The sequence below is a fragment of the Uloborus diversus genome, chromosome 4 (assembly GCF_026930045.1).
Source record: "Uloborus diversus isolate 005 chromosome 4, Udiv.v.3.1, whole genome shotgun sequence".
NCBI lineage: Eukaryota > Metazoa > Arthropoda > Arachnida > Araneae > Uloboridae > Uloborus > Uloborus diversus.
Genome location: NC_072734.1, coordinates 20799126 through 21052376, shown reverse-complemented (window position 1 = coordinate 21052376; position 253251 = coordinate 20799126). Strand labels below are relative to the sequence as shown.

The 253251-nt window shown below is 33.4% G+C and overlaps 2 protein-coding genes across 3 annotated transcripts in view; one reads left to right on the top strand and one right to left on the bottom strand.

Annotated features, from left to right (window-relative positions):
• Positions 1 to 9738: 9738 nt before the first annotated feature.
• LOC129221132 (kinesin-like protein KIF13A) lies at positions 9739 to 218960 on the bottom strand. Of its 2 annotated transcripts, XM_054855576.1 has the most exons (41): positions 218706 to 218960; positions 142731 to 142809; positions 87831 to 87846; positions 84341 to 84491; positions 83156 to 83333; positions 81833 to 81920; positions 80677 to 80811; positions 79649 to 79761; positions 76474 to 76585; positions 74891 to 75103; positions 73745 to 73846; positions 73491 to 73625; positions 70601 to 70737; positions 69599 to 69708; positions 68772 to 68912; positions 66569 to 66752; positions 58232 to 58394; positions 57124 to 57270; positions 54716 to 54862; positions 53424 to 53579; positions 52402 to 52575; positions 51039 to 51196; positions 49401 to 49533; positions 48102 to 48345; positions 47682 to 47808; positions 46763 to 46818; positions 46192 to 46319; positions 44976 to 45191; positions 43683 to 43730; positions 42469 to 42522; positions 41836 to 41988; positions 40818 to 40895; positions 40069 to 40264; positions 25621 to 25751; positions 24178 to 24354; positions 21719 to 21870; positions 19216 to 19312; positions 19068 to 19143; positions 17051 to 17218; positions 15093 to 15260; positions 9739 to 11962 (listed from the first exon to the last, which is right to left on the bottom strand). In XM_054855576.1, the coding sequence occupies exons 1-41, from the start codon at positions 218758 to 218760 to the stop codon at positions 11829 to 11831; spliced, it is 5430 nt and encodes a 1809-aa protein (XP_054711551.1). In that variant the 5' UTR covers positions 218761 to 218960; the 3' UTR covers positions 9739 to 11828. The 2 variants fall into 2 exon arrangements, with proteins under 2 accessions (XP_054711551.1, XP_054711552.1); XM_054855577.1 differs by lacking the exon at positions 43683 to 43730.
• Positions 218961 to 237960: 19000 nt separating this feature from the next.
• LOC129219781 (phosphatidate phosphatase LPIN3-like) overlaps positions 237961 to 253251 on the top strand; it is a 103862-nt gene continuing 88571 nt past the window's right edge. Inside the window, exon 1 of the mRNA XM_054854081.1 lies at positions 237961 to 238161. The gene's annotated coding sequence lies outside the window, so the exon portion shown is untranslated. The remainder of the gene's footprint in view (positions 238162 to 253251) is intronic.

Genomic DNA, 253251 nt, shown 5'->3' with positions numbered 1-253251 from the left:
GGATATGCCTACGTAAGAGCTCAGTCTGGATGCTTCCAGAACATTCGATTTGCCGCGGAGCTATCGGGAGATTACATCATCTCCGCTCATGCTCTGACGTCACATCCTTCTTCCTGACGAAACACGTCGTTCGAAGTCGCTCTGATGTTTACAGGTTGATTCTCCCGTACGCGAATTGAAACAAGCGTCCTTTAAGGGACAAGATTAACTGCCTTTTCATTATTTAAAGAAATACAAGTGAGTAAAAACATTTACACTTAGTTTTCACTTAGCTTTCAAATCGAATTGTTGAGAATATTTCTCAAATAGACATTTTTGGCTATCATGAATTTATTCGAAAATATTTCAGTGTACGATGACTTTTGTGGCGTATTTTTTCTCTGTCTCATCGTTTTTTGACAAATTTCAAAAATGAAATTTGGCAATATTTTGAGAAAAACTACTGGGTTTTATTCAGAATGGCATAGGAATAGTGTAAAAAAAAATGGTCTTCATATTCGAATTCAGTTTTGCGTTATTTTGGTTTTACTACAAAATTTCAAAGTGTACGAACACTTTTGGGAGCCACTGTAGATGTACTTCGGTAATGTGAACTATTCACGATATTTTTATACAACTTGTCCTCGAACTTTTAGATCATACTACTTACGTATGAGTTTTCAACTTTCTATTTCATAACGTTTTTGTGTAACGTAAGTTTACGCGCATGAAGACATCACAAGAGAATTTGCGATAATTAATTAAGGAGGCGTTCAAAATGGATATTTCGGTCATCTATATGTTCTTAGGTACATATGCGCTGAAAAAACTTGTAAAGTTTAAATTGGATGATAGTAAATAAAAATTTAGGTCGAAATCTGATTTTTTTTGGGGGGTGGGGATTACAATTCCTTATTCCTAGAAAGGAAGTAAAGTGAAATGAATCAATGATCCTTTAAATCCTTGACAATCTTATCAATTTATTTCTGTTAGATTTTTTTTTCTTTTTTTTTGCCATCGGCCAAAAGCATCGGCCATCGGCAATCGGCCATTTGAAGGAAAACAATCGGCCATCGGCCATCTTTGAACAATCGGCCAACAATCGGCATCGGCCCATCGGCCAAAAAATGCCATCGGTCGAGCCCTATGAGCTACGCCCCTGAATGTAACTCTTTTTTAAAAAACTGGACACTTGAATTTCAATGTCATTATTAATTAAATGACCTTCTCTACAAAATTTGGGGTATGGTCACCAGAATCGAAAAAGATTGCCACAGTAGACACCTTCTTCTAATTCAAAGCTTCAGTTTAATTTTTATCAAATAATAACACTGAGAAACGTATGAAACACACACTTAAGATTAATTCGATTCTTTCTTTAAACAAGTGAATCAATCAATACTATCATTTTTCGATCAACCATTAGTTTTGAATTTATACAAGTGGAGGGACCAAAGCCTGTTTACTCTCAAAAGTAAGAGGGCGGCTGCCCTCCTTGCCCCCTGCACGAGCTGCCTTGTTCCCCCCACCCCCCCGCTCCAAGTACGATCTTGATTTTTGTTGAACTTGGAAAGTAGATAATCAGTTAATTTAGATTGCCAATCGTTGTACAAATTTCTACTCTCTCAGACTATACCGTGAACCCTCATGGGCACTTCCTGGGCCCTTCCTCCTTGCCCCCTGCACGAGCCCCCTTGTTCCCCCCACTCCAAGTGTGATCTTGATTTTCGTTGAGCTTGAAAAGTAGATAATCAGTTATTTAGGTTGCCGATCGTTGTACAAATTTCTACTCTCTCAGTCTATGCCGTGAACCCTATTGGGCACTTCCTAGGCCCAACTATGACTTTTGAGGACATTAGGCAATTGTTTTTAATCAAATCCAACATAAAAATTGCAATAAATCTTTATGTGTTCTGTATGTCGTGCACTGTGGACAAGAGCGTCCATATATTGAGGCAAGGGGGGCTCAAGCCCCCCCCCTTAGAAACAAGAACTTCCTTGCTTTTAGTGCTTTTTTCTTTGCAAAAATGTATAAAAAATTTCTTTTCCAGCCATTAATGAATAAGTTATTAAAAATGTCAAATTTTAATATCTCTAATCTGTACTGAAATCGGTTTCCATGGGGAAAATATTCTGCTAAAACCATGGGAGAAATTTTGAGCCCCCCCCCTCCCCCTTAAAATTTTGCATATGGGCGCCCTTGACTATATAGCAACTATGTTGCCTTTGTTTCAGCTCTTTGTTTATTTCTGTAAATGAAAACAAAACTAGTAGGCTCTACTGTTTTCTTTATACACCAGATTGAAAGTATCTTCGACAGCTGTAGTAAAAATAATTCATTTTGATGAAATTGAAAAAATTTCTATCAAATACTTTATTAATACTTTTGTATTATAACTATTAACATTCAGTTACTAATTAATTTTAGAACATGCTACTTGCTGGACATCCTGAAGTAGCCTCCAGAACAAGTGAAGAGGATATACCCGTTAAAATCGACAATACTGTACCTATTGTGATACAAGGGACATTGTCATAATGGTGAAGTCAATCAGGTAGGAATCTTGGTAGTGATTGCAATTGAAAGTAGTATCTATTCTATTCAGAAATAAATAAAGTAGATATTTGTTAAAAGTAATCTATAAAGAAAATTCAAAAACAAAAAGGTTGAAAACTCACTATTGATTAAAAGAACTGTATTTTAGTTTTAAACTATAGTAAACCCCTTAATATGGATTTGGAAACATAAAAAAGACTGTACATTATGCACTTTTAATTAAGTTTTGTTTACATTTATTGTGATAATTTTCTTTTCAGAAATGAAGCAAAATGGTAGATCAACCAATAAAGAACCTCATGCTGTGTTGTTTTTGAGTTTGAAGTTGGCAGATGTGGCATTTATTCTTGAAAACGTACAGTAAATTCCGAACAAATGTTATTTTTATATGCATTTTTGTAAAACTTGTGATTTTTACACTTAACCAGTGACTTTTTGTTTTCTGAAAGAAGAAAAACTACTCGTCTTAAACACGGTAATTTGTGATACTTATTTTAAAACTCGTAAGGTAAGGTGTAATCAAGACTGCAATAGTAATTGACTTATAAAGAAAAAAATAATAATTAACAAGAGAAACATAAGGGAGCCAAAAAATCAAAATTTGTCTGTTTGTGTAGCACATGCTTGCCAAATCTACTCTTTTTTTTAGGAGCTTCCTGCTTTTTAGAATCCCCATATTGCTCTCTTAAATACAATTTTCTTCTGTTTTTAAAATATTTTAACTCTTGTTTAACAAACTGCTACAAACCCTCAAAAGATTGTTTGCAACAAAAAATAATAGCATTTGCTCAAGTTATCCCAAATCAAAGATTTTTCTTTCTAATGCTTCTAATTTACCCAAAAGTTCAAATAATCAGGTCCTTAATTATTAAAGTTGTTCATTGTATCCAGATGAAATACTTTTATTCAATTAAAAATTTAAACAAAATTCATTTTCATACTTTTAATGAATAACGCAGTATTTTTGCACCTGTGTAGGGAACCTTTTTTTTTTCTTTTCAAAGACTAAGCTTTATTGAAAAGCAAGTAAATATGCATGAAATACACCGCCAGCTCAGTCAATTCCAGCCGAGGACTGCAGTTTCGTGCTTATTAGCACTCATCAGCCCGGCATAGGACTAACTGAGCTGGAGGTGGAAAACCTCTTAAGGAAGCCAAGAGTGCCAAACAAACTGGTAGCTAATACAGAATTAGCACCCGACCAGACGAGTGACAGAAACAATGGTTCGGGTTCAACTCGAATATTGCAGGCAAGGCAGGTATATTCAGTAAGTTTACCGCCCTATAATAGCTACCAGTTTGTTTGGCACTCTTGGCTTCCTTAAGAGGTTTTCCACCTCCAACTCAGTTAGTCCTATGCCTGGCTGATGAGTGCTAATAAGCACGAAACTGCAGTCCTCGGCTGGAATTGACTGAGCTGGCGGTGTATTTCATGTATTTCTGCCTTAGCCCTGGCTATAGGGCGGTACCTTACTGAATAAGTAAATATGGTTTGCTTGTAAATAAAATTTATTTATTTTCATCAAAACCTTGATTCAAATAGATTTAGATAATATCCTATGATTTTGAGTGCAAAATGTCATGAAGTTAAATGCTGAGCCAAATAAAATTTAATTGTAAAAGCTGTCTTAAAATATATTTGATGTAAAATCTGTTTTATCCAGTTTTTTTAAGTAAAAATCATTTTATTTTTGAAGTCTCGTTCACACTGTTTATGCTTCTTTTAAAAGCAGCATGTATGATAGCACAGTTCTCTATTAATGGCAGTGGGAACTCGTTCTGCCAGTATCCAGTGGCGGGTCTAACGGTAAGTGGCCGCTTGGGACCCCATGATGGCACAGAACCCCAAAGTTTGGCTAGAATAAATCAGGTGTACATTAGTTGTAGATATTACCAACTGTTACTTAACGAACTAGTTTTTTTACTGTCTATATACCGATATATCTATATATGCTCATGAGGTCAGGTTAAAGAGCCCCCAAATTTGTTTCACCATATTTTGAAACATGGACACTAAAGCAGTAACTGATGATTTTCCTATCAATAAAACACGACAAAAATTTACATTAATTATTATGTAATAATATTGCTTTTAATTTTTGTTTATATTTTATTTTATTGGAACTTCTATTTTTACCTAAATTCTAAATTTAGGGGGCCTCAAATATTTTACTGCTTAGCCCCCCCCCCCCCCCACTTGATTCGCCTCTGCCGGTATCACTGGATCATCTGATGACACCATTGCATGTTTCCCAATTGGGTAGTGTAATTTGTTAAGAATAAGCTCAAAAATAAGCATTACAAATTTAAACGCCATTTTCTAATTTTGCAATATTTGTAGAATTTAAAAAATCTCTTGTTAATTTATTTTTTCTTCATAAGTATCAACTACTTTGTTGTTTTACCTTATATGTTGCTTTGTCTGAATATTTATTTAAGAACTTGTTACTCATTGCATACCTTAGTGTAGGGTTTTCTTATTATCAGAAAAAGTGCAGGATGCCTCCTACATTCTTTAAAACTAATGTTTATGTTTAAATAATTTTCAGTTTTGATTTATTTGTAAAATTTCATGGAAAAAGGAAAGTAACTGAGCTCCCATGCAAATTAAGCTTTGACCTTATTGGAATCAGAAAACTGAGATCTTCATCCATTAGCTTACAAAACTAATGATTAATTGCCAATTTCATTTCCAATTTTTTTTTTTTTTTTTTTTTTTTTGGAATGAACTTTAGTATTTATTTTCTCAAATGAGCTTTGATTCTGTGTGTATCTCTGTATTTTTCGTATTTATACCTTTACAACATTTGGTTCTATTACCTTAGGGCAAGATCGGGCTTTACCTGTCTCTGTGTGCGTATTTTGTTATATTTTGTTAGAGTAATGTCAATTGGTCATTAAAATAATTGAAGCAACACACAACACAAAGGAGAGGAGTGGAGTTTTTCAAATCAAACTATTTTTGTTGCTTAATGGGGATATATCTTTCATGTAGATAATAGAAAAGGGTTAGGAGAAAGCTTGACTTTTTGAATTTGGTGCGCATTAAGCTGGCTTAATTTCTAAATTATCTCTAAAAGGCCAGAATTTTTGTGTAAATATGAATTTATTTTTCATAGTGATAAATTTACAGTCAGAAATTAAAAAACAAAAACCCTTATAGTTGTGACACAGATGTAATTGTATGCTTGCCTGTACCTCAGCTTTTAAAAATGGGATAATTTGCTGCTAGTTAGAGCTCTGTTATTATGCCTAGTTGAGTTAAATTTTGAAAATATAAAAGTTAACCATATCATTTTTTTCATCTAATGTTATTTCAATGATTTGAACAAATCCAATATTGAAAATTAATGCTTCATAAATTTTTTACTTATCAGTATCTTTTATTTAAATCTACTGTTATATTCAAAATCCGACAAAGCCAGGTTGCCTCAGCGACTGAAAAGAAAAAGAAAAAAGCTTCATCTTGTCACACATTTAATGTAAGATAAATGCCTTTTTTAATTTAATTTAAAGCTGCTGTTCAGGGAATATTTTTCTTTGAAGTTTACTAAAACTTTGACTGTTTGTTACAGTCACTGCTCAAACAGTACCTGTATATATGTATAATATTTATTCATTAAATCTGTTTTTCTTTGAGCTTTTTTTGTTTTTTAAGAACTCAATTTCATTCATGAAGAACTTTTTAAAATTGTGGTTTTAAAAGATTACTAGAGCATCTTGTACAAGACTGCAAAGACTTTTTGATATACTTTTTTTATATTAAGAAAAAAAAAAAGTTTTCTTTAAAAAAATCAAAATGCTGCTATGGAGTTCTTGACAATTGTGGAACTTCTTTTAAAAAACTTTATTACTGTATGTTTTATGTCATGTTCCCTATCAGAAAACATGTCAGGTTTTATCATGAAAATAACTTATTTTTATCACCATTATATCTAAGTAATCATATGCTTTTAAAAGTACATTATAAACCAGAAACAAAAAAATCTGATGCAGCCACTGCATGACTTCCTTGTAAGCCTATTCAATAAACTTTTTTTTTTTTTTAAATAACTGAAAAGAAATGGGTGATACTCATCATGTGAATGAATTAGAAAATATACTGCTGAATTAATAGATTTGGTTTTATGAATATTTTTATCTTATTAATTCTTACTTTCCTGTACCCATTACGGAAGGTAAACATAAAGAATAGATCTTTCAAGTTTTATGTTTTTCTTGGCATTTGAAACCTGGAATTGCAAAAAAAAAAAAAAAAAAACTAAATGGGACTTGTAAAACGAACAAAAGTAGGATATAAAAGTGCCTTTGAAGGAGCATAAAAACATTTCAATTGTGTACATCGCATAGGTTTGGTAATGCAGGAGCGATTTTCATTGAATAGAATTTTGAATTGTATCTGTTTCACATTGGTTATGTAGAAATCACAATAGATTTTGCCAAACTAATGCTGGATTCGGCACCTCACTTTTAATGCCTAATTTTAGTTGTTGCGGAAAAAGAGGTGTACAATTGGATCCTTGATACAAAATTTTACCCATTAACAGTTAACCATTTTACCTACTTTTCATGCTCTTCAAAGTGAAATTGTACTCAAGCGTATGCCTACAATAGAGACTTGAATGCTTATTACCAAGTTTTATTATTTAAACTTTTTAATTTGCAATGAAAAATTCGGCATAAACTAGTGTTACAAGTTTTGCAAATAGATTTTATTTTATTGTTTTTCTGTGATTAGTTGTCATTATCTTGCTAAATTTGACATTTAGTCCATTATTCAAAATTATCTTAGCTTTCAAAGCTTTACCTGTAAGTTTTATTTTGTACTTAGCAACAATTTTAGCATTATATCTATGGGTCTATCAAAACAGAGAGGTTTTCTTTCTGTTCAGTAGCACTGGTTCGTAAGGCAACAAAAATGATTCTTCACTGCCAGATACAGGTAATGTAGATGTACATATGCAAACGCTGTTCAAAGAAAATTTTCAGAAACTGCAGATACCTTTGATATTTTTTCTACAAAGTTCTTTATTCACCCCAGTTTTCTTTCTGTGGCATGTTATGAATCTGATGATTAAGTGATAATAGCATCAGTTACATATAAAACTGATAAATATTAATTATTCATTTGGATGTTTTGGCAACATTTGACAAGCAGATAAGCGCATTATTTTAATCAGTTTGGCAGAAAAAAAAATTTAACCGTGCCAGACGTTCCCATTCCACGTTATTATAATCCCCCCAACTTCATCCACAGGGTGACAAGAAATAACTTGAACACACATAATACATTATGATTTTAATGCTAATGAAAATATTAAAACCAAACTTGAAAATTAATATGAATACATTATTTTGTCTGTTAAATTTACAAATTTTCAAAGTGGTTACTTTTAGCCTTAATACAGAGCTTAAAATGTGTCGCAAAATTTTCAGCTATTGGGCGCAACTCTGTTTACTGATATTTTATTCCATAAGGATTTTTATAAGGATGCCGAAATTTTCGAGGAAGAAGGGAGTCTTACCGGGTGACTCTCAAAAAGGATTTCATAGTTTATAAAAAATATAAATACTTTTTCTGAATCAATGTTCACCAATATTTCTTAAATTTGTTAAATTAAATATAATTTAACAACAATAGAATGCCCAATATTGCAGGGGGAGGGGGACATATGAGCCAGTGAGAAGCAAAGGGATGTAAGTGGACATTTTCAAGTTTTGAGTAAAATGCGTAAACATCATAGGTAGGCTTTCATTGAAATTTTTTTCTAAATCATGCTGTGTAACAGCAACTACCAGGTCTACTAGAAGCATCTCTTTCCCCAAGACAAAGAAGAGGTTCACCTACCATGCGTACTGGTTATCTCCAAATTTTTAATTTTGCCACTTACATCCCTTTGCTTTTCACTGCCTCATATGGTGTCTAGTGCAAATTTTGCTTAAAATGGATTCACAGTTTATAATTGTCTTCCAAACTTTTGCTATGCCACAAAATTGGAATGAGTTGTTTCTTAAAATTGTACAAATTTCATTATGTACATAAAAAAACATTTGACATTAATACAATTAGTAATTTATACAGTTAATAATTTGATATAGTTTTATTTATTTACTTACTTTTTTTTGGGGGGGGGGGGTCGTGTTAGTGACACTATGAGGTACTGACTCATGTGACACCTGTGCTAGGAACTCCACTGATAGTAACACCAAAATACATGTCTGCATTTTTTGCTGCTATTTTGCTCCTTAAATTTTCATTTTTTTCTGGCAAGGGACTATATGATAAACTTTTTAGTACATCAATATATCTTTCATCAATAACAGAAAACCTACGTGCATTTCTAACATGTTTTGGGAGAAATGAAGGTCTAAGTCTTCGCACATTCATTGTTAAGCCAGATTGGATTGAAACACCACTAATTCAACATTAGTGTGAACAAATTAGCGATTAAAACGGCAGCAACCCTGAACCGGTGTGTGTACATCGGAGCAGTATCAATGGATCTCGTTTAAAGAAAAATACTAAACCGGTTTAATGATGTGGGATGCACACCGGTTTTTGGCGATGCATCACCCAGCCTTCGTATGTCAGACAAAATAATGTATTCATATTAATTTTGAAGTATGGTCATAATATTTTCATTAGCATTCAAGTTACAAAATCTGTCTGACCGTCGATTACATGGAAAGGCTAATATCCGGTTTATAGGTGGAAATGGACGTATCTATTAGTTTATAGGGATGTTAGTTGGTTTGCTACAGGTGTGCACTTTTTCCTATTATTTTGCCTTAGTTTTGTAAAAATGAAAATTTGCTCACAGCAACATTTTTTAAATCTAAAGTTTATTCGATCTATATTCTCACGGCAAAAATTGATTTATTTAATCACAACAAAGTTTTGAGATTACCATTTTGCTTTTACGTTCCTGAACGAAATGAAAATATTTTCTTTTCTTTTTGTTGTTTCCATGGTAACTATTTTTGTTTTCCCTTACTTTATTTTATAGAATGCAATAAATGAATAAGGAAAACGCATGCATCAAAATCCCATCGCTATTTCCCCTTCTCTACTGCTAGATTCATTCAGATGGAATCCTCTTTACTTGGCAGATTGCCAAATTACATACAATGCGTGGTCAAACAGTATTAGATATGTTCAAGTTATTTTTTTTTTGAGCAATTTTCCTTGAATAAAACCACAATTATCGTCTTAAAAATTTTATTCTTTGGAAGAACACAATATACAAATTTCTGATCCAATGTTATTTGGTAAAATAACATGGCCAGATACATGGACAGCTTAACAACATAAATCTAAAATTTGTTTTTGGTACCTAAAAACAGTGACACCCTATAATATTTTAACTGCTCAGATATACAAACTAAAACATTTCATAACTACAATTGTCAAGCTTCCAATAACAGGGAACTTATACTTACAATATTTAAACAATAACACCAGTTCATATAACTTATAAAATCAAAAAATCTGTTATAATAAATGATAAATTTATTCAACCTAAATTATAAAAATATCACAGAAAATGTCTAGAATTTTTTTAATACTTTTTTATACAAATTTTTGAAACAACATGACTTTCAGTTCATTTTGTTTAATAAAATGCAAAAACACAACCATATTCAGCCTCCTGTACCAATGGTATAAGAAATATAAATTTCAAAGTCATTTTATGTTCACTACGCATGAAATTTTTGATTAATGACCAATGTTTTGTAAACATGTGCTTTTAAGCTTTTTTTTTTTTTTTTGCAAGCTGATTAGTCAATGCATTCAAACATATATATGATAAAAGAAAACCTTTGTAAATTTTCTTTAGGATAGCATAGAATAAACTTTTAGATGTATCTTTTCGGATGAGTTAAAGAAAGTATTTCAACTTTGTTACTTTCTTTTAGGTGGAATGCTTAAATACTGGCAGTAAAGTAAAAAATGGCATAAAAATATTCACAGAATAATTTCTTTGGGTTATTGTGTTTTTAATAATTCAAGTGCTGACATTTGGTATTTACAGAACCCAGAATCTTGTGTACACAGATGAAAATAATATGTACAAATGTCGGCAAAAAGTACTCTTAACAGTAAGCTGCTAAGATAAATATTTTTAAAATTTTATAGCTTGTATAGATATATACTGTATTAAAAGGCTCTTTTCTCAGAATACCCTCTAGTACATGTCTAAAACTATTTGGAGAAGTTTAGGCAGGATTATTATATATTAAGTTTAGCCATTAAAAGCTTGGATTAATAATACACATATGCGCATTTACAACATAGGTGTCAAATATAAGTATGGCTCAAGATAGTGCACATACATATGTATATGTGTATAGATAAATACGTATGTATATTAAATCTGGAAAGATTATCAGCAGGTGTTGTGGGGGAAATGTGATTTTAATATTATAAGACTGCATGATTTGACTTAGCTAATCAAAAGTAAACTCCTCATCTTAAAGTTTGGTTAAAATTCTTTCGATAATTTCGTTAGTACATGATGAATTCAAAATGCAAAAAATATTTTAAAATATACCTATTTTTAGGAACACCGAACAAATTCATCACTTTTCCTTTATTAAAAATTCAAATTGCTTTCTGGAAACTTAGGCCCTTTATCAATCTGTTAATATTGATAAAAAGTTTCCCCAATGTATAATAGATTAAAATATTTTTATAAGTTTTCTTCCTTCAACATTTTGAGTTAAAATATTTTTAAACGTTAAAACTAAGACAAATAGACTTAAAAATTTGGGTTGAATTACCAACCGAATGAATTCTTTTCACTGGAGAATTATGTCACTTAATACTGGCCAATAAATATAACAAAAAAATTAAAAACAAAATAGTAATGCACTTTTCTGCAGTCATTTTATAAATAAAATCATTTAAGGACTTAAAATATGCTAGAAAGACAAAAGGACGGCATTTAAGAAAAAAAAGTAATGAAGGATATTAGATGCAAATCTCTGACTGCAGTGAAAATTCATTAAACATCGTATATTTTCAAAAACCATGGTAGGAAGCCTTTTAACTATACACTACTTGGAAACTTGAGTTACAGAAACCAACAATTTTCTCTAGCTGTAAATTTTTCCCTCTCAGGAGAGAACCAGGTGTTGAAAAGTCTGTTCTCACACAGTCTTTCTCGAGAAAATTCCTCTGCAAATGCATACTATGACTCCATATGCATAGTATGAGGACAAACTCTTGTGATCTTCCTCGTTGACGATCACTGCCAATTGGTGCATTTCACGTAAGTTAAAAGGTACGGTTTCATTTCTTCCCTCTGGCGGAACTGCCGCGCATTTTCCCGTCCCTGCTGCGGCTGCGGGCCTTGGAAGAATTCCACTGTCCTCCACCGAGAGAGTGATTGTCCGATCTGCTGTGACTCTTGTGGACAGAAATGTCTAGAAATTAGAAAAATTATTGATGCAGTTTGTGATAGATAAAATCAATGTTAATGATTGAGGGAATTGTAAAAGCATATCACCCTCGTGTTCTGAAGTTACAAAGATGCTTCTTTCAAGGAAAAAGAAAAAGGCGCTTTTGACGTTAAGTACAAGGATGGATCCAGAAAGTATTCAAGGAGGGGATGATTGATTTTCTCATATACTTACGATTTTAGAAATTCCTGAACCTCAGCCCCTTAACATCATGGAAGATCGTTTCAATTCAAAGTTTTTTTTTTTTTTTTGGAGCTTCCATTTCTAAAAAAAATTCTAGAGGGGTGTACTTTACCGCATCCTTTACCTTAACGTTTTCAAAGGTGTCCTATAATTGCTTTTTTCGACTAATTCAAAAAACTTTCCTGGGGAGAGTCGCGAACCCTGTCTAATATCGTCCAAAAATGGAATTTTCGGGTCTCTGAAAAATGTCACATACTAAGTTCCGATCCGCGATCTCTGTGACTCTGGAAGGGCTGAGTGACCTTGATCCACTTTCGAGTTTTAGTAAGACTATTTCAGTCCTTTTGTCAGGGTTCATACTCTATTTGGATGAAAAAATTCCATGACTTTTCCAAGACTTTTTCATGACTTCAATGAAAATTTTCATGACCTCGTTATACGAAGAGAATAGCACTATTTAATCTCAAACTTGGTAATATTTGGAAATGAGCATTAGCAAAACGTCTATATGAATGCCACAGCCTCATTGAAGCACTTACTCGTAATGGAAAAAATATAAGTGCACACTTAAAAAACTAAACTATTCTTATTTGTCTTCATCATATAAATTTAAGTAAAGTAAAAATGCAGCGAGGCGAATATGAAGATGCTTAAATGTCTGATATTTTTTTTAAAAAACAGGCAGAATAATATTGAATGGGACAAAGGTTGAATGAGTCATCACTAAGTTTCAATAAATTTGCTTCAAAAGTTACCTTTTAGTGTCAACAGTGCCTTTAATCATCCACGTAACTTGACAGTATTTTGGTTCTTTGAATAAAGCCACATAGTTTGGTCCTTTATGTTTCTAAACTAGAACTTTTTTGAAAAAACCATTCATTAATGAATCAATCTTCTGATTCAAAAGTATATTTGTTTTAATTACAAATTTGTATATTTTCAAATGTATATAAATTAATTGGTTCAGAAATTCCAGAACACGTTTAATTCCCGACATTGAACGTAGCAGTGGGTCGTATGGATTAGTTTTGTGTGTCGTATGCTGGGCACTACTGTTTTAGAGCATTAGAATTCCTCTTTTTCTGTATTCTATCGCCTGACTTAAGATCTTTATTTTCTAAAACATTCAACAAATTAAGATAAACTCTGATAAATTTAATAATCAAGTCCTTACGAGTGATGGAATCGAACTCGCATGCAATTGAATTGCTTTTTTTTTTTGAGTGGGCGTGGCAAAACTAAGAACGTGAAATTTTGCTACTACAGAATATCTTAATATATAAAAATCAATGTCCTGAGATAACATGTGTATATATATATATATATATATATATATATATATATATACAACGCACAGCCAATATCGCTGGAGCCTCAGACTTGAAATTTGGCAGGCATGTCCACATAATTACGAAAGTATCCACTAAGAAAGGATTTTTCGAAATATCAATTAGTTCAGGAGAAATTATCCAAAAGCCCTTAATTTCTGTGAAATTAAAACCTGTCATTGAAATTTAAATCCCTTATTTTCGGAGGCTTTCCTCCATTCATCATTATTCAGTACTTCATCTCAACTTTTGGTCGATAGCGAATTTTAAATTTGATATTGTTTTTGTTTCTCATGTGATTCTTCGAGACTTTTCGGAAGTCAAATAATAATCTTTCTGTCTTTTGCTTTCATTTTTTCAAAACTAAAAACGAAATGTTTAAGAACATCATCACAGGCGGACTATCCTTTTGAATTTAAAAGAGTGCAGTTTCCTGTAAAAGTTTGCTTTGCAATAACCGTTAATAAATCACAAGGACAGACATTAAAAGTAGCAGGGATCAATTTAAGGGAAGACTTTTTCAACACGGCAAATTTTATGTAGCTTGCTCCTAAGTCATCAAGCAGCTTAATAATTTTAGCACCAGAAAAAAAAAAAACTAAAAATGTTGTATACAAAGAAGTTCTTGCTTAAACATAGGTATAACAATAAAATGTGGATGGCCTGTGTTTGCAAAGATAATACTTTAAAAGGATCGTTAATAACAGTTAAAGATCGGTTAAGGACAAGGGCATATATATAAGGAGTCCAAGGGCCCCGGGATCCTCCCAAAATTAGAAAAAAATATAGCTAATAAGTAATTATTATATGGCATTTTCAAAACTAGGTGCACCAAGCACTGTTAACCCCTGCTAATTCCATTACCCGAGCAATGCTGGGTACGGGAATGCTAGTGAAACATAAGAAGTGTTCAAAATAACAGTAAATTCAAAATATATATATATAAGTGATGTCCAGGCAGTAAAATCACATCGCAAAAAATGGCAAGCAGCTGCGACAGGAGTGGATGCAATGAGATTTCTAAATTCAGATTTGATTTTTGGATCTTTCAATTTTCGACTTTTAATAGCTTTTATGTGCTATACTGTTAAATCACTCAAGATTTCTAATGCTCCTTTAGCTGCTGTTCTTTTCTCTTTGTCCAGGAAATTTTTCCATGACTTGAAATAAATTTCCATGACTTTCAATGAAAATTTCAATTTTCCATGACTTTTCCAGATCTGAAATTCTGTTATTTTTTTTTCCCATGACTTTCCAGGATTTCCATGACCCGTACGAAACCTGTCTTGTTACACCAGTTGGGGTGCTCATTAAAATGTATCACTTGAATGTCTAATTGGAAAGCAATTTGCTTCCTTGGAAAAGATTAAATCTTGTTTTCCCCCCTTTTGTGGCAAAGGGATGAATCTATTGGAGTTCTGGGAGGAGTTTTTATCCTCAAAACACCTCCTGTGGCTGTGCCACAAAGGAAAGAAGAGTACTTATCTCTTCCCACATAGTGCCTTATTATACAGCCTAAAATTCCTTTTTCTGGGGGGCAGAAACCTACACAATGCCGTGGCTCTGAAAACTTTTATATTTACCTTCTTTGCTCCTCTTAGATAGGTTGTTAGATGAAGCTGAAGTACTCCGAGCTGCTCTCATATCTCTGCCCCTTCTGTCGACAACAAGTTTATCTGGTCGCACAAAAATACCAAAACGAGGTTTGCATTCAAAGTAACGAGTGCCATTAACAGTTCCATCATTTTTACCTATGAATAAAAAAAAATATTATCAGAATTTTTAATGAAAGGAGACAGACCATTTCTTTAAATAGGATAGTTTTGTTAGAGATGCACAGAATATTAGGTTGGTACTCATATTAAGCAAATAAAAGTGAACATTTAATTCCGCCGACCACATATTTTTCTGTACAATAAATGAAAGTAATAGAAGAAGTACCATTGTACAGCTGATATTATCACAATCAAAGTAATTTTAATGTAAGAGAAAGAACTTGGACATTACATTTCAATTTCATTGCTTTTCAAATTTTCTTAAATCTTATGACGCATTATGTCGGTGTTATTATTACAAACTCATTTCCATTATTAATTTAATTTTTATGGTAAATAAATTTAGAACTGAACTGCTTTTAAATTGGTATAAAATAAAAATATTACCGTTAAAAGAATTTAACTAGACATTCAGTATTCAGCAAAATGTGGTATTATCTATAATTTTTGTACAGTAGATAGATCTTTGAGATTATGAACTACTACAAAAAGAAAAAAAAATACAGTAGAATACCTTTATAACGCCAACCTATATAACGCAATTCTCTATAAACCGCCCAACTTTTCGGAAGTAAACAATAGGGGTTGAAGTTTAAAAAATCCCTCTGTTTTGCATTGCAAACATAAAAATTATTAGGCAAATTAAATTTTGAAACAGTTTTTTACCTTCCCATCATAATTCAAAGTTTTTAAATGAAAATTATTATTCATAGTAAAAACAATATCAGATTGCTCTTAAAAATGCAGCTGTTACGCAAACCACGAAGCTACCAGAAGTACAAGATAATTCACTTTCATTTGATTGTGAAACATATTTATTTGTGAATAACTAATTCTGTAATCAGTGCTTTACTATTCATTGCTGATAAAACCCACTCTGAAGTGCTAATATAGATATATTCTGAATATTAGTTTCAAAATTTGTGAAATGACCTATATAACGCCAAAACCTGTATAACGCAAAAGCTCTGGTCCCAAGGTGTGCATTATAATGGTCTTCTACTGTATTTATTCCTATAAAATACTTGTCTTTAGACATTTTTATTTGGCCTGGTACAGCATTTTTCAAGAAAATAAAAAATATGAAACACGAAAAAAAAATTCATAACAAATAAAAACTAATGACGAAATATAATTCAAATTACTATGTGAAAAATTAATATATTATTGAACATATACAAATTAAAACATCTTTCAAATGTTGGTTAGTGAAATGCCTGGATTTTGCAGACTTATGGCTTACGTTCGACGAGCACGAACGGTTGGTTAATCACGTGACAGCAATGACGTCAGTGGTTACTAACCGGTTGTTCATGAACCAATGCTTCATCGAACGCTTTCGGTTGATCACCAGTTACTTGCGCAGACATAACGCTGACAAATATATGCAGGTGAAAAATACATATAATTGGTCAAAAATGTCACGTGGTTCTATCAAACAATCAACCAGCTAGAGTTGAGATCGGCTGGTAGATCAACCGGTGAGGCTCATAAAACGACATCGGAAGCAACCAGTTAATTGGTAGCTCACAAGAATGTTGCGGTTAGCAACCGGTTACTCATTGGTCGACCAGTGAGGTTCGTTGAACGCAAGCATGCAGTGTGGACAGCAAGATTTGAGCACTTGCCATGTACTTGTAAGTGAAGATTTCAATTAAATTTCATTAAAAACTAATTTTAACATAATTACACATACATTCTTAAATATTTCAAAAAAAAAAAAAGATGTTTCAAGAACTCTTGAGCTCTAAAAGTAATTAATTTACCAGTGGGAGTATCCAGTTCCACTCCGGCCCATGGCCCAGATGCAAAATGTGTTGGACCCAGATAAGCAACAACTCCGGTCTTATTGTAGGGAGAAATCATAACGCTTTCACCAACAGTCAGCCAAGATGGGAATTTCATCTCCACAGCTGACTCACGGCAAAGTTCCCCTAATTTAACAAGACAAAATGTTTAAATAAAGAGGTAGAGACGTCAAAAACAATGACACATTGACCCAAAATTTGATGTCAGTTAAAAAATGATTTCATTAAAAAACAGGTTATGGTACATATAATGCTAAAATGAGTGTTAAAATACAAGCGGAAAAATTAGTTACAAGGTTAAAATACTGACTAAAGCTGTACAATATTGACTAAACCCTCACTGATTTTTGAAAATACTGCCCATCTTTAGCATAATAATTGACATTGTTGTGCTTTGTAAAATAGATGCTCCTTTTATTCTGCAGTGTGAGGCAGTTTGAAGTAAACTTAAATCATAAACTGTTGATTTACAGTAGGAAATGACATATGCATGATATTTTGTTATAATATAATGATAGACTTTTACTGTTTGTAACAAGGAAAATATATTTAAAGATCTCCTAAGCATTTAAGACATTATGAAATTATTAAGGAAAGTTTTTCAATGCTATACACAAAACATTATATCTTGGACCACTGAAACCAAAAAGCACAAAATTCAAAATATTGATAAATCGTACAACTACCTATGTTTTTTTTAAAAAGCTCTTGAGAAATTTATTAGCATGTACAGAAATCAACATGTTTTTAAAAAAAAGAAAAAAAGAAAGATTGTTGTTAAAAAATAATGAAAACTGCGTGAATTCTTCTGCGAACAATTTGGAATTACGACAAACCTTTTACATTTCAAAAAAATGCCTTCTCTTCCGTGATTTCTGTATTTTTAAAAGAGATGTTAGACAATGGTGTTCCTATAGAGTTATACTCCATATACGCCGTATACTCTCAAACTTTTTTTTAGACATATAGCTATTTCGACACAATTTTTTTTTAGACCTCAAGCGTCAAAAATTTTCATATTATGACATGTTATGTATATGATCGCATACACATATTGTGCATAACTAATTACTGGAAGTATACCCTCAAAAAAATTGATGGGAACAACACTGATGTTAGCACCTCTGTATTACAATGGCGTTTGAGTTTGCCATGTGAACTTAGAATTATGCCAAGGATATTTGTTGTATGATGTGTAAATGATTGAGGTAAAACACCAGTAGTGGCCACTTCAAGGTTTAAAATGCACTAGTAATGGTCACAGTGAAGTATATTTTTAAACTGTGGGTCTACAATATTAATTGCCCATCTTGAAACTCAATGAGCATATTATAGCCCAACTCTTTCTAAATCATCAAAATTTCTAAAAATGCCAAAATTTCAATTTTAATCAATTTTTTCTCAAACCTCAAATTTGATCCAGTAGCGGCTACTCCAAAATCTGAAAATTTCAGCAGTGGCCATCTGACATTCCCACGTCTAAAGAATTTACATTGCTTACTTTAAATTCAAATAATTAATGAATAAAATTGATTCAATATGATAGTTACATTAAGTACCAACAAAAAATCACATTATTGTTGTTAAGCAGCTATTTGAGGAAGTAGAGCTGCTAGAGAAAAACTAATTTCTATTCAGAGCCCCAAACATATCTAAAATCAGTTCTCAAATTCTGGGCACCAAACAAAAAACATTATTTTGTCCCCCTCAGTAATCTGAAATAAATAGGAGTTCCTATTTTTATCACATAGTTATGCTTTTTTTGAACTGAAAAACTGCTTCTATCAACTTCAAAAAAGGAATAAAAAATTTTTCATTATCTCTGAATTTTGTCCATTAAGCAAATGACGAAAACACTCATTTGAAATCCTTAATTGACTTTTACCTATTCTCATTTAATTCTATATGCAGTTTTACCACCCAAACTTATATTTCATTAAATAACCATTAAAAGAATAGTTCAATCATAACTCACCATCTGAAGATCCTTGGGAGTGTGTTTCTGCGTTTGTATCTACATGTGGATCTAAAAGTTCAGGTTCCAGACACAGCTAAAACAAAAATCAGTGAAATCAGAACATAAACATTGCCCATTATAAAAACAAGACAATCTAAATACTTACTGTGTCTCCCTCACTGGTAATGTTATTGCTGTTATTGTTGTGATAATCTTCTATAAATTCTGGATTTGTTTGCTCATACTGAGTCTGGTGGTCATCACTAAAGATAAAAAGTGTTTCAAATAATTAAGATGATATCTTAAATTAATATTAATCAATCATGAAATTCTAAGAAATGAAATGTTAGATATTCTTTTAATCAATACAAACATAACTAAATTTCAAAATACAGCTTGGACAAAGAGTTTTATTTCATAATCGACATAAGTACAGTCAAACCTCGCAATAGCGGACACCGTTCGGACCAAAGTTGATGTCTGTTAACGGGGAGTGTCCGCTATTGAAGAGTCTAAATTTACAATGAACTTTTAATTTTTTATTGTAAACCTGCACATACAGTGTATAATTAAATTAAATTAATGTAGTGCTTATATAAGTATACTCAATACTTAGTGCTTACATAAGCATACTTAATAGTCTACATAAGTTACCCAATAAGTAAATAATCCACTGAATATTTCGGGAAAATAAAATAGGAAGGCATTTTTTATGTGCTACATCATTTATTTAAAAAAATTGTTAAAACTGTTTGCTTTGCATGGTTACAGGTATAATAAACTCTTTTTTCCAAATAAATTTTTAGCTTGTTGGCTAGTTCAAATCCTCATAATCATCCGTCTTCATGAAAAATTGCTCTAAACTTTGAGTGAGCATCTTTATTATTGGCTACTGTATAGCGAAATGTCCTCTCTATTTTGTCATAATCTTCCTCTTTGTTTTCTTCTCCTAATGTTCAATCGTTCAGTTCCGGAAGACTGGTGATGTCGAAGTTTACCTTTTCAGTAACCAAATTAGTGTCAGTGCACAAGTACTCCTCAATTTCTATAGAGGAATCAATCGGCTACTTTTCACTTATTAATCTGGCAATACTGTGCTGATTCCTCATCAGTGTCTGGAGGGAAAGGACACGGCGCTGACGCTCGTCTCCCAAAATTTAGTGGGAGAAGGGCGGGGGGGGGGGGGGGCGTATACTGTTAAGATGTACCAGCGTTTTTTTCTTTTTGAATGAATCCCTCTCCCATGCGAACTGATAAAAGAAAGTACTGTGTGAAAGGAGAAAGTTTTTTTTTCTTCTGATTTTTGCTGGAATTTCATGCATGGAATGAAAACAAAACTTTTATAAGCTTTGATTCAAAAGTTCGACTTGTATGACTCCTGTTTTCAGAGAAATAGGGTTGTTAATCCCCTAGTCCCAGAACATCGTAAAGGAGTAGAAAAATGCTTACAACAAAAAAGCAGTGCTGAGCAAAATCTTGTCAGACACAGAAAAAATAAAATGAAACTCGGCTGATTTACTGTACGTTAACTGGAATGCCCGATAACGAGGAGTGAAATACATTAGACACCCATCTCGAGGGTCTGGGGATTCAGAACAGTTCGCTAACGGGGAGTGTCCGTTAAGGGAGGTTTTACTGTATTACAAAACTTTTTTTTTTTGCATTTTTTTTAGAATTTCAAAGAATCTTTTTATCAATGCTAATGATGTGAACTTCAGGGATGCAAGAGAACCTCAATCAAAACTTATATCCCTTGAAGCTCACATCTTTTGCTTGATAAAATAGTTCCTTGTTACCCAAAACCATGGAATAGCAAAAAAGGGGAGAAATTTTCTACAAATGACAACACCCAAAAATGGTGAAAAAACTTCACTTTTCCACCATGATCATTACTTCAGTATGTTGGGTAATGTTGCTTTGATGATGAGAAGGTGGGGTTTGTATGGTACCAGCACCTCTACTTCCACAGTAATTAAAGACCAAAGCTGATAATGTCCTTTTTCTCCCACAGTATTTCAGTATCACTGGAGTGATTGGTTACTCCATACAAAAAATATTTTTATTTCAAAATACAATGAAACTTCTCTGGAGCAACCACCCCTCATTCCGTAAAAATCATTCATTAAGAGAGTTGGTCGCTCATTAGATTGCTGAAAAACAGAAATTTTATATGTAATTAATAAAAACAATTGTTTATGCTTTTATTTACTGAATGTTGCTTTTAGGAACAATCGCATTTTTTAGAAAAAAAAAAAAAAAGGAAACTTTAACTCTAGATTCACCAAAGGTAGAACCTTTCATTCTTTTCTATGCAAGATTTTTCTAGTGGTACCTCTTTTCAAATTTTATTTTTAATTCAGAAGGTGAACTTTTATCTTGCATGCTCCCTGAACTTGATACTATGAAGTTTAGTGGAAGTTATATGGAAAATTTGCCGGACTAGCAGGGGGAGGGATGGGCTGTCATATACTAAACTTAGTCATTAACTTAATATGAAAAAAACCCAAATAACTCAATTTCATCTATGACGGTACAAGCACCTAATAAAAAGTATGTGATAACTTTAGGCACATTGTATGTGCATTAAGGAAAGGCAAAGGGAAAAAAAGCTGAACTTGATTTTAGATCAGACTACAAAATGCATTTTCCTTTTTTTAATAAACACATACTTGGCAACTGTAATCTCATGAATAAAATCAGAATCTCTGAAATCTTCTGTCACACTGTGTATAGAAATAGAATCTTCACTGGATGCTGGAGTTGTAGAGAGGGCTTGAGATCCATACCCACTGGAAATCATACTTGGTGTACCCACTTTAGGCTACAAAAATGAGGGAAAAAATTAATACTTATAATTAAAAAACGCACTTCTTTTCTACAAAATTAATTATTGACAACATTAAGGAGCTTCTGAAATTTGTAAGAGAATATATTTGGTTTGGACAGGACATTTAAAGAAAAAAAAAATATTGTAAAGCAACAATGGGGGAGGAGGAGAATTTTTATTAATGGGTCAGTTAAATAAATAGTAGTTCCAGCAGTTGAGAAAAAAAAAAAACAAATGTAATATACTGCACTGGGCAGATAAACAGCAGTATCTGCAAAAATGAGTCTTCGAGATATTTAAAGAAACGCATTTCGGATTCAATACTAACCATAGCGAAATGTTGGAATTGAAACCTTTTCATGCTTTTTATTTCCAGTGGAAACCCTAGAATAAATCTAATGTACAATAGATGACAAAAATGCAAAAAAAAGTTAAAAATTTGCAAGTACTGCTTATCTGCCCATAGCAGTATAAGTTTCTGTTAGTTTTCAATTATAAAAACATTCTTTGCGATTAAAAAACAAAAATCGCTTCAGTTTTTTTTCTTCCAAGTTTAGTACTTCAGTTGAAATAACTATTCATGCCTTATATCTCCCGAGTTCATTCAGAAAATCGGTAGCAAAAAATAATCTCAATAGATAAATTAAAGATTGTTTCATATTTCACTCTTGAGGGAATGAAATATAGTATAACTATTGTTTTTCCTCCTCATAATATATAGCCCTTTCTTTAATTGTGAATACAGTAGACCCTTGTTTTACATGGATTTATTCTATGCGGTTTTGATTAAATGTGGTTTAAGATTTGACTCCTTTATTTTATTTTTCACGGATGAGTTTCGTTTTACGTTGATGCGGTAATGCAAACGGATAAATTTTCCCCTCTTTCAAAATCCAAACGCCTAAAGATTGCAGATTACACGTAATCAACTGCATTTTGGTGTGCTAATAATCGAGCTTGGGCCACTGAAGACATTTTATGCGATTGGTTAAAGTAAGGTTATTAAACTCACACAATTCAGAACTCACTGAAAGAAGAGCTTTTAGGAGTAATAAAGGGAGGCAAAAACCGACGAGGATACTGACGTCAGTGACGCACAACCAAAAACGTTCACATTAAAAATTTTGAGATATTCCTACACTGTAGAAATGGTCTTTCTGATTTGTTAGTGAAGGAAGATTTCTATCATGGAAATGACGCTAGTGATCATGGATGCGTTAATGCTCTGCAAAGAATTACACAAAAAAAATTCTTAATGTGAATGCCAAAAAGATTATCATAGCCAGCTCCTCATTATAAACAGAATACAAAATTAATTTATGTTTTCTTTATGCAAGTTTTGCATAAAAGTCGATATAAGTACACATTAAACTTATTATACAATTAGTCATCACTAGAATGAAGTATTTCGTTATTTACGGAACCAAACCCCATTTTAACAATAGTATTAGGTCTCAATTTATGAGGTTTTGATTTACACAGCATTTCCGTCGAACATAACTCCAGCGTAAAAGGAGGGTCTACTGTACTTTCAAAAAATACAATAACCCATGAAAAAAAAAACTAAAATGAAAAATAAAAATATGTACCAAAAGAGTGAAATTAAATCTCAAAGATCTATTTCAAACAAATCTAAGAAAGTTCTTCTGCCTTTATATAGGAGTTTAGTAAGACCTCATTTGGAGTATGCTGTTCAGTTTTGGTCGCCTTATCTGAAGAAAGATATTTTTGTATTGGAAAGGGTTCAAAGAAGGGTAACTAAATTAGTAAGGGGACTCTCAGATTTAGATTATGATACCAGACTTAATAGGCTTAACATGTATAGCCTGGAGCAAAGGAGAGTCAGAGGGGACATGATTCAGTTATTTAAATTTATCAAAATGAAAGATGTAAATGGATTAAATTTTTGCGGGGAAAGCAGGACAAGGGGTCATTGTTTTAAGCTATTTAAATCTCAGGCTAACCTGGAAATCAGGAAAAACTACTACTTTAGCAGGGTCGTGGGCACTTGGAATAGCTTACCGGAAGAGGCGGTAATGAGCAAGGGAGTGGATAGCTTTAAGAGGGCCATTGATCTTCATTGGGGACTAATTAATTGACTAGGACCAGCCTAGCTGGGCCCAGTGCCTGTTGCTGGTCGTCACATTTGTATTTGTATTTGTATAATACAAAATAAATAATAATTTTGAATTTTTGTGTGAAATAATTGTTATTTTTGTTTTTCTCAAGACTACCACCGCCTCTTGGTTGGATGCAGCAGCAATGATAGGTTGGAAGTTAATGCATTAATAATTCAATTACTTGTATGTCTCCAATGCTGTCAGGAGTCTCTAAGGTCCTTCTTTTTTCTATTATGTCTGCAGTTTCGGTGTTTGTCCTAGAAATTTCTTCTGTTTGATGTGATTGAAAGTCGTGAAATTCTTCTTCACAATTATCAAATTTTGCAGCCAAATTTTGCACACAAGTTTCATCCCTTAACTAATAAGAATAAAACAACATGTGAATTTTCAAGTAATATGTTTCTAAACATCATAGCATGATCAAAATCAATTTTGATATTGTCAGACAAATAAGTATATTGGAGATGACCATATTTTAAAGAACTAACATAATTATGTTCAAAGTTGAACAATGTATGCAACAACATCAAAAGATGCACAAATTGGCAACACATTTCGTAAATATGCTTAAGAGTTAGAAAGGACTCTTTTTATGAATGAAAAGTCGTCTGGTACGAAAGCTTTTGTCGAATGTCTTAGCATCCATCAGCTTTTTTTATATCTTTTTGTACTGAAATGGGGTTCTTTTTTATCTGGAATTTCTTGAAAATTTGTAGTTTTTTAACATCGTTGTTAAATTGTTGTTTAACATTGTTGCATGTGAACAGAATTTTTTTTATTATGCATAAGATTCATATTCATGTAATATAGAATTGTTATGTATTGAAATATCTTGATACATTCATAAATCAAGACATTATAAAATAATTTATACCTTTTAGAAAGATACTCAATTTTTTTCAATAAAAGGTTTCATTACTAAATAAACTATAGAGAAGAAATTTCATTTCAAAATATTAAAATTGGCAAAAGTGATCATAAATAGATATTTATAGCAATTAAGACATTTATCTATATTGAATGATAGCATTGTTATAATAAATATGGATAGCTTAGAACCGTAGCACCCAACTTTTTTTACCCGAGGGCGACACCACCTACTACGATGAATCTTGCAGGCCAGAACACATATAAAAGTAATAGATTTTAAATTCTTTTCTATAGATAATGTAGGAAAATGTAGAAAAGGAATAAAAAGTTAAAAACAAGAACTTTTTACCATTACAACATGCCAATTTTACGGATATGAGTTTTAGAAACCAATTTCCAACATTTTGGCTTCAAATTTACAACAAAAATACCGAATAAAGACTATCTGTTGTCTCAGGAGATTCCAGAATATATTTTGCGGTTCCTAACATTGAACATAATAACGAGCCATATCGATTGGCTTGCTGATTTTACCACATTTCCCCACAGACCTGGCTTAGAATGATAGTGGCTACAAATTGAGTTCAGCAAGGGTTGGGGTTCCTCTATTAAGTATACCAATAATGCAAAGAAATACTAAAATATATTACTTATTTTTCCAACTAAATATTTGTTCTTGGCCAGTTGATAGTAACAATTGTAGAAATATTGAGAATTTTCTTGAACACAACAGAAACACCTTTTCTTCACTTACATGATCACAAAATTCTGAAGAATCATCCAGCCCACATTCTGGCACACTCTGAAGGCTGTGTTCTTCCACAACAGTTGACATGGGCTTCACTAATTTAGTAGACTGGGGTGTGAGACCATTTAAAGGAGAGTCTGAAATCAGAAAAACACAAATCTTTGTAGCACACGCAATACCAATCCTTTAGAGCAATTGAAGAGTGGTAAATGACATGCAGAAAAATCCATGCAATATGATAGTTTCTAAAACCATAATAATGGATGTTGTTAATGGATTTGAAAACCATAAACATTCCAGAGACTAAAACTTTTAGATAATGAATCAGAAATGGGGGATGAAGGACAAAAGGGAAGCTAGATAATTGCAAAATAAAGAAGAAAATGCAATATGATCTTGCATAACCAAAAACATACAAATAAGTAGAAAATGTAAAGAAAATGAGCAAAACCAGAGGTGCAGTGGACTATGATATAATTTGACAATCAGGTTATCAAAAAGCATAAACTGGGCTTAGAAGGAGAGCATTCATCATAATGTTTTAGGCCTAACATACTTAAAATGGAGGAATTCTGACGAAGGCTCATATTCAAATTGAAACTCAGATTCAAGAAAGTGGGCCGAGCTGAAATTACAAACATCATTATTACAAACGACAGAATTATAGTACTGGTTTCAAATTCTTAAGACATCAGAAGTTATCATAAAATGTATTGATAAAAATAAAGAAACAAACACATAAACCATAACAATGGAAAACAGTATTTTTCTCAAAAATATCAGTAGGGTAAAGTCAACCAATATGAGAAAACCTTCTAATATGGGGTAACTGTTTTTTTATGATGTATCCGACATCTAAGGAGAATGTCTGAGCTAGTTGCCTAAGAGTTGATGCTTTATCTCTTTAACCGTTGTGGAGGGCATTGGTGTTTGGTTGATTCACAGTTCCGATTTTATTTTATTTTTTACAGTGCTACAGTAATCAAATTCCCTGGCTCTTATATACTTAAATTATAACTTTGAAATTTATTGTTTTTTCCAAATTAATGTTAAATCCATACTTTTCCAATATTTATTTGATTTCAAGCTTAATTAATGAAGGTGATTAAAAATAAAAATCAGGTTGGAAAAGTGTGCAATAAATGGTAGGGCGCAAAAGAAGCAAAATTGGGTTGAGCAACTTCGTTTTTCTTCAGAAAAAGGACGGTGATAGTAAAGTGATGATAAAAATGGTGCTGTTTGCTAATTATACTGGGTCATTTTCAAATTATCAATTAGACAGTAGTAGTGACAGTAGATTTGATGGCAAAAATGCCTCAAATAGGCTCATGCTATTTTTGCGGTACCTCAACAGGAGTCATCCCATGAAAAAAAGCCTTTTTATGATTTTTGATAAAAAATAAATAAATAAATAAATAAATAAATTTGTATATCAAATTGTTGTTTTGAGCTTTTGAACAGAAATTGCCCTATCTCAGAATACTGAAATTCATTTTCTGCTCAACATTTTTTTCTTTTTTTTTCCCGCTTAATCAAGTTAGTTGTAACTTGTAACAACAACAAAACAAAAAGTACCCCACATTCAGTACTTTTACCTTATATTTTAGGAGCACAATTCAAGAGTTGATAAGCTTTGTAAGCTTGTATTAGAGACTTTTCATCTCAAATACAATCCCTTATTGTAACAGTAAATAGAACTAACTTCTTTTTTGCATTAAAAATGAGCTACTCAAGCCCTGAAATATGGATTAATACAAGTAACTTTACTCTATATAATTCTCAGAACATAAAAACAAAAATATACAGAATAATATTTTTCTTTGTGTTTCAAAAAAAAAAAAAAAATTAAGACGAATAAAAAAAAGGTACACCAACAAAAAAAAATTGTAACAACACCATGAATACTAATACACATACTGTCTGGCTTTCACGAGAAAAGCTCCCGCCGTCAAGTCTGAGCCCGTCTACTGCCATAGAAACAGACTTCGTCCATTTTCTGCAAGGGTTAGCAGGAAGGCTTTTTAATGCCATTTCCCCACTCGTCTGTTCGCCTTTGTGCAGTCGTACGGGTTTGTCCAACATTAAGCTTTCCTTGGAAAAATGAGACCCGCCTCATTGCTATAGCAATAGACAGGCGCAGACATTTCCGCGGTGGCTTTTTCTCGTGATGGTCGGACAGTACGCCGAGGTAAAACATATAATAGCGCATTATGTACATTAGTAACTTTGTGGTCTAATATAATCATCCTCTTTGCCAATTTACTTAAATGATGATATCAGGTTCTCTATTAAATTCACAAACCAGACATCACTGCATCTATTAGCTGGTTTTAGAACTTAATAGAGCGTCAAATATCATATTTTTCAAAAACCGGTGCAGACGTCTCACTTGGCAAAGTTGTTTCAGTTGAAGGTATTATCAGCATTTCAAACAAAAGCAGCCATTTTCTATGCCTGATACAAGAAAGAACATTTAATTTTTTTTTCATTGGTATCAGTCTGTGCCTTAGATGAAAATTTTAGTAACCCAATAATTATTTACATTTTTATAACCACAGCCCATGAGATACAGGCAGATTTCGAAGAAAAACAGTGCAAGGGCGCCCATATGCAAAATTTTAAGAGAGGGCTCAGATATTTTCCCCCATGGTTTAGCAGAATATTTTCCCCATAAAAACCAATTTCAGTTCAGATTCGAGTTATTAAAATTTGACATTTTTAATAAATTAGTCATTAATGGCTGGAGAAGAAATGTTTTTACATTTTTGCAAATAAAAAAGTACTGAAAGCAAGGAAGTTCTAATTCCTAAGGAGGGGGGGGGGGCTTGAGCCCCCTTGCCCCATATGGGAGCCCTTGAAACAGTGTCTTACGAGTAGAGAAATACACTAGTGAGTTTGAAAGAACAATTAAGACATCGAAACCTTTTGATCACACAATGTAGTAAATATCAATAGTAAAACATTTTTCAATAATAAAATATCGAAAGCTGCCCATTTATGTAATTTTTACACCTTTTAAAACACCAGAAAAAGCAAAACGAAATCAAAATTGTTTCAGCCAAATACTACAGGGCAATGGGTAAGTTAAAATAATCACTTGAACGCCTCAAAGAACATAATTATAATTCAAAAAGCTGAGAATGAAAACTAAAAAAGGAAAGAAAACATTTCAATCAGCCATGCTTCTTCTGTGAAGTCATATTCCTGGATACATATTATCAATGAATTCTTCAGATAAGACATAATTAAGTATAAAAGCATTTCCTAAACTTTCTCTGGATACATAAACATGCTACAGGTATAGGCAGATACATTGAGTCACATTATGTTTTCAATTTAGAAAAATACTTTTAAGTTGCATTATTATTATATTTTTCAGTTGCACATTTTTTATAATTTGCAATAAATCCTCATAGACCAAGGAGTTTTCTGTAAATGTAAATGAGCTTTAAAAAAATATAAAAAGTTCTTCTAAATTACCCATTTCTTTTTGTAAGAAAAAATGCGAGACAAATGTTTGGTTTACAGTTCTATGTCCTAGATTTTTCAATTTTCTAATAAATGCAATAAATGACTAAAAGGTGAAATATAATGGATGACAAGGTCCAGTCTTAGACACTGTTACTATTCATCAATTTGCGGTTATAATTCGTTGTCCAAAAGATTGGTAATGGTATAAAATATAGCCGGAAACTGCATTTTGTGATAAAATCAGGAAACTTGGCATGCATGTAGACAATGCCCTTACAAACATTTTTAAAAGGGGAGACATTTCAAAATCCTCCCCCCCCCCCCTGGCAGACATTTTTTGTCAAAAATCCAAAACTAATTTTACTTTTTATTTTTAGAAAAATACCCACTGTATCTTCTTTTGTGAGTTCTATTATGCTTACTAAAGCGTAAAAAAACATCAAAATATCTCTTAACCTCCTAATTTTCATAATAATTTCAAAAACATTTGAGTTTTTAAACAAAACTTGAACTAACTAAAGTCTTTAACATTTCCGGAGGGGTAGTTTGAGAAATGTTTTTTTTAATGTATTTTAAAGCACTATGTTAAAGAAAATAAATTAATTTATAGTATAACCCAATAATTTGAGCCCCAGTAATCCGAAACATTAGAAAATCCGAACATATATTTTAAAATTTACTGATAAAAACTGGTAACAAAACTAAGAATAAAACTAGAAATAAAAAATCATAAACAAAGCATTAGTTTTTTAAAACTTGAAATCATTTTTTCATTCATAACATCAAACATTTGAATTGCCAAACACGAAATCAATTTTCATTATCGGGAAAAAATTAAAAAAACCTTCAACCACTTTTTTTGCTATTGTTTGGAAGATTCACTCACATTCCGCAGTTTTATAAGTCATATTTGCACTAGCAAAATGGGGGGGGGGCACGGATATTTTGTTCATAGAATTCCAAAATTTATTATAAAAAGTTTTAAAACAAATTTTAAGTTTTTTTCTCATTAGAAGATTTGAAGCATTTGTTCTATGTTTTAAACGATGTAAGAAGAATAAATTATTAATTACTGTAATAAGAAGTTTAGTATTATGTTAATAAAACTGACAATATTGTTATTATTAATTGTTTCTTTTTTTTTTTGAAACTCACTATTACAAAAACTACAACTAAAACTACAAGAAATCTGAGTAAGTAATAAGTACAATGATTATACAGAAGGTAATTTAAAACGTTTGAATTGCCAAGTAATTTACACAGATACAAAGCATTTTCCATTGCAAAATTTACACATTGATGTGCAGATAAGCTCATTTTTGAAGCACCCACTATTTGAGATAGTTGTTTTTTACACTTTGCATGATGTAAATTCGCTTAAAGCACTTGAAACTGTGGGCATACTTAAACAAATAAGAAAGTGCTTCTCGTCAATTACTGTAAACCCCAGTCATGAATTTAAGTTCAGGTTAAATTTTTAGGCATACTGCCACATTGATATCTACCCTTTTAAGCACTAAATAAGTTGACTAAGTGCTTCAGCTGTGGGTGATAAGTTGATCATTGATCTTTGTTTGCAGGAGGAAAAATATTTTATAGCTTTATTTATGGACGGATGTTACATGAAGAGGAGTAGCAAAGATTCGCTAAGATATTTGAAATTGTTAATCAGGTTGCTTTTTTTCTAAGGTTGGGATAAGTATAAAAATGCACCAATCAAGATCGTCTTTCCCTTTTTTCCACATCGTCACTTTTTCCTGCTACACCTGCTAAAAGAGAAGTTATGTCACACCCTGAGAATGAGTGGAACCCTCTTGGAGCAACTGCTTTTTGCTGACCGAATTCGTGAGCAAAATCTTGGACTAGTATAAGTCAAAAGTGTTTTCTAGCTACAAATTTAAGCTCCATCTTCTTTCTCCCCTTTTTTTACAGCTCATGAAAGTATGGTATGCCTAAAATTACAGCTGGGGCCAACAGTTCTTACGCATATGCTTCTGTATCCCCTTTCTGTGGCATCCAAAACATGTACGCAGATCCTACAATCAGCTTCCTCGTGATTTGATGGAGCTAGAGCTGTTGTATTCAATGAAAATCACTGTTGAATCATTAAGAGCAAAACAAGACGGTATAGGCAGTGCAATCATGAAGAACAATTCTATCTTCTTATCTGCATTCCGGATGAAACTGATCCAGTTCTCAGGAAGCAAACCATTTTCTCCAAAATGATATTGGAGAGTCTCCGCCCCGAAATGCAAATTAGGAGATTCAACGTCATACGCATTGAATTGGATAAAAGCGCGAGTTGCGCTGTGTGTGGTCGTCTTCAGTTCGTTCATAGCCCAGGCAGTATTCGAGTGGACTGTTTCGAGGTATTTCCTACAAGCCGCTGTTTGCGCATAATCCATAGGTCGCTGGAGCATAACCGGCCCTTCTACTTTAGTTCGGGAAAGGTCAACCTCAACAGTATTCTTCATACCACGGACTGGAACCACCGGAAAGTAACCCTTTCATTTACTCTTTATAACGTCCAAGGACTATGAATTTGTATGAACAACCTTAATTTAAAGCATTATATTCACTCAATGATTCCATTATATTATCTTCAGTTGTTTGCTAGCCAAGAAGCGGCATTTGTACATAATGTAAATAAAATAAGAATTATTTTAAATAAGATGTTCTCTGTATCAGTTTAAACGTTACCTAAATTGAACGGACAAGCATCGTCCATCAGATGGTCCGTCGAGCCGGAGTACCCTTCTTGGTTAGTAGCAAACTGATTTTTTGAAAATTCAAGTATTAAAACTGCTTTAATCTGTTAATATGGCCAAAAAACTGCAAGTAGCTCAAGCTAAGTTTAAGTTACATTTAAAAGAAGTGTATAGATTCGAATCAATGCTAAATGACTTTATTGCTAAACCAAATACAGATATCTTGCTATAGGAAAATTTATTGTCGGAATTAGAAGACACAGAAGATATTTTAAACAACGTAATATTAGAAGTAATGGTAAATGAAAGCGATGAAGAGACCGGTGATTACGAGAATTTTAGTAAAGCTAAGAAATCAATTCATAGCATTAAAAGTCAAATTCAAAGAATACTTTCAGATCTTAAACCAACGGAAGAAAGTGCTAGTCGAACCGTTAGTCAAACGGTAGAGCCCAAACCTAATCTAAAACTGCCGAAATTCAATTTGCCCACATTTGACGGGGATATTCAAAACTGGATAAGTTTTAAGCAAGTTTTTACCTCAGCTATAGGTTCAAACAAAGCATTAACCAATTGTCAAAAATTGCAATATTTAAATGCTGCTGTATCGGGAAACGCACACAGATTAATTAAAGGTTTTCCTGTTGTTGAAGCAAATTACGCTCAAGCATGGGAAACACTTTCAAACCGCTATGATAATAAGCGGGAACTCGCATATTCCTTATGCACAAAGATATTCAATATTAAGTCGGGTAAAATGTCTTCAAAATTTCTGCATGAAATGATTGACTGTTGCAATGAATCGGTGCGCAATTTGAACACGTTAGGTTTGAAACTGAACAAACTATCGGAAATTATACTGATACATTTCCTTCAGAAACGCCTAGACGAAAACATAAGAAGACAGTGGGAGTTAACTTTAGAAAGTGACGAGTTTCCTTCTTATCAGAAATTCATGCAATTCTTAGAATTAAATGCTAGAAGTTTACACTCATCAAAAGATTACGCGAAGGAAGAAAAATCTAAAGCTCAAACGCTTACTTATACTAACACAACATCTAATAAAGCTGCATTTGCAAAAGCCATTAATTGCACATACTGCAATTCTAATCATACGATATTTAGATGTCCAAAGTTTTCGGGATTGAACTTCCGGGATAGACTAGAATTCGTTAAAAAACGCAAACTGTGTTTTAATTGTTTAAGAGAAAATCATGATGTTTACAATTGTAAAGTAACAATGCATTGCAGGGTATGTTCAAGAAAGCATCATACTTTACTGCATTGTCAGTCGAATAAATCTAGTACTCATGAAACGGAATTAAACTCGAAGAAGGAAAATTCAAATTCTGATTTATCACAAACTGTGCAACATGATTCTAATGCGGTATCTCTTTCGGGTACCAATAACTCTGAGAAAACACTATTAACCACAGCCATGATTAAAGTAAAAGATGTTATGGGTGGTTATCAGGACTGTAGAGCTCTTATCGACTGTGGGTCTCAAAATTCTCTAATATCGGAAGATTGTTTTCAGCAGTTGGGTCTTAATTCAGCTACTTGTAATTGCACCATAAAGGGAATAGGAAATTCAATCACAAGTCAATCAAGTAAAATGGTAAAATTAGAATTCACACCCTATTTCAATTCAAATAAATTCTTTATGGATGCATTGGTTGTTAAAAACCTTACTATTGATTTACCCAACTGCAATATGACCAATGTAAATTAGCCTCATCTTAAAAGTTTAAAACTAGCAGATCCGCAGTTCCACATTTCCAGACCAGTGGACATAATAATCGGTGCTGATGTTTTTCTAGACCTGATAGAAGGTGAACAAATAAAAAATAAACATAATGCTCCGGGTGCATTAGATTCTAAATTGGGTTGGTTGCTGATGGGAAAGATTTCATCATATTCTCCAAAATCTAATAGTTACACATTTCATCATGATGTAAATCAAGAATTGGATTTAACCCTCCAAAAGTTCTGGGAGTTGGATTCAATTCCAAACGAAGACAAGGACAATTTAAACAGCGAGGAAATTACATGCGAACAATTCTACGAAAACACAACTAAACGGGATATTAGTGGAAAATATACAGTAAAGTTACCTTTTAAAAGGGAAATTGACTTGGGCGAGTCCAGGACTAAAGCCGTTTCGAGGTTTCTATCTCAAGAAAAGAAATTTGAAAAAGACAAAATTCTTGCTGTACGTTACAAGGGTTTTATGCAAGAATACATAGCTTTAAATCACATGGAGTTAGTACCCGAAAATGAAAAGCTAAATTCTAAATCTTTTTACATGCCTCATCATGGTGTGATTCGAGAGCAAAGCACAACTACTAAACTTAGAGTAGTATTCGATGCTTCTGCAAAATCGTCAGAAAACATATCCCTAAACGATATTCTACACAAGGGTCCTAAACTTCAGTTAGATTTAAGTTTTATTCTAATGAATTTCAGAACTCATTCAATCGCACTAACCGCGGATATTGAGAAAATGTTTAGAATGATAACAGTGTCTAAGGAAGATTGTGACTTCCAAAGAATTATTTGGCGAACCGATTCAACTAGTGAAATCAAAGATTACAGGCTTTTAACAGTCACATACGGCACTGCATGTGCACCTTATTTAGCAGTAAAGACTATTCAGCAACTTGCTGCAGATGAGCAATCTTTATTCCCTAAAGCTGCAGAAATCGTAAAAACAGATTTCTATATGGATGATCTACTTACAGGCGCAGATTCAACATCAGAGGCTCGAAATATCGTCCTTGAAATGAATGAATTAATGAAAAAAGGTGGGTTTACTTTGCGTAAGTGGTTATCAAATGACCCGAAGGTAATAGAATTCTTGCCCGAAGACTTAAAAGCGACTATTTATCCTAAAGAACTGGGGGAAGAACACTCTATTAAGGTACTGGGTATTGAGTGGGATCCTATCACAGATTACTTTAGAATGCAAATCAAGTCACCAAGCGAAGTAAAGAATAAACGTCAATTACTTTCCAATATCGCTAAAATTTATGATCCACTAGGATTTCTAGCACCAACAACCCTACTAGCAAAACTTTTAATTCAAGAACTGTGGTCCGAGAAAATAGGCTGGGATGAAAATTTACCAGAACAGATTATGAGCAAATGGCAAAAATTCGCATCGGAACTTATGCATTTGAAAGAAATTAAAATGCCGCGAAGTTTGAAAGATAAATGTTCAATTTCAAAATCCGTTGAAATTCATGCATTTTGTGATGCGTCTCAAAAAGCTTACTCGGCAGTAATTTATTTACGCTTCCGTTTGGAAAACGGTGAAATTAAAGTCAGTTTTCTAGTAGCGAAAACTAGAGTTGCTCCTTTAAGGAAAATTACTTTACCAAGATTAGAACTTTGTTCTGCAGTATTATTGAGTCGTTTGTATAAAAGTATTAAGAATAGACTTTTGATTGTAACAGATTTCGATTACTTTTATACAGAATCGCAAATCGTTTTAGACTGGATAAAATCGGAATCGCGTAGATGGAAAGTATTTGTCGCAAATCGAGTATCAGAAATTCAAAAACTAACCCCGGTTGAAAATTGGTTTCACGTAAGAAGTGAAGATAACCCAGGGGATTGCGCCAGCAGAGGGATTCTGCCATCTAAGTTAAAAGAACATAAACTTTGGTGGAAAGGTCCAGTTTGGCTTTCTGACCCAAATTTTAGCATTAATTCAAGCGCGTTTTTTCACCCCGTTAAAGAATCGGATCAAGAACAAGAAGAATCGGAGAGCGTACTCGGTTGTTTGAAAGTAGAGTCAAGTCCATTCATTCAAAATTATTCAAGTTATGTTAAGCTAATTAGAATTACGGCTTGGTGTTTGAGGTTCATAAAGAACTGTAAAACTATTGCAGAAAAGCGCAAGTTTGGGTTTTTAACATCTGAAGAAAAATCGGAAGCTATTTCTCGGGTGATTAAAATTGTACAAGATGAAGAATTCAAATTAGAAATACGTAAATTGAAAAACAACCAGTCGCTACCTTCAACACACAAACTTTTACCACTCAGTCCTTTTCTTGATGAAAATTTAATTCTAAGAGTGGGGGGCAGACTGAAACATTCAAATTTGCGTGAAGATCAAAAACATCAAATTTTGCTTCCAAGAAATCATCATTTTTCAAAACTTTTAATCGAGTACTTTCATCAAAAAGCTATGCATGCTGGTGTTCAAACAACTCTATTCTTGATTCGAGAAAATTTTTGGATTATATCAGGTCGGAATGCTGTTCGAAATATTATTCGAAAGTGTATCGTATGCTTAAAAGCTAATTCTTTAAATTCAAAGCAGCTAATGGGAAACTTACCCAAAGAAAGGGTAATTCCTGCTCGAGCCTTCTCAAAATGTGGATTAGATTTCGCTGGTCCAGTAATTACAAAACCGAATCTTAAGCGGTCAAAAGTAACTTTGAAAAGCTATATCGCATTATTCGTGTGCTTTACTACTAAAGCAATACATCTAGAAGTTGTATCGGATTTAAGCACGGGAGCCTTTTTGGCTTGCCTTCGCAGATTCATTGGAAGAAGAGGAAAGCCTTCTGATATTTTTAGTGACAACGCGACAAATTTCAAGGGCGCAAGAAATTACTTAAATGCTCAAGCTATTATTTGTTCTTCAGAAGATGTTCAAAACTATGCCACAGAAGAAAACATAAACTGGCATTTCATCCCTCCCATTACTCCTCACTTTGGGGGATTATGGGAATCTAACATTAAGACTGTGAAAAAGTATTTAATCAAGGCGTCTAATTCTACTATTCTTAATTTCGAAGAACTTTCAACCTTATTGATTCAAATAGAAGCATGTTTAAATAGCAGGCCTTTAACCCCTTTGTCTGCTGACCCGATGGACTTACAGCCTCTTACACCAGGGCACTTTTTAATAGGTGCACCCCTTCTGTCTTTTCCTGAACAATATTCTGCTGAAACTAATTCTGCTTTTTCTTGTAGATGGAAAGTAGTGCAATGTATTCGTAACAGGTTCTGGAACAGATGGTCTCAAGAGTTCCTAACAGAGATGCAAGAGAGATGCAAGTGGCGTAAGGCGACTTCAAACGTCAAAGTGGGTCAACTGGTGCTGCTGAGGGAGGAGAACCGGCCGCCTCTGCATTGGTGTCTCGCCCGAATAACTAAAGTCTACCCTGGAGATGATGGTTTAGTGCGAGTCGTCGACGTGAAAACCTCATCGGCTGTCTACAAACGATCAATTACGAAAATAGTGGCCTTGCCGTATGAAGAATTTAATTTTGGATTTTCATCCAACGCGGGGGAGCATGGAGAGTCTCCGCCCCGAAATGCAAATTAGGAGATTCAACGTCATACGCATTGAATTGGATAAAAGCGCGAGTTGCGCTGTGTGTGGTCGTCTTCAGTTCGTTCATAGCCCAGGCAGTATTCGAGTGGACTGTTTCGAGGTATTTCCTACAAGCCGCTGTTTGCGCATAATCCATAGGTCGCTGGAGCATAACCGGCCCTTCTACTTTAGTTCGGGAAAGGTCAACCTCAACAGTATTCTTCATACCACGGACTGGAACCACCGGAAAGTAACCCTTTCATTTACTCTTTATAACGTCCAAGGACTATGAATTTGTATGAACAACCTTAATTTAAAGCATTATATTCACTCAATGATTCCATTATATTATCTTCAGTTGTTTGCTAGCCAAGAAGCGGCATTTGTACATAATGTAAATAAAATAAGAATTATTTTAAATAAGATGTTCTCTGTATCAGTTTAAACGTTACCTAAATTGAACGGACAAGCATCGTCCAGATATCTTTCTCGCATTCCTATCTGTATCCTAAATAGACAGCAGATACTCCAACAAAAAAAAAAAAAAAAAATCGGTCCTAGGTCGTTTTATGTGAATGATGAAAAGAATCATCATATACAATAGCATCACAATGTATCTCTGCACTTATTCTAAAATTGGCATTCATCATTTTCATCTTCAGCAACCCATCTCAATTCGTTTTCGTGTTCTCTTGAGTAGTCTTCATCAGTAGGAATACTATTACTTACAGGGCCGGATTTAGGGGAGGGCAGGCGGGGCTACTGCCCCAGGGCCTTCACAACAAAGGGGCCCCCACAATAAAATTTTTACAAAATATCCTAACTTTCACGGGTCAAAAATATCGGATATACACATATTTATCAAAATATTTGGCTATATATCAAAGTATCGGATACTTTCGACAATATGATGATCTTTTCGAACCCTGATTAGGGGCCTCCACTCCTTCGTTGCCCCGGGGCCTCCACACTTCCAAATCCGGCCCTGATTACTTAATTCATTGAGCAGGAATGTTAATGACTATACTTATTTCCCGTTCAAAGAGCTCCATGTATTGAAATCGATGAGGGTGAGGTTGACTTTTATAGAGGAAAAATTCATCCAGGTTTAAATGTATGATATTGCAAATAATGAAAAGCTTTGAAAAGAATTTGCATCGAATTTTAATCTTTTCATTAAACAGACTTACTGTTTTTTCTGTAAAAATGAAAGACTGAAAAGTTTTTTTTTTCTACTCATGAATATGAAGTGACTTTTGAGTCACATTTCTTCTCTCTATGAATTTGTTGTAACTGTTTTTTTCCTAACTCACCCAATCTTCATGAGTTGCTCCACGTATTTTTCATCTACTGCTATATTCGTCTCTAATGAGAACAATTCTTTCGTTGCTTCTAAAAATGGATTTCCATGTTCAGATATTCCTCTTAAGGCCCGACTCTTCTTGAAAACAGGCTTTGGAAACTTAACATTTCTTCAATGCGCATATACAGCATTTCTTTAAATGAGTTGAGCTAACTTTTTCAAAATGTGTAACTAAATCGATAACTTCAAGACCAACCAACATTCAACTTCTTAACGCAGTTGGATCTGTGATAGACCAATTAGAATCAACTCGTTCAAAGTTTCAGTAAAGATATTAAAGCTGGTTGAAAGCTGTGATCTAATTAACATTAATATTAAAAGCCCCAGCTTTAATACGGTGCTCCAAAATTTGAACATTGGGATAATGCTTTCTTTCTCAGATTTTTAAGTTACAAAAACTTCTCTGTCAAAAGTGGTGTGCCTTCTCATTGGATCAATGTGAATCTTTTTGTAAGAAGTAGTTAGAGACATTTTATTATACACTTCAGGTATGTTTTTTTTTCTCATAAAATGAGTAAAAGCTTACTAGCAATCAATCGGGTAATGGAGAATTAACAACAGCAACAATTGTAATAATAGTAGTAAGAAGAAAAAAATTTAAATTCAAACTTTAAATTTCTTTCTATTAGAATTATGTAGTCTTGACATTAATTTTACTAATTTTCCTTCAAGTCCTTATTCTCTTATACCCTTTGGAAATAGTTTTGATTATGCGTGCTCAGTCATAAGAAACGAGGTGCATCATGACCGGATAATTGGACAGTTTGGGCAATTATAGTTTGGATAACCGGAACCCTACTTTGGTATAACCCTAATATAATGTATCTTTAAATTCAGGAACCAGTGATTCAGTTACGAGGGTGGAAAATTCACGTCAGATAATTTACAATTTAAAATATCATTTTTTTTAAACCACTTTTTGTGAAGTTATTTCTGAAATGAGACGTTTAATGGAGCTTTAAACGGTAAAAAATATAATTAACATCTATGGAGTGATACAACCAATGATTTAAAAAATTATAATAATTTTTTTTAAAAAAAATGCCATTTTCGGTTTTGGACCAAAAATGGCCGCCAGGAGGGTTTGGGGGGGGGGGGGATTAGGAATGTCTCCAGTTCTTAAAATATTTGTATATACAATGTCTACCAACATGCCAAGTTTCAAAATTTTATCACAAAATGCAGTTTCTTCCCCTGTAGCCCTTGACTAATTTATATCAATAAAAATGATCACAGTGTATTGTATGGATTTTTAACCAAACTCATTCATTTACTATTTAAATATTGTTTAAAATAAGGACTCACTAATTTTTGTTCAGGTATTCACACATAAATTAGCATGTATTCCCAAACACCAGCAGAAATGTTTGAGTTTACTTTCTTTATATTGAACTTCAATAAAATTTGAACACAGAATAGCATATGGAAGCAGAAATGTCTTGGTGTAATGTTTCACGAACACCAAAAATCGTATAATTAAGATTCCAGCGTAACTAAAAGAAATACATACATTGCAACAAAATTCTAAGCAAAACAAATTAACGGACAATACAGCAAATAAACTATAAAATTGTGTTTCTTACTTAGACCATATGCTGAAGCAACAGGGGATTCCCCATTGCTTATCGAAGGCTTTTCCTTTCCAAACGGGGTACTTGTCAGTGGGCTGGATGCATCATTAGGAGATTGCATACTTAATTCACAGGCAGAGTCGGCTCTAGAGCTGGGATCCATTCTTTGAGGGAAAGTGGTGTCCAGCCGCTGTTCAATCCTCAGAACCTTCAAGAAATATTTAATAAGTCAACAGAACAAAAATAACAACTAATAAACCTTGTAGCACAACAAAGCAGATGGTTGCAAAACTTTAAAAATTTAAATAAAGTAAACATTACTTAAATTCGGCTGCTCGATTAAAACAATGCTAAAATCTCACCTAAGTAACAGCATTACATGTTTAAATAAAATAATAAACAAGCATTCAACAAAAAGAGTGATTTTTATTTTTAATATCTCACATCTATGACATTACTTTTACAAAAAAATCAATGTACTGCAATTAAAGTTGAACTGAAGCAAATTTTATTGATTACGCATCATAAAAGTTAGAATTAAAAATCTGATTCTAGAACAATAATGTGTGTGAGCATATGACAAAATATTTATTTTATTTTTTTTTTTTTAAAGAATTATCTTCAGTCATAGAGTCACAAGCATGAAAGTAAATTAAGTAAAGTACATAATTAGTTTTCATATAACTCCAGCAAGCATAAAAAAATAATCAAATTCAAGACTGATATTTAATAAACAAAAAAAGATTGTGCATACAACTTACATGAGCAATATTTGGCACACTAGCAGTTTTCCTAAGGGGTTTCCCTTGAGCAGCCAGGAGTTCTTTTACAGCTACCTCCTAAAAATATCACATAATTTTATTAGTGTAAAAAGAGGAGGGGGTGCACTGTGTTTTTGTATAAAATTGTGGTTTTAAATACCATTTACAAATTTTAAAACATTTATTTAGCATGGAACTAGAAACTATGAAAAATTACTAATTAAACGGGGTTCTAAGCAGAGATATTTTTAATATCTCCACAAGTGTATTTCACTCGCTGAAAACGGAAAATACGCATCAAAAATGTAATCAAGAGTATTTTTACGTTTTGTATTTTGAATTATGACTCTGCATTGTGGGATAAAAAACAATTGGAATCTTTTAAATATTTGTTGTGTTGAATGATTTATTTTTTTAAATACAAAATGTCAATCATTCTAAATGTTTACAATTAAAACAGCATATGTCTCTATCCATCTTCTTCATCCTTTGACTATTAGTTTTCAATGGAATTGATAACAATTATAGTCTTTGCTGGGTTTTTTTTTGTACATTGCTTCTTTAAACTGAATTTAACTTCTTTAAAAAGTGAAGGACAATTTTTATGCATTGAAAAAATATCTAGCCAAATCTCTGGTTACAAGCCTTTGACATAACTTAGCGAAAGCACTTGTTACTTGCAATGCAAAGAGGTGAACAGTTTTAAGAAGGCTCTTGATCTTCATTGGTGATTGATAAATTGACTAAGAACAGCCGAGGTGGGGATAGAGCCTGTTGCTGATTATCAGGTTTGTATTTGTATCTTTGCACAATTTGGTCAGAACTCGACTTTGGTTATTCTGACTCTAAAGTACAGAAATAATAGCAACTTATATAATATTGGATTTTAAAAATAAATTTAAAGAAACACCTCACTGCATTTTGTTTTATAAATGTATTTAAAGAGCATTTCAGATTGAAATCCTCCAAAATGTCAATCAATAACGTGAAAACAAAAAATAAAACAAACAAAAATTACCTGTCGTAGCCTATCTAACATTAAAATGCTTTCCACGGCCGACACACCTCGAGTATACTTTTCAATATAACTCTCTCCATCATTTGTGTGAGCATCTTCGCCAGAAGCAGCCATGAGAGCAAGCATCTCACGGTTTTCTGGATCTTCAGAAGCCTAAAGAGCAAAATCGGGTTTTCTTAAGTAATACTACAGAGCTCAGAATGCAAAAAACAAAAAAAATATTTAATGCATGATAAATTTCAAAAAACTATTGTTCCATTATTATTCAAATAATTCATTAGGAAGAAATTTAACTCAGATATAAATCACCAGGGAGTACAATTCTAATACTCATAAAATAGTTTTTTTTTTTTAAACAATATTGTAATTGTTATTTTATTATAATATACAAAATTTTAGAAAGAACTCCTAACTTTGAAATGATATTATAGTGAAACAATGAGAGACAGAAAAGTAAAACAAGAGTGAACTGGACTGGACAAGTAGATCTGGAATTTGTTAAACACTGGTTTTGAAAAATAGTTCCAAGATTGACACAAAATTGCACCCAAGCTAGCTCATCTCATTTTTATGAAAAATAATTTTTAAATGTCATGACAAAAGCAAGAACTAATATAAAACAAGTTCAAATACCTTTGGTATATTTGAGACAACTTCATATGTTACACCAGTAAGCAAAAGAGAATCCTGAAAGAAAATTGAGAGTTAAAAATAAGAGCAATTTAGTCAAAAAAAAATTATTCATGGTTCCTCTAAAATATATAAAATGATAGTTTTCTAAAAGGAAGTACATTAATTTTTTAATACAAAATTTTGAGCAGCATAAATAATAAAAACACTGATGACAAGATAGAAACAAATGAGTACAAAAATATTGTAAAGCAAAATAAGATATAAAAAGCAGCTACTATAATCAAATTCTGAGATTAGGTCATCAAACGAAAAAAGAAAAAAAACATAAAAAGAATAATAAGCAACGTGCCAATCATAGTATTCTACTAAAATGATATTTGACAAGATTAAGGTTGTACAAGCTGTTTGACTTAAGTCTTAAGGAACAAAACTAGGAAAAAGTAACCTTGATTGACTGTTTAAATTCTGAGGAAAAAAAATTGGAAAGCATTGCTGATTAAGGCAACACATAACGTTAAAAATACATTTTGCTGTTCCGGTTAAACATTGACTGCAAAATAAATTGAAAATGAGTTACTGTTGTCACTGGGTCCAAATGTGGTTATTTGGAAGAACACTGACAGATTTGTTTTTCAATTTTTTGCAACCAGGGCAGTAGCTCAACTATGTTTATTGTATAGGGCAATGAATAAAATAATTTCATATATTTGGTTCTCCTGCAAAATTACACTTTTTGAAGTTTCATCAATGTTCCACCGGAACAGCGATTTGTTTTTAACTGGGGGTTAAAAGACAGAAAGAGGCCAGTTTATAGATGGGACAAAAATAACCTGACAGCAAATAGCTTCGTAACCTTATCAATGCTACCAAGTTAGCTCTGCCCCAACTATAGTTAGGCAATATACAATATTACTATTAGCAATGTTTGATCAAAACATACATAGCATGATTTTTTTTTTAAAAATAAACAGTGGCTAAAGATTACAAAAATCACAACAAATCATTTCACTGATATCTATTTCAAATATATTGAATGCGGCATTTCACAGAACACTACTTCAAGTACATTTTTAAGAAAATAAAAGGTGTTAGTTGGACTGAGTTAGGTGTTAATTAGGAACCATATTATTTTCCCAACCAAAGTCAAAGGAGAAGGAGAGAAAGTTCACCAGCTTCCCAGAAAGAAGTGCTATTGGTTATGAAGGAGCACTTACTAGGTAGTTTTCAGTTTGACCCTGAATATACAGGTGCCCCCACAGACACTAAAAAAATAATGACAAAACAAAATAATAAGGAAGCTGAAAAAAATAAGTGAGCGCCTTCACTTCACATTGTGCAAGTCAAGAGTCCCAAACCATTTCATACATGGGGGTAAAAGCAGGCAATTGAGCAGAATTTACATGAATAACACATGAAACTTAGTACCATATTTTTCACTGTTAAATATCAGTATGCAAGTAATGACTAATTATAAGTCTGTAAATACTGTTAATTATAAGTAAGTAAATAAAATCTAGAGGAATTTATGAAGTATTCTGAGCAAACTATACTTTATTAATAAAGGATGGAAAATGTTATTTTGTTTTAAATAATTTTATTAATAAAGGATGGAAAATGTTATTTTGTTTTAAATAATTTTAGCCTTAGGTCTTTAATTGTTTAAAAAAATAAAATAACAGAAAGACAAACCTTTGAGTAATTTTTTATAAACTAATGAAATATTTTGCAACAAACTAAAACAAAATAATGTTCAAAAAAAAAAAAGAGTAGAGGTCATTTTCAAGGCTAAAAAGCTCCTTATCTGCTATTAAAAAATTGAATTCATTAAAAAAAACAATGGTTAAATATATATTGTGGTAATTCAGAACATTGAATCATGTTTAACGCATTTAAAACCACACATTTAGTCTTTAAATTTTAATGAAGTAACATTACACAAAGAAAAATTTGCTGGCTAAATAAATGACTGATATATGTATTTATTTATTAACTTTGACCTTTTGTTTTACTAATGTTCAGAAGGAAATAAAACAATCCATAATATCAAGAAAATTAGAACTAATTTTAAACTCAAAAACATATCAGTCAAAAAGGGAATACAAGAAGTAGCAAAGGGATTTGGAAAAAAAAATCTTCCATCAAAGTTATAAGTAATTAATAGGTACATTTGCTATATTTTTCCTAAAATATTAACATTTAAATGCACATTTTTTTCTATCTGCAATGCAATAAAATTTACACGAAGTAAATATATTAACAAATATTTTATGCAAAATTTAATCAAATTTACGTTGGAAAGCAAAAATCTTCAGTAAAATTCAATTTAAGATTTCAGAATTAAAAACAAAGTTCAAAAAAAAAAATTTTTTTTTTTGAAGACTTAGGCCTATTAATGTTTGTTAATTTTAAAATCGAAAGGAAAATATGTTTTTAACCAGCAACAATAAAAATAATAAGAACACAGAAAACACGTTTCTTTCTCTTTGAAATCTGAAAACCCAGCTCACTTGGCGAACAATCTTTTTCTTTATCTTGTCGGCTATGGACTGTTTCTTATAAACATTGATGGCAAGGCGCTTTCGCAGCATTACATCCATTGTGGCAGGATGACTTAGACGGACAGATGCTTTTAATATCAGGTAGATGCGGTCGTTGGGGGAAGTGGCTCGGTTTAGATGAATTGAATCGTGGATGGAGGAATCCCAAGCTGCCGTTGCACATACCTGTGCGAAAGAAAGAAATTGAGGTCAAATTATTTTACATACAAAATAGAGAATTCTTTGCAATACAGGAAATAATTGTTAAAGTGTTCAAAATGAAACTGCAAGATTGCCACTCTTCACTACAGGGTCCCCCGCACCTACCACTATTTGTGGTTTAACCAGTTGAATGGGACACTGAAGACAGCTCTGATTTTTTTATCCAGACCGGAAGCGGAGAAATCCCTGGCCCAGCACCCCCAAGGGTATTGTTTCACTTGGAGAGCTTTATGACCATGAGCATATTTAACGTCCCCCATTGAAGAGGGTGGATATTCAACATGCTAGTATCGAACCTGGGTCCCTCCGGTCACAAGTCCGATGCCTTACAGATCAGGCCACCATGGCCACTCTGCAAGTTGCCCTGAGAACATGCTCCGCACTCTCTGACTGACACTAATGTCTGTTGAAAAAGCAAAAACCCAAACCGATCCACGTAGAGGCTGTCCACAAATGTCACATGTTTCTTCACTATTTTTGACCCCTCCCCCCTCTTTTTTTGTCACGAAGTGCCACTCTTGATCTTTCCCCTCCCCTTTGTCACATCTTTTAATTAACATATTCTAATAAAAAAGACTGTTATAATTCTGGTTACACCCTCCCTCCCTCTTGTTGAAAATTGTCACAATTTCATGAACCCCGCTCCCTCCTTCAAAGCCATAGATCATTCATGGACAGCCTATAATGTAAGATATGACCTGTTGAATGAGACATCTGCCTTGTCTGTGCAAAACTAAAATGCCTAACTTGATTGGCTAATTTTCAAATTCATGACAATGTGACATATTCAAGCACTAGAACTGCAATAGAACACTGCTAAACATCATTTTATGAGATATTACTATTATGACACAATTTAGCATGTCTTGCATTTTCGGTAGTTAATTTCAAAACACTTTATGCGGAGTAACTTGCAATCAAAACAAACACAAAATTTGAATTTAAAAGTAACTGGCATTCTTACTTCTTTCTCACAATATTTAACAATTGGAAGGTTGAATGATTGGCTGCCATGTTCTTTTGGAAGGATGGAATTGGCTCCGGCAATACGGATTTCCGCATCACCTTTGACTGGCACACTCATGTCATCAGCTAAAATAAAAGGAGGGGGAAAATAACAATTTATTTCTCTTATAGCTCTTTTGTAGTATTTCATTATAATTCATATTAGATTCAATGTCCATTAAAGACAAATTCTTGGTTTCACAATAACTTTAGTATTTTACATAACTTCCAACAGTCTATTACGATGGGATATATAGTTATAAAGATTTGAGATTAAAATGACGTTTGAGAGCTTCACAACATATAGGTTGCTTAATGGGGTGGTGTGGGGGAAGCCTTAGCATTGTTACCTTGCTTTTGCATTCTAATGATGCTATACGCTAAAAAAATGTCATTAAATTACTTAAAAACTTAACATCATTAAAATTATTTTGATCTGCTGAGGAAGATCTCAAATTTAAAATAAAAACACTAACTACATTCTACCATGAAATACAAAAGAAACAATTACAAGGAAATAACTAACTTACCATTTAGATCAAGAAAAATAACAGGAATATGCTTCTCCATCCCCATTGGTGGATCCCTAGAGTAAAAACATTTTCTATAATCAGTTAATACACATTCTGCTAACACTAACTAGTATGTTGTGGCCATCTCAAAACTTTCTTCACCATATTTCTAATGAATTCTGACCCCCCTCCCCATGCTTGAGGAGAAAGCAATATTCCCAGAAAAAATAAAATTACACACACAAAAAACTTGAGGACCATCCCAATTTCTGAATTATTACAAATGCAAAGCAAAGAGCAAAAATTGAAAGGTATTTTAAAAGTCTTGCTTGAATTAATTACAAATATTTTATTTGTTAACAAACATAAGATGGAAACAGTTAAAATTTTTAAATCATTGAGATAATATTTCCAATACAATTCAAATCACGAAAAATACGCAGACGACAGTCTATTACGATTTATCAGCATCTGTTTCTGTTAAGGGCAACATATGGACCAAATTTTGTTCAATTCCACCAGTTATTTCTTGAGGAATAGCAGACACACATAACTCAAGAAATGTCGCATTGCTCCACCCCCTTGGTGGAATTCGTGTCAAAAACCAATGTGCACAAGTTCACATAGGGGCACATATGTGTACCAAATTTCGTTTGATTTCATGCGGTAGTTTTTGCTGTCGAGTGGCCACAAAAAACTGGTCACACACATACGTGACATGGACACACACACACACATAGACATTTTCCAGAAATGGTCGAAATGGACTCAGCACACCTCAAAACGTTCAAATCCGTCAAAATTCGAAAATTTGCACGAATCCAATACTTTCTTCTATATATTAGATATAGAAGAAAGTAAAAAATGGAAAATGGCTTAATGTTTACCAAAATCTAACTGAAAATAGCATGCTCTAATATGTCATTACAATACTCACCAGTCAGCAGGTGCTCCTGGAATACCAGATTGAGGAGCTGGAACCAACACAGTATTCCTCTCCTCAGTTAAACACACCCACTGATCTATTAAGCTCTGTTCCCTTTCAACATCTTGATCACTTTTATCTATTAAAGGAAAGTTTAAGTTAACTCTTGCTTAAAATAAACTAATTGCTTAAAATAACCATGAAACTTGTGTATAATATCATGTAACTGAGCAATCACAATGAAGTTGACAAAAATGTAGGCTGTTGCAGATATAACACTTACACTCTTAAACTTTAAACATTATACAAAAGTTTATGTGTTTTCAGATTAAAATTACAAAAATCTTACTTAAAGAAAGCAACAGTAAATGAAGTACATATTTTTAGTTTGAAATTTAAAATTCTTCATCATTTTCAACAAAAGTCACAAACCTTTTTTGTTGATAATCTTCTGTATTTGGCTATCTAAGTATTCCCTTCTTTTCATCAAAGCTTCAGACCATTTTTCTCTTAGAAGTGTTAAATCTTCTTCTTGATATGAGTCTAAAGGTTTTTGTAGTTTCGAACGAGAACAAATTCCTCCAATAGAAACACTCGTGATAGCTTCACAGATTATTGGCAGTGTACCAGAATTGTGTACAGGTTTCACTCTCACAACAACTCTACGTTGCTGCCCCTATAACCAGAATAAAAAAACTATTAGAATTCCAAACTAGCAAATTTCAAAATATAAATCAAATATTAAAGTCACAATCTTTTTCGTTTTTCCTATATTAGAGGAAGAATTTAGAAGAAATTTATAATCTAAAAACACATGATAAAATATTAATGCGTGTGCTGAATAGGACATCCCCTGCAGCGACAGTGAATAAGATACAAATTATGGAGAACAAAACAAAAAAATTCCCTTTTCTGAGGGAAAGAAAATTTAGTTAAAATATCGATTACGACTTGAACAAAATGAAAATACCCCTCTAAAAAGAAAAATTAATTTTAGTAAACTATGCATTAAGTAAAGAACAAAATGAAAATCCCTTGCTTTCCAAAGAGAAAAAAAAATCATTAAAAAATGCGTTTCTAGGAAAGCAAAATGAAAAGTCTCCTCCCTAAAGAAAAAGAAGTTGAATTAAAACATACATTATGCATGAAACAAAATTTAAATTCCTCTCTGAAGATTACCAAAAAAAAAAAAAAAAGATTTATCTAAAATATGTATTACATATACAGTTATACAACCCCTCTAAGGAAAAAGAAATTGATTGAACTACATGTTGCAATTAAAACAAAATTTATCAACTCCAGATCAAAATGACTTAAACCATACTTAATACCACTGACATGATATATAAGAATGAGCATTACATCAAACGAGGATCAAAATACTAATCAGTTGAACATTATACAAGAACCTCAACGATTATTTAATGTCACAGTCTAGTCTTTATAATCCAAAACATACTATTATTAGCTATTCTTAAATCATTATAATGCTTCTACCAAATTTATACACTCTAGAAAACGTCATGAGCTGTACAGGCAAATTTGCTCTGCTTCGTGCTACATCACCTTGATTTTTGATGTAATGACGCAAGGTTTTTACAGAACTTACACAACTTTCAATAATATAATGTACATATCATGCTGATGGAAATTCGAAGCAGACTTGAATAAGACTTTGAATGTTTGAAAAAAAATTTATGATAAGTAAAAATAAAGAATGTAAGAAGTTACCTGCCGCAGTTGATAAACACCACCAGTTGCAATATCTGGCCTAGGTATCACCTCAACAGCAGCATACTCGCCCATATCATTCAGCTCTTGAATTTCAACCCACAATTCAATTTTTCTTATCAATTCTGACCATCTGAAATAAAAGAAAAATCTAGCAAAAATTTGTAACACACAAAAACCGAGTGAAATGAAAGTTAATTTTACAATGAAACAAATAATTAAAATTACAGCTTTGTGTTTGTTAAGTATAATTTAATTCTTATTTGTCCTTTTTTCATTTAAACTTCCAATATCATTTTAGGTTTATTACTGTTTGAACTTTTATTTCTTTCATATGTTTCTTTAATGAATCTGACAACTATATACTATTCGGAAGTTTTCAACGGTACTGTGCGTACAGGTTTCTTTGTTGTTGTTCATGATGTTTTATTCTTTAAAGCAGCGTTTCTTAATTTGTTTGTTAATGGAATCCTTTCGAATGTCCCCTTTCTTCATGGAACCTTTGTTATCCTTAGTATTACAGTTTGTATGCAACATTCTAGTAATGGTTTACTTTCAATAAAAACGCTTTTTTTTTCAACTTTAAGCACTAGTTTAAAAATTAACTTGAATTTCTCTGAATACTATTTACAACTCGTTTGAACGAAAATTTTAAAGTTTTTATTCAAATGATATGGGTAGTTCCTATTTTTACTATGACAGATACTTCCTGAACATCAGGCTTTCTGGAAAAAAGTTGCATTCTCAGATCGGATTCAACACTATGTATGTGGTGATGTTTATTTTTTTGTTGACAGATAAATTGAAAACATAATTTAGTTGCAAGTAGTAAAAATGCCAACAAGAAATTTCGTGACAATTGAGGACATTCATCTGTAAAATTGCACCAGAATTTCCCTGGATGGTATTATTTTATATTTTAAATTTCTGGTGCAGGGAAGAATCTTTTGCCATTTAAAAAAAAAAGAGTCGTTTTATAGAGCTGACATAATTGAATGTCATACTATGACAATAAAATGACTTTTTAATCTAAGATTTATATTTTCTCAGCGGAAAATACTCCATTAGACACTTTACTCAAACCTAATTTTTAAGTGACTAATTTAACCGTTTTGTTTAAAAAAAAATGCAAGTTTCGTGCAATCCTTTAGTGATTTCCATGGAACCCTGGGGTTCCACAGAACACAATTTAAGAAACACTGCTTTAAAGAAATGCAACTCAATTCTGAATGCTTTTTAAATTGGCATAACAAAATGCTAAGGAATATTCTGCTGCTGAACTTGTAAATTAGAAGAAATCTATACAGAATTCAATGAAAACTTTTGGATATGAAAAAACTGTTCTAAAAAATCTAAAATACACTATTATTATTTATTTTTAAATCAATAACTTTAAAAAAATCCCCAAGGAACAAAACAGATGATAAGTCTCACTTTAATACCTGCATTCCTTACCTCCCAATTTGCATCTTTATTACTAACTTCACTTCATTAAACCAAAGTTTCTTAACCTTCAATTTGGGTAATTTAATACAGTCTTACTTGCTGAAACCAGTGTCATTTACTTAAGCAGGTCCAGCAATAACAAGCCTGCTTAGGATTTTAATTGAACCAGGGAATAAATATCCGTATTATTACCGATCGGCAAGGGATCGAGATCGCATCAATTGGACGTCAACATCCCATCCAGGTTTTGAACTGCTGAATCCAGCACTCCGATGGCCCCACACTTCTATTGACAAAGCTCCTTCTGAACAGTGCTCAACAAATTCTTCAGTCACATTGATGATAAATTCCTAGAAGTAATACAATTTCACATTTAATATCAAATATACCTGCAAAAAGTTATAATATAGTTCAATTCATTAATTACCAAGGGATATGCCACATTTTGTGTAGAAGCTATTCTTGAACTTCAAAAAATATTTATCACAAAAAAATCTCGAAATAATCAAGTTGAAGGGATTGCAAGTTTAGTTCGTTGCAATAAAAAGTTTGTGGCAATAAAATTAAAAAAAAACTAAACCGATGAAAATTAATTTAAAATATATTCACTGAAGAAGAGGGTGCTCTCCTTCAGCTCTCTCTTTCTCTGTCTTCATAAGAAAAGAAAGGAAATTGATTTCAACATTAGTTTAATTCTTTCAAAAATAAAGTGCCAAACAAAAAATTCAAGTGAAAAAAATAGTGCAATTAAAAGCTTTTGCTGAATAATAATATTTCGCTGTAGAAACCATAGTTTAAGAGAAACCATTATTTCTCTAGAATGATAGTTTCAATATTACCCAAAGGGCAATTAAAACAAAACTTAATATTTAATTCATTATTATAGAGATTTCAATGTAGTGGTCCTAGTTGTAATGAGATTTTACTGTATAAAGTACTTTTAATACTTTTACTTAGATTACAAGGGTTTTATAAACAAAAAAAAAAAAAAAAATGCATTCATAACATTACTTTATAGATTATTTTTTTCCAAAGTACATTTTTTAATAATCCTTTTTTTTCTGTTTTTCAAAAATTGTTTTTAATCCTTTTTTCTTCTTTAAAAACTTTTGAACTAGCAGTCTTTGTAAAGATATTATTGATTATTAAAATTAACTGCTATTACTAATAATTATCTCCCCAAATTAAATTGAACGCTCTGTATTACTTTGAGGGTTTGTTTGTTTTTTTCTCAACTTAAAATAAAATAAAGTTTGCAGTTCCTTTATGGAAAAATAAATAAATGCAAAAATCTGCCTAATTACTCAATCCACATAATCTTGTAGATGGTCTTGAGTTGGAAAACTGAGATTGTATAGTTGTGATTGTTTATTTGCTTCTTAAATTAATTTGTTACAACACTAATTGCAGCACATTCCTTAGAGAAACACAATTTTTTTTTCATTGGCTGAAGAAACAAAGCATTATTTCCTCAACAAGTAAATGTAAGAAATGGCTAATTCTGGTCTAATATTTTAGTTCAACAATCTGTTTAGAAAATGCAAAAAATACCAACCTGAACATGTTCAAATTTAAAAGTCATGCAATCCTTTCCTTTCCTTGATGCAGGATATTCAGGATTCACAATGGGCGGAACTACAACGGCATCTGGATGACCCCAAAAAACGTATTGGCAAAATACAAAATTTGACAAAGAGGGAGGCAAACCAGTTGCAGATTTAATAGAAAGCTGGAAAAAAACATTAAATCGTTAAATAAAAAATTGAACAACTATGAAAGCAAAAGTTGCAATAAAGTATTTAACTTGTAAGCAAAAACACAACCAAATAGTGAGGGAGGAAAATAAATAAATAAAATGGCAATTTTATTGCAGAAACATAATCTAATATCAATATAGATTTGAAAGTAAAAACTTTGTTTGAGTAGAACATGCATGATGATTATCAACACACTACAAAACTATTGATGTACCAGAAAGCATAACTATGCTTTGCATTTGCATAAAAATGTTAAAAATAAAAATCCTCTGATGAATTCTTAAAAAATCAATCTAAACGAAATAAATATTTTCTGTTACGCTAATCATGGTATAAAAGTTAGCGAAAAGTATAACTAATCCTACATATTCAGCAGCTTAACTCATACACTTTTTTGAAAATTTTTAACAGAAACTTCAGAAATGCTTAAAACTCAAAAACAAGCATAGCTTTACTTTGTTGAAAACAGCAAATGCAATTCATATTGGAAAATATCCAGAGCACTTCACTAACACTTAAACATTAGAATAAATTTTATTTTTTCCTGAATGCAGATTTCCTCAATACAGTAAAACCTGTAGAATTGATCACCTGTCCAAGTTGACTGCTTTTTTCAGGTATAGAATTAGAGTTATATCATATAAAGCAACCTTTATAAGTTGACCAATTAAGTAGTACACTGCAAGTGGTCAACTTACACAGGTTTCACTATACTAGAAATTATATTAGAAGTCAGAACAGGATTCAATATCATGCCTTTTGCTTGTTTATACTAAAATCTTATCCGTGAGTCAGCAGATGATTTTAATAGTAACAATACCTGAACTGCAATTTGCCTTCCTAAATTAGTTTCACTTGTTTCATGAGAACTGTCTTTGCTTTCTGAATTTCTCTCAACTTCTGACTCAGAATTGTCCAAAGTATCCAAAAAGCTTCCTTCCAGCTTACAGATCTCAACATGAAGTCTACCAGCAACCTGAAAAATATAACATATATTTTGATCAAATACTTCAATAGATAATTATAGCATTAAGAAATTATAGGGTTTTTTTTTTTTTTTTTTAATGGTTTAACAGTCTCATTTGTTTGAAAAAATTGAATTACTTCTCAATTTCGTCCAAACATTTCAGTAAAGAAATCACGAAAATTTTTAATTATTTAGTTTGATTGAGATAAAAAAAAAAAGTTAACTACATGTATGAGAGAGAGGAAAATGATATAAACTAAAGTAAACTTTATGTAAAGTAAACTTTGTTTTGAATTAATTAATTTATTTTTTACTAATTAATTAATTTTTTGTCCTTTTGCAAAGAAATGAAGCAAGTAACATGTTAAACGCATTTGTTGTCTTCAATTGACCTTTCAATTGCTAAGATATTTGCTGTTGAACATTGTCATTATTGTTTCTTTTTACACTTTAAACTATCAAATTTAATAAACTTAAAACATTACTAAGAGACAAGATAAAGGACCTGAATCCCACAATCTTTGCCTGATTCAACAAAAGTTTTGCACTTAGCTTTCACTATTCAACAGCCCCCAAAGTTAGGATGGAAACCACTTGAAGGTCTATGAGTGCTTGTTGCAGTGAATAGGTTAATCATTAAATTCAGTGACTTTTATTCAAAAAATCTAAAAAATTTTTAATGAGAAGCTTCGTAAAATATCATCATTTGAAAATATGGCAAGAAATATTAATTAAAATACATAACTTGATCATGAAATCAAATAGCAATAAATCTGGGTATCATAGCTCTAGTTTTGCCTAGTACAAATAATGAATAAAAATGAGACTTTTTAAATCTGTAAATATAATTTTTTCCTCTGAAAAAAAAACAAGGATAAATTTGAAGAATCTTTAAATAATGCTTTTTTGTTAAAACTTTAGATCAATCCCAATTGTCAACAATCCCAATAAAACTCTAGGAAACAAAGTTGAAGAGTAAAGCAAGACAAAGCTGAGAGTAAAGCTATTTTGTTTTGTAAGCTAACAATTAGCCTACACAAAGTTTAAAAATAATGAGTAATATACAGCTATAAATGCAAAAAAAAAAAAAAATAATAATAATAATAATAATAGTAATAAAAATAAAATGTTTTTTGGTTACTAACCTCTCCCTGTTGACTAATGATAGGAACTTGATAATCTAGTTTCACATCATGAAACAGAAAATCCAAGAACACGTTTGCAACACCAATTAAGTTATGATTTTCTTGGGATTCATAAAATGGATCCATTGCTTTTGGTGGAAGTCCCTCCTAAAAGACATTGAAGGAAAAAAAATCAATCCGAAAAAGATGAATTTCAAAGTATTTGGATATGGTTAAAAAAGAAATTGATTTTTTACATGGAAATGAAAGACTACATATTAAAGCAAGTTCAGTTAAATTAAAAAACTACTTATTTTAAACACTATATATATGGTATTTCACAAGCACTTTTTCCTATGTACTTCACTCCTGTTGATAATTAATCATATATAATCAAGTTGTAATCATTTGTAAATATACAGGCAAAACAAATGACCTTTTGATTTTCTACTATGGGCAAAGCCGTGCGGGTGCCACTGTTATTAAATAAAGAGTTTTCAACTTGAAGATAAGAATATTTTCTAGAAGTTTGTTTCTTTGAATGCATCTTTCAATATTTAACTTAGCATTGTAAAAAAAAAATTAAAAAATACTTACTACAAGTCACTTTCTATTTTAGATTTTTAGCCGTAAAACATTGCTTTTTACATGGTAATTCTAAACTTTTAAAAATATTTGATTGTATTTTAGTTAATAACTTTTTTAAAAATTTGAGATCCTGACAGGTTTTTGTGCAAAGTTTCTATTAACCGAGATTTCCGATATCCGAGGCACTAGCAGTCCCAATTAGCTCGGATAATCAAGGTCTAACAGTATTTAAAGCTCTCTTTATCATCTTTTCTACAAGGAGAGAAAATTAGAAAACCTGAATCATTCATGGAATTTAACTTTCATGGCAGTCAGAAGTTAGTCATAAAACATTAAGAGACAGTTCCAAAAACATAAAACAAAAATTATACTGCATTACAAATACAGTAGAGAACCAATTATCCGGGAAGTTCGGGACCATCGCTATCCCGGATATCTGAATTTCGCGGTTTTCTGAATCGCTAAAAACCTTTGTTGGCCGATTGTTTATAAAACTTAAATTACTATAATAAATAGTAATACATATTAAAATAAGAAGAAAACAGTTCAGAATTGCTTATAAATAGTGTCGAAATATTAAAAACTACTAGTGAAAGAATAATTTAAACACCAAAAAACTTCAAGTTGTTCATAAGACCTGAGACCCTCACATTCAATCTGAAAAAGAAAAAAAACCACCACTTTTCGATATTTAAAACAAAAAAAAAATGAAAGGAAGGGCTAAAAACAAGTTTTTGAACGGAAATGTGCGATTTTCCTGATATTCTGTATGAAAAAATTTGTTTTCATTAACGCGTTTTGTTTTTAAATTTTTTATAAAGATTTTGTGTTTGTGATTACGGTGGTTATTGATAACTATTGCTTTTTTCAATATCAATAGCAGTTTGATTTATGAGTTCTTGCAGTATTATTACAGTCATGCGTTTAACAATTTCTAGATTCCACAATTAACTATCCAGAAAATTCGCGAATCTGGTTTTCGGCGTTTCCCGCAATTTCGCTAACAACACTGGCGCTCTAAACGGCTTTAATTTTAAAGGCCATACAATAAAATATTGCATTAGAATTCGACAATATTCATTTCTTCATTTCTTTACTTTTCAGTTAGAATAAAACACGAAAATTTCCGACTTAAGAGTGTACTTCTTAATTCAAGAAATATTTCGGAAATTTTGCCCCGCGTAAAGGTCAACCCTTTAAAGTTCGTTTTTGTAAACATTTTCCCCAGTTTTACGTAAGTAATATGATATTTATTAAGAAACAGTTCATATTCTTTTAGGTATGTTAAAAAAAAAAGAAAAAAAAACTTAATTTTTCAAAAATTGTCGAAAATGCATATTTTTAAATAATGGCGGGAAAATCTGCAAACACTTGCCGGTTTTCTGGTTTCCCGGTTTTTTGGTTCCCGGATAAAAGGTTCTGCACTGTAAAAATGTTATGAGTTGCTTTAACGTAATTAGTGAAATACTAAAATATTTCTTCTAAGATTTTACTGCTATAATTCGAAACAAGGCAGTTAGAAAACTAGCATAAGAAAGTTTATAGAATAGTAACTAGAAATAATAAATTAAAAATCAAATAGGGAAGCCAATGTAAAAAAAAAATCACTTTTACAGAAATTATCATAGCTTTTTATGATAATATATAATAGCTGCTATATTGAAAAATGAAACAACAAGCATAAAATACTGACTACAAAAAACAGATATTTGAATGAAAACATGGGAGGTTTTCAAAAAAGTGGCATTGATGCTGCATTTCTAAAAATAACTAAAGAAGAAAATTTTTGAGATAGAAAATAATAGGAAAACAAAAGAAATATTTTGTTTCTGTTCTCCTACCTTCATATTTAGACCTTTCTCTTTCCTCTCCTGGTACATTTCACGCATATCTATTAATTTATTTTCTAACTTTTCCATAGACCAAACTTGGCCATTTTTGTTGCGACGTTTGACAAGGACCGCAGGTTCACTCACGAAAGCACCTTTCTATAAGAGGAAATAAATAAAAATATTAGTACAGAGTCTAGTAGTACAGTTAGTACGCCTAATGAAATAGCCATTTTGCCACAAAAAAATATTCTAATAAGTGAGATATTCCATTAAACAGGATCAAAATAACACACTACATTGGTTTGGGACATTGAAAATTTATTATATTAAGCAGGATATTCTTTTAACCAATATTCTAAAAAATGAACTCAACAGTATTTTAATCAACAAAATGATAATTCTCACAAAGAAAAATGGTGATTGCAAAGACAAAGTTAGATAATATGGGTTAAACGCATTTAATTATGAGAAACAAACTTATGCAAAAAAATCCACATAAAATAAAACTTTTAGCAATTTAAGTACTTATGATTCGTAACACAGGTATAGGTTCAAATTCAATGAATATTTACTAAATTAGTTACTTCATTTAGCTTTCTTAAAATAGCTCCTTGCATTCTGTACTAACCTAAATTATTGCAGTGATTGTATACATAAACTTACATTTAAAAGGCTGTTTTCAAACAATAATATAACTAAATAATAAGATGTATCTTAAAATGTCTTATGGGAAAGGAATTTTATTTAGGTACTTCCAGGACCATTCTAAAGTATTTGGCATCTTATTGTAAAATTAATAAACATTTAAATCAAATTAGCTTCAAACCATCTTTTTAGAAAAATAAATGTCTACATTTTGAATTAAAGTTAGCATAAGTAATCTAAACAAAGATATTTTAACCAAACAAAAAATCTGCTAACCTTGACATCTACTCAATAAAAAAATTGCTTTCCCCCGTATATTTTTTTTAAACTGCAGCACTGGGTAGAATATAACATTAAGCAATCTACAAAACATTTCTGTTTGAAGTAGGCGCCTCATATGAAGTTTAAGGTGACAGAGAGGTAAAGAAGAAAAAGAAGTATTTCAACTTTTGAAATGAAATGCATGCCTTACTTTTCGATTGGGGCTGAGATTTGCAGCAGGGATCTGAAGTGTGACTTTGAACTCCGTTTCCTTGCCCATTTCTTCAGCCAAAAAATTAGCTTCTCGTACAAGACCATTGGCCCTTACAATATCTTCTCGCAGTTTAGCTAAACTTTTCTTAAACAACTCATCTCTGAAAAATAAAAATAGAATATAGTCAAATGATGCATTGAGCTCTTTTATACTTAAATTGTTTTATGCTTTATATAACTGTTTTATATGTTGATAACTGGAATCAGCAAACAAAATTGTTTTTAAGCCAAGCAAATAGCATACTGATGAATAACACTAGATAAATTCAGACATTCTTGGCTAGTTTAAGGTATAGATAAATATCTCTCAGAAAACTCTGACAATAGTAACATACAGATAAGGAAGTTAAAGTTTAGTTTTGTCATATTTTCTTACACTTTTTTTTCTTTTTTTGTGTCAGGTGAAAAAAGGGTAGTTCCCTTTTCCCTTCTTCCATTATAATAGAAGCTTCTTGTCTCAAATATAGAGATAAACACAAGCGACCTTATTAGCCAATATGACAGAATTACAGGAAATTATTTTTACTGTTGCTATTTTTTGATACAGGCGTTAAAAAACGAATTGTGTGCGGAGAAATGAATAGCTACTTCATAGTTGTATCTTATGTTATAGTATATTTACTTCTTACAATTAATAGCCTCATACATAGTGCCTGGAAGGCCCATGATGTAAAATCCAGGGCTGTGGAGTCCGAGTTGGACTGATTTTGGGGTAAAGGATCAGAGTCATAGTCGTTAGCAAACATGCGGACTCCGACTCCGGGCTTCTTTTGTTCTTTCATTTTCACTTACTCTCCTTGCATTTTTTAAAAACTGACTACCAATTCGTTCGATTACATGTATAAAAAGCTACTAATGAGAAAATAACTGCCATTATGTCAATTAGCTAGCTTGAGTGCTTACCGAACTTTCTGTAGCCGTCCCCTAGTTTGTTTGCTTTTTAACTTAACTAATAGCAACTGTCAGCAAACGGTTTTGTTGCCTAACATTTTCAAGTAATTTTCAAATAAAAATAGAAATATAGTGTTTTGTTCGATTTCAGTTATAAAATAGTAAAAGGAACGTAACAATTTAGTAAATCGAGGCCCGTAGCTCAGGTGGAAACTTTTGAGGTTGATCGGCAAATTCAAATAAGTTCTGGTGCAAAAGCACGAATTCAAAAGATCTGATGAAATAATCCAATGTTTTTTTTCCTTTATTCAGATTACTTCTATAAGCTTGGTTCTCGCCAAAAAGTCGCCATAATAAGTCTAAGTGATTTCTTGGTTACAACACTCAATAATTGTAGTTAATCTTAAAATCTTCATATTAAGGTTAATTCAAAAGCAGCCAATAAAATTTAAATTAAAAATTTAGCGAAGAAGAAATATAGGTATAGTAAAAGCTATTCGTACAGATTTGTATGCCACCGCATTTTGTGCAAAGTTTGCTCCTGATGTATATGTGCCCTATTTTTGTTCAAATTATATTAATGAAAGATAATTTAAAATATATTTGGGAAAATTTTTTGAATTAAAGTATTTATTAATTTTATAAATTCTTAAATTAACTTTGGGTGTCACCTACGCGATGGGTGTCACCCGGGGTAAACCACCCCCTCTCATCACTTAAGACTTAGAAAAAAAGATTTTTTTCTCTCGAGTTACAGCTTTCAAAAATTGAAAGCAAACAATTTGATGAGTATCTATTTGTTGAACATTAAAGGGGGCAAATTAAAAGTTATCCTTTTCAATTTTTTTTAAAGAGGATTTTTAAGTCATCTCACATTTAAACTCGTAACTATTGGAAAATTTGATTTTGAAATTGAATTTCTAACGTTATATGCTTCTTGGGTTTACAATAAAATATGAAATGCAAAATTTTCATAAAAAGGAATTAATATTTCAATCTCTGTTTAGAGGTTTTCCCCCTTCCCAGAGAGGGAATTGAAAAAACACAATTAAAAAAAAAATCTGGAGTCGGAATCGGAGTTGGAGTAGGCGTTTCACAATCCAAAAGTCGGAGTCGGCCATTTTCCTTCCGACTACACAGCCCTGGTAAAATCAAGCGCTTTTGCAATTTAAAAAAAAACATAGGTGCTTGGAGAGGGGGCAGGGATTAGTGCACCTCCCTAGCTTATAAAACATAAACTATTGGAAAGAGGAAGATTTATATTTGAAACTATAAAATGCATCATAAAAACACTAAATCACATAGTTCTCTCAAGGTTTACAAATTTCCAATTCAATCGCATTTAAATTTAAGCTAAAGGAAACAATTTAGGCTACAATTTGAGCAACTAAATGATTCTTGATTGTTGAAAAAGACACCAGTCGTGCATTGTAATTGCAAACTGCTGAACATGTCAAAACTTGTTTTGACACAAAATTACAAAAAATGTTGTAATCACAAAAATAAAACTTATAACCCCTCACACGTACCCCCTTCACACAGCAAATCATTTTCAATGACAAAAGATTAGTAAATACAAGAAAAATAAATAAATGAATTCAATTAACTTAATGGAATAAAAATATCTTCATTATTTTCTATTAAAACTGAAAAATTTAAACGATGGATTACAGATATCAGCATCTTCCATCTTTTTAAAGATCAAACTAAAACATTAGAATTGAAGAAGAAGCATTGTTACAGCCTCGAAAAATGAATACAAATAGGATATTTTTAAAAAAAAAAATGAACAGCTACTTCAAAAGTACTCCATTCATGGCACTAAATGAAAGTTTAGTGTCATTGAATAATATAATGCATAATAACTGGAGCAAAGAAAATTTATTTAAGCAAAACTAAAGAGAGCATTAAAAAAAGACAGACAGAGCAAAAAAGACAACTTCCACAGCATAGACCTAAAAGCTTCAAATACAACAAACTAAGCAAGACTAGAAAAAAAAATGCACAAATTTTTTTTTTCATTGGGGGGATTCTAATATTTTAAAAGAATTTTTTAAAGTAGTTTTCAGAAAATCATACAAATATATCAATATATTCAATATGACACATACATACAGTGTCTCCCAAAAGTGTTCGTACACCTACGACTTTCAGCGAAATTGGGCCCTATCCATTGGTTAGAATTAATATTTCGGAAGAGGTATTTAACTATAAGATCTATGATCAATTTTTAACAAAAAGACGTGAAAAGTTTTTAAAAAATGTTAAAATTTAATTTTTTTTAAATAAAAAACTAAAAAGTGCCGAAAAATTTATCTCACAAAAGTCTTCGTACACTCTTAAAAATGTCTATATATTATTGAATAATCTAATTTTTATTAAGTTATTATTTAGCAGAATATCATGCAGTATCAACAACACCTTTTAAACGCCTGGGAATAAATTTCATTCTTTTTTCTTTCTTTTTTTTTGCGTAATTTTTGAGTAAGTGTTCAACCACACTTTGAGTCCTACTGTTTCTAGCTCTATTTTCGTTTCAAAGCTGTATTTTCGTAATCTAGCCACCAGATATCTTTAAATATGCTACATTAAATTCAAAGCTGAAGATTGAGGGGGTATTTTCTAAACTTGAGGACAATTTTCGGGGCACTAGACGCAAACGTTGAAAGCCATGTACTTCTTATCGTTATCTTAATAAAAAAACAAAGTTGTTTCCGATAACAAAATTTTTGGCTAAGAGTTCAAAATTGGTTTTTAAAATACTTAAAGGAACGGCATGATTCATTATTTCATCAAAAAATTCCAAACTACCAAGTCCTGATGCTGACATGCACCCTCACACTAGAACACCTTCACCGTCCTAATTAACTGATCCAACTAAGTTCTTAAGATTCAGTTCCAAATTTTTTCTTCTACTTACAATTATACAACAACTTAACCAAAAATGTTGAATTTATTTTCATCTATAAGTAAGTCGTTGTTTCAAAACGTTTTGAGCGTATTTATCATTGATTTTGCGACGAAAAGCGTAAGCTTTCTGTTTTTCGCACAACCAAGAAAATTTCTGCGGGAAGAGGTCCCATTTAATCCAGCTAATCAGAGAACTTGGTGAACAATTTTAGGTAAAAATTAAATGTAAAACTTTTCATTTAACTCTGCAGAAACATTTATATCACTCAAATGTGTATTTTTCATAATTTTTTTTAACTTTAAATCTCCGATCACGCTTTGTTAACTTTGCCATTTGACATTTTCTTACATTGTTTTCGGTCCAATTTTTTTCTTTAAAGCATATCATCTAGCACTTTACTATGGAATGCTGTAAATTATCTAATTTTGAGACATTTCAAACCAATTTAAAGCTACCGCGAGAAAGAAAAAATCAAATTTCGAATGGTGTTTGTTGTTTTTTACGAATACCAGCAATTTTATAGTAATAAGCACAATATTAAGGAATAAATGAACAAAAATTTAAAGTCAAATGACTTTCAAGGGTCAACACAATGCAAAAATATTAAATAAACGTATATGATAATTTTAATCATGAATTTATTCGAAAAAATTTGAGTGTGCGATGACTTTTGTGGCGCGGTATTTCTCTGTCTCTTCGTTTTTTGACCCATTTCAAAAAAAAAAGATCCGTCAATAATTTTACAAAACTACAGGTTTTTATTTAGAATGATATAGGAATGATGTGAAAAAATACTGGACTTAATATTCGAATTCAGTTTCGCGTTATTTCGGTTTTACTAAAATATTTCAAAGTGTACGAACACTTTTGGGAGCCACTGTACATTAACAAATATTTATGAGTTCAAAAACATTCTGCTGCAATAAAAATATAGGCAAAGTTGGAATATGCATATGTGCCTGATAAAACATGAAAGTTGAGGTTTTTTTTTTCTAAAATAATGAATTATTATTAAAAAATTAAAAAATACATCCAAAACCATTTTTGCTATTGCTTTATAAAAGCAAAAAAAAAAAAAAAAATTGAATTTTTGGCATCTTGAATTCAAATTATGTTTTTCGCAATCACGAGCGTGTGTTTGTGTAGGCGCATGTGTGTAGGTGCGTAAGTGTATGTATGCATGTGTGTGAGTGAGTGTTGTGCACGTGGGTGTGTGTGTGTGTAGGCGTTTGTGTGTGTGTGTAGGCGTTCGTGTGTGTGTGTGTAGGCGTTCGTGTGTGTGTGTAGGCGTTCGTGTGTGTGTGTAGGCGTTCGTGTGTGTGTGTAGGCGTTCGTGTGTGTGTGTGTAGGCGTTCGTGTGTGTGTGTGTAGGCGTTCGTGTGTGTGTGTAGGCGTTCGTGTGTGTGTGTAGGCGTTCGTGTGTTTGTGTGTAGGCGTTCGTGTGTTTGGGACATGGACGCCACCACGCCCAGCAAAAGTGGATTCCGGGGGACAGTGCTCAGGACCAGCCGCGCTGCCGCCGGTGGACGGTGGTGCTGCAGGCCTGGTCCAAGCTGAAAAAGGAACCACAACGCCAAACCCAGTCAAATGAAAGCAATAAGGGTCATTCCATGTCAAGTGATCCAAAATTTGGGAAATTTTTTCCCTCAACCTTTTGTATTTCTTTGAAATTTGGCTCAGCGATTGTACCCTTTGAGGTTATCAAAAGTCCAAATTTTTAGATTTTTAGCTCTATTATTTTTTTATTTATGACACTTTGATTTTTCGAAAAACCCGCTTTTTTTCAGGGATGCTTGAGCATAAAATGGACGATAACTCAGCACCAAATATAGATAGAAAGATTTGGTAAAAAGCATTTTAAAGTACATTAGTTGCTGTTTAATGGGATATGCAACATGACTATTTTCAAAAACATTTTAATTTTTAAAAAATGAAATTTAAATTTTAAATTTAAATTTCTCAAAATAGGTATAATGAATTTTTTTAAAAAAATTCTCAAAAATTTTTGTGTATTTTATCTTCATTTGTACAAAGTTTCAAGTTGGGATCTTGATGGGATCATATTTTTATGAATTTTTAAATAAAATTTGACTTATGAAATAATGACATTTTTCCGATTCTAACTAGTTAAAAATGGGGTTCTCTCACTGGGGATGGTCTAGTAAGTAGTAATTGATCATAACTATGCTTGAAATGAGCTGACGTGAATTTGTAGATTGGCAAGCACCCCCCCCCCCCCCTCCCCGCACCACCACTTTTATTTTTTATTTTTTTTTCAAAACTATTTTCAAAATGTAAAAAATAAATAAATGAATAAAAAACCAAAATGAATAGTAAACTTATTAAAAATTGGTAAATATTCTTCTTTAAAGTAAGAAAAAGACACCCCCCCCCCCCATGCCACCACTTTTATTATTTTTTTCCAAAACCATTTTCGAAATGTAAAAAATAAATAAATAAATAAAATAAAACAAAGTGAATAGAAAACATATTAAAAACTGGTAAATGTTCTTCCTTAAAGCAAGACAAAGTATATTACCCCCCCCCCCCCCCCACTCACACATACGATTAACACTATACTAGTATCACGCTTCACCTGATGCTTTTTTTTTTCAGACCAGTATTTCTTTTTCAATCCGAACTTCACAAAGTGTACTTGATTATTTCACTATCTGATAAGGAAAGTTATGATTCATTTCGTCCCTTACCCTTGCACCAACTTTCAATTTTGGATGGAGGAAAGACATAGTTTGCTCCAAGATCACTGCAAAATAGGAGTGTTTCCCCGTGTTGTTTCATTCTTTTTACACTAAACTAAAAATAAATCTAAGTATCAGGTCATATGTCTGTCCGCATAAAACTAACTGTCTTTCTACAACATTTGGAGTGCAGCTGTTTTTTCTTTTTTTTAATGCTAGATTTCTTTTAATTTCACTTGTAAACGAGAGCAATGAAGCGAGATCTATTTTTACATATATTAAAAGCAGTTATAGATCAAACAAATTTTGCTAATTTGAGCATAACCTTCCATGTTGTTATGTTTCATTCCAGATTGCCCCCCCTCCCCCTACCGTCCCACTTTCCGAAAGATAAAAAAGCTGCAAATGAGTGGTTCGATTCAGTTTTTTTCTGACTTTTAGTTTTTATGACCCCCCCCCCCTCCCATTTATAAGCTTTAGTCACTACTGATGTTTAGCAGCGTGCGTCCCAGTTTATTATGGTTATAACTCTTACGTGCCGGCTTTTTTTTTTTTTTTAATACATTTTTGGAAAAAAAAAAGATAAAAAGTGGTTGTGAGACGGGGGGGGGGGGGGGGGGGGGGGGTACTAATCTACAAAGTCATGTCAGTTCATTTCAAGCATAGTTATGATCAATTACTACTTATTAGATCATCCCCAGTAAAAGACCCCATATTTAACTAGTTAGAATCTGAAAAATGTCATTATTTCATAAGTCAAATTTATTTAAAAATTCATAAAAATTTGATCTCATTGAGATCCCAACTTGAAACTTTGCACAAATAAAGATAAAATACACACAAATTTTTGAGAATTTTTTAAAAAAAATTCATTATACCTTTTCTGAAAAATATAAATTTAAAATTTAAATTTTATTTTTTAAAAATTTAAATTTTTTTGAAATTAGTCATGTTGCATATCCCATTAAACAGCAACTAATGTACTTTAAAATGCTTTTTACAAAATCTTTCTATCTATATTTGGTGCTGAGTTATCGTCCATTTTATGTTCAAGCATCCATGAAAAAAAGCTGGTTTTTCGAAAAATCAAAGTGTCATAAATAAAATAATAATAGAGATAAAAATCTAAAAATTTGGACTTTTGATTACCTCAAAGGGTACAATCGATGAGCCAAATTTCAAAGAAATACAAAAAGGTGAGGGAAAAAACTTTGGATCACTTGACATGGAATGACCCATAAGCAATCGTGATTGCTCAAAAAAAATCCTTATTTCCATACTAGCAAGTAACAGGGAATTACTTAATCATTTGATGCCTCATCATTCCCATCATTTCAATGAGGGATGAAACAAAAGTTTTCAAGGAGCCAGATGAAATAAAATAGAAGCTAGAAGGAGGGTGAGGGGAGGGGAGGTTTGAACTATTATCTTTCCTCTCTTTTTTTCAGAAACGAAAATAATTATTAACTACGGTTGGGGCAAACCTAACCTGAATGTGTCGTAATGCTATGGGTAGAATCTGCGTAACCTTCAATGTTACCAGAGTTGGTTTGCCTCAACTATAATACATTTTCTTCAAAGGGATTTCACCGATTTAAATATGCTAATAATATGAAATGTATCACAAAAGACACTTTTAAGTAAACAATATTTCTGTAGAAATAAACCAGCTAAGAGTTGAATGCAGCTTGACTAACAAATTAAAACAATAAAAGGAAATTAACAATCTACACAAAAAGGCAAAATGCAACGAAATATAACTTTAGATACCTACCTGTCTTGAGCCCATCTTTCCATGCGTGACTGAACATTACTAGTAGGAGTACCAGCAGGAGTGAATTTTCCTAAGCCTAATAGATCAAATGGAGGATACGGACTGTATGGAGTACCTGGAGACATTTGATTCCTAAGTATCTGTAGCTGCCTTTCATACATCTGCCGTTGCTTGTCCAATGCAACTAAAATACATAAAAAATATTTAATGTCTTAAGAATCTTACATGCATGTGAAAAAAAATTATTCTGTCAAGTCAAAACCCCAATTTATTTTCTTTAGTACACACATAAATACTGTCAGTCGCGCTTAATCGGGTAACGGCTAAACGAATACCCTGCTTATACGAATAAAATTTACCGGAGCCGAATATTTCCCCATAAATGTAATGTTGGAGATCCCCGCTCAATCGAATAATTTCCTCGGATAATCGAATAATAGCGATCAGCTTTCTCATATGTTTTTGCTGAGAAAAATTTTGAATATGTTAAAAATAAATTAAATAAGAGCAATTATTGATATAAAAATTTAAAATAGTATTTTTCGGCAAACAAAGGAAGGGAAAAACAACATTCATATTCCATCAAAGCATTTTCACCATTCTATCCAATTTCTTTTATAGTTGCCATTACCGACAGACAGTTGATAATTAAATTAAAAAATGCAATGAAATATGAACATCGCAGACTGTAAAAAAATTGATAAATACTAATTATGTAAAACGCGGGAATTGAAGTTAGAAAAGTGTTCTCAAAATATCTTGAGCAAAGAGGGAATCCACTATTATGAACTTTCTCCAAAAAATATGAATTTGAAAAAAGGAGTGAAAACAAAGATTTAACACCTCAAGTCATAAGTTACATATTTATTAATTTTTATATGTACTTGTATTATATATACTTAATTATTATTCTGTTTTGTTGATTACTTAGCTTATTTAAAAAGCTTTTTAATCAAAAACATTTTTTCTTCTATTACTTAGATATTAATTTATTATTACGTTTTTAAAACAAAAGTTGTCAACCAGCAAAGGTAAATAAAATTTCCCTGCTTAATCAAATACAACGCTTAATCGAATTATATTTCTTGGAGCCGAAGGTATTCGTCTAAGCTGGGCTGACACTATCAATATTTTTTAAGCATATGAAGCCCATCAACAGAGGCATTTTTATCTTCCCAACAAGCATATTTCACGCAACAAAAATCAAAAACACACCTCAAAAATTTAGTCATTGATATTTTTGTGCGTTGTATTTTCATTATATTTTCGTATGTTAAATAAAGTTCAGTAGCATAAAAATGGAGGGAAAAGCAGTTGGATTTTTTTTAACCCCTTACCGATCCGATAATTTTCAAGAAAATGGTCATAAAAGTGTCTATTTTTTTTACTTAAGAAAATGACATAAAAATAAGTGTATGAACAACATGTGCACTCAATTTTTCATTTTCAATGTTCTTTAGATTGAAATTTTAAAAAAATTTAAAATTTTATGAAAAGTCAACAAGCAAGCCCTAGCAAGCAGCGAAAATTTAAGAAATAAGTCTTTTAAACATTAAAAAAGAATTTTATTAATCTTTTGTGTAATATAAGTAAAGATAAATTTTTCTCGTGTGGTAAATTTCAGAGCTTGAGATACAGAGGCCAAGTCACAATCTGGTAAGTAAGTACCAAATTTCCTTTCTTCATCTCTGCAATTACATTTAAAATCTGCAATTATATTTAAAATGGACTCATGCTGCCATCTAGTGTATAAAGAGAGAAATAAAATGTATTCTGGGCAAAATAAATGTTTCGGTTTTAATAGTTTCGTAGCGTTAACATTGCACACCCCAGCACGGCAATATCATGGGAATGAGAAATGGAGGTCGAAACCCCAGCACGGCATTTTCACAGGAGCGAGCGGGAAGGGGTTAATATTACTGTTTATGCCAATATATAAATTATGCACCAATATGTAATAATTATAACTAGACAATAATAAAATCAATAAACACCATCAGATTATTTTTTAAAATAGTAATTAGAATTAGAAACTAATACAAATTTATACAATGTTAACATCACCATTATATGCAAGCAGCTAAATCCAGTACCTATGTCAACTGCAAAGCTATCAGAATTGCAAAATATAGTGTGCTATGTACACCAGGATTAAAATGAAAATATAAGGAAATGAATCTAATATAATGCGATCAAGACATACTTTGCTTGTCTTCTTCATGCTGCTTTTCAAGGGCAGCCATGGCATTTTGAATTGGATCATTGCAAAGTTCATTCATCATAAGTTCTTCTCTTGCAAAATCATAATCAAGAGGACGTTCTGGTATATCAGGACTATTGCAATCTAAAATAATTATTTGAAATCAATATTTGATGAAAAAAGAATACAGTAATTAAAATGTGTCTGAATGCTTATGCAGAAATTTTACATATTAAAACATGAATTATGTTTTTATTTTTAAAAATCAGTTTGCTCAATTGCAATTGCTTAATTTCTTATGGAAGTACTTGCTTCCTAATAACTATTTTTTAAGACTAAAAAAAAGCATCTTAAAAATTAGCAAAACATACAGTCAATTATTTTTGATATAGCTGAAACAACAAAACATCCTTATGGATTAATATGGAGGTATTCTTAACAAGTTTAAAATAGAAGATTAATTTTAAAAAATAATGCTATAATGACACACAATAGAAGAAAAAATTAAATTGTAGAAAATAAATGTTGAAACTGTAAAATTTAAAAAATAATTCTTAAAGATGTGCATAAAAAATATTTGAAATATATAAGGTTTTTTTACTACCATGCTAATGTCTAACATTTTAAGTGAGATTGAATTATATTATAATTCAAATTTTGAAAAAGCTAATGTGCAAATAAAATAAAAAAGTATTTTTGAAGTATTCTTAACAAGAACAAAATACATTTCAGCATGAAAAATTATGTATAAAAATTGAAAAAAAAAATGTTTTTAATAAAGAGAGGGAACCAAATTTAGAATTAGAAAATTAAAAAAAGATTCTGCTTACTACTTGTTTTAGGACAGTTGACTCTAAAGAAATGATTGTTTCCCCACAAAATTCTATCACCATGGTGTAGTTGTATTTTTGAAGTCACAACAGAACCATTAACACAGGTCCTAAAAATGTTATCAACAATTTCATCAGCATATAATGATGCAAGGAAATATTGCATGAAGAAAGAACAGGCATGTAGTGGTGGCACTTATCATGAGGAAATTTCAAGGGGTCCCCAAGAGTATATAGTACAAAATCCGACTTAGGTTTGACCTACCTTCAACGAGTTTCCTAATAATAACCTCAATGGTGCTGTCTAAGCAAAAGGGGTCTGATCAAAGAGTTTTCATGATTAAAAGTTTCAATGATTGATTAATTCTGAAGAAATTAAAGAAGAAATTTTGCAGAAATCTGCAAAATCTCAGCAGATCTCCTGAAGAATTTTGTGAAGGCATCACATAACCTTTTTCCAGCTAAAAAGTTTGAGTTTTGAGCTGAATAAGCATCATTTGCATGAAATAAAAATCTACTTCTAATTTTATAAACCTGCAGATTCCTGCAAAATTTGAAGATGCCTGCAGAATATCTGCAGAATTGTTCAATTATTTAAACTTCAAATTGCGACAACCCTGTATCATCTTGTTCATAACATTTTGATCTACATTTTTATCGATAATTAATGAGGAAACTTGATAAAGATAGGTCAACTTAAGTCGGTCTTAGGTGCTTGGGGCACCTAAGACCGACTTTCTCTTATGGATTCTAAAATGCATATTGTCGCCTCAAAGCAACAGTAAGACATCTAATCCCAGGAATAATAGTAATATATCCTACTGGTGCTCTGAGGGTACAATATGATAAAGCCTTGACATTGCTCTGTGACATACAAATGGGTCCCAAAAACGGCAATGTAGTCCCTAAGCTTACAAATCCACCACTGCTGACAAATGCAACAATTTTATGTTAAATACAACCTAAATTAGAAGATGTTTTGAAAGATGAGGAAATAACTACCTGGCTCCTTCCACAGGTATCAAAATCAATTCTGAATTTTCAATAAGAATTGTACAATGCTTTGGCATAATTCCAAGACCACTTAGCTGGATGTCCAAATCAGAGGAACTACCGGGATAACCGACAACTGTTTTTTCCTAAAAGAAGAATAGAAAAGTTACATAAATCTAGACACAAATTATCAAAAATAAACAAATATTGTTATAAATTTCGTTAAGTGACAAGTAATTATTTAAATATCTTTTTAGTCTTAAAAGCTATGCTCAGTTTTTGGCATGGATCGTAACAAGCAGGAATTTCTTGAACCAAGAAAGACAACAATTTCATTCCGAAAATATATATATATCTATAAAATTTACATAAAACTACATAAAAGCAACAAAAAATCAGGTAAAAAATAAAATAAGTGTTGCCACTCTTTGGCTACAACATTTATTGAAATTATGAAGGAAAATTAGATCAGCATAGAGCTGTGAAGTTAACGCGGTACCATGTTAGCAAAAATACAATAACAATATCTTCCAAAGTATGAATTAGATAAACAAAACCAACAAAGGAAATTATGTGAAAAGCATTGTTTACAAAGTTATCATTAACAAACTTTAACATTCACCATTTTAAAATCTTAACTTCAATAAATTGACAAAAAATTACATAAATATGCACAGAAGTTGTTTTAAGCAATAAACATATTTAATAAATGAAAGTGAAAACAAAAGATGCAAAGACATCTCAAGAAAAACTATAATAGAATGTAATTGAAATTGGTAAAAAACTTAAACGAGTTTTTGATCAGTAACAAATATCAATCTATTTTATTTTGAGAAAACTGACACTTAAAAAATTTTAATTAAAATTAAGTAGGTATCTAAGACACATTACCAGCGAATTAAACTCAGAGCTTAATCAGGTTATATAATTCACACAGCAAAGAATCAATGTACCAATTTAAATAAAAACATCACTTTATGGTCTGCAATGGAAATAGAATTGTTACATCAATGTTAATTCACTGCAAAACCCCAGGTATTTGGATTCTTTTCACACACTGCTGGCTCAAAACTATTACTTCTGACATTTGTAATAACAGAAAGCATTTCCTTCTCTGAAGTGGAGAAAAAATAATTATAAGTATATTTCTTAAAGAATCAACTTGGGTCTTAAGCTGTGTCCAGATTTGCACAATGCAGAGTGAAAGATTCAAACTTTGCATTGTCACCCCTTATATGCATAATGGTTCTGCAACAATATTTAAGCAGCGGGAATTCAATCAGACTAGCATGCAGATGCTTTGAGCAGATGTAATTTTATGCATGTTCCTTCTCATGTGCACAGGGCTTTACAGAATGAAGTTTTAGACTTTTAACCCATAAGACATAATAGGATGAGTTTATCAAAGGCATATTTAAGGGGGAAGCAGAAGGAGCTCAGGCCCACCCAAAATGAATTTAAACTACATGTGCAGTGTTAATAAGGATTTTAATGCTTACAAACTTTTATTTAGAAAGTTCTCCTAATTATTGTCTTGAAGCCCCTCCCAAAATAAATTCCTACAAGTGCGCCTGGGGTTTAAATCACATTTGAAAGTAAAATAGTGTGCCTGACACATTAGAAAGTATGGTAAAGTAAAAATGACAAATACTCAGCAATCATTTTCAAATATTGTCATATCAAGCCAAAAATTTGAGTATATTGTTAAGGATAGTAAAATACTATGAAATCATTGTTTGATCTGGAAGCAACAAAGTTAACTAAGTATTGAGATAAATAATTTTTCAATTGACATCATTTAATACAAAGCATTTTTAAAAATCAAAATACAGTAGGCGCCACTTAATGTGATCACTGTGGGACAAACACAATTTGATAACAATAACCGACTGATAACAATAACTGAAAATAATCCAGGAGACACAAAATAATATTTTTTTTCCCAAATAAGATGCATTTATTTTGGCAACCTCAAATTAAAATCAATGACTCAACTGAACGCAGTTTTAAATTATAAATTATCAAATTAACAGAATGGAAATATCTGAATTATAAGTTGTTAAAGCTAAATTATGCAATTTTTAATCACATAATAATAGGTGAAGTAAAATATGACCGTTTTCCCTGACATTCGTAAACTAGTTTCAAAGCACATTCAGCTTTTCTATCTTTTCCAGCATGGTTTTGCTTGTTGTTTAAATTTTAATTTAACTTCGCTTTGTTTTCAATCTCGACACAATTCTTTTACAGCTTACAAAGTAATGGCAACAATGGAAGTCCTACATCAATGCCTGCAACATGTCCAGCGACTGAATTTTTTTAGATGCAAAAGAAAGTTATCTTAGGGGGAGTCTGTGGTCACTGGGGGGCGAACTTTCTGTAGCTTCATTCCTAGAAAAATTTTGAACTGCTATTGAAAACCACAAAATGCTACTCAGAAAGTTAGTCTCGTCAGGGTTTGCCTCTATATTTATGTTAATTGAGGAACAAAAACGGGGAAAAAATTGAAAGTTAATGAAAAAGCGATAACAATAAACGAAAACACCGATTACAATATTCGACTTTTTTAACGCGTGTTAACATACAAGTGTTCCAGGACTTCGTGATTCTGATAACATTAAGCGAATGATAACATTAACCGTGATCACATTAAGCGGCGCCTACTGTAGATCATTAATGAGTTTTTACGTTCTTACATTACTTTTCATATTCAGATGGATTTTTGTTTGATATTTGAACCTCATAAATGTGCTTTTTTTTATTGAAAATACTTTGTATTAAGCACTTTTTCTTTTTCGCAAAAATTATTCACATTTTAAAGAATAATTCGTTAGAATTATCTTTGTCAAAAGATAATTGAGCATTTTAATATAACTAAAGAGCACTAATGTAAACACACCTTTAAATAATAGACTAGTAATTCATTGAGAGAAGGATCAGCATTAAGATTCACTAGGTAATATTTGTCTTGCTCAACTTTGATACCAGATGCTTGCACTGATATACCCATTTGCTCCAGAGCCTGCTGACGCTCCTAGAATGAACAAAAAAATAACATTTTTAAAAAATGGCAAATGGTCGAAAAAACAAAAAAAATTTATTACAATTCATGAAAAAAATCTTGAAATTTTTTTTCTGAGAAATGATATATACCTGATGAATTTTTTCGGTTTTCCTGAGTTTTTCCTCCCATGTTTGAGAAATTTCCTGCATGAGTTTTTCAGACTCTCTAAGTCGATCTTGAAGATCCTCTTGCTGTATTAAAAATTTCAAATGAATAAATACACATATTTTTTTCCAAAATAAAGAAATGATAAAAGTATATTTTTATTTACTACTTAATGATAAATTATGAGGACAAATATTTGATAAGTTTACTGGCTTATCACAGAAGCCACAGAAATTAGAAAACAATATACAGTTGAACTCTTAATACAATCACATTTGATACGAAATCCCGGCTAAAACGAACATTTTGTTCGTTAAGTTTGGTTTGCTATCTAATTACATTAAAAATTTCACGTATAATACATATGTAAATTGAAAGTGTTGAAAATGTTCATGGTTGAATGCTGCATTTTCTTTTTTAGCAATTATTCATCATTTTGTTAGGTAGTAAAAGTCCCATTATGTATTTGAGAAGAAAATATTAACTATATTGCATTAAAAATAAAACCCATACATTTGTTCACCTATGTACAATTCAATTTACTCGGAGATAAAGCTGTTCATCTTCCATTGTGGATTACAACCTATTCTGTAATTTTCGATTTTCATCTTACTTTTTCAATATTTTCCAAAAACATTCCTTTATAAGAAATAAGCAACTTTTTTCTGGCTGAACTGATAGTTAGATTACAAAGTGTGTATCTGTGGTAATATTTTTTAAATATAGGTAAGCATTCCTTCGTTTTTTCGCAGCATCACTCATTCACAGTTGTTACCGAAAACAGCTAATACAAACATATTCGTTGATTTTTTGCACTTTGTATCAACCAAGTTCAACTGTACAGTTAAAATATAACTAACAATGGTACAGCTAGAAAAAATATATTTTTTTAAGCATATAAGATAGAAAGTAAATTAAACTTTTAAGAATGTGATTTTAAAAAGGTGTTACTTTTTCAATTCAGATATTTTTTCCAAAATTAAAAATGTTTTGCAAGTTTTTTCTAAGTTTACCAATATTAAAAACAATCAGAATTTCCAACCTTTATGTTCTTTCAACAACATAGCAAATTCATATTACCCACATTTATAACCACATAACTGAATTATGACAAGAAACTAGCTACTTACAGTCGTCCCTTTGAGTTGTTCCTTGAGCATTTCAACTTCTTCCCTGAGTTCTCTAATAATCCTAGCATTTGGATCTTCATTAACAACTGCATGATTAACAATTCTTTTCGCCCTGTCTGCATACCTTAAAGTAGACAAAGTTTCGTCATAATTGTCAGCAGCAGGACTAATTGTTGCTACCATGACTGTTCGGCTATTGCCACCAAGATTGTCCTGCAATCAAAAAATCAACACTTTCAATTTTGAAGATTTTACAATCATACACAAACAAAACACAAATCTATGCATAAATATGCACCTAGTTTCAAAAATTTAATAACACAATTTTCAAAATAGTCTACAAAAAATATTGATATTAAAACACTAGAATGAAATGAAAGAAACAATAATTTAAATTGAAAATTATTATTAGTATACAGGTAATAAAGGAAATCCTTGTTTTAAGGGAAAGAGGGAGTATTTTCATACAAATAACAAAAGTGATGAACAGATGTAGGCATTGGGTCCAGTTAAGCAGATAATAGTCAATTTTCAGTCCCCAGTGAAGGCTATCAGCAGGGTAAATCTTAAAGCTATCTACCCCCATGTTCATAACAGTTTCTTCCAATAAGCTGTTCCAAGTGCTTATAGTGCTACTGAAGCAGAAAATGATCCTCATTTTATTTCTCAAGTCTCACACACAAACACAAAAAAATAATATTAATTTGAATTTTGTCTGTGTGCAGGCATGAGTGTGTGGGCAGTTGTGTGTATGTGAGTGTGTAGGTGTGTGTGTTTGTGTGTGTATGTGTATGTATGTGTTTGTGTGTAGGTGTATATATGTATACGTGTGTGTGTGTAGGTGCATGTATGTATGCGTGTAAGTGTAGGATATTGACGAAACTTGGAGATGGTTTTCGCTATAGGAGCAGCATCGTGTAAAGCCGGTCGGCGGTGATGCTGCAGAGGGTGGCGGGGGGAAAATAAAATCATAGTACAGCAAAACAGTCAAATGAAAGCAATCAGCAATCGTGATTGCTCAAAAAATCTCTTAGAATTTCAAAATGAAGATTTTTTTCTTTTTCATTAGATACACATTGCAATAGATATAAAACTAGATACAATAGATACAACTTTTGACCTAACAATTACTCAACTTTCAAAACAATTATCTTGATGTTGTGTCAAAGTTTGGTCCGTACGGGAACAATTAGGACTGATGCTACCCTGAATCTTTGAAACATAACTATTGATACATGAAATACACCGCCAGCTCAGTCATTTCCAGCCGAGGACTACAGTTTCGAGCTTATTAGCACTCATCAGCCCTGCTAATAAGCACGAAACTGCAGTCCTCGGCTGGAAATGACTGAGCTGGCGGTGTATTTCATGTATTTCTGCGTATAACCATGCTAATTGAGCGGTAATTTACTGAATATAACTATTGATATTTACCACTTTAGAGATTAAAGTAATACTAAGTTGGGTGTGAATATTTGAAATTCTAATTAAATACCTGTAGTTCTGATATTTTTTAACGAACATATTAAATAACACATGAATTACAGTTATCATTTTTCTTTGTAATTTAAAATTTCACTTACTTTTAAGAGCCATGTTAATACTGAATCCCTGTATGCAACAAATTTGTCTTTTGTTTTGCCACATGATTGATCAGCTAATTTTGAAATTACTAAACCTAATGTTGTTAGAGACCTGCAAAAAAATAAATAAATAAACAAGAGTTTTTTTAAGTTTTAAACCTACTGTCAAACAAGACATGATAATATAGCACAGTATTCCTACATTCAAAAAAAAAAAAAAAAAAACCACAAGCAACAAGAGATATAGAGTGGTCTAAGTTAGTAGTTGAGCTATAACCTTGACAATGTTTCCCTTTTTTGGGGGGAGGGGGGGTTCAGTGAAAAGGAGCTGTGTTATTGGCACGGATTTGAGTAAAATACTTTTGTGAAACTATTACCAAAATATCTTGAATTCAACACAGCGCCAGTTACCATTCTCTATAACCGGAAAAAGAGGTAAACATTTATTGTCAATGTTGGTTGCTCAATTTGTTAGAGCTACATTATAAAAAACTTCATAAAAATAAATCAAAGCAACAATATATTTTTGCATATTAAGTACGTCAACAAAATTATAAAACAGTAATGGATCAAACAGCTACTTTTGTTAAATTGTTAACAAATGAAACATTTGCCATTAAAAGACAAATTGTCATACATATCTGAATGATCCAAATAAAAATAGCTTTATCAAAATTGGATGTACTATGTACAGAATCAGTTCGGAAAATAATGCTACATATTACTATGAAGCATTTGTACATTGCAGATAACTTAATCTATAAAGATTGATGGTGGTATAAGTCAACTAACAAGAAGGGACGCAGAGAGCCAAGGCGGGCTCCTTGTCAGTTATGTTGCCGGGCTCCCTCCCGTCCCCCCCCCCCAAAAAAAGAAAAAGAACAGGGGGAAAAGAAGAAACAAATGAGAAAAAACAAAAAAAGGGGGAAAAGAAGAAAAAAGGGGGAGGGGGAATCAAAACTGCTTACTAGAAAACAATTACCTCTATTTTTAGGTGCCACAACAGTAAATACCAAAAGAGTACATTTCACTAAATCTTTACGTTTTCTCTTATTCAGAGCCCTTCCCCCTCCCCTTTTTACTTTTGCCTCAGTGTTGCCCCCCCCCCCCCCCAAGGTCTCTTGCCCTAGTTTCCGACAAGGCTGACATGGCCTCTGGTCGGGCCTGCTGACAAGCAAATGCCTGCTCAGTTGTGTCTAAGCTCTCTGAAATGAAGGATGAATTATTTCATAAACCTTGGTTATGTCTCTCACACAAGTTGCTATGCAGCACTGATAGGAACAAAAAAAAAAGCTGGCCAAATGTAAGACAGTAGACCCTCCTTTTACGCGGGGGTTACGTTCCACGGAAATGCCGTGTAAATCGATATCGCGCAAATTGAGACCTAATAGTAGTGTTAAAATAGGGGTAAGGTTCTGTAGATAAAAAAAATACTTCATTCTGGTGACGACTAACTGTATGATAAGTTTAAAGTGTACTTATATCGATTTCTATGCTCAACATGTAAAGAGAAAACATAAACTAATTTCGTGTTCTGTTTATGAAGAAGAGCTGGCTACGATAGTCTTTTGGCAGTCATTAAGAATTTTTCTATGTAATTCTTTCAGAGCATTAAAGCATCCATGATCACTTGCGTCATTTCCATGACAGAATCTTAATTCACTAACAAATCAGAAAGATCATTTTTACTGTCTAGGAATGGCTCAAAGTGTTCAATGTGAACCTTTTTGGTTGTGTGTCACCGAAGTCGGTATCCTCGTTGATTTTGGCCTCTTTTGTCACTCCTAAAAGCTCTTCTTCCAGTGCGTTCTGAAATGTGTGAGTTTAATCACTTTACTTCTGGAAAGAGCTTTGGAACCAATCACATAAAATGTCTCCAGGGGGCCAAGTTCGGTTATTAGCATGCCAAAATGCAGTTTATCACGTGTAGTCAGCAATCTTAAAGAGTTTGGATTTTGAAAGATTGAAAAATGTTATATGTTTGCATTGCCACATCCGCGTAAAACCAAAACTCATCTGCGTAAAATAAAATAAAAGTGCAAATCTTAAACCACGTAAAATAAATCCACGTAAAACAAGGGTCTACTGTATGCCATAGTCGCCCTACAGCCTTGACTTGACTCCAGCAGTTGCTTTTAATTCTTTTGTTTGAAATCTGCTCTGAAAAGATATCTTTATGGAACATATGACAACAGGACAGTAACTTATGAGATGGCTTAAACACACTTCCAAGATGGCTTCATAGCTTGGAATTCAAGGTAGAACAGATGCTTAAGGACAACATTTTGAAGAATTTTAATATATTATTCTTCTTATCATTACATTACAAAGGTGCCCATATAGGGGGTAAGTAGGGTCCTAGAGCTCCCCCCCCCACCCATCAAATTAGAACTTGCTTGCTTTTAATGCTTTTATCTTTGCAAAAATGTAAAAACATTTCTTCTTCAGCCATTAATGAATAAATCATTAAAAATGTCAAATTTTAATGACTTTAATCTGTCCTGAAATCGGTTTCCATGAGGAAAATATCCCACTAAACCATGGAGAAAATATCTGATCCCTCCCCCTCTTTACAATTTTGCATATGGGCGCCCATGTTACATTAACAAACGCTTTTTAATACTAATTGACTTGATGACATTACATTCAAAACATCTTTTAAGTCATTAGCTTTTGGGGGAATTTTTAATGTCTGAACATATTTACTGCATAGTTATCTTTAAAAAAGTATTTTACTTTTTACACTAGAGTAAAGAAAGTTATTGCACATACACATTTTGTAAAATGCCCTTTGAAACAAACTAAATGATCTAACACATTGAAACATTTATAGCTTTACACTTAACTCTTAGCCATTGAATTATTCTTATTGTTTTCAAATTTTGCAATATGAATCACACATTTGCATAGGTTCTAAGATACTTTTATGCCATGCTTCTTCGTAAAAAGTTAATGCTTCATCATGCTATTGGTTGGCATCTGCATGTTCAATCATAGCAGGCAAATATAATTCCATACAGCAGAAAAGACCATGTGACTTAAAAGGTGGATGTGACAACAGGGACCAAAAATCGCGCACTTTTTAAAAGTTCTTTCAACATTTTGAGAGAAGGCTCTTAAGGTGATAAAAACTATCATTATGTTTAATGAATAATGAATAAACAGACTATCTTACTTATTAATATTGGAGCCTTCCTTCAGCCTTTCTCCTACAGCCCCCGTTTTAATAGCTCTTTCACTTCCAGCTAAATCAACTAAACTCATTTTGGATACTTTTTCACCAGTCACCTATAGGTAAATGATTGAAAAACATGTTACACAAAAACTTTTTCAAGGATGATCATTTAATCATAAAATAATATTAAGTATGACACAAGGACCCAGAGGAATTTTTCGATGCTTTAGCTCCCTCTCTAAGCAGAGTCTCAGCTGGAGATATGACTCTGTGCCAGCTACAGCAATTTTACTATGTATTTATGCATGCTTTTGAGTTCCAAATTTTAATTGGCAATATTTACTCTTATGAGGAACTATTGACATTATGTTATTATTAACAAAATAATAACATAATAAACTTAAACAAAAATGTTTCACTCTTTTTCATTTCATAAAACTTTCTACAAAATATGTTTTGCTTTTTAAACTACATGAACATATTTTAAATTTTCTTTTATAACTCATTACTTATTCATTTACTCATTCTTTAAAATTTCCTTTTCTCAACTTTCTAAATCAAGTGATTAAAATTAATATAAAAAGAGGCTACTAAATTAAAAAAGGGACTACTGATCACTGGACAAAAACTAAAAACTTTTATTTACAGGTTTATTTAAAAGACAGATTATTATTTTTATTTTACTTTATTTATTTATTTTTTATTTATTTATTTTTTTTCTTTATTATTTATTTATTTTTATTTTTTTGAATAAAGATGGTTAAACAAATTAGGAAGCTCAGGAGCAGGGAAAAATTTATAGCCACAACTCGAAGGAAGAAAAACAGCTCTGGGGTGATACAGGTCTGAGTTCCTGCTTCAGGTTTGAGCCCCCAGTGTGACAATATAAAAAATTTTAAGAGAAAAAATTAGAAAAGACATAAAATAGCAGAAATAAATTGAAAAAAAAAACTGTCTCTTTAAAATTAAACTTTCATCACAATGAAATTCGGTAAAATAAATTTTTTTGAGCAAAAGTAGATTCATACCCCACTGTATTCATCAGATACACTGCACGTCAGGGTGATAGTAAAAACGGCATGAGACCTGCTAGACTCACTGTTCATATTTGTAGCTGCTACTGTCCGAGATTTATTACCTTCTGTCATAAGATTATTAATTTCCTAGAGAGAACAAGAAAATGGAAAACATTTTATACATTAAGAATAATTAATACAACTAGAAATGAAACTAGAAATGACAGAGATATATAAAACTGATGCACAAAACTTTTCTACACATGGTATGAATAATTACGTGACATGTTTATGTGTGCAGTTGCAAACTCTTATATTGTTAAAAATAAAATTGTTCCTGCTTAAAACCTTTTCATTAATTAAGCTAATTAATTAAAACCAGCTTCTGAATTATTTGTTCCAACAAAATATGCTAATTATGTAATTTTTCTGAAGACAATTTCTAATAATATTCAAAAATTTAATGAGCCTACCTATTCAACTTATTACGGTTCATTGATATTGAAATTCCACATTATTTTAGCAAGAACTTATGATATTAATTGGGTTTAAATTTTTCACAATGGAAATTTCATCAAACTAATAAAATACTATCCGATCTTTTAACGCGAAACCTTACTCGAATTTGCGCATGCGTCAGGTCTCTTCTGATTTTATCAAAACAGGGGTGATAGCAAGAATGAAGTAAAGAGCAAGCAAAAACTGAATGCATCATGAAGTGCGCTTCCTTAAAACATCACCCCTTTCTCAATTGGAGCCGTTCACAGCTGTTAGTCGCAGAGTTCGAGAACAGACAGTAGCAATATTTGAATTTTAATTTCAACTGCTAATAGTATTGATTAGCAGTACTGAGTACATTTTTATTAAACAAAACTATTGTAAAAAAAAGAAAAATAATTCAACGAAACAATACAATGTTCAGGAAACACGTTTCCTCAAATTTAAGATTGAATATACTGGCTCATAAAAGTGTTTTCAACACAATGTCATAAGATTTTAAAAAATTAGAAGTATTATTATTAAGACATGAAAGTTTATTGACATAAATTAATTGTATCTTCTGCTTGCTGTGATTTTTACTCAGTTTATTCAAATAAAAGTTGTAATTGTAGATGTAAAGGTATAGTCTGTGTAATTTCAATGAAAACATATTGAAATATAAACCAACCTCATAGGAAGAAACAGCTAATGTTGACAAGCCATCTACATATGGACCTAAAATATTATGTTCTCGAACTTTCAACGTCTGTTTGCAACTAAAAAATAAATAATGAAATAAAAAGATACGGACAAATTTTTGAAAAACATAATTCAACACAGTTATCAGCAAAAACTGACACAAGAAGCCATTTTTGAAAAATAAAATATTATTGTAAAATGATTGATTAAATTATAACTAAAAATGCCTCATATAGTTTGTTGTTACATTCAAACCTTTGAATAATGAGATCAACAGATAATTACATCACAGTTTATGATGAAGAGACTGCAAACCTAAAATTCAAAAGTGAAAGTGTGTATGCCACGAAAAAAACATTCACTTAGGCTTAAATTTCAAAAATTCAGATAAAAGGATTATTGAATTTTTTGAAGTTGCAAATTATTTAAATAATTTCACAGAAGATCATAGGTACTAATATCTGTATACAGAAGTATTTCTTCCTTCTACTTTGTAATTTATAACTAACACCAATCTCTTTGAGGTTGCAAGAGAAAAAAAAAAGCAGCAAAAATAACCAAACGACTTGATCCCCCCCCCTCATAGTAAAAATAATTCAATTTTTAAAACATTACAAAATGATTACAATGGGAATTCTGCCCCCCCCCCCCCCATTGAAGAAAAAGAATTTGATAAAAATCCACATTGCAATTGGAACGAAATGAAAATTCCATTCCCCCTTCTCAGCAGAAAAAAAGAAGAATTTAAAAATGAAACATGCATTACAATCAGAACAAAAACGAAAATCCTGCTTCAACTCACTGCAGAAAATATAATTTAAGTACCCATTACAATTGAAGAGGGTAAACAGAAGAACAGGTTATGAGACATATGATTACATTTTGAGATGGTTGTTACAACTCTATAATATGACACCATCTACACTACAAGATCATCTCAAAATTCAAACAAATGTCACAATACCCTTTCTTCCACTCACTCTTTCAATTCGAAAAATAAATAAATAAATGAAATACTACTCTCCCTTGAAGAAAAAAAGAATTTAATTAAAACATGCAAATGGATTCAATAAATACAAATAAAACTTGTCTATGTATTTAAATTTAAAACAAAAAATGTAGGGACCACCAACCCATTTGTTTCACAGAGAAAGAAAATAGCTTGAACTGTTTGAGAAAAAAGCATGTTCAAGAAAGTGGTGTCTGAACATTAATAAATGTTCATGTTAATGGCTGTGAGTAAAATTGTTCATTTTGATATTTTAAAACTTTACAACACTTTTAGTGAACTAGACTGTGATGCATAACTTACCCTTTGGGGTCGAGTAAATCGTGAACTTTTTCATTGTAAATCTCCATATAGGAGACTTCAACTTTGTAGTCCGATTCCTTCCCTGATGCAAATATGCGTTCGAAAAGAGCATCACAGAGTCTTGGAATGAGGCCTTTATTGTCTTCAGAACCCATCATGGTAAAGGATTTACCGGATCCTATAACACAAAAAATCATTCTTTAATCAGCTGATGAAAACTACCTAATGCAAAAGAGAAATAGCAATTTGTCATGATGCACAATAGAAAAACACAATAAATCAAAATCAACTATGTAGGGGGAAAAGTTCATTAAGTTATTTTTACAGATTGAAGAAAAGCAATATGCATCATCAGAACAGCACATATTCTAATGACATTATCTTGAAAAACAAATTAAGAAGATGTCAGACAGCTATGCATTATTTATGCAGTAAACTCCCGATTATTTGTGGAATTGGGTGGCACAAGTGCCCAGATAACAAAAATCACTGATAAACTGCAAAAAGGCTAAAATGAGGAACAAATAAGGTAAAAATTCTCCTTCTTCAAAAATTGGGCTGAATTGATGCATAATACTTTCTTCAAGCAGTGAAAATACATACAGTGCTGTAAAAAGGTTTTGTATTTTTGCACAACACAACTTGGCATCAAAAAAGAACAAGTGTATGTGCGATGAAGAAAGCACAATAAATAAATAAAACAAAAACAACCGAGTTTAAATTTACAATTTTTCGACAAAAAAAAAGAAAAGAAAAAAAGCCGTTGGTAATTGATTTTAGCTGCGAAAATACATGTTCCTGATTGTTGATTGACTCGCGTATACTGATAAACTGAGAGAACGTAAGATAAAAAGAGCCAGAAGCTAGCCGAAACAAAAGAAACCGCTGGCGGAAAATCGGAAGTTTACTGTAGTTACAAATTTTAATTAGAATCTATGAATCTTGTCCTGTTCCAGCATCATTTCAGCTATGCAAACTGCACTGTTGTAACTAAATCCGCATTAGAAGCTGGTACAGTTGGTGCTGATGTTAATATAGTACATACATATATATTAACATCATTATCAATTATATATGACTATATTCATATATATATATATTTAGTCTACATAAGGTAGACTAAATATTTTATTCAAATTAAAAACAAACTATTTTATTTTTTAGTTGGCCTTGTACTCAACTTACCAGTCTGTCCATAAGCCAGGATGCAGGCGTTGTAGCCTTGAAAAGCGTTGTCCAAAATATCTGCTCCAAGGCTGTTGAAAACTGTTGCTTGGCTTGCATAGTGATGATGATTTTCATTGAAAGACCAAAAACACTGATCAAATGCAAAACTCTAAAATGGATAAACATGTGAACGAGTTTAATTATACAGTTTGATGCTTGAAAAAGTGGATAATTTTTCCAGGCTCTATTTTGCATAAGGTTTATCTAAATACAGTTTATGAAGATCAAATGATCGAAACTATTAGTAGATCCAACAATGAATGAAAAAAAAAAAAAAAACACAGTTGAAATTATATTAGATGCTAGAGCATGGCATTACTGTCATGTTTTCAAAACCAAAGAAAACAATTCTAGCCCCCTCTCCCCCCATTCGGTAATATAAAGTACATTCTTAAAGAAAGCTTGAGCTACGAGACCTACAATCAATTTAGTTGCGTTTGTATAGTGATACTGAAAAACAATTGACGCTAAAAGCTTATATACATGAAAGGAGGGTATTATGGAATAATCATGCAATAAGGATCACCAAAGATTTGGCTCTCTATTTATAATATATATAGCAAGGGAATATAAATTACTCAAAAAGAACTCCAATCCCAGTGCAATTGCTGTGCCACTCACTAGAGATCAAAGCGTATTTTATGACTTTCAAGAGCTTTTGCAAGCAAGTTTACAAACATTTTAATCAACTAGAACAAATGTGACTTGGACATTGATACTAATTAAAATATACACCAGAGGAATTGTAGTTTGTTATACTGTGGTCGTTTTTTAACTTACAATGTTTTGTCCACCAGTTTAAAGATTCATTTTTCAAGATGGCGAGTCCGGTGTTATGGAATAACAGGCATTCCGCAATCTGCGATGTAACCCTGTTCTTACAAAAGAATCCTGATGTTATTGTTCCTGATGCCTCTAAATCGACAAATGTTTTCCCACCCACCTTCCAGTACCTTAAAAAAAGCAGAAGTCAAATAGAGGCAGAAAAGCTGAATCTTCTTTTACACCAACCTCAAATAGAGAAAGGAAAGCTGAATCTTCTTTTACACCAACCTCAAATAGAGGCAGGAAAGCTGAATCTTCTTTTACACCAACCTCAAATAGAGGCAGGAAAGCTGAATCTTCTTTTACACCAACCTTAAATAGAGGCAGAAAAGCTGAATCTTCTTTTACACCAACCTCAAATAGAGGCAGGAAAGCTGAATCTTCTTATAAACCAATGTAACTCTCCAACACCATATAAAATAGTTAAAGGATAAACTGAGAGAACGTAAGATAAAAAGAGCCAGAAGCTAGCCGAAACAAAAGAAACCGATCATTCAAAGTTTTTCAATGGTTCAAACCACCTATTCCATATTACCCTTCATTTGCTATTTATTTATTAAATACTTGTTTTCACTGCAACAAAATTAATAAGTAGTTTTTTTTTTTTTTTTTTTTTTGCAGGTGACAGTTTATTACAGATAGCTGTCGTATGTGTTCATGGTGATTTAGGGATTTCAGCCAAAAACCAGTTATTTATAGAAATGTAAATGATAATTCCATATCATTATCCTTTTCTCACCTATATTGTATAACACTTGTGGAAAACCTTTTTTTGCTACCATTCAAATAATTTTTCGGAAGTGGGAGGTAGAGCGCTCAAATAAACTATTGAGACCCTTTCAACACCTTTAAAACAATCTGCTTCCTCAGATTTTTACCAATGATTCAAAAATTCTATTTCGGGAAGCATTTCTGGTTAGCCTGCTTTAAAAAAGCCTTTCAGAAATTTCTTCAATGCATTTGTTTCCTTATTTTTATGTCAAAGAATTTCCTTTTAAACATTGACTGCAATTAAAAAAAAAAGAATATAAGAAAATCAACTGCTGTCAATCAAAGAAAAAGGAAGCTTTCTGCAACTTCTTTCAATTTTTCAGTGAGCTACGAACCGCATTGTGACAAGATTATAAATGTTTTCATCTTTAAAAAAAATATGTATAGTATATATAGCACTCAGTTGGAAAGCCTCGATTCTTCTGCTGCTAATTCTGCATTGTTTACATTATCAATTTCCAATGAAATCGTCCGCCAAAATAATACAACACTTACATGGATAAGTCCTCTGAAGGCTACTTAAAACAAAGATGTTCTTCATTCAGTGCGTAACTCTGCCGTGTGCAGGTAAACGGTAGTATCTGCAGAAATGAGTTTTCGAGATATTTGATGAAACGCGTTTTGGATTCAATACTAACAATCGGGAAAAGTTGGAATTAGACGCCTTTTTCGCGCCTTTATTTCAGCGGAAACTAAATAAGTGAGCTTGTACAATAAACATAACGTACAATAGATGACAAAAATGCAAAAAAATGAAAAATCTGCAGTTACTGCCCTTTACCTGCACACGGCAGAACTATTCTTGAATTTAGAAAACCCATTATAATTTCAAAAAAAAAAAAAAAAAAAAAAACGACAGAGCTTCTTTAACAACAGTAGACCGCCGATTATCTGAAATCCGCTGAACCGAACTGTTTAATTAGACGGATTCTTATCTCTTTTTTAAAATTTAGAAAGTGAAACTAAAAACATTCATATGATCAATGAAAATTGAAATCACAACAAAATATAAACTTTCAATGAAATTAACAAATAGAAAAGATCAAAAAATGTTTGAAAGATTTTTGAAAATTTTAATTGTCTGAATTAACAGTTGTTCGTCTCAGCTTGGATAAGGTGTGAAGAAAAATTGCGCACGAATAATATTCTTTAAATCTTTCTACCAACTACTAAATTTTATTTAAAAAAATACATTTGCTGGGCTAAATAAAACTACGCATAAATTTCAAACATATTAGCATAAGCAGTAACAACTCCGAAGTTGTCTGTTCAATTATTCGAACTTTTGCTTATCCGAACTAGGGCCCGTCAAAGTAGATTTGGAGATCCTTAATTTTACTGTGATTCGAAATCTCTAAATATTAATTAATATCTTAAATTTTTCCTTAGAAGCTTCGCAATATGTAAATAACCTACCTCAAAAATCGCAAACGATAACTAACTAACAATTTTAAAAAATTATAGCACAAGAAATAAGCAACAAGTTATTAACATTGTCCAGCAGAAAGCTCTGTGTTACTCGAATATTTTTAAGTTACTGCATTGCCACATATTTGAAAAGTTTCGAGAATTTTTTTAAGTAGAAGTTTCGTAATTTATCATCAATCCTCACAGCCCAGATAATAATGGAAATAATTAGTCATCAAAGGGTAGACAATAGTATTCAGTAGCCAACTAACAGTAAAATTATTAGCATAAATTTGTATATTTTATTCGTTTTTTCTAAATTATTAAGTTATTATTGGAATTTCAACATTAAAGCGTTTTTTTTTCTTTTTAAGCAATTTTAGACACTTTAATACTTGAATTACAATCTGATGCCGAAAAACCACGATTACAAAATAATACTCACCTTAGGTTGCTTTCCGCTGTAGTGATGAAAAGCCACAAGTTAGGAACAACACATGGAAAAAAAGAAAAAAAAAACATGTTAGAATATTTGATTAGATTATTTGAAAATATTATGTTTCTGCTGCAACCCAAATTCAAAATAATAGAATACTCCTCACTTTTTGCAAAAAAGTTTATTCTAACCAAATGTAAGTGCCACTTTTCTTAGACCTTAAAGTGTGCATTTCATTTTAAATATACACAAATAAAAATAATCTTAGACAGAATAACCAAAAAGTTTATTGTGATGAAGGTTTACATTGAGTCAAAAAAATTAGAATATTCAGATTAAAGGGGGAAAAAACACTTTCAAAACAAACAATATCAATACCAGAATGCGTCATTTTTTTTTGCTGGATTCAATGCTTTAATCCTTTCACACATGGATTTTACCAACTGGATTTTACCATTAATCGTTTCTGACACTGTACCCATCATACCCTCTTCAATGCGGCAACGAGCTCAATTTTGTTTGCGGGCACCAGGTCTTGAACCGCTTTTTTTTTTTTTTTTTTTTATAGATTTGACGGTACCACAAATTCTTGATCGTATTGAGATTGGTAGAGTTGCTTGACCAGTTTAATACCGAAATTCCTCTTTCTGTTTAAAATCTATGAGTCGATTTAGAGACATGACACGGAGTAGAAGATAAAATGTGTCACTAAATGTGTAACTGCTGTGTCTCAGATGAAGTATCATGCAGTATTATTAATAAACAGCATAAGTCACGCATTGTTTTATTTTAAGATACATATAATTTCCCAATTCCAGCAGCCCTCATGCACCCACAAACCAAAAAGCATGCGCCAAATTGGTGAGAACGTCTTACAAAAGATTTCTCATATGCTTTTCTTTTTAAACGTCAAACCCGAACACCTGTTTTTGTTCACAGATATTTTAAAAAAAAAGGTTAATCACTGAGTAGAATACTTTTCCAACCTTGTTGCCTCTGTATGAGTTTCTCTTTGCTCGAGCAAAGTCGTGCACGTTTCGGCTTCATGTTTATCTTTGGTCTTACTTCATAGATCAGCATTTAAAACTGCAATTTATGCAATCGTCCAAGTGTAGTTGGCGTGGACAAGATAACTATACATTCTTTCCAACACTTATCGATGTAAGAAGCATTTTTCAACGACTATTTTGTAGGATTTACTATAATTTGGGTTCATCTCTGCCAGGTGTTATAATTTTTCTACCTCGTTTACTTTGGTTATTTTTTAAGTGGTCAGTCCTTCTATATTCCTTTAAAATCTTACATACCATAGATTGTAAAACGTTCATTTGAATTGAGTTGGATAGTTTTTCTTCTAACTTTAAGAAATGATACAATATGTAACTTCGTTTTCTTTCTACTTATCACCTTGATGACCCATTTTGAGCAATAAAAGTTTTTTAAAAGAGCGTAAAATTATCTGGGCGCTTAACTCCATACTTGTGACAAACTATCGGTTATGATGTATGCAAATATTTTCGCTACTTTTTAAAATTCACATTGAATGAATAGATTATTCTAATTTTTTGACCCATACAAAAAATATATTATTTCCAATCTGTTAATGATCCTTAAGTTTTTAAAATAATATTTGAAAAGTTGTTTAAATTGATTTACCCATTCATCAATAACGAGTTTCACTCTTTTTAATTTGCATGCGTTCATTTTTCCAGACTCATGGAGAAGTTTTGTTCAAACAGTTTTGATATTCTCTCTATTATTTTGAATTTGGGTTGTATAATACTCTTAATGTTTTTAAAAAAAGAGGTAGTTATTTGATTGAAGTTTCAAACTCTTTTATATTTTAAAGAGAAAAATAAATTCAAGAGACGTTTCCGTATACTAGTTTTTTACACTTGAGTTTTTCTAACTCCAGGAAGTAGTCAACGATAGCCTGCCACGAAGAATAGCAGCTTTCATTGAGCAAAAAGACGTCACATGAAGTTTTATTTATTTATTTATTTAAAAAAACTTTTTTTTTTTACTTCCAAGGTAACAAATATTCTTACGTCATGATTCAATAATTGATAATAAAAATGATGGAATACCATCTACTAAGCCATATTAGCATTTTTTGCAATGTAAATGCTGTAATCCGCATCAATATAGTGCGGTGCAGTATATAACAGTTTTAAATGCTGATCTATGAAGTAAGACCAAAGATAAACATGAAGCCGAAACGTGCACGACTCTGCTGGAGCAAAGAGAAACTCATACAGGAGCAACAAGTTGGAAAAGTATTCTACTCAGTGATTAACCTTTTTATGGCCACACCACAGTAATTTCAGCGACGATCTCAATAAAACACAAATAAAATTCATTAATTTTCTTATTGTGATTTCCACCCGTATAAAATAATTTTCAAGAGCATGCAATCAAAAAGAAAAAAGGTCGAGTGCAACTGGTATTGGTGGTGAAGATCTGAGCTTTTAAGTTCATTAAGTTAACAATTATTTAAGTTAACTATTTCAAACAAATCTAAAAAAGTTCTTCTGCCCTTATATAAAAGTTTGGTAAGACCCCATTTGGAGTATGCTGTTCAGTTTTGGTCTCCTTATCTTATGAAAGATATTAATGTATTGGAAAGGGTTCAAAGGCGGGCTACAAGGCTAATAAATGGACTTTCTAACTTAGATTATGATTCCAGGCTTAGAAGGCTAAAAATGTGAGCAAAGAAGAGACCGAGGGGACATGATTCAGTTGTTTAAATTTATTAAATTGAAAGATGTTACGGGACTGAAGTTTAGCACTGAAAACAGGACAAGGGGTCGTTGTGTTAAGCTATTTAAATCTCAGGCTAACATGGATATTAGGAAAAATTATTATTTTAGCAGGGTAGTGGAACCTTGGAACAGCTTACCGGAAGAGGTGGTAATGAGCAAGGGAGTAGATAGTTTTAAGAGGGCCATTGATCTTCACTGGGGATTGTAAATTGACTAGGACCAGTCTAGCCAGAGCCTGTTGCTGGTCGTCACATTTGTATTTGTATTTGTATTTATTTATTTATTGGCTGTTTTGCTCATTTTCGAAGAGATATCGAAAACAGTGTTTATTTAAAGCTTAGAAAATAAAGTAAAGTTTGACTAAATTAGGAGCGTAGCATTAAAGTAGTTTTTTACAATTCTGAAAGTAGTCGCATTGGCGGCAGTTCAAGTAAAACAAAGCTGCTGAAACACTAATATAGATGAATCTGGATAGCAATCATAGGTAAGGAGAAAAACATTCGATGGCGACAAAATTTAGTAAGCAAGTTTCTACTAAGTTCCACCTGCATACCATTTTTGTTATAATCCTTGCATTACTTCTAGCAGTCAGGTTAAGGAAGAAAAACCTTTGAATGAATCACACAATTTAGAGCGATTGGCGCCAAAAGCTATCAGCACAAGGTTTCATCAGGATCCATGAGAGTACCAAATTTTGTTAACTTCCTCAAAACACGCATCACGTAATGAGTTAGATCAATCACAAGATATCTGATTTCAATTAAGAGTTACACATTTTTGTCATAGCTCAAATTTGCAGCCAACCCCCCCCCCCCCCACACTTAATAGTTTGATAAATTTGGAAAAATTAAGAATTCCAATGATTCTTTTGAAAGCGCGGTTGGAAAGCATTTTTCCCCCTTCAAGAAAAAAATTAAAATCTAGTTTTTTACGAGTTGTTAATGGTTCCCATTTAAGTGATGATTAACCAGCTATTTCCCCCCACTGTTTGTAATTCTCTGAAGTAAACTTAAAAAGAAATGTAAGTCCACACATCAAACTTGCAAGGGCAGCTCTATGTTTTATTCACGAGTTGAGCAGGTTCCTGAGTAAGACATATAACCAGCACGATGCCGCCCCCTCCTTTATCTGATATCTCACTTTTTGATGATGAAGGTTTCTCTCCCTTCCAACCATTATTATCGGTTCAAGTACGCAGCTCAATGACGAAGGATATAAACAAACCACACCACAGAAAGCTCTATTATTGTCACGAAAGAAAGAATTACAACAAGGGTAATAATCGTTATCGTGTCGTTAGTGGCAACACATTTAAAAATAAAAAAGGAAAAGTCGATCAAAGAAAAAGTAAAAAATGAAAAAAACATTGGGCAGAAAGAGGGGAAGTATTTACTCTGCAGAAAAAAAAAAAAAAAAAAAAAAAAACAAGGATCTGGCTCCAAGGTTGTATCAGCTCGTACTGGAGAAAAGTGGGAAAGTAATTTCTTTGGCGATATTTTCGGTAGCCGAGGGCCAGTATTCATTTGTTTAATTTTTATTATCTTTCAAATCATAAAGCAAAAAGAAAACGAGAGATAGCTAAAATGGAAAGGAGCATTGCAAAGCACCCATTAAGAACGAGCAATTAAGAACAAATACATTTTTGCAAATGTATATGTTAAATCCGGCAGTAGATAGGATAAATCGCTAAAAACGAGGTGACCATAAATTTTAAGCAAAAAAAAGGGAGGATTATTGCTAACAAATGTTTCAGCGTTACAAGGAGTCCCCGGCACAAAACACATTAAGCAATAATTTTCAATTGTTGTACTAACATTGTATGGTATCGTAAGCAGGGCCGACGAGAGGCCATGTCAGCCTAGTCGTAAATTACGGTCCTGACCCTTGAGGGGTCTGATTCAGAATCGAGAAGAATAAGTTTTATAATGGAGGGGGGAGGCTGATTATCAAACTGATAAAGGGCTCCGATAATGAGATTGATTTAAAAAAAAAAAAACTCTCGCTTTCAAGATTTATTTTTTCAAAACTACAATTTTTAAATCGATTTTTTCATTCTTTAATCCCATGACTTGTTTTCACACGCCGAAAATTTACAAAACGGTAATTTTGTAAAACTATTAAGGAGAAAAAGAAAACTTCCTTTTTTTTTTTTCATTTTTCCCCAACTTCTTCAAAACATCTATCTTCTATGGAAGAATATCTCAAGTTAAATATTTAAGTATACGATACATTAAAATGAATATTTGATTCAGTAATAGGAGAGGACTAGAAGATGAAGACATATTGAAGTACGTGCGAAACTTAGGAATCTTTGAAGAAGCAATCGTTTTCCAAGAACTTATATCTTCTGAATTTCTTACGTCATTTGCAAGAGGAAGAAAAATTGTTGGCTGATAATTTCTCATCGTTAGAAGTCATTTTAAAATCTTTTTACTTTTTTCATAAATAAAAAAAATTAAAAAATCGTTCTTTCAATGAGCATCATAATAACTTATTTAAAAAAACAACGCAACAAAATGTATGGGTCATTTTCTATTTTTACCCACATGCAACATTTTTAGCATGATTTGCTTTATGCTGAACATGACTGACTTCTTATCGACCGACTTCATATCATACTCCACAGACTTATAAGCTCAGATTTTACAGTAATTCGTAAACCAGAAAGATCAGTTTGCTTCTAATGAATACACTATTTATTCGCTAGAAGACAGTTTCATGCGATTGCTAGTGAAAGAGACCACAGGAAAAAGGGCACAGAACCATAGAGAGTTGCCTTTTTCAATGGGGGGGGGGGGAGGGAGCAGTAAGAGCGTGAGAATCCTGGGTTTTTGAAACTCATTGGTACTGATTTAAACAGGTAAGGAGAGAAGGCTGTCAATTAATAGCATAAAAACTAAAAATCTTCAAAAATTGAAACCAAATTATAAAATCATCGATTTCAATACGTAGTACAAAATGTAGCATCTAATTTGGAATAAAATTTCCGACCTAATGTAGCGACAAATTCGGGACGGACAGAGTATTATTTTGATAATAAATTATTTCCAGAGGAAACGGTCGAAAAGTTTAGAGGAAAAAACTCAAAAACTACTAAATTAAAAGAAAAAGACACTTTCCAACTTCATTTTCAGAGAAGCACAAAGCTGTGAAAACAAAACATTAGTTTCAACACTAGAAAAGAACTAAACAACATGCCCAAATGAGCAAAAGTGGTTTAAACCACAACACGATAAGCTGGTACTTTCTAAAATATTCACTCGAGATAATGATCATAGCAAGCATAAACACAAATAAAAGAACAGAGCATCTATCAACAGAAAGTTAATTAATCTCGCGCGAATTAGTGCAGAAATATGATACGTCACATTTGACGGTATTAAGGAAGAAAGACTTATTGATTTCTTCCTTTATTTTACATTTAAATCTATTGTGTTTATAAGTATTAGGAAAGCTAATATGCGACATTTTCTCTTCCGAATTGCGTGTTTGTGACTATGCAACTGAACGATTGATTAGTTTTTTTTTTTTTTTTTTTTTCCAGTTTTCCCGTTTGAATTAAACTATTCACGGCTGATCTACAGTATGTTCCGTTGAATAAACAGGATATTTCGTAGAAGTAGAAATAGTGCGTGCAAGTCGGGTTTAACTTGCAGAATGTAGATGGGGTATTTTCGCGAAAATGAGACATATCATGTCCGAGGTTTTGAAAAAAAAAAATTATCAATTTCAATAACTCTACCGCTAACATTCCTTTTCTGTTTTTTTTTTTTTTTTCCCTTACTGATTCTCCACTTTATTCTGTACAACCAAGTATCAGTTTTGTTTGTACCATAAGTAACTTATAAAGTGTTGGAAAATATTTTTTTTTTTCGGAAGAAGAACGAGAATATTATGCGTCTCAGCTTCAAATCATTAGGAGTTAAAATATGATTTAAGATAGATTGGGCTAAAATGCAACAATAATACAAATTATCAGTTATATTGATCTTTTACGTAAAAATAAAATTACAACACAATTTAAAGGGTGACGGGGAATCCCGCAAAAAATAGTTTATTTTATTGACGTCTCGACATTTTTCACATTTCGCATTGTTTACTCTGTTACAGACAGTTCGAAAATAAAATAAACAATTGCATTGTATCTGGTACAGAAGAAGAAGACCGTTTTAACCACTCTGAGGTTTTAACACACACATTAGAACAAAGAGTTTTGTGTAATAGTATAGATTTTGGCGATATATAGGTTATTTCACAAAGTTAGAAAATAATATTCAGAATATATCAATATATTTATACATTGGTATAAATATTTACTACAATGAATATTAAAAACTCAAATTATGCAATTCAATATATATATTGTAATCCACAAAAAATATCTTTCATAGCTGCATTTTCAAAAAGAATAAGGTACTTTTCTACTGTGAATACTAATTGTCACTTAAAAGCTTTAAATTCAGATGGAAAGATAAAAATCTGTTTAGCAAAACATAATTTGCCAAATAAGTTATGTTTACACAGCAGAACAGAGGTTTTTTTTTGTAAAACTGAAAAACCGATTGTTAACTTCTGAAAAGTTGAGCGTTTTATGCGGAATTGCGTTACATAGATCGGCGTTATATAGATATTTTACCTGCAATATCAATCTTTGAGAAGACTTAGTAGTTATATATCCGTCGTGTTTATTTCGGTACATTCAATTCTACAGTCAACAAAAAGGTGAGTTATAACGATTTTATTCTGATAGTTAATTTGAGCTCTTAAATGTCCACTCGTTACATATGTATTAATATTTTTTTTATTTAAAAAAAAGCTCCTTTTTAAAAAAAAAAATTTCAGACTTAACAACAGTTTTAGGATATATATTTCATTTTATGCTGATTCTGTAGTTGTATCTTTTTTTTATGGTCAGAGTAATTTTATAACAGGCGTTTTTTTCCACTCTGTAACAAGAAGTGGGCAAAATATTTAAAACTCCTTCATAAAGTACGTATGTACAAAGCATTGATACCTGATAACGCAAAATTAAATGGAGAATCAATAGAAGAAACAGGATAAGTAGGTGGAAACTATTTAAATTGATCAACAAAAATCAACAGCATCGGACATGATTTATGCTACTTTCGAAAGACTAACTCCTATCTTAAATGACTGTTTGATCAATGTTAAAAAGTGCGTGACACACTGCCTCTAACATTCTTAAATGCATTAAGAGAAAATGGCAAAATGATAGAGGACGGTAAGTATAACAAAACGGAAAGCCAGGAGCAAATGCTTATTGCAGCAGCTAAAAGCAATCGCACGAATGAATGCACATCATCATGACTGGAAGTGGAAAGGATAAAAAAGAGATTAAAAAACTATTACAGAAAGGAAAGAACAAAATGAGCATTTGTCACACAGGTGACCCATTTCTATCGTTGAGATCGATTCCATGCCTTAAGGTCATTTACACGAAAAGACGAAAAAAGATAAAATGTGATATGAATCAAGAAAAAGTGAAAGCAAGTCAAGAAAAAATAATTCCACGAAATATTTTTTAAACCTACAATCACTATTATGCTTTTCTATTGTTAATAATATAGCGCAGGGAAGTCATCAAGTTTCCTTAAAAAAAAAAACCTGCTCATCCAGCAGGCTGTTCCGATGTTCCGAGATGGTTCCAGACCTCCAAGATGTTCCAATGCAGATGAGCAGGAAGAGCACAAAAGCAATTCCAATAAAGTTTAGCTTCTACAGAAATTTTCTTCTTTTAGTATGCTCGCTATTGTTCTCTCGTATTCTAGCCATGGTCGTCGATCATGGAAACAAATAAGGATAGATTCAGCAGCGGACATACTAAAAGACAGAAACTTTTGGTTGTTCGTGGCTGTAGTCATCCTACCAACCTTGGTCAGTAGAAGCCTTGAGCTTCAGCACTGTTTACACAACCCCAGGCTATTTTGCACTATACTAGTCAAGAGTAGAGGAAACAAACCACTTGACAACATTTTACTTTTGAAAAGACAGCTTTACTTCACTGAGAAAGCAAAATTCATTTTCATGTTTCATCGACAAACTAGAAATTTTTCCTTGGCAGAATGGTTTCCAAATTGTACACACTATTTTTTTTTTCCTTTTTAAAGTTAAATGCACTAACTCCTCAAATGCACATTGGTTGCCTGCGAAATATTGACATACATGACAAAAACATCTAAGATGAATGACACATCGATACAATCAAGGAGGCACGAAATTACCTCTCGTAAAATTATTATAAATCATGAATTGTAGAAAACAACACGAATAGCTCACCAAATAATATGCATTTTATTAAAAGCTAAATAAAAGTATCTTCAAATGCACATTGGATGCCTACCGCCTACAGTATGCAGACATACATGACAAAAATAATTGACAAAAATGATATACCGGTAACAATCAAGGAGGTACAAAATTATCTCAAGTTCGCCATCATACTGATAAAAGCTGACGTCACTGAATTAGTAAATCTTTATATCTAATTCGTCAGAAAACATACAATAACTGCAGTCTTTGAAAGTCATGCAGTTCTGCCTTAGCCCTGGCGTAATGGCGGTAACTTATTGCTTCAGAAAACTTGTTGTAAGTGACTTGAATTGCTCAAGTAAAAGGGGCAACATAATGAAAAAAAATTCATTCCAGCTTCTATTTTCAATTTGCTTTTTATTTCCGATTTAAAACCTACTTTAAGAGAGAAAAAAATCTTCTACAACTACTAAACGTTACAATAACACAGCTGCAATTCTCAAGGTTTTTAAAAAACAATCTAACCCTACAAAGAAGAAGCAAAAGAAAATTAATTAGATTCTGGCACATTTCGCCGTTAATTTGGTGTTTAATGTGCTCGCCATCTAAAATGCAAATAAGCAAGGTGAAAGGAAATTGCTATTAATTATATGGAACGTAAAGGAAGACATAGAACAGCAACTTTACAAAAATGCGTGGCATTAAATGCATTAAAAATGCATGACAATTAACTTTTCCTGAAGCTTGTAAGAAGAGTGCGTACACTATTTGCAGAAAAAATCAAGGACTTTCACGGGAAAAAACAAGGATGTGGCACGAATGACAAAATAGAAACAAATCACACAAACTAACATAACAAGTCAGAAAGATACATTTTAATTATATTTAATATTTTTAAATCAGCATATGTAATTGCAAAACATGTTAAAGTTGCAAAATACATTCCCTTAAAAAGCATACCCGTTTTTACCAATTCGGTATACGGGGGCAAAAATGCATTTCTGCTGAGAGTAAGAAAAGGTATTTTTACCCTTCTTTCCCCCTTTAGCAACCCTCCTCCCCCCTTTTGTGACTGAAACTTCCTACATTCCACACTTTACTACAACAATTGCAAGCTTGATTCCTAGGAATAAGAAAATCAAGTATTTGTTTCTTTGAAGACTTTAAAAAAAAAATAAAATAAAAAATAAACTTACACGGTTTGGCAGGTCGCGCATGCACAATGTTGTAGATGAAAGACGGCAAATATTTTTGAACACAAAGCAATAAGCAAACAGCTCTACGCAGGGCCAGATTAAGGTACGGGACCAGGACACCAACATTTCGGGGGGGGGGGGCATCAAACTTGTAGGTGAAACTTTGATTTTTGACTCATTCCATATCGCACTATAGCCAGATGTAAATATTAAATCTAGAAAAAAAAATCCCTATAAAAATTTAATCTCTTTCGCAAATCCCAAAACCACACCAAGTTCGTTCTATATTTACAACATTTTTTAAGTTATACCATAGATAATTTTGATATTAATGGCTTTTTCCAACGGGCAAAGTTTGACGACAGCTTATATTATCATATTTAGTTATCGTAATACTATGTCACTTCTATTTTTTGCAATATAAGGTACCACAAAATTCAACACAGATATGTTAATAAGCAAGTATTAAATATTTTACTCCATCTACATATAAAATAAGCTCAGGTTGGGGGCACCAAATAAATATCATGCCCAGTGTCTGTAAAAACTTTAGTCGGGCCCTTACTCTATAAATACGTATAATAAAAAAAATTAGAACCATTAGGTAAGCATCTGTTGGATCTTATTTTCATATGATTTAAACTGAAGCTAAAGTAATATTAAACTAAATCCAAAACAATTAAAAGTGGATTTGAACAACATTCAATTTACAAATAACATGCGATGCTTTTCAAATACTATATTATATAATTAATTGAAAGAAAAACAGAATAACAGAGAGCTACTTCATTAATTTCAACATAAAAGAAGCATTTGCATTAGATTTACTCTGCCTGATTGAGGTTCGAATTAAAGAAGTCTGTCTACCTGTCGGTAAAAAGTGTGAATAGTTAGCAGAGAATAATTAGAATCTGCAGATTTTAATCATGTTGACAGTGTGTCGGTAAACGTTTTTGAAACGAAATTAATAATTATTTTAAAAACAATTACGGAACAGTTATTTTCAGTTCTTTTGTTGAGGAATTTAATTTCAATTTGGAACTAACTCTTTTAATTAGAATTATTTAAATGTCAAACTATAGCTAGATATTTATATTATTATAACTTTTAACACTACTCAGAAACTCCGCTAAAATCTAGTATTAATGAAGAAATCTCAAAATTTATATGTATATATAAAGGGTGTCCCAAAATTAACGCAAGATTTGAATTTGCCACCATTTTTTCCATAAATTGTTGGCAGTCATGAAAAAAGAACAATTTGACAGTTGAGAGTTTAGGGTTAGTAAAAATGGGGTGTTATTGTACCATACAGCTAGAGAGAGAGAAACATTTCAATTACTGCATAAGGCATTTCCTAGTCGCGTACTCTCTCATTTCGGTGATCAGAATTGGCACCCTAGATCGTGTGATTTAACATTATTAAATTTCTTCTTATGGGGTTATTTGAATTCAAAGGTCTATGTCAACAAGCCCACAACCACCCGTGCATTACCGTGTTGCGATACCGAGCGCCAATAACAGTAACTGCTTGACCAGCCTCAACTTTCATTATTTTTGAAACAATTGTTCAATAATGAAAGCGCGTTATTGTATCGTATAACGCTCCATTTTTTTAAACCCTAACCTCTCAGCTATCATTTTTTTTTTTTCCCAGAGATGCCAACACTATTTTGCGCAAATGGCAACAAAATCAAATCTTGCGTTAATTTTAGGACACCCTTTATATATATATATATATATATATATATATATATATATATATATATATATATATATATATATATATATATATATATATATATATATATATATATATATATATATATATATATATAACAACGGGAAAAATAAAATTAATTTTTCAACTGAGTAAACTGAACCTTGGTACCTACAGCAGAGTTGTAAGAAATTAAATGCAATTAAGACAACAATAACATCGTGAAAAACGAGTTCTTTCTTTAAAAAAAGGGTTAGAATTTTTTTACACGCTCTGCTGATATATCTCCAATTTTGTTTCGTACATTAGATTACAAAAGTTGAAAATACACACAATAATATCAATGTTACTAATTAAACTTATTACTTCCAGAAGTTGCGACGAATAAGAAACTTTTTTTTTATTTTAAAAAGTATGTCATTAATATACATTAAATGACACTTAGTTTTCCCATCCTCTTGTAGTTACTCTGTTTAAAATTTGATCACAAATAAAAGGACCCTTTCCAGCAGCTAATAAATTAGCTAATGCAATGATGTAACTTACTAAGCCAATTAATATATGTTTGTTGATTTCACGTCACCGTCGCTTCACCATTCATTTTGTGACTGCTAGATAGCGAGCCGCATGAATCATTGCCATTGCTTGAAAAAATATTCTCTAAAGTCGTGTGTTTGGTAATAAATATTATCGTCTGCTTTTTTAAAATTTTGTCTGCTTTATATCAATTTGCAACTTCAGAGCTCGAATGCGCTACCTTGCGGTGATTTACAAAATAGCCGAAAAAGGTAAAACATTGCGTTCCATGTGTTCCATTTTGGGTAAAAGAAGCAGTTTGTTTAGTGTATTTTTTTATTTGCGTAATTCATCATTTGGAATCGTCATCCGCAACAGCGCAACATCAAAAATATCTGCTAAAAAAATGCAAAAACAATTTTTATTTCTCATGTTCTGAGTGAAATTGAATAAATATTGGTTTTTCATTTCGATGAAAAAAAAGTGGACTTAATAACATTGGCTGGACACTTGGGCCATGCTGAAAATTTACTGCTTTTAACTAACCTGATTCCACATACAGTGGCTCCCCATAAGTGTTCGTACACCTACGACTTTCAATGAAAAAGGCCCCTATGCATTGGTTAGAATTAATATTTCAGAATAGGTATTTAACTATAAGATTTATGATCTATTTTTAACAAAACTACACGAAAATTTTTAATAAAATATTAAAACTTAATTTTTTAAAAATCAAAAACCAAAAAGTGCCGGAAATTTTATTTCACAAAAGTCTTCGTACACTTTGAAAAAATGTCAAAAAATTAGTAAATAATCTAACTTTTTACAAAATTATTATTTAGTAGAATATCATGCAGTATCAACAACAGCTTTTAAACATCTGGGAATAGATTTCATTGTTTTTTCTTTCTTTTTTTATGCAATTTCTGAGTAAGTGTTCAGCCGCACTTCTAGTTTTACTGTTTCTAGTTCGCTTTTCGTTTCAATGGTGTATTTTCGTAATCTAGCCACCAGATATCTCCAAATGTGTTCCGTTAAGTTTAAATCTGGCGATTGAGGAGTTATTTCTCAGTTTAAAGACAATTTTTGCGGCACCAAATGCAAACGTGTACTTCTTATCGTTATTTTGATTGAAAAAAAACAAAGTTGTTTCCGAATGCCAAATTTTGGGCTAATAGTTTAAAATTGTTTTTTTGAAATATTTAAATGAACAGCATAATTTATTATTTCATCAAAAAATTCCAAATTTCCAAGTCCTGGTGCTGTTATGCACCCTCACACAAAAACATCTTCACCGTCCTGATTAACTGGTCCAGCTAAGCTCTTAAGATTAAATTCCTCATTTTTTCTTCTATTGACAATTATACAACAATTTAACCCAAAAAAATTGAATTAATTTTCATCTATACGTAAGACGTTGTTCCAAAACTTTTTGAGCTAATTTATCATTGATTTTACGACGGAAAGCGTAAGCTTACTGTTTTTCGCACGAACAAGACAACTTCTGCTGGAAGAGGTCCCCTTTAATCCAGCTAATCAGAGAACTTGGCGAACAATTTTAGGTTAAAATTAAACGTAAAATGTTTCATTTAATTCTGCAAAAACTTTTTCAGCGCTCAAATGTGTATTTTTTATAATTTTTTTTAACTGTAAACCTCCGATCACGCTTTGTTAACTTTGCCAGTTGACCTTTTCTTACCTTGTTTTCGATCCGATTCTTGTCTTTAAACCATTTTATCAAGCACTTCACTATTGAATGATATAAATTAACTAATTTAGAGACATTTCAAACCAATTTATGGCTACAGTGAGGGAAAAAATTCAAATTTCGAATCGTGTTTGTTGTTTTCTACGCATACCTGCCAATTAAAAATAATAAGCAGAATATTAGGGAATAAATAAACAAAAAATTAAAGCCAAATGATATCACAGTGTCAACACAAGGCAAAAATAATAAAAAAACGACATGTGATAATTTTAACCACGAATTTATACGAAAATATTTGAGTGTACGATGACTTTTGTGGGGTATTTTTTCTGTCTCATCGTTTTTTGACAAATTTCAAAAATAAAATTTGACAATATTTTGAAAAAAACTATTGGGTTTTATTCAGAATGGCATAAGATTGGTGTGAAAAAAAAATTGGATTTCATATTCGAATTCAGTTTTGAGTTATTTTAGTTTTACTACAAAATTTCAAGATGTACGAACACTTTTGGCAGTCACTGTAATTGATTTAAATAACCTTGTAACTACAGCATCTTACTGAAATGGACAGTGCAAATAAGTATTCTTGAAAACATTTATCGCAGAACGGATTGAAAAACCCAGAAAGAACGTTAAGAATTTGAACAATAAAAAATAAAAACTCGGAACTTTTATTGCTAAAATACTGCTCCAACTTTACTTTACTGCTCTAAAAAGGCTGTCAATTTCACCATATCTCGGCAAAGAGTTTCGCCAAAAATCTGTTTAGGCGGTTTAGGATTATGGTTTTAGTATTGTGTGAAAGACAAGAATTATGTATCTTGACAAGATATTTTCGTTTATCAGTTAAATCATTTCCATGACGAATGAATTAAATGCATGATGATTTAAAACAGAACTGCCACTACATATCCGTGAGCATTTTGTAGATGATTCACACAGCATAGCATGACAGAATTTTATCATTTAGTTGAAAAATAGGAACATAAGAAACAGCGAGAATTAAAATAAACCGATTTGAAGAAATAACTCTATTACATAAATAAAACAATTTGCCCCCCAGCTAAATAAAAGAATGAAATATCATCTTCCTCTTTTGATATTCAATCATATAGTCATAGAAATAAATTATCTAGTATTGAATGTTGCTCTTGACAGTCTTATGGTCAGGTATGTGCACTATGTGACAAAAATGTCAACAAATTCTGGAAATGTCACGAAACTGGATATAGTAACACAGTACAAAATGAAAATGTTGTTCGAAGCGAACCAAAAATTTATGAATATCGAATTCAACATCGTGAAAATGGCTGCTTCAGAACAACTTACTGTGTTATGCAATAAATAAATACCTTTGTGCCGAGGAATAACAGGAAAATATCCAACGTTGTTTAGCACAAATAAACAGATTTCAGAATACACGTGTTTCGAGGTTTCAAGGAACCCTTTTTTCAATTCAAAGGTGTGAGCTTCTAGATGTAAAGACACCCAGTAAAAGCTGGGAGCTTTTACTGGGTGTCTTTTACTGGGTGGCGAATACACGTGTTTCGAGGTTTCAAGGAATCTCTTTTTCAATTCAAAGTTGTGAGCTTCTAGATGTAAAGACACCCAGTAAAAGCTGGGAGCTTTTACTGGGTCGAGACACTTCGAGACACGTGTACTCTGAAATCTGTTTATTTGTGCTAAACAACGTTGGATATTTCCTGTTAACTTACTGTGTATTTTACATTAGTTTTTTATTTTCGTAATACTTTTTGATTTCTCATTCTTTTCACATGGGTCAGAATAACCAAAAGACTTTGAAAAATCTTTTCAAAATAAGGAAGAACAAAAAAAAATCATACATACGAACAAAAATTTCTGTAATTTACTTAGCTTAGAAGCAATTTATACGTTACGGGGTGCGTTTGTTTTACCTTTTTCATCCTCCATTAGACAGTGACTGCAGCGTCCCCTATAGTTTGCTGGAGTTGCGAAACAGATTTTTTTTTCAACCTTATCTTTTATGTTTTTAATAATAAATTAAAGCACATTTCTAATCGCATATACCACCAATTTATGTTTTGATGAATGCTTCATTATTTATTACCACATAGCTTTTAAAATAATACGATTAATTAGTGTCCTTTTCGGACAATATTTAGTGCAAATAAAAAATCTGAAATGGACTGCAATTCATGTTGAATTATAAATTTTAGAACGAAGCAGTAATCAACAAAAGAGCATAGATATTCGAAAATGAAAAGAAAATGTTTCAAAAACAACAAAAAAAATTTTAAAACCTAGATGTAATTCTTAATTTCAAAAACTTTATAATTTGTCGGAAACAAATTATTTTTTCCCCTTCAAGTAAAAACTATTTCCATAAGGAAGGATTCAAAAGCAATAGCTTAAAACCATAAGCTGTCAGTCAGAATACGAAAGAAGACTGTGGAGTAAAAAACAAAACAATAAACAACAATTTAATTTTCAGAGACATTTCCAATCCCTGTAATAGTGCATTTTCCAAAAATTGAGCAATCATTAATTTCCTAGCTGAGAAAATGATAAATTGAATCACGTTCCTATTTCAGATTCAGGAAAAGAACCCGACTCGGAGTCTCTGGATTTCAGAATTGAGTTTCGGATATTCCGACGCTATTTTTGGAATGAATCGCCGATCGGGCATTCTCCGTCGTAATCGATCGAGGAGGAAATGTCAAACAAGCCACTAAACTGCGCCATCCATCGGGCAAAACGAGCAGTTTAAGAAGCTTTAATTCTTTTTATCAACCTGGAGAATAAGCTTTGATTAACTTGAAAGCCGAATTGTCTAGTTCTTGGAACAAACCGAAGAAAGACATTGTTGACTTTTCTCTTTAATCTTCTTAATTGAGTCGAGCCGAGAACGAAAGGTAACTATGGTTAACGATGAAGATCCATTTGGTAATGAGCAGAACAAACAACGTTACATTTGTAGATGCTTCGGGTTGTCTGAAGTTCACAAGCAAAGCGAAGAGGGTTTTGGATGGTAAAAACACTCCCCAGAGGTCCTACTTTTAACATTATTGCCAATCCTAATGCAGCAGTTAATACACATGTAAGGGCTGTTTTGATCAAAAATACCCCTCCAGAAGATAATTCTGTTTACGCTAGAGTAAAGTTCGACACAAATTATTATAGTGTGCTATATTATAAAAAATCTAATGATGCCGTCGCAGCAGCCAATGAGATCGTTCAAACGTTATGATGTCGAAACATTGGATGAAATTTCATAATCGACGTTTAAATTTTGAACAAAGGTTGAAACATGATCTATATTTTGTAATAGATTATTCGGGAAACATCGACAATTGTGAAAAAATGCACTGTTCAGATCCATACTGCAGTTATTGTAATCATACTATTTAACGTACACCTGACAAATGCTATACTGCCGTGGGCAGGTAAACTGCAGTATCTGCGGAAATGAGTGTTCGAGATATTGGAAGAAACGCGCTTTTGATTCAATACTAAGAAGAGGGAAATGTGTGATGAGGGAATAAGACTTTTTTTTTTCAGCGGAAACCAAAACAAGCAAACTTGTACAGCAGATCTACAATACAATAGATAGCAAAAATGAAAAAAAAAAAAAAAAAAAAAATCAGTTACTGCTCTATACCTGCCTACGGCTCTAATGGCGTAGTATATTATGTGGCGAAAGAACGCAACGAGCTCCAAACAAAAAGCGATCCGAATGGGACTGCTTGTACTTTAGCCGGCGGTGGTTAGTGAGCGATGGAGAAAGAGGGACGTAGCCCTCCACTGGGACAGATTGCAATCATATTAGGGATAAAATTTGATTGATGTCAATCACAAAATATGTGAAGTTAATTGCTCCACGATTTGTCCAACTCTTAAAATGTATTTCTTCAGAGTTGTAAAATCCTTAACAAAGAACGTTAATTGGTAGAGCCTTAATTCCTGTCACTCAAGTTACTTGAATCGAATATGTTCCTTTCAAAAATTTCTGTGTTTTCTAACTCAGTAGTACTGTGATTCGCAAACTGTGCTCCGCGGCCTAAGAGGCGACGTGAAATCTTGCAGTAACACACCATGGAGACTTAGTACTAATTATTAAATTTTAGTAACATTTCGCGAAGCCCCTGCAATGTAATTTACGGCCATGCAGTGCATTTTTTAATATTTTTGTATGATAGTAAAGAATAGCCATGGTTTCACGTCGGTAAGTGCACCGCAGTAAAATCTGCAATTCTAAAACGGCACCTTCACTCAAAAATAGCTAGGGGACAACTGCAAATCAAATGAACGAATTCAGTAGATAGAACTGCTAGAACCAGCAACCTGCCAACAGAATGGCGTAGTGGGCAGGCGTTGACCTCATAAGCTCGAAGGCGTAGGTTCAAATTTGGCTCCAGTTAGTGGATTTTCAAGATGCAGAAGCTCGAAAGCGCTCTTTGCATCATGTTAAAGACCCCTTGCCTATTTGCCTGGCGTTGAATTACTCTGGGCAAAGTTAAACTTCTAGTGCAGTTTCGCATCGACGAGAGCACCGGTGCTTCCGTCTAGTAGGAAAACTGTGCGTCAAAATTCGATGACAATGGCTATCTGCCGATAGAAGTGTCATATGAACAAATGGATGCCAAATCTTTGGAAATACATTATATTCTGTCTACGAAAATGATAGACCAAAAGTAAACTAACAGGTTGCCAGAAGGTTTGCCGTGGTGCCACTTTTGGGAGTTTTCTCTGGAAACTAAAAAATGTAATCCAATACTACTTACATTTGCAGTCTCTTTGGCACCAATTTGTTCTTGTCCAAGGCAAACACGTGATGGACGTCACCTAATGTGATTGATGCGCATTTCCTTGCTTACACTTAGTCTACCTTTCCCGTGAACGCAGTATAGGTCTGCAAATAGTGATAAAACCAATATACCGTTCCATCAAAAACAAATAGAATCAGCAAACCTCAACGTGCCGTAAAAAACAATGTTTTCCATTATTATCATAAAAACGTTATGAGTATTCCTCCAAATGCATTAATTTTACAACGCCATTCACACATCTGCACACAATTTACACGCCAATAAATATAAATTCTACAGGGCAGATCGCAAAATGTGTTTTTTTTTTTTTTTTTTTGGTTAATTTGGGTCTCACACCACTGAAACAAAACCGTCACATAAATCTTTCTCGACTTCCCCTGATCAATACGCACAGTGTCAAGATGATTCTATAAACAGATAATTTGCATTTATAGCGCGAACTGTTCCGTAATTTGCCGCCGGGGAATGAGGAAGCAGGGTCGTAAACCGGTTATGCGGAAAAGATACATATCGTACGTTCTTCAATTAATTTATGCACGCAATGGTTTTTTTCCCCACCTAGTTGCCTTGGGGGGAAAAAAAGGTAATAAGTTTCAGATGGTATATAACTGTTTAATCCCAATACAGCACTTCCAATTCATTTCCGAGTAAGTAAATTTATGTTTCAAGCTCAAAGGAGGAGTCATCCTCTTGCCAATATTGAAATGAAGGGCTCAGGGCAGAAATGTGACAAGCAACAAGGAGTGACTTTTCGATCAAAATTTTTGTTTATCATAACTAAAATTGAAAAAAAAAAAAAAAAAAAAAACATGACAATGTATTGGATTATGTCATTTGGAGAAAATCATATCTGGTTTTGGTGTTGAAGAAAAAAAAAGTACAATATATTTGAAAAAAAATCTACAAATATTTTTAATAAGTTAAAATTAGGCCTACATCGTGTGGCATATCACATTCTTGCCCCGAGCCCTTCAAATTATAAAACAGAGTACAGTAGAACCTCGTCAATTCGACCCTCGTTTATCTGTATCAACAGATCAAGTTTGTAGTTTAAAAAAAAAGAATCTATTCACATAGATAATTTAAACTATGATAGCAAAGAACGTAAGAATAAGAAAGCTGAACATTCGCTTTTCATTTTGATTAAATGTACAGCTCCTGCATAGATTGCAAAATAAATTATGATTATATCAAACACCACTGCAGCTGAACTACTATGTAATAAAGTATTTGCGAGAAACTTTACAATATATAGTTTAGTTACAAATATTGTTTTTTGCTGTAATAAAAGAAAAAAGACTGCTTATTTAAGAACGTTTTGCTTATTATCTGGATTTTCGTTTATCCGGGTTGCCTTTGGTCCCAGTTAGTCCGGATAAACGAGGTTGTACTGTCCAGTTAGTCCTGATAAACGAGGTTACTGTACATTACAAAAAGTACCACTGTCAGTAGTTCTTCACAGACAAGTTAAATTTGAGCCAAATAAGGCAACGTTATTTCTCTTTACTCATCCAATCATCATTTTTGCAATTCCAAATTTAATTTTTTTCATAATTTCACAAAAACAAATAATTAAAAAAACTAAGGATTGTATTTCGAATTCGTTGATAACTAAAATAACTCTACGAGGTTACTCTACTGTATAATAAAAGCATTACAAAAAGTACCATAGTCAGCAGTTCTTCACAGACAAGTTAAAAATGAGCCAAATAAGGCAACCTTATTTTTCTTTACTCATCCAATCATCATTTTTTGCTATTCCAAACTGAATTATTTTCATAATTTCACGAAAACAAATAATTAAAAAAACTGAGAATTGTATTTCGAATTCGTCGAAAACTAAAATGAGGTATGATCAACTAACAATGCTATTTCCAAAAGTCTTCGAAAAATTCTCACGGATTTTAGTCGTTTCCGGAATTATGAGCCCCGAGGTGCAAAAACTGAGCTCGGGCCTTTCGCGGAAATACGAAATTTCCAAGAAACTCCAGACAGAATTCTCCTGACAAGCGAAGAGGGAACCGATTTTTCCGGTTCGCTAAATCCAATTCCAAACTCATTACCATCTCGAGTCTCAAAGATAAGGTACGCTTTGAGCACAGCAGGGGGCGCACGTACAAACTATTTTTTCCCTAAGGTCACGTTGCATCAGGTATGAAAAACCACCATCATTTAATGTGATCTCTTATAATATGAAAGGAGAAATTGAATGAAGATAGCCAGTGTTTTGCTAAGCATAAAATATCACAAAAGATTATATATATATATATATATATATATATATATATATATATATGCAAAAAAAGTTTAAAATATAAAATTATTATTATTTGTACACTATAAAATAATAAGTTAAAGTAACATAACCGAGAAAAATAGCACTGCAATGAAAATCTACCAAGAATCTCAACTTTAAACGAGAAAAAATTCACAGGAAAGCCCGTGAAAAATACTCCCCCCTTTCCATCTTTTTTTTGTTTTTCATGGACTCCCTGTTCCTACGGCTAGTGTAGCAATAAACTCCCTCTAAAGTGAAGTCAAGCAAACATGTCACAGTTGTTGATTGCTGAATAAAATGCATTTAATGTAATAATAAACTGTTTTAAATTGAAGTCAAAAACATAATTTGATTATTTATTACTACATTGCTGAATAAATTGCACAATGTGATAATAAACTCCATCTAAAGTGAAGCCGAATAAAATATCCTCATATATATTATGGCCCCTATCCTCGTATATACAATAGCGAATGATTGAGTAACGCTGACGTCATCAACAATGAAACTCGCGCCAAGATATGATAATTTGATAATATTTTTTGGTAGCATTTGACCGTCAGTGAAATGCTTTCTGTTCCCTGAAATTCCCCCTTCCCCCCGGATGAACTGGATCCGGTATCTTAACATTTAACTGATAAGACTCATTTTAGAAGAATGAAGAAACGTAAAAAAACGCTTTCTACTGGATTTTAGGGTTAATCCACTGGAGTTTAGGGTTAAAATTTCAATCATCAAAATATTACAAATCAGGCAATTGATTCGTTCAAATGTAGAAGAAATTTTCACTCGTCATACCTTGACGGGCGATTTTCTAGTTTAATGTAATAATAAACAGCATCTTAAGTGAAGCTAACAAAACATTATTATTAGATACATAGCAGCATAAAAGGTACACTGTAATAATGAACGCCCTGAAGACATCATGAGGCTGTTGCTTACTATTAAAATGCTAAGTTAAATGTACAATGTAATAAAAAAAACTCTCTCTTAAGTGATGCCAAGAAACATCATTTGATGAAAGTTTGAGAAATATAATTAATTAGATGGCGAAAAAATCTGCAGCAGGAACGTTTAAGAAATAGTCCGCTAGATTTTTAGAAACTATTCAAATACTCCATTATGACTTGCGGTCTTGGTAAAAATTTTAGTCGAACAGAGAATACTAAGAAAATATCAACACTACATTTTACACAAGCAGTTCTAGCTGGCAGCAAATAGCCCATTAAGAGCAAACGCAGTTCAAATGCCATAAACATTGTATTCTTGTTGGAAAGGATCAACACCTCGGAATCCATAACAATAAAAAAAAAATAATCTAATCCTCCCAAAGAATAAAACGTAGAAATAAATCTTATTAAAAACTCTTTAGTGATCCATATTGGCAGAGTTCTCGCAGAAGTGCCAGTAGCGCCCAATCGACCTGGACCGGCCCATTCGCAGATCTCCGAGGGGGTGGTGCGCAGTCCGGAGAACGCGTCTGCAACGATCATGGGAAGATGAAGGATGGAGAGAAGAGAGCAGCCTGCGTCGTAGGGATGTCCCATCGGAAGCGGAAGAGTAAAAGCGCAAGCGCGTCTATGACAGTCATTCTTAAACTAGGATTAATGCAGGTCATTGTACCTTTACTAAAAATACGGAAACGGTTTCTTTTTAATTGTGAAGAGAAACAGATGTTTGTTCGTGTTGGTGGTAGCTCTACCGCGAGTGACAACGGCAATTTTCGTTGATTCCAAACAGGGTTCGCCGATATATATCAGTCGATATATATCATGATCCTATATTTATTTTGAAAATATCATGATATTTTGATATTTTCGATATTTATTTTTTCAACTACAGTATTTTCAATACAAAAAGTATATTAATCATAGTAATATTGTTCATTTATTATTAAAAATAACTAAAAAGTTATGTACTACATTTTTAAGATGTATTAATACATCATTAATATAACAAAATAATATAACATTGCTTTTCACTTGTATTTTACATTCATAAAATTATTAGTAATGTAACCATTTTAATTTAACAAAATTAAAACGTGCCTAATTAAATATTAAAAATTGCTCAGAAAAAAAGAAAATGTCTTATGACTGTGCACCAACTCATGCATATTATTTATTTCTGAATCATATTACTGTAAAAGTAGCTAATAAAAGAAAAATGAGTAAAACAGCGAATGCTAAATTAACTCCATTAAAATGCATAGAAATGTAAAATGAAATATTAGATATAAATAATGAAAGAAAACTCAATTTTAAGTCACCATATTGTAATTATAACATAAGAAAATAAAAAGTGATTTGAGGATGCATTTACTATTTTGAAGACAATAGTTTGTGCTGATTGAAAATATCGGATATATATGAAGATATCCAATATATATCAAAATATCGAATATTTTCGAAAATATGATATTTTCGAACCCTGATTCCAAATTCCCTGATAATTGGCGTCTTATAAACATTAAAGTGTTTCAATATTTAACCTGAAATGCCATGAACGAAAACAATACATAAAAATGACTGTAGGAAAATTGAACTTTTAAATGATATTGTTTTCGCAATCAAGGATTGTAGAGAAGTTTTGAAACATTTTCTTTTTCTTTTCGAATTTTGATGATCTGTAGTTCGTTACTCCGTGTTTCTAAAAGTTATAATTTTGTCTAAATTTCAGTCTTCTTTCATATTTTTAATCAAGACTAAATATTCTACAAAAGAAGACTAATAAATTTTAATACTTTAAAAGGTCTCCCCCATAACACATGAAGCAATCATCGAAGAATATGTACCAAATAAAAACTGTACAATTTGTTTAAAAAACGCACAAAAACTATAAAAAAATCTAAATATTTTCAAGCAAATAAAATTAAAATGAAAAACATATAGTAAATGAAATCACTTAAATATCTTTAGTATGATAAATATTTAAGCGAGACATTTCAAAAATACTCACTCAAAACTACTGCACCTAAGCAATTAAAGTTAAATAGGAGGAATAAAATCCCACCGCAGATACACGATGTTATCTTACCTATTAGGATGTCATCTTATGACGTGCTGCTGCACTGCACATGATAGCTTTATGTAATCAGTGAACGTGTGGTGCACTGGCCACCAGAGGCGGAGCCAGAAATTTTTGAAAGGGGGGTCAAGTTTAAATGGCCAGAGTGTTATACTGCCAACGTAAAAAAAGTCAGCTAAGCAGGGAGGCAACCCCCCCCCCAAGGATGATGGCAACCACATATGCTGCGGACCCCCCCCCCCCATGAGATCAAGACCCTTTAAAATTACGCTCCCCCCCCCTTAAATTTTTCAATGGCGCCACCTGGTGGATTATATTGCCCCAAATTTTCATCAAAGGTCATATTTTCTTCAGGCAGATAGGCTGGTAACGTTTCCGTAAGCTTTGAATATATGAGATTACACCTATAAAATAGTTGGATGCATTTATATACATTTTATAGCTCATAACATGTGGTTTGAGGTGGATGAGTGCTCTGAAAAAACGTAAAGCTTCTTCAAGATGATTGTTCTTCTGAAAATGAAAAAAAAAATAAAAAAAACCCTCAAAATAGCAATAGCCCAGTAAACGAACCCAGTTAATCCTTTAAACAATGACGCGCTGAGAAGAAATACCTTAAATACAGAACGAAGGAAAAAACAGTTAACATTAATTCCTGGTACTAATTTTTTGGATCTAAACATTTAAAATTTGATGTTAATCATAATACAATTATTGTCACCAGGGGGGTCCACTAACCCTTTGAACCTCCCCTGAATCCGCCCTTGCTAGTCACATAAAGCAAAGGATAGTGTGACCCGGTACCTACCAATTAAAAAGCTAATAAAAGTCTCACGCCAAGTCTGGACAAAGTGAAATCAACTAACAATCTTGACTTCTCAACAAAAAAAAGTTCTAGATTCAAATCTAGTACTCAAACCATTTTGAGAATATCAATGCTATGAGAAAGTAAAGGGCAGAATTCTTACATTTCATTTTATTTTTTTATGTTTATTTATTTATTTTCATTTGTTAATTTTTATTTTATGTACTAGAAAGTCGCCCGTCAAGGTATGACGGGTGAAATTGCTTCTACTTTTGAACGAAGCCATTGCCTGTTTGGTGATATTTTGATAGTTGAAATTGTAATCCTCACTCCAGTGGGTTATTTAACCCTGAACTCCAGTAGGTACCGTTCATTGCTGACCATTTTTTCGCTTATTTATTCCCCTGAAGTGACAGTCTTACCAGTAAAGTTACCTAATCGAGTTCAGCCTTGTCACAATAAAGCCTTTCCCTGCATGTTAAACATTACCAAAACATATTATCATGCCGTGGCGCGAGTTTCATTGTTGAAACACGCGGGTTATTCGATCATCCTCTATTATATATAAGAGGATTAATTTTTGTTATCTATAGTAATTTAGCTTTATCGTAAAATCGGAAAATACAGGAATCATTATTTTCCCAACTTCAAAAATACTCAGGGATTGCTTTTTTACGGAAGAACTAAACTTAGTTTCAGATCTTCAAATTTTCAGAAGCCTCGGTTCCACCCGGTAGATTTGTGCATAGCCATTTCCAAAAACAATGGAGGATTTCCACCTACTTCGAAATTAATGATTGCTTTTTAATCAATTCATTAATTTTTTAGGGCATTTGAGATCAGGTCAAACAATCGGAGAAGAACAGTATCCGATAAGGTTGAAAAATTAGCAGACCTTATTGATTATTCGACTGAAACTCACAATCCACTTTTCAGTCCATTTTACAGCAAAACATCGACAGCGTGAAAAGAAAAAAATAATTCGTTTTTGTGGTCGATATGTTGATGAGACAAAGGAGGAAAAAATAAAAACATATTTAGTAGAAGTAAATTCACAACTAATTTCAATAATGGGCTGCATCAAAAAACTCGGAAAGTTCACTTTCTGTCCTTTATTCCTCAAGCAAACTCGTTGAGTTTTACGCGCTGTTACGTATGCGAGCAATGAATTTCTTTTAAATACTCCATTATCTGGATTACTTTTTAAAAAACGATATCGAATTTCCAAAATTTCCTTTTTATTTACTTATTATTTTTAAATTTGAAAATCTTTATTGTTAATGCTATTATTCTCATTACTAATATAATTATTTAGTGTTGATGCAAAGAAGTTGGTATAAGTTTTGATTTTTATGCGTGTGTATTTCTTCTAGGTTGTCAGCATAACTTTCTACTGCAGCTTTTTCCATTTAGACGATCATTTTTGAACCAACTGAAGTAAGTTTTATTTGAAAGATTACTTAGTGCAGTGGTTCTCAAGATTTTCACTACTGGGGACCACTTGGGTAACATACGATCAGGATTGTAAGAGTTTCAGCCAGTGGTGGTTTTAATCATGGATAAAACCGGTTTAAACCGGCCAAGATAAAATCAGTTTTATCCAGTTTTGGCCACTTAGATAATTATCAAATTTTAAATGAAAACCAAATAATTTATTAAAAAGAAATGCAAAACATACCATAATCGATAATCTTTCATTATTTATCTAAATAGTATGTTTTACAGTTTGTAGAAATTACAGCATGTTTAGTAGATAATAAGGTGTACATGAAAAATATGCAGTAACATTAAAAAAATAATACAGTGAAACATTGTAAGTTGAATAGATGGATTTTAATTCTAACACACAAATGTACTAAGTATTTCAAGTAATTTTGAAGAATAAATGAGAGAAAAAAAAAAAGCTTCTTTTAGAAACATATATAGGCATTTTTTAAAAAACAAAACTAAAGGTATAGGGGGGGAAACACTTAAATTAAAAAGCAACACTACTGAAAAGTTACTATATTTGTGTTACAGGCTGTTTTGTATTCCTAATGTCTTTTGTTTTAGTTGTGAGCAATTTCAGTTATTAATTTTGAAGAAAGTTGAAATTTGTTCACTAATATTGTTATAATAATGTAAATTACTTCACTAATATTATATTTAATTAACTAAAATTGTACTGCTCAATTAAAAAACTTCCAACTAACAGATTTATTATTTGCAAAACACACATCTCTCACATACATACAAATTAGAAGTGTATTTTCATGTAATTTAGTTTTGACCAGTTCTGATGGTTAAACCCAGTTTTGGCCGGTTTTAACCGGTTTTAGCCAGTAGCTTGGATAAAATCAGTTTTGTCCGGCCAAAACTACAACCCTGCATACGATAGAAATAATATTTTCCCAATTTATATTGGGTGAAATGTGATGAATTCAAGTTTTCTTCAATAAATTCAATTACAACTATAAAAATTATGAAAGATAAATTGTCACTAGCTGTTCGAGGACCACATCAAAATATCTCGCGGACCACTAGGGGTTGGTGGTTATTTCACTAAGTCAGTGATTCTCAACCTTATAACCAGGTTGAGAATCACTGAATTAGTGAAATAAAGAAACATCCTCCATCAAAAAGGTTATAAAAACATGCTCCAAACCAAACAAAACTTCCCACTTTTTCAATTGTGTAAAGGTTCCGTTTTGATGATCTCAAAGTTCATGCGGGTCCAATTTATAAACTAAATGGCTCTTCGCATGCTTCGTAATTCTACAGTGAGTCCCCTTTTACTAGTCTCATTGTAAAACAAAATCCTTATCTTATAAATATTCCCTTATAATTTCGCTATTATTCAGTTTATAGCAGTGAAATTCGCGAAACCATGACAATTGTTTCATGTTAACAAAATTTCACCTTATCCGATAAATTTTTAAGTGGTTGTTAACTGTTAACTCACGGGACCTATTGAGTGTACTTTATGTAAAGCGATAGTTCCCGTTAAGCGATTTCCCGTTAACGAGGTTCGATTGTATAGGGTTCGGGAACTCTGACAGTATATAACAAAAAACGCTGAAAGTTGAATGACTGAGCTGAAAGTTATGAAGAGAAGATCTTGCAATAACAAAAGAATTAGAGCGTCTTTTAACAACTTGTTCATGTTTTGATTATGAATGAGGAGACTTGGTAAGACGTATTAAATCTTGTTTCATGTTTAGAATTCAATAAACTTTTTTACAACAAATGTTAGTGAATTAAGATGTGTGCCATAAAACAAATGCTCACTAAGATAGGATAGTTGATAACACAAATTCTACCAAGCAGAGGAAAGGAAAAAAAAAGCAATTTCACAGCCTATAACCAACTGGTTCAATAAAAACGCTTGCTCGAGCAGTTGAATTGCAAATCATTGGGGACAATTCATAAAACTATTTCCCAAAAACTTACAAATTTGATTAAAATATAAATACTGCATCTCGACAGTGACCTCCTTCATCTGTTGGCAAAATAAACACAAATCATCAAATGAGAGAAAGACGAGGAAACAACAAAACCCTGCCGTGATTGATGAAAATAGGAATGCTACGAAGCATCTAATTCAACAATGCAAACAACTTCACAGCTTATAACCAACTAATTCAATAAAAACGCATTTAGATTGGGTCATTAGGGAACAGTTAAAAAACATTATTTCCCCAAAACTTTAAGTGAAATGAAAAGATTAACAATGCATCGTAATATTAGCCTCCTATAGCAATCGACAAAATAAATCCACTCAAATAAGAGAAAAATAGAGAAACAAGCTCTTATAACCAATCAATTCTAAAAATACGCAATTAAATTGGGTCATAGAGAACTTATAAAAAAAAGATATTTCGCCAAATCTTAATAATAAAAACTAAAAAAAAATAAAATTTCTCCAAACACAATGCATCTCAATATTTGTCTCCTATATTAATCGACAAAATAAACCCACTCAAATAAGAGAAAAACAGAGGAACATGCACTTTTAACCAACTAGTTCAAAAAAGAGAGAGAAAGAAAAAAAAAACGCTTGTTTGAGCATTTAAATAGCAAATTATTGGGAACAGTTTAAAAAATTATTTCCCCAAAACTCCAAGTCAAATAAAAATATAAACACAACATCGCAATATCCTTTATCAATTGACAAAATAAACCCAAGTCACCAAATAACAGAGAAAAATAGCGAAACAACATTGCCCTCCCGCTCAAAACACGGCACGCCGTTACGTAAAAACTCCCTCCAGGGACTGGGAACACTTCTTTTTTTTTCTTCATTTATTTATTTATAAATCAGTCAGTGGGGTAAATAGGGAGATACAGTTCTGTGAGTACTTAGCGGGAGTGCCGGAGCATGGCGGAGTTGTCCTCTCCATTTGTGAAGGCATATCACGGACGGAGAAGGAGAGAGGAAGTGTATGAGAAAAAAATCTAAATACAGAAGATGGGCAAGGAAGCTCATGGTCGAAAGAGAGTTCGTTAACCACCTTTTTCCGAGACTTCTTGAAGGCGGCCGACTGTGACCGGCAGAGAAGGGGGGAGGGGGATCATATGCTTCACTAAGTATGGATAGGTGGCCTAAATTTGGGGAGGAAACAAAGGGTCAGGCGATCTAATTATAAAAAAAAAAAGAGAGATGAAAGAAAATCGTGTCGAAGTGCTCATTTTTAATCTTACGACATTTTTTAATGATTACAAAAGCAAACAAATGAATAAAATAGACCAATTTCTCTAAGGTTCATTTGCTATGATCTCTCAAGTATGATGTAATCATCATCGAGCAGGAGAAAAGATTACATCAAATGCGCGTTTCTATCGTTTGAGCCAATTAAAAATAGTTGAGTACTAACTCAGCTGCCAACATTGAAAGATGAAAATTAGGGATACTTTTACTTTTAGCATGAATAAATATAGCAGCAAAAGTTTAGGGGTTTTCAAAACATAAATAGAAATCTCTGAAAGTGAGCTTGTTATAAAACTCGAAACTCAGCGTGCGGAAATCCAACAGGATCCGAAATTCGGAAATTTGAGATTATTACTTTAATTTTGTTCATTTAAAAAAATAAATTAAAAAACTCACTTCTTTTAGGTTTGAAAAAAAGTGCTTTTAAAAAGGAATAAGTTCTTTTTTTTTTCTAAGTGATAAACATTCCTGGTAAGGTCCAGATAAAAATTTAAGAAGTTGGGCGAAAAATCGGGAACGTTTCACCACATTTTTTCGGAAATAAAAGTTTTGAAAAGAAGGAATATCAAACAAACATGCTTCAAAAATAATCGGCCATAAACAATTTCCATACTCGTGTATGAAAAGGTTTCGTTTCTGTGATCGCGATCGTTTTACCGCAGGGATTTATCAAGAAATTATAACTACTGAAAAATCTCTTTCTGAGGAATTTCGTAGTTTTGATGAAAATTCGGGAGCTATTTACTTCATTAGGTTGTACGGGAGAAGGTATAAAAATTCGGCAGTCTACGTCCGGAATAACAATTTAGAAAGTCACACTGTCAGATTTAACTAAATGCATTAAAACTATACTAAATAGTATGCACCAGTTTTATACAGTTGGCTTTAAATTTCAATTCAAAATATTTTCATTAAAATTCCACTGTACAGCTTATCAAAATTTTACATGAAAGTGTATAACTAGAATAACCAACAAACTTATCAACCAATCCCAAAATCAACTCATATAATAACCCACATTCTGTTAATGACTTTATTTATGACTTTATTCTAAAGTTACAATGATAAGAATAAAACACGTACTCACAAAAAAAAAAAAGGTCAACAACGCAGAAAAGCATAAATTTGTAATATTTGGAGACACGTGTTTCTGGGTTACAAAGAGCCTCCATTTCAATACAAAAATCATGAGTTTATGGATGTAATCACATCCGACAAAAAACTTTGGTTGGATGAGCAAATTTTGCTACATTTACGTTTCCCATGGCAATCGCGGGATAAGCCACAGCATAAGCAAAGAGTTAATTATACGAATGATACGTAACTTCTAGCAAGACATAATGGTGGTGCGCAAGACAACTGCAATTTTTCATTGCTGTTTTGACACATTTGAAAAAATGTTTGCCCAAAGCAGAAACATGCACAGAATGCAAACCTCGACGGGAAATCCTGGTCGTGAGTGCAGTCATTCAAACAAATCAATGCAGGTTTCGAAAAGAATTACCTTATCTCAACAGGCAAAACGATTAGAACAGAGTCGCTCCCATTCTTGGGAAAATATCTGCAAATATCCAGGTCATACTATTAAATATTCAAAGAGTGAAACCGTGCTCGAGAACCAAAACTGAATTAAACTATGAAAAGAGGGGGTGCCCGTGTTTAAAACATCCCCATTTCCATAAAAGCGATTGGAGAAAATTTTCGAAAACATCCATTTATCTGATGCGCTGAGAGAAAAGAATCTGGAACGAAAATTAGAATCAGTCGCGCACATCTTCTGAAGAATATTTATATAAACTGCATACATTATACAGCATAGAAATGCAACACACAACAAATGGGTGCGCCGCTACTTTAAATGGACAACTGTTTACTTGCCTACACTTGGAAGAGCTATAAACAATGTTCTTTTTTTCCCATCTTTCGATTTCGTACAGATATTAACCAGCAGCGTGAAATAGATTTTTCACGGGCCGTTGCCACATTTTAAGGGAGTTTTTAGAGCGTAAAGAGGGCGAATGAGTTTCCTACCTAAGATTCAAAACAAATATGTAAGAAAAACTAAAGTTTGAAAAAAATGCATTAATTACACATGTTTTGAAACAGGTTTTACAGTACAGGTTTTTGCATAGATTAGTGTTCTACGTTGAGAACATGTAATCAGATTCTTTTACAGAGTTCATCATAGTAGATTGATAAACTAGAAGTCCTATGTATTTTAAGGAAACATTGCAACAATGTGCTCTTAATATCATTAAATAATACCCGAAATTTTGAGCTGATTAGCTTTGTAGTACCAAGGGCCGATACAAGAGAAGGGCAATGGGAGCGATCGCCACTTCCTTGAAGTATTCTTCACCGGAAAGTTTAGGAATTAAAGTTCAAAAAGCACAATTGCAGGCCATCTTTGATGATAGTAGGGGAAAAAAACAGAGTTTCTAACTTTTTTTTTTCGAAATTTTTCGAAGTCGATGTTGAAGTCTTAAAACGGCAATTTCAGACGATTTTCAGGGGATGTTAGGAAGATGAGAGGTTCGGAGACTTCCCCCGGGCATTTTTTAAAATTTTAAGTCATAAAGACGCGATTGTAGGCGATCTCAGGTGTAATGTTAAGAAAAGAAATGGGGTTCAGGGACTTTTCTCTAGCAATTTTTGAAACTATTCTAGAAAACAATGATAGAGAACTTTTGGTGGTAGACTTTCAGAGAAGCTTCCAAAAGACAACTTTTGGGGATGTAAAAAGAACGAAAGAGGTACGAGGATCTCCACCCTCTCCCTCCTTGGCCACAACTCTAAAGATTTTGTTTGTCTTTAATAAAAATGTTGTGGAAGTCCTCATACACTTGTAAATCAGAAACATAGTTAGAGGCACAAGCAATAATCAATCACCCCCTTCTTGAAAAATTCTTGGATTCCCCCTGTATAGCATTCATATTAAACTATTCTGATAACATTTGTTTGAGCTTATTACTTACAGAGTTCACAACGAATCCCACTATATATATTTTTTTATAAACAGCATATTGAGACCATGGCCTATCTTAGAATCTTTTCTAACCAAAAATCTGCTTAACTCTTGTCAGGAAACCATCCTCACATCATTCCTTAATCTAGCTTTACAATTAAGTAACGTTTTTAAAACAAGGTATATGTAACGAGCTGATTCACATGACTTCCTTTTACTCCAATTTCATGTCATTTTCCATTATTGGCAATTTTAATGTGATTCAATAGTTTACTCTCTAAATATCACCAACAGAGGCCAAATCAAAACCAGATTTAAAAAAAAAATCGCCAAATTTGTCGACCAAAAACTGGTGATATATCGCCAAGTGTCCGCCAAATTATAACACCACTTGAGTTTACATCGAAATTAACAATGATTTCCCTCCAAAAAGGGGCAAAAGACCCCCTTAGGAACATCCGAATGCAACCAAAAGGGAAGGTGCACAACTAGATCCCACTAGGAGTCCACGTACCAAATATAAACTTTCTAGGACATACCGTTTTTGAGTTATGCGAGATACATACACATACGCACATACATACGTACATACAGACGTCACGAGGAAACTCGTTGTAATTAACTCGGGGATGGTCAAATTGGATATTTCGGGTGTCTGTACGTTCCTAGGCATATATCCACGCGTGGTCGAGTCGAAAAAAAAAAAAACTCAACATTCATTCGGGGGTGAGCAAAATAGAAATTAAGGCCGATTTTTGAACGAAATTTTTTTTGCGAATACAATACTTCCTTTTTTGTAAAAGGAAGTAAAAAGAGGCTAGGTAAGAGAAAAAGACTTATTTTTCAGTCATATGTATGTCCGATATATTTCCTTACAAGCGATTGATCGCCTTTGCCTTGGCTACACAACAAAGTAAACTCAATGAGGTAAGCCACAAATTTGCAGTGAAAATTGCGTAGAAGTGCTTAGAATTTGTTAGGAATTTCTCCACTCTCCAGTGCATGCAAATGAAGTTCAAATGCACCAACAGCTAATTGTGCAGCAGAGTTCCAGTCCCTTACACTAAAGAAAGGGTTCCTGAAGTCATTCCAACATACTTGTATGCAATTTTTGTTTCTTGTACTGTCCAATTTCTAATGGGTGTTTGTAATTTCGAAGTAGACAAAACTACTAAGCAAAGAAAAAAAAAGTTCAAACACTAACGTGGTTAGCAAAGGGTAAAATATCAATAATATGGGCAAAAAAGTAGATATTTCTTACGTTGGAGAAAGATAGATGGAAAAGAGGTGGAGTTGATTCCTTTCAAAAGGTTCGAAACACTCGGACAAAAAGCAAGTGAAATCCAGCACCGCGCAAACAAAAAAAAAAAAAAAAAAAGCTACAACCACTTCATTTTTTTTCTTTTATGAAGTGGAAAATTGTTAGATCCAAAAATTGACTCATTAGAACTACCCGCCCATCTCACTGACACAAGCATTCACTTAATATTCAATCAATACTAACGTTCATTGCCAAGTCAAAAGCAGGGAGGAAAGGCCATTTTTCCATTTTATTTTTCAAAGATGATGTACCATACCCTGTCGTGTGACCGATACTTCGTGCAGCCGTCGGTCTCACTTTTATTCATGCCACCCTCCACCCAAAAGATAAGAGGGACGACCCCAATTCTTCCCCGCCTAAAACATCCCGAATTAAAAGACCTCGCACGACAAGACCAGTGTGCTTTGCGCTGCAATGACGTAATGGTTCGTGATGGGCTTCATTCAAGGTAGAGGTTACGGGTGAACAATTTTTATTTCTTGTTCAGCTAGTAACATAAAGCATTTTTTTTTTCTCTTCTTGATGTTGTTTTGGAAATTATCGATGAACCCCATTCTCACGATCTACATAAAAGAAAATGAAGACAACAAGCGAACTACATGACTTTTTAACGAACATCCTTTGAACTTACCAAGTTCTCAAAAAAATGACGATAAGCATTTTGGTGTAACGTAAGTTTAAAGAACAAAACCAATATGAAGAGACACGCTTATTACCGCACACGTGACCACAATAACCGCTAGCTACTTAAATGCGATCGCAAAAGGTCCATCACATTTCGATTCAAAAGGGTTAGCAGGTGAAATTTACTTTATGGATTCCCCCCCCCCCACGAGAATTAAATTACATTTTTATTTTTATACTAGAAAATCGCCCATCGAGATATGACGGGTAAAAATTGCTTCTACATTTGAACGAAGCAATGGCCTGTTTGGTTTTATTTTGATGCTTGAAATTTTAAGCCTAACTCCAGAGGATTAACCCTAAACTTTAGTAAATAGCGTTTATTGTTGACCACGTTTTCGTTTCTTCATTTTCCTGAAATGGCACAGTCTTACCAGTTAAACAGTTAAGTTACCGGATCCAGTTCAGCCTTGTCTCAATAAAGCCTTTCCCTGAATTTCAAACGTTACCCAAACACATTATGATATTATCATGCCGTGGCGCGAGTTTCATTGTTGATGACGAAAGGAGCGTTACTCGATCATTCGCTATTATATATGTGAGGATTTTATGTGAACAAAGAACGTTATACGATAAATTACGCCGTTTCGCAACCAAAACTTGTTTCTAATATCGAAAAAAAAGTTACTTCGAGGAGTAAACTTAATAAAGAAAATATGCAAAATAAGCTGTAAGTTCTCTCAAATCACTTTCACTAAAAATGTGAACATGATTCAAAAATTAGTGACAAAATCACCTTAACTTCAGAAGCTAGAGCATACGATTCAAATTCGGGGCAAGATTTCATGGCTTTCTAATTGTTTTGACTCCATTTTCAGGTTATTGACAAGATTACCTACCACAGATGATTGCACCAACTAACTAGTTTACAGCCGGAACTGTACACGAGACTGGTCAAATCAACTAGAAATTATGATTGAAAACGAGTATACCACTTTTTCTTAGATGCAAGACTAGTTTTTCACTAAAAGATTCATAAGAAAAATTGTTAACACAGTAAAAAATAAATAAATAAATAAATAAAAATAAAAAAAAAACTACTTTCCTTTACCTGGAATTCTTAATACCAGTCATGGCGATGTAGGGAGAAAATGAACTTAGAATTATAATTAATGAGCAGTGTTCAAAAAAAATAAATAAATAAATAAATAAATACTGCAACGCACCCGATTAACGCCGATTTAAACCGATGTCCTGGATCGATCAAAGAGGAGATCCCTGCCTCAAAATCGTTTATAGACTGTTCAGTGTGTATCAAAATGTAACAATTCCACACATTTCTGTTTTATAAAAAATTAAAACTTTTTCTTAAATAATGTTTCGATAATTTGAGTTTTTTGTCAACCAGACCGACAGGTTCAGATAATCGAAGCTCTACATCAGAGTCTTAGCGAATGGGGTCTTGTGAGGTCAACCACCAGCAGAACCCTAAGATTTATTGGTTTTAACCACTTTTTTCCAATCCTAACACGATTGTTTATGAACATATAAGAGCTGCTATGCCTCCTCTCCCGAAAGTAAATTCTACTTGAGTAATAATGTAGACAGAAATGACTATTTTGTATCCCATCGACGACTTCTCGAGGAAACCTTTAACTGGTATCTCTGGTAAGACTCCATAAAGTTGCCTCGATAGAACCCGCCATTAATAAGACACAATTTAGTACTGTTGCCTTTTATACGTGATCCCAAACAAATACAATAGATGAACTTTTTATCTCCACAAAATAACCTAATGTCTTACTACGAACACAATTACTGAGAAAATAGAGTTAGATTTGCGCTTTCCAAGCAGATCGTCTTTTACCATCATCCCACCATCTAACTCTTTGTCCTTCTAAGTTCCCCGGAACAGTCGGCGCAACCCATTCCATTAAGGTCATTATTCTCGCTCAATAAGGCCATAAAAACAATTGCTCGGCAAAGTTCCATCGTTTCCGGGCCACGGTCACACTGAATGTTGTCAGCCCACTGGGCTCACATCCAAAAGAACAATTTCCCTGGTGTCCGTTGCTGATCGTTCGAAGTGGGACTGAAGTAATTACAGACTGAAAAAGTTTTAAAACTTTTGTTTACTTTTGTGCACAGCAGAATTTAGTAAATAACCACCATCAGCAAAAGAAAAAGGATAGAAAGTCATCTAACACGGCAAAAGGGAACTCGCGTTAACATTATCAATTACAAAATTAGTCAGAAACGTTGAAAACTGGTGCTCAGTTTAAGCGATAAGTTTCACTAAGAAAATGAAGAAATGTTGAAAATATCTATCTATATAGATATTTGTAAGGGGTGTGGAGTGTTAACGAATGTTGGTCAAAACTGAATTCCACAAAATACATTGGTAAATGAAATCATAACGACAAAACAATGTCTTTTACATTGGAAGTTGCCACAGATTTCGCTCTGAAATTTAACTTTAAATCTTACGATTTCGTCGAAGAGTTTTGCTGTTTACACACACTGGCAGGAAACTCAAAAGCAGAATAATATCGCGCTGTAACGATATAAAAGGGGTATACATAATGAACCTGAACGCTGAACATAATACGAATTTCGGATCACAATCTTAAAAACAATTAAAAAACGTAAGATTTAGATTTATTGTGTAAGAGACAACACAGAGAGAGCATGAGATTTTTCGAGGGAGGAGGCAATTTTATCTGATCATGGTTTCTGTTTCAGAACTGAATTTTGACATGAAAATCCGTATGAATAACAAACTTGCTTATTTAGTTACTTTTTTTTTTCCAAAAAGAGAAAGAGCGAGAGTGAGAGAGGAAACACAGAAAAAGAAAGGAATAGATTTTATTAGATTATACCATTGCTAAATACATTACATTTAATCCATCTAGTCCAATAACAGTTCCATCACCTCCATCTTCAAATCAACTATTAATTTTACCCAGCAAAATCAAGCTTACAACAGTGAAAGCAGTTACAGCTACTACAATAAAAAAACAAAAATATCCCGCGAACACGTCAACTAAAATACTCGTTTACTCTGAAAAACTATTCTTCATAACAGTAAATAACCTGCTTTCAACTGTAAACAACGACTTTCATCTGAAGTTTGAGGAAAAGAATATGCATCAAGTAGGAACAAGGATAGATAAAGAAGAAATTTCACAGCCGACAGTCATCGCCAGGGTTCAAAATGTGTGGCGTGACGATGAGCGACTTTGAACTTTGAATGCAACATTCAACAAAAGAGGATTTTTAAAAAGCGTGATTCATAACAAAAGACAGATAAACGCACTGGTGAAGAAAAAATCGGGACCCACATTGTACTTTACTTCTTACTGACGGTAATGGGTCAGAACTTCGTGGACGAAACTTCGCCGGACAATACTTCGCGTGGACAAAACTTCGCGCAGTCAAAACTTCGCGTGGACAAAACTTCGCGCGGTTAAAACTTCGCGTGGATAAAACTTCGCGCGGTCAAAACTCGCGCAGTCAAAATTTCGTGCGTACAAATTTTTTACACAAACAAAACTATGTACGTTAGTTATAGAATGTAGTTAGCTATAGAACATTAAATTGTTATTATAAAACCAATTCCTTGTTTTCGAAAGAGTGATAAATTAATCTTTATTTAAACTTCAAATCTGTATCAATTTATTACTTCATTAACTTGCTATACTTAAATTCATTTATGATTTACACAATTAACTTGCAATCAAGTAATTCATTATAAAAAATTAAGTTCTTTATATAGAGTGTGTCTAATGCGTTCTTGGAAATCATTAAACGATAACACCCCCCCCCCCCCCCCAAAAAAAAAAGATATATTTTTACTTCTTAGCTAAGTTTATATGATATGTTTATTGAAGTTCATTGTTATGAATGCGCGATGTTCTGGATAGGCGAAGTCACGAAATTATGAATCAGCGAAGTGGACCGCGCGAAGTTTTGTCCACGAGAAGTTTTGACCGTGCGAAGTTTTGTCCACGCGAAGTTTTGGCCGCGAAGTTTTGACCCCAAACCCTTACTGACGTCGTCGGTTACCTTTAGTCTAGCTACTCCTCAGAATATTAGCTTGAAGTTTCATTTTAATATTCTAAGCCTTCATTCACTGGTATAAAATGAATCGACTTTTTTGACAAATGGGCAAATCCGAAAAAATTTTAATACAGTCGAATTCGCTCATAACGAGCCCTGATTCAACGAAAACTCGGATTTAGCGAAGAAATCAAAAAGATTTGGCAGGTACAATGTTAATTCCATGAGAATATAACTCGTTTTTAGCGAGCACACCCTGCTTAAAACGTGCAATATTTTTGTAATTCATAAAATTTCCGTTGATTTCCTCCTCAGAAAAGATTATCCTATTTTTGGGAGACTTCCATTAACATTTTGTTTTTTACCGAAAGTTAGTGATAAAATATAAATCCTGGGAACAAGTGATGATGATACTTTGTTTAAAATTATTGGAGTAGAGGATTTTTTTTAATTATATATTTGTTGAAACGAATGTTATCATTTTCGAGATATACTTCCGAAGATATTGTGGCTCAAAGTTAAGCAAATGCAGATGAAACAAATAATGAAAGCTACCACCATAACTATAAATGTTAAGAATCTGAAGTTTAACAGTCCTCGACAAGACCGACGACTTCAAGAGGGAAGAAAAACTTTAAACTATTTTGAAGCCAAGGATGCAAATGACAATGTTGTTCAGGTAACACGTTTTTTGAACACAATAACACAAGACAATTAAAAACAAATAACCAACTTCTTTGACTCTGTACAGAAATAAAAAAATAACAAAGCAAGCATGCGTATAACTACACCACTTTACACCATGCTATGACCACTTTACCCCACCGCATGGATAAAGTGTTCATAAATACATAGGCAAAAGAAAGTGGAATAAGATTACTTAAACCAACATTTTTCTTACTAAAATTCTATGTACCGTGTTCTTTGTCAATGTAATGTAAAATAAAACCAAAAAAAGTTTGAAGTGTTTAAAGATATTCTTTCATTTTGTCGCCTCAGAGCAACACTAAAACATCTAATCCCAAGAATAACACTAAGATATCCTACTGTTGCTCTGAGGCGACGATTTCTTATTCACCTAATTTGAAAAACCTATACGTTGTACATGTACATTTTATTTAAAGTTAAAAAGGGGCTTTTCAGCATAAATTTGGAAAATAACAATTATACTGTTATGATTGATGGAAATTCTGCAATTTTTTTAATATTTTTTTTTTATTTTGTTTCAAACCTGTGCAAATGATTTTTTAATTAAAGAAATTCAAAGAAGCTGCAGCTTATTTCATCAAATATTTATTAATGTTTGTCAACACAAACAAAGAAATGTGAATTTAAATAAAACTTGCAATTAAAAAAAGGAATAATTAGCACTTACACTTCATGGCTGCTAGCTCTGTTTTAATAACTATCGTAGTGTTTATTTAGTGTGATGAGAAAAGATTTCTTTTCCCTAATTAAAAAAAAATGAAATTATTTCTTTTTCCCCCCTTCTTTTTTTTAATTTGCGGGAAGAGGTCACGTTTGAATCACAAAAATTCTGATTTTTTGCAAGCTAGCTTAACTGTGTGTTTTTTTTAAATACAATTGTGTTTCTGATATTTTCCCCTCAGAAAATATTACGCTTTCACCAAAATAAAATTGCGTCTTTTTTGGATACAGAGTCTTGCCCCAGGCGTACGGTAGAAGCGATAAGTTGTTTTTCTCCATCGCTGTTTTGATATACAGCTAGCTTGTTAACTAGATTTTAAATGAGTAAAAAATAACGGGGAGGAGGGAGGATTCAAAAGAGCATGGCTGAAAGCATGCGATTTTTTCTTTTCTTTTCTTTTTTTTTTTTTTTTGAACATAATTTCGTTGCGCAGTGCTTCTTCATTTCCGCCATTACTACACATTATCTCACAACTGATGGTCGCTTTTAGTAGCAGTCGAGAGCAACTGCGCCATTTTCAGTGATTATTTTTGCCATCTTCAACAATTACCTTGATCATTAAAAGCCAAAAAAAAAAAAAAAAAAAATGCATATAAAAGAAAAAAAAAAATGGTTAAAATTAGTTTCCCAAACGGAAACTTTCAGCATTATTTTTTTACAAAAGAAAATTCTTGCTGGACAGATGGGGAACAACACGAGAGACTATTAGTATTCTGACGTGGGCAATGGGCAGGACAGAAGCACTATCTGCAGAAATGATTTTCCAAGGTATTTGAAGAAATTAACTTTTGGATTCAACACTAACAATAGGAAATGTTGAAACAAGACGTTTTTTGGCCTTTTTTTTCCCAGTGCAAGCCAAATAAGCAAGCACACTTGACAATAAAGCTAACATACAATCGATAACAAAAAAAAAAGTGAAAAGAGAAAAAAAATGAATTTGAATTTTGGCATCTTGAATTCAAATTATGTTTTTCGCAATCACGAGTGTGTGTGTAAGCGTGTGTGCTTATATGTTGGGGGTATGTGTGCTTGTGTGTAGTGGGTATGTGTATGTGTGTGTATGCATGTGTGTTATTGTGTATGTGTGCTGGCATAAGTGTGTGGGTAGTTGTGTGTAGGTGTATGTGTGTGTGTAAATGTGCGTGTGTGTGTAGGCATATGTGTTTGTGTCTGTGTGCAGGCATGAATGTGTGGGTAGTTGTGTGTATGTGTGTGTGTGTGCATGTGTCTGTATGTATGCGTGTGTGTATGTGTATGTGTGTGTAGGTGTATGTGTGTGTGTAGGTGTATGTGTGTGTGTAAATGTGCGTGTGTGTGTGTAGGCATATGTGTTTGTGTCTGTGTGCAGGCATGAATGTGTGGGTAGTTGTGTGTATGTGTGTGTATGTGCAGGTGTCTGTATGTATGCGTGTGTGTATGTGAATACGTGTGTATAAGAAATAATTTATTTTCTAGCCAAAAATAAGATAACTGTCAGCCAGATTACACAACTTTCTCACGAAAAAGAGCCAAAATAACCGACATTATCGCATCAGATAATGGCCATATGTCACCCAATGTAAAGTGAGCGGTCTCTTACGCACCTTGACTCCATTTTAGTGACGTAGGCGTTGTTTACCCATTAGCTCATCCTAGCGTAGATTCTAGTTTGGCTAAACGCTTCCCTAATGGACTGTCGTGGACGCGTGAAAGGATTAATGGAAAAGAAAAACAAACATTAGAGTGCAGAACAGAAGTGTCTTTCAAAAATGTTGCTAAAATAAACTGACAGATGAGAGGCTAGGAATATAGGTTTATCACTGTTTGAAGCCTGCCATGTGTGAAGAGCTCGGGTCAGCCGTTCACTCCATTTTTCGGATTTTTTTTTCCCCCTTCATAAGATTTACCAAGGAAAAAAAATCTAAAAATAAGTTCTTTTTTTTCTGTTGTTTAAGTAAACTGTTTTGCGTCACGTGTGCCATTGAGGATGGTAGCGACGATCACGGAGAAAATTAGGCAGATGTGTTACGGGGTTTGGGGGAGGGGGTATAAAAGAGCATTAACCCTTTTCTAACGTTCCGTTTTAAGATATTCTTTTGTGATTCTAGTTTCTTGATAGATGATCGGTTGTATTTAATTATTCTGTTGTCTGTGAAAGCTATGGAATTTTTACTAATAATAAAGCTGAAAGTCTCTCTGTCCGGATCTCTGTAAGTCGGAATCTCTGTAAACGGGAACTAAACGAGCCTACATTCCCGTATACCCGTACTACATTCTAGTACCTGATCAATATTCTCAAAAATAGCTAAAATCGCAAATTGTTTCAAACATATTTTTTAAATATTTTAAGCTGATTTCTAGGAATAAAATATTCTTCCTTACTCATCTAAAAAATTAGATGCGTGAAAAAAAAAAAAAAAAAAAAACGAACAAATGAAGTAGCAGCACCTTTTAAACAAAGCAGCTAATACACTTTTTTCCATTAAAAAAATTTTTTAACAGCTTCCAAAATGAAAGAATAATAATTAAAATTAGTAAGCTCATTAAAATAAATACATCATATCAAAAAAAAATCATTTCTTTTTCCCTGCTGCCGAAAATAATTTTTTAAATAAATTATTGCACTTACCAAAATAAATAAAAACAATAAAATGTCAACTTAAAAAATGATTTTAACTGTCAAAAAAAAAAATCGTCTGCGCATTACTTTATATAGAAACATAAATGACTTCGAGTTTATCCGCCGAAAACTGAATACCTAAATTAAAACTTTAGCGTGAAAATAAAAACAAGTCATATCAACAATAATTTTTTCACAGTTAAAACCATAGCTGTGGAGTCGGAGTCAATCTTATTTTGAGATAAAGGAGTCGGAGTCGAATATCCAAGAATCGGAGTCAGTCATTTGTCCCCCGTGTATAACTTTTTGCCAAAGCTACGAAGTCAGAGTCGAAGTCGGGGAGTCGGAGTCCGATTAATTGTCGGGCACAGGAATCGGAGTCAGGTGCCTCTAAATTCTCGGAGTCGGAGTCTTGACTTCGGCGTCAAGAGCTATTTCCAACAAAATTTGTTTGAAGTAAATCCGTCTTCAAATACGGAATCTACATTGACTTTCAGTTTCCCCGTAGGCGCTAATGTTAAGGGATTTGAACTGTTCAAATTTGAACGAAAAATTGTTCAAATCAAAAAGATATTTTATATACAAGTTTTTCATCAAAAGCTTTTTCCTACAAAGTTTGTTTGAAGCAAATTCGCCTCACAGTTCGGAATTGCCTTGAATTTCCTCGTAGGCGCTAATGTTAAGTTTTTTTGAACTGTTCAAAATTGAACAAAAAATAGTTCAAATCAAAAAGTGAAATATGGGAATGAAGTGCCCTCGCCGAGATCTTTCGAACAAAAAGAAGTTTGTTCGAATCGGGCAATTCATTCAAAAGTTATTGGGGGGGGGGCCGACAGACAGATCGACAGACATTTTTTCCCATCTCAATATCCTTCTTTCCAATTTTTGATTTTTCGATATTTATTTAATTATTTTATTTATTTTTGACTTTTTTTTTTTTTGTTTTTCGCGATATTTTTAAGATGCATTAAGCCTACTTTCATGCTTTTTTCTTCTTTTTCTGACTTTTACTGGGAAAGTAAGCTAAAAACTAGATGTAATACCCTTTTAAGGAACAATCATAATTATTTGTGGATCTCACTGCCAAAAGCTTGATGTTTGCCGCAAAAATCAAAGTTTTTGCGATTGCTCTGTCGCTACCCATTGCATCGTAGCAGAATAAATTCAATCTGGAATTTTATATTACCGTCTGCTTTTTTTTCTCATGAAAAATCCATAGTTTATTTTTATTGATACTTTTTTAATGTTTTTTTAAATAATGTTTTACAAATTATATCGTTATATCAAGCTGTCGCATTTTTATCCTCCGTAGCTTTTACATGTTCACATACAGATGCTTGCAAGTAGGAAATCCTTTTGGATCGAGTTTCACGGAAGAAAAGAGGAAATGTTAAAGGAAACCAAAAATAATAATAATAATAATAATTGTTATTATTATTATCATGAAATCCAAATAAATGGCTTTTTTTACCTTAACAAAAAAATAATTATTGTGTACTCGTTAAATGAATAATAATTATGTTGAAAAATTGACCTGTATTATTATTATTCTAGCTTTTTCCTCAAATCGTATGAAAATATATAGCGCTTTCTGAAAAATCTTTAAGTATCAAATAATCAGAAGAGTGTATTTTCCTGGATAATCTTGAAAATATAGTTGACTTATGCTTTGACAGTTTCTTACACTTTTTATTGCGGCGAAAATACAATTAGCTACGATTGAACGGATTTCTAAACTATAGTTTTTAGATGAATTTTCTGATTAACCCGGATCTAACTAATTAATGCAACTAATTCAAAATTCCGTTTTGTTACACAAAATAAAAAAAATCGATGAAAAGGAGTTGCAGTTTAGATGTAATGACTCTTTAACTTTCAAAATTATATCAGAATTGATTCCTAATAAAACACGGTGCTTGAACAGCACAAACATATTATCCGTACACGAATGAAAGCCCATCAAAAACAGCCCAATTATTCTGAAGTTCCTACATTGTGCAGTAAAACACGACACAAACGTATACAAAACTCCGGGTAGTATTACGTGTTGATCGATAATTAATCGTTATTACAGGTGATGAAAATTACCCGCAAAGAGAAATTTAGGAACACTCTTCTCGTAATCTATTAAGCAATCGATGTTGATATCCTGCTATCAACTCACTAGAATGAAGAGTTCCCATTGTTTTCTTAACTGGTTCACTGAACAATGATTAAATCTATCTCACCAGACGCCATCGTCTCATTCTGGACAGTAGAAAAATTAAAAATCGAAAGTCAATGGATGACTGCTGTGCGGGAGCAAAGTAGTGAATCCGATAAAATGAATAGGTATTAAAAGATTAGAAGGGGAAGGAGGAGAAAAGCGAAATGGCATAGTATTTTACTCAGCTTGCAGCGTCAACTATGTGGCAAACTTTTAACTACGTTATTGAACATGAAGTTGATTCCAGTTAGAAAATAAGTACATGCAAAGCTTAAGGTATTTCATAATATACAAGTCATTTTCCTTGATAACCGCCCAGATCGTTGTCATCCAAAAAAACTGAAAATATTTTTTTTTCGACGAGTATAAATGAATTTGGAAAACGAGAAAGCCCCCCCCCCCCCAGCAAACTATTTTATTATAAAATCCTTATCAACTATTAACTTTATAAAGATTACTATTTTTTACTTTTGTTTTTGGAAACAATTAAAAAGCTTGACCCACACAAACTGGCACTCGAGCACTACTATACTACATTCCAGGGTCCCCCATACGTACCATTATGAATGGTTTAACCGGTTGGATGGGGCCCTGATGCTAGCTCTGTTTTTTGATCCAGAGCAGGTCCCATGAAAACCCCTGATCCTTCCCCATCCCCCCGAGGTTTTTATTTGGAAAGGGAATTTTATATATATTAGCCATATACTTGAACCAATTTTGCACCAGAAAAAAAAATCAAGGTAGTTAATTATATCATGAATAAAGAATTATAAATTATAAATTATGAATTATTATCTAACATTAAATGTGTTTAAAAGACTACATAAAATTAGAACATTGTTCCATGTTCCTAAACATATCTTAATTATTAAGAATCATGCACATGTTGTACCTTGGAACGTGTCCTAGAGTACTAAATGCTTGGCTGTCCCAAGGTACAATCCTCACGTGGCTTAAGGAAAACCAAAATAATTGTCAATCTAGATGCACTATCATTATTTTCTCATAAGCAAAATATTTAAAGCGCTTATCTTCTTTATCTTCTTTACTAATAATAAAGCTGAAAGACTCTCTGTTCGGAGGATGTCTGGATGTCTGCAGGATGTCTGTGACGCGCATAGCGCCTAGACCGTTCGGCCGATTTTCATGAAATTTAGCACAAAGTTAGTATGTAGCATGGGGGTGTGCACCTCGAAGCGATTTTTCGAAAATTCGATGTGGTTCGTTTTCTATTCCAATTTTAAGAAAAAAAATATCATAAGATGGACGAAGAAATTACGAAATTATCATAACGTGGAACCGTAACATGGGCACAAGCCAATTGGCGGGATACGAAATTATCATAACGTGCAACCGTAAGATGGGTACAAGCCAACTGGCGAGAAAATTCACCATACATTATTTGCAAATATACAGGCGAGCCAAAAGACCTTTTGATTTTTCTATTACGGGCAAAGCCGTGCGGGTGTCACTAGTTTATAATAAAATAAAATTCAGTTGATTAAATTTACAAATACAAAGACAGAAAATGAATCAAAAATGAAGGAAACATTTACCTTGGAGTTATGAAATTTTCTCTCTCTCACAAAATCATCAATTTTACTCATTTGATGCTGATTTTTACTATGGCACTATTTAGTAGTGAAGGTTACTACTAGAGATTACAAAAACAAGGCTGCTAAAAATAGATTCTTAGAAATTAGCAGAGTTCCAAGGTGCAAACGTTCAAGGTACAATACTCTCCCCTACAGTAAGGGCTACGGAGTCGGGAGGGAAATGACCGACTCCGCTTGCTTGAATTTTAGAGCCTCCAACTCATTTATCCCAATATCAATTCTAATTCTATTCCAACTCTGAGGTAGTCCTGGCAGGACAAAATTTCGGACTCCGACTCTTAGAATTTCAAGTCTTCGACTCCCGACTCTCAATTCCTTTCTCCAAAAATCAGCCCGACACCGACTCCACAGCTCTGTTCATAGTGCGGCTCTAGTTAGTTGAACTTCGACTTTGACAATTTTTACCTCTTTTCGGAGAGTTCAGAAAAACGAACTGATGTGTGCATCACATGACTTCTTTTTACGCCGATTTAATGATAATAGCGCCTTGGAGTAAGCAAGGAAAAAATAAATATTTTCACCCCTAGTTTCTTGCGAGCCGAAGCAAAAAAACGTTTTACACAGATTTATTTCCCCATTATTGGCAATTTTAATGTGATTCAGTGGTTAACTCTTTAAATATCATCAACATTGGTTAAATTAAAACCAGATTTGAAAATTTAAAAAAAAAATCGCCAAAATTTTTGCCAAGTTGGCGACAAAACTTTGCCGCCAAAAGCTTGCCGATATATCGCCAAGTGTTTGGCAAATTATAACACCACTTGAGTTAGCATTGAAATTAACAATGATTTCCCCCCAAAAAGGTGTAAAAGACCCCCTTAGGAACATCCGAATGCAACCAAAAGGGAAGGTGCACAACTAGACTTTACTAAGAGTCAACGTACCAAATTTCAAATTTCCAGAACATACCGTTTTTGAGTTATGCCGAGATACATACACACATACGCACATACATACGGACGTCACGAGAAAACTCGTTGTTATTAACTCGGGGATCGTCAAAATGGATATTTCGGGTGTCTGTACGTTCCTAGGCATATATCCACGTGTGGCCGGGTCGAAAAAAAAAAACTCAACATTCATTCGGGGTAGAGCAAAATGGAAATTAAGGCGGATTTTAGAGTGAAAATTTTTTCACGAATACAATAATTCATTTTTTTTTTTTTTTTTTTGTAAAAGGAAGTAAAAAGGAACGTGTTATTGGAGCGGATTTTAGGTGGAATTTCAGCAAAACTACTACTACAACAGCAGCCCAACTGAACTTAACGATATAGAGGTTAACACTGCCAAGGTCATAAGCTCAACTAACCAGAGGCGCACTGTATTGTTCTAAAAAAAGTCGATTCCTCGACATCATACAGCACGTTCCAAAAATAAACATTCTATAAAAATACAAGATGCAAGAAATGATTGCCCTCTTCAAATAATGATGTCCTCCATGCTCGCCTTCTTCCAAAACACGGGTAACTTAGCAAAAACAGGTGCGCAGTTTTAGACAGCAGCGCCTTTAATTAAAATCTTTGAGAGGTATGAAGAAATAAACCTTCTATTGTTAGGTCACGTCCATCCAGCGGCAGAATGAAAGCGAAGTCTTTTCCAGGAAGAGGCGCGATCCATCGAGAGAGTTGCTCCAGATAGGGAGGAAGATGAAAACCTTGACCTTTCGGATGCGGCAGTTTCGTCAATAAGGGGAAGGATTTTTCGGGGGAAAAGCAAACGCACGATGTGAGTCATCAAACAGGGCTTAGGATGGACACTAATACTTTTTCTCCACATCCAATACAAAATTTGAATGCTACCAGCTTGAAAATATTTCAATATTACGAATCATCAATCAAATGATATTTACCTCATCTGTTAGGTAAGAGCTAAAAATAAAACTGCCGCACACATAAGTTGTTCAGCACTTATGAAATTTATTTTTACCACGAAACTAGAATTGCAGTCAATAAGGTTTGTCAAAACACATTTAAGAAATAATGCTTTTTTTTTCATATTAAATGAAAAAGCAGAATTATCCATTTCAATATTTTTAATTTGAAATACAGTGATGGGTAGGATCGAGAACTTATGATAATCAGAAACTTCGGGAATCGAGTACTTCTCATAATCGAGTGATTGACAATCGAGATCTTTCTAAATCGGGATCTCGCGCGATTGACTTCTCGATTATTTTAAATCAAGATCTCGGGATCTGATAATCTGTAACTCGAGCTGTGATAATAGAGAACTCGACATGTGACAATCAAAAACTCGATTTCTGATAGTCGAGAACTCTAGATCTGGTGATTGAGAACTCCAAGTCTGATAACCGAGAGCACGTGATAATCGAGTTCTTGAATGATCTTGAATAATCGAGTGATTCGATTATGAGAACTCGATTATGCCGAACACTAATAGTAAATCAATATTAGGAACACTAACGGTTTTTACGGTGGAAAGTTTTTGCTTTTACTTTTAAGGTTATAGAATCATTGTATTTTACTGCTGTTGAAATCGAGTATATTACTGAGAAGAAGTAAAGAAATCACAGTTAATCTTTAATTTTCATTAAATTGTAAACTTTTTGACACACAAATAACATGCAAATTTATTTGCATTATAAATGCCTTGTTTTGTTCCCCCCCCCCCTTCCATGACTTTTTTATGCCCTATACGAAAAAGAGTTACATAAAGTGTATTTTATTTGATTTAAAATACATTGTGTTTCTAAGTAAACCTAAAAATGTACTCTTTTTAAATACAAACCATGATCAAAATTCTGATTTCTTAGAGCGGTAAATTAAAGTGCCCTAAAGTTGACACCCAAAAATAATAAAATTTGTTGCTCGACATTTTTGGTTTCCCCGATTTTTTTACCAGGAAAGAAAATTTTTTAGGCTCATACTTTTTTAGGCGCCTTTTAAGTTTGCTGAGTAGCTGTTTTTGGACCAAAAACAAGTTTTAAGTAAATACATCTAACTCGGTTAATTTTGCAGCCATCAAGACAAAATAAAATGCTACAACTACATCATCGAAATGATGCCCTAGATTCAAATGTAATTTGATTTCAGATAAATTTCGACTGAGATACTGGGAACACCGCAAATCATCTTTCTCCAAAGGTGCTCTGGGAAAAGCTCTGTCACCGGCTTGTCTGGGGCTATTTTTTGATCAAAATTTTATAAAAAATTCTTACAACCATACATAATAGAGCACAAAAGGTTTTAATAAATTTAATCAAACCATTTTTTATCAAAAAAAAAATCGTAAAAAAAGTGAAATTTTTGACGCAAAAAACACTACCCCCCCCCCCTTAAGGGCCTTTTTATGATTGAAAATGATAGTTTAGTACACACAACATTACTTGGGAGTTTTCAACTGATAAGCATTGAATTAGTACTGAAGATTGCTGGTGATTGTAAAAGAAAGAGATGGGGAAAATGAAAATTAATTTTTTAAATCTGCAATTTAAAACTAATTTTGGAAAACTTCTGCATTGGACACAGAAAATTCTTGCGGAGGATGTTTTCGCTCTGACAAAACAATGCTTCCATATCCGGTAAAACATGAAAGGCACGACTGCAAGGAAACATTCAAAGACGGTCATGAATAAAATGCTTTTGATTCGGAGATAGAGGTACACAACAAGAAACGTGTCAATATTGCATAAGACTTAAAATATACTCTACGAAACATGTTTATGTATCACAATACAGCCGGCATTTGTTAATCCAGCAACTAATATATTGTTTTCGCTCCATACATTAATTGTGAAGACGTACTTTTTCATTTACCGAAGAATCAAATGTGTATAACTAGCACAATGCATTCGTGAAAAAAGTACAACAGCTATTAAAACTAAGTCATTAGGTTTAACAAGTTGTAAGACATAAAATTAAGAGACGAAGCAGTAATGAAGTGAGAAAATATTTTAACACAACGCTTAAGTTATTGGAATTTCATTTTTTAACGATTAAATCCACACACCTACGATGTCCCTTTTGTTGATTTCATGTTGACTTAAGATCTAAACCTCAATTTTTTTTGATAAAAGTTCTAAACCTTTAGTTCCTAGTCACATCTTCCTCCGCATGTGCACCAACACTGCCGCGGCAATTCAAGTTAGCACGGCGATATTGCAAATTAGTTCATGCCAACCCAAATCCAATAATTACATGACGGGCGTCGCGTAGTAGAGACAGGTTGTTTTCTTCGCATTGACACTGCACTTGCAGAGAAACTACTTTTACAGAAATTATTTACTTGAACTGAGAATTGTCGAAGGGGGCTTGGCAAGAAAATCTTGGCGATATTTGGTGAAAACACTTAAATGTCTTGAGGAAGAATTTCTTGCACTAGACAACCCATGCATTGGATAGCTAAGACAGGTTGTTTCCCTGCATTTGTACAGCGTTGGCAAATGAGAAACTTTTGCAGAATTTATTTACTTTTACAAAGAAATATACAAAGGGTATGGAAACAAAATTGGCAGCAAAATATTAATGTCTTAAGGAATAATTGTTTGAATTGCAAAAATATGTATAACGCAACGAAAACATGTTGCTTTCGCTAAACTGACACTTTTACAGATTTCATTTCTGTATTATAATTTGCATATTTTTATTAAATTATTTTATTGACAATTATCTTACAAAGGGTATGGCGACTAAACCGATCGACTTAGCGAAATTTAGCGGCAATATCTAAATAAATTGATTAAGAATCGCTTGTACTGCAAAACTCCATGATCTGAGGGTAAGCAGGTGTTTAGTGTAACAAAGAGCTTGATTTTCCTGCAAGGGCACTACGTTTGCAATGAAACAACTTTTACAGAAATCTATTGAGAATAATCATCCAAAGGGCTTGGAGACAAAACTTTAATATCTATCTGCAGACGCGATGAGAAAGCTCCATAATCACTTGAACCTGAAATACATAACATGCACTGGAATTTTACAGACTAGTTGTCGCTCGGATTCATAATTGAGTACCCCGGCACGAAGTACATAGATGCTGGCAGTTAAAATTAGATACGAGTGACATACCAATAACTTGCGCTTTGAATAGACGTATTGCAACAGTCTATGATAGTGTTCTACATAATTTTACGCAGTCTTGAGCTAGAGTAAAGCTGCATCATTGTGTCAGTTTAGCAAATTACTTAGTTTGATTACTCCATTATTGAAAACAGTTGCGTTGTTGTAAATATATATTTTTAAGCTCTTCACTGGTAGAACGAAGCAGTATAGTTTCCGGTGGAACTTTTATATGGATGTATTTCTAGGCACAATTTTCTACTACTGTTTTACCCCAACTATTCCAAACTTTTGTAATAGGATTCGCAAATTCGCATGTAACGAAGTACCAAGATCTGAACTGCGCATATTCAATCGGGGATAGTAGGATTAGAAAAAAGACAAGTTACGTAAAAGAGACACCTTTCCCCGCGATTCACAAAAAACAAATTTATCAGAAGTACTATATTTATTCTCTCAATATTTCACGTCAAAAGATAACCTGAAAACTGATACCGAAAATGATTAAGGACAAGAGATATCTCTGAATTTCTCTCTGCAAGAAAGATATAGCGAACACGACAACGTTGTGACCTTCACAATTACGTCAAGAAAGCACATACTCAATAGGAATGTCATGTCAACCAATGACATCAAAAAGCAGGAACCAATAAACATGGAAATAAAGAAAGAAGAGAAACAACTCCTTCAAGAAAACAATAATACAAGCACGGCTTTACTTTCTCAAGAAAGAATCTTTAGAACGGTTTTAATTTTCTATTGCTGTTTCACGAATTCGTTATGCGTACGTACAATGGGTACAATTCCAATCTTCAAATGAAACAACTATCTGGTATCCTGCACAAAACATCAAGAATAATAATAAAACTTTAACCCCTTCAGACCTGGTGTCCGGTATACCGGACATACAGCTGCTAATCATTTAATAATTAATTAAATTATCTAATTTTTTTGTAGTTGACTCTTTACAATCTGCTTATTATAATCTGTGAAATAATTTTTCGTTTTGGGATTGACAACACTGACATATAAGGATTAGGAGATAGGGAGTGGCTCATTTTTCCAACCATGGATTCTCGTCCAAAAAGCGAGGGTTTTTTTACTGATTTTTTAAAAAATATATAAGTTTGTTTGGTATTTTATCGTTTTCTTATATGAAATATTAATTTCAAAAATATAAGTCCGGAATATTGGACGTGCCATATCTCTTTTAATTTTGCTCCTACAAACCTGAAATTTTGTCTATAAGGTACCCTTTACCGTAGTATACTGTGTACCAAATATAAACATTTTTGGTCAAGTATTTCATAATTCCAACTGAAGGGGTTAATAATACCATCCCACTAATGTAAAACTGTTGCTAATTGAACTGTTACATTTCAAATTAACATATTGTTCATCGGAAACGTAACAATATACGGTGTTACTCTTGACGAGAACGTCATATCACGTCCTTCGATAAACTTGATGCAATTTACGAAATATTACACATTTAGATAGGGATTATCGTCAATTTATCTTTTGTACCCTCAAACAGCTTATCAACCATCATACTCATAAAAAGTTTAAATACTTTAGTTGCATATATGTGTATATGCTACTAGTATATGTATACACTCCTAATAAATATATTGTGCGATGAAAAGGTTACCTATACTTTTATTGAGTTTCTTTTTCACTTTTCCAAAAAAAAAAAAAAATCGTCGGCCACACGCGTCAGTTCTTACAAAAAAACTGTCAGCTATATGTAAACAAAAGAAAATAGTGTTTAACAAAGATATTGCAGTCGAATTACAATTGATACATGTTCAATGGGATACTTATTATAGCTGAAGGGAATCCAGAAAATTCTGCAGAACAGGATAAAAAACCGAGAAGTGGAGAAAAAAAAATCATTAAGATTAAGGACACAACGTAAGGTACTAAAGCAATGGGGCTGTGTATGTAAAGCAACAATCTGTTCATACCAACTACTCTTTTCAAAGCTTTCAAATCTGTTTTTTTTTTCTTAAATTAACGCGCAGCTGTATCTTGCTTTCGATAAGTTTTTTTTTTTTTTAATTTTAACAAAACTGATATTTTTTACACTTTTCAAATAAAAACACTGCCCACTTTCTCAGCAAATACTTTAACAAATGAAACCCACAAGTTCGAAAACAAAAAAAAACCTGAAATATGCATATCTAAATATTTTGTAATGGGAGTTACTCTCCCATGGTAAAAGCATTTCTCCAGTTATCCGACACGGTTCAATGAAAAATAATGAACCACTAAGCACACTTGGCTGAATATCAAATAGTAACGCTGGCTGGTAAGAAGGCACGTGATCAAATCAAATATTGATTTTATCAACTTGTGAGATAAAAAGTAACTTGAAAATAAAAGCATTAGAGAAAGTTATGGAAGATTGTTCGCATCTTACATAACTTTCTCTAATACTTTTATTTAGTCTCGCATGGAATCAAGAGTAAAAGCTTCGAAATAACCGCTTTTGCTTGTTATATCGTTGCACTAATTGTTTCACATTTCATTTTATTTATTAACATTTTTTAATAATACAAAACAAGAGATAAGGCAATATTAAGTTTTGTAGCATAATTTGGGATAAATATTCCTTTTCGTGACGTATTTTCCCCCGCCTTTAAGCGTAACAAGGGGGAAATTTTTTGTGAACTGCATCACTGATTATAATCTTTACTAATAATAAAGCTCAAAGTATCTCCGTCTGGATGTCTGTAACGTGCATAGCGCCTAGACTGTTCGGTCGATTTTCATGAAATTTGGCAAAGTTAGTTTGTAGCATGGGGGTGTGCACCTCGAAGCGATTTTTCGAAAATTCGATTTTGTACTTTTTCTGTTTCAATTATAAGAACTTTTCCCGGAGCAAAAATATCATAAATTACGAAATTAGCATGACGTGGAATGGGAGAGCGAATGAACATAGCCAATTGGCGAGAAATTCGTCATCCATTATTTGTAAATATAAAGGCGAACCGAATGACCTTTTAATTTTCAGCTACGAGCAAAGCCGTGCAAGTACCACTAGTTTCTTAATAAAGTATCGAAATGACACTACCGATTGCGGATAAAGAACAGATCACTGTAGAGCATTACGACGTTTTGATCGTCCGCATAGTTCAAGCTTTTGGATTACTTTCACTGGAGTATACAAAATTTAGTTCAAAAATTATCCATTTCGGCTCAACTAACAATCATGAGGTATACCTGTATATTCAATTCGGGCTTAAATGATCATAAAAATAATTATACTGAAACAATTCTACAAACTCACCTGTTTCTTGAACTGGGATTGTGCAAAATGGTTTGCTGTTGGTCCACTTCCACAACACATTTTGTCCCCAATTCAATTTCTAAAAATATAAAGAAAAAGAAGTGAAAATGGGAAGTTTTCACTAAAATGACATTAAATTTCTACTAAACTAGAGCTTTGAAAAAAAAAAAAAAACACACACACACACACACACACAATAAACTCTTAATAAAATTAAGCGTTAAAAACTTACATAGAGATTGTTTCAGATAGTCAGAAACAGATGTGTAGTGTTGTATTTAGTGCTACATTTTAAAACCATAGAACAAAAGATTTAGTTGGGAAAAGAAATATTGATTGAACCATTAAAAAGTAACAGATCAAATTAAAGGCTTTGATTTAAAAAAAACAAAAAGAAAGAAAGAAGAAAAATAGCCTCGAGAAGTGTATACGTTGAGAATTATTAGGTAACTTGATTTTATCGAACTTGAAGTAAGTTACTCTAAAAACTGAAACTACCAAGACATTGAAAATGAGTATTCCTACCCTTCCATTAATCCGGCGAATTTTGCGAAATATAGACACACATTTATAAAACGCGAAAGATTACCGCTCTGTAGATTTTGCGCAGAACAGCGTGCAAAATAGCAACGAAAACTGCAACGCCTTTAACTACAAAATTATACTTTTATTCAATACCAGTTGTGACACAGACCGACGTTCTAAATCCCCAAAAAGTATGACATGCCTTGAAGGGTTAAAACAAGCTATGTTTGTCCCAAGCACTGTATAAACAGCTATCTTATCCACTGTTAGTAACTGCATACATGATACATTATTATTAATATGTAAATTTTAAAGATGTGTTTTTAATACTTATGTATTAACAAATTCAATCTAAAAACGTTTTAACAATAGAATTGAATAGCCTGAAAATGGAGAGTTAACAGAGTGGAAGTAGAGTAAACATATTCATTTACTCTCTTTTCACGTAATTCGCTTATCAACAGTACAAGGAAGAGATTTTCATTCTTACTAAGTATCTTATCAGATAAATTCGCGAATTTATCGCAAATGGCATCACATAAAACGTGACCTACCCTTTAAATATTCTTAGCCATATCTTAGATTCTGAATGGGCATGAAAACAAATAGAAGACACCGTTTTATCGCCGGAATATACGTTATAAACTTCTACAATTGCAGCATATTTATTTGTTGTTTAAAAATACACTACAAACAAAAATACACTTGAAACACGACTCTAACTTATTCGTGAAGAAAGAAGCAGTAAATGTTTTATATAAAAGCCCGCATTAAAAACGCTCTTTTTCAATGATAAATGTAACTTTAAACTTAGTTTTTAAATAGATACAAAGAACCATTTTTCACTACTTTAAGTACAAAACAGTAGATTAGTTGTGTTTGTGCTCTCCAAATATTTACACATTTTCTAATCCGCATGCCGACGAATTTTGCTTACGGTAGTGGAAAACCCCACTATCATCAACTTAGATAGTTTTAAAAACAAAAGTTTTAGCACAACTGATTTTTTTTTCCATACAAGAGATATAGACGATAATCTCTTCCCTCGAGATTCAAAGGATTAGATTTCGCGAAAGATACAAATTTCTCCGAAGAAAAATGTTTTAAGTTTTTTTTAAGTGTTAAAAATTGAACAAAAAATTGTTCAAATGAAAAATAAAGTGGGGAAATAAGATGTCCTTAGCGACTCCTTGCATTTTAGCAAGGAGCCTTTGAACTATAATGCCATAAAGCACAAGAGAAATGATTGGTTATTTGGTAGAGAACTTCAGAACAAAAACGTTAGAAAATGATTTTCGTTGGACTAGGATTTATTAAGGTTACGGACAGACACACATTGCCCCTACTTTCAATGTTTTATATTTAAAGCATTTCTTGAATTAATTTATGTACTTTTTGATTTTAGGGGTATTTTTAGAAGCCTTTGTCCATGTGTTTTAAAAACTCATACAGAAAAGCAAACTGAAGGAAGGGAAGGGGGGGGGGTTGAAAATATTTGTTGTGCATTTGGGGCATGCCTGTACGCATGAATTAATATTATGCATTATGCATACAGTCCACTGAAACCAGAAAGGATCGTAAAGTTATTATTAATGTTTATAAGAAAATACTTATTTAGTTGTTTCAGCAGTTTAATTTCTTGAAAAAAAAAAAAAAAACACTATCACTGATAACAGGAAATATCCAACGCTGTTTAGTACAAACAAACAGCTTACAGAATACACGCGTTTCGGGGTTTCAAGGAACCCCTTTTTCAATTCAAAGGTGTGAGCTTCCAGATATAAAGACACCGAGTAAAAGAAGCAAGAAAGTGGGAGATGTAAGCTTCTTTACATCTAGAAGCTCACACCTTTGAATTGAAAAAGGGGTTCCTTGAAACCCCGAAACGCGTGTATTCTGTAAGCTGTTTGTTTGTACTAAACAGCGTTGGATATTTCCTGTTATTTCTCGGCACAAACAAAGGTATTTATTTATAGCTTAACTATCATTGATACTTGCACTTGTTAGAGCTGTTGAATAAGAAACCTGTGGCTATTATTTCTGCTTTTGATAAGTAGAAGGCATACAAAATTTCCAATAAGGTATGTTGGTGAGAACGAAAAACAAAATTAAGAAGCTTTATTTGAAAAAAATATATTCAGGGCAAATAAAGCCTAGTCTTAACATTGGGTAACTCCAACAATACAAAGACCACAAAAAAAAAAAGGAACATACAGTCCTCAGAACATGCTGTAGGCAATTCAAGAAACAAATCGATTTTATTTATTATCCTTCGCTGCGTTTTGCTCTTTGAACACATTCATGCGCTGGATCGATCAGACGATTTTGAGCAAGCTTTTTGCAGGGGCTTACTCCGCTGCCCCTGTTTTATTACCTCCAGCATTCTCGCCCATTGTGGCAGAAGTTATGGCAGAAAGGGGGGTTTCAATTCTCGTCTTGGGCGGGTTACTGACCGGAAAAGAATGTTCTAGAAAAGGCAGAAGAAGCCAGAATGCCGCTGCTGTTGTGACTCCCTCCCCCCTCCCCCCCCCCACACACATCACAGAGAAAAGATCATTTTTCACCATTATGCGGATAGTTTTCTTCGATACTTACAAGTATGGAACGCCATTATCATTATGAAAATTTTTCCCAACAAAACCGCGATTTATTGATTACATTTACACAAATATTCCATAATGATGCAAGTGGAAGAGATTGATAATGCCTCAGTCACTCGTTGATTGATATTCCTTGCTGGAAGAAACAAAATACATTCCATTTCCTTACTCCAGCCCAAGCACGGATCTAACAAGAAGATAAAAAAGAAAAGAGACAAAGAACAGAGTGGAGACGAAATTTTTCTCTTTTCGTAACCCAAACCAATTTTTCTTAAACCAAAAAAATCCGGTGCCAGTTTAATTAACTTGATCATGCTTCATTAAGATAAAAGTTCTGCACTGCGAAGCGCAAAACCAAATAAGAAGTGAAAAAACAAATCAGGTAAATAAATGCCTCGACACAAGCTGAATGCAAAGATTAGTGCAACATGGCTCTGATAACAAGACGTTTCCGCTTAGACGAATTCACTTCTGCTTGGGGAAAAAGAGAAAGAATTCTGATACATCATACAAACACAAACATACACACAATAAATGGCTAGGAATGCAAGGAGAACATTCCAACTTTTCAAAGGGTCCCAAGACTTGGTAAAATTTGGGAACCCCTCCTTTTTGAAGTTTGCGCTAAAAAGAATTCATGAATCATTTCACAAATATTCAGCGAAGAAAAATTTAAGATGAGAATCACTGATATTGCTAACTTTTTTACAAGGCGTGAAAATGCTCCTAGTCATTTTTACAGGAGTGAAATTCACATTGAAGGAGTAAAATATACGAAAACACTAAAGCCTATATAATAAGAATCACCTCCAAAAAAATATAACTTTTATGAAATAGAAAATGAGAGGGAGAGAGAAAAGATGGGTAGGGGAATGTGGGGCTCTAGCTTTTTCAAAATGAGCAGATTGGAAATTTATTTTGAATATTACAGTACATAAAGAAAGAACATTCTATTTTATAATAAAACTTGCATTGAAATAGTATTTTTATTTTTGGCAGTAAATTTGCGCCTTCAAAATTAAGAGTAGAAAATGTTCACTTTATTTTTCCATGGGGCAAAGTGAAAAATGAAATAATTTTCTAATGAAATATTTTCTATTCAATTATAGAAAATATTTTTGACCAAATGAATCAGTAAATAAAAGGTTTAATGAGTAAATGAAACGATACTGAAACAATAAACTGAAAATTAAATTAGTTAATTAATTAATATATGAAGGAAAATAAATGAGTAGTAAAAGGTAAGTAAAAAAGTGAATGAATAAGAAAATAAGTGAATGAAAGAATAAATCAGTAAATGGAGGAATGTAAATGAGAATGAATTAATAAATGAATGCGTAAGCAATTTAGTAAATGAATGAGCGAGTAAACAAAATAAACTATTTCACTTTGCCCCATCCACTTCACATGTACTTCACTGATTGTAGAAAATTTTTAAAATACAAATAATTTTAATATTAACTAAATAAATATTTCACAGAGTATTAGAAGGTCTCATTTAATACTTAATATATCAATAACAAGAACTTTATAATTTTATAATAAAATAATAATTTTTGACTTGGAACAAAGTACAGTCGGATCCCGCTACAACGCGATCCGACTTGCGCGAAATGGCTATAACGCGAGTTTTTCATGAGTAATGAATTTTTTTATTGCTGACGCAAATTGCTCGCTTGCAGCATGAAATTTTTTGAAAAGGAGCGGCGAAGCGTTAGAATGGGCTTCGTTGACACTAAATATTGGTTTCGTGAATGGACTTTCATTAATTTAGCATCACTGAAAGCGGAAGTTCACACACTGTATTAGTCTAAACAACGCTTTGCTTTTGTTTATACAAATAACCGCTTTGATTCTTAACATTTTTTTTTCTTCTACATATGAACGTAGATAAAACAGAATGGCTATCAAACGAGCACTTTAATCTTAACAGTGAAGCTCTCAGAATAGTGTCTGAGCAAAATACAAACATCATAAAAATAGAAGCGAAGCCAGAATTAGGGGTGTTCCCACACTGCATAAACCATCATCTTCATAATTTTAAAAATTATAATTAAAATTACGATATCTACTATTCAGTGCTATTATAATGCAGTAATGTACTAAATGTAAGTACCCTACTGTTTAAGTACATATATCTTATTGATCATAGATTTTGTGCTTTATAACAGTAATCATGTTAAATAGTAACAATTTTTCTAAAATACAGTAAAAAATCAGTTCTTTATAAAAGGTACGGTAATATATAGTAAAAAAATGGTTTGAAACAATTTGAGGGGTGTTAACACATGTCTGAAATAACTGGGTATGCTTATAAAAGTTTTCTAAACATACGTTGTTCCACAACGCGAAATTCCGACTTACGCGAGGGGTCTTGGAACGCATCCCTCGCGTAAATCGGGATTCGACTGTATTACAATATAGGTATCATTTTTTGAAAATTGCTTGTAATATCATATGCTTTAATCTTCGGTGATTTTTTTTACTGACTGGAATAGATTACATGTGCTACTAGATAGTTAAAATACTACCAGATAGGTGGCGCTAAAAGCAGAGTAAATATTTCACCATTTCACTTTGCCCCACATTCCCCTACTATTTTTATTTTTAGCTTTTCAAATGCTTGATAGTCATAATTTTTTTTTAAAATTTAACCATTTTAAGTTCTTTTTTTTTTTTTTTTCATTTTTAACATACCGATTGATCATTTTAACTCATTTTCACGATGCTAAATTTTACGAGATACAAAGCCTGAAAATGAGTATTGACAAAATTTTGGAGGCCTATTTTTTATTTTCAATGCGTGAAATACGCAAGTAGGAGCGTAAAAAATATCTCTGGATGAGATAATAGCAAAAAACAGGCGATGCAAGACAAAATGAGATCCTTGTCTCATTGCAAAATTTTTTTTTTTTCTTTGACTCATTCAGAATAGACAATTTCGCAAAATGCATTTAAATTCAAATGCAAGAAACGGAATGATGAGACGAATAAATAGGGACTAGGCACGTTCAAATTCATTTGAACAAAATGCTTTCGAAAAACTAGTTTAAACAAGTAATGGATTTTATTTCATTTCAACATTTCACACTCATTTTCCAAAAAGCGACAGAATATCTCTTGGAGTAAATTAATACTTAACAGGGGGAGAAAAAATGAGAATTCACAGAGCACGAAAAACTCTAACTTTCCCAGTTTTTTTTTTCTTACGAACACTTCCTCATGATATTTAAAAATTATTATTTTGTCAAATCTTTTTTGTTATATAAACATATATAAACATATTTTTTGGGTAAATTATTTCATAAAATTAGTTTGAAAATACAGTTGACCATCATGAAACAAGTAGAGGAACATACATACGGGGCAGATCAAGCTTCCGGATTTTTTTTTTTTTTTTTGGGGGGGGGGGATTTTTGGAAAGGTGCGATTTTTGGGCATAAATATGGGGTCTGGGGCAAATTTTTCGAAACAAATCCCAAACACGCAGTTTTAGGACAATTTTTGTTTATTCAAAGGGCCCCCATGACTCCCCCCTCTCTGGATCAGTGCTTGTCACTTTCAGCTTTCTACGACGCAAGACGATATCAAAAAAGAAGTTTTTTCTTCAATTTACTATTCTGGCTCGATTAGAGCAGGAGTGATTGAATTTTTCCTCGAGAGTATGAGCTGAAACATTACTTTTATGTGACTGAAGAAAAATTGACTGGAACAGAACAATTAATCATGTACTGCTCTAGAAAATCAAAAAGACATTTTTGCCAGCTTTTGGAAAGGTTTAAAGGTTTATTTTGTCGCCAGTGTAATGTTCTTGTCCGCGCGGGGGGAGTGGAGGCGGACATTGAGAGTTTCAAGATAAAAAACTCAGAAGGTAATTTTATTTTTATAAAATCTCATCCCATATAATGTTATTTCATTAACTAAGTTAGTCAATATATAGTTATGTTCATTAATTAAATTAGTCAAAACCTTTGATTATAATCAGTGTCGTAAAGGGGGAAAGGTTTGGGGGAATTACCTTCGCGTTTGGCATCAGAAGAGAAGTCAGTTTGAAAACCGTTTACATTATTTTTACATATACAGTCAATTCGCGATAACTCAAATATTACTATAACTCGAAGTTTTTATCAAGTCCCGACCCCTTTGTCTTTAGTTTCATGCTAATTATTCTCAATATCTCGAAGATAACTTTTTTTAACTCGAAGTTTTTTTAAAGATGATTCGAGATTTATTTCGAAAAAACGAAAAAAAAAATTGTTGTACTGTTTACTTTGACATGTTACTGGACTACAAATTTGCTTTTAAGCTGTCAAGTTGTCAAGTCAACAGATTGTACCTTTATTTAAAGGCGGACCTAAGTTAAGATGCGTTCCCCTTCATTCTTTAGTTCAAACATTTGCTGATAAGTTCCTGAGAGACAGAGAGAGCTTTTTTTACCATTAAAGATGTCTAAGCAAATACACTCTGTCAACGATATCAAAGAAAAAGAGAAACTTTTAAAGTGGTAGAATCTAAAATCCATGAATCCGAATTTGAAAAGAATGAAGATGTGCACTTTTCCTGAAGTAGAATCAGCTCTGTTCAAGTGGTTCCAGCAGTATCGAAATCAAAACCATGCTTTTGGTTTTTTTTTCTCTCAATATATTTTATTAAACTGCAGATTTTTTTTTCTTTCGTTTTTTTTTTTTAAATTTAGAAAACATTTGAAAAAAAAAGATTAAAAGTGGGGGGAGGGGGGAGGGCTTACCAATCTACAAGTTCATGCCAGTTCATTTCAAGCATAGTCATGTTTTTACTACTCATTTGATCATCACTAGTAAGAGAATACCATATTTAACTAAATTGAATCTGAAAAATATCATTATTTCTTAAGTCAAATTTTACTAAAAAATTCATAAAAATATGATCCCATTGAGATCCCAACTTGAAATTTCCCACAAATGAAGATAAAATACACAAAAATTTTTGGGAATTTAAAAAAAAAATTCATTATATGTTTCCTGAAAAATTACAATTTTTAATTTAAATTTTTAAAAATGAAAATTTTTGCAAAATTAGTCATATTGCATGTCGTATTAAACAGTAACTAACGTACTTTAAAATATGTTTTACCAAATCTTTCTATCTATGTTTGGTGCTGAGTAATCGTCCATTTTCTGTTCAAGCATCCATGAAAAAACGAGTGTTTTTCTAAAAATCAAAGTCTCATAAATCAAAAAATAAAAGAGATAAAAATCTAAAAATTTGGACTTTTGATCACCTTGAAGGGTACAATTGATGAGCCAAATTTCAAAAGAAATACAAAATTGTGATGAAAAAACTTTGGATCACTTGACATGGAATGACCCTTATGCAGATGGTTTTTTTTTTTTTTTTTTTTTTTCCTGTTTGTACCCATAACATACCACACACAACACACGTAAGGCATTAAAATAAATACGACGGGAATGCTATACTCTGCGTTTCGACTCCTTTATGCAGGCTACAGTTATTATTCAGATAAGTTGACTATTAATCGAAGAGTGTTCTTTCTTTTTTTTTTTTTTTTTTTTTTTTTAAAGCTTTGACTCCGTTCAGACCACTAAGCATAATGTAAGCATAAAAAAAGTATTAGGTTTAAAAATTCAGTTCTCAAGGGAATCCTTTTTGTGCAGAAAAACTTTTTCATTATATGCTGAAACGTATATTTTTTCTCATAGCAGTGCTCGACCTTTTATAGAAATGAAAAAATACTACGCTAAATTGAAATTACGAGTTTCACCCAGTAAACCTTTAACTATTTATTCGAATACTATGTAAAACATTAAAATTATTATCAACTACTCATTTTTCTACAACGTTTTCTACTCCTCTGCTTTCGGGGGGGGGGGGGGGGGTGCAATTTGTCTACGTTCGAAAAATTACACTTAAAAAACGGACTCAGTTCAACTGGTTTTGGTTTTGAATTTTAAATGTTCGATTAAAAGGAGCACATGCGCTGGCATTCAAGCTGTAACGGTTAAAGCAGTCTGCTATGCGAAATTGTATCAATTTTCAAAAAGAAAAACACTTATTTTCAATTTATGATTTCTCCTGAATGTTTGTTTTAATTGCTACGCGAGATCTTCCTCATTCCTTAATCAAATTCCTTTTTTTACGAATAATTTTAAAGTATATCATGCTGGCTAATGACAAAACATAGACGCATGGTCTTTTTTTTTTGGCAAAAAGGATTTTTGCTGTTTTTTATTACACATTGCTTCAATGAATAGCATTCGAAAACGAAGGCACAACTGCTCAGTTGGTTGGAGCGTCCTGCTGTTAATCAGAATGGCGTCAGTTCAAGTCCGTGCCAATAAATATCTCTTTAATGTTTCTTTTTTTCCGTCAGATCCTCACATAGGCAGGACTGTATTTGCCACAATCCGTTTTTTTCACGTGCACAATTATTGCTTTTGCACGAGTCAGTCAGTCACACTTTTAATGATATTTATGTTTGCATTGAAAATACGTACAACCAAAAAAAGGTGAGCGATGATCACATTATCACAACGTTAGATTTAACGAGGTTTTGTTGCTGATGTCTTCAAATTATATGCCTTCTTTTTTGAGTTTAATTTTTTTCCGTTTACTTAAATTTGTTAACTTGTTTCTATTCTTCTTCATCTTTCTTTGAAATTTTTAAAGAGCGAAATTCGAAGCATAGTGCGGAGTTCCACATGGGTCGACTAGTAAACAAAATATTCTTCTCAAATTCAAAAAACGCTTGTTATTAAAAAAAGAAAGAGATTCTAGTTTGTTCATTTATTACATTCAATATAAATAAGTAATTGCGACCACATTTTCTATTTAAAAAGGAATAAATTCTCGCTATCTGTAAGGCACCTTTAACTTTCTTTGTCATCATACAAGTCGTTAATTTTTATACACTCTTATACACCACACGTTTACTGAGACGAGATAAGTCGTAATCAGTGTCCTAGTTATTATACAGGGTGTCTCAAAAACGTAGCGACACACTTTTGGGGAATGTAGGTTGATTGCACCTACAGAAATGAGAACTGCATAGAACCATTACAAGAAAAAACCAGGAGGAACTGGTAACAGAAATCAGAGATCAGAAAGAAGACAAAACAGGGATTAACGGGAAACTTATATTGGAAATATTTAGTACAAATTGCGTACTAGATGAAAAGTGTTTGTTATGCTACAATAAATGATTGGTTTCCAATACTATATGATACGTAAAAGACACCAATGGAGCACAGGATGCCCCCCCGGCATGGTCAAGCACATCGAAATTCTTTGATTGCAGAAACTTAATGGTGACAACTTCGAGCATTTGTTGTAGCGCTATGAACTGTTTTTATCCAGTACGAATTTTATATAAATTATATACAATAAGTGTTTCTTCCTAATCACTATCCTGGTCAGCACTTTCCCTTTTCGTTTACAGATATAGGTTCCCATGAAATTGTCATTTCTTTAAGGTAATATCCAGCGGCCGTGGTGGCCGTTGGAATAGAAACTAGAGAGTCGTTGGTTCGACGCTTCCGATTACGCAGCCCTTATTTTAAAACAGCTAGTTTGCCTTATTATTTTTTTTAAAGCTTTAATGATACTTGTTCTGCCCTGATGTCAGGGCCGAGGTGGCCATGTCGGTAAGACGTCGGACTCGTAACTGGAGGGTCCCGGGTTCGACGAACACGGTCGAAGATCCTCCGCGTACGCTAATAGTGACTGGTGCATGTCAAATCTCTGCTGTCACATAGCCTTCAAAGTTCGTATTCCGAATCAATACCTCTGGGAGTGCAGGATCAGGATTGATCAACTCCTGGTCTGCATAAAAAAATATAGCTCCATCTAATCGGTTAAATCAAGAGCAGTGATTGGTACAGGGACCCTACTATATAATTATCGATACAGCTTGTCGCTACATTAAATAGACTATCTGTATAACAATATGATTTTGTGATCGTTCTTTTTAGTGATTTATCGAAAAATTACACGAAATTGTAACAATAACCAATGCATCTATAGTTGGGGCAAACCTAACCTGGCAGCATTGTGAAGGCCACGCATATCCTAATCACAGCATTACGACGCATCCAGGTTAGGTTTGCCCAATCAATAGCTTGAAAGAAGAGCGCTAGTAATTGTAAGATACAAGAGAGAAATGCGAATGCTAAATACGATCGGACACTTGAAGAGTTTCAGTTTGGTCTCTTTTGTCACAAACTGCTTTTCAGAACTTAAAATTGAAAAGATGCATTAGCAACCGCGAGTAAGGGTTTTCTGAAAAAATAAACAGTCGCATTTGTCAGGAAGAGAAAACTTCTGAAGTCACAGTAATCAATCAATTCCTTGGAGTAGCGAAGAGTCAAGGAAGCGGTTCGTTCTCGCCGTGAAGGGATACAAAGTAGGAAGAGGCACTAATTACCTTTCCATTTTACAACTTTTGCAGTCTAAAGATTCGGCAGAAATGGAGAAAATTGGAAGCGGCGGTAATTACACTGTTTTAAAAATTTGAGGCCGTGGTGACTTGATTGGTAAGGCGTCGGACCCGTAACTGAAGGGTTCCAGATACGATACCAGCCAGTCGAAAAAGCTTCGAACAGTGTTCCCTATTGGTGACTGGGGCACGTTAAATATGCTCGAGGACACAAAGTCCTTTCTCATTCTCAATAAGTTCCTCTGGGGTTTTGGATCAGGGATTGCTCGGCTCCAGGTCTGGATCAAAACACAGAGCTCTCTTCAGGGCCTTATTCAACCGGTAAAAACCACATGTATTCGTAGGCACGGGAGGGTGTAATGTACAAAAAATTTGAACATTTCTTTCTGTCCTTTTCGTGAAACTATGGGGGTTTTATAAAACAAAACGTGCTTGGTTCATTTTTCAAAACCAAAATTTTTAATAATAGTGCAAGTTCTCCAAAGTAGGCGAAATTTGGTAAAAAAATACGATTTTCAAGTGTTCAAGTCATCTCTTTGTCAGTAATGGACAAATATTTTACGAATTGATTTGCGAGGATTTCATCACTATAAGTTTTAGTGTTATTTTTGAGCAATCACGATTGCTTATTGTTCTCACTTGACTGTTTTGATGTCCTTTGATTTTATTTTCCCACCGCCACCCTCTGCACCATCACCGTCGACCGGCTCCTCACGATGCTGCTCCTATAGCGAAAGTCGCCTCCAGGTTGCGTTCATATGCTACACACGCGCGCATACATACGCAACTACACACACACGCATACACAAATACATACACCTACACACACATACACAAACACATGCACACACACAAACACATACACACACTCAAACACATACATACACACACACGCATTCATACAGACACCTACACATACATACAGACGCCTACACGTTCACCTACACACAACTACCCACACACTTTTAACACTCATGCCTACACACAACTACCCACACACTCATCACACTCATGCCTGCACACAGACACAAACACATATGCCTACACACACATACACATTCCCCACCACACACAAACACTCATACACACAACTACCCACACACTCATACCGGCACACACACATAAACACACACATGCCTACATACTAACACACTCTCGTGATTGCGAAAAACATAATTTGAATTCAAAAGGTCAAAATTCAAATTAATTTTTAGACTTCTAGTTGATGTAATTTTCTTCATGAAAACATTCAAAAATAATAAATATGTGGATTTTAATTTATTTCAATTACTTATTTATTTTTTTCCTTGTTTTGCTATAACCTGATCCGAGTTTCTGTGTGACAAAGGATTAAATAAATTGCTCTTAACGAATTCCCAGAAAATAAACGCAATACTCTCCTTTAAAACATGAAGACACAAACTAAAATCATCCTGAGGGATATTAATAGCTTGAACACAAAGCAGATTTAGCAATTCATCGAAGAGAAAAAAAAAAAAAGAGGAAGAAGGATTCAAAAGATGTGACAGACATTATGCTACAAACTTCATGAATCACAAGAAAGACTTTTCATTCGATAAATGGGTCAGAGAGAGAGGAAAAAGAAAATATTCACTACTGTTTACGGAAATGTTCTGACATGGATTCGAGTTAGCTTTTCCACATACTTTACCAGGTGGCGACCGGCGCCAACGGATTCTTTCAATGCCTTTTCGACATCACTTCCGAATTATTATTATTCACTTTCACAACGTCTTAAGACGCTTCGGTCGATTGAGTCGAATCTGTCGTGAGAATTACAGAGAGATTTTCGGATGCTGAAGTATTACCGAGTGAGTCCTCATGCAATCAAAAATAATTCTTAACCGTTTCTGTGAGAAATCGATTCACTTTCTGTTGTGACGGAAATTCGATTTCTTTTTTCTTCTTTTTTTTTTTTTTTTTTGAATTAATCTGGTAGGGAAAATAAAATGAAATCCATAACTATAGAACAGTTGTAAATAAGTCAGCTATCAGTAGCTCCTCGACGAGAGGTCACGGGAGGCCACTGTGACATCCTAAAAATTTAATGGGGTCGTTTCCAAAATTTCAAAAGTATTTTTTTCTGAAAGAGCATGCTTAAAATCATAGGATCTGACCACTTTTTAAATAATTTGTTTAAGTTTAATATTTTTAAAAAAATTACTTAAATTGGTGAGCTTTCATTGTTTACACTTCTGTCGTGTGACATCACAAATGATGAAATGCCATTCTGTGTTGCCACTCACAGAGCTAAATATTTAATTCGCATCTTTTCTCGCGTGTATTGGCAACGATACGGTTGATAGCAAGCGTAGAGTGCAATTTTAATCAGGGCTGTGGAGTCGGAGTCGGAGTCGGAGTCGAAGAGTCGGAGTCGGACTGATTTCGGGATAAAGGAGTCGGAGTCGGAGTCGTTAGAAAACATGCCGACTCCGACTCCGACTCCGGGCTTCTTTTTTTCTTTCCTTTTCACTGACTCTCCTTGCATTTTTTAAAAACTGATTACCAATTGGTTCGATTACATGTATAAAAAGATACTAATGAGAAAATAACTGCCATTATGGCAATTAGCTAGCTTGAATGCTTACCGAACTTTCTGTAGCCGTCCCCTAGTTTGCTTGCTTTTTAACTTAACTAATAGCAACTGTCAGCAAGCGGTTTTGTTGCCTAACATTTTCAAGTAATCACTTTCAAATAAAAATGAAATATAGTGTTTTGTTCGATCTCACTTATAAAATAGTAAAAGAAACGTAACAAATTAGTAAGTCGACACCCGTAGCTAAGGTTGAAACGTTTAAGTGTGATCGGCAAATTCAAAGAAGTTCTGGCGCGAAAGCACGAATCCAAAAGATTCGATGAAATAATCTAATGTTTTTTTTTTATTAAGACTATTTCTGTAAGCTTGATTCTCACTAAAAAGTATGGAACAAAATAAGTAAATGATTTCTTGATTACAAAACTCAAGAATTGCAGTTAATCTTAAAATCTTCATATTTAGGTTAATTCTAAAGCAGCCAATAAAATTTAAATTAAAAATTTAGCGAAGAAGAAATATAGGTATAGTAAAAGTTATTCGTACAAATTTGTATACCGCCGCGTTTTATGTAAAATTAGCTCCTGACGTATATGTGCCCTATTTTCGTTGAAATTTTTTTGATGAAATATAATTTAAAATATATTCGTGAAAATTTTCAGAATTAAAGTATTTATATTTTTTATAAACTCTGAAATTAAATTTGGGTGTCATCTACCAGATGGGTGTCACCCGGGGCAAACCACCCCCTCTCAAGAACTTGGATTTAGAAAAAAAAAGGTTTTTTTTTTCTCTCAAGTTACAGCTTTCAAAAATTGAAAGCACACGATTTGATCAATATCTATTTGTTAAACATTAAAGGGGGGAAAATTACAGAGAATCCTTTTTAAAATTTTTAAAAGGGATTTTTAAGTCATCTCACTTTTTAACTCGTAACTATTGGAAAGTTTGATTTTTAAATTGAATTTCTAACGTTGTATGGCGTCTTGGGTTTACAATAAAACACAAAATGCGAAATTTTCATAAAAAGGAATTAATATTTCAATCTGTGTTAAGAGGTTTTCCCCCTTCCCTTGAATGGAGAGAGGGAGTTGAAAAAATACAATTAAAAAAAATAAAAAAAAATCGGAGTCGGAGTCGGAGTCGGGCGTTTCAAAATCCAGGAGTCGGAGTCGGGGTCGGAGTCGGCAATTTTCTTTCCGACTCCGCAGCCCTGATTTTAATTCGCTGCTTGATTATCATAACGTGGAAACGTAGTAGAAAGATGCGCCAAAAAACATCATTTGTGACGTCATAAAAACCACGCCTTGTCTGAAAAATCGGACATTTTAAAAAATTAATTTAAAAAGAACTGTTGGAAAAATGAAAGTATTTTCTGGGCCCATGTTATTTTTTTTTTTTTTTTTTTGCTCATTCTATCCATTTCAATGACTAAAAGTAGTACTTTTGACGGAAGGAAACCACCCCATTATTCGGCAAATTTTGTTTGACGATGCGGCAATACTTAAATGCAATACATAATGGCAATATTGCGAGTTTTAAATGCTCATTTCATTAGATATACGTATGTGTGCATATCCGTATTGAAGGAGAACCTAAATGATCCTAGTTTTCACTTTCTATGTTTTATATCTTTCGGTTTTTATGCAAATAAGTTAAGATTAAATCTTTAGACAGAAAACCAATAAAAAGAACTTTAACCCCTAATCAATACGGAAAAATGTAAAACAATGTACAGTTGGGTCCGCTTAACGGATTGGAATAGCGAATTTGCTACTAAAAATTATTCTAAAAAGCGGGATATTCCATTATCCGGGATAAAAATAAAAAATTTGGTGCTTAGAAAATGTATTACATTAAGTACGCTATCCTTTTAATCGATATTCTAATAAGCGGGTTTGACTGCATTGAAAAGTTAAAACTTTTAAATTATTGCGTACCCTTAAATACATAAACTTATTTGACGAATTAATATTGTGCCAAAAGAAAGATTATGTCCCGAATCAAGCTTAACACTACATCGGATACAAATAGTGATTGCAATACCTAATACCGGTATTTCGAGCAATTTTGCAATTTCGTGAGGTAAAACACCGGTATTTTCGGTATTAGCTGAAAATAATAAATAGTTTCAATTAAAGAATTTTCAATTTAACTTATTAAATATCGACTTATATTTCAAATGTACATTTCTTTTTCCATGATACAGAACCAAAATCAATCTATAGATGTAAAAATTTGGCATTATTTGCACGAACTAATAGAATATTATTAAACAAAAGTAGTGGAAAGATTGAAAAAATATATTTTTATTTCTAGATGGTGTGATGAATAGCATTTTCGTCGCTTTTGTGCGCCATGTTTTATTTTTTCTATTTCCCTGATCACTCCCTTTCCCTTTTGCGAAAGTTACTTTCGCGTGTAATTTTGAATGCATTTGTCCTATAAAGAATTGATTCCAATCTTCAATTGCAGCAATGCTTTATGATTTCCTTTTTTATTATTTGTCTCACCTGTACTAAATTTTGGCAAAAACTTTTTCTTGTTAGCATAAAAAATGGTATTTGTTGTCACCAGTATTGGTTTGTTGTCCTGTCTAGCTATTTGGCTTTTTACTTGGCAAGATAATGTTTAGAAATTATATAGTGCCTCGAAAATTAGCATAGAGGCAAAGCATAATCAATTTAAACATATTTTCAGACATTTACATTATTATAATTGCTAAGAATTTTGAAAAGAAAGGGAAAACAATAAGAGAAAGTAACAAAACCAAATTTAGTTAAGTTTATCGTAACTTTCAAGCCAAAAGGAAAAATAAAATGCAAACAAAAGCCTCTCCTGCTCAAGAGAAAATGATGTTAATATTTAAAAAAAATATCGTATCTCGGAATGAAATTACAATTAGCTATAAATTTTTAAAAATAATAATACACACAATACAAAAAAAAACACACACACACATACACAAAAAGATTTATCAAAAAATAACACGCAAGAGACCGAACTATTTGAAGATGAAGGATTTCTAGACAATTAGAGGAGGTACATCGCGCATCGTTTACAGTGCCACCGACCTGCGTGAATTCAGAAAGAGGATTTTCAACTGTAGGAAAGTTGGTCACTAAAATGAGTTCCAGGATTCGAGACAATTCAATAAATGCATTATGTTTTTTATTATTATTATTATGACATTTGTTCCTTCATTTTATATTTGTTCAAAATACGCTTTCATAAATGATACAATTTTTGTTCAAAATTAAGAAATGTGGCAACTGAACAATATGTTTTCAAGCATTTTTTGAGAAATTTCAAATACCGGTATTGAATTTTTGGTCCGATATTGCAATCCCTATATATAACTAATCACCTTTTTTTAGTACCTGATATCAATATTCAACCCCAAATTCTATAGAAGTAATAAGGAATTGAGCTACATTTAATGTGCTAACAATATTTGAACAATTTGCAAAATTCTTTACATACCAGGTGTTGACAATGGCAAAACTCATATTAAGTGAAATTTTAAAGATTATGGATTATAACTAAATCTGGAAATTTAACAAGGTACTCCGTTTACAGTTTCAGGATTTGCGAAGCGCTTAATTGCAAAAAAGATCACGAAATTCCGCTACAAAACCCTTGTCTTGATAGTAAATATCTACCCTTTTTAAACTACGATACTCGATTCAAGGATACTAAAACTAAGATGCATCAAAAATAGCACTCTAGGTTAGAAATCATAGCACAAACACAACCGATGATGATCACACAATATATAATACATAACTGATAACAGATCATATTTTTAAAGGTTGAGTCAGAAAAATAAAATGAGTTGCAAGGGGAGGAGATAAAACCGCTCGAAAACAAAGTGAAGAAAAAAAGCCTAAGCTTTTGAATGGAATTCCGCTCTATTTGGAACAATTACGGTCTACATGAAACTACAATCACAAGCATCCAGAATCACGCAAACATACAACTCGTCAAGCGTGAAGTTTACAACGGTTTGACTTCCGATAAAGACCTCTTACTGCTTGCACCCTCCGCTTATTAACTACTTAATTGGCTTATCCGTTTAAATGTGCTATGTTCGTACATATGTATTTCATTACAATTGACTAGCTAAAAAATTATAAAGATTACACAGGTCTACAACCTAAAAAGTGCTTACAAACAGGGGCGTGCACAGATATTTTGGGGGCCCTCACAAATTACAGATCCCCTCCATATTGCTTACCCCTACGTTCCTACACACATTTTATCCCTCATTTTAAAAATCTCCGGTCCCCTTCAGGCTCAGGCCCGGTTCCTCCTCCCCCTCTCCCCGTGCACGCCCCTGATTACAAACCAATAGATCAGAGGTTCCCAAACTTCAGACTTCCGCGGACCCCCTCCGGAAAAATTACGAACTTTGCGGCCTTCCCCCCTCCCCTGGAGCATGCAAAAAAATGATTTGACACAGTTAAGTCTGTTTTTTTTTTTCTAATATATTTTATATATTTTTAGGCTTTTCCCCTTTAGATTTATTTATTCATTCATTGTTGTTCTGTATAGTTTTCAGAGCTCTTGTCTCTTACATTATCATTTTGAGTTAAGGAAGTAAAATTCTATTTGAAACTCAGTTAGGAATAAAATGTTATCACTAAATTTCTACAACAAGTTAACTAATTTAAATGAACTTTTGAAGTTAGTGAACAAAACACTGTTAACCTAGTCTAAGTGTTAATTTTTCATATGAGTTGTATTTTTATGGCGTCCTGCATGTACTTCAGCAAGAACTTTTTTATTCCTCATAAATGTGCTTTCTTTTTGAATTAAAATATCGTTACTCGTCTTTCAATCTCTATTATCTTAACGTTTCAGGTGGATAGCAACGTGGACCCCCGGGGGTCCGCGGACCACAGTTCGGGAAACTCTGCAATAGATAATTCTGATAGATTTTTGAACGCTGATTTCTCACGAAAAATAGATACATTTCTATTTCTGTCTCTGGGACAAAAAGTTTTTTTAAGAAGAAATTTTTTAGTCAATGTGTCCAATAAAATTCAATTATCTACTTTTCTCTCTTCCCCTCCCCCATTTCACACCTCTGCTTACGGTTTCATTAATCTATATCTTTGATTGAAACGATTCTGTGCAGAAAACAGCACAATTTTTATAAAGGTGTTATATCTATCCAAGGTTTCTTTCCCGCGGCAGGCGAGTGTGCATAATTTTATGGTTTTCATGTTTAAAGTTTTTAACCTATCTATTAAATATACTAAATGGAAATAAGGGATTGTTTGAATTCATCTGTTTCTTTTTGTTACATTTGTGGAGAATTGGTACTGAAATATCATTAAAGAGATATACTTTGTGGAAAGAGCATAAAGGTGTAAACTTTCACGACCAGGATAACTCATAGGCTCCACAAAAGAGTGTGTCACCCTCATGTAGAGGATTTGAGAAAGAGTCAAAAGGCATGAAATCGTCTTTATGTTATGGAAAAGGAAAATTGAGCATGAATCCAGGCTATCTTCATATAAATAATAGCCGATGACCGAGTAACCCGCGTGTTTCAACAATGAAACTCGCGCCACGGCAAGATAATTTTATAATATGTTTTGGTAATGTTTAACATGCAGAGAAAGGCTTTAATGTGACAAGGCTGAACTCGATCCGGTAACTTAACTGTTTTACTGGTAAGACTGTGTCATTTCAGGAGAATGAAGAAACGAAAAAAAAGGTCAGCAATGAACGCTATCTACTGGAGTTTAGGGTAAATCCACTGGAGTTAGGGTTAAAATTTCAAATATCAAAATATTACTAAACAGGCAATGGCTTCGTTCAAATGTAGAAGAGTAGAAGCAATTTTCACCCGTCATACCTTGACGGGCGACTTTCTAGTTAATATATATATATATATACAGTGGCTCCCAAAAGTGTTCGTACACTTTGAAATTTTTTAGTAAAACCAAAATAACTCGAAACTGAATTCGAATATGAAATCCAATATTTTTTCACATCATTCCTATGTCATTCTAAATACAACCCATTGGTTTTTTTCAAAATATTGACGGATCTTCTTTTTGAAATGGGTCAGAAAACGAAGAGACAGAGAAATAACACGCCGCAAAAGTCATCGCACACTCAAATATTTTCGAATAAATTCATGATTAAAATTATCATATGCCGTTTTATTTATATTTTTGTATTGTGTTGACCCTTATAAGTCATTTGGCTTTAATTTTTTGTTTATTTATTCCTTAATATTGTGCTTATTACTGTAAAATGGCTGGTATTCGTAAAAAACCGCAAACACCATTCAAAATTTGAATTTTTTCCCCACAGTAGTGGTAAATCGCTTTGAAATGTCTCTAAATTAGTTAGTTTATTTGTTTGTATAGTAAAGTGCTTGATAAAATGCTTTAAAGAAAGAAATCGGACCGAAAACAAGGTAAGAAAAGGTCAACCAGCAAAGTTTACAAAACGTGACCGGAGATTTAAAGTTAAAAAAATTATGAAAATACACATTTGAGTGTTGTAAAAGTTTCTGCAGAGTTAAATAAAACATTTTACATTTAATTTTCACCTAAAATTGTTCGTCAAGTTCTCTGATTAGCTGGATTAAATGGGACCTCTTCCCGCAGAAATTTTCTTGGTCATGCGAAAAACCGAAAGCTTACGCTTTTCGTCCCAAAAATCAATGATAAATAAGCTAAAAACGTTTTAGAATCACGTCTTACTTACAGATAAAAAGTAATTTAACATTTTTGGTTAAATTGTTGTATAACTGTAAGTAGAAGAAAAAATTGGGAATTTAATCTTAAGAACTTATTTGGATCAGTTAATCAGGACGGTGGAGGTGCATGGAGGGGGAGGAGTGTGAGGGTGCATATCAGCATTAGGACTTGGTAGTTTGTAATTTTTTGATGAAATAATGAATCATGCTGTTCCTTTAAATATTTAAAAAACCAATTTTGAACTCTTAGCCAAAAATTTGGTTATTGGAAACAACATTGTTTTTTTATCAAGATAACGCTAAGAAGCACACGGTTTTCAACATTTGCGTCTAGTGCCTCGAAAATTGTCCTAAAGTTTAGAAAATACCCTCTCAATCTCCAGATTTTAACTTAATGTAACGTATTTACAGATATCTGGAGATTAGATTACGAAAATTGGGCTTTAAAACGAAAATAAAGCTAGAAACAGTAAGACTCGAAGTGAGGTTGAACACTTACTCAGAAATTACGCAAAAAAAAGAAAGAAAAAGAATGAAATATATTCCCAGACGTTTGAAAGGTGTTATGAATACTGTATGATATTCTACTAATTAATAACTTAATCAAAAAATAGATTATTCAATAATATATAGACATTTTATAAAGTGTATGAAGACTTTTGTGAGATAAAATTTCCGGCACTTTTTGGTTTTTGATTTTTAAAAAATTAAGTTTTAATATTTTTTAAAAACTTGTCATGTAGTTTTGTTAAAAATTGATCATAGAGCTTATAGTTAAATACCTATTCCGAAATACCGATTCTAACCAATGGATTGGGGCCTATTTCGTTGAAAGTCGTAGGTGTACGAAGACTTTTGAGAGCCACTGTATATATATATATATATATATATATATATATATATATATATATATATATATATATATATATATATATATATATATATATATATATATATATATATATATATATAGTTAGCATATCATTTCCAATTGTTTGTTACATGAATTAGTAAATAAATAATAAACTTACAGATAGTTTAAAAACACCTTTTTCCCAGAATACGCAAAATAGGATTTTTTACCCATATATTTAAGCCTATTTTGCAATAAATATTTATGTGGTTGAAAAAATTTATACTATATAGAGTTAATCAGCGCACCAAATAGAAAACGTCACTCATTACTGTACAACCACTTTTTCATGACCCGAATTTCCCAGGCCTGTGCTACTTTTAAAAACTATCAAAATAAACATAATCTTGTCGCCTGTGAATTCTACACTAAAATGTCAACAGTATTTAATTTTCTACTGATATTTCTTCAGTTAAGACAAAATAAACAATGAAATAAAAAAAAAACTCAACTAAAAGCATTTTTAAATACATAATTGCACCCAGTTAATTCTAAACTCCGATTTAGAACTCCAAACTGATTGAATTTTTACTTGTTACTACATTTTACAATTTCACATTTTTACCTTTTCACACTTTACTTTTTTACATTTTACATTCTGATTTCCTTATCTTCAAGTATTTGTTTAGAGTATACTATTCGCACACTCTAGTCAATGATTTTTTCATTGTACAAGTGCTACTGCTAAAAATAAAGAATGAAAAAAAAAAATCTTACATTTGATTTATAAATATAATGTACAGGCTGGCGCGCAGGTAACACTTTATAACTAATGTTTATATAATTATTACCGCAAATTCCTAAACGGAAAAAAAAAGAAGTGAAACTATCCATTTCCAATATGAAAACCATTCACCGTCTTAATAAAAATGTATTTCTATCGAGTACGGCAGCCCACAAATTCAATTGCCATCCCATACAAGATTGAAAACAAAGGTGAAAGTTTGGGCGAAGATGATCTCTCATCTTGCACGTAGGAGAAGGAGAGGAAGCGAGCAGGATGAGAGCAAAAAGAAAACGTGACAGAATTTTATCGCCGACGAGGTTCCGATTTTGTGTATCGGATATCGTGCCAGTCAAGTTTAACGAGGCAGAGGATCTTTCAATGCAAATTTAAAACAAGGGCTTTCAATTCTCTTGATGGGCAACGAAATCAAAATGGATGTAACAGAACTTTACACGTTCGAAGGAAAAGAGTTAGAGCGGTGGTGACCGCGAGTGAACTAAAGTGGTGTGAGTGGGCTAAGCAACGACGGAATGCTTTAGCTCAGCTAATGTTATAAACCAGTAAAGCTTTTTCAACCACGGTTCCATGATTTTTTTTTTTTTTTTTAATTATGTTAGATTTGACCAGGAAAAAAAATGAGAAAACATTTTGCTTGCGATTGCATTACTGATAATCCCGTGATTTCTTGTGAGTTTAATTACCTTGAAGATAACTAAGTCTCAAGCCCTAAAACTGTGGCAAAATGTATTAATGTTTCAGAACCACTGCCCTAATTTTTCCTAACTCTATGTTTGTAAAAATCACAACCAATCATGAACGAACGCTAGTCCCATAGGCCACAGCTGGTATTTTGCGTCTATATTTTAAAATGTTGATAACTTATAAAAAGCGCAAACATTAAAAAAATCCTAACAGCTGTTTCTTTAAAATATTTTATTTTATGGACACATTCGGCATAACAGCTTTCAACTAAAAAGATTCATTTAAAAGAATATGGTACCAAATAAACAATCTATTTCAATTCATTTATCAAAACAGAAAAAAAAGAAGAAGAAAAATACGAAGCGAAAAAGCACTGTAAAAATACAGCAAAAACAAATAACTCAATAATGCATTGATATACAAGTAAAATTCAGTTTTTTTAACCATCAGTCACAGTGAAATAAAAAACTGGAAAATAAAAATGAAATGCAGCAGCGAAAATGGAGCTAACAATATTCATTTCAAAGAAAGTCCCATTGCTAATGATTGCAGATCAGGGCCGTCCTAGGGGGGGGGGGGGGGGATCGCCCCGGGCGCCACGAAATGAGAGGGTGCCGTAAGGCGCCCCTCGTTTCGAAGGAACACGACGATATTCACACGAAATGAGGCATCGTATAAAATGTCCCGATCGTATAAAATTAGGGGCGCCTTGCGGCGCCTCCTCATTTTAGGTATCATAAATGCACAGCATAGACACACGAAGGAGAGAATCATTGCAATGATTCTCTATTTTCTTCTAGGGCACGAAAATATTCCTCTCTCTCAGTCTCCAAAACATTCGTTTCCTTTGTATCATTGAAGCAGATACAATTTCTGAGAATATAACTGTTTAGAATCAAACAAAAGGCACTTATCCTTTGCCGAGTTCTCACCAAATTTGCTTGAGTTCTGCCCCTGCATGCAGTGACGTAACCAGAAAAAAGTTGTTAGGGGGTACTTTAAAAACATAAAACACAAAAAAAAAAAAAAAAAAAAAAAAATTTTTATCTGATAGGAAAATAAAATTAAAAGGTGTCCGGTCAAAATTTTGAAACTTTTAGTCTTAAAAACGCAATTTTAGCCTTAAAAACAGGATTATCGGCCATGTTTATTGAGGTTAGGGTTAAGGAGACTGTTTCCGATCAGAGGGGCTCAGAGACTGTTTCCGAACGATCATTTTTTTAAATAGACTGAAATCAATTCCTTCTCCCCCTGCAAGCTTTCGAAATTTAAGTTTCAAAAACGCAACTTTAGACAAACTTTGAAGACTTTATGGATAGGAGGATCTGGAGTATTTCCCAGGAGCATTGTTCAAAATTATGGTTCAAAAAATTTAAGCAATGTTTTACTTTCAGGGGCCATTCACTTTTTAATTTGTATTATGCATAGCCGTTTGATTATTCCGTTCGTTAATATGTAAAAAACTCAAGTATGTATTATGCACTGATGTTATAACTAACTTGATTTTTCTGTATGAATGGGGAGGGGGGCGCCAGGAAGCTTTCGCCCCGGGCGCGGCCAGCTCTTCATACGGCCCTGCTGTAGATTGCATTACATAAACTTGCAAATCCATCGACTAGTGATGGGCATAATCGAGTACTCATAATCGAATCACTCGATTATTCAAGATCATTCGAGAACTCGATTATCATGAGTTCTCCATTATCGTATCTCGAGTTCTCGATTATCACTTTTCGAGTTCTCGAGCGATGAACTTCTCGAGTTCTCGATTATCACTTTTCGAGTTCTCGAGCGATGAACTTCTCGAGTTCTCGATTATCACTTTTCGAGTTCTCGAGCGATGAACTTCTCGAGTTCTCGATTATCACTTTTCGAGTTCTCGAGCGATGAACTTCTCGAGTTCTCGATTATCACTTTCCGAGTTCTCGAGCGATCAACTGCTCGAGTTCTCGTTTGTCCTTTCCGAGTGCTCGAGCGATCAACTGCTCGAGTTCTCGCTTTGAACTTTTCGAGGTGATAAGTTCTCGAGATATTGAGTTCTCGAGATGTCAATCACTCGAGCAGTGTAATTTTCGATCGATTTGAGAATCGAATGAACCTCTCAATATAGTTGACTTCTGACAGGAGCCCCCACATAGGAAGGTGGGGGGTCATGGCGCAGACTGCGCCATTGACATTTTTAGGGGGGGGGGGGGTGATTTAAGGGGTATTTTTCTTACTTTTTGGTGGGCTCCGCGATATTGAGGGGGTGCGCCCTTTTGACCTCGGGGGCACCCCTGCTTCTGAAGTGATTCAGTTGCAGGGGTGGATCCGTCATTTAGGGGGTCAGAGGGCTGGCTTTGAAAAGTTAATGATTTTACTTATGAACGGGCATGGTTTTTGTTGCCTTCAGAAAAGATATGCATTGAGACCCTTTAACCCTTCCCCCAGAAAAATGTGGAGTGATGGGCGCGCTGAGGTGCCCACAGGGGTGGTGGGTCATAGCGCAGACTGCGCCATTGAAATTCTCAATGGACGTTAATCATTTTTAGGGAATATCCTTCTTGAGGAGGGGGGGGGGGTGTTTTGAGGGATATTTTTCGCTTTTTTTTGGGTGGGGAGGTCTATGCGATATTGAGGGGGGTGCCCTTGTCCAGGGGCGGCAATTCAGCATTTCATTTGGGGGGTCGAGTTTTTTAAATATGAATTACCACAGTATGGAACCAAAACACATATTGGCTAACAGCAAGTAATCATGATATGGTGTTAGAATTAATAAAGATAAGTGTTCAAAAAAATTTACATTTTTATGACAAAATTCGTAGTTTGATTTAGAATATGTTATCATACCAAGTGTTTTGGTACTACAGTTTTCACCTTGTAATAATGTTTTGCTGCCCGATTTTTAAAATACGGAAGAACAGGAAATCTTGTTACTAATCCAGCAATGCCCTTGCCCAGTGTCATGCTCTTTTTTCAGCTAAGTTTTTTTTCCCCACCATTGTGCTTTGAAAATAATTCTCTAAACTCCTGAAACAGGAAAATTATTATTTCTCTACAAGCTGAACTGATTGGAATATTTGAAAAATAATTAAAGTAACAAAGTTACGTATATGAAAACACACCTTTCACATCTTGCTCTTCAAAATCACCCAGGTAACTTTAAAAATTGTGATGATCTTCATTTTTCATCATTGAATAGTCTATTCTAGGCTAGTCTCTAAACAATTCTTCTCGCCTCATGCTATAAATTTTACTCATAATTGAAACTATTTTTTGTTTTCAATCCAGCTAATATAGAGGAAAATATTTATCATCAAAACTTGTGTTAATTTCATTAGAAACTGAATCTATTATTTTATACAATATGTTAAATCAAGGTTTGATTTTACATCATCATGTGCATTTTAGTCACTTCTTCTAAATTCATTTGAATATTCTTTGCACCTTTTTAAAATTTTCTGGAGTAAGATTTTTTTTTTTTTGAAATGGTCCACGCTTTGTTGAAATATACATCCACCTGAAATTTATTAATAGCCTCAATTGTAGCTTAAACTGAAACTTAAACAGTCCAAAAATTAAGGTTATGATCGGAAATTTTTCGATAGAGTAAAGCATTGTTCCAAAACTCTCCGCAATACAAACAAAACGAATAAAAATTCATATGAAGACATGTTAAAGGACATTAGCTTCTTCATTATTGAAAGATTTTTTTTTCCAAAATCACTGCTTTGAAATTATCGAGAACGGTTTTTATGGTTTAAAAGATCATCTCGTGTTGCCTCTTGAAGGCCCTATTGTGTTACCCTAAGATTGCATTGTTAAAGAACCCACAGAAAAGATATTTGTTGATGGTGAGATATTTTTTTCAAAAATAGTATGTATTTTTTAAGGCGTATTCTATGTAAGTATACTATGCATTGAGCAGTTGAAATGTGTTTCTAGAAGAAGAAAGTGATGAAAACTCATTTAATAGACACACTTAAAATGTGAGCGTAACAATGAATGTAAAATACCAAGGCATTTAGTGAAAATCATGCGGCCACACCACTGCACGGACCTCTCATCCGTCGCTACACGGAGCACACAAGAGTGAAATATTTAGCCGATATGAGGTTTACGTCTTTAGTTAAAATTAACCATGATTCTTCATCAGTTTTTTCTGTTCTGAAAAGGCCGGTAAAAGCTTGATGAATTTCCAATTATTTAAAAAACTGGAAAACACTTGCTCATGTCTGAAAATATGTCGAGTTTCTTCAACCATTACGTAGAAACAGCAAGATTCTTTTTTCCTGAATATTGGTTTGCGATTTATGTAAATTGAATTTGCTCGTTTTTTATCATTCCTCTCAAAAAATTTGGGGGTGCGACCGCCCCCTCTCGACCCCCCCTATTTGCCGCCCCTGCCCTTGTCCTCAGGGCGAGTGGGCAACACTGCTTCTGAAGTGTTTCAGTTGCAGGTGTGGATCCGTCATTTGGGGGGGGGGGTCAGAGGGCTAGCTTTGAAAATTTAATGATGTTTCATTCGAATAGTGTTATAATTGAATGTATGCTGTCGAATGCTTCATTATCAAATGATTATTTGGTATGCTTTGGTAGTCTAATGATATGTTTGGTGGAAGTGGGGGCGCTAATAAGGTTCTAACTTGAGAGGCATTAAATTTAAAATTATATTTCAGGTAAAAAGGGGGAATACTTAAGTTGAAAACCTGAAGGGAAGTCTTCCCCCCCTTACGTCCACCTTCGACTATACCATTGGGTAATGATACAGGTGTAACAGGCAATAACAAAAGTTTTAGAGCTCAACTATACAGATTACTGCAGACACGTGTTTCGGAGTTTCAAGAAACCTTTTTTTCAACGCAAAATTGTGAGATTGTGGATGTAAGGACATTACTGGATGTCTTTAGGGACCATTCATTAATTACGTAAGGGTCCCGAGAGGGAGGGGGGGTGGAAAAATGTCTACATACTTGGGGGGGGGGGGCTTCGAACCCATTTTCACGTAATATTTTCCAAGTTGATGTTTTACATTTGAAATTGCGCGGTCAAGTGGTTTGACGGGGATTATATATTTTATTTGCGTTTGGAAAATAAAAAACCTATATTAGGATAAGCTGTTTTTTATTTGTTTTACGAAGACTGAATAGGGTAAAACATAATAAAAGAATTGCACTATGCATGTTTTATTTTTAATAAGTATCGCATCATATACCAAAAAAAAAAAATGTCGAAAAAACATTCAGTCTAGATTCCAACTTTTTAGTAAATATTTCATTACACAAAAAGGATTAATTTAATTAATAGTGAATTTAATTTCGATTCCAGTGATGTTAGATTCGTTATTTTATTATTTTGAAAAACGAAATGAAATCAATCTTACCTAAGAATAGGGGGAGGAGTTTGAAAAATCTTGCGTACCCTTACGTAGGGGGAGGGGGGTCAAAAAATTGCCAAAATTATCCTTACGTATCTAATGAATGGCCCCTTACATGCAAAAGCTTACTATTTTGTTCAAAAAAGGGTACCTTAAAACTCCAAAACATGTTTCAGCAGTACTCTGTATATTTGGGATACAAAACGTTTGTTATTTCATGTTACTTCTCGGCACTAAGGTATTTACTTATTCCTTAATGAAACAAGTGGTTTGCTTCTCGTGTAATTACTTCCTATGGGTGCAAATAAGAGGGGAGTTTTGACACTAACTGCGGGATTGTAATTTTTAGGGGATTTTGTCTCTTTTAAGGGTATTGCTCTCGGGGAAGAGCTTCATAGGTGGTGCGCCTTCGCTCTTAGGATGGATAGATTTGGAATGATTTTAAAATAGAATGAATGCTTTTCGCTTGCTTTATTCGAATGAGGAAATAGTTGAATGTTTGGCGTTGAATTTTCAATAATTGAGAGATTCCTTAATAATCGAACGATATTTTTCGAACGAAAATTGTTAATTATCATATGAGCGGATTTATGGAAGGGCAAATGTTGTATGAGTGGCGGATACAACGGGAAAATCATGGGGGTCATGTCCCCCCAACCAACCTAATCCGTCGACAACAGTATCCGTACACATTGTATTCAAACACTTCATGCATAAAATGTCAACGATGACAGTATCTTTTCATCTCATTCATTATTTTTCAAAGTAAATATTTGAACTACTACTTCGTTTCATTGCTCATGAAATTAATTTGCAACGTTTATCCCCAATTAGGTGCCTTATTCCTGACCGATTATATGCTTTTTACTGACTCCCAAACAGATTCAGACATTTTTCGTACCAAAAACGGGAATTTCGTTCATGGGGGTGGGGGCTTTCTTCAACATGAGCGCCCCCCCCCCCCCACCCAAAATGGTTTTCTGTATCCGGCCCTGGTGTGGTCCGGTGGTGAATTCTTGAAACAAAGGGTAGAGAATCGCTTTCCATACTGTTTTGAACTTGACAATTATTAAGATCAAATATGTACAATTTTTATTAAAAAGCGAGGGATAATGATAATATGGGCGGTTCTTTGGGCGACACTAGCAGGTTTAAACTTGAGAGTTGTTAAACTTAAAAATATATTGAACCAGTATGGTACAAACCGTGTAATTGAAAATTTAAGGTGGTCTTTGCTCTTTTTCGGATTATTGTTTCTTAGGAGGAGGGGGAGGAGAAATTGTCATAAGAGGCACGCCATTGCTCACAGGGACGGACGGACACCCCTGTCTTTCTATAAAGTTTCAGAATCAAATAATAGTTTCTCAAGTGCTTTTTTTCGAATGGGGTTACTCAGTGAGCACACTTCAATGAGATAAAGGTTTTAAAACGATTGTTAACGCTGTGACAACCATGTTGAAACGTTTGTGAAACGTTTAAACGCAATGTGTTTATAATGCAGTGTGCCCATCCTCCCCCCCCCCCCTCCCCTGGCGATAACACTCATCCCTCAAATGCGACGGAGAACCACCAGAACGAGATCCCCTTAAAATAAGACTAAAAGTCCTTTTATAAGTTACCCTCTCCTCTTCAAAATTTCAATGGCGTGGTCTGCGCAATGACCCCCCCCCCCCCTTGCCCTCTCTCTCATGGGGGACCCTTGTTTAAAAAATTGTTTGTTGTCGAACGTTCGGTTATCGAGCGTCTCGGATGATTTGAAAACCGGATACGTAATCTGCTTTTCAGAGAAACTTTGTAATCACTTTAAACCTTTTTGAGAACCAACACACGGAAAATAAAGCACAGCTACGGAACCTTAAGTTCCGAAATGAACCGTCGCGAGTCAAAGCATTTTCAGCAGTTTTGCCTCAACTTTACAAAAAATAGATAAATCTCATAAAATCAGCACATCAATTGACTCCAAATTTTTAAGTTGAGTGAATAATATAATAATTAACATTTATGAAAATATAAGGAATATGACATTGAAAATATAAAGCCAAAGAGTGGAAGCTAATATTAATCCCACACGACAAACTACCATATTTCTTTTTAAAGCACTCAGAAATATTTCAACTTCACTCCCTACACTTTTACTGTTATTACATACTTCCCAAGTCAGCGAATGAAAAAGAAAAATAAAAAAGAGCGAATCAAGAAACAAAAAAATAATCATGAACTTCAATGCAATTCAAGCCACACTTATAACTTTCAATGCGCCGGGAATCCCAGTCTTATGGAAAACGCAGCCAGAAATATTTTACCCTCCTTCCTAATGCATCAGTCAGATAAATATAATTCCTCTAACAAGAACATAAAAAAAAGCAATAAACAAGAATAAATGAGTCCTTTTGCGAAGAGAGAGCAGCGATTCCCCTACTTGTTTACATTAAATTCCTGTTTGAGTACCTGAAACCATTCGAAATAACCACGTGATATCTGAGAATCATTAGTTTAAATACATAACCGTTTGAATAAATCACTCAAAATGAATGTAAAGAAAATAAAAATCGAGAAATCAATCCGTTACACAAATTGAAATGAAAGGGGGAGGGAGGTGATAGAGCACCATTTCCAATCGCTACGGGGCATCCCCTGAGAACCACCAAGAGTCAAAGGCCTATTGCCAGTTTTCTAGCCGCTACCAATAAACCTATAAAAGTTTATACTTCTCCGAGCCGGGTCGCCCAAATGCCGAGCTCCTAGTTTCTGACAAGCTAACAGGGAATCTCGTCGGACCAGTATCCCCCAAGGATTGCGACCCCTAAATGAAGACTAAAATCTATCAAATTGACCCCCTAAAACAGGCTTGCGTTTCGAACTTTTCCGGAGGGTAGGGGGGCAAAGGGTGTATTTGCTAATTTTATCGGAAAAAAAAAACTAGACCACTTAAACTTAAAAACTAGATTTTTTCAAGGAATTGGGTGGGGGGGGGGGGGGCAGGCCCGTTATTTCGAACTTTACAAGATAGGAGGAGGGATTAAAGAGTATCCTACGAGTTGCATATTATGCCGAATAACAGTAAGAACTTCATTTATATGAGTACAATAACTTCTAAAAGCCAGGAGGGTTCGCCCCTTATTATACCCATAAATGATAGGCTTGATGGCACATTCCTATTTCGAGCGCACCCCTGCCAAAACAACTCGGGAATTCATCTGTTCCAAAAGTCAAGTTTATCCACCCTCCCCCCTTTCTCAGGACGATGGTGCACCCTCTCAAATGTTACGGAGCATCCGTCTAGAAAGAGCTTCCCCCTCCCGAAATGCGATTTTAAAAACCCTCTCAAAAAACCACTTTTATAGAAATTTCGGTTTCGCAGGCTGCGCCATGGACCCCTCGCCCCGTCCCGAAAATGAGATTTAAAGAACCCTCTCAAAAAACCAGCCCTAAAAATTTTAACGGCACAGGCTGCGCCATGTCCCCTCCTCCCTTATAGTGGGCACCCCTGAAGCAGTCTACTCAATTCTGGAAAAGCTCAGAAAATGAACTACTTGAGTACTCGATTCAAAAGTCTCGAGATCTCGATTTGAAACATCTCGAGATCTCGATCAAAAACATCTCGAGATCTCGATTTAAAACATCTCGAGAAGTCAATTGCTCGAGTACTCGATTCAAAAGATCTCGAGAAGTCAATCGCTCGAGTACTCGATTCTAAAGATCTCGAGAAGTCAATCGCTCGAGTACTCGATTCCAAAGATCTCGAGAAGTCAATCGCTCGAGTACTCGATTCGGAAGATCTCGATTATCAATCGCTCGAGTTCTCGAATTCAAAAGATCTCGATTATCAATCACTCGAGTGATCGACTTGAAAAGATCTCGATTATCAATCACCCGATTATCAGAAGTACTCGATTCCCGATATCTCGATTATCAAAAGATCTCGATTATGCCCATCACTACCATCGACCTATGGTCACTGCGAAAGTGCGGCGGCGAAGTGTCTATGTTATCAATATTTTACGTATGCAGCAGTGATAGACTAGGGAGTAGTGAGAAAATTACTATTCCTGAAAGCATGCCGCGAGTCGAAAACGTTTGGGAACCCTTGATATAATGTATGTTTTGCATTGAATGTTACAAAATAATTACTGTTTTGCTAAAAAATGTCATTCAGGTACCTTCGGAATTGCCCACATCCATTTTTAAAAAAACAGCCATACATGAAAACATTACAAAAAGTTTGAATGCAAGAGTCCAACTATTCTGCGGTAGACACCCCACCACAACAGTAAAGGGTTAATGTTTCTTACTTTCACCACAAAAAGAAAACTAAACAAGTTCCTACGAAACCTTAGGAACGACAAACCCAAAATGGAAATGTGGTTTACAAACAACTGTGCTTTTTTCAGAACCATTAGCACACACATGGTATTAAAACTGAAGCAAAATAAAACGACCTCCTTGCTGAACGTTAAGACTTCCGGCACAATTCGGTATTTATATTCAAGTTTGATGCTATGTATAAACTAATCTTTAATTGAGTAGGAATTGAATTTAGAAAGGAGAAGGGATGATGGCCTTTAAGATGGTGAAGGACGGTCGAATGCGTGTGCTTCCAACCCACTTTGGAATGATTCCAAAGGACACACCTCGATCTGCTTGCGGGAAAATTTCTCGAGCAAAGGGAAAAAATGTTTATTTACCATAATAGGGGAAATTTGAATGAGAATTTAAAAGTTCTTTTGGCTTGATTCCGGCCATGTGGATTTACTTTGCAAAGCTTTCGAGAATATGAACAAAAAGAAAACTCATTTCTAAGTAACTTCATCTTCGAATTAAATCGTTTTTGAAGGAAACTATTTTGGAAAAACTTCAGGCTAATCAATTAAGATAATTTCAAACGACTTTTTTTTAATCAATGTTAATTTCAATCATGATGAGGACTTAACTAAATATATTTTCAGATAGAAAAAACATCAGCATTTTTTTCAACCAACACTAAAAATAAATCATCTTCGAAATGAAGATAGTTTCCATCATAAGTTACAGTTTTGTTTAACTTTAGTTTCTTTTTAGTCCGTTTTTTTTTTCTTTTTTTTTTACCGCCCTGACTAATTAAATTTTATTTTTAACCGTATAATTAATGAATGTTTCCTTCTCTCTCTCTCTATTTTTCCCTCATCGAACTAACTTCTACGTCCACTCAAAATCCCGCAATCAAGATCCTCAAGAATAAGAAAAAAAAAATCACCCTTAGAATTTACTTATTTTAATTGTTTAATAACACAATCTCCCGAAATGAAGGCGAGCAATTCTTTGACTTCCATTACTAGTTCTAGTTTTTTGGTGGACGGGGGGGGGGGGGGAATACCATCTAAAATGTCATCACGGAAATAACAGCTTAATATCATTGCACACGCACAACTCTAAATAAATATCAAGAGTTTCATAGAGAGAAGACATCCGATCTGTTTCCACAGGGCTTACTATATCCTGACCTTTAGCAAAAAGAAAAAAATTTCTTGATATCACTTGTTTTGCGCGTTATGTCACAGGACATATATTTTAGTAGTGAATTAAATGCTTAATGGATAGTTCTACGAAAATCTCCGTGTGGACAAAACTTTAAAGCATACGAGACAAGATGCTTTCAACGCGAGCATATGTTAGTAATAGTCAGCGCGTGCTGTGGGGAACAATGACGGCAAACCACGTGGTATATGACGACCTTAGTTTCAGCGTTTTATGTGCTTTTAAGTTTTTCACGAAAAGAGGATGACGCAACCCACTATTCTCATTTCATTAAATCTTCATGATGAATCATATGTCAAAGAACACGACTACATTCCAAGTAAACCCTCTCCCACATTAACTTTTTAATTAAAAACGTACGAAAAACTGCAACTTGCATCAATCATTTAGTCAGAAAATACAATGGACAACGTATCCCCTGGTTTAAACTGATATTTTGAGCGCTCCATCTATGTAAAAGTAAGCTTGCCAGACGTCCCGGTAAAAGATAAATTTGATAATATAGAGGCAGTGAGAAGCAAAGGGAAGTAAGAGGCAGAATAAATTTGGAGATAACTAGTACAGGTGAACCTCTCCTCTGTCTTGGGGCAAGAGATGGAACTAGTAACCCCAATACTGTCTGACCACGGATTGTATGGAAAGACAAGCATCCGTTTTACAGCCGGAAATGGACAAATCTATTATTTTTAGCGATGTCAGCTTTTGCAGAAGGAGAGTCTCATTCAAATGAGCAGAATACACACATCAAATTTTTACTTTTCCCCCTCATTCAGATAGATTCGTCTCATCTGGACGTTTGAAAATTCCATACAATCCGTGGTTGGACAGTAGGTATCATCATTGGGGCTATAGTAGCATCATTTAGAAACGTTTAATAGGTAGCATCATTTAGAAAAAAATTGAGTGAAAGTCTACCTGGGACGTTATTTTTAAACGTATTTTACTCAAAACTCGAAAATGTCCACTTACATCCCTTCGCTTCTCACTGCCTCATATGATCGAAAAAGTCTAAAAATAATTAAGACTTTTCCAAAAAAAAAAACCTGGTCTATGAAAAGTACAAGTAAGTATTGGTAAAATTTTTATTCCTCATTTAAAGTGTTGCTTTTAAATAAAGTAACTTGTATAGAAATCTGGCAAGCCTACTTAAAAGTGGAAACTTTTGGTTTCTGCAACAGTGGCAGTTACAAGGCACTGAATAGGGAACTAAGGTATTGATAAACCCAGACTTTGAAGCCAGAAAAACCTCCCCCACCGTCTCTGGTTTGAAGTGCATTTCCGAAAATATAGCAACACTGATATCTAATTAAACAAAGCACCACTCGAGGCATTCTCTCTCAGAATATAGATAGGTGCTCCGTACATTGTCTTCCCTAGATTTCACCATCGAAAAGAAAAAGAAATTTAAAAGTTGGAAAAGAAAGTTACATACTTGATGTTTAAAATCTAGTAATCTCTCATCATTTGGAATACTTATTATTCGTGCATTGTTTCCTGGGGAACTCAGCAGATTAAAATATTTTGTAACGAAACATCGTTATTTCATTAGTAACAATTATTAAATACACTACTCACGCAATACTGAAAAGTTACTGTATTTTTTATTTTACTTCGAAAGCTTGCTGAACTCATTTGGTACATATAATTGATTTTAATAGGGTAGCTCTGCTGCAATAAATATGAAAGCGGCATTAGAACGAGATAATGTTGCAACATTTTTATTTGATACTTGGAACGACAGGCAGGAAGAAATAAAAATAACTACATTTTCCTTCCACCATTAAATATGAAGTATTTCTTCCGGCCTTAGTTAACTCCCGGATTCTGCATAACCTTGACAGCTGTTTACAACAGAATCATTTTTTACAATCCTCATGAATATTTTTGAATAGTATTACACTTCTAGACAACAGTACTTCCTAAAGGCTTTTTTTTTTTTTTTTGGACTTTCACCATAAGCAACATCTAGTGTAGTGAATTCACCCTGTTGATATACAAGGTGACCATAAAAAAGCTACGGGGCTTTAGAGCAACTTTTTGCAATACAATCATAAAATTAGGTTGATGTTAGAAGGGAAGATGGGGTACACTGGCCCGCTTTTCTACTTTTCATTTTTTATCTCATCAACAAATTAAATGAGCTTCTTACTTGCCAGCCATTGGTCTATATGTGATGCGGACCAAATATGTTTGAAATTTATGTGTTCGGTTCCACGCGATTCATCTTTATATGAGGTGTGGCCCTGGGCTTTGTGTGTAAAAAGAAGAGGAAGGGGAGGGGCCACAGATGACCTCCTGTCCAAGGGCCCCACTATGGCTTGATCGGGCCCTGGAGGTACAGAACCATTTATGCAGTTGATCGTGTCCCGATGATGCAACTGAATGAATAAATTTCATCCCTTCTGCACGTGGGGAGCCCCGAATCCAACTCAAACCGGCTGGGCGACTCTGCTGGCCTCGTGGCGTAGAGGAGGCACGAGAGGAATGGAATCCCGACTTCATTAAAGATTCTAAACTCGGACCTTCCCTCTCCTCGGTGACCCCTTCTGCCACGATTCGGAACGGGAATTCCGTTGCCATTTTCAGGTGAGAAATACCAGAGCGGCGGAGCTCTCGATAGAATTCCAATGCCAAATAGAGCCAAGGACTACATACCTTTCGAGCAGACGCCGTCTGCTTTCCATTTTCATTTGTTATGAATAATTCGCATTAATTTTTGGAACAACGTTGTTTGGGTCGGAATTAATTCCGGAAAAGGAAATAAATGGGTATTGTTTGGAATTTCAGGCTAAAAATAGCCAGTAGAATCTATCATACATACAACAGGAATAACAAAACAATAAAGAACTATATAATGGCGAAACATATGATATCGATTTTTAGAAAAAGAGAGATAGTAAAATTAAATTTCCTAGTTGAGAAATTTACAACAACTTTTTTAATAATGAATTAATTATCTTTAAAAAACAAGAACGAAATATTTTCATCGACTTCTAAATATAAGTTAGTTCTATTTGCATCCAGAAACAGTCGTTCTGCAGTCTTTGAATGTTTTAATGAGCTGTTCCGTATTTGCTTGCAATTCTGCCTTAGCTCCAGCTATGGGGAGGTAGCTGGTTGTTTTGTACATACTAAGTGCACGTGGAGCACAAATATAACATGTGAGCAGAGTTGGCAATGTTTTTCCCACCCCCGGTAAATACCATGGTAAAAAACCCGTATTTACCATCCTGGGAAATACTACGTTTTTCCCACATGGGAAAAACTGATTTTTGAAAAACGTAAAGACAAATTGTAAACAATTTTTAATAATATAAAAATTGAGTTCTAAGAAAATAATAGCTTGAAAAATTGAAAAAAAAGAGGAAAAGTTACAAAAATGGACAGTGAAGTGGATTTATTTATAAATATTTACACAATACATAGATTATGAATCATAATCCTATTCATATTCTTCGCCTTTTACTTCCACATTGGGTTTTAGCATCATGTAAAAAAACACTAATTTAGAGGCGTTTTGCAAACTCAGTCTGTTTCAAATGTTGTTTTGGATGAATGGAAAAAATAGGAAAAATACTTTCAGGAAGTGCTGATGATGCAGGAAGGACATCCCTTAAGATGTATTCAGTAACTTACCGCCCCGTAGCCAGGACTAAGGCAGAAATATATGAAATACACTGCCAGCTCAGTCAATTCCAGCCGAGGACTGCATTTTCGTGCTTATTAACACTCATCAGCCCGGCATAGGATTGACTTAGCTGTAGGTGGAAAACCTCTAAAGGAGGCCAAGAGTGCCAATGCAGTCCTCGGCTAGAATTGACTGAGCTGGCGGTGTATTTCACTCTTTAAGATGTTCCATTAACTGCAGAAATTTTACTTAAATTTCTCCATTAGAGCTGGTGAAATGGTGTTTGTAATGCTTTCCGAGAAAAATGTCTTCGACTGATTTTTCAATCATTCCATTTGAGTGAACAAAAATCTGGCAACAACTGTTATTGATGATGCAGATTAACTTTTTGTATAAATATCGCACTTAACCAAAATTTAAAAAAAAAAATCTATTTAATAAGTCGACTTAAAAACGTAATTAAAAAATTGAACACAAATTATTTATTGCTTCTCTTGATGACCCTAGTATTTTTAAGTTTGATAATTTTATTTTATTATGTTCTAAAATATTCATTTAGGAAATTAATTATTGCTAAAATCTTTCGTGATTAAATTTTATGTTTTATGCAATAATTCTTATTTATTTATATTCCTTTAATACAGAATAATGTTAAACCCAGGGGAATTTTGTAATTAACTATTTATTTCTAACTTCCATTTCACATATCAGATTCAGAAACTCTAATATTTCTTACATATTGTTGTTTGGAAGTTTTTCCCAGAATTTTCAGTTTTTCCCGGCAGGATGGGAAACAAGTTTTGGACGGGAAAAAGCCAACCCTGCATGTGAGTGAGCAAAAAAGGCTATTTTTACGTTAATTAATTAAAAATGTCTCTTATAAATCTAAATTTTACATAATTTTAACTTAAATACGTTTTATTTTTATTTTATTTTTTATTCATTTTTTTTCCCTTCAAACAACAAAAAAAAGTAAAATTTTAGTTGCAAAATCGAATTCGTACTTTAACGTAAATGGCAAAAGGCGAAAACAAAACTGAATAATGCAACTATAATTCAGATTAGAAAAAAAATCATGAAAAATACTAAAATAAAATTCGAGGGCTACATTGACAAGTGGTGGATGGAAAAAGATCAGATAAGAAAAAAAAAGGAAGAAAGAAATTTAAGTCGAAAGACAAACAGAAAAAAAAAAGTTGAAAAGATTACCATATAAAAGCGTACATAAACAAATAAAAACATATGATGAGTAAGTCGATGCTTAATTTGCTTAAGTTGACATTCAAACAAACACAAGGATAAATACTTCCGCAAATATACGAAAAAAGGCAGGCTTGAAGCTAAATAAATACACACAAAAAAGAACAATAATTGAATGTGTAAGATAGAAAAACGCTATAAGTATCATCAAAATAAATAAATAATCAATTGAGTTTGACAAATGGATCGATTTTACTGTTTATATTATGCTCAAATCCGGACTGATACTCTGAAATATTTTTTATTTATTTTTTTATTTATTTATTTTTTTTAAGTTTATTTTATCGTTATATATATATATATATCTTTCTCTCTCTCTTTTTTTTTTTTAGTTTGCATAATTTTGTCTAATATTTTCGTTCTAAGTTCAAAAAATGAATAAAATGAAAAAATAATAATTGGAAATCTAGAATTTGCATAGAAAACGTTTCACACACACATTTTCCGGGAGGAATACTTTTTATTTTCTGGACATCTGACAGCAAAGAAAAAGTTTGATAAGAAATAGTTCTATAGGTCCTTCAAGAAATGTAAAGAACAAATTGAACTACAACATTCAAGGAAAATTTTACAAGTTGAAAAACACACTCAATGCAATTGTCCTTTGATTTCTGAATTAAGTAATTTCAAATTTTTAGTCTCAACTTGAAAACCCGCTATCCGAGTAAGACATCGCATGACAAATTATAGCAGAAGTAGAACAACTTCTTATCACATACATTTATGATTCCTCAACAAATTTTATTTTATCTTTTGACACACAAAATCCATTGATAACCACGAAAGCGTCATCATACGTAACTCGGTTGCGAAAACTTTTCCGAAGATGTATCCGGATATAAGATAGATCCAGTTTCATTACCATAAAAGTTAAAAGAAACCATGTTCTTTTTCCAATAAAATTGGAAATTAATATGCAAATATATGTTTCGCATGTATACCTTTTTTAACTGCATGCCATATTAATTTATAGTTAATTAGAAAGGAATTAAATTATAGTTAATTAGAGAAAAATTTTCAAACAAATCGAAATCTGACCGCTATAGAAGCACTAGGGAGAAGGTCTTCCTAGCAATTATGAATGTCATATTGAACTAACTGTGGTACTTACGTCCCTTTTCTTCTCACTGCCTCATATGTTTTTCAGAAACCAACTTCCTATCATTTGGCTCTAAATTTACAACAATCATTCTTGACGTTGATTGAAGATGATCGGCTTTTTTCGAAGATTCCAGAACAGTTTTCGATTTGAGACAGCGAGCATAATGGGCCGCATGGATGAGATTCGCGGGCCTCATACAGCCCACGTGCCGTAGGTTGGGCACCACTGTTCTATAAGAATAGGAACCTGAACGGAATCCTCCTCATACCAGTGAGAATCAAAAAGACACGAGCTGCGAACACCTGTTTCAGTTCCAGAAGTATAATAAAATTCATGGCAAGATTTTCCATGTTCACAAAGTAGATCACAAGATTGTAGGACAAATTGAATTCCGTCTAAGGCAAAAAAAAAAAAAAAAAGAAGTTGAACACACCGTGTTTTACTGTCTTTAAACAGAAGATTAAAAACAGAAAGAAATAACGAAACTATGTTTCGTTTCAAAGGAAACTACTTTTTTTTTCCTCTCCACAAGTTAGATTTTATTAAAGATTAGCAAAGAATGCCAATCTTAAATTAAAATAATAGAAAAGCAGCAAAATTGGGTGGTTTTTTCCTCCCTTGATAAAAAACATTGTTCTTGCTTTATTTACTTTTTCTTTGATTTATTTATTTTTACCGTTTTAGATTCGAAATTTTATAAAGCGTTTGGAATAATTCAGTTCTATAGCTCGTTTCTCTTATATTTATGCGTTTACGTGTAGAAAAAAAAACGTGCTTGAAAATAAAATATTTCAAACAAAAATCACAGTAACAGCTTAAGTTTAACTAAGCCGTAACGCCTAATAGTTTGAGAGAATGAGAATTGGATATTATTTTAACTACCTGATTTTTTTTTTTTTTTTTTTTTTTTTTTTTTTTTTTTTTTTAAGGAACGAAAGAAAGAAAGTTTACGAGAAAGTAGGTTCGTTTAGTTCTGGACAAAACTCCTTGCTTTCTATTACTATCCTAAAGGGTAAAAATTGAAATAAATGCTCCAAAATAAACAATTCTCAGAATTTTTCTACGTATAAATCTTTTTTGAACTTTCAGCATTCTTCTGGTTGAGTAAAAAAGAGACATGCTGTACGAACAGAAAGCATAAAAAAACTAAATACTCACCGTTTTTTGCGAATTGATTAAAAAACGTTTCGCGAAACGAAATCTTTCGTACAAAAATATAAATATCTCACATTTAAAATCTTGAACACATACTACATTACATTTACTACTTTTTAAAAGGCTTACTTTCAAAAAACAAAAATGGAAAAACGTTCCCGATTTATTTTATTTTATTTATTTATTTATTTTTTTAATTCAGGAAGTTCAGAAAGTTTTCAGTACTTCTTTGCAAAAAAATCGTGTTGTGGGCGAAAATTTTGCGTTAGCTCTAAAATTCGTTACTAGGGAAAAATTCGCGTAATAGCCATTTCGCGCAAGTCGAATCGCGTTCTAGAGGGAGTCGACTGTATAGCTAATTGTAACTGTTTGACGAGTGACTTTACAATGAATTTCATCTTGTTAATTTCTCTCTTTTCTTTCTAGGGGTGCCCACATGGGGGGAGGGTCATGGCACCGACTGCGCCATTGAAATTTTTAGGTGAGGGGGTTGAGGGGTATTTTTCACCTTTGGAGGAGGCTCTTGCTTTGAGGGGGGGTCTTCGTGATATATAGGAAGGAAGGTGAGCTTTTGCTCCTGGGGGGAGGGGGCACTTCTGAAAAAATGGAGATTTTAAAAAACGTGGTTCACATAAACTCACGAAAGTATGATTCATCACACCATCTAGTGATGAAAATATCATTATGCAATCTTTCTGTTGCTTTTATTCATTGATGTTCTATAATTTCATGCTTTTGAAGTCAAATTTTTACTTCAATAAATTGATTTTGGTACTGTGTCTCATCTAAAATGAAATTCATATTTTAAATAGCAGTAGATATCCAATTAGGTTAATTGAAAACTCTTTAATTTCAAAATATTTATTATCTTTAGCTAATACCGAGAATACCGGTATTCTATCCTAGCGAATACCTGTCTTGCAAAATCGCAAAATAGCTCCAGATACCGGTATTCGGTATTCCGGTATTGCAATCACTAGTTCAAATCAAATTAATGCCGGAAATTAAACCAAATTCTAGATAATTTAGGTGGAAAGATTAGTTCAATTTCAACAAGAAAACTTTTTTTCCCTGAGGAATGAGAACATGCTGAAATATAATGTGAAACGACTCTGCACCTCATCTTTTTAAATCCTGCAAATGAATTTCTCCACAATAAAAACACTAGAAATAAAACTGCATCTTGCCTTTCCAAATTATTCCACGTTAAATCTATTAAATATTGACGGTGATATAAAAACAGCCGATGACAATCCTCATTAAAAATCAAAGCGGATGTAAAATATCGTCAACCTTTACCATCATCTCAGACAACATTAATGCAACTAAATACCGAATGTTTCAGAGATTTTGCAGCCAGCCCGACAATTAATCAGATTTTACCATTACCAGCCGCTCTCATAACGCAGTTTAACACAATCCTCCTAATTACTTTACATTACAGCCGACCCAGAGCTTGAAAATTGCATATACTTCATTACAAATACATTAAGTACGAGGGCCCCGACGCGCATCTACCACAATATCTATTAAACCACCCCCTTCTGTGCACCCACTTCCGACCTCACGCGACAGATCGATGAAGGGCTTCCACAAGGAGCATGTCCACGGAAGTGACATCATCTCGACCACCCCTACGACCGTTACTGACCCACCCTCCAATAAGATTTAAACAAAAACATTTCAACTAAGAGTCTGAATGAACATTTTCATTTGCGAAATGTAGAATCCTAACATTTGAAAGAAATTGCGAGCGAGCAATTAAACCCTAAAATAAGAAACACGGCATTTTCAAACGTTGGAGATAAGACGTGGTTGCTATGGAAACGCGTCCCACGAGAACAAGGGAGTGACGTCAGAGATTAGTCGAGAGCCGAGAGAATTTCTTCCAGAGAGAGAAAAAGAAGGAAAAGATGTTCGTCGGCTTTGCTCTTAGAGGGGAGCAACTTTTCCTCTTCAGTGTTTATTTACATTTCTGTGTGTTCGGGGATTTCTTTATGCAGGCAAAGCCTTCACTGTTTTGCACAGATTTCAAAGTCTGAAAATGCTATTTCATCAGTTTTATTCTCGTAATTTTACTCCTTACATCACTTGTTTTTTGTCCCGTTGAAATATTGAATACATCAACGCTCTTTCAGGATATGGGCGTGCCCAGCATATAAACACAATTCGCAGGCATACTTTACATTCGTAATCGAATAATAAAGGAAGTTAGGGTATTATAGAACAGTGGGATAATATGGAATAACCAGTTACTCTCTCACTAAGCGGTACATGAACACAATCCTCGGGCAAACTTTACATCCGTAATCGAATAATAAAGGAAGTTAGGGTGTTATAGAACAGTGGGGTAATATGGAATAACCAGGTTGCTTACTCACTAGGCGGCACATTATTACCAGCTGACTCTCTAATTTTAGCAACAACATAATAAAATACTTCTAAAGCTAACTTATTCGGCAATAGACAATTGCGTTACATAAACCGTCAATTAGCAAAAGCCTTTCGGTCGTACTCCCTTATTGATTCGGGCGTCTTCTTTGATGGTTAGAAAGAAAAGTTTAAGTACCGTAAATGCGGGCTACTTTGGCTCTCGGGTCCTTCTTTGGCCCAAATGGAGAAAAAGATTCAATGTCCTCTGTCAACCTTCAAGGGGCAATTTTTTCATACATACATACATACTTTGACAGATTCCACTAGAGAGCATCCCCCATGCACTCCATTATATATACCAAGCAGTTCTATGGCTCTACTCAAGAAGCAAGATTAGTGGTTCTGCGTCCCTTGTGCTAACGTGTGCATTCATAACCTCTGAAACTTATCCATGTAGAAGCAGTTTTTCATCAGCTAAGAATTTTTAAGTACCTATTTATGAGCACCATTTAATGCTCTATGCCGTAGTATAGTTGTACTTCTCATTTCTGTTTAGGGTTTTTTTTTTTTTAAATTGACAATGACAACATAACGCTTAACCGAAAAATTACGACCTACTTTGGGCCATCATAAAAACTTGAAAAAATCCGCCAGAGTGATTTGGTAAAGTAAAGAATAGCTAAAATCAACTCTAAACAAGAAAAACACAAGAAAAACCTGGAATTCTCGGCAACGAATAAAGAGAGAGATTGCAGAATCAATTCATCAGGGCTCAGTTTACATGGCTTTCATTATGGAAGATGAAAAGGAATTAAAAGTTGCAGGAGGTTTAGAAAAAGGTTTACCCAGTTGCATCTACTTCCTACAAATGTTGTTAAATTTGTTCGAAAGTTTATGGAATTTTATTATTGTAGAATGGAATGAACTCAGGTTTCCAAAGATAGCTGTTCATGCGAGAGAAGAAGGAGCGAATGTTGAGAGCAAAATGGAACGCCCCAAAAAGTTTTGGAAGTAACCGAAATTTTAGGACCCTTTGTTTTACAAATGGTGTTATCTTAATAAAATTATTCAACCTCCAAAACTAATGAAAAGATAACTGTTCTCCGTCGGTAATTTCTGAGACAATAACTAGGTATAGATACACATTAAAAAAAATAATTAATTTTCCATTAAGCAAATATGTGTGGCTCAAACTTCTTGTAAAGAGTATTTTTCTTTGAAATAAATATTTTCTCTACGAGCACACGTCTTTCTTTGACTCGAGTTAGTTCTACAATGATTTTAAATAGGAAAAACCACTTTGGGAAAAAGTAACCCAAACGCAAGTGTAACATTGGCCCAAATAAAAAAACAATTATAAAGGGTTAAACATACTTGAAAATAAACTGATCACTATTCAAAAATTAAATTAAGAGATCTCTAGATGCGTAAAACAAGTTTCCACAGCTTGGAAATATGAATAGTTGTAAAATTACTGAGAAAAGAATGAGAACAGTATCAAAAGAGGGGCCAAAGTAGCCCGCGCTTACGGTACGTGTTTAACTAAGTTTGCGTTTGGCCGATAACTATATCATTGCATTCGCCAAACAGAGGGGGTAAAAACCGTTTTCATTCTTGCAGTCGAAAAATAATCCTATCATAAGCTCTAGTTCTATTCTTAACATAAGGTTTCAAATGGTCATGAAAAAAAATTTTGCTTGACAAATTACAAACTTACGCGTGATTTCTTAAGCAGAATATTTCGACATTCGCTTTTAAAATTATTTCTTTTAAATGAAATATAGGAACCGTCATGTATGAGACTAAGTGGCTGCATTTTCGTGGAAGAGCCCTGTTAAACAATCAAGTAATGCTGTTTTTAGAGATGCAAAATGAATTAAAAATGTGACTGGTTGCGTTTCTCCTTTGTTCTGTGGTACATTTGATACAAACCTGTTTATTCTCTATTCAAAATCAAAATATATATATATATATATATATATATATATATATATATATATATATATATATATTAATTTGAATTTTTGGCATCTTGAATTCAAATTATGTTTTTCGCAATCACGAGCGTGTGTGTGTATGAATGCGCGTGTGTGTTTGTGTAGGCGAATGTGTGTGGGTGTGTGTGTGCGTGTGTATGTATGCATGTGTGTGCGTGTTATGTATGCAGTGCTCTGTGTGTACGCGAGTGTGTGTAGGCGTTCGTGTATGTGTCAGTGTGCATGTGTCTGTAGGCGTGTGTGTATGCGTGGGTGTGTAGGATATGGACGCAACCTGGAGACGGTTTTCTCAAGAGGAGCAGCATCGTGAGGCCGGTCGACGCGACGGTGGTGCTGCGGAGGGTGCTGGTGGGAAAATAAAATGATGGGAATTCAAAACAGTCAAATGAGAACAATAAGCAATCGTGATTGCTCAAAAAAAAAAAAAAAAAGTTAAACTCTGAACTCGTTGATAAATAACAGTCGAAGAGCAACAAGAAGTCAAAGGGCAAATGCCTATAGTACAAAAGACTAGAGACATGGCAACACACACACACAAAAAAAAAAAAAAAGAGAACAGAAGTTAGATTGCTGTTTCACCTTCCTAATAATTAAAATAATAGCACACTAAAACTTGCTCCCTTTCATTTTCAACCAGCTAATTCATACTGCCCGACTTTATTTCATATTTCTCTCTAAATGACTTCAAAAGAAAAAAGAAATAAAAAAGATTTTAATCGAAAAAATATATCAATGGGTGTTTTTTTTTTTAATTCGAAAACTTTTTTTAAGTGAATAGGTTCAAAATCTCAAAACTGGTCGGACCAGCAGCGGTTGAGAATCCCTGATTAGAATTTACATTAAAGCTTAAAAGAAAAACATGGAATCCTTTTTCGAATCAGATAGATAAAATTACTTGGTTTATTTCAGGATTCAAATTTATTTGCTCAAAAAATACTTGCTTCAGGCCTCTACTTTCAGAACCCTTTTTTTTCCCCTGTTATAACCAACAATCGTTGTTAGTCGTCCCTGAAGAAATTTCTGAAGCAGTTTCATCTGAATTTTAATAACATTTTCGGCAAACAATAACATAAGATCTACTAACCGACAAACCGGTTTCATTTCACCGTCAGACCGCGATTCAAAATGCAAATTTGCTTTGGGTTTATGATCAAAGACTGGCGCATTTTTACTTTTGATTCTCAGCTTCCCTTTCCGTTGCACTTGGTTGAAGCCTTTGTTATCATCATAGAACATTTATTTTCTTATTTCTTTTAGAACACAGACTTTCTCGTTTCGTCGACATCAGCCATTGATGGGAGCTGAGCTCACGGGTTTTTTTTTTTTTCCTTTTTTAGGTACACATAACTCACAGTTCTCATTTTTTTACAAGCAGGAGAGTGCTAACATGAAAAAAGTTTGAAAATATGCAAAAACTTTACTTTTGCAAGGAAAGAATGGCTGTGAAATCTTGCTAGAAAAAATTAAACGATATGAAAGTATGTTTGTTTGTTTTTCTTTCTTTTTTTTTTAATAAAACTAGTGACGGACTGTTTTTGAAGACACACGTAAATGATTGTTGAAAGATTTTTATTAACTCCTGGTCGTACCAAGATCACTCTGAACAAAGCAGTGTTCACTGATGGTTCTTTTCAAAGCAAAAAAAAAACTCGCAGAAATCAAAATCGGTGAACTAAGAGTACAGCGTTGGGTGTTGGCTAAGCCTACAAGGCTTAGCCGTTCGCTTAGTGTCAATTTTATGTTTATAGAAGAGCAAAAAAAAAAAAAAAATGCATCAGTTAAAAATTCTTAAATGATTAAAAGCTTGAAATCTTCCTAATAAAATTGAGATAAGTCTGAAATTCAAATAAAAGTCTGAGGAGGAACCTCATCCGTACTACAAAACATTTCTAAGAGAGACTTTACGAGCCGTCAGAAACAAGGCATGGAATACAACGACATCGATGTTCTGACCAATGGCAAGTGTTCAAAACATATGACGTCATTTTCTATAATAAGCTCACCTCCAACTTGACGTGAGTACTACGACCTTAGAAGCAGTATCTTTGGTTGAAAATAATATTATCTTACGACAAAATAAGAATATTGCATAAAATTTAAACTAGTAAAAAGCATAAATAAATGGAATTATGCAAAATATCCTTTTAATGCAAGACTGATTTGCGTGCAATATTTTAGGGTTTAGAAATGTTTTTATGACTTCCTTGACAAACCGTCTGGTGAAGATTAATAATATTAACGTCATGTGCTGACGTTTTCCTCATTGGCTAAAACAGTTGACGCCTAAAGAAGCGTGTCTACTCGCAGCTGGTCAAGCAGTTAGGAACTTGGTAAGGCTTGAAACGTAAGCTCTTTCTAAGAAATATAATGAGGAATATATTTCTTATTATAACGAACTTCAAAACTCCCCGTAGCTTTTCTCATGATATAATTCCTGAAACATATTAAACTATAAAGGTCATTAGCAAACGGCGGTGATATACGGGTCATTTTCATAAAAAGTCATTTTGAGCTTATTAAGGGGAGACACCAGTTTAGAAGGCCAAAATGTTAGTGTTTTTTGTGATTTTTTTTTTTTTTTTTTTTTTTTTTTTTGAGCAATCACGATTGCTTATTGTTCTCATTTGACAGTCTTTGATGTTCCGTGCCTTTTTCAACCACCACCATCACCTGCAGGCGCGGCTCCGTCCTCCGGTAGCCGCTCCTGGTCGGTGGCGTCCATGTCCTGGAACCTAGACACACGCACGCTCATACGCACTCACACACATACACACACGCCAACGTGCATACACACAGGTCTACACACACACAAAAGCCTACACATACACAACTAATACACACGTCTCCGTTCAACAGGAGGGTAGACTTGGAGGGACAGGAGCCGTGTCTAGAAACAAGTGAGTAGTGTAGTAACCAATTAGTAGGGTCCTGTCGCAACTCGTGATTGCGAAAAACATAATTTGAATTCAAAATTTAAGAATTCAAATTAATTTTTCTTAATTTTATTATTATTTTTATTTTTTCACATTTTCTATGAATGTTATTTGAAGTTATTAAAAACCCAACTACGCATAAAGATTGTTTTCTTGGGCAATCACGATTGCTTATTGTTGTCACTTGACCATTAGTTGATGTTCCTTTGATTTTATTTTTCTGTGCTAATAATGCAAACTTTTCTGCTCCACGGGTCTCTGCGAGCATGCCGGCGGTGGCGTTCATGTCCCCAGGAATTGACTTTATTTATTTTTTTTTTTTTAACAAGAAAGAAATAATCAAGATTTTTTTTCTTTTTTTAAACTTGGAGGATATTTCATTCATCAGCTGGACCAGGGATTGTTCGGTCCAGATCAGAAATTCAGAGCTGTCTCCAGGGTCCCATCCAACCGGTTCAATCAAAAATAGTGGTAGGTACATGGGACTCTGGAGTGAAAAGTGAAAAGTACGTATGACACACACCGACAGACATCTAGACATCAACTAATCAGAAATAATTCCAAGATGGTTAAAATGGAAATTTATACGGAAATTTGAACGGGAATTTTTTCGTGACTACAATACTGTTTGAACTTCATAGCAGTAAGTAAAAAAGTTGAGAAAATAGCATTAATGTAAAGCTTCGTGTGCCAATTTAAGTGTACCTCAAAGCACTGTGATGACTCAAACATGCGAGAGTTTGATGCAAGTTTCAGTTTCACATGAAAGAATAGCAAAGACTTCGCCCCCCCCCCCCCCCTCATGAACTTGAAAATGTTGTCAAGAAACAATAGGTGGAAAAACACTTCAAAAAGCTTTTATACATGCATCGAAATTTTGACCTTAGTCAATTCCACTGCTATTGCTTCTTATTAATTCTACTACGACTTCATTAAAAACAAATTCAAGCTTTCAACCAACGCCCAATCATGGCAAGTTTGAGCCTCTTGAAAAATGCGCTAAAGAGCATTATTTAAGAAAAAACAATTCGTCGAATTTAATGTAGTTGCAATAACGTCAGGTATGGTTTTTTTTTAATCATTTTTTGTGCCCCTTAAGAACAACAGTGCTGATCTCCCGGTCCTACATGCACGTGATATTTTACCCCTGCATTCTAATAAACACCACCCTAGTCTCTCTTCTCCCTCTGAATACAAATATCTCAAATGTACTTTTTCCGCAAAGATACTGATACTGCAGTGAAGCGTGTTTTCAGTATAGGAAGAAATCAGCAGTTCAGCACTGGTGTTTTGCGATGGTTGCATGTTTTGAAAACTATGTATTTTTTAGCGCTGTGTGTGTGTGAATCCAGAAATTACATTTATTTCTTCCCACTCTATCACATGCGAGCGGGCTGACGAAAAAGCCAGGGAATGATACTGATGCTTTACTTTTCAACGAAAATTGCAACAAAAATAGTTTACACTTTTTTTTTCTTTTACGTAGTTCGAAAAGCCTTCAGAAACCGCTTCTCTTCTTAACTCTTCCAAAGCCTAATTTATATTTATATAATAATATAATACTAATAATAATACTAATTTATATTTTTATTATTCCAAAGACTATTTAGTATTTTACTCTGTGTGTTTTATTTCCTTGATTCGAAATTTGTTCTATGCTATGCTGTACATTATTAATTTTGCATTTTAATACAAAGGTATTTATTTATTTCGTAACCAGTGATTATAACACTTCGCTGTCCATTTCACACCAAACTTTCCCAATAAGAAAAATATGCATGTTTCAACACTGAAAGTTGTGATTGAAAGCTAGATAATGATAAGAAATTCTCTTCATGACTTGAGCCGCACTTTTCTTCGTTTGTGGTGTCATTTTCTTGGAATTTTCGAAAACTACAGGAATTCTTAAATTGTCCTTTCTGACTCAGAAAAGTTATTTTGTCCTTTTGAGTGCATTATGGAAAGTGCTTGGTATTTTTTAAAAAATATGTTATTTTGATTGAATGTACAACTGCAGAAGGCACGAAATAAATTATAGCAACAAGCACCACTACGTACTTTGGAGCGTCAATCCGTCACCACTGCAGTTGAAATATAAATGATAAGTGCATTATCGAATAATATAAACGATTAAGAGTGGAGCGTGCAAAACAATCCTATGTACTGTCTGTTCTCGAACTCCGCGACTACCAGCTGCGAACGGTTCCAATTGAAAAAGGGGCGATGATTTAAGGAAGGTCACTTCCCGATGCATTCAGTTTTAGCTTGCTGACCTGACGCATGGGCAAATTCGAGTAGGGTTTCGAGTTAAAATATCCGACAGTAGTTTTGTTACACAGCACTGTTTTTCACTAAAAAACGGTACGTCAGCTTAGTTCAGGATTTGTTTTGCTTAACTTCCATACTAGCCGGATTATCCGGATTTTCGTTTGTCCGGATTGCCTTTGGTCCTAGTTAGTCCAGATAAACGAGGTTCTAATGTACTTTCATAAAATATAATTAACAATGACACGTTTAATAACGTAACACGTTTTTGCAATACTAATTTTACGAGGCTAAAAAACTAATGCAGCAGGAGTCGGAGGGAAAATGACAGACTCCACTTCCTGGAATTTTAAAGAATCAAACTCGGATTCCTTTACCCCCAAAATCAGTCTGACTCCAACTCTACTACTCCGCAACTTTCCTAAAAATTCACTATCAGACTAAGAAAACATTATCTTTCTAAAAAAAATTAATCGATTGCAATACATTGCGCATTTTAATTTCAACCCCACCCCCTTAAAAAAAAAACTAGCATTCAAAATATTCGAAATAATTACAGAAAATACGTTTTTTTTTTCATACTTTTTTATTTTTAACCGACTTCAAAAAGGAGGCGGTTATCAGTTCATACCGTATGTATGTTTTTTTTTTTAACCGACTTCAAAAAGGAGGCGGTTATCAGTTCATACCGTATGTATGTTTTTTTTTTTTTGTTTGTCCACTCATAGCGTCTCACCTAGTGAACCGATTTTGATGATTCTTTTTTTGATGGATAGGGGATGGCTCAACTTAGGTCCCATTACTTTGTTTGACCATATTTGTTCTTTAGAAAAAAAGTTATGGGCAAAAAACAGTAAATTTTATGCAATTTCCCTATAATATTGTAGCGAAGTTCGCACTTTTCATTCGTGGATAACGGTGGCTCAGTGGTAGAATTCTCGCCTCCCACACGAGCGCCCCGGGTTCAAATCCCGACTAGAACAAAGTGAATTTTACTAAAATTTCGTTTCTACTGTTTCCCGTATTTTCTCGAATGTTCTATTAATTTCTGTATCTTTCCAAGTCTGGAAAGTTCCAGCACTTTCTCAAGTTGTATATAAGGAGATGTAACGTTCCTTCGTGGTTCTGAATAAAGATCTCGAGTTGAGACTAACGCTTGAGTATTCGCGTCATTTGGCTTTCACATTGTCTTCGCTATCTTCATCTACGCGACAATATGAAACTCGTTGTTATAAAAGTTTGGTGCCATCTAAGAGTAACATTAATAGTAATTGTAATGATAATTTTGAATAAAGGCTTTTCTAAAGCAATATAGTGATATAGGGCCGAACTTCTTACTAGGTAACTTCTTACTTTTACTGAAACGTCTACATTTACACTAAAAAGAATGAAATAAAAAAATTTTGAAAAAAAAATAGAACCGACTTCAAAATTGCTCTAAAAAGTGAAAAATAATTTTATTCTTTAAACACCATCGATAATACTTTTAAACATAATTTTTGAAGTTGGCGCAAAAACAAAAAGTAAAATCCATTGTAACCATGCTTCGCTCATATTTTTATCAAAAAATCATCCAAAGTTAGGAACGAAACATTTAATCGTTACTCAAATATGCTGCATTTGGTAGTGAAGAAACTGGACCTGGTTAAATTTATACTTGTAGTTGAGTTATGGCTGTGAATGATTTTATCGATCGTTTTTGCGCCAACTTCAAAAATTATGTTTAAAAGTATTATCGATGGTGTTTAAAGAATAAAATTATTTTTCACTTTTTAGAGCAATTTTGAAGTCGGTTCTATTTTTTTTTCAAAATTTTTTTATTCTTTATTCGAATTCTAAAAAAATGATTGAAAACATTTTCCCACGCCACCCTATCTTCAAATAACATGCCTCCATGAACGACAGAAAAGGCACAGATTCATGATAGACGCCAAAATTATCTCTTTTGAGGCGCATTGCGGAAGAAAAAATGGAAAGAAAAAAAAGCACGCAATAAGATGATCCAGCCAAAAAGGGAATCGGCAACAAGAATGCTTAAGGGGGGTGGATTTCTAAGGAAAACGGACGAATCGATTTCTGTACTGGGAATATCTATCGCGCAGCAAAAAATACATAGGAGGGCAATATCAGATAAAACGATTTAGAATAGCAAAAAAGTTGCGGGGGGAAAGATAATTCTCTCTTTTGAAAAGAATTGGAAGAATCACGCTTTGCGGAAACCGGCCTTTTTTTATTGCTTGAAAGAAAATCCCAAGAAAAGTCTTAAGAAAAATTAGATGATTCATGAAAAATGAGTGAAAGGTCTAAGCATGTTTCATCTTAAAACTGATAGCCTTTCTTCAGACCAAAACAAGTTCCGTCTAGAACTAAACCAGTCTATTTTACCGCATACCCATACTACTTTCTAGTACCTGATCAATATTCTCAAAAATAGCTAAAATCGCAAATTGTTTCAAACACCAACAGTGGCCAAATTGAAACCAGATTTTTAAAAAAAAAAAAAAAAAAAATCCGCCAAATTTGTCGCCAGGTTGGCGACAAAATTTGGCGACCAAGTGTCCGCCAAATTGGTTACACCACTTGAGTTTACATCGAAATTAACAATGATTTTTTCCCCCCAAAAAAGGGGCAAAAGACCCCTTAAAAAACACCCGAATGCTACCAAAAGGGGAGGTGCACAACTAGACCCACTAGGAGTCTACGTACCAAATTTCAACTTTCCGGGACGTACCGTATTTGAGTTATGCGAGATACATACGCACATACAGACGTGACGAGAAAATTCGTTGTAACTAACTCGGGAATCGTCAAAATGGATATTTCGGGTGTCTATACGTTCTTAGGCACTAATCCACGTGTGGTCGAGTCGAAAAAAAAAAAAAAAAACTCAACATTCATTCGGGGGTGAGCAAAATGGAAATTAAGGTCGATTTTTGAGAGACATTTTTTTCGCGAATACATTATAAATACATCATATCAACAAAAAAAAAATCGTTTTTTTTCCCATGTTGCCAAAAAAAAAAATTTTTAATGAATTAATGCACTTACCAAAATAAATAAAGACAGTAAAATGTCAACTTAAAGAAATAATTTTTATTATCAAAAAAAAAAAAAAAAAAAATCGCTTGCGCATATCATTATGTAGAAACATAAATGATTTCGAGCTTATCCACCGAAACCTGAATGCCTAAATTAAAACTTTAGAATGAAAATAAAAACAAGTCATATTAACAATAATAGAGTTGTTTCTAAAATTTTAAAAGCATTTTTTTTATGAAAGAGCATGCTTAAAAACCTAGGATCTGACCATTTTTTAAACAATTTGCTGAAGTTTAATATTTAAAAAAAATACTTAAATCAGCGCGCTTTCATTGTTTATGCTTTTGACGATGGCATCACAAATGATGAAATGGAATTCAGTGTTGCCATTCACAGGGCAAAATATTTAATTCGCATCTTTACTCACGTGTATTGGCAACGATATGGTTGATAGCAAGCGTAGAGCACAATTTTAATTCGCTTCTTGATTATCATAACGTGGAAACGCATTAGAAAGATGCGGCAAAGTGCATCATTTGTGACGTCATCAAGACCACGCCTTGTTTGAAAAATCGGACATTTTAAAAAATTAATTAAAAAAAAAACTGCTGGGAAAATAAAAGTATTTTCTGGGTCCATGCTTTTTTTTTTTTTTTTTGCTTATTCTATCAATATCAGTGACTAAAAGTAGTACTTTTGACTGAAGGAAACAACCCCATTATTTCGCAGTTAAAACCATGGCTGCGGAGTCGGAGTCAATCTCATTTTGAGATAAAGGAGTCGTAGTCGAATATCCAAGAATCAGAGTCAGTCATTTTTCCTCCGTGTATAAATTTTTGCCAAAGCCACGAAGTCGGGGGAGTCGTTGGAGTCAGGTGCCCCTGAATTATCGGAGTCGGAGTCTTCAGTTTGTCGTCAAGAGCTATTTCCAACAAAATTTGTTTGAAGTAAATCCGCTTTCAAGTACGGAATATACATTCACTTTCAGTTTCCCCGTAGGCGCTAATGTTAAGGGATTTGAACTGTTCAAAGTTGGAAGGAAAATTGTTCAAATCAAAAAGATATTTTATATTCAAGTTTTTCATCAAAAGCTTTTTCCTACGAAGTTTGTTTCAAGCAAATTCGCCTCCCAGTTCGGAATTTCCTTGAATTTCCCCGTAGGCGCTAATGTTAAGTTTTTTTGCACTGTTCAAAATTGAACAAAAAATAGTTCAAATCAAAAAATGAAATATAGGAATGAGGTGTCCTCGCCGAGATCTTTCGAACAAAAAAAAAATGTTCGAATCGGACTATTCACTCAAAAGTTATTAGGGGGGGGGGGGGGCAGACCGACAGACATTTTCTCCTATCTTAACATCCTACTTTCCAATTTTTAATTTTTCGATATTTATTTAATTATTTTTTTAATTTTTGACTTTTGTTTTTTGTAATATTTTCAAGATGCATTAAGCCTTCGTTCATGCTTTTTCCTCTTTTTAAAAAATTTTCATAACAGAGAGAACCTTTTTAATTTCCTTGGTTCAACAACCAAGGGCTACAATAAAATAAAAATCTCGAGGAGAATTCAAGTAATCATAAAAACAGAAAAACTCTAGAAGATAGCAAAAGAGAAAAATAAAAACCAGAATAATACAAACAATCAAACTTCCAGAACTCCGAGATTGAATTTGAAACGATTTTCGTTCTAAATCAATCAGTAATCACGAAATAAACTTCCGGGTCTGACCTTGCCACAGTTAATCACAATAAATAACTTCCAACAATAATTCCAGGGCTAGGCAAAGGACAACAGAAAGAGCGTTCAACCCCTTTCATTTGAAGTTTTTTTTTTTTTTTTTTTCAAAATACCGTCGCCATTCTACTACCAAGTTCAAAAATAGCCCGGGCATTGGAATCAGCGAAGGTTTGGAAGAGAACTTAAGGTCTCAAGAATCTCATTCCGCTGAGTAAAAAAAATCTTCAAATGATTTACAGTGCATTGTTACGCTTCCAAATTCATAAAAGTATTCACCTTTTTTTTTTTATCTTTCTTTGAGTTCCTGAAAGTTTTGTGGAACAGCAAGTTTAAGGTCTTTATATCTGTGCTCAATCATTCTTGCGGACCTAGGGGTGGGGGGGTCATGGCGCAGAATGCGCCAATAGAATTTTAGTGGGGTTGCTTTTTTTTTGGGTTCTTTTTTCTTTTTGGAAGGGGAGGGATGGATTCTTGCTCTTGATAGGGGCGAGCACCCTTGGCTAAGAATACAGTTTCAATTTTAAAAAAAACTAAAATTGTAAAACTGTTTGGCGAATTCAAAAACTAACAGCAAAATAAAAACTTCAGGTTTTCATTAATTAGTAATCATTTTTAACTTAGAAAATTCTGGGGGAGGGGAGTAAAAAGCATTTCAGAACTTTTTTTTACGTAAAATTTAGTTTATACTAGAATCTATTTCTGATTAAAATTACAAAAATGTTTTTCTTCCCCCCAAAAACTTATAAAGAGCTCTAAAATTTTCATCAGAAACGTAACTTAATAGAATATGAAAATAAAACATTTTTTACAAGCAAGAAAACTCATAGATAACCTAGTATATCTTTAAAATGAACAGCAATCAGCAGTCACGGCATGAAAATATATCACTCACATTAGACAATTGAGGTATATCCCGAAACAAGGAGTATTGGAAAAATCAAAGTTTTAAGCTATATACTACATTTTGACTGATTTATGTTCAACTACTATGACACACTATGAAGTACTAGTTGGTTTTTTACTGAAAATTAATAATGTTTTATTAAAGTTCGCACTTTTTTCTCTTTTAAATTAGAAAATTTCAAAGATGTTTTCCTATTGGTTCATCATACCGTTTACAAGCCACCTCGCTCCAGTTATATGTAAGCTAACTTCACACCGGTACATTGGTAAAGGACATTAAACTCAGATTTTAAATCAATACTTAAAACTTCTTTTAAATTTTTTGAAGTGCACCACTAAAAAGCATGTGTGAGTGACGCCAATAATAATCTGTCAAATCATAATCGAAAAAATCATTCAACTGCATAAAATAGCAGCAGCATGTCAGAGGAAAAATCAATTTCAAAAGAAAGCTTCCAATGTGAATGACGGAAAGATTTTAATTAAAATTAAAAAAAAACATACTTTGAAGAACATTTTGCAGTTTTTTACAATTCACTTTAGACTACTGAAAAGGGTAGTGACATATCCTCAAACAAAACTGACAATGGAGCATGTGATTTGAAAAAGTTTCTTCACAATACAATTAAAATAGCCATTATTACAGATAAAAGTAATCGCTAAATAAGGATTTAATAGCTACAAGTGTACCGGTTACTATTCAAGTAGAAAAATTCAGGATTTTAAATGGAAGTGCATTTACATTTCACAAAAGACACAAGGTGATCAAAATTTCCTATAATGAATTGGGATAAAATAAAATACATTTTTTTTTAAATCAGATATTGGGTGTTCAGCCGAAAATTCGGTTGGAATTTTAATCGAATATTCGGTATTCGGTGTCTGGCAAAATACAGTATTCGGTGTCAGGCAAAATATGCTATTCGGTGCGTCTTTTCTATTAATACTCACTGAAGAAGGAATTCAATGAAATATAAAAAATTATGTTTGCAACTTTCGTTGCTAAGTTTGGGCCCTACAGTTATTGTTCTTCTCTGAATACACTTCTGTGAATGTATTACATTTCAACAGGAAGCATCGAAATACTGTTCCAAAAATCAAGAACAAGAAGTATAATTATAAAATTCCAGGTATTAAATGAGTGAAAATAATTTATTTTATTTTTATGTAAGCACAAAAAGCTCAGAGAAAGTACACTGACCTCAAAAAGTTAAAGTACAACCGGCTTTTTGCGGCTAATTTGCAAATGAATGAGAAACAAAACATTAGAGAATGTATGCATTAAATAGTTTTTTATTGAATGCGTCATAGAAATTTGTATCAGTGCATTGCAAAAGCAATATCTGCGGAAACGTCCATTCTTGAATAAAACAGAACATTACAGTGTTATTTAGTAAAATGTCATAGAAACAATACAAAAATGTGTTCTAATGAGGAATGTGTCCCCCTAACTCAAATGCATTGGTGGCATCGATTTTCCATGCTGTTTATTAAGTTTTCGGACTCTGGAATAGGAAGCGAAGACTAGACACAGAGCAAGCCTTGTTCCAGCTCATGTAACGACATTGGAGGAGTATTTAAAGCAGCAACCTGCCTGACAAAATAGTACCAAAGATGTTCTATCGGATTCAGGTCCGGAGATCGAGCTGGCCATTCCATTCGTTCCAAACCGTGGTCCTCAAGATACTCCTCAACAATCCGAGCTCGGTGAAGTCGTGCATTACCATCCATCAGAATGAAGTCATTACCAATAGCACCAGCATATGGGCGGACCTATGGATCAAGGCTCTCATCCCGATATCTCAAACCAGTCAGAGTTCCTCCATGGAACGCATGCAGGTCAGTGTAACCACCGAGCGAGATCCCTGCCCAAACCATATATATATATATATATTATTCCACCACCTCTATAACTGTGTTTTTCAACAGTGTTAGATTGATGGTATCTACTGCGCTGTTCCCTCTAGATCAGTAGATATCCTGAATCACTCTCCAACGTAAATCTGGACTCGTCTGTGAACAGCACAGAAGCCCATTGCTGCTGGGTCCAGGAAACATGTTCTCTTGCCCAGCATAAGCGGATACTTCACTGCGGTCCGACGAGGGGAATACACACAACTGGTCGTCTTGCATAGAGACCTGCATTGTGAAGACTATTTTGCACCGTAGTAGCAGAGATTCCTCTTCCTGATGCTAAAAAGTGGTCTGCAACGAGCTGCGGCACAGTATTGTTTCTTCTCCTTTGGACCGAAAGAACTAGAAAACGGTCTTCTGCAGGTGTTGTAGCTCGTGGTCGGCCTGGAACAGATCTTCTGGACACAGAATCTCCGGTTTGTTATTGATCCTAAAGTCGCTGAACAACACTACGAGACACATTGAGACGTATAGCAGCATCAGCCTGCGACAATCCCATTTCCATCCATCCAACGGCCAACCACCTTAACGAATCGGGAAAACGACGCCTCTAAGACATTTTCTAAACTCTATTGACTATTGTCACCGAAACCTGCCAACAACAGTTGAAAATCAACACAACTTACACACAAAAGTACGAAAGTTTTGATATTTGCATATTTTCTTCTCACTCATAAATATATGTCCTTTTCTATAAAATCAAAGTCGTAGCTATCGTTTTTTCATAAATGGTTTTAAAGTGCTTTATCATCATTCATGCAAAGTATGCAATTTATTGTTACTCTGCCATTTTTTTATGGTGAGCTTCGAAAAACATGTTGTACCTTAACGTTTTGAGGCCAATGTACATTAAACTGAAGTCCACAAGTATGTTCAGATGCTGTAGAGATTTCCAAGAAACATGTAAAAAACTACGAATAATGGAGTTCTAATTACATACCCCGTGACTAATGTAACAGGCATGTGAATCCAAAAATAGACAGAATTCGACACATTAACATAAAACTGTCATTTTCCCGCGCAATAAGAAGACAATTCTAAAATACGGTGGGTTGAAAAACCTTCAGCAGGTAAAACCTTACTTCAATCAAGAAGCGACAAGACGCTTTTCAGCGAAATTCACCGAATTCGATCTTAAAAACCAGTTAAGCTTCCTCTAAACGAGACAGAAAATGATTGTGATGTATCTCCCAGACGAAATTCACCGTTCATCACATATCCGGATGGAAAATAGGGATAACAGTAGCAAAAAAAGATCTCCGAGGTTTCCTTGCCTTGGATTCCCAGAAGTAAATCATGAAACGATCCAGTAGCCCGAGTTAAACGAAGCGGAGAAGAAAGGTATAATCCTTAAATCTGTAATTCACCCAGTTTGAAAAAGAAAACGAACTGCCCATTGAGTCGCCCGGCGCACTAAAATCGAAAGAGAAAGTGTTCGCATCGTCGAAGTGCGTTCGCGAACCTTTCCCGGAAGAAACCCGAGCATTGGACAGGAAAAACTATCTTCTGCTTCGTATTTGTGGAACTTAAAATTTGAGGAAAGAACTTTCATATTATTTTCGTGCTTACAGTTAACCACTCTTCTTTTATTAGCCTACTTTCCAGTAAAAATCAGAGAAAGAAGAAAAAAGCATGAAAGAAGGCTTAATACATCTTAAAAATATCCCGAAAAACAAAAAAAAGTCAAAAATAAATAAAATAGTTAGATAAATATTGAAAAATTAAAAATTGGAAAGTAGGGTATTGAGATGGGGAAAAATGTCTGTCGGTCTGTCTGTCTGTCCCCCCCCCCCCCCTAATAACTTTTGAATGAATAGTCCGATTCGAACAAATTTTTTTTTGTTAGAAAGATCTCGGCGAGGACATCTCATTCCCATAATTCATTTTTTGATTTAAACAATTTTTCGTTCAATTTTGAACAGTTCAAAAAAACTTAACATTAGCGCCTACGGGGAAATTCAAATCAAAAATAAATCTTGAACTTAAAAGCGAAGTGGCTTCAAAACAAACTTTGTAGGTAAAAACTTTTGATAAAAAACATGTATCGAAAATATCTTTTTGATTTGAACAAGTTTTCGTTCAATTTTGAACGGTTCAAATCTCTTTAACATTAGCGCCTAAGGGGAAACTGAAAGTCAATATAGATTTTCCGAACTTAAAGGCGGATTTACTTCAAACAAACTTTGTTGGAAATAGCTCTTGACGACCTACTCCCGACTCCGACTCCGAGAATTTAGGGGCACCTGACACCGACTCTGACTCCTGTTCCCGACAATTAATCGGACTCCGACTCCCCGACTTCGACTCTGACTTCGTAGCTTTGGCAAACATTTATACACGTAGGACAAATGACTGACTCCGATTCTTGGATATTCGACTCCGACTCGATCCCAAAATGAGATTGACTCCGACTCCGACTCCGCTGCTGTGGTTTTAACTGTGAAATAATTATTGTTGATATGATTTGTTTTTTATTTTCACGCTAAAGTTTTAATTTAGGTATTTAGTTTTCGGTGAATAAACTCGAAAAATATGCGCAGACGATTTTTTTTTTTTTTTTTTTTTTGACAATGAAAATTATTTCTTTAAGTTGACATTTTATTGTTTTTTTTATACTTTGGTAAGTGCATTAATTAGTTTAAAAAATTATTTTTGGCAACAGGGAAAAAAAGAAACGATTTTTTTTTTATATGATGTATTTATTTTAATGAACTTATTATTATTATTTTTTTCGTTTTGAAAGCTGTTAAAAAATTTTTTTAATGGAAAGAAGTGTATTAGCTGCTTTGTTTAAAAGGTGCTGCTATTTTATTTGTTCGTTTTTTTGAAGAAAAGTAAGGAATATTTTATTCCTAGAAATCAGCTTAAAATAATAAAAAAAAAATATGTTTGAAAAAATTTGCGATTTTAAGCTATTTTTGAGAATATTGATCAGGTACTAGAAAGTAGTATGGGTATACGGGAAAGTAGGCTCGTCTAGTTCTAGACGGAACTTCTTGTTTTTCTTTGCAAATGCATTGTTATGATGAACGTGTGTAAATGACGATAATTTTTGATTGCTTTAATTGAGTTGTTTCCGAAATTTTAAAAGTATTTTTTTTTTTCGGAAAGAGCCTGCTTAAAAACATAGGATTTAACTATTTTTTAAATAATTTGACAAAATTGATTATTTTTCAACATTTTTTTAATCGGTGCGCAGATTGAAAATCATTTTTTACGCTTCTGCACATGACATCACAAGTGATGAAACGCCATTCATAGCGCACATTATTATGTCCTGGCAACGCGATTGACAGCAAAGCGTAAGCATTTAGCTTGCCAATGGAGTAGCGGGCCAAAGTACATCACTTGTGATGTCATAAAGACCACGCCTTATTTCCAAAATCGGACATTCAAAAAAAAAAAACTAAATAAAAAATAACTGTTAGGAAAATAAAAGTACTTCCTGGCTCCATGTAATTATTATTATTATTATTTTTTTGTTTTGTTTATTCTATCAATTTCAGTGACTAAAAATAGTATTTTTGACTAAAGGAAACAACCCCCATTAATTCCGCAGCAACTTTGTCAAAAAAATACACTAAATCGGAAGTTATGGGGAAATGGTGCGTGGTACGCAGAAAAACAATTACACATTTATTTATTTTTTATTCAAAAATATGCAAGAAACACATTTTCATCTAAGGCAGTGTTGCCTAACCTTTTTTTTTATTTTCACCCGAGGACCGCACCTCATACTAAGATGAATCCCACGGGTCAGAATACAAGTAACATTTATTTCAATATTTTCCTAGGCAACGTGGAAAAAACGGAAAGGGCATGAAAAGTACAAACCAATGTTGTTATCCTTGCTTTATGCCTTATTTCATCAGTTTAAAACTTTCCATATATATTTTAGAAACAAATTTCTTTCCAATTGGCTCCAAATTCGCAAAAATCATTCTTAATGCCGAATGATTGGTTTTGGAAGTTTTCACAACATAGTATTCGACTCGTAATAATATATTGAGCACAACACTGGACCACATGGATCAACTTCGCAGGCTGCATATAGCTCGCGGGCCGTCGGTTGAGACCCCCCATTATCTGAAAGACGTTTAATATGCTCTGCAGTGTAATAAAATCGTAATTGATGTTGTGAATCATGGGCTCATTCATAAGTGATTTTGGTGTCCGTTTACGGCTCAGTTACATAATTCAGAACTTTAGAAACGGACAATTCACAAAATTCTCTTAGTTCAAAAACGGATTGCGAAATCCATCAGTAAAATAATTCTATTTTGTCAACAGATTTCAATTAAATTTATTTTTTTTTTATTTATTTTTTTTTTTATTTTTTTTTTTTTTTTTTTTTTTTTTTTTTTTTTTTTTTTTTTTTGTAAATAGTAATAAATTTTAATGAGGATTTTTGCAAAGTTTTAACTGGAAACATTTGTTGTGAATTTGGTTTCAATAAAAAATAGCCTTACACCGCAAAATCAAAGTTTTCGCGGATTTTTTCTTTTTTTTTTTTTTTTTTTTTTGACAATAAGTGTAAAAGAAATTTCTATTTTTATTTTGCTCCGATCCCTTATAAATCACTAGCATATGATCACCAGCAATTCTTTCTGCTTAAACCACTGCAGAATAAATTACACTTGATACAGAAAACTAGATTTTGTTACGACAATTGGAATAACAACAAGGAACATGGAAGTTGGCAATAAAATAGTTTGCACAGTTGAGCAAAAAAATATAGAATGTTTAAGCACTGCAAGCTGCTGTAGCGCGGAAGAAACAGTTGATAAAGAAAATATTTTTACAGCTTTGATTGAAGACACAGAACCCGGCCTCTGTGACAAATTACGAAGGAATTTGACTTTTCAACGGGTACTTGTTTTGACTAAATGAAAAGAAACTGCAGCACTAAGCAGATTAATTAAGTTGTCCCTCTGTCTATGAAAGAGATTTGGAGGGGGGGATAGTACATTTTTCACCTTTTAGCTAAGAAAGTTATAAGCGATATAATACCCCTGCAAATTTATTTATTTTATTTGTTTAAAAATATTGCACTACACAAAAAAAGATCCGATTATAGTGACAATTAAAATAAAAGCAGAGGCAAAACTGGGGATTGTGTGTGTGTCTAAACTGAAGCCGAACTTCTACTTTCATGATGCTTGTTTCAAACGAAACATGCTCCATTAGCATCAAATTAGGAAGTAAATTTTGCTTCCTGATTTAAAGCTAATTAAAACAAATTATACCTTTAAAAAGTTAAAACATTCAGACTTAAAAGCATACGAAGACATATTGAAAATGTCTAAATAGCGACAGTAATAATTTTTTGTAAAATTTAAATCGACAACAATTATTAACATAACTAGCTGCGTCGCCCGGCTTTGCATGGTCCAGTGACTCGTGTTCAACAATCAGGCTTGAACAAAAAAAAAATCGGTAAAATTTTGAGGTAGATTGTGGAAAAATAACCAAAAAGAAACATTTTAACTTCCCCGATTACAGGAAAAGCCTCAAAACAAAAGTCAGAATTTTATTTGTTCATATTCGAGAAAAAAATGGCAACAGAGATCTTTTTTTCTCAATGATTTTCTTCACGCTATAAATTTTAATAAAAGCATTGTTACGGAAAGTTGAGATGAAGCACTGAATAATAATTTGAATGGAGAAAAGCCTTTGAAAAGTAGGAATTTTATGCTGAAATCTAAGTGTCACAATCAATATAGTTTTTAATTGATATCTCCGTTAATTATTATCGGAAGATTATGTTAAATAGCCAAACATAAAGACGGGAAAATTAGGAATCTATCGATACCTGGTTCGATGGTCAGTTCATTGGCGTTCGGGAGAAGTAACTTGGACATACATACATACATACATACATAGGCACATACGTAGATACATACGCTCAGTTTTTAATTATATAAGATTAAAAATATTTTCAAAGCATAAATTTATCAAACAAGCAATATTGGTTGTTAGTGTTTGCTGGGAACGTATCACTTTCACACTCGAAAGCCTTGTGGAACTCTCCCCTTCATGCTCCCAACATTGTCCATTAAAAAAATAATAACTAAATATTTTTTTTAATGTTATTTATGAATTTATTTAGTTATTTTTTAACTTATTGAAAATGTTATTTAGCAATTGTATTTCCAAATGCAGACCAGTTACATTGATTAATCCGGAGAAATTATTCGATTAAAAGGGGTTTTCAACATGCGCCTCTCGGGAAATATTCGGTTCCGAAAGATTTTATTCCTATAAGCGGGGTATTTGTTTATGCGTTACCCGATTAATCGGGCTGACAGTATTTACAAACATAACACAAAAAACTATAGATGCACCTAATATTCGGTTGGTATTCGGAATACTTCATATTCGGCAGAGAAACCGAATATTCGGTTCGACCGAATACTTTAATGTTCGGCAACCGAATAGTAAACAAATTTACACATTTTAGAAATGGTAAACAAACGCATTTTTACACCATGAAAGAAAGTTACTATATAGTACCAGAGAAAATTGCTACTTACTAATACTGTCACGTTCAAAATAATTTTAATGTTAGAGAAAACACTCAGACGTTAAAGTGTTTTTTTTTTTTTTTTTTTCTGAAAGAACATGCTTAAAAACATAGGATCTGATCATTTTTTAAATAATTTGACAAAGTTTAATATTTTTAACAAATACTTTAATCGGTGCGCTTTCATTGTTTACGCTTCTGCCGATGACATCACAAATGATGAAATGCCATTCACTCTGTTGCCATTCACAGAGCAAAATATTTAATTCGCATCTTTACTCACGTGTATTGGCAACGATATGGTTGATAGCAAGCGTAGAGAGCAATATTTAATTCGCTTCTTGATTATCATAACGTGGAAACGCGGCAGAAAGATGCGGCAAAGTGCATCATTTGTGACGTCATAAAGACCACGCCTTGTTTTCAAAATGGGACATTTTTAAAAACTAATTAAAATATAAGTGTTTGGAAAATAAAAGTATTTCCTGGGGTCCATGTTTTTTTTTTTTTCTTATTCTATCAATTTCAGTGACTAAAAGTAGTACTTTTGACTGAAGGAAACAACCCCATTGTTCAGTTACTACGGAGATAAAACTAGCAAAAAATCACATGAATAAATTGTAATGATATTTTAATCAACTGGGGTTTTTATAAATGCAAGATTATTATTATTTCTAACATACCTTGTCACCACGATAATCAGTTATCAAATAATAGGCAAGAAAGAAAGAAATTGAAGTTGTGTAGAATTGCAGACATATAAACCAAATTAACCATTTATTATATTAATTTGCTTTTGCCTTTGGACGGATTTATTATGTTTTTTTTTTTTTTCAGATCAATAACTATATTTAATGTAGATAAATGTAGGATGTTAATGGTTGTGCGCTTACATTTCACAAAAGAAACAAACAGACGAACATTTTTCTATTTTGTATTGGCATAAAAGAAAATTACAATCATTACAGTTTAAAAAATTGAACCAAACAGTCGGTATTCGGCCGAATATTCGGTTTGACTTTGAACCGAATATTCAGATTCGGCAAAATATGGTATTCGGTGCATCTCTAAAAAGAACCGCCTATTGAAAGGTTTTTTTTTTCCACTTTCCCTCACAAAAACGAAATCCCAAATTTACGTAAGGCATCACTCTCAGTGTTGGGTAATAACATGATATGCGCACCACTCGCCTCCTGGCGGAATGTGGCTAGCAGGTGTTAAGAAAGGGAATACAAACACAGGTAGGTACGCGTAAAAACACGTGATGCTTGCAATGCTCATTTCAAGGTGAGTGTGATACGAACGTGAAGAGGCAAGGCACCTCGAAGATATTTTCTTCCACTTCAACTCCAGGATGTCTGCTAAATACCGAAGAAATGGAACAGGCAGGAAGATGTGATCGGCATATATTATTTTTGAATGTGCTAGTATTCAAAATAACGGTTTTATATTTTTCGCGATCGTCAGTTAACACGAGAACAAGATAATTTAATTCTTTTCCAATTGAAACCTTCAGAATTTTTGACTTTTAGAGTGTCTGACGATTTGAATTTAAAAAATAAATAAAAAAAAAATTTAAATGTCATGTTTTTGAAATTCAAATTGCTTTCTTTTCCTCATTTTATTCGATGCTAAATTTTTATTTAAAATACAAAGCAAAAAAAAAAAAAATAATAAGTTTGACAAAATTCTTGAAACGTACTTGAAATTTTAAATGCTTGAAATTCGCTAGTAAGCAGGAACCCAGGGCCAGGCTAAGTTTTATCTGGAGCTGGAGCTCTAAATTTCATCTGCTCCAGAGCTCCTCTTGTTTTGTAGGGTTTTTTTTTTTTCTACAAAATTTTTAGAAAATATTCAGTAGCGATAGACACTTTTAATTTAGAAACCACTTTTTTGTTAATAGAAAAATTTTATAACGGTCTTTTTTTTTTTCATTGAAACCATTTAAAGCAATCTTAAGCAATAATGCTGAAGTTTGGCGTGTGAGATATGGTGCTTATTTTTTTACAAAATGATAAAAAGGAAATTAAAAAAGACTATTGCTTCAGCAATAAATTTAAGGCATGCTCATATAATACAAAAAACAAAATATATTTAGTCGAGTGCTTATCCATTAAAAAAAACTGAAAAAAAACTAAACATTTTCGTTGAATCTATTTTGTGATTATTTTTTTATATTCCTTTTTATAATAAATACCGCAAATAAAAATATGAAACTCAAAAGCAAACGTAAATATGTAACAAAATTGCCACAGCCAAAACATAAACGGAGCCATAACTTATCTTCTAGAAACGGAGCTGGAGCATCAAAAAACTTTTCAGCTCCCGAACCCTACTTGTTGGAGAGTTTAAAATATCCCTATTCCCCTAATACATTGCTCGTTAATACACGTCTGAAAAACACACAACCTCCTCAGAAGCTCCAAATGCATTACGTTTAGCATACTCAAATCACGAAAATGAACAGGACGTTGTTATACGTCATAGGTCAAGGCACACGTCCTTTGCATACGGAAAACAAACAAGACGATTCCAAATTAAACCATTTCTAATCAAAGAGTCCAATTATTCTTTACGAAAATGCAATGGCCTTTTCTCAACCCTTCACAAGTGAATAGAATTCCACTGTTCCCGTTTGCTTAAGAATAACACACAAGTTAATAGGAACATGGAATGAAATGTCACCTTCAGCTGGCTTACGTCATCCGTAAGCTATGGATCATATGTCACGCGATCCAAAAAAAAAAAAAAAAGTATCAGTGTTTTGAACCAAAATTTTCAATGAAACAAAAAGAATAATGTTGGTGATTTTCGATGTAGAAGTTACTACAAAGGATTTCCTGTTTTTGAATATATGCGACATAGCATAAGTATGCATTCAGAGATCTCCAGAAATAATGACGATATCAAAGCAACATTCTTCTGCAGTTTCTCAAATGAGATAAATAAGACACAAATATTACCTTTTTTTATTACTCAGTCGGGTTAGGTATTTTCAAGAGCATGATACGTGACCTTATTCTTTATTTTTATTTCTAAACTAGCGGCAACCGCACGGATTTGCCCGTAGTAGAAAATTAAAAGGTCAATTGGTTCGCCTGTATGTTTACAAATAATAGATGATGAATTTCTCGCCAATTTGCTATGTTCATTTGCACGCCCATGTTACGGATCCACGTTATGATAATTTGGAAATTTACTCACTCAACGTTATGATAATTAGCTAAGTAAAATGTTCTTAAAATTGGAATATAAAAAGAACAAAATCGAATTTTTGAAAAATCGCTTCGATGTGCTCGCCCCTATGCTACGAACTAATTCTGTGCCAAATTTCATGAAAATCGGCCGAACAGTCTAGGCGCTATGCGCGTAAGAGACATACAGAGATCCAGAGACACAGCCTTTCAGCTTTACTATTAGTAAAGATCAATAAATTCACCACAAAAAGTATTTGTGTCTTTAACCAACATATTTCATAAAATCATGCCCGTGAAAACAACGCATTTTAGTGACTAATTAAGTAAAATTATTCTTATCCGCATGCCCCCCCCCCTACAGTTATACCCATTTTTATTAAAATACATTATGATATATTAAGAACATTAGATTTCGCTCAATTTAACGCGTCACCCTTCGTACCAACCAGTCCACGCTTACCATACTGGAAACCACTGCTTAAATTAAATGGATGTATCATCTTATCTGTAAATTTTCGAACGAATGATGTTTCCATCACGACACTACATTTTTATATAGGATACACAGACATATTTACAACATATTTACTTGCGCCAGGTGCGCCCCAATGGGAGGTTACTGCGACCTCCCAAAAAGATTCTTATTCGGCAAAATTTGTCTGACGATTCCATAAATTGAAAGAATGGGGTTGTTTCCTTCAATCAAAAGTATTACTTTTAGTCACTGAAATTGACAGAATGAGTTAACAAAAATAACATGGACCCAGAAAATACTTTCATTTTCCAACAGTTGTTTTTTAATTAATTTTTTAAAAGGTCCGATTTTGAAAACAAGGCGTGGTCTTTATGACGTCACAAATGATGCAATTTGGTGCATCTTTCTACCACGTTTCCACGTTGTAATAATCAAGAAGCGAATTAAATACTGCGCTCTAGGCTTGCTATCAACCATATCGTTGCCAGTACACGTGAGTAAAGATGCGAATTAAATATTTTTCTCCGTGAATGGCAACACTGAATGGCATTTCATCATTTGTGATGTCACACGACAGAAACGTAAACAATGAAAGTGCACCGGTTTAAATAATTTTTTTTAAATGTTTACTTGAACAAATTATTTAAAAAATGGTCAGATCCTATATTTTTAAGCATGCTCTTTCAGAAAAAAATACTTTTAAAATTTTGGAAACGACCCCATTGCGCTTTTTCTTTTATGCCTACCCTATAATAAACCATCTCACTAGATGTAGGTATGTGCTATGAGTGCATGATCGTATTTTATTATCGTATTGCTTTGAACTTTTGTCTTGATCTCTCCCTTCTTAATTTAGTCCTGCTTTCTGCACCAGACCTAGTCAATCTAATATACTTTGTGACTTAGATGTATTTGTTTGTAATGTAACGGCACCAGAAAAACATCAACACAACCACTAGTTATCCTTCCCTTTAAAAAAAAAATGTCCTTGTTTAAAATCCAAACAACAAACAACTGCTCTGAAAAGAAAGTTCACACCGACATGTTCAATAATTACCATTCATCTCAAACTTCATTCGCCATTCATGGCAGCTATCAATCATCAAGAAAAAAATTTAAATCCTAGCTGTGTTATCCTCTGATTTCATGGAAAATTCTTAGAAAACCGCAGAAAAGCAGACTGAGCTTGCAAAATGTATGACATACTCAGACAGAACGTGTTACAAACTTACTGCAATTACACCGAATAAATGTTCGTTTATCATTGAAACTTATGACTTTTTTTTAAAGCAGAAATCATATAAAAAAAAAAAAACATTTTCAGGAGTACATCGAGAGGGGGGGGAGGGTCGCCCCCAGTTCCGGCGCTACTGAGGGCCAAGTCTTGTAAGTTTGGTCGCCCGGCCCCCGGAGGCCAAATGGGAATGACGGTTTTATAGGAGGTCCCCTCCTCCCGAGGTCCAATAAGGCTGACACGGCCTTTCGTCGGCCCTCTCTTTTATTTTGAAGTCATATTACCAATCCAACTTAGTTTATACATATACATGTTGGTACTGTATGACCATGGGCGCCCATATGCAAAATTGCAAGGGGGGGGGGCTCAGATATTTTAACCATGGTTTAGCAGGATATTTTCCCCATGGAAACAGATTTCTGGACACATTAGAGTCATTAAAATTTGACATTTTTAGTAACTTATTCATTAATGGCTGGAGAAGAATGCTTTTACATTTCTGCAAAGAAAAGCCCCCCCTTGCCCCCCTATATGGGTGCCCTTGTGTATGACCCCCCCCCCCCCCTCCCAGGATAAATTGCTGACTGCACTAGGAGTAGTATCGCAGAATAAATCATTCGATTGCACGTCTCATGTCTTTTTCGGGTTCAACAAACAATTTTGACCTTCTAGTTCACTATATCAATACATCTTAGTAAGTAGAAAACAATTGAAATAGATTGTAATAAAAAAAAGGGATAAAACACGTAATCCTTTTGCTGGCTTTTTTGGCACAAAGGACCCTTTAGTTTTCATTTCAAATATACTTTTTGAAGAATAAAATGACAAATCGATAGAAAATATCTCGATTCAGGACACAATGCCAGCTGCGCATCTAATTTTGTAAGACTGAAAATAAATATTTTTGGAATTCAGAGTAGAAAAGGAAATGTTTAAATAAACTATAAAAAATCCATTAAACCATCATTTTGAAATCTACGTGATGCTTGAAAAACTGAAACGTTCTTTTAAGTACAAACAATTTACTTAAAAACTAGCTTCCAAATATCGAAAGGTTATTCGCTTTTCGCAGTTATTCCAGATGTGCACTCATGGGTTTAAAAAAAAAAAAAAAAAACGAATACTCTCAGTAACATTTAATTGAATCAAACAGCAATGCCCAGACCTAACAAAAAACATAATTATGATTAAAAAGCGAAGATGTTTTTTAAACACAGGCTTCAAAAACATTTCCCCTTCGTTTTTGAAGGTTTCGTAATTAAGGATAGAAAATGTTGGATTTCTCAGTAAGTTTTTTAAATGAAGAATACTTTAAGAATTTCTTTGGGAGGTTTAGCAAAAATTTAGCAACTTTTTTTTTCTTTAAGTTACTTATCAGCATAACTTTTATGTGTTTCAATGATGAAAAGCTTTCCTTTTTGTTCCTTTGTCTTAATAAGACAAAATATAAAAAACTTAATGTGATTTTTCAAAACTTGAACAGAAGTTTTCCCCATATGCTTAAGATTTCAATTATGATTTCCAAGCAATATTCTATGAAACGTTTTAATTAAATTAATCTTTTATATTGCCGATGCGAGACAACTTGCAAAAAGCTATGAGGTTTGTTAACTAAAAAAAGGGCAAGTTTCATCTAAGATTTAACCGATAAACCACCTAAGGGCATCGTTTTTCCCTTCTCTAAACAAATATCACAGAAATATATTACACGATCTCTATTTCAGACTAGGTCAGGTCATGCGTTATATTTGTTTTTTGTTTAGAAGTTAACTTTATTTATTGCAGAAAAGCGGTGACAGCGTGCTTGAAACTACCAAAGAAACCCAAATTTTGCGAAATGATGAAAATTTTGCTGAATGGAGCTCCAAATTTCGCCGAACAGAACTCCAAATTTTGCCGAATGATAATAATTTTGCCGAATAAGGATTTTTTTGGGGGGTCACAGTGGTCTTCCATCGGGGCGCCCCTGGATACTACTTAGAAAGAATATGTGAACTTAAAAGTTTTTGTTTTATTAATGATGAACATAAACACTTTACAGACTGCAAAGCTGAGATTTAAGTGTGGTTTTATAATAACATGACTAGTTTTCCAGCCTCAGTTATTTAAGCGGAAAACAATTTTGTTTTCATTGTTGTCAGTGCCAAAATAAGTGGAGGACAAGGAATGCCTTCCGAGCACTTAAATACTACTGTTATCAGGCAAAGACAGCATCTACAAATTTGAGTTCTTTAGAGATATTTGATGAAATACTTATTTTGATTTTTCACAAACATCAATAAAATATTGAAATTTGAAGGTTAAAAAAATGCTTTATTTTTAGCAGAAATTGTATAAAATGTTTGTACAATAAAACGGAATTGATGATAAATTAGAAAAATGCAAAATTTGTATTTACTGCCATTTACTGGCCTCTTTCTTCTACTTTGAAAAACTTTCGCAAAGGGCATTTGCAATGATTTAAAAAAGAAAGATTTAAGTTTTATCTATACATTTTACTTCAATTTTGTATCTGTCAATCGCTCTGAAATGTCAAACAACTGTAAATACCCAATAAGATAGGGGAAAAAAGGAGTGACTTAAAAAATGAGCAAAATGTTATGTGCAAACCCTTAAAGAGCAACAAAATGCTGATAAAAAAAATATTTCAAATAATCCAGGACTAAGGATGTCCACCCTTCCTCAAGAGCAATGGGAAACCTCCACATATCACGAAAGAGCCTAGAAAAATTCCTCTAAAAAAACACTGCCAAAAAATTTTATACTGCAGTCTGCCCCCATGCCATGACACCCCCCCCCCCCCCATTTGGCAACCCAGAATATGAATCAGCCCTTCGACTACTGTCTGGACAGATAAGTCGCACTAAGTGGTCAAAATTATTGGTTGGGATGATTATTTATAGTCTAACAAGTTCAATACACTAAAACAATTTAATTACTTTCTTTTTGCCAAAGAATTAAAATGTAATAATAATCTAATAATTATGTCACAAAAATTGGGCAAATAATTACTGTATCCTATTCACAAAAGTAATTCTTAACAATATGGACCTCCAATAAGTGACAGCAATCGTAGCAAATGTTTTCCCGTATTTCTTCACCAAAATTATATTGACTGAGAAATATGCTCTTAACTTTATGTTCTTGCATGTTAAGCAAAGTTTTTATATTTTACATGAATTACTAGCTTTTTGTCATTGCTTTTTCAATTTCTATACACTTTTCAATTCCTCAATCATCAATTATGAAAATACCTTGCCATTATGAATTTTTTCGCTCTAACTCTGTTCATGTTTTGCCATCCCCATGGCACTAGAGTTCCATATTAGGATGTAAAAGTTGGGTATCATTTGCCCTTAGTTTTTTTGTTTTTCTTACCAAAATGTTTAAATAATTTCAATTTTATTTTTAAATTAATTAAGTAGTTTTTAAGCAACGTTTTCTGCATCATATAGAAAGCTAATAAAAAAAGACAACCTTGCATAAAATTACTATCGTCAAATTGTGCTTACATACAAAGTTTAATCTCAAAAATGACTTGATGTTATATTGTGTTCGTCAAACTGAAATTTTTAGTTGCAAAATACTACTAACGGTTGCTTATTTTGAACCCTGCATGACACTTACAATGTAAAAAAATAGGACTTTAATCATTTACAGTTATATTTTTATGATTAGATGAATGAATAACTTCTAGATGAGGAACGACTCCTTCTCATGCCCTGCAGTAGTAATATTATCTTGAAAATAATATCATCAGTATCGTTTGATTGATTTCGAAAGAAGAATACAGATTTTATTTTATCAGCATATATTATTTTTTACTTATAATCAGAACGTTTATGATTTGGTTATAAAACATTTCCAACTTTAATAATCTTATTTCTTATTCAAAATTTTAATTAGAAAGTGCCTTTTGCTGGATCTGAAGAGCTATTTCATGAGAAAGAGCTCCTGCCCTTCTTTTAACTATATTATTCTGAATATTTATAACTTCAAAAAACCGATATAAAAAGACCTGCGGACTGTGGGGGGGGGGGATGACGGACTCCGGCTTTGACTCTCGAAATTTTAGAGCCCTCGACCCCAACTCCTTTATCACAAAATCAGGCCGACTCCAAGTGTAACTATGTAGCACTGGCAGAGCTGCGGACTTTAAGAGAAAATGAATGCCTCCAACTCTTGGAGTTTTAAAGCCTTTGACTCCCACTTTTACTTCTAAAAATTGTCGGCCTAAAATCAGTCCGACTCTGACTCCACAACCCTGGTTATAAATGAACAAGTTGGAGTCAGAGATTTTGCATCATAGATTTATGCCTTTATACAGATCATTTCAAAAATTGAAAAGAAATAATTAGAATATAGCAAGACACTATAATAAGTTTTAAATGAAACATTGGAGTTCAATTTATGCAATTTAATACATTATATCATACATAAATAAATGTTTCAAGATCAAAAGAAAGGGTAATATCCTGTACTTTGGTGAACTTCATGTTTTGTATAACATAGTTTTCATTTTGAAGGACAATGAGGTATATTTTTACTTTAATTACTAATTATCATTTAAAAACATTTAATTAAGGTGGAAGGATGAAAACTGTTTCAAAATTTAATATGCCAAAGAAATGTTGTGTTTTCAAAATAGAATACAGGGCTTGTTTTCTAACTGATTGCTTTCTTCTGAAAGTTGTACGTTATATAGAGATTCATGTTTTATAGGTTGTCGTTTAAAGGTATTATACTGAAAAAAAAGTTTTATATCAATTTCTATCTCGAGTTGATGACAAATAAAACAGCATAATACTAAATACTGAATTAATTTGAGAATAAAAACCACAAATGAAATACTTTTCCAAAAGAGATCCACTTAAAAGAAGGATTTTTATTTTCCCCTATGCCAGGGGTACGCAAACATTTCCGAATATTTTGCATGGCACCCTAATCTATCTCTTGTACATATCTGTTGAAAAACATTGATAAATTGAACACTTCAAGGCATCCATTGTCTTCGAAACCCCAGCCCTAAGCATTTCACCCTGCCCTGTTAAAATCACAAAAGACAATCATTTTTGAAATGTATTAACACAAGCCTGGCCTTAAAATGTAACTCCTTCACTTTCTTTGTTCACAAGAAAGGTGTGGAACAATATAACTACTCGGTTTTTTAACAATATTTGAAACCTAACATTAAAAAGATTTTCGTATTTAAAAAATAATGGCTATTGAAAAATTCTTGTTTCGTATAATAAAATGTAAATAAATAAAACAAATTAAAAAGCAACGTTTTTATTACAAAATTCTTATTAAAAATGCCCTTTCAATTGATTTAAAATGATTTTTTTTTAATCAGGAAGCACCCTGCTGCCCCTTTTATTTTTCTGGAGGGAACTATTTTTATTAATTAGAACATAACATGCTATTGAAACCATCAGAATGAAAAAAAATATTACCAAAAAGTATCTCAAAAAAGTTTTATGAATCAATATCAATATATTAGATTTTATTTTTGAAATTGTAATGTCTACTACATCACTGAGATAATCCTTAAAAACATGTCATCAATCTGTTCAATTTAAGTTTCATCATCATGAGTATAAAATTCCCTAAGCATAATTATCATGAAATTTAAATTGCATTGTTATGACACTAAAACAATTGTTGGATTCTTATGATTTAAACTTCATTAACCTTGAGACACTAAAATTTAATTAAAAAGTTTTGTTACGATGACTTGAAAAGCTTCAATTAGATAAATAATCTAAACCGAAGAGAAAAACTTCTTTCATAATCGACCAGGAATTTAAAATGAATTCAAGAATTGCATTGATTACACAATAAAAATGTAAATAAACCCCTTCTAACACTGTAACCTTCATTCACTAAAGACATTTCATAAATAAACAAAGTAGTTCCTTCAACTATTTTTTATAATGCATCTTTAATATAAAAACGATATAATTTCTTCGAAAATATCTTAAAAGAAAAAAATATCATTACGCAATATTTGAAATTATGAAATCACAATAATAGCTCCAGTTTGGGAGAGAAAAAACAAAACAAAAAATACATAAAATTAGAATCATTAAATGACACCGATTTCAGATGAATGGGGGAGTTTTGAAATTTATCAAATTCGTTAAAGGGCGTATTGCACTCAATATTAAAAAGTGATGGGGAAATTTCAACGCTGACTCACCTCGCCTGTTAAACGGCCGAACTCGAATAGCAACTTTGATTTTATCACTGGCCATTGCTATTACAATCCTTGCGTAAGGCCTTCAGTGATCATCAGACAGCATGAATAATCAGTTTTGTCCGGATCTTTGGAGTTTATTGTATCCGATGGTACCCACAAAAATACCGAAATATTCCCGTCATGTAACGTATGCACATCTAATGAGCGCGACATATTCCACTTCGCGCACTAAACTGGTGTTTGCGAATATTGAGTGGCATTGACAGCAGGTTTCTCTCGATCTGCCTTGCTGCATCGGGGTTGCCATTAAATTAGAAACCTGATCTGGCGACCGATGAGTGGCGTAAGTCGCCAAGTGTCCGATTCGGGAGATGATTGGCATTTGATACAAAATGAGAGCGAGGAGAGAGGAAGGGGATGCGAGATCAGGGATAATTTCATATCACAATCCCATTTTCTTTTCTTTACAAAAACCAATTAAAAAATAGAAAGGATCGAAATTTTCATTTTGTGCTCAAAAAACTTTTCATCTAGTAAAGCTCTCTTTCGCTAACTCTTTAAATAATGATGCCCAATCTACGGCCCGCGATCCAGTTGTGGTCCGTGAAGCAGATCCGTGTAACCCTTTGCTTCATTCAATGTTACGAATTGGATATATTTATTTTGAAACCTCGCAAAACAACAGATAGTCTGGATTCGGTCGAATGATTGTTGCAAATTTGAAACCAAACAGTTAGAAATTTGTTTTTAAACAACATAATATTAGAAAAAAAGCTTTTTGCGAAATTCTGTGAAATTCTGTCTGAGGCGGGTCTGCGCCCCGGAGATCCCATCGCACCTACAATCATGAAGTTTGGTACAAAATTACTTCAAGCCCTGTAGGTTTGCACCTGTGGTTTTTTATTTTAAATTTCAAAATTAAGGGAGTTTTTTTTCTGTAATTAATTTTTTAAGCTGAAATTTCACGTAAAATGCCTACTGAAGTGATAAAAGATTTCCCACACTACTTAACATATAAGTCGCTTGAAACTTTCTTTTTTTTTTTCATGCATCAAAAAAAATCTTTTCCAATTTTCTCAGTTAATTAGAAAGTGGATGTAAGGGTTTCTGTTTTAGTGAAAAGTCCTAGACTCAACTGCATTCAAGCCCGGAGATAAAGAGCAAAATATATTACTAGAGAACACGAATTTGAAAGCGAATTTTCAAATGTACAAAACTATCGTTTTGCAATGCTCATGGTCAGGAGCCTCTTTGCACCTATAGTTGTTCAAGTTGGTACAAATTAGTTTGAAACCCGGGAAAGGGGTGCTCTTCAAAGTCCTTTTTTTAAGTGTCTCAGTTAGGCATATTTCTTCTTTTTGTCTTCGAGTGGGAGCAGGATTGTATCCTAATTATGAGCTCTTTACTTAGATTCTATTTTGTACGGGAAGAAGGGTGGATATTCATTTCGTACGAAACGGAACTCGTAACGTATTTTTCAATCTGATTCTTTCTAATCGACAAATTCAATCGTTGCGAAGCAATCTTCGGGGATTGGGGAGCGTCAACGAGCTGGGGGGGGGGAGCCTAATAGTCTAATAAACAAATGAGGCAGTGAGATGCAAAGGGATGTAAGTGGCAAAATTAAAAATTTGGAAATAACCAGTACAAATGGTCGGTGAACCTCTCCTCTGTCTTGGGGCAAGAGATGGTACTAGTAGCCCTGGTACGTGCTGCTGTACAGCATGATTTAGAAAAAAAAATAATGAAAGCCTACCTAGGATGTTATCTTGAAATGCGTTTTACTCAAAACTTGAAAATGTCTACTTACACCCCTTTGCTTCTCACTGCCTCAAATGTAAGTTTTGTCAAAATAAGCTTGTATATGATAACATTTAATTTTCTGCATTTTTCTGTGTTTTTTTAGAAAAGAAGGTTTTAATATATACTTACTGTATGGGCACCACTGCTCTGAAGATATTTCAGTTCCTATCGATTTAGTATTTTTTAAATATTCAGCCATTATTGGGCCATTGAATGTGACGGAACATGACGTTTGGATAATTTTGTCACTAGATTTTGTTTCATAAATACAAATAATGCAAGCTAGAAATTATATTTTTGATAGCAACAGTAAAAATTTGTCGTAAGAACTGTGTAGAACATCAAAAAGGTGGCTAGAGCTACCCCTGCTATTAGTAGACTTGCAAGTGGTCATATCAAGAGCCTTTCTTTTGATAAGGGGCAAAAATTATATTTGATGTGTCCCAAATGCAACTTACAGCAGTCCTCTCCAGAACATCTGTTGAACTGCGCGGGCCTTATCAGGGAGGACATTTATTCTAGTCCTCTTCTGGTGTTTGACTTTTTGAAGGTTTTTGGACTCGTGGACCTGGTCTAGCCTAGCGGCTAGAACAGGAGGAATAAGACAACAACAACAAAGAACATCAAAAGTTTGTCAGTTTGAAGAAATTTCAGTCAATTCACGATAACTCGTAGTCTAATAACTCAAATATTACTATAATTCGAAGTTTTTATCAAATCCCGATTCCTTTGTCTTTAATTCCATGCTAATTATTATCAATATCTCGAAATTAACTTCCTTTAACTCGAAGTTTTTTTAAAGATGACTCGAAATTTATTTCGAAAGAATGAAAAGAGAAAGAAAAAAACAAGTGACTATGAGAGAAAAATTCATTCACCTTCACTTGCAATTCCTGCACATTAGACCTCTAAAGCAAGGAGAATACTATCGAGCCAATGTGCGGTAAAGGAGTTACACGTGTGGAAATGAGTATAGCTTGTTTTCTTTTGTTGTACTGTACTGTTTACACATAGACATGTTGCTGGACTACGAATCTGCTTTTAAGCTGTCTAATTGTCGACTCAACTGATTGTACCTTTATTCAAAAGCTGACCTAAGGTAAGATGCGTTCCCCTTCATTCTTTCGTTCAATCATTTGCTGATACCTTTTCGACAGAGAGAAAGATTTGTCTTCACTATAAAAGATGTCTAAGCGAAAGCTAAAAACCTTAGATCTAGAAAGTAAAGTAAATCTTATTTATGACATTGAAAGGAATCCAACAATCAAAAAGAAAGATTCCTCAAAAGCGGTACGAATCCATGAATCCGAATTTGAAATGAATGAAGATGTGCACCTTTTTCCTGAAGTAGAACCGTTCCTGAAGAAGATCAGCTCTATTCATGTGGTTCCAGCAGTATCGAAATCAAGACCATGGGATTCCTATAAGTGGGACTTTGCCGCGTGAGAAAGCAAGGAATTTCGATATATTACTGCACATAGAAAATTTCCACGCCAGTGCTGGATGGCTGGAGAAGTTCAAGACACAACTTCGTCTTCAGAACTCTTCACAGAGAAACTACATATTGTGCGAAAAAACGTTTAAGTTCTGTAATTGTGCCTGTTATATGTACATATGAATTAAAACAGTTGATGGTTTTTAATATCAAAATGTCGAAACCAAAACTAGTGGTAAGTGAAACTTCCGATAACTCGAAGTTTCTTGTCAATCCCTTTACATTCGAGTTATCGCGAATTGACTGTAATTGAACAACTTGCAATATAATGCCTGTGACGGAACGGGACAAAACGAGTTCCAGTCCACTTCTGGCATTTATTGCACATTCTTCAATTATTTTATTTAAAAACAAAAAATTTAATGTTCTACGCAGAGCTAGATAATGTAGATGCACCTGCGCTCGCCGTGCGCGGATACATCCGCTGACGCGCGGATACATCGCCGCGGAGTTGCACGTCATCCGATAATCGTAAAAGTTGATACGGTCTGGTGGGGGAAAGTGGTCAATGGGGTAAAGTGGTCATAATTCAAATAAATGGCTATAGCTTGGAAATTAATGTTCGAATAAATGTGAAAATTTTATTTTTGGGTAGTGCATTTATAAACTATATTTTGAATACAAAATTTTACAACTGGCAAAATTTTATTTGGTAAAAAAAAATATTTTGTGTAAATATGAAAATTCTTAAAATCTAAACACCTTTTTTAACTTCCTTGGGAAATTTTGTTTGTTAGAATTATGAACAGACTGACTGCACAGGAAGCTTCCTACATGTCTCAAGAACTCTTATTCTGGTCATAATATTAGGCTTAACGAATATTGTTCTTCTAAAGTCACTAAATCTTTAAGTATAAGGCAGATATAAATTAAATATTAATTTCACTTAATATGTATTGTTTTTACAATAAACAGGGTTAAATATACGAGTATATGCGTATGTATACGTATATACTCGTGTAGGCACGTATATATACGTATTCACATAAATGCACCAATAAACACGTATTTGGGTACCTGCAAGTATTTTTTATCTATACAGATATACATTCGACTATACACGTATATTCCCGCTTATATACTCGTATATGTACGAACAATTATATACTCAAGGAGACATGTATATACGCGTACGTACTCGAGTAGACACTTGCATACAAGCATATGATATACATGTATACAGGGTGAGTATAAACTCTTGGTCAAATTATTAAAAGGTGTTAGACGGGAGAATAAGAAGCAAGAATCATAAGAAACATCCAGAATCAAACTCAAGGCTGACGCGCTACATGCACGCAAAGCCAGAAACTGATGGATGCAAAACATGTCACAAATTTATTACACAAAGACAATATTACACAACATTTTAGGTTTTAAGAAAATTTTTAAGTTATTGATGAAATTTGCGGCCGGCAGCTGTAATACATGCATCGCAATCACTCTGTTGCAATTACGAGACTTTTGAAAAACTTTCATCAGTCGCTGCACTTTCGTTGCGATGCGTGTATTAGAACTACTACAGGTCGTAACTTTTAACAACTGCTCTAAATATGTCTTAAAAATTAAAGCGTCGGATAAAATCATCCTTGTGTAACAAATTTGTGACCTGTTTTGCTAACGTCAGTTTCTGACCTTTTGTGCATGTAGCGCGTCAGCGACCATAGGTTCCTTATGATTCTTTGCTTCTTATCCTCCCCTTTCACACCACTTAGATTTTGCAAAAAATCTTGGATTCATTCTGTAAGCATGCATGTATATTAGCGGATATACTCGTGGAATACGTGGACACATGTACTGGTGTATACACATAAATGCACGTATATACGTCTAACAGGTATATAATCGTGTTTACACGTAAACATACGAATATACTCGTGCTTTCATATATATATATCTACGTGAGTAGACACGTACAAACACGCACTGGATATATCCACGAATTAACTCGTGTATACTCGTATAAGTATGTATGTATACTTATACATGCGTATATACGTCGACTGTACACGTATATACTTAGGTATGCACGCATATACTCGAGATACAAGCACAAAACACGCATATGATGTTCTTTTCTACGCTTTACTCGCATAAACACGTGATACGTATATACTCGTGTAGACACGTATACACTCCTATAGGTAATCACGTATACATGCGTGAGTATATACGTGTATACACTCGTGTATACACGTATATACTTGAGTAGGCATGTGCATGCATCTGATGTATACATGTATCTATTTATATATGAACATGGTTACTCGTGTCTACACGACACGTATAGTAGACTCGTGTATACCCGTATATACTCGTACATATACTTGTAACTATAAAAATAACCGAAATATACAAAAATTAGGGTTATTTGTAACGGTTTTGCAGTTTTTTTAAACTATGTCCACTTTACCCCATCTCATGGGGTAAAGTGGTCATAAATACAAAGGGAAATGAAAGTGTTGTAAAAATACTTAAATTCAATATTTTATTCCTGAAATGCAATGTACCGTGTTCTTTAATAATGCAATGTAAAATAACAACAAAAAAAGTTGAAGTGTTTAAAGAATTTATTGTTTTTATTATCCACCTAAGTTGAAATCCTACGATTTTATGACCACTTTACCCCACCAGACCCTACTCTTTACTTCTAATTCGTTTTAAATTGACATTGATATTATTTATTTAGATTGTAAAAATTATTACCAGATAGTACATATACAGCCGCGCGCTCGATGGATGTATTCGCTGCGAGCACGCGCATCTTGCGATAATTATTCAAATGATTACTTCTAATTTATTTTAAACTGATATTATTTATTTAATTTGTAAAAGTTACAAACGAATAGTAAATACGTAAGCGCGTAAGGTGGATACATTCGCTGTGGGCACGCGCATCTCGCGACAACCATTCGAGTTCTCCTTCTTAACTTCTAATTTGTTTAAAATTAATATTGCTAATGTAAAACGTAGTAATCCTAGCTAGATAATATAGACGGACGCAGATACATTCATTGCGGACATGCGCATCTCGCCATAATCGCGAGTAATGCTCTAGTTTCCCACCTATACTTTTTTCCTTCTGTTAAAAAATTACTAAAATATCAATCCTCCCTTCTTTTCTCCTATTCATCAAATGGTGATAACTGAGCAATTCTTTTCATGTGGCTTAGTATTTCTTTTTTCCCTCTATTTTTTTGGCATCGATATCAAATCACAAAAGCAACTGTGGCTTTAAAGCTTATCATATGGGGCCAGCAAGTCCGCACTTGCCGTATTTTTGAAAGTTTGCACCGCACCTGGCGTAAGCGCCGCGCTTTAAGCTTAACAAACAATGAAAGAAAAGTTGTTTCTAATCGTTTTTTTTTTTTTTTTTTTTTTTTTTTTTTGAAAATTTTTGGAACGCAATTTAAACAGATTAAATATTTTAAAAAATAATAATAATTTCTTAACAGCTGATAATTAATTACCCTAAATCCGATAACCACGGACTTTGCCGAATTTCGGATCACTGCCGAAAATTTTGACATGCACATGAAAAAAAAAAAACTTGAACGATCGCCTTTATGGATGTTTAAAAACGTTATGAACCTAATTTGGAATAATTACAGGATAAATTCACTTAAATTTCAGAACTTTAATCCAAACAACGTTGCTTGAAACAAAAGATTCGTTGAACTTTACCGCGAAATAAATATTGCGCAAATTTTCCCGATTTATACTCGAAAATTTGGAAATTTTTCCGAGTTTAATTCAATCCTTTTAACAAAAAACTAAAGCAATAAAACACATTCTGGCATAATTTAATATTATCTTCCCGTTAATTAAAGACTTAAATTACAGTAGAAGCTAAACTGTGCGAAAAAGGCGGGACCCGCCAATTGTGAATTCATCAATTTTTTGCATAGTTAATCGCTTGGGGGGAAAAGCTTGTTTAATAATGCTACCAGAAATTCAAAAAGAAAATTTTGTTATTTTTTATTCAAAACACATTTTGAACACAGTTCCGATCATTTCGAAGAAAGTTTCAAACATTTAATTTTCCTTCTTTTCAAAATAGTTTTTCTGTAAAATGCTGTAAACTGTGAAAAAAACATCGTATGCGCCGCACCTGCTGTATCCGCCACATCGGCAATTTATAAACTTTTTTTTCTCGTAAGCGCCGCTGTACTTAGGCCCGAAAATACGGTATAGTTTTGAAATCCTTGTGTGCATTGGGCTATTAAGGGAATAAAAGCAGATAGGGGACTTGCTCCTAGTGCAATCTCTCATCTTCATAAATATCTCTCATCTTCATTCTGTCCCCTCCCTCAACAGAGCAGCGAATTGCTAGTTTTTCCTTTGTTCTTAGAAATTTGGGTATCCTATTGATTTCTTGACTTGACAGCTTAAGAAGAGAAAGGTCCCACCAGTGTTTGATCTGCAGTGGAGGTATAATTCCCAAAAATATATGAGCTTACAAATGCAAAGATATCTACTAAAAGAAGCTTAGTTTTAAAGTTTTGAAATTTAACTTAGGTCTTCGCATTCATAGGCTCACATAATTGGCATGAAAATTTGTTCCTTGTAACCTCAAAGCATATACCTGCAATTACTTGCACTTTTGTGCTCTTTAACGTTTGCCAACGAACTTTTACAAAATGTATTTATTTCTTGTGATTAAAAATGTTTTGTATTTCTTTTGAAATCCGACCCCCCCCCCCCCCCCCCCCCCCCCCCACTTTTTACGTGATAGACAATTATTAGCAGGGCCCGATCAAGTCAAAGTGGTGCCCAGGTCCAGGTAAAATTTGGTGCCCCCTCTTGCAATATAATCGGTACATTTCCGAAGTTATAGTTCCAAAAAAAGTTCAGAAAGAACAAAATTTACCCTATTTTTGTGCCCCTAAAATTGTGGTGCCCAGGTCCATGGACCTGCTGGACCATGCATTAATCCGGTCCTGATTATTAGCTTGCAGATACTTTTCAGTTGCGTGCGCAGATACTTTATATTTTTATCTCACTCTGGTTCTATGTAATCCTTATGATAATTCCTAACTGCTGCTATCAAAAATATAAAATTTCTAGCTTCTTTTATTTGTATTTATGGAACAAAACGTACTGACAAAACCGATCCAAATGTCTTGTTCTGTCACGTGGAATGACCCTATTATCATCATTATTATTATTGAGTACGTCTTTCGCACCTTTCATTTTAAACAGATTGGTAAAACTTCTGAGAACTAAAATCAAATAAACCTCGATATTGCAAACAGTCATTTCTTAACTTAATTACACATCCGAAAACAAAGAAAAATTCATTGCAAGGAGAAAACAAAATTTCTAGTCATGATTTTTTTTTTTTTTTTTTTGAAAAGTCTTCAAAATTTTGACCGATCCGAATTCTGTATTAGAGCGGGGTCCGAAAAGAGTTGCGCTTCTGATTCCACTGATCAAGCGGGGGTTCAAAAACTGTAGATACAGCTTGGCTCTGTTAATTTAACTTTATTGATTGCATTTTAAAACAGGAATGAAAAAATCGGTTTGCTTTGCCAATAATGGCTATCGGCGTAGTGTCAACTCTTCTTTTTTCATCCCAAACACAAATGAATTTGTCTTAGATCAAATGTCTTGGTATCAGAGCCATAATATATACCAGGGGTTCCCAAACTTTTTCGATTTACGGCCCCCCTTTGAGGAATTGAAGTTCTCTCACGGCACCTAACTCTAATTATAAACATCATATACATATACTAAATCCGTGAAAAAATATTATACGAGGCTTAAATGTTCGCGATTATGACGGGTTTACGAAAATCGCGAAAATTAAAGCCTTGCAAGAATAAATGCTTTTTCCCTTCACAGTAGATAACTATTTTTTAGGTGTTCTCTATAAATGATGTCACACACTTTTTCCAAGATATTCAACCCCCTCCTTCCTCTTGTCACGCGTCATGTGATATAAATTGTGATATAATGAATCCCTCCCTTCCCCTTATCACAAACTGTCACAATTTCTCGAACCTCCCCCCCCCCCTCCGTCCAAGCGTGACATCATTTGTGGACGGCCCCTTTCTTGTTCCAATATTAGTGATGTATGCGTACACACAGTACAATCTGGTTTGTCCGGACTAACCGGGATCAGGGCCGACGTGAGGCTATGTCAGCCTAGTCGGAAACTATGGGCCCGTTCCTTCAGGAGACTCAGCGTGGAATCGCAGTAGCATAAATTTGACAATTTTTCTACAGAGAGGGAGGGGGCGGCGACCATACTGACAAGGGGCTCGCTTTGGCTCTTGGGGGCCCTGACTGGGACCAAAGGCAATCCGGATAAACGAAAATCCGAGTCGGCTAATAAGCAAACAGTTTTTAAAAAGCAGTCTTTTCTTTTACTAGATTTTTTGCCCGTCAAGGTATGACGGGTGAAAATTGTTTCTACCCTAATTTGACCGAAGCCATTACCTGTTTGCTGATATTTCGATAGTTGAAATTGTTACCCTAACTCAAGTGGATTAACCCTAAACTCCAGAGGATAGCTTTAATTTTCAACCACTTTTTCGATTCTTCCCCTAAAATGACTGTCTTACCAGTAAAACACTTTTAAGTTACCGGATCGAGTTCAGCCTTGTCATAATACACCATTTCCCTGCATGTTAAACATTACCAAAACATATTATCAAATGATCATGCCGTGGCGCGAGTTTCATTGCTGAAACACGCGCGTTACTCGATCATTGGATATTATATATATGAGGATTACAGCAAAAAACAATGCTTATGTAAAAAAAAAATTACGTAGTATCGTTTCTCGCAAATACTTTATCATTTATAGACAGTGGTGTTGGATTGACGCTCCTAGTTCACCATATTGTTTGTTAAGTTAGTTCTATACTTTATTGTACGTTCCATATAGGAGATGCACGTTTAATAAAAAAGAAAACCGAATATTTGGCGTATTTATAACTCTGTTCTTGCAATCTTAATTTGAAATTATCTCTTTATAGTAAATAAAAGTAAGGTTTCTAAGAAATTCTGGAAGGAAGTCTGTGGCGGACCTGCGTCCAGGAGACCCCATAGCACCTACAGCCTTGAAATTTTGTACAAAATTACTTCAAGCCCCGGGGGTGTGCACCTAGGGTTTTATTTTTTTTAAAATTCGAATTAGTGTTTTTGTAATTAATCTTTTAAGCTTAAAAATTGCGTAAATTGTCTACCAATGCCTATTAAAAGGGTGAAAAATTACTTGCACATATTAATACTAGATGTTGTTGGAAAGGGTAGAATTTTCCGCGTTCTACGCAATTTATTTCAATGCTCTAACTTAAATACGGCGGGAGCTATTAGCGTTTTTAACTCGAACTGTTCCAGGCTTAGCTAAAATTTAAGCACTACTTTCTTTATTAAATCTATCAGTAAAAAACGAAGGAATTGTTCCACAGGTTTTTTTTTTTTTTTTTGACACCATTGGAAAGAGCAAATTTTTTTTTCTCCAGATCTAACTCGGCTTATGGTCGAAAAACTAAAATTCTATCTCCAAAGGATAAAAAGTTACAAGCCGTTAAAAATCAAGTTCGAATAATCTCACATCCATTAAAATTACTGATGTTTTATTTGGCGTTGCCATAGTCACGTCTTTTCGATTCGCATGTTTATTCTTTAATATTCACAAACTTTAAGGGTTTCGATTTTAACGGAAAATCTTAGGCTCATTCAAGTCCCGACCTAAAGAACAAAATATGTTACTAGAGACCACGAATATGAAAGTGACTTTTCAAACGTACAAAACTGCAGTTTTGAAATGCTCAGGAGCCCCTTAGTCCTTACGGCTCTGCAAGTTGGTACAAGTTATTTTGAAACCCGGGGAAGGAGTATTCTTTGTTTCAAAGGGAGCTCATAATGCGTTTTCAATCTGTTTCTTTCTAATTGACGATTTAAATCTTTGCGAATGAAATAAGATTGCGAAGCAATCTTCGGGGGTCGGTGAGCGTCAGCGAGCAGGGGGCAGTGCCCCCAGTTATTCAAGTAAATATAATTTTTCAACTCTACAAATTTGATCCGGATAAACGGAGGGCGGATGAACAAGATTTTATTGTACTGATATTTGACTTTTTAAAGAAAGAACTTGCTACATATGTTTAAAAAAATCTTAACTTCAGAAAGGCTGCCGACCCATGTCCTAGTTAAAAGTTAAAATTAAGAGTTAAAAGGAAGTCTTCTTGAACAATGACACATTCAAGATAAAATAACGCTGGTCATTGTCACACAAATTGATCAGTCTTTATTAAAAAAATGAAATAATAAAGTAATGCGGCTGAGTCATGAATTCAGCTGCATCATTTGCTATTCAGTCCATCTTTGATTTCCTTTCCCTTTTATTTCACTGAAATCGATATGGACGGAAGCATGATACGCAGAAGCGAGGAGATTTTTCCTGTTTAAAATGTAAATAACACTCCAATTTGGCTCACATATGTACCTTGATATGAAGAATACTTCTTTTGGGATAAGATTCAACGCAACATACTAAAAGTGGGACATCACACCTTTTGGTTAAACAACTAAAAGACATTTAAAAGTGGAACATTGAATGTTATTTTGTTGTTAATTAAGTTATTACATTTTTTTAATATAAATAGTATACTTTTTCCATTTACGCTTATTTTCCTAAGACGAAACGCTATTGTCTTCGAATGATTTTGTTTTTATACAAACCATTGGTTTAATCATTTCGTAGCGAAAAACATGGTCGCAGATTAGAGTTTTAGTTGATTCTTAGTAAAAATATTAAAGTTGCAAAATTAAAATTAACTTGTTTATGAGTATTTGGTGTTCAAGAAGTAACGATTTTACAGCAAAATATTTCAAATTCTAAAATATTACTGTTTTCAGTTGCTCATTCATATTGAAATTTTCTTACTATTGTACATTAATTAAAGGCGGATCCAGCTTTTGATTTCAGACGGGGTCATTATCGGAAATGGGGTGTCAAAATGTAATTTTCAGCTCACTTCACTCTCTTGTTCGAAATATAAGTCCTCAACATATTTTGGCACTAAGCATTTTACAAACAGTCAAAAAAAACATAAATTGAGATTTTTTTTTCCCAGCAATTTAATAGAAAAAGACGGAAAGTTGAATCCAGAGCGCATCAGCCGCGGAGGATTCAATAAATATGGACAGAATACCAAAAAAATTAACTACAAACTATAAAGAGAGTAAGATAAATAAATACCTTTGTGCTGAATAGTAAAGTCAGAACAAACAACGTAAGTAGAAGCACAAATTTGTAAATTACCGCAGACACGTGTTTCGGCGTTACAGGGAACGCCTTTTTCAATGCAAAAAATAATGAGCTTATGGATGAAAAGACATCCGACAAAAGCAATGCAAAAAATAATGAGCTTATGGATGAAAAGACATCCGACAAAAGCTTTTGTCGGATGTCTTTTCATCCATAAGCTCATTATTTTTTGCATTGAAAAAGGCGTTCCCTGTAACGCCGAAACACGTGTCTGCGGTAATTTACAAATTTGTGCTTCTACTTACGTTGTTTGTTCTGACTTTACTATAAAGAGAGTGTTAAAGCTCCAGCGTATGCAATACCAGAGTAACATTGGCTAAACGCACCACATGTTAAACTATAAACAATTAACAAGAACTTAAACCAAAAATTAAAAGCACGGTGTTTCGCCTCAACTAATTAGGAAAAAACGAGTTTCAATAAATAGCCTCCTATAGGACAGTACCTGCCAATAACTTAAATTATCTTACCGTAAGATCCGATGCGACCAAAACCTATCCAATATTCAGCATAACGATATTCAGTCCAGTTATCAACATAAAAGTCAATTTTATGTTTTATTTTATTTAATTTGACTTTTATGTTGATAACTGGACTGAATATCGTTATGCTGAACACTGATTGGTTTTGGTCGCATCGGAACTTAAGGTAAGATAATTTAAGTAATTGGCACTTACTATCCTGCGGGAGGCTAATTATTGGAACTCGTTTTTCCTAATTAGTCGAGGCGAAAAACCCTGCTTTTAATTTTAGGTTTAAGTTCTTGTTTATTGTTTATAGTTTAATTTTTTGAAATAGAAAATTCTCAAAATGCTGCTTTGGGGGTAGTCTATAAATGATTTTACGTTTTTTCGACATTTTTGACTCCTTTATCACAAAGTGTCACATCCCTCTTCTTGTCACAAGTCAAGAGTCATAGAAACCTTGATACACGTATTTAAATAATATTTTCACATCAAAAATAAACGGGGAAAAAAAATTTGAGTTTGTAAAGATCTCCTGAAATTTTTTTCTGGCTGCCCTACTGATTGGAACCCGGAGCTTGTGGATGTTCTGTGTCTGAAGACTCTTGAGGTCTATGAGGAACAGGGCATGTGACAGCTGAAACGTTATCAGGATAAGAATTCAGCTCTTGATTTTCGTAGTTGTACCCACGACGAAAATAAAAACGAACAAAAGTAACATTCAGATGAGTGGTTTTTCGCACAGGAATTCTAAATCGTAAAGCAGTTTTCTTTCCAGTGAGCTATAAACGGAATAGATCGGCGAGAAACTGCACCGCACAGACTTTATGAGGCTGCCATGATTCATCTTGGTAACGAGTTTTAGGCAAAAACAAATAAAGTTATTATACATGATCTGTAACATTCTTCCCACAATTTTTAAGAACACTTTATTCGCTGCATCTGTAATAAAAGGCTTGGCATATTTTTACAACGTCTTGAATGCGAAGCCATGTTTCACGAAAGACGAGCCGAAAAATCGTTGTTAAATTAAAAAATTTTCTGTGATGAAGTTCCGAATTGTTATTTTCTGTACTGCATCGGGGAGATGTCTGTACAGGAGTGGGTATCAGGGGCGTGCACAGAAATTTTGAGGCTCATCACAAATGAGAAATTATTTATTAACCCCCCCTCCATATTGTTTACCCCTATATTTTTCGCTTCATTTTAAAAGTATTGTCCCCCTTTCATGCTCGGACCCAGGCCAACAGGTGTCCCTTCTGTCCCTCCTTTCCCTGTGCACGCCCCTGGTGTATATTCTGTAGTTTTAACTCCTGTAGGGGAATGATCAGGCAGGGGTAAACTAAATTCAACATCATTTTTTTTTTCTTTTTTTTTTAAAAGTACATGTGCGTGAAAATTGATGTAAAACTGAATATTTCAAGAAAATATGACGTGTTAAAAATTTTTCATTATTTCTCCTGAAATCAGCACTAAGAAATACATGAAATTCGGTTACTTCTCTGGTATTTTTTTCATCACAGGCCTGGAAATAGCAGAAAACTTACTGTTACGTCATCAGAGACATGGCGTTGTTTGTTTTTCAAATTCGTTTGAGTGGATAAATTAAATTTGCCAGAAGTCATTCGTTTGCGAATTTGCTTTGATCACATTCTACTTACATTCGACAAATATTCACAGTTCATTTTAAGTTTTACTGGGGTAGGGGGGACTGTGGCCCTCTTTCTCAGTCGTGTGAAACGCATCGCACGTTCAACATTCAAAGTATTTTGTGTTATTATACAAAGTAACTGCATTTAATAAGATTGGGGGGAAAAAGGATGGTAAAATTTCGCCAAAAGTGATTACGCAGAGAAACTAGCAACCCCTTGATGCAGTGCAGCAAGACGACTCGATATGGATAATTTTTCTTTGGTGCTGTCATCTATTGGTATAAAAATTAACTAAATATTCAAACACAACTACTTTTTTAATCATTATATTTCAAAAAATTAAAAATAATACCACGACACTCAGCCGGATTTGCAGTTTCAGTGATGCCGGTAAATTGTTCATTTAACTGTTTTTTTTTTTTTTTTTTTTTTTTTTTTTTTTTTTTTTGTGAAACGGAATCTTTCTTGCCCATTGAATTTTTAAATTTAATTTACCTTAATTTTCTTTCCGATCTTACATTTTTTTTTAAATTTCTTTTTTTAATCATTTCCGGCAGTTCAAACTAAACTGAGAGAGAGAGAGAGAGAATGAAATGATTGTTAAAACATTGAAATAGATGTGCATTATTTATAATATTGTCATTTTCGGAGACCTGCTAAAGTGAATTCCCCTTCTATTCGTACAAAGTAAAACGTTTAAAACGGTGGGAAACTAAACAGTATACCATGTCAGCGTGTAGGGGGGGGAGGGGAGGGGTGTCAATTGCCTCACCCCACCGGCTGTGAAAAATCAGTGTTTCTAACTTGTAAGTGGACTGGTTTTTTTATTGTTATTCTACAAAACTTGCATTGAGTACACACTCTTTGCCGGCCTCCTCCCTCTGAAAAAAATTGAAATGACGGGCCTGTCCCCATCCCCGCAGCGAATTATAAGTAAAGTAATTTATCACTCTTTAATTATGCATTTATGCTCTTTTCTGTTGCAAACGGCACTTCATTCTCGGAGCTCTCCATAAAATTATGTCATACTTTTTTTTTTTCAATATTTTTGACCCTTCTCCCAGGCCTGCCTATTTTGGGCAATAAGAGAGTGTCAATCTTATTGCCCTCCCCCGTTTTTAGAAACATATCTGTAACATCTTTTACTGACAGCTCCTTAAGCACGTTTCAAGTCATAATATTGTCGTTTTGATTTTTTTTTTTTCGGTTCCGGGGGAGGAGGGCAAAAGGTAAATACTTAATATAAATTTTCTCGGGAAACAATGAAAATCACGCCCATTTGTACGTTAAAACATTATTTTTAACAGCCTATGGTTCTGCATAACGACGGATCGAGCTTCTAGTTTTGTAGTCATTTCCGGAAAGGGGGAGGGGTTATGAGCGTCAAGTGTCATTTTTGGGTGTAGATAGGAGGTTCGGGTCGAATATTTCAAAGCATTCAATCCCAAGACTGCATTTATTCACTTGTTTATTTATTTATTTTTTTTAACGGAGGGAAGGTGAATTGTGTATGAAAGGAAATAGTATTCCGAATATTTACATTTAAAAATAATTAAGGAATTGAAAAGACTACTGCAAATCGATTACATTTTGTTTATAAAGTGTTTAAGCACAATGGATGGAAAAATGGAAAAATATTGGCAACAGTTTTTTTGGGGGGGGGGGGGGCGGCGGGGGGGGGGATCATGACCACCATGAGCTTCCGGCTTCCCCCTGCATCCGCCCCTGTCCCCGTTTATACGTTTTTAGAGTAACCTAGCTTGATGTGTTTCAGTTAATCTGCTAGCACGATTTGCTTGCGTATGTGTGTAATCAGTTTGTAATCCTTCTTTTTAGCTTTTACATGTACTACATATACTATTTAGCTACAGTTTAAATACATGAGATTTCTCAGCTATAGAATACACTGCTATAATTTTTTTATGGATTGTCCGCGAATTTACTTCTCCGCGGTTACCGTGCCACATTCCGCAGATAATTGGTGTTTACTATATTTTGGAACATAATTTGAGTATTATCGACTTGAGTAGTGTTATCGTAGACATTGACGCTTCGAACTAAAATTTTTGGACAGGGAATGAGGAAAAAATTCTCATTTGCCAAATGGTCTTCCAATTTCACAGGATAATGAAATACGAGCGTGCACACATACATACTGTCCGTTCTCGAAAGCAAGGACTACCACTCAAGATGAATTCCATTTTAAAAAGAGGCGATAGGTTTCCCATCCATTGTGCTTAAACACTTTATAAACAAAATGTAATCGATTTGCAGTAGTCTTTTGAATTCCTTAATTATTTTTAAATGTAAATATTCGGAATACTATTTCCTTTCATACACAATTCACCTTCCCTCCGTTAAAAATATAAATGGGCACTTTCCGCTCGCACTTGCTATCTCTTCGACGCTACTTTGGAAGAACTGCTGAACGCGTAATTTTGCCCCTTTCACTTCGGGGTTTCCCTCCCTCTTTTGATAAAATCAGAGCAGACCTGACGCACGCGCAAATTGGCGCTAGGTCTCGACTAAGGAAAACAGACAGTACATAATTTATAATGATAAAAACAGTAGCCATGATTAAAAACTATTTAAAAAAATAAAAAAAGAAAGAAAAGTAATCTCAACGTTACATAATATTGTCTCAGAAATGCCGAGCAAGGAAATTTTTTGGGAGGTCACAGTGACCACCCCTGACCTTACATCGATGTGCCTCCCCTCCCCCCTCCCTGCACGTTATGGTTCTTCTGAAAAAAAAAATAAAACACTGCTGTTCATTCAATTCTTAGAATTGAGGTTACTCCCAACTGGGAATCGGGATATGGAAAAAAAAAAAAATACTTATGAGACGTGAGAACGGAATAAAACGATGTGTTTTGAGAAATACAGAGTAAGTTTTGGGAATATTTTTAATTGATGGAAGAAAATCATTCCAGCAATATAATTTTCACAAATACCTAAGAACCGACAGATTCCTTTTTGCAATATTTTTTACCTTCAACAATATATTGAAATTCAAAACGCTGAGGAAAAATTAGACGCATTAAGAATTGGAAAAAGTTTTCGGTTCCATCGGTTCCAATCCCAACAGCAGCACAATAAAAATTATGGTTGCATATGCATTCCTCTAATAAGAGTATTTATACATTTCTTTTTTCAAATATTTGAAATAACAATCGGACGTACAGATTTCGGTCCATTAACTCAGAGGGACGCTCCGATGGAAGGACATTGTCGGTCGCTGCATCCGCTCAAAAAGTTTCCTTTCTCCTCAAATTTTGTCTATAAGAACTCGGCAACGTAATGTCCCTTTAAGTACTATATGTACCCATTACAGTACTTTTACATTTAGCATTTGAAAGTTTCTGCCCTCCCCAAAACCAAAGAATAGGGCGTCGCTAAGTGCATTGCGCAAAAAAAAAAAAAAAAAAAGATTTTGAAGAATGAATGTCTTACAAATAGTCCTTACTTTTTCTTTCTCTTTCAAACAAGCTGAATTTTTACTTAAAGATTATATATAGTACATCATTATTCAAACGTGATTCCGAAATGTAATTTCAATTGAAGTGAAGTTGTGCAGGGAAGTCCTCATTTTCTCTTCATTGATATCTTGATTTTTAGAGTTGAGCTGCCTGCTCTTGTTGTTTTTAGAGAATTTTCGTTAAAAAATGATATTTCATTTCGAACATGATCAAAATAAAAAAGTTGCATTTAGTAGTTGGTAGTCTCTTGCAATGTTGAAATATAAGCATCTGTTTTTTTTTTTGTGAGCAATCACGGTTGCTAATTATTTTAATTTGACCGTCCTTGATGTTTAGTTCTTTTTTCAAACCCACCGTCCTCTGCAGGCGCGGTTCCTCTGTTTCTGAGCACTGTTCCCCGGTATCCGCTTTACCTGGTCGGTGACTCACACACACGCCAACGTACATGCACACAGGTCTACACATACAGAACTATACACACGTAACCGCCCAAGAGGAGGGGCAGGCTTTGAGGAACAGGGGCCGTTTCTAGAAACAATAACTCCAATGAGTAGGGTCCTTCAAAATTTCAGAATTCAAAAAAATTTTTTGTCTTTTCTCTATATTAGGCTTTTTTAATCTGCCTTACTGAGGCCTCCGTGCTGGTCCGTTATTTCAAAACTTTCCGAGGGAGGGGGAGGGAGCAAGCGAAGGATGTAAAATTAATTCATTTTACCAGTATAAAGCATCAAAATACAAGCCAAATGCATATTACTTTGTGTTTTCTGAATACAGAATGTTAATTACCTGCCCCCCCCCCCCCCGTGCCCAAATGGCGAGCCTGCCTCCGTAGCCAAACGGCTGAGGGTTTTTCCTTCTTTTAGTTCTGTTAATCTTTCCTACTTGTGTTTGTCAAGAGACAAGACGCCTTTTCCGCAGTCCTCTCCTTTCTACGTGAAGCTGTTTAGCTTACTTCTCACAAAATTTTAGCAAGATCTTTCCTTACCCATGTGATCAATATGACGTCATAGAAAATAGTTTATTATGACATCAAAAGATGGCGCTTTGCGACTGGTAGTTTTCGTTTTTCTTCTGCACCCTCCAACTGCAACTCAACTTTTCATTGTAACCTGTGCCTGTCAGTCAGCTGAAAGCGGTACGGCGAAATTGTGTAGATATCCTTTTAATAATTACAGTTTTCTTTTCTTTTTTTATGTTCAAAACTTGAGTATTTGAAGCAAATGGGAAATTAGAGTTTTTGTGAAAAGACTTCCAGCAGTGAGTTCTGTTCCTAAATTGTATTGTGTGTAAGTATTGATTTACTCTTCAAAGTTTTACTGATTTTCGATTGCTGAATATTTTTTTACACTTGTTTGTTGTGCTAGCGAATACATTTTAATTTTGTATGGTGAAGGAACAATAAATTAAATTTTCATGTCTGAAATTTAGCTGTGTACGAACTTATGCGTATGTATTAAAGCTCAACGTGCCTTGAGTTTAAAGTTTAAAATTTATTTAATTCATCACAGACAAATCTTGCCAAATTTTGTAATTGATGAAGGGATTTACCAAATATTTGGTTGGCTATATATTATGCCGCAAGATGCAAATTTTCAGTATACGGCCAAAGAATTCTACGGCTGTTAGAATTTTGACCACATATTCGGTATATCTCGAAATAATGAATAAAGGGCAAGACAGAAAATTCTGATTTAAAATATTCCAAGATTTGTATGCATTTGTAAATGAAGCAGTTGTTCATTGTGAATGTGCACTGGATATAACTTTCATTTTGTTTGAAATAAAATATAAAGATCTATGAAGCTATTAAACACAATAAGATATGTTTTAAATTAGAATGCATCAAAATTTTTTAATGAACACAAAAAAGCTGTTGAAACTAAAATTACTTCATGTCAGATTAGATATAATCTTACCTTATTGGAGGGATGGCAGGAGAGTTGAATTAATATTTTGGAATCACTAAAGCACTTAGTAAGATGTAATTCAGGATCCAGACACCACCAGATTAACTACATGAGCAGTGATGGCTCTGGATCCTGTAGGGCCCTCAGTTAAAGAAATATTACTAATTGTATTAATTACAGGGGTGATCGTCATAAAGGCGATGCCTCCCAACCCCTGCTTCATGCTATCCACTCTCCCCACAGAGCTGAACAAGACCACTCGAAAAAGTGGAAAGCACCTGCGGAAGCTCAGTTTCAGTCAGAGCCTGATTACCGCAGGGGCATGTGGGCACAGGCCCCTCCTCTTAGATTTCAGGGGGGCCCAAAATACTCTTAATTTATCATGCTAGTTAAAAATAAATAATGATTTCACTCAGAATCTAGAGTACAGTGATATCATTGATACTTTTGCAAATGCCAAGACAAGGAAAAGATGTCTCATTTGTTGATAAAAATTCCGATTTAAATTTGATCTCTTTGCAAATCTCAAAACCACTCCAAGTTTAGTCTGTACATACTATTAAAAGTTACGTCATAGATAACTTTGATATTTACGGTAAATTGCAACAGGCAAAGTTTAATCATATCTTATAATTATTGTTTTCTATATCTCTTCTACTTTTTAACTGTTGTGATATGAGGTAGCACCAAATTTGGCATGGTTGTGTTAATACGCAAGCACCGAAATGTTTTATAACTTCAGAGGAAGCAGGAATATGGGGAGGGGGCACAAAATTAATTTCATGCCTTGTGTCTTTAAAAATCTAAGTCGGGCTCTAAGGGGGCCCTGAAATAGGAATGTGCCACATGTGCAATATCAGAATGATGGGGCTCTGGTTTCAGTCATGTCCACCTGCCTTGGTAGGCAATTTTATAAACTCGCCGGTGGTTTTGAACCTCTTATCACGCCATAGGGAACACGTTACACCTTTTTTTCTGATGCTAAATGTTGGTTCTCAAACGGTCTGAGGCGCAGGGCCAGGGCCGCGCCAAGTCTGATCGGCGCTGTCGTGCAAATGTCTTTGGAGCTCCTTCATGCTCTGGCATTCGAGGAAAATATAGTTAACACCTGAAGGGAGGTTTTGTAGACAAATATAAAATGATAAAAAAAAAAGTTTGGCGTTTAATTTATAAAAGAAATAATGTGTGAATATTTAATTTCGCAATATGGTGTACGTTTTTACTTCATATCTCGAAATTATTCCGTGTTCAGCAGCTGCTCTGATACGTTAATAATGCGTTTTGGAAGAGGAAAATATTTTAATATCTAAGTTCAAGTCTCTTTGAATATCTGTCTAATGTGATAAACAATTAATAAGACTTTTATGCCTTTCAAAACATGACAGCAGGAGCAGTGGCGCAACCAGAAAATAGTTTTAGGAGAGTACAAATTGAAAAAAAAAACTCTTTAAATAAGAGGGGTCTGGGGCCCCAAAGCAGAATACTGCTAAATTTGCGACGTACGTCGCAGAATAGAAGCCTGAGCTAAAGAACAATTCTGTTCAAATGTGAGAGAAAAACTCAGACAAATTTTCTGCAGAAATTCTACAGATTAGAGACGTACCGAGTAGCACTTTGGCCGAGTAGCCGAGTACCGAGTACTCGGCCTTTTACTACTCGGCCGAGTACCGAGTTACCGAGTACTCGGCCTTTCACTACTCGGCCGAGTTACCAAATACCAATTATGTTTTATGAAGAACCACCAACACACATGTGATGAATTTTTAACTTATTGGAATAGTAGTATAGACCTCCTTGTCCATATAATAGTTTTTAAAACTAAATTCCTGCTGAAATTCAATTTACGCATTATATAAACAATTTTGTTTGTGTCAAAAATTTTACAAAAAAGTTATTTTTAAAATTAAAAATGAATGAATAAAAGGTATGATTAATCAAGTTGGAATTAAAACAAATTTATACCAATCAATTATAGTTTTAGTCCACCAAACATAAATAATTTTAATACAACAAATGTGCAGGAACACTGCAGACATGTGTTCCTGCCCCCCCCCCCTCCCCCGTTACAAGGAACGTCTTTTTCAGTGCATAACATGTGAGCTAAAGAATGTAAAGACATTCGACAAAAAAATCCGACTTTTGTCGGATGCCTTTAAATTCATGAGCTCCCATGTTGTGCATTGAAAAAGGAATTCCTTGTAATGCCAAAACACGTGTCTGCAGTGTTCCTGCACTGTGCTTTTAACGTTATTTTATTTCCTTTTATTTTTTAAGCAAAGGTATTTTCATAATTTTTTATAACTAATTTTTGTTTGTAACAAAAATCCATTTTTAATATAAAAATTCCGTATTTTCTATACTTTTTTTTTGCATAATTTTACATAAATAAGTTTTATCAACTTTGGGGACATTAAAATAAAGATTTATTCCATTGAAGCATTACAAACTTCATTATTCTCAAAATTTAAAATTTGACTTATAAATTTTAATTTTAAATGATTGCAGAATATAATGCTTGCTCTTTTTTCTATAAATTTTAGTATCTGCCTTGGACAATATTCAATTTTTTGCAACTACTCGGTATTGGCCGAGTATCTGATCAGAATTTGGCCGAGTACCGAGTACTCGGCAAATTGGCTGAGTAGGCCGAGTACCGAGTAGTTACCGAGTACTCGGTACGTCTCTACTACAGATTTCAGTGAAATTTCTGCAGAAACTGCAGATTTTCTGCAAATATCTTCCAACTCAACATAAAATTCTGCAGAGCTCTTAAAATTAGAAGAAAATCAAAAATCATCGAAAATACGATAATTCGGCGGAGAGCTCGCGAAAAGTGTTGAATTCAAAAAGTCATCTGCCGGAACTTTAGATTTACTTTGAACTCTCAAAGAAATCTTCAGAATTTCTGCAAAGTTCTATCTTGAGTTGGACCATATTTGTGGAAAATCGGCAGTTTCTGGAGATTTTCGGCAGAAATTTCACGTTCTAAATCTGAAATGATTCCGATTTTTCTAGCCTTTTTGTGTTTCATCTTCTCCTTATTTTTCCCAATCAACCTTCATCCATTGCAATTTCCTCCATAAGCGTATGTTTTGGATACATGTCAACATTGAAACACGTCCATCGCCGAAAATTGCGTGTCTTATTTGAAATTTCAATCCTTTTGCATTCTGAAAATATTTGAATTGTTTAGAAAGTTTTGAAGCGTTTTATTATTTGCTACCTTAACTCGACTCATTTTATTTATTATTTTTGTAATTTACTTATTTATTAACATTATTTTAATTTCTCCTTCATGCCATGTAAAATTAACCAAAAAGAAACGTGATTTAACGCCTAGGTTCGGATTTTTATAAAATTTTGTATCTTTGCTCTTTCTATGCATTTAAAAAATAATATGAAATATTTTTGTAGACTAAATTGGTTTAGGTTCCACATAAATGTATAGCTACAGTAAAGTTTTAAAAACTGAAAAAAAAAAAACCCCTCCTGTATGAAACGATTTTGATTTAGGGCTCTCGATTTGTGGAAAAAGTCACCTTGGTTGCTTGTGTATACAATGCTTGAAGTACTTGCAGAACAATTTTGGTTAAATGATTTTACCCTGCAGAACATCGTCAAGTATTCTGCTTTAGGGGTCTGGGGGTTCTTCATGGAAAAATTTTGAAACTTGTAGTTTGAAAAACGCAATTTTAGACGGTCTTTGTATATGTTATGGGTAAAAAAAGGTACAAGGGGCTCCGAGGAAATTTATAGAAGTTGGAGCCTTAAAACGTGACTATAGGCCATATTTATTGACGTAAGAATAAAAGATGGAACTCTGTCAATTCCTTTTCTCCCCTCCAATTTTTCGAAATTTAACTTCTAAAGACGCAATTCTATACAACTTTGGAGATTTTTACAAGAAGGAAATTCTAGAGCTCTTCCCCCCCTGGAAATTTTTTCAAAATTAAAGGCCTAAAAACCTTAGCAATGACCAAAGAAAAATTCTAATGTATGCATTAATTAGCATCATGTGTTTTCAATGTAAGAGATTAAGCTTTTAAATAGCATATTTAGACACAACGAGGCAATAATTTTTCCTTATAGATAGCAACAAGGAGGATTGCTTGTTTTAATGAGCAGTATAATTTTACCGCTACTTTTATAAATATAATGAAAAGTTCAATTTTATTTATTTTTTTGGTTGGAAATCCCCCCCCCCCCTCCCATTTGGAACATTTTTGATTGGTAGAGCTCCGCGCCTTTTTGACTCTGGCGCCGTTGTGCGTCGCACGACCTTGCACATAGGGACGGTGCGGCCCTGCGCAGGGCCGTTGCTAGGCATTGATATAAGGTGGAGACTTACTTACATGGCTTGACATACATGGCTTGTTACTCAAAAAAAAAAAAAATTCACAAGGAAGAATTTCATGCATCTTACTCATGGCCACGTAAGAGGGTTAATTATAGAGGAGCACCATTTGTACATTTTTGAAAGAACTATATGAAAGAAGTGTGTAAAAGAAAGCTTGTATAATAGGTATACGTTAATATGTATTGGACTCTGTGGGGAACAATTTTAAAAATATATAAACGATTAAAGACAAGAGAAACGTATAATTGGTGCTTCACTGTTCAATGAATTTAAAAATCCTTGTCATTATAGGGGAGCTTAAAGCAACAAGAACTTTAAAATCTGCAAATTTGAAAAACACGCAAAAATGTGTCACGCCCCCTAAATTAAAAAATTTAATTTCCCTAAAACGGTAAAGCAGACAAAGCTCATATTTTGCACAAACATTACCTTCATGATAAGGAACAACATATGTGAAAATAAGAAAAATTAAAAATGTCAACAATCACAAATGCCGTAAACTGCCTGATTCTTACAGACAATGGCTCTTAATCTATATATATATAAATGAATGTTTGTCTGTATGTCATCCATGAACTCAAAAACTACCCGGCAGCTTTGGCTGAAACTTTCACCGTTTGTTATTTTTGGTACTGGGAATGTTTATAGACCAGTTCGAAAAAAATCCGATCGATAGTTCCTTTTTTATTCCAATTTAAGTCACAATCCATTGGATAAATACGAATAAAATTATCGGCTGCAGAAATTAATTTGCGTGAAAGATCTCATTGATAAGAAGTTAGCTGTTGCCATTTTTCTTGAGTTTGAACAAATAAATTCTTTCTTTATTGTTTTCTGGCTTTTCATGTAACGGCGGGATTTAAAACTTTTTCTATTTGATATTTTTAACGATTGATTGATCTTGCAAACTGCGTGAGTACAAAATTTGAGTATAGTCACGGCTTCACTTGATACCTGGACCGATTATTATGAAAATTGCTATATATATGTATTTTTCCACGGAGAAGGTGCATAATATGCTCATTGAAGCCACTCGCCACCAGGTGGCACTGCAGAGTAGCAACTTCTGCCCCATTCAACCGATTGTCATGAAAATCAGTATAATGATGTATTTTTTTGTTGGCGTAGCAACGCGCGTCGGGTACAGCTAGTATATAATAAAATTAAGTTAAACCCCTCGGTAACAGCCGCCCCTCAAATGCGGCCACCCCTCTTCTGCCGACAATTTTTAATTCCCCCGATTCCAAGGCAAATAACATTATTAAGCCCCTGTCCTGCGGACATCCCTCTATTGCGTACAAAAAAAATTTGTCCCGTTGGTGTCTGCATTAGAGGGGTCTTACTGTATATCATCATTTCAATCATAACAAAAAAATTTGATGATAATTGATATTTAACAATAAAAATACAAAATATATTGTTTTTTACTATAACTAAAAGTACCAAACTTAAACAATATATTTTGTACAAAAAAGGAAAAATATTTGCTCTTAATGTTATGAAATACTTAAAAAATATTGTACGATTAATATTTTAAAGCCGCATGAAAAATTTTAAAGCATGGATCATTGAGCATTTTTCACTCATAGGTAGTGTTACGTCTTTTATTGTGCTTTGAGCAAAAGATGCATCTCCGCCTAAGTTTTTTGCCTTCTTTTTTAGAGTATGATTTTGGGAAGTACCTAACTACTATTTGAAGAACTCCAATAATTTATAGTTATTTTCACTGTCGCCAGAAAGATCCATGTACGGATGTCATAAATTTAGATATTTCCTTCTTGGAAAGATGACGTGTTCACCCTGGTTACACAAAAGAATCTAATGAGTAACCCCTTTGCTAGAATATCTCCCGTGAAATCCCATTTTGAAATGGAATCAGAACTAGAAACAACCACTTCAAAATGAGCGTTTCCTTTTTCACTTGCCAGCAGATGTTTATATTTTCTTTGACGAAATCCAATAAATAATACGAACAGCACAATAAGATGAAGAGGTAGAACAATTGTGTGAATAAAATTTAGCATCCTTAGAGTTAGAGTTGGTGTTTAGAAACTTTAAAATAATGGGGCAGTTCCTGAGATGATCACGGTCCATCTCACCCTGTCGACACAGATGACAAAAGGAAGAATCCTTTACTCTAATTCCATGCAGATGTTCTTGCAAATAGTCATCTGTGATTACACAGAATGGAATGTGATAAATATGGTGATACTTTTCTGTGATCTTTTAACAACTCTTATTTTTTTTCATTTAAATTTGCAAAAATAATACAGCATTGAAAAATGGATTGAAAGGTGCTAGCTTCTGGGAGCAAAGAATGTTAATCATTTAAAATTCTCTTTTGACTTTGTGGTTCAGCAACTAGATTATGCACTTCGGCAGTTCCATGGATATATCTTGTTCAGACATGAAGGAGTTCATTCTTAACAAGTATTTAACCTGTATATGTTTTTCATTTCTTTTTTCCTCATATATCTCGATATTTCTCACTGACAAATAGATAAAATAAAAGGGGAAATTCAAGAGATATTTTAATGCATTTTGATCAGTGAACCAATCCAAATTTATAAAAAAATTCCCAAATCAGTAATAGTGCCTCCCCTTTTCAATTCTGAAGAAAATTTGTATGAAAAATGGTTTTTGTGTTACTTCTAAGCTCTTATTTTACAGCTGTATAACCTTTATTAATGCCGATATATTTTGCCAAACTGGTAGCTAATACAGAATTCTGTATTAGCTACCAGTTTGCTTGGCACTCTTGGCCAGTGTTGCCAGACGGTCAAATCCAGATTTCCCCAATTCCCTTCTTACTTTTCCCCAAAAAGCGATGTTTTCTATCAAAATTCCCCAAATTCAAAAATTATTTTTCCACTAATATTTTTGTAAAATGAATCGACTTTCTTTAATATTTTTGTCTCCTGAAAAAAAAAAAAAAAATTTGCCCCAAATAGCCAAATTTTCTTATAAAATTCCCCTACTTTTTTTTCTTCCCATTTTCACTTTTTTTTTTGTCTTTATCTTTATCTTTCTTTATGTTCTTTACGAATAAGAAAGCTGAAAGTCTCTCTGTCTGGATATCTCTCTGTCTGTCAGGATCTCTATGACGTGCATAACGCCTAGACCGTTACGCCAATTTTCATAAAATTTGGCACAAAATTAGTTTGTAACATAGGGGTGTGCACCTCGAAGCGATTTTTCGAAAATTCGATTTTGTTCTTTTTCTATTCCAATTTTAAGAACATTTTCCCCAGCAAAATTATCATAAGATGGACGAGTAAATTACCAAGCTATCATAACGTGGAACCGTAACGTGGGCAAGCCAATTGGCGAGAAATTCATCATGCATTATTTGTAAATGTACAGGGGAACCAAAACACCTTTTAATTTTCTACTGCGGGCAAAGCTGTGCGGATGCCACTAGTCATAAGTACAAGCGTCTGACCAAAAGATAAGAAATAGCCAAATGCTTTTTTTCTACTTGCATTTACTACTCTGCTTCTGTATGTACATTTAAACTATGATTTTTTTTAAATATATTTATCCAAGAACATTCTTCATCACACTTATTTTTACCTGTTTCACGTATCAATTAGTTACTCACGCAGAACATTAATGCGAATTCCGTAGCATAATATTCCACATAATGCGAAATGCGAATTTTCATAAAGTTGATCAAAGCTAAACCAACGCTGTTTGATACAAACAATGTAACTACTACTTCTTGTCGTGAATCTCAATACAAAAAAAAATTCTTTTTTCCCCAAGATTTTTTCTTTCCCCAGGTTTTCCTCAAGGAAAATTTTTTTTCCCCAAAGAACTCCCATCAAAACTCATTTCCCCAAAATTTCCCCAGAGATCACCAGATTTCCCCAAAATGGGAAAATTTTCCCCAATCTGGCAACACTGCTCTTGGCTTCCTTAAGAGGTTTTCCTAGCTCAGTCACTCCTATGCCGGGATGATGAGTGCTAATAAGCACGAAACTGCAGTCCTCAGCTGGAATTGACTGAGCTGGTGGTGTATTTCATGTATTTCTTACATATTGTTATTTGAAAGTCTTTCCCGGTATTTACCTTTTTTTCCCAGTATTTTAATTTTTCCCGGTGGGATGAGAAAAACAAGTTTTGGACGGTTAAAAGCCAACCCTGAATCCAAGGAATTGTTCCATACCATGCAGTATCAGGGGCGTGAAATTTTAGATCCCATCACAAATGACTTTTAGGGGCTCCCGCTCCATATTGTTTACTCCTACATCCCTACATGTATTTCAACCCTCATTTTAACAATATGGGGATACCCTACAGGCTTGGGCCTACAGGTGTCCCCATGGTCGGATTTAGAGTTTACGGGACCATAATGTCTTTCAGGTATGGGGCCCCTTCTGTAGTTTGAACAGCATTTCTTTCGATGGTGTAAGAGGCAATTTTTTATTTTTTTCCCCTTTACTATATTTGTCTCTTACCTCTGATACTTACAGCAACACTTTTATTTTGTTTAATCAGGCTTTAATGTGTTTCCCCCGATGTCCTGTTTGGATTGACCTTAAGAGAGGTATTGGTATCAAGAGAGTGACCCAGCACTCCCCTTTTAGTGGAGTATAGAATATACCCAATAGGGAAGTTGCAACCTATTAAATGTTCATATTTTGGCTATTGGATATTGTTAATTGACCCTCAAAACTAAAAAATTCACCATCGCCGATTTTTAAAACACCGTGGTTGATTTTTAGTGATTTTTTAAAAATCCACGCGCAAAAGTGCGCTCTTCTGAAAAGTCACGAGCCTACCTCACAGGGCGTGAATGGGCAGCTATCCGCAGAAGATCCCTTGTTTTCGCTAGGGACATTTTGAGCACGCTGATATTTTTATTTTTTAGAAATTCAATAATCCTTTTGAACACACTATGGAGACCGGATTCGTTAAAGCACAATCTAAATAATCTTCCTCATGTAACATCAATGATGATATTTGAATATTTCCGAGAGGATGAGAGATTTAATGTTCCAGAAACGCGAGGAGTTAAATGCGAGGAGATAAGCCTTTTACGTTTCGTCTTCGAAGCCAACTGCATGCCCTTCGGCTTCTCCCGTATCGGAAGAGCGCATGACGTCACTTCCTATGCCATTTGACGTCACAAGCGCTTGAACTTTAAAAATTAATTAAAAAAAACTACTTATCGTATCGCAAAAAGTTTTTCACCTATGATGTTCATACATGTTACTCTGTCATATAAAAATAAAATTGAAAAATCGAAAACTTCCCTACTGACGGGGGCCCAGCTGTTTCTCCCCCGGAGGAAATTTTGGAAAATGAATATAAAACTCTGCATTTTGAAGCCGTATAAGATGTTGTTGGAACTACAAAAATATCAGGACAGAAATAGGTAAACAAAACTTTTTTAAAGTTATATACTCTTTCGCAATTTAAGATAAGGCACAGTGAAAATTGTTTTTGATTTGACAAATCACCGTCAGAAGTTGACAGAAAGAGCACGGGAAGAGGAAAGACAGTGCATTGTTACTTTCTCTCATTGGCTTTCGGTGCAATTAGTTTTTAATCATCCCTCCAACCCACCGACAAATACAACAATGAATAAAATATAAAATGATCAATAGTAAAAATGCTTTAAAATAAATAGTGTACAGTTTTAGAAAATACTTAACAAAAGAGTAACACACTGCCCATTTGAACAATTCAAGAAATAATGTTGGAGTCCACTTTGCTTAGGATTTTCAAAGACTTCTAATTATTTTCAAGGACTCTGGAACAATTAAAATTATTTAACGCACTTCATTTGTACTTTCCAGTCTCTGATATTTTAGTACTTGATTGTAAATTTTTAGGCCAGATCTCTAACTTTGTGAAAAAAGTTATCTTAAATTTATATATAAAAGAGAAAAGAGACTATATAGATTTCTCAATGCAACAACTTTGCTTCAGTTGCAAGTGGGGCAGAAAACGAAAAGGAATAGAGGTAGTGTTTTTTTTTTTTTTGTGCTAAATAGATTGAGAATATGTAGAAGAAGTAAGCTAAAAGTAAGAAATAACAAAAGAATTTCCAAAATACTGTATTCAGAATTATGTAAATAGCAAGATATGATACGTGTGAGCCACAAAAATTTGTAACATGTTACAGAGAAGCATGGTTTTTACATTTTTGGTGCAGGATGTAGCAAGGAGCTGAATTTGACATACATTGGCATTCCTTTTTCCTATCCCCTCCCATTTGTGGTTTGTAGCCACTTTTCCCAAATTTTCAGGGTTCTCAAGCACTGGAAAATGAATTTTTTTCCCCCCAAGTAAGTTTTCTTTTTTTGGAACGAATTTTTGGAACGAATCATGCTAATTTCCGGGAGTTGGGGGCCCCTAACAAAGCGGGGCCCTAAGCTATAGCTTGCTTAGCTTGTACGTAAATCCATGCCTGAGTCCCCCCCCCTGCTGTACCATTAATGCAAGGTAATGCACCTTGTACATAAACAGCCGTTGATATTTCTACTGCTAAAACCGAAATCATTCTTATCGAATAGCATCTACGTCAATCATTAAGTGTAACAAAAACGGTAATTTTATGCATAATTTTTATTCCTTCATAAACTAGAGAGTGAAGTTGTTTGTTGAGAAATGTAACAGAGAATGCGGAAAAAGGCTGCGTTGTGACGTTTAACATGCCATTGAGGCATCTGCTTCCTTAATCTTTTCTTTTGAATGAACACAATGATTAAATAATAACGGCCTTCATCCCACCCGCTTTTTCGATATAAAGGTAGGTGATAGTATTCGACAGAGGTCGAGCTCGAGTGACTGACAGCTGCGCTTGCAGAAAGTTGCCGATAGTGTTCGATTATCAGGATTGCATTCGAAGTGATAATAGACGTTCTCGCAAAACAAAGATAATTTTTATTGGATTGTGCAAATGACTCTCAACTCATTGCCAAACTTTGAAATCAATGTTAGGGAATGCGATAAACTGCAGATAATGTTTATTTTGCAGTGCGAATGCGTTATGTATTTCTTCAGAAGGCCTATCAGTGTAAATATACTTTTTTATGCAAAATTATGCAAGCAGTTATTGTTAAACGACATTTTATTCCTGTTAACATACGAACCGCCACACAGTGGAGTATTTGACTGAAAATCCTGGCCAAAACTAGTTTGAAATTTTCACCCTTCTGAAGGCGACATCCTTGTGTGCGTTTGTGCGCTGTACGGCGAAGCTATCCCACTTATAGACATAAAACTTGGTATACAAGTTGTCTGAAATGTCTAATGTTACAATTTGAAACTCGATTTTTAAAATTTGAATTAGAAAATGAAATATTTAATATTTTATCCACGGTTTAGACTTTTGCATGTTTACGACCGTAAAAACGATCCTAGTAAACGTAGAAAAAAACCCAATGCATCACTAGATAGGAAAAATAATTTTCTTCAAGATTATGGTTTGTTTGAAGATCTGACGTAATTAACCGAATTTCTAAGAATTTACAAAGGGAGGTCACTTTTTCGACTTTTTTCAATTATTCAATCCATGTAAACTAAAATTCTTGCATCCAATATTTTAATAATGTTATGGCTCTGAAACTTTTTAAGGAAATAATATAAACACCTTACCTTCATTTACAGCGAAAACGGTGAAGTTATGTTCTTTTACTGATTTATAATGAATTTTTTTTCAATGAGTTGAAATAAAAATTTTCAATAATTTTCACTCGATCCGAAATGAATGCCACGGTTGGCTCTTTGCCAATAAAGCTTAGACAAGTGATAAGTAAACATGTTCGATGCGAATTGCTGTTTTCCTTTGAAGATATGTAATTAAGTGCACTGTTCGAGGGGGGAAAAGAGCAAAAAGCGGTTAAAAAAAACCTAGTATTCTGTACAAAACACTAATTTGAAACCAAAAAAATAATCAATTTTATTCTTTTCGTTTGGTTTCAATTATTAAAACCCTGAGTTAATCATGCACAAAAAGAATTAAAGACAAGGGTTTCGGGGTTACAAAGAACCTTTTTTCTATTGAAAAAATAAATAAATAAATAAATGAACTAGGGTATTATAACTGTAAAAACACTCGAAAATGGATATTCAAAAGCTCTTTGTTTTTGAATTGTATATATTGTACTCGTACCTTGGGTCGATCCTTAGTTTTACATCGTGTGATGTGTCCCGCTAAAAATTGTACAAACAAATTTGGAACTAAAATTTTATATAACTTTAATTTCACAATGAGTAGGTAAAATGTCTTAAATATGAATAGCTCGCTAGCGTAGGAACGTTAGGAGACAATTACAATTGTCTCCTAACGCTAGCAAGTGTGTGTGTGTGTGGGGGGGGGGGTATTTCCCCCCTTTTGCTACGTATAAGGGGGAAAGACCCCCTCCCCCGGCACATTATTTGCAGCAATGATCTGAAAAAATATAAATATTTATTTATTTTATCTAAAATCTATCTCAATTTTAAGGAAGAGCAAATTTTCTTAACGAGATCACAAAATAATTTAATTTATTAACTCATTAACGTACATGAGAAAATTAACATAGCTGAACGCAAACACATGTTTTAGGGGTGCAGTGAATCTCTTTAGCGATGCATAAAGGTAAGCGTTTTCGAAATTAATTGGATGATTCTCATTCCATAACTTATATCTTTACACATTGATGAAGCGGTTTCTCATAACCATGAAACTCGTGTCTGAAATTTTATTGTTGTTTGTGCGCTCAAATATGTCGATCTTTTCATTCAGTAGTACTTATGATAACTTTTTTGCAAATTTATTAAATCTTTGTAGGTAAATTCAGTTTAAAATCATGACTTGTCACAAAAAGATCGGATTATGCACTTTTTTTTTTAAAAATCATTTTAAAAAAGGGCAGTTGTAGGCGGAAGATTTTTTTGCTGAAATTAGCACTAGAGACTTTGCCAAATACGATGCAACTTTCAAAACAGCCCGACCAAGCCCGACACCCATTTAAAAAGCTTTCTCTAGTTATAAATTAAGGCGAAAAGCCTTTAAAAATCTCACGTACCAAGTTTTCTTTATTTTTTTTCACTAAAAGAAAATAAAAATATTTACTTTGATTTATAATTAGCACTAAGCCCTGACATTTCTTTATACCGTAAAATTGGTTTGGTTCAATTCCATTCATTTAGAAAGCCACAAAAAAATCTACATTGAAACGTAATAATTAAGCTGAAACGTAACAGAAAAGCGAAAATTCTTATAGAAATCTCATCTTTCACTGAGGCTATGAGCAATTGTATGTGACTCAAGTTTCCAAAACAGGTGCCGATCGATGCACCAGTTAGTCAACTATCATGGAATAAATTTTCATAAAAATCGGGTAAATTTTTAATTTTGGACTTTTGGCCAGGATTTTCAGTCAAATACTCCACTGTGCGCCATATGGATGGCTATTGCGCATTTTGGTTTTTGAGAATTCAGTTATGGATGCATTATGTATTGTTTTTTCGCATTTGTTCCTTTTTCTTTGCAAAATAAATAAAATAATTAAAAAAAAGCTTACTGACATTGAAAACACATGGATGGAAGCTGACTACATTACGTTTGGCAAAGTGACGCTTTGTTGAAAAGTAAAATTTTGTTTCGACATTTGGGTTGTGGTGGAGATTTTGTATTATGCACTCTTTCATATATACATATCTATTTTTTTTTTCGTTAAATTCATTTATGATCCGAGGCCTTTACAAAGAAAAATTTTAAATTCGCTTTGAAAGATACCATAACCGAAATTTTCGTTCTTTGAAACTTAAAGCATCAACACTCTTGACTGGACAATCATGCCATTGCGTATAATTATGCATAAGACGCAAAAATCCGATAGATAGAATAAGCCAAAAAAAAAAAAAAAAAAAAACATGAACCCAGAAAATACTTTCATTTTCCCAACAGTTATTTTTTAATTAAATTTTAAAATGTGCGATTTTTGAAACAAGGCGTGGTCTTGATGACGTCACAAATGATGCTCTTTGGCGCATCGTTCTAAAGCGATTCCACTTTATGATAATCAAAAAGCGGATTAAAATTGCGCTCTACGCTTGCTATCAACCATATCTTGCCAATACACGTGAGTAAAGATGCGAATTAAATATTTTGC

Coding starts and splice junctions, on each gene's coding strand:
- LOC129221132 (XM_054855576.1), bottom strand. CDS start 218,760: ATGGCCAGTGATAAAATCAAAGTTGCTATTCGAGTTCGGCCGTTTAAC. Junction 68,913..69,598: donor CAACTGTCCTAAAACAAGTA/GTAAGCAGAATC, acceptor TAATTATTTTAG/ATTGCAATAGTCCTGATATA. Junction 47,809..48,101: donor GAAGATTATCAACAAAAAAG/GTTTGTGACTTT, acceptor TTCCTTTAATAG/ATAAAAGTGATCAAGATGTT.